At 40.6% G+C, this 221,720-nt stretch overlaps 8 protein-coding genes across 12 annotated transcripts in view; 5 read left to right on the plus strand and 3 right to left on the minus strand.

Moving 5' to 3' along the window:
• Positions 1–11,740: 11,740 nt before the first annotated feature.
• tspan4a (tetraspanin 4a) lies at positions 11,741–101,511 on the minus strand. 3 transcript variants are annotated; one of them, XM_071534284.1, is made up of 8 exons: positions 101,403–101,511; positions 80,093–80,172; positions 44,709–44,900; positions 38,358–38,432; positions 23,179–23,280; positions 20,799–20,930; positions 15,276–15,359; positions 11,741–12,271 (listed from the first exon to the last, which is right to left on the minus strand). In XM_071534284.1, the coding sequence occupies exons 2-8, from the start codon at positions 80,153–80,155 to the stop codon at positions 12,203–12,205; spliced, it is 717 nt and encodes a 238-aa protein (XP_071390385.1). In that variant the 5' UTR covers positions 80,156–80,172; positions 101,403–101,511; the 3' UTR covers positions 11,741–12,202. The 3 variants fall into 3 exon arrangements, with proteins under 3 accessions (XP_071390385.1, XP_071390386.1, XP_071390384.1); XM_071534285.1 differs by having other exon boundaries at positions 101,410–101,493; XM_071534283.1 differs by lacking the exon at positions 101,403–101,511 and having other exon boundaries at positions 80,093–80,413.
• A 4,332-nt stretch (positions 101,512–105,843) lies between these two features.
• On the plus strand, positions 105,844–123,388 carry taldo1 (transaldolase 1). The gene is made up of 8 exons (XM_071534291.1): positions 105,844–106,020; positions 110,738–110,861; positions 111,264–111,371; positions 116,197–116,328; positions 117,829–118,004; positions 119,984–120,181; positions 122,157–122,302; positions 122,835–123,388. The coding sequence occupies exons 1-8, from the start codon at positions 105,921–105,923 to the stop codon at positions 122,865–122,867; spliced, it is 1,017 nt and encodes a 338-aa protein (XP_071390392.1). The 5' UTR covers positions 105,844–105,920; the 3' UTR covers positions 122,868–123,388.
• A 315-nt stretch (positions 123,389–123,703) lies between these two features.
• Positions 123,704–143,368, plus strand: LOC139656676 (uncharacterized). Of its 2 annotated transcripts, XM_071534282.1 has the most exons (16): positions 123,704–123,995; positions 127,010–127,102; positions 127,245–127,411; positions 127,980–128,170; positions 128,997–129,101; positions 130,648–130,786; positions 134,875–135,025; positions 136,486–136,618; positions 137,527–137,679; positions 138,413–138,450; positions 138,625–138,654; positions 138,783–138,949; positions 139,670–140,142; positions 140,394–140,493; positions 141,286–141,574; positions 142,025–143,368. In XM_071534282.1, exons 3-16 carry the CDS (start codon positions 127,280–127,282, stop codon positions 142,105–142,107), a joined length of 2,184 nt encoding a protein of 727 aa, XP_071390383.1. In that variant the 5' UTR covers positions 123,704–123,995; positions 127,010–127,102; positions 127,245–127,279; the 3' UTR covers positions 142,108–143,368. The 2 variants fall into 2 exon arrangements, with proteins under 2 accessions (XP_071390383.1, XP_071390382.1); XM_071534281.1 differs by lacking the exon at positions 127,010–127,102 and having other exon boundaries at positions 123,705–123,995.
• A 1,870-nt stretch (positions 143,369–145,238) lies between these two features.
• LOC139656667 (paired amphipathic helix protein Sin3a-like) lies at positions 145,239–168,729 on the plus strand. The gene is made up of 21 exons (XM_071534269.1): positions 145,239–145,408; positions 149,212–149,434; positions 150,406–150,600; positions 150,836–150,942; positions 152,409–152,724; positions 153,245–153,496; positions 153,642–153,794; positions 154,081–154,236; positions 155,891–155,977; positions 156,181–156,299; positions 156,538–156,748; positions 156,854–156,970; positions 157,645–157,883; positions 158,045–158,228; positions 158,564–159,149; positions 159,409–159,578; positions 160,717–160,890; positions 161,354–161,446; positions 162,842–162,936; positions 165,296–165,503; positions 166,197–168,729. The coding sequence occupies exons 2-21, from the start codon at positions 149,234–149,236 to the stop codon at positions 166,413–166,415; spliced, it is 3,882 nt and encodes a 1,293-aa protein (XP_071390370.1). The 5' UTR covers positions 145,239–145,408; positions 149,212–149,233; the 3' UTR covers positions 166,416–168,729.
• Positions 168,730–168,958: 229 nt separating this feature from the next.
• LOC139656680 (cellular retinoic acid-binding protein 1) lies at positions 168,959–175,963 on the minus strand. Its single transcript, XM_071534287.1, has 4 exons — positions 175,820–175,963; positions 173,729–173,907; positions 173,375–173,488; positions 168,959–169,159 (listed from the first exon to the last, which is right to left on the minus strand). The coding sequence occupies exons 1-4, from the start codon at positions 175,887–175,889 to the stop codon at positions 169,109–169,111; spliced, it is 414 nt and encodes a 137-aa protein (XP_071390388.1). The 5' UTR covers positions 175,890–175,963; the 3' UTR covers positions 168,959–169,108.
• Positions 175,964–179,224: 3,261 nt separating this feature from the next.
• On the minus strand, positions 179,225–184,649 carry slc25a44b (solute carrier family 25 member 44b). The gene is made up of 4 exons (XM_071534280.1): positions 184,467–184,649; positions 182,655–183,322; positions 182,401–182,528; positions 179,225–181,627 (listed from the first exon to the last, which is right to left on the minus strand). Exons 2-4 carry the CDS (start codon positions 183,280–183,282, stop codon positions 181,436–181,438), a joined length of 948 nt encoding a protein of 315 aa, XP_071390381.1. The 5' UTR covers positions 183,283–183,322; positions 184,467–184,649; the 3' UTR covers positions 179,225–181,435.
• Positions 184,650–186,209: 1,560 nt separating this feature from the next.
• LOC139656671 (proteasome subunit alpha type-4) lies at positions 186,210–190,182 on the plus strand. Its single transcript, XM_071534274.1, has 9 exons — positions 186,210–186,312; positions 186,781–186,808; positions 186,918–186,960; positions 187,086–187,248; positions 187,411–187,488; positions 187,619–187,707; positions 188,525–188,655; positions 189,008–189,131; positions 189,939–190,182. Exons 2-9 carry the CDS (start codon positions 186,806–186,808, stop codon positions 190,091–190,093), a joined length of 786 nt encoding a protein of 261 aa, XP_071390375.1. The 5' UTR covers positions 186,210–186,312; positions 186,781–186,805; the 3' UTR covers positions 190,094–190,182.
• A 29,564-nt stretch (positions 190,183–219,746) lies between these two features.
• LOC139656673 (RNA-binding protein, mRNA-processing factor 2a) overlaps positions 219,747–221,720 on the plus strand; it is a 10,856-nt gene continuing 8,882 nt past the window's right edge. For both annotated transcript variants that reach the window (XM_071534277.1, XM_071534278.1), the window contains exon 1: positions 219,747–220,142. In XM_071534277.1, the coding sequence (XP_071390378.1) occupies positions 219,888–220,142 (255 nt within the window). In that variant the 5' untranslated portion in view covers positions 219,747–219,887. The remainder of the gene's footprint in view (positions 220,143–221,720) is intronic.

Here is a 221,720-nt window from a genome sequence, read left to right on the forward strand (position 1 = left end):
TCTTTTAATAAAGTTTGCTTTAGTACTGTCTACACCTGTGTCTCTCAGTGTTTGTCTTCCATTCAAACTTTTTCTTACTCAAAACGAGGCCAACTTTATTTTGGATATTGTGCAATTTTACAGTTAAATTGCCTCCGGTATTTTAAATATTAAACTTGGGAATAGAACTTGCCAACTTAAAATTGCAGCCCAGTGTTTCCATACTGTTATTACCCATATAATAGATTCTCATGCAGGCACAGCTCTCTACACAGAAAGGACTTATTTTCTGAATTTGATTCACACAAAGTATGTGGTCTAGACTGAACTATTTGTATTTAGGCGGCAGATTCTGGTGACTTTGTGCTCTATGATACAAAAATTGAATTGCACTTGAGCGAGGTTCCTCCCAGAGTCTATGTTCTCTTCCTTTCTCAGATTAAAACAGGATCTGGGTGGGAAACTATTGTACTCTGTTACAACCTTGTTATTCTGACCCAGCCAGGCAGCCATAACAGATCTTAGGGAACCAAACAAGGGAAATAAAAAGAAAGGCCTACATCTCCCTGTGTCAATAAATCATTATGGGAGCATACCAAACAGGCAGTGTTTCCATTCCTTCTCGCGTCCTTGTCAGACCTGCTGAACACGCTGAAAATTATGTTGTTGATTTTCTCCAGCGCCTCATTAATTCCTATCCTGTGCATACTTCTTTTTCATCTGGAGTGAACAGAGGAACACCAACTCTCTTAGTGGAAGATATCAAAGGTCTTACAGGCTGAAGTATTGGCAGGGTGACAGTAGCAAACCGGCTTCAAAAAGAATTACATTCACCATTGCATCTTTGCAACTCGGGGGATATGGAGTGAACTGGTCAATAACTAACGTCTTAGTCTTCTGCCAAGTCTCCAGAGCTATTTTCGTCTTCCCATGATCATCATCAAGCATACAGGCCTTTGTTTTGCTGTGGCGTTTCTTCACCACAGTCTCTTTATCTGCACTGAACTGTTTGCAGCGTCGTTCTTCCTCATCATTAAATCTGTTTGTTTTTTTTGTTTTTTTTCTTAATTCAAAGAAAAGCAACATCCATACCTAAAACAGGCCGGCATCATTCCATATGAACTTAGGTATTTTCTGAAAGCCGTCAGCTGGAGATGGAAGAGCCATCAGTAAGCAGATGAGTTGACTGACACTATAAATAAATGATGAAATTTTCCTGTCATATGTTTCTTTTTCCATGCACTATAAGATTCCATTTGAGTTATTCTATTATTGAAATGCATAAAAGGAAAATCCTTCATATGTTGAGGTTGTTAAATGCATTTATGTGAACAAAATGTGGTAATACCTCCCTTAGGCCCATGTAACCTTTACAATGCTTTTACCAAAGTCTCTGCACACCCTTCAGAAAACAGGGCACATGATAGTGCATTGCAACAAATACACAACCACATACGCCACAATGTTTATTTTTACTAATGTTGACTAGACCGGGCATTAGTAGTCAAAGGAAAATCCATCCTAAAACACTTTCACACTGTTAATACCAGCTATTAGTGTTGTTCCTTTGCATTTCGGGGCCCATTTGGTTGTGAGATATTTCCAGCGCTGCGACAATAGCAGTTTGATAGCAGAATATATTTTCATCTGTCTAAAACATCAAGAGTAAACGTCAAGTTTTGGTTTCAGTCCCTCAGAATCAAAGAGCTAGGGCTTCTTCCTAGACTCACCATTTCACAATCACATAGGGAGAAATCCATCGCAGAAGAGGCAGAGAGACCAATTTCTCCTCTCAGAGCAGCCTCAATAGACCAGAATGCGATCCAGCCACAAGCCACATGAAAAATTGTTGATGATCTTGCACCTCTTCCCTAAAAAGGATGTTTGATCCCTGCTAACGGCGACGTTACAGAGACTCGAGCTTCAGCGAGAGGTGAATGGGCTCCACAGTTCAGGAAGGCAGCTTTTGGGTCAATCAGCTTTTTCTATCAAAGCGGTTGGAAACTGGAACTCCAAGCCTTGCAACATCAGAGAGTCTGAAAGCTTTTAAGTCAAAGTTAAATCTCTGGCTCAAGTCAGCACACTGATGTCATCGCTGATGTTTGCCTTGTACAGCTACTTTTACATGGTTTACTATTTCATGGCTCTTGGCAATGGCTGTTTTTCACTACTGTTGGGGTTTTCATGTGTAATGTTTTGCATTGTATATAGTGTGTATTGTTGGGTTAGAGTTTTAGATGCAAATTAGCAAGTAAAGATGTGTTGCATTTTGAGTAAGGTGCGACTCAAAGTTTCTCAGCTGGAAAAACTCACTTTCTCGCTCTTACAATGCAATCATTATCACTATTATCGCTCTTTCCAACTACACCTGTAACTCACAGCTGGAAGCAACAAGTTGGTTCGTACCTGTTTTTCTGGGGGTTGTTGAAAGGCATTCAGGGAAAACGTGGCAAATCACTAACTAGCAGAAGTAGACGAGGGAAAGTGGGTACAACAAAAAGGTAAATTACAGCACTTGATTACAAAATAACTCCTGGAACGCATTGGGCATCACAGATTGCTGATGCATAACAGAATCACAGTCAGTGGGTTTTGCCTTTAAGGGCAGAAGGAGGGTCGCCCGGGGTGAAATGTAGATCTGCCGCGGGGAAATGTCCAATACAAATGCAGTCTTGTACTAATTAAACTGAGCAGCTTCAGTGGAGCAGCTGGGTGGGTGAAGCGAATAATTCTGCTCCAGATGATCTGCTGGCCGGGTATCGACCCAAACTGAACAGGTGTTGTGGGACGTGTTACCTCTGTTGTAGCTGGTTTGCCTGTTAGTTTCAGACTGGATTTTTGGATTTTATTGAGAACCTTTATGGCTCAGATAGCTCCGGCGCCTTTGAATCCTGCTGGAGCTGGAGCCGGAGCCAAAGCGCCCTCCTGGTGACCAAGGCTTTAAAGCATCCTGCCTGAGGAGCTTAGGCAGAAACCAGTGTCACATTTTGATTTGCTTCTTAAAATACTTTTTTACAGACGGTCTTTATCTATTTCCTATCTCCTGTGTGCCTGATGTATTTTCATGTAACCCCTGTCTAATCAGTTTCTGGCATATTATTGTTTGTCTGTTTGTGAAGCACTGTTTTGAAAAGTGCTGTATAGATCAGATTTATGATTACAAGCATTTGGCTGAAGTGCATATTGACTAACACAGAACGAATTAATTCCTCCTCAACACCGTCAAATGTTTTTCATTCCCCGGCTGTAAAATGTAATTTGAGTTATTCTGTTATTGAAGTTTAGATTAAGAAAATAAGCACTCAAAGCAACACTCATCTGCTTTCCCTCAGCTTGATATTTCTCAGCCTGTCCAGGAGATTCCAGACCAAAGTTCATGTTATTTTCATATTATTTTCCTTTGGTAGACTTTGAGAACTTCTAAAGTTTCCCCAACAGCAGTTTACTCCTGATTCCCAATTCAGAAACAGAGCACTTACTGCAAGTGTGTGTGTTGGTTGGTTTCTTTGGTCTCCCCAAAGAAAACCTGAGCTCTTTGTCACTGACTCCAGCGAGTGAAACTCCACATCGTCCCCAGATGAACTCCCTCTTATCCCCTAGGACAGAAGTGGACCATTTTACGGAGTCAAAACAGCATGGTTAATGCATTCTACCCTGGCAGGGGGCTCCCACTTTTCTGGCACATAATTTGTTACTGCCATTCGCCTTCTGCAGTGGCTGGGAGGGTGTCCTGCCCCGCTGCAAATCTTTGATCGAGCCTCAGTAACTCTGCTGCTGAATATTTGTTGTTTGTTGTTTGTTTTGGTTCAAATTGTTCTCCTTTAAACTGTGTTTTCATTCTTACCAGGGATGGGACTACATTATAGTTTGGCTTTGTCTTCTTTTTAATATGTTATTTCTGATAAGTTTGATGTGTTATAAAATTGCTTTCCTTCCAAATTTAAGTTAGAGAGATTCTGAGCAGAGGCATATTACAATGATTATTCATACCATATAAAAATGATCTGCTGTGCATTTAGATTTTGATACCCCTCGAACTATTGTGTAATTGGATTATCATGCATTTAGAAGATTGCGCTGTTGCTTTTCTTAGTTGAAACATTCTCGCTCTTGCCTTCCCAATCCCCGAACATTAAATCAACCATAATAACATAGGAGGAGGAAGATGTCTGTAACTGCTGACACAGTGATACGCAGATTTCAGGCTCGACTGAAATGCATGATGGTCCGTCTCAGAAAGAGGCTGAGGGCTCCTCTGTGTACTGGTGATAAGAAAAACAGGCATCTCTCTTTAAAGTTAGAAATAGAAATGACCCCGGCTGCCCCGTGAAATCACTCTTCATTGTGAGGATAAAACTTGATGGAAAACTGTTCTTGTGATTACTAATGCACACTCTGGAATCACTTCCACCCAATTGTGTTAATAATATAGCGCCTCTAATCATGTTAGCTTAGACTTAAGATGAGGATGGTTTTGATGCTTGGGCATATTGCATGAAATATTCAAATCGAGGTGCCCTACATTAGGCAGTGAATATGAATTTTTTTTTAGCACACTGGAGAAGCGAGTGTCTAATAACAGAGCCTTGCCCTGAAAGGCATGTTGAGCTAGTAATCTGCCAGTTAAAACATATAATTATGTCACAGAGGGGAAACCTAGAAACACAAGATATTGTTGTTTAATGCTAATATACAGCTTCTAAATGAAAATGAACTTGCTAACAGCTATGACAATGGAACAGAAAATGAAGCTTAGAAAGTAGCATAACTTTGTAAGAACAATGTGAAATTCCCCATCGGGTCAAAACATCCTCCAGACGGATTTCTTCTCTCAATACATAAATACATAAAAAAAGAAACACTGATTGACACATTTTAACTTGTCATTTTTTGTGGGGTTCTGTTGCAACATAATCATATCCACGCACTTAAAGGTGCAGTGCAATGAGAATTGCATTTCTCAATTTCATGGCATAATTTAACAAAGGATCTGTGAATGTTAAGTTTCCCAAATTATTATAACTGGCAGCATGGTGGAAATTTGGTAAAACTCGCCCTCTGGTTGTCAACAGGATCAAAACAGATTTAGAATTCCAGTCTACTTCCTGGTGTGAATGATGTCACCTACACCCAGGTTTTAATGAATGCTCTGATTGGTCGACAGTATGCAAAGTTAATTAGGTGTCCCATAGTCTGTCAGACAACAGCCAGTCAGCTTGCCAAACTAACCAAAATCTGTGTGCCTCCGTTGTTACTGAGTGTTGAAGTTTCAACTCTGGTAATGTGTTTCCCAAAGATAGAAATATTGTCCTGCAGTGGAAGATTAAACTCTCTCTCAGTCCTACAGGCTTTTTACCATCTAACCATCAAAACTGAAATAACAATGCTCACTGTGTTAGAAATCAACATCAAACTTTTCCTGACTCAGTTGATCTTCAAGGCTCAAGTATTAAAATTTAAAATCTGGTCTTGACAGGACTACAGAGAATGAGCCTAACTAGATCTAACTGATCAACAATCAACCATAGAACAGAATGATATAGAACAAACATCAGGAAGAGCACAAGACATACAAAAGCACATTTTAGCAAGACATAACAGCCGACCTATTCTACACAGCCTAATTGACCCGGCACCACCGGCCTTAGACCCTCAGTGCATACAAGGAAAAACTCCCAAGAAAAAAAACACAATGGAAGAAACCTTGGGGCGGGCCAAGTCACAGAGGGATCCCCCACCGGGACGGCTGAGTGGGCAATAGGTGGCGGGAAAATAGTGACAAGAACATGGACAATGACAATGACAAGAGGAAAACAGAAAAAGAAATAAAGCAGAGAGAGGCAACATGTGGTGGAGAGATGGGGCCACTATTATCCACAGAATAGGGCAGCAGTCCAGTTTCACATCCAGGTAGAAACAGCATCAGAGGTGGGACTTTAAAAATAGCTGTCACTTCTTTTAAACATGAACACACACATGAGGTCAGACTCAGGACTCGTCTCAGTTAATGTGTCCCATCAAACCTGCAGGTCTATCATGTTAGCAGAGCAGCTAAAACCTAAGTGCTGATTTGTTTTCACCATTTTGATTATATATCATATTAAATGTTATTATTAGTTATTATTGATTCTAATACTTTATTGTTATTATCATAAATAACAAAAGAAATGTCCAATAAACGTAGCCTGCAATTGATTTCTGTTGGACAAAAGATCATGAGAACTCATAGCATTCACCAGACTGTCAGACTGGTAAACTGAACCCATGCAGTGACAGTGCATTTCTCTACAAAGAAGTGGTATTGTTGTGATGTGTTTTGGTTGTTATTATTGTTCAAACACCACAGTGATTTTGGCTGCTGGACAATCAAGCAGGAGAAGTTCCTCTGCTGGATCTGGAGCTGCTGCACTGAAACAAGGCCTGGCAGGCTGTCTATAAGCTCCGACATAAAGACAGAATTAATGGTTTTAGATGCTAAATCCAATGTTTCATGAATATTGTGAAATCGTTTCTCACAGAAAAGCAATCGGGAGACTATAGAAACTGTCGATGGTCTGTCATTTGTGCTGCTGTTTTCTAACTCCAGTGCTGAAAAACTTAAATATTGATTGGAGGTGCACCAGTTGCAGTTCTTTTCTGCTGCTTACAAATTCTGCTGTAATCTGACTTGTCAGTTGATCAATGGAGATGCAAACCAGCCCAGCCAGCGCTTGATGGACGGGGACGTGCGGGTCGAGGCGGTCAGGTCCAACTCCTTTAGGTTTACGTGACATGCAGATTCAATATCAACCCGAACGAGCATGAGAACTTATGTGATCATGACGCAGTAAAAATCTGTTAAAACAACTTTGGAAGCTGTTTTGAACTCGGAGCAGAAGATATTTATGTCCTGATTTCTCAATTTTGGGCTATATGTGTAGATTTTCAATGTTGGTGCAGGCTGTCATATAAACATCTATTTAACATCAAAATGTTTGAGAATGATGAGACAAGGCCCAAGACTGTGTTCTACTCTGTACAGAAAGGTTGGAGCCAATTGCGAATTTAATTGATGTAATTCCAATTGGAGGAAACTGAATTGGAATTGAATTGGAATGACAGTCAACAGTATTGAATTCCATTAAATTCCATGAACTTCCACTTCTAAGAGAGAATGGCTGCGTTCGGAATGGTTCACTCATTCCCTCACTCACTATTCCCCATGTAGTGTTTATCATATAGTGAACTATATGGGCAACGACCAAACGAAATTTCGGACACTACAGTAAATATAATTGCGTCAAAAAAATGCGCTGGATATTCGTGTGACGCACCGGGATGCGCCCAGCATCACGTAAATAAACCAAGCATCATGACAGCAGGTTGAAATGGACTCAGGTCGTATTGATTTTGACAAGTTTTCAACATTAAATTACAAATAAATTGTTGAAATTCTAATCATGTGCAAGTGTGGTTTTGTCAACTTTGGTGCCGTCTGCTAATGGCAGCAAGCTGTTATGGTTTGGTAAACAAGCTTGTGAGCTAATGACTAGCAGAAGCTTTCATATCACCTCCTGTCCTGTATTGGTGGATAAAGTAGTCAGCTGACCTGTAATGATGATTCCTGCAGTTTTGCTGCTCTTGGTTCAAAACGGAGGAAACTCGAATGAGGTGTCTAATACGTCTTTTGTTGATTTGCTAACGCTGTCAACCGGTAAATAGACCAGTTTCTATTAGCTAACATGTTAGCTAGCTGTTTCTTCTTCTTCGGTAAGACACGATCACATTGCATTGTGGTATACAGGAGAAATTGTAGGGTACACTGTCTGTTCACTACAATTTGTAGTGCATTGTGGGTATCTTATAGTGGACTATTTAGTGAATCAAATTAACCGTTGAGAATTCGGACACTAGTAGAAAATGGCGGATACACTATATAGTGCACTATTTCTGTAATAGGGAACGGTTTCGAACAGAGCCATTGTCTTGACTTCTGAATTCAGTTCCAATTCTGTTTCCTGTAGGTTTTTTCAAATTCCAATTCCTCAGCTGAATTGGAATTGATGAGGTCATTCATTAATTGACAGCCCTGCTGTACAAGAGTAGAGTCCATCCTATAACTGAAATCCAATTGTAATGCAACAGGCTCCACTTGGGTTTCGCTGAAGATCTCCATTGAAGATATAAAGAGTCTGGCAGCATTGATGAGTCACCAACTGGACAAATTGATCTCCCTCACTACTTTTAAGGACTCTATTGCAGAGTTGTTCACACACACCTGCAGCTGTCACCCAGCCTTTTAACTGACAAAGAAATGTGTCTGTTCTACTTCATGACTTGCATGACTTGTAATTTTATTTGGTTGTTTGTTTGGTGTGTGTTTTGATTATTTCCTCGTTCCCATACTGTGTTGGGTTTCTCTGCCTCTGCGATGTATGTAACATTTGTGTTATTTGTTTAGTTTCTTTTGCATGTTTTTTTTTTTTTTGTCCCCTTTTCCCTTCGAGAGGTCCTTTTGTCCTCTTGCTAGGCCGTCATTGTAAATAAGAATTTGTTCTTAATTGACCTGCCTGGTTAAATAAAAATAAATAAAATAAAAAAAATTGAAGTTGCCTGCACATTACATCAGTTTCATTCATTTAAAATCAATCTGTTCCAACATGCTTGACAGTAATTTGGAGGACTTGCAGCAACTGACATTGGCAGAGACTGATACCTTTCTCAAGGTGCCATGATGATAAAAACGTAGTTTGCCTCCTATTTGAGTGGGAGACTTAACAAAACGATCTCTTAAGCATTCTTCCAGCAGACACCGTTTCAGGTTTTGAGGGAAAATGGTAAGGCGATGATGAATACAGAGTTTCGGTATTCAGATTAGAGACACAACTCACGCAGCCGAGAGAGAGTCGACATGAATCCCACAGTCATTTTCTCACAGTTTGAAAAGGCCATCCATCTATGCTGTTTTATCAGCTCAGCATGGGCTCACGGTTTGGCTTCTGGAACAAGACGGGAGGATGGAGAGGTGAGAGAGCAAGCACACAGGTATGTTTTATTGATCAAGCACAAGATGGGAGAAAGCCTGCGAACATGAGGATGAATAATGCATGAGGCGGGGGGGAAGGAAACAGACGAGTGTTGGAGCGGCGAGGTAACAGAGGTGGCAGAGTTTGGAGAGGGGTTGAAGTGGGGAAATTTGCCGTGTTGTAAGAAACAACATTTCCTGAGTAATCGAGTCAAAGAGCCGCCTTCTGTTCACGTTTGAAGCTCCTGCACTGGTGAGCCTGCCCATGGGAGATTTGCTGCCATTTGGTTGTTGATAAGCTGCTTTTTGGTTACCGATGTTTTCTTACACTTGATAGGCTACGTTTCTTCCCTGGTGATTCAGTGTTTTTTTTTAGTGCCGTTTCCCCACGTTTGTGTTTAAAGCCTTCATGGCGTTACAAGCTTCATCAATAGAGCTAAATATTCCACATAATCACAGTGAGCCAGTGCAAAATACGAGACAGTCTTGAGACTATTCGCCTGCCCTCACAGTAATTATGTGGAGGGTTTTGACATATTTCCAGTCCAAACGGTGCCCTTTCTCCGAATTTCACACCTCTGCCCTCAGCCTCAGCATGCTGCTGTCCACTGGAATAAGATGTGTGCTTGTTTCTGCAAGCTTTCTTCTTCTTCTTTTTTTTCTATCTTCCCAGGGAAATAATTATGCTCTGTTTTATAATTTTGGCTCTGTTTCTTAAGGTCAAAGCGACCAGAATCTCATCACAGAATGTGTGTACAAGAATAGGTTAGTAGGCTGGATGTCATGGATTGAGCTGCCATAACATGACAGGTACCAAACTATGAGGCTGTAAACACTGTATGTGCGAGAAGATTCAAAAGACTAAGATCATGCTATTCTATCTCAGCCTAATTAGCACATTGCAAAAAAGTTTGTGTTCACACCTTTGTTGTTTTGGAAAGTTTTAGGTGTAGAGAAGACTGACATTTTGGTCCATTTTGTGTAATGAGGTTTTCGTGGGAGTTTTTCCGTGTTCTCACTGAGGGTCTGAGGTTGTGAGGTCTCGTTTACATTTATCGTTTCCACTTATTGTTTCATAATGTGGGCGTTGTTCAGCCCTTTCAGACTGTAACTGTGTTCAGGGCTATACAAATGAACTGGACTTGACTTATTTCTCAATTGACATCAATTGCCTAAGGACTGAAATAATGCAGACTGCGTGAAAACAGAGGTGCACAGGTCCATAGGTTATATCTGGCCAAGAACACCCAAAATCAATATTCAGACGAGCCGCTGGTATCTGGTTTGGTGTCAGTGAGCTGGGGAAATAATCTTCCTCTATTCTGGCATTTTGTTATTGGTGTCTGTTATGAAAGAAAAAAAACGTAAACATATAGCGGCAAGCAGCCCTTAGCAGGGTCCAAGCCCATGGGCCAAACACACAGATGCCTGAGATATTACAGTTTAAAAAAAATAGCCAGGTTGTCCTCACAGCAACACTATAGACACACTTTGGAACTCCTTTGTAAATATGTATGTGAAGTTTCATTGCTCTAGCGTTAAATGTTTAAGTTTGTGCATCTTTGTGGTCAACTTCATCTGTGTGTCTTGGCCACATGGTTACAAACTTCTCTGGAGCGCGACCAAATGTGGTCTGACGCACTTTGGTGCTCTTCACAAACACGCATGTGAAGTTTGGTTACTCTAGCATCAAGTGTTTGGGAATTATGCCACACTTCCTGTTTGCATGTCTTCTCCATCAGCTTCGTTCATGTTATTGTAAAATCCAAATCTGCTGTGATTCAATCAGCTTGGCAGGAGAAATAGCGAAAAAGAGGTTTTGCATTACAATGGCAGAAAAACTCTCATGGTGGAAATGAAAACCAGTGTGTGCAATGGATTTGTCTTTAAGGAAACTGATATTTTTTATTCCACACTATTATTGGCTAAACATTGGCTAAAGTTTCCTGTTTTAGCGATCGGTGTAATTTTTTTTGGCTGAGATTTGAAACCTGTCCACTAAATTTGATTGTTCTGGGACTTCCAGTCTCTGAGCTGCAGGTCGTTTTAAGGCAGACAAAGAAGAAGTGGAAGAAAGCCTTCCAGCAGCCGCAGTGCTCGAACCCCTCTCTAGAACTAAAGAAAACCTCTGTAAGCAGTTTTCCCATGAGACTATTTAATCACAGTGTCTCTGGTGTACTTATAGCCTAACTTATAGTTAACAGCACAATGCAGAAAAAACAGAGCAAGGGACTTGAGGAGTCACAAAAAGGCCAGAAGAGGCTTCAAAGACTGCAGATGAATCTTTGTCAATGGAGCGCTGATTGGCACTGGGAGGGAAACGGCCCCGGGCCACTCTGGAGGATCCTGCTGCTGTTCATTTAAATTCTTCTGACAGAATCTGTTTCTTATACTTGGCGCAAGTCTCATGTCCCGTGTAAATCCATCTGGTGAAAAGGCAACGTGTTCCACAGATGAATTAGCAAAGCGGTTATTTTCGTCAGATGTATCTAATTCATACCCAATTAGTTAATTGCTACAAAAATAATTTGCACTTTATAATCTGTCTCAGAAGAGGGAATATATTCACAATGTGATGTGCCAGTTCTTGGCACTTTTCCATCCATACTCTCATTTGTCATCTAAGTATCTAAGAAGTCAGGCACATTACAGCAGGATTACACATTAGAAGCCCTTCGGCGTTTCCTATTGAAGAACGATACGATGACAAGTGTTTAGACGAGCCAAAACATTTAATACACACCATTGCAGGAGCCATGCACTTGCAGCACTTCCCCAGTGCACTTTCCCAACTGTGCGCTTCATCATACCAATCCACATCGCTCTCATTTGAAAACACAATTACAAACCATAAAATAATTTAAAACAAAACATATATATTAAAAAAAGGGTTACATTTTTTCATATATGTTCATAATACTGCATGTTTATCACAGAAATGAGCATTGGACACAGAGCAAACCATAGAAACCGATTCGGGTATTAACACTGACACTGTGCTTGTTGATAGTTAGCAGAATATTGTGAACTGGTAACATCAGGAGAGTCAGCAGCATCGCTGAGCAGGAATGTCACAGAGAGGAGCAGGATGGGAGAGAAGAGTCTGTCAGGGGGGAGGAGGGGGGGCGAGGGGGATGGAGGGGGGGTGGGGGTCTGTCTATATCTGTCCTTCTCTGATGAAAAACATTCCAGGTCTGTTGAAGGGCAGGGAGTCGATCGCTAGGCGTAGAAGGTTTCTACTTTCACCGCCTGACAGAACATCGTCATGGAGAAGACCAGGCCCAGGATCTGCACACACACAACACACACATTAGTCTGTCAGTGAGGTCGTGAAATGTCTTGGTGTAGAGAAATGAAATGAAACAGATCTTTTACACCTTGTCAGCTAATTCTCCATATCATAAGGTATTAGGGTGACCAGGCGTCCCGCTTTATGTTGTACTGCACAGCATTTCAAGCCGTTGTCTCGCGTCCCACATATTGAGATGATGTCCCGCATTATGATTGGCCCTTCAGTTTTCAAAAGTCAAAACACTGTAGAGCACAAACTTTTAAAAGCCTGGCGTCTGTAACTTGTTGATACAGACTGTTATCGTGGGCTGCAGAATGTTTACAGGCCGAGAGGCAGAAGAGAAATGTTTCTTTTTTAACTTACATAGACAGAAATTCAATATTCAATTCAATCAAAATTTTAGGCTACCTCTTAGCATTGGTAAAGTGTCCCACATTGTCCCACATTAACTTACTATTTGTCCTACATTTGGTATGTCAGCGTCTATGTATATATATTCTCATATTTTTATATTCAAATCCCATTACTTTTACTTAATGGTGAACAGACTATTTTTGTTTTTACATCCAAATCACATTCCTGGGGCATGGTGTAGTGTATTTTTACTGGTTACTTCACGGCGTACCAGTAGGTGTACATAAAAAACAACAACACACACACACTCACACACACACACACACACACACACACACACACACTCCACACCTCCCATCATATAAAACCTGCATAAAAACTTCACAACTACTCATTTTGAAGAATCCACAATTTGTGATAGCTCAATATAATGTGCAAAACACTGAGTCACTTTCCATGTTTGTTCTGTCAGTCTCTCTCTGCGTTCTGTCTCACCTTGTTTCAACCAAAATACATCAAATTATGGAAACAAAACACAGTTGAAATGACGTCCTTGAAAATTCAAGGACGTGCGTCATTGCTAAAACAATCAAAAGATCCTGCATTGAAGAAAGAACTGAAAGAAGAAAGAAAGAAGAACCACATACAGAGACGTAATATGAAAATCCACAAACAGCCTTTTGTTTAACTTCTTTGTAGCGTGTCGTCAATCCTGAGATACTGTACCATGTGACACCACATGAACAGTGTGGTAGTTAATATAGAACCTCCTTGGTGGTATCTAGTAACTTTTAATGACCCCATTTGCTCAGCTCAATGGGGAATTATGTGTTAGTTTTGTTACCCATTATTAGAAATTTGAATAGTGTTACTTTTATTCTTCTTCCATTTTGAAGATGAGATTGGCTTGCTGGCGTAAAAAGAGAGCAGTAGTCTTGCATTACATGTTAAAACAATGATGGACAACACACTAATGAAACGTAAACCAAATGCTGCCTGGTGAAATAAAGGTTAGTAAAAGTAAAGTAAAGTAAAAAGTAAAAATACTAAAATGTGCCACTCTTGTAAAGGTTTTAAATGACATTCGTCTTAATATGGACTGTGAAAAAATCTCAGTACTAGTTTTACTGGACCTTAGTGCTGCGTTTGATACAGTAGACCATGACATACTGGTAGGCAGACTGGAAAAATGGGTAGGGTTGTTTGGCACAGTCCTAAACTCACTTAAATCTTACTTACAAGACAGAGACTACTTTGTATCTATTGGTAACTGCGTATCTGAGCGAACATAAATGGCATGTGGAGTTCCCCAGGGGTCGATTCTTGGGCCTCTTCTGTTCAATCTTTACATGCTCCCACTAGCTCAAACTATGCAAAACAACAGTATTTCCTATCATAATTATGCAGACGACACTCAGATCTACATAGCTTTATCAACAGATGACTATGGTCCAATAGATTCACTAAATAAGTGCATTGAACTCATCATTACTGGATGTGCCACAATTTTCTGCAACTAAATAAAGATAAAACTGAAATAATAAGAGACTTAAAGTCAGTGCTCACCTTGAATCCCTCTCACTGAAGACTAAAAACCAAGTCAGAAATCTTGGTGTAGTTATGGACTCTGACCTAAACTTTAACAGCCACACCAAGACAATTACAAAATCTGCCTTCTATCACCTTAAAAAATTCATGTCCAAGCAGGACCTTGAAAAACTTGTTCATGCATGTATTTTTTAGTAGACTTGACTACTGTAACAGTGTCTTTACATGTCTCTCTAAAAAAGCTATTAGAGAACTGCAGCTCATCCAGAATGCTGCTGCCAGGTTCGAACCAGGACTAAGAAAATGGACCACATCACTCCAGTGCTGAGATCACTGCACTGGCTTTCTGTGTGCCAAAGAATTGAGTTTAAAATTCTGTTGCATGTTTATAAAGCACTAAATGGTTTAGGGCCAAAATACGTTTCTGATCTCCTTCAGTGGTATGAGCCCGCCAGACCCCTCAGGTCTTCAGGTGCTGGTCTGCTTACTGTTCCCAAGGTCAGAACAAAGCATGGAGGAGCAGCTTTTAGTTGTTATGCTCTTCATGCCTGGAACAAACTTCCAGAAAATCTGAGGTCTGAGGTCTATATTTTCTTTTAAATGTAATTTTAATGCACTTTCACTTTTCTTTATCTTTTTATCTTTTTAATCTTCTTGTGTCTTTATTTTTCTTTTATTTATATACAGCACTTTGAATTGCCGTTGTGTATGAAATATGCTATATAAATAAACTTGCCTTGCCTTGCCTTATAGTTCCACAGTAGCCACATATGATCTATTTTTTAAACATTTTTTTCCAAGAATAATTTATTTCATCATCTACATCGTCTACCAGTCAGCTGAAAAGGAGATTAAATATTTGATTGAAACTCGAACTCAAGACCTCCAATATCGTCTTTAATGGAAACACAAAGAGGCTCATAAGTGCTCCTGTTGTCAGACGAAATCCTGCATTCAACATTTGGTGCAAAAGACATGGGAAGTATTAGGTTTATTCATCATCATGAGCTAAAAGCCACTACCTGAGCTTATAGATATCAAGGACTGAGTTAATGGCTATTGAAAAATTCATTCACAGAGCTTAAAGGTTGTTATTACCTGAGTAAGTGCCGTGCATAGAGCGAAGATCCAAAGCGCCACCAGGTTCTCATTAAGCCAGTCCTTCACTCGCTCGTAGCACGGCTGGAGACACACACACACACACACACACACACACACACACACAGTGAAAAAAAGCCGACCAAATATGGCAGTATATAAAATGCAATGTGCAATTGGATGCTTCCTGCCGGTCCATCATTACAAACACATTTCGCAGCCAAGCTTTGCTGAAACCCACAGAACTTTATTTTAAATTCTAGTCAAGATCCCAAGGTTTCCAATGATACCAAACAGGTCAGGCTGAATTACAGGGAGATGTGTATAAAATGATGCACAAACATCTTGATTTTTTTCCATTTGATGTAATGGTGCAGCCATAAAAAAGTGGTGCCTTGGTCTGAATATTTCACTGCAACTGTAGCTTCAATGAAGCGTTGGAACGAGCAGATACAGAATATGTATGAGATATTGTCGTACAGTATGGAAGAAAAAAAATTCTAACTTTGAAGCTACTTCTTTCCTAATTTAAGGGGGAACTCAGGGTGCAAGGGGTTTTAAGCCTCCTCCCTCCATATTATGAAACTTTGATATAAAATGTTCTTTTGCTATCATAGAAGGTCCCAAATGGCAACTTCCTTATCTCAATTTACAATTTCCCATTTGGCAGAGGCTTTTATCCAAAGCGACGTACACATGAGATTTTAATGCAACACAAGCAAGGATCTAGTCAGGAGAGAACAACGAGAGTAACAGGACATACGTGCTACGAGGGAGTGCATAGAGGCAGATAAAGAGTTTTTATTTATTTTATTTATTTATTTTTTTTTTTGGTTACACAGTCCATCAGGTGAGAAGGTGTTCACTAAAGAGCTGGGTCTTTAGCCTTTCTTAAAGATTGAGAGGGACTCGAATGGGGTTTGGTAGCTCGTTCCACCACCGAGGAACCACAGAAGAAGAGTCTGGCTAGAGACTTAGGGCCTTGTTGTGGTGGCAGCACCAGGCGCCGCTCCTTGGCAGAGCGTAGTGGGCGGGAGGGAGCGTAGACCTGAATGAGGGAGTTCAGGTAGGTCGGAGACGTTTTGGTTGCTGCTTTGTAGGCGAGCATCAAGGACTTGAACTTGATGCGGGCAGCGACTGGGAGCCAGTGGAGGGATATGAACAGCGGAGTGACATGTGCTCTTTTGGGCCGGTAGGAGTTGTGCTGCATGCTCAGACAGGTAGGGTCGTATCTCCCATTTCTCCTCCTCTGACGCGATGTTCTTTGAGAAAACTTTCAAAATCCAAGTCCCCCGCTGCCCTTGTCTCACTTCGGGCTTACAAATAGGAATAATGTGAATATAGGAGCACCACATACACTGGAGATATCATTTAGACATGGGAATGGGCTGAATTTTTCATGTCTGACATCGCTTGAATGCATTCTTAAGAGGGCCTTGACAAAAAATAAATTCTCTCCCCTCTTACGGCGCTCCCACTTCTGTCACCGAGACGTTTTCACCATCTACAGTACATTTCAAAACCGCCTTTGAAACTCCGAAATGTCCCCGAGTCACGTAGCGCCCGATAGGCAGGAAGAAAAGGATGATGGTTATTAATGGAGGAATGCAACAATGCACTCCAGGGTCTGAGAATGTGCTCCAGTAATGAAAAGGAGATAAATTCTCAAAGCGGCAAAAGTGGGTTTTGCAATAATGGGTGAAAAGTGACATTACAAGAGATGGGAGTGGCACTTGCCATGGGGCCAAGTGGCAAATGGTTCATTGCCCGGGGCGCTTCAACTCTTAGCCTTGTCAAAGACGTGTCAGCACAACTGTGTCTTTTTTATTATGCCGGAAAAAAAGCGGAGAGCAGTTTGAAATAAAGTTAGGCAAAGGTGCTATCATAACAGAGTGGCCCGCTGTTGTAATTAAATCATTGATTTTTGCAGACATGCTCTGATTGTGCGAGTTTCTAATCCCCTTATATCAAGAGGCTGAGTCAGAGCCAGGAAGGCAAGAGAGCAGTCAGGGAATCCAAACCCAATCTTTGCTGTATTTTACTACTGCTTGAAATATCAGGGAGCCAAAAAAAAAAAATATTTCCATAGCACAAGCTTAGATAACTCCTGCCTGGATCAATACTGATGCGTGCTGGCAGGGAGGGAACGCAGCGAGCCAAAAATTAGGATAGCCTTAGTGTTATGTTGTTGTTATCAAACCGCTGCCTGACTCCGACCCCCCGGCCCACACAGTCGTGTCTACAAATGTATGAATTTATAAATTCATTGTTTGTCTTCCATCACAGATTCCCCCCCCCCCAAAAAAAAAACCTTATAAAGTTTGTGGTACTTGCAGGGAAGTAAGCCTGTTCTTAGCATTTGTCTTAGAACATTTTTCTTTCCCAGGCTGTCAAGGAGTGAAGTTGTGTGTGGTGTGTGTTTGTGTTTATTAGTGTTTGTTTTTGTTGTGTATCCATTTGTCTGTCAGGAGAGCCTCAAGGGACATTTCATGTGAGTTCATGAACAGTCAGCCTCCAATAACAAGCACTACAGGAATCTGTAGCCAGAACCAAGGATCCGGCTTTTTTTTTTTTTTTTACAACTCTCTTTTCATTTACAAACAATGTAAGGTGCTGTATTTATAAAAAAAAAAAGTGTATCTGGAAATAAGAAAAGCTCTCAGATTTGCACTTCAACACTTCAACAGCCTCAACGAGCAGGTGTCCTTGTATGCCCTAACTGTTGAGAGCCGTCTTCCCCCCTAGGCTTCATTTCAGCTTTTTTTGGGGGGGTGGGGGAGCGAGGGGGGGGGGCAGGTACAATAGAGAGTGTGGAGACTTATTCTTCAATGTGAAATACAGTAACACACTGCTAAAATAAATCCTGGATCTTCTGAAGGGCAAACCGTAATCAAAATATGAAACACGGCGGTGTAATTTGTTGTCTTTCACACTAGCAGGGACCAGTGGATTTTGGAGGTCTAAGAGAAGGCCACGGAGCCGTCGTGTTAAAGTGGTAAATATAATTACAGTTACCATTTCCTCACTTAATGTTGAAAAGTCTTACAACATTGTGTCTGTGCAGAATTCGGGTCTGGGAAAAGTAATGGAGAGACATTTTGAAAGGTTAGATTTTTTCATACTGAAATTCAAAACTGCTGTAATTTGACCACGGCTTGCCCTTTTCCGGTGTTAAATGGATGCATTAAAAGGAGAATTCAGACAATTAGAGGAAGGGCATCGCATTCTTAAAAGGGAGTGGGTGTTCGCTCCTGTGACCAGAGACGATCGCAAAATGTGCTTTGGTAAAATGAAACGGTGCTTCTAGAACCGCGGAGTGAGTAAAAATACATTATTGAGGAGGGGGTGGGGGGGTCCTCCTCGCTCTCCCTCGCTCTCCTCGCTCTACGCCTATGACCATGATGGTATCACATTTAAGATCTGATCTTTGTAGGGAATAAGCCAAAGTCTGTTTCCTTAAGGACAGGATTCAGTGAAGAAGAAGCAACCAAATGTGTTACATAGGATTTCCCACTTCCGATACAATAACAGTTAACTGATTAAGAATGGCAAAGTCGCTGTCTTCTCACTGCAGTGCAGACTCATTCATAATTGTCCTCATTCAGTGTGTTCACTATATCCAGGCACAGACTTACTCATTGGTATATTTTCATCTATAAATACTTTCTTCTTATCTGTGTAGTCTCTTGGAAAGCTGTGAGTTTCACTTTACGTTCTGGTGATTTGTTCTTGCTGTCTGCCCCTAAAGTGTGAACAAAATTAGGCGAAAAGTGCTTTAAATACTCTGCTGCCACTACCTGGAAGTTTTAGCAGGTTGATTTTGAAATGATATGAAACGTGATCTGATCTCTCTGGGAGAATTTAAAACTGTGGTGAAAGGCCGTTGGTTTGAGTTTGGTTTAAGCTATTGTTATTGTTGCTGTTGTTGGTGTTACTTTTTATTTTATGTTTTTATGCTTTATATTGTTTGATGTTGTGTGTCTGTAATCTTTATATCTGTCACTGATGCTGCGTTTCTTGGCCAGTATCTCTTGTAAAAGAGATCTTGTATCTCAACAAGGTTTTCCTGGTTAAATAATGATTAAATAAAAAAAATCAAAAATCGTGTTTTATGATGATGTTTAGAGTTGGAAACACATCACGAGTTTATATTTGAAATCTGTTTTTAAATTCAAAATCGACTAGTAAGGCGTAAAAATTTATAAAAGAGAATGATTCATGACACGCTTGGTCTGTAGCCTTATAAAACTCAGCTGTCTCATGAGCTACATGTTGCCATATCTGAGATGATTTTTGAAATAGCCGCATACCACTTTACCGCAATGCATTAAGCCCAAACATTTGTTGCTATACTGAAATCGCTGTCATTATGGTGAATCATCTTCACCCATAATGAGGCAGCATGACTCCTCTGGCACCGGTGGAAGTAGATTGTCGTGAGTGTATTTAGTGGTCAAACCAATTTTCTGGCCCCTGATGGTGATAATGTGTGTACTTCAGACCTTAATTTTATTACTTTTGCCGTCACATCTTACCATGATACAGTTTGTTTGATTCATAATGCAGATTAATGCCTCGAGATAATATGCTCTAATAGCTCAGCCACAATAATCAGCTTGCAGCTGGCGAAGCTGGGCTACAGTGAAGGTTGTGTAGTTTTGCTGCATTTCTGTTTTTCTATGTTCTTTGTAAAACTCAAGGAGTTGAATGAGAACTTTACATCAGCAAACATGCTGTGTTTCTTGCTTATGTATATTTATTTTATAGTGAATCTGTGCATACTGTAGTTTTATTTTATATTTATGTATTTGGTGCCCAGGAGTATCTCTCTAAGAGCCTGTGTGTTGGTTGGTTGGTTCATGTTTTTGCCATGCACAGTGCTTAGGGGAATTACGGTCTGCACTGTTTAGATGCTGCAGAGCCCTCAGAGCACTGCATAAGGGAAACACAGTGTGCGCTCATACACCAGGCAGTACAGTAGAAGTCAAATAGACATCAACCAGCTGGAGGCTAGTGTGCTATACATCACATACCAGGATAGCTCAGTGATTTTCTAACTGTAGTGGCTGGGTCAACACACAAATTAAATATTTTGTTTACCAATTCTCTTAGTTTACTTATGACAACACTGTGCTACCACAGCACTTGTGTTAACAGGTGCTGTGGTTTTTAAAGTTAGTTTCACTCACTCCAATCATGCATACCCAACCCCAGGTATACTGCAACCTGAAGACCTCTAAACTTCAGCATTTCAGCACATTTGAAGTAGTAAAATATTTCATGGTGTAAAATTTGTCTGAATGTCATGTTGTTGTATGACTGATTTCTTAAAAATAAAGTGTAACCAGAAAAATAAACACAAAGACTATCTGGGTCACATTGTTATATCAAACTGACTCATTGCTCATGACTTCATGTAAAGGCATGTCTGTTGAAAATTGAAAATGTGACACATATCACACATCTGAAGAACACAATTTGCACCTTTATGGAGGCATTTTAGCTGTGCGGGCTGTTTCTTACCGCTGTCCACCATGTTCCTGGGTTGTCCAGGCCGCAGTTGTCGCTGTACTCCAGGCAGCAGGAGTCGGGCACGCGGGTGGCGTTGTAAACCTCGAACCAGTCTGTGTGGTTGGTCACTCCGCAGCAGCGAAACTGTACCAGACAAACACAAGTATCATCAACACACTGAAATCCTCATGCATGATCAATAAAAAAACATCACCTGCAAAAGGCTGGTAAACTGAAATAATTTACCTGCCGACAGAAGTGGGGACTCGAGTCACATGACTTGGACTGGAGTCAAACTCAAGTCACAATTTTAACTGCTTGAGACTTGACTTGATGCATGAAGAGAACACTTGAGACCTGACTTGACTTGGGTTCTGGTAGCTTGGGACTTGACTTTGACTTGTACTTTGATGACTTGAAAAGGTTTCTAAAGTCTTGACAAAAGATCTTGTGTTTGTTTGTGTAAATGACTTAGATTGAAAGTGATGAGATTTGTTCCAGCAGACGACTGAACAACAAAGTTGACTTGGTCGCCAAATAATATTACTGGCCAAAATAATGAATACACACTGAATGTCCAAACTAATTAGGGACTTTCAGCCCCTTTCGCACAACCCACATCTCAAGTGTCTCAAAGCTTAAAAATCCTCCTCTAACTCATCTGCTTCTCTTTTTCTCTTAATATCCCCCTTTGTGATTGGTATAGATTTAATAAGGGAAATCAATTTAAGTAAGGGCTGATGGCTTTTATCTGCATTCATGAAATGAGTAAGTGCACCTGAGATTTTGTACATCCAGTGCGCATGCGTCACAGCAATAATGCCACCCTACCTGTTTTCAACACCATTTCGTTCACAGAATCAGGTGCTGTGTTAATTTAAAACTTGCTCACTCGCTCATACTGTGGATCAAGTTTGCAATTCATCATGAAGTGCAGCAGAATTCGAATTACCAGAGAGTATTTCAACCGCACTTTCAAAGTTTGAGAACGGGCAAAGACCAAAGACTGTGTGTAACCGAGGAAATTCAAATGTTATCGTCGGCAAAAGTTACCAGGTGACCCTCACTGATTTATTATCCCGGCATTTGGCGCTAGGTGGGTGTTAATTTCAGAACCTGCACATCTCTATTTTATCTTTTTATGTATGTAGATCCTCCAAAATTCCATAAGTGCCCATTAATAATATTCAGGGTGAACTTTGCTCCAGGGGCATCTGCAGCATTATGTATTCAGTGACTCAGCAAATATGAAGGAGGCTGGGAAGGGAGAGCAGTGAGAGAGCGAGAGCTGCCTTTTAATGGTCTTGATCTCAGCTAGACACGGTCTTTATGGAGCCCATACATACACTGTACTGACAGACACGCGCATAAAAACTCAAACTATAGCTCATTCAGACAGCGAGGCACGCAGATTCTCCACACGCTAACATCCTGCACACAAAAAAAACCCTGCTCCTCTCAACACATTAACACCCCCGAACGCAAACACATACACATACATTTGCATATATCATTTGCATATCACCACATTTCTTTGTGTCACCGGAGAAAATCGCATGCCTTTCAGACACCACATGCACACACAGAAACACACACAGAAACACCAACACAACGCGCCTTCCAGACACCAGACACATGCATGCACAGAGACAGAAGCCACAGAGAGACTGAGACCAGAGCCAAGCATTCAGCGAGTCTCACAAATTCACTAATGGAACATAACTACAAGCCATAACGCCGGATCTGTGATCTGAAACAAGTCCAAAGAGCCCCGGAGTCTCGGATCTATCATTTGATGTCTCCCGACGGCATTCACCGCCAGCAGCATCGGTCCCCTGCATTCCTTCAATCCAAATCTCTTTCTCTCACATTGTGTTTTCTTTGCTGTGGATTTTTTTTTTCTTTTTTTTGAATATAAATAATACAAAGGAGAAAGCACATCAAAGTGAGAGCTGGAAACAAAGATTACCTCAGAGGGTCTATGATGGTGTTTGCATTAATCTTTTTGACAGCATTTTACCACATCATTTAAACTAGAAAAGCTTTAAGTAGGGCTACTGGCGAGGAATTTGCAGCTGTATTGCGGGGAGAAGCCACTGATAAAGAAATTTAGTAGTAAGACATTTTGTGTAATGCCATTTTGAGAAGTTTACTAGCATCTTTAGCTATATGCTTGTAAATGTGCCTATCAAAATCCCATTGATGACAAATGGAATTGCAACTTTTTATCCAATTTTTACACAAAATGGAGAAATGTGACCTGGAATGGACCTGTTCCTACATAATCCTTTTTGAGTTAATAGTGATCAGTTAGCACAAATGGAGATATCCTGAAACAGTAATAATAGTAAGTGTTGTCAGACAGTCAAAACTTCATGATGTCATATATTACATCAGTCTGTACGATCATCCAGGCGTTGGTCAAACCCACGTTGCCTTCTGTGCCAAACAGCTGGAGGCCCCTCTTCAGATCCCTCTGGGCGTAGTAATCAATCTGAGGAAACAGACAGAAAAATAAGTTTGGCCCACGCCTCGGAGCGTCGGTGGCAGACGAAACATGTGAGGCTGTGAGGCTGACTGAAGTGTGTCTGAGGGTGCGTTCACACCAAGCATTTTTGGAGCAGTTTATTCACACTCTGGATTATTTGTTTGTGCAGGTGAGAACAATGTCATTTGAACTCGGGTGGCACCAAATAAACGCACCAAGGCCACCTGACAATGTGAGTCTCAGGCGTCTTCTAAATGAACTGCGGTGCGTTTTTTTAGGAGTGAGAACGAAATCTGAACCAACTACGACCCCAAAATGCAAGGGTTTATGGGTAAAAGGAGAAAGATGCTGCTATCTGATAGCCAGCAGTTCCTCATGATATAAGAAAAAGAACCAAGGGCAAACCGCAGTTTTGCCCGCAGGTGCTCATATTCAGCTATTTCTTCATGTGTTCTTAATTGGTACGAAGACCAGAGAAGGGATTACAGCGAAGAGGTCAGACAAGTCCATCATGCCTAGCTAAAGTTACAGGAACTGGAATCAGATTTGTTTTGATCCCCCGGCTGCAAAAACCTCTAACCTGGTAGGATGACAGGTTACCAAAAATGTCTGTCAATAAACAAACTACTTGTGAGTCCATGCGGCTTTGGCTCACACACTCTGGTTCGCTTGTAGTTGGACAGTGTGAACCTAAACGAACCAAATACAAAAATGCAACAAAGTGAACTTTTTCACTGTGGTTCGGTTCAAAGAAAACAAACTGTAAGAGCGATCGCACTCTGAGAGAGATTAACATGCTTAGGTATACTGAAGCCTTGCAGTTATGCAAAACACAGTTGTTTGAAATGAATGATACAATCAGAGCATTAAGGCAAAATATGTAAACAGCACAAAATTGTACACACACATATACACATAAGCTGCTTATCCTTGTTTACACATTTAGAGGGTCAGCAACACATCAATCCCATTGATCTCCATTGACCTTGCTCTCTCCTTATCTCCTGACTGTGGGGTAATGTAGCCTGTTAGCCTGTAAGGTGCTCTAGACCCCAGACACCCTGTTAAATACCTGCCTCTTTATTCTCTGGCTTTAGTTTTAGTTTTGTTTATTCAACAAAGACAAGAAGCAGGATTACCTTACAGCGTGTTCATAAAGGATAATACAATAAAGTCACAGATTTATTTCCATTGTGGTCCTTCATACCAGCAGCAGAGATAACACAAGTGTATTTAGCTAGTCAACAAACAGCAACAATCAATACCACAGTATCTTCAAATTAACCAAATACAATAAAAAGTACAACAAAAACAATAAAAACTTAAAGGAATAGTTCACCCAAAAATGAAAATTCTGTCATCATCTCCTCACCCTCATGCCAGTTGAAACGCAGGTGAAGTTTGTCCATATAACACACAGGGAGGCTGCAGCACAACTCCATAGCAGCCTTCTCCAAAACAACTGAAGTCAGTGGGGACCAGTTCTTCAGAGTTCCAAAAAGACCTACAGTATATTTACACCATAATTTAGTGCAAATCTTAACTACAGCTGATTGATTTGCAACAAATAATGGTGTATAGGTCTTTCTATTCACAGTGTGATTGTTTGGCTGTTTTTGTTTTGGAACTCTAAAGAACAGGTCCCCATTGACTTCAGTTGTTTTGGAGAAGGCTGCTACCAAGTTGTGCTGGCAACCTCCCTGTGTGTTATATGGACTAACAAATTTCATCTGTGTTTCATTTGGCATGAGGGTGAGTAGATGATGACAGAATTTTCATTTTTGGGTGAACTATTCCTTTAATACATCCAGGACAATGCCAGGTCACATCCTCATAGAGGCGTTTTTTCAAGCAACCACTTTATGACTTTTATACTAAAATATCACCAGTCAGTCTGTTCCACTCCAGAGCTCCTGAGTATCTAATCGACCGTTGACCAGTCACTGTATAAAATCTGACCTACACTTGAACTTGTGCTATAACTGTGCCTCTCCCTGACATGGGAAAAATAATTTGTTAGGTAATTTGGCGCCCTGTTGTTAATTGTTAACTTCAAACGCCTAAAATAATAATTAGACTCTTTTGATATGGAAGATTTAAACAGGCAAATATTGCAAAACAAAGAAAAAGAAAAGTTTATGAACTGTATGTAAAATGTGTTTAAGAAGTGATAAAAGATCACACTGATTTAGCCAGCCAGTCTCACGCATGTTGTTTCAAAACTTTTTTCTTCACTATGAGAATGAAAAAGATAAATTGTGTCAATTTCAAACCTATTCCATTTCGCCAAATAACTTTTAAATGTTAAATATAGACGTATGAAATGATGTGTGTAAATGGTGTATGAATATTTTTTAGTGATGATCCATGGCATTGTACTCAGCATATATATCATAGGATAGAACGGGGTAAGTTGAGTCAGTGGGTAAGATGAGCCACTCCTCGTTTCTAGGCAACCATACACAAAATTAATCATGTGGTCACAGAGTTGGAAAGAGCAATTAATTTCCCTGAATCTGTGAGGGAGGAGAGCAGCGTGATAAGAGAGCCAGGTCAATAAATGTGACTTTTGCTGTGATTTCTTCATGGTAAAAACATCATGATTTTTGTATGTAAATGGCAGTGGATCAATTTAAGGCTTTATTACATATTGATTTAAGGCTGTATAAGGTACAACATGAGGTTAGAAACTTGTTGGCCTGAGTTGCTGTGTGAAGCAGTTTTGTCAAAACGGTGGTTGTGGGGTAAAAAGTGCCACTAACCCTGGGGCCAGTGGTTCAGCTTACAACAATCTAATCACATTTACATTATTTTAAAATGTAGTTAATATAAACACATACAGTATAATGCTCAAGTGGTGTTTTCTAATATTACAGAGCAGATATCATTATGCCATGAGACCACAAATACAAAACCAAGTATAGCCAAGGAAGTCAATTTATGACACACACACACACACACACACACACACACACACACACACACACACAAACTCACACCACACAAAGTTGTGTTGACAGTTGTGTTGAGCCAAGTCTTGCATTGTTATCCTTCTGAAAATAAGGGAAATTGTCACCATGATATGCTGAATTAAACATGAGCCATGTTGTTAGGATGTGATTCCTCCAGCTTTCAGCAGAGACAGAGAGCAGACACCGATTGGCTAAATACCAAATCCAAAAATGCTAAGTCAATACTTTTGTCCTTGTGGAGAAAGTTCTTCCCAAGTTGTCTTGGAGAGAGCAAACTTCTCAAGAAAGTAAGCAGAGAAGCTTTCTTAGAGTTTGAGATGGGCTGTGTTTGATGTTACACACGCGATCAATTAAGACGTTCAGCTGTTCATTTTCCCAGCTGTTTCAAGCAGCTCTGCACTAATAGACTACAGCACTGTTTGTGCGTCATTCTCACAATGCATCTTGTGGCTTTCCATTCATTCTCTTTGGTCAAGTCACCATCCAATGCATCTTCAATTGACAAGTAAACTTCCTGGATCTTTATCCTCCTCCATCCTGGCATTCTTTTGTTTTGGAATCGTGTTTCAGCCGTTAGATTTGACATCAAACGCGTCATGGAGGATACAAGAACACACAAGAACGCAAATTGAGAAAGAGCTCTAGTCTGCCCCTGCATACTGGTAAAGCCCTAGTGAAAGGACTGAAAAGAACAAAAATATAGGTTTTATGTCATGTAACATTTTACCCCAATAAGGCTCAACTTACCCCTCCCCTGGGTAACCTGGGGTAAGTTGTGCCAAAGGAACAACTTTTAAAATGGGTCGTACTTTTAAACTGTATTAGCTACAGAAAATGTTTAACTACTATGAATTATTATCTGAAATAAATACACATTCACTTTGCCATAATAGCACAAAACGCACTAAGAAAGTGTCTCAATTTACTGCAAAACATCATAGGTGTGATGTCTCTTGGCCAATCACATTGCTCAATCAAAAGTAAATGTTGCATAAGGATCCATGAACACAAAAAAAGAAAATCATCAAAAAATCATCATTTCGAAGCCCCAAAGAGACAGAGATAAAAGAGAATTGCATTAAAAGACAAATGACACAGAGTGAATCAACACTCCTGTAATTTCTTGCAACAATAAAGAACAGCAGATCTGATTTCTATGCAAAACGGCGCTATAAGCTGTAATATCACTACTGGCACAAAGCAACATGCAAGCTATCTCAAAAATGATGTAAGATTCTAATATAAAATAGCGTAAGAATCTAGGACTGGGAACCCTTATAGCCCCTTTGAGTGGACTGGCCCTAAGTCTTCTGAAGTTTTGCAAAAAAATAAAAAATATATATGTACTTTTCATTCCAAAGTAAGTGGCTCATTAGTAAGGAGTGACTCCTGTAAAAGTGCTGCGAGCAGACTGTGCATAAGCTACTGCTGTACTTTTAGCTCAGTATTGATGTTGTCCCCGGGACTTCAGTCGCCCTTTAACTACACCAGGCGAGTCAAAGATGGGCTATCAATTATTTATATGGAGGGGATACAGGGAGAGATAAGAGACGGAATGTATGGAGAGGAGAGAGGAGAGGAGAGGAGAGACAGAAAGAGAGAACGAAAGAGACAGAGAGATGAGGATGTGGGAGAGGAGAGGAGAGACAGAAAGAGAGAACGAAAGAGACAGAGAGATGAGGATGTGGGGAAAAAAAGATAGAAATGCGAGAAGGAGGTGGGGGAAGAGAGCGGGTGCAGACGAGGAGGAAAAGTAGAAAAGGGGGAAGAGAGAGAGCTGGAAGGTGATGGAGAGCAAAGATATCACAATGCAGAGGACAGAATATGGAAAAACAAATGCGGGGCATATGAATGGAGCTGTTATATGGCCACCTGGACTCCATGTGAGGATAAAACTGACAATGCAGCAGGCGAAGAAAGGGAACTTTCCATTTGTAAAAAGCTCAGGAGAGGGGATATTATGTTTGAAAGAGAGAGGAAATAATGAGAGGAAAAATGCCTCGATTTGCCCGCCCCCTCAAAACTCTGGATATCCATTTCCAGTGTCATAAATGGAAGGAGGAGAGAGGAATAGAGATATAGTAAAGTAGATAGAGGCATTAAAGGGAGAGGAGAGAGCTGTGATCATATTCCCTGTAGATTTCCGGAGAGCACATCGTTTCATGATAATATGCCCAGCTGCATAAAACATGCACACCGTCATCTCCCAGATTTGGTTACTTTTTCTGAAAAACAAAAAAAAACAAAAAGGGGACGGGGGATTTTAACATTATTGATTCATAGCTGCAGTTGCTGCCTTGCAATTTGAAATTCATTGCTCCTTTCTGTCGGCAGGACGTCTAGCTTTCCCACTGCGGGATCATCCCAAATCAGGATGGTATTAAATGTGTAATTTAAAAAAATCTGGTTTAAGTAATTTCAAATAAGTATGTGAGGCACTCATCGAATCCTCTCCCCGCTGCATTTCTCCAAATGTGCCTAAAGCTCCCACCGGGCTTCTACTTTCCTCACCTATTGGGTGGTTTGCCTACCGATAGTTATTGGCAAGAGCAGCTTCCTGACAATATCTTACTTGTAATTGCATCCTCGCTCCAAGGGAACCCGGCCCAGATTACGCTCCCTGGGCTCAGACATCATTTGGCCCAGAGTCAGGGCTTTTCAAGGGCATTTGTTCTGACTGCAGGTACCATGCTCCAGCCTGAGTCGCTCTGCTGTGTTTTCCCTGGCTTGAGATATGTGCTTAAATCGTTGGCAGTGTTGCGGCGCATCTCAAGAAGGAGTTAAAGGGGAATGACACCCATTTTAAAAATTCACATATTTTGTTTGTGCGCCTCAGGACAGATACAGTCGATACGTCTGAACATGCACCGCTCTTTCCTAAAGCTAGAAACTGGAGAACTTGACTTGAACTTGAATTTGTGATGTCACTGGGGGTAAAATCTGGCTCTGCTCCATAGACAGCATATTCAGGTTTCATTTATTTTGCCTTTTGCAGGAATTTGCCTTGCATGTAAGAGCACTGAGTCAGACATTCACAGATGTTTAACAAAGATAACATTTAAGGCATCAAAGAACGTACATAACACACAACAGGAATGACATTTCAACATACAGATAAGCTATGTGCTGCAGCAGGTGAGGGGTCAGGGGTTAAAGTTTGTTTGTGCAAGTTCATTAGTTTGAACTTGCTGCGGACAAATGAATTGAAAAAAACAAATGAAGGACTGACGTTGTTGACCTGTAGGATTTTTGTATGAGTTCTTGCACCCAAATGAGATTTAAATTCTGTTTCATACCTCTTAGCAATGCTAGAATACTCAACTTAGCATCTTATGGCTCCACAAAGTCAGCACCCCATTCATTGTCTATGGAGCAACCGCTGATTTTACATCCCAGTCACAAATTTAAGGGTTTCCTCTCTCTGATTTCGAGCTTTAGGAAAGAGCGGTACAAGTTCACGAACATTGATTGAACTGTTCTGGAGCGCAGGAATAACACGTGAATTCTTAAGATGGGTGGCATTCCCCTCTTTCGCTAGGGCAAATCAATTACAATCCTAGCACTTTTCCATCCTCTGCTTCTAATCAGTGCCTGATTAGCACTTGGAAAACCATGTGAGTGGACCAAGGAGACAATCAATGACACTGACAGGGGGAGAAGTGGTGAACTAGCAGAATCAAGGCTGCTTGGACAGGTTTAATCAAGGTAGTAATTCTGGAGCTTGTGGATCAAGGGTCAAGGGTCAAGGTTAATTTTGTTTAAAAACAGAAGTCTTCTAGATTAGATTGATACATTTTATATATGCCATGATTGTTTAACAATTTGCATTTGTTTTTACACATCATTTGGTGGATTTATCCAAAGCATCTTGCGGCACAGTGAGCAAATACATGGGCGCCCCGGTGGAATCAAACTCCTAACCTATTAGTGCCATGCTCAATCTATTCAGCTACAGAAGCCTAGCAAGATTCTGTTTTCCACACAATATTCAGCCTGTGTTCACCTGAGGCTAATATTTGACAGCACAGTGCTGCGGGCGAGGTGTGAACCTTTGCAGGCAGACCCCATTGGATTTCAGTTATAACACCTGAACTATTCAACCATCGCCGTTGCACAGAATTCAGCACCAGAAAGAGAAGACCAACCAAGCTACAATATTTGACCCTGTTGACCGCACATTTATATAAAATATTTTCCTATCCCAAACCTTGAAGTCATTACCTAAGTTTGCAGGCATTTGCTCCTACCAAAAAGTGAAAGACTCAAACTGGAGAGTATTTGTGTTCCGTTTCTCCATATATCTGGTTTACTTAATGTTATTATGTTTATTTAAATACATTTCCATTTATACATCAGAGTATTTACAATGACCAGTTCCAGTTTGTGTTCCTCAAGACTACTTTCTTCAGCACAGCTCCACTCTCCCTCTTTATCCTGCATAACTTTGGGATCTCAGCCTCATTGCAAATTCAAATTATCCTGTCATCGAAATTCCTCAGTATAATTATCTGCGGCACCCAAACCCCACATTCCCATGTCACAAATACCCCGAAACTCCCCAAACAAATGTCTAGCCTGTTTTGTGATCATCCCAATTTGTCTTTCATTTCAACATGGCCCTTATGTAGGTGCATTTTCGTAATGTGATTAGCCAGGGGTGTTTATCTAATTGCGTTTTCCCAGTCTACATGAAATGAAAATTCCTCATGCTTGAAATGTATTCAGACAGGGCTGCTGCATTGGAGAAGTGACATTTTGACAAAGTAAATTGTTTTGGTGGTCGATGCTGGAACAGCAGTGATGGGGAAAAAGTGTTACTAGCACGCTTGAGATGGGACTTCAGTGTTTCATCTGTCATATGTCTGGATGTTTAGATATATGTAGAGTGGTTGTACTTTACCTGCATTCGAAATAGTGTTTAAACACGTGGATTATGCTTGTTTGCCTAATGCACCATGGATCAAATTTGTTGACAATTTTACACGTTTAGTCTAACAACTGTGGAACGGGGCCAAGATGAGAGAATGTGACATTACAGGAAATGTGACAGTAGAAACAGACCCTGGTTCTCAAGATAAATGGAGCATGTCAACTACGAGTCTACCATGAGATGAGGCTGTAGTCGAGACCGCCTTAGTCGAGTCCAAGTCCAGATCAAGTCATTGGTGAATCGAGTCCGATTCAAGACCAAGACCGAGGGGGGTCGAGACCGAGTCAAGACCAAGACCGCAAAACTACGAGTCCAATTCGAGACCAATACCATAGCAATGTGTTATCCAAGGCTACCATTGTGTTTATTGACTAAAACAGCATATTTTTGTTTATTGCCTAAAATAGAAGGGAGGTTTCTAAAGACATTTCAACAAAATTAGCATGTTTTGAGGACAAAATGAATTGTAGGCAGCTTGTTTATGTTCATAACATACAGTAGTTACACCTTTACTTAACTAGAAGTGGATTAATCTGTTTCACCTACTTTGTCTTACTGCTCCACAACCATATGCTGCTCTCAGCATTGCTTGACTGAAAATATTCTTACCTGTAATTTAAGAAGGCGAAGACAAAGGAAAAAAGACAGAGAAAGGAAAAACGAAGTCATTGGTTGGGTAGTTGGCATATTACCAATCAGCAGTCACTAAACCTTTCAGTGGGCACAAAACTTTATCAACTGTGAAAATTGTATCATTCACTGCTGCTCATTTTCTTAGAAGAGATTATAATTATAAAAACAATAATATTATGTAACGTTAATTCATCCGAGACCGATTCAAGACCGAGTCATATTCACTCCCGAGACTGATTCAAGTCTGAGTCATATTAACTACGAGTCCGAGACGAGACCAAGACCGTCAAAAAACAGTCTCGAGTCCGGTCTCGGTCTACTACAGCCCTGCCATGAGACATTTTCAGACATCCTCAAATCTGGATTTTTAGTTTCAGTCACATTCAACAGAGCAGAGCGTCAGGCTGACAAATGATGATTCACGCAGCAGAAACAAGCTGTTTATGATAGCACACCCTCGTTTAGATCGAGGCATCAAAGGATAATATGCATGGTCTATCAGAGTCTTAGAAATAGTATCAGTGGTATTAGTATCACAAATATTCGTGTACACCCACCACCACTGACCATGTTCGATCTAGCGGACGTAATTCATTTTAATGGCTTCGGGGCCTTTGGGTTAGTAGATAAGGTTGTCTTTTGGGGTTGCAACCTCACCATAGCTCTGCTCCTGACTTCCTTTTTACAGCAGCATTACGTCACCTTGACTTGCCCCTTAAGCACCAGAGTCTCAACACACAAGCAGATAGGAAATCACGTCTACAGCCGCCCCGTGACAGGCAGCTCATTCAGCCGTCAGCCGCTGAGGTCACCGGGCAGCAGAGGCAATAACTAACATCATGGAGAGGTGAAGACACAAATGATCCTGGTAGCACAAGCTAGACTATAGGTATATCTGCCCCTACCTTTAAGGAAAACTCCACCCTAAAACACTTAAACACTGTTAAAAAAAAAAAACAGCTATTGGCGATGTACCTTGCATTTCTGGGTCCATTTTGTTGTTTGTTGTATTTTTTTTTATTTCTCTGGATAACTGGTCGAACGTAAATGTTTTTCAACTGTCTAAAGTTCATGGTAGACGTCAGGTTTTGGTGTCAGTCCCTCAGAATCAAAGAGTAAGAACTTCTTTCTAGCAACAGTGTTCAACAATTATACAGGGAGAAATCCATCGTAGAAGAGGGAGACCAATTTCTACACCTCAATAAACCGCAGTGTAATGCAAAGAGACAAGCTGCATTTTGCTTAAGGGCTGTGACTTTCACTTTTTCGGCTTTGACTTTCTCTCTCCACCATCTCTACCACTCTCTCTACCCACCTACATGTAAAACCCACAGCTGAACTTCTCCTCTCAAGTGTTGTTGTCATTTTGTGGCTTTCAGATTCTATCTGGATCCTTTTTTTTTCAGCTATGCCAAAAAATGAATGGGATTTTTGGGTCCTGTTTGCCAATCATTCTGTTCTTAAAATGGGTAAAATAATGTAAGTAGAAATGAACAGATGTTGCGTTATCATCACTTCACAAAGCCACAAAATGCTGGAATGCTAAAGTAAGCATGACTAGTGATTTTTTATTGTTTTCACTGCAGATTCAAAACCAATCAGAATCCACCTCCAAATATATATATATATATATCCAAATATAGAAATGTATTATAAAGGAATCCCCGAGAGCACTAATAGTCAACATTAACAACATTTTATACTATTCATTTTCACGTTTGACTGAAAGGGGGTTTGTGCCGAAAAATTAGGGACAATGCTCAGGCACGTTCTCTGGAGGTTGTTGAAAGTCATGAAATGCAGGAAATCACCAACTGAAGCAGAAGTAGATGAGGCAGGTTGAGGGAAAGTGGGTGCAACAAAAAAGTAAATTCGTCTCACTTCATCACAAAATAACTTGGGAATGCACTGAACATCACTTCAGTCAGAGACACATCAAAGGAGCCTGGACCGTTTCTAGCAACATATGGTTATACAGTTGTATTTGGCAGAAACGGCTCTGCTCTTGAGGAAGCTCCCCAATGAATCCACGCAGCATGTGAGAGATTCTGCAGGGAGCGCAATAAAACCCCCAAGGCATAGTAGACATATATCATTCAATAATATGAGAACCGATATAAAACCAGGCATAATTCAGAGATAGGTTGCACAAACATCATGTGTACAGATAATAGCAGGAGGAGGGTTGGGGTGGAGGAGGGAGTTTTTGCATCGACTTTGGTCAACAGCAGCAGAGGCATGAATGATCAGCAGAGTGAGAGTGTGAGCTGTCAGTTTATAAAGACTTCCTCATTGATTTGTTTGAATTTGATTGATGATTGAGAGTCGGTTGATACTAATCAGCTGATGCGCTGTTTGGATTGGACAGCTGATAGCCAATCAGCTGATAGCACGCACGACTTCAATGTTCTGCCTGAACTAACACGATGCTCCATGGATTGATGTTACAGAACAGTGTAAATGAGTATCTGAGAGTGGATTCTCCCTTTAATTATCACCCATAAATGTCACAATGAAACCTTTGCGCTGCATGACCTTTGTAGAGATGAGCGTGTGAACTCAAAGATCCCGGTATCCACAGAAAGGCACAGTGTATCCCTGCAGGTGTCAAATGGGTATTGGATTTGAATCCTAAATCAAAGAGCGTTCATAGTTCATAGATATCTGCTGGATTGATGTGCTCTTGGTATTGAATGTGCCTCTCTGTCTGAGCACTCATGAGCAAATGTCAATATCTGGATGCATTGTGCTGTGAGTGGGTATAAAAAGTAATGGCATCAAACCAAGAGGCCACCATTTATGCATCTGGTGCATTATGAAACCTTCTAATATAATAAGCACATTGAACAGCATTGAACACAAATGCCCCTCTTTTCAGTTATTGATTTGTTTTTGGTTAATTTACATAATTGATCCCAAACCCTGTCAGTATAATTGCATAATGATTTTATATACGCCTAAGGGTTTACTGAAGAGGGAAAATCAGGAGAGCAAGAGCAAGATGAAAATTAATGTGTACTCCATGACCTGTATTGATCTATTGATTGTAACATATTCAACTGGCAATTTCACTCCAATGTTCACCCCATTAACTATCCTACTGCTGTAAATTGACCTATTAATCTCCCATCAAGCTGTTTGATGAGTACTACTACTACTACTACTACTACTACTACTACTACTATTACTACTACTAGCACTCCAATTACTACTACTACTATTACTATTACCACTATTACTATTACTACCACTGCTTCTACTATTACTAGTACCACTACCGTTACTACTATTAATACTACTACTGCTATAAATTCACCTATTAACTTCTCATCAAGCTGTTTGATGAATGACTACTACCACTACGACCACTACTACTACTACTAATAATAATAATAATGATAATAATAATAATAGTTCACTTTGTCCATACACAGAATAGCATAGATTATTTTCATATCATATCATTATTATTTTTATTATTATTGTGGTTATTGTTGTTATAGTTCACTCTGTCCTCATATCGAATTTTGCTAATACTGTTATTGCTCTTCTATTGCTCCCTCTGCGTGAGTCTGTCCTGGTAAATTGTCCCTTGAGGTGGCAATAAAGCTACAAGGACAAGGCTGTAAACTCCACACATAAGTAGTTGTATAAAACACCCATTCATCAATTTTCAATATCACACCACTGACTCAAACCTATTTTTATTCGCTGTGACACTTTGAGTCACATTGGTTCCATTGAAGTTAACCTCACATGACCCTGTCATCCTCCTTAGGAACCAACAAAGTGAAACAAATGGTGACCATTTGCGGTGCATCAAGGATCTGTGGGCCGTTTGAAGTAGCTTCCAGCTGCGTCGCAGACCTTTTATCAGGTGTAAAGCAGGTGTAATGAAACAGACCAGTGAGTGTGACCATCCTTGAAGCCTGGCATGGCGTTCATCAACATGCACCTACGGCGGCCCCACTATGTTAGAGTTATGGTGGGAAATGGCCACAGCTGGAAGGCTAGCATAAGAGGACTGATACTGGCTAGTAATGCTGTCATGTGCTTAAAAATATACTTTATAATATTATATTTGACAGGTCTTAATATATTCTGGCACTGCAATCTATAAGAGAGAATAAAACGTGCTGAGTGTTACTAGGGCTCCTGCTGTTTTAAAAAATATCAATGGCAACACTGGTAATAGCCACCCATTCTTCACTGTGAGTGATTTCCCTTGGCACACCAGTCCTACTCTACATCTAGAGTATCTATCCCTAACTTTCACGCTGTTCCATTGCTAATCGCCTCAAAGGAAGATGAAACTGAATTATTCAGAGACTGAATGATGGGGTGCACCGAACATCGGGGAACACAGATACCAAGAGAAAGGTGAAGCGTGACAAGAGACAACGTTCATTAAAGGCTAAACAGAACAGTGATGATTGGCTGAAAGCCCAGAGGACTCTGCCAATCCACAAATACTCATTGGATTACACTACAAAAGACAAACTGTGGGGGAAACACAACACGTTAGGCGATGATATAACCGTGGCAGAATTACAATAACAAAGAGATAAAAGCCATTGTAAAGCACACACACAAAATGCCAAATTCTATGGTGGCAAATAGAATACAGATAGAAGGAGGAGGAAATATGAAAGTAGACCGTTATTTACCGAAACATGCAAACACATTACTATCAGGAGTAGCCTTGGCCTTAGCCTTTGGGGAAAATGCTCTCTGTCCATGAATAATGCAACACAAGTGGTTGAAAGATTATAGGATGATTTATCATCGTGCAGACGGGCACCATACTGCAACTCCAATTCACCTGCCAACGATCATGCGACATTGAGTGCCTCTAGATGGCGCTATATTGTAGTTACAAAACAGACTAAGTGAAATTAGAGCACCTATGGATTCCATTGGTATCAGGCATGCTTGAGTATCCAGATGTGAAGTGAAGTCAACCAAATGTTCGATTTGTTAGAAATTGAAGTTCTCAGTTTATCAACCAATATAAACATGCTATACCTCAGTTTCACTGTTAACCTCATTGCTGATTGATAAAGGATCAAGCATGAATCAACATTGCAAGCAGTCATTGTTTTTAGTTTGGGACTATTTGCAATGCAAAATCGAAAAAGGCACAACACTCCATGATGAGGGTTTCATACTTATTTGCAGTATTACAGAAACTTGAGGCTCTTCTGGTTCTGAGGACACAATTTGTATTCATGTGTGCTGTTGTGAATGGCCGAGGCAGCCCTTTGACTACAGCAACACCAGTTTTGCAGTGTTGGATCAGTGTTACAATGGCCCACTGTGACCTCTAGGATAATTACAGCCTCATTAAACACTCAGAAACAAGACACACAGAAACAAGAGGTTAAAGGTTTGTCTATGTAGTTTCAAAATAAAGGAGTGTTTTTGAGCTCTCCAATCCAAACATCGAATTGGCCAAGTTTTGCATGAACTTCCTCACAGAAGTTCATGGGTGATTGATACCAAATCTCTTCATTAACTTCATCTTCAATATGTTGGGGGGTCTTGAGGTTGTCTTTTGGAGCGATATTGGTCCGTAATGTTCAACTTCTGAGTGGTCAAAAACCTGTATGAGTGGTAGTATCAACACAAAACTAGGCATGGCAACATAATTAAACTTGGGAATGGAAGTCCTGTATGTAACTAATGTGCCGAACTGTTCCACACTCTACAATTTCATCATTTGAATAGGAAAGATTCATTACACTGTGTTCAATAGGTTTTCCTGGACAAAGAAGATTGTTACACATTGTCAAGCTGAGATTAATTACACCGTGTTTGCTAGGTGTTTATGGACTGAGAAGAAGACACATTGTCGAGCTGCTGCCTGAATCTTAAAGGTCTTACTTTCCGATACCGGTTAACACCTAATATGTTTTATCTATTGTTGAAATTTCCCAACAAATCCAACATCCAGCCCCCTATCTCTTAATTAAGATTAAGATAGATGGAATTTGGCATGCCCTTTGAATGTATTATTAATACCTTAGTTGAAAATGTGCACGGATTACAAATTCATATTAGGAAAGGGATGGCTCATCTGTTTTTTTTTCTCTTGCTTGACTTGTTTATTTACAGGGGAAATCATCCAAAATGGATGAGCCGAGATAAATTGAAATTTATGAACAGGGAAAGGAAAGTGTGACAGTATGTATTTTTTCCCGCTGCATTTCCCCCTAGATGTGTGTGCAGCAGCCAAAATAGAAACATTCTCAGACAATTTCATTAAAACATTATTCATGCAGAATGTCAGTGGACATATATATATATATATAGATATATATATATATATACATATATATACAGTATATATTTTACCAACAATATAAAGTTGTACCACCTTATGTGAACCTCAGAACAGCCTCACCCACCACTGAGATACATCATTATATCAGCAGGCTACATGACTGTGTGATTGACATAAATTGGCCGATCTTGCCACAGCCAGTTATCTTGTTCTGGGACACAAAATCACAGGATGACAAATGATGAGAACAATCAACATGTCTTACCTCGTCTTGGTAGATAAAGAAAAGCATGATGGACAGAACCTCCAGGAAGAAGATAAGGAGCAGGAGGATGAAGAACTGCGGACACACAAAGGGAGGGGGAGGGACAGCCGAGTTATTATTTATCAGTTCATTCAGTTCAGAGCAGAGGAAAGACCACGAGAGGGGATTAACAAGCTTCTGTGAGGTATGAACTTTCATTCAAGAGCAGAGGAAAGGTAGCGAGGGCAAGGTGAAGGAGGGGGGGGGCGGGGAGAGAGAGAGAGAGAGAGAGAGAGAGGCATGGAGAGTCAAAGAGAGGCAAGCGAGAAAGATCGAAGAGCCGCAGATTGTTCAGCCTCGATATTTCTAACTGGCAGGTCAAGAGAGGAGAGAGGGGTGTGGGGCAATCACACCAAGTGGGACAGGTGATATACAGTATTCCACTATCCACTTTTGAATTTGTTAAAGGAGCCATATTTTATTGGCCGCCCCACTCCCCTCCTCCTCTGTGGTGGACTAGATGAGTTGCTTGATGGGTGATACATCTTCTTTCCTGTGCACCCACGTGAGTGCTTAAAACAGTTACGAGCTCATCCATCAAGCACTCGGCAAAAGACACGACTCTGTCTCTCACACAAGGGAGCGCCTGTCTGAGAGAGAGAGAGAGAGGGAGAGAGAGGGAGAGGGAGAGAGAGAAGGAGAGGGAGAGAAGGAGAGGAAGGAGCAAATGAGTGAGAAACGGGAAGGGAAATGAGAACGGAAAAAGAAGTTATGCGCAAAGGGAAAAAAAGAGGAAAAGGTATATGAGATTAAAGGAGTGAAGTACTGGACAAAGGCAACAGTACAAAAAAATAAAAAAGAGAAGGTGGGATATTTTGAGAGAGATACAGAAACAATGTTAAAACGCCTCAGAGGGCCAAAACAGATTTGAAAGGGAGAGAAAGAAGTGATTTTTATAAAATGACAGAGGAGCGTATCAGACGCAGACGAATACATACATCAAGCATCAATGCTCAGCATTTAGGAGAACAAATCCGATTGAACAATTTTGAGAGAGAGAGAGAGAGGTGGGGAAAGAGCGTGAGAACATCTCCGAGGGTCAAAACAGATTTCAGAGGGAGAGAGAAAAAAAAGCATCTAGTTAAAAAGACACGAGCACGCAGTTGTTTTATTCAAATACACCGCGGCGAGGCCGCCTCGCTGCATCCTAGACATTTGCTGACAGTGGATGTGAATGTATCTAGTTCACAAGACTCGCATCGTGTGGGGCTGTCGTTTGCCCCCCCGAGGTTTTCTTGGCAGCACCCGTTTGAATGAATCAGTATGCGAGGGGAGGATGAAAGACTCGGTGGCAAGTCTGGAAGGTGACGTATTAGGTAACAAACCCGTGGCAGCAGCACACACGCATACATAAGTTTCCTTGCTGCCTTAAAACTGTGAGTTGACTGATATAATACTGAATAGTCAAAGATCATTAGTTGTTATAATGTAGTAAAACTGAGTGAATTTAAGGCAATAAGTTCAATCATCAAATGTCTAGTCATGCTGATAAGATAAAAGCATTAACTGATGAACTGCATTCCAAAGCCAAAGTTGTGATTTTCTTTGCTTATTTTGTTATTTTGCAATTCTTTTGGGATACAGTATTGATCCCCAAAGGGCAATTCTGTTTTCGCCAGTCCCCCTCCACAGGGAGCGCAGGGTCAGCTGCAGAATAGTGATGAGAGATTCAGAGTCTTGCTCAAGGACAGCAGCCAGGCAGATGCTTGCCTTCACAGGAGCTCGACCCGTCCCGCTGAACGGCGCTTTTCTAGCTCGATACACCACACTGCTGCCCGGTTTGGACATTTTGTATGTTGATCTCTGGTGGCTTGAGTGTGCATGTGGGTGTTCAGGGTCCTGACGAAAAAAGGGAAAATGTATACCGCGCACAATATAATGCAACTCCCATGTTTTATTAATTATCCTCCGCCAGAAAACACAACGCTCCGCCTCACGCAAGAGTCCTGAACCATTAGAAATCCAGAGTATTTTTCTTTGAAGAGAGGAGAATTGAAGATAAAAGTATTGAAATCTATGTTGTGTTACATAACCTTCAATTTCTCTCTCTCTCTCTCTCTGTCTCCCTCTTTCTCTTTTACTAGCTCTTTGCTGTACTGCCATCATGGGTCGCTCTTTGAGACCATGAAATCACACTCGAGAAGCAAAGGGACATCGTTAAGAATGAAAAACCGATACTCGTCATCACTTAGAAAACAAACACACCCATCCCTTGTGGCTCTCCGAATGTACTTCCCCATTAATCTACTCCTAATAAGAAATTTACCACATCTCTTCAAGGCCGCAGGCAATAGCCAGACTGAATATGGGATTATTTGATGGCAAAAGACAGACTACATTTAGCTTTTATAATATACTACAAGAAAGCAATTGAATTAGCTCAAGAAATGACAAACTGTCACATTGAATGGGTTGCTGTTATCAAATGGTTTGCTGCAATTAACTGAAAGTGAGGAAAAGCCATTTGTGAATTGGGTTAGGAAGGATATCAATAATAAAAGCAATAATTGTGTGCCAATTAAGTCAAGTGCCAAGGGATCCTTCTTAAGTAGTTGCTGTCTTGATGAAGCATAATCGATTCAAAATGACAGATGCAATTTCTCAATCATGTTTTAAAAAAAAAATCCCCAAAAAAACAAAAAACTAAGCAGCTGGTTGAAAACAAGGTTTATCTTCTCTGAGAAAAAAACAAACAAAAAAAGATTTAATTGAGACAGTAAAATAAACAGCATAATTTATGTCCATAATCCATATCACTTTGCAAGGCTGTTCGCTAAACGGACTCAAGTCTCTGTGACACACTTCTGTATGTGACACACACATAGCAGGCAATGGAAATACATTTGAATCTTAATTGTAATCATGGCAGTTTCTGCGTGAAGAAACCCACTGAGCAATTTATGTTGATTGGCTGTTTAAAACACGTCTAAATGGTTTATGGATGTTGAGTCTAAAATGAGGCTGCATAGGGTTTAAAAGTGAAAGTTTAGTAAACATGTACGTCTTCTGGGGTAAATGACAAAATAAAGCATTAACTTGTACATAATGGACTTCTCTGGTGCATATTTTTGATATTTACAGCAGTTTATGCATTGTTTAAATACGTAATAATATATGTAGCCATCTATCTGGCTCAGCTAAAGGTAAAACTGAAGTTGGGCTGTGTTATCCAAGACAAACCTCCCAGCTAAAGAGAGACTTGGATCGTAGACCAAAAGGACTATATTATGATCGATATGTCTCTCCTGAATTCTTATTATCCAAATTCAAATACTTAGCAGTAACCTATGAGATATTTTGCAGGAGAGGCTTCCAGCAGCAGAAAGGTTAATAGGAGATCACAGTGAAAAAGAAGCACAATAGAGCTGAAAACAGATGTTACTCCATTTTCTGTGGAACAAAGCATTCCAGAAAACTTTGTCACTTTCTATGATTATGTTTAGAGGTTGATGTCTTAAGGTTGTCAGTGTCCTTGATGTATTTCCACGTTTCCGTGTCTCTATTATTGCAGTACAGCAGACGGTGTCACAATTACTCACCGGAGAGTTTGAGTCATTTTCAGTTTTATGGGTTTTATGTTACAATATTCCCATTACGTTTTACTGGACTTCACTATATTCGAAAAACATTAGGTTGCAGTGGCTGCTGCAGTCCTTATGCAGAATGCATGCGTGATGAAAATTTATATGACGGCTACCACTGTGTCTGTGTGCATCTCTGCCAAAGAAGCCCGGCGCATAGATTACTGCTGTTATTTATGTTATGACTTGTTTGGCCGGCTGTGCTGATATCCCTGTTTAGCAGAGATCGATGCCTTGGCAGGCTTTCAGGATGAGGGGAACTATAATCAAAGTCCTGGCACACGGATTGATTCCTGCCTGTTTATCCGCCTGCTGTGATTTCCACCCAGTGTGAAAGCTACAGTGGCTCTTTGTCTATTGACACACCAGCAAGACTGGCAAGGCAGTCATCTCAGGCACACAGTCCATCAGCGCCTCCAAAATCAATACCTTTTGGGATCCTGCTGCCTACAACGTATATTGAGAGAGGCCGCAGAAGTGATAAATACATTCTTTTTCTTTGGTGGGTCTAATCGGTTTTACTGGCGCTATCGCAGGCCCGGTTCCTCTTGTGCGGCCGCCCCCACGTGTGACTGATCTGAAAGGGCTTTTTGAGTGTAAGCAATTTGCTTCCATTTCCAGCACAGTGATCTCACCTTTCTGAATAACCCACATCCTGATTGGGTCTCAGACCTGCCGCACCCCCTCTGTGCCCTTTGACTTGTGCTGGTATTGACTGTCCAATTTCATTGGTGTGAAACATGACTTTAATTACCCATCAGCCTGATGAAAATTGAATTTCTGGACAAATTCAGCATCCTCGAATGGCCCTTATTTTTAACTTAAGGGGAAAGGGTATTGAATTTTAGACTGTGTCGCTCCAAAATCTGGTTTAGTACCATGACCTGTGATTGCATTACAACGATGTTGAGTCCTTTCCTTAACGGCCACATATTCTAGGAATTCTAATCTTCCTCTGCTTACAAACATATATGATCAAAGATGTTGTTAGTAGACATTGTTAATATGTGATTTCGTTTGAGTGGTTAAATATTAAGTAATTGCATTTTACAAAATACACCTTTTTTAACAAGCATTATTCTTATCCTGAGGCAGATCAGATTTGATTTGAAAACAAAATCATGAAAAATGAATAATGTGGGACCTTGAAAGGCTGCTTCTTATTCTTAAGTGGAAGCCTTGTAAAATCACATGACATTACACACAAAATGTTGAATTCTGCATCTCTTTTCAGTGACTTGGTCAGGCCAAAGGCCACTGTGAGACGACTGCTAAACACCAAGTCTGGAGCATACAAAACAAATTGGCTGGCTGCTTTTGAGTCAATGATGTGAGTTTTTTCGTCTGACCCTACATTCATATGAGAGCTAAAATGTCACTTCTTTTAAGTTAGAATGACACCATTTCAATAGATTATTTTCAAAACTGCAAACCACCAACTCTAATGTCAGACGCAACAAATTACCCTGCACACAAAAGGCATAATAACACATTTGCCTGCACCAAGCAGAACAGTAATTCCACAAATATCTCAGAGGAATCTTGCAATGCTCTGTGCCCCTCATCAGCTATCAACATGCTAATTGCCTCTGAAAATTGAAGGGAATAAAGTCTTTTGAAATCTCCATGAAGCAGGGGCTGATCTGTCACTCATTAAAGCAGACTTATAAGAGACGCCTCATTAACATTGATGTGGCGCATGGATCGGCCTGGTCACTGTCACGAAAATGTCATGGATGATGCTACTGATCGACACTAAGGTTAATTCCCATAGAGCTCTTAATTGCGTACTCCTGCTGTGCTATTTTATAATAATGAATTCTATTTTTTCCCACATAGATTTAGGATTTGTTCCCATAGAACAAGAAATGTTAGTGTGTGATGATTATGTGCATTTTTGTGTATCACAATACTTGTCTGGGATCTGTGAGTTCTATATATTTTTAGGGGTGGTTGGCTTGAAATTGGAGCTCATTTGCATTTTGGTTGGTATAGTATCTTTTCCCTGTGGAAAAATCCAAGACAGTGAAGTGTCAGACACTCCACTGATATAAACCTGAGAAGTATTACTAGAGCGATGAAAACTCCCACAATCCTCTTCTCATGTTCAGAAAGAGCAATTCCATCTACTGTATCTTTGACTACTGTCAACATCTGAGGATTTTATTTTTTTATGTAGACTATATTATTGTAATCTTGTTGACCAAAAGGTAGCACTTTTTGGTCACTATTCACAACCCTGGATTATGGCTAAAATATTGCATATTTTTCACCTGTTTGTAGCTAGCAACCTGTAAAATGTGTAGCTTTTATCATTCTTTTAATGCAAACTAGTATTCTACAATTCTAGTGATGATTTTGTTTTTGAAATAATATGGAGAAACCAAAATATAGTTAATGTTATCCATTTATTTCAGTTATTTGGGTGAAAACTGCAGTAGCTAACTCGCTGCGTGTTTGGTGGCTGTAAATGGAAATGAAAAAATGGAAAAGCTTTCATGAACTGGTTATAGTTTGAATCACTGTTCTGTTATATCAATCTGCAATAAAGAGTAGAAAAACAGAAATGTATTTATATGAAAACGTCACAGATTACTACTTCATGATGAGTTGGGGATGTTATTTGTCATGCCGGCCGACAAAATGTTAATCTGAGCGATGCAATTGTAAAATCAAACCAGTGTGTGTAAAGTCGAAGTGAGCATCAAAAGCCGGTCTGACAGCTACTTACAGTCAGCAGCAGAGGACGGCTCTCCTTGACAGCTCCCACACAGCCCAGACAGCCAATCACCATGATGATGGTCCCCACTGCAATGAGCAGGTTGGCTGCCGAAAGGGAGGGAAGGGATGATGATAGGGTGGCAAAGTTTCCCTGGGTCACCGAGAGCCACACGCCCACCCCCAGTATTCCACATCCTCCCAGCTGCAGAGGAAACATGAAGAGGAGGAGGAGAGCTGTCAGGATACTTCCAGCAAAGTCAAACATGCCCAAAATAGAAACACAGTCAAACATGGCGCCGCATACAAATTTGTGTATACTTGCTGCGGCTTTGTATTGCTTGTTTATTTACACGGCACGCCAGTGGGGGCGCGTGAAGATTAAAGAGGTAACCATAACCTAGGGAAACTGGGAATAATGGAGACAAACACTCAAACAACAGCTGCGGTGAAAGAGCGACTGAGGGAGCATGAGGATTTAGAAGCTGTTTGATCAGACATAAAGTTGCAGAAATCCTCTAACAAGCTCTGCAAGCCGAGCCTCCGAACAATTCATTTTGAAGAACTGACCACGAGTACGGTGGCCAATTTGGGACATCCTCAGCCGCCTTTGTCTTTCGCGCATGCACTTTGTCAGATTTAGCTGGACTTGCGTCAGGTGGGAGTTGTTATCACAGAGAGGGAAACAAAAGAGACGGAAACAAAAGCAATCAACCGGAAAAGGAGGTGGAGACGCTTTTCCACTAGGCAACACAACCGATCTTGTGATATTTTAGACCGATTGCAGACGGCCGCACACTGGAGGCTGGTGTGTGAAGAATTCAATTCGTTTGGCCAGCAGGTCTGTGCCCACTGTGAGCTCCGGAGCCAATGCGACACTTAGTTTTTTCCACTGAAGTGTCCTTTTGCTCTTTTTTTTTTTTCCGTAGGAACGTGCCAAAAGTATAACGCTCTCTTAAGGGGAACAGAAACAGGATGAGGAGCGAAAGACAAACAAATTTAAGATACACATCAGTAAGCATCTTCAGATACATCTAGAGGAAACATGCATCATACACACACGTGCACACACGCACACACACACACACACACACAAACACACAGCCGCTTGCCAGAACTCCCAAAGGCAATAAGATTTACATGGCTAAATACACGATTATTGTTTTTTTTCCCTACTTTCGCTTTCTTTCTATTTCCAGCTTTAACACCAGATCCTTTTTAATGAGCTCTTGAGCTAGAAGTAGGGCAGGGCTTGAATAAAAAGCAGTTGGATTGTGTGGGGCTCCATTCACTTAGGCAGGTTGGTGTTAACTATCTACCGTGGCTGGAATATTTCAATGGCTTGAAAATGAAGGGTCGCCGGGTCACAATCTCTCACCGCAGACCTCTATTACGCCCTAGAGTGTATTTTCTAATGAAGACTGACCAGAGTGAGAAGGGTGAAGGAGAAAAAGAGATTCCTGAGAATAGCTGGTGGTGGAAGAATTGAGGTCAGAATCATAAACAAACCGGGGATGCAGGGGAGAATGGGATGCACGGGTGCGGTTCAGATTCTCCAGACACATGGTGGGTGTTCATCCGTGGCAAACTCACGTTAGTTAGTTTTGTTTATTTGTATAGCCCCTTATCACAAGCATGTCTCAAAGGGCTTTACATAGCATCATATACAGTATATACATACTACATCATATATATATCCACACACATCATATAGGTTACATACACCTTCTAAAAATTGTGATAATGCAATATCAACCAGAGCAACAATATTTTCTTTAATTATTGTACAGCCATATAGAGCCACATCTAGCATCAAGCAGAAATATACCAAGCAGAATTAATTAATAGAACATAAAAGCAGAATAAAATATTGAATATTGTAATGTAGAGAGCTGTGATGGGAGCGCTGTAACCAAAAATGGGATTAAAAAAAAGGGAAATTTAAGACACAAGCAACGCCTTGTGATATTTCATAAAGGAAAATCTGTTTTTTGTTTGCGAGGTTAGTTTTTGAAGTTAATGCGTTTCCAAAAATCCAATCCATCCAGCTGTTTTCCCGTTTTATGTTAACTGCAGCAACAAATCAGGACCGGACTTGGTCTTGATTAGCACCGCTCCCTAAACAACTGCTTAAATCTTTACAATCACCCCGATTTTCAGTATTTGAATTGACTCTCCCCGCTGCGGTGCCTCCACCACTCAGCAGGTTTGTATGTTTGAATCAGAATCACTCAGACTGTCTGCTGATTCAGGCCCGGTGCGTTCTGCATGTGAGAACGTATTCTTCAAATTCAGTCAACACCTATTAACTAAACCACCTGTATTGCAAAAAATATATACAGTATATGGCACATTTGAAAAAAAATCATGAAAAGTGAATAAGATGTTAAAGTAATGATGATGTTGGACTAATTTTCCACATTGATATCTTGTCAATGTCAATTCAATGTTTCACTGTTAATGTTTTCCCTCATAAAAACATACATGTACAGTAGGTGTACTTGAATCCTGGCAGGGTTTCAAATGGGTAATACAGATGGACGTTTTAATGACTACATTCACAGTACAGGAATATCAGGACTCTGATCTCAATGCAATTATGAGAATCCAACTAGAGCACGGGTCAGGCATACATACATATTTATCTAATTATAATACTTTGATTAAGGTCATAATCTGAATTCTCATACATACATGAATAAAATGCGAAGCTCTCGAGGCCAAGTGTCGACAGGATGAGTAAAAGAACTTGGGTTTACACGGGACCCGTGGTCGAGAACGCCACTTTAATTCACACGCTTCATGCATTATTTCTGTTGTGAAGCTTTGAAGTGTGAATGAGACAGTTCAATCTGTCCCAGCAGAGTGAGATCTGGTCCTAAAACGGCTCTCGTGGTTGTAAAAGCTGTCAAGGAAGTTTGATTGAGTTGTCATTATCTTCACCATATTCGATGTATAGATCTGTATTACTTTGGCTTTTGAATTTTTTACAAGACTTTTCACGACTCTTGGCAAGTTGCTGAGGCAAGAGGTTTTGCATCAATGACCAAAGGAGCTTCTCCTCCGCCTTGCTGCCATGGATTGCTATTAAGTTAATGTTGACTAGAAGAGCTAGTGACAGAAGTAGGCTACAGTCTTTGATGAAGCTAGGTTAACTTCGTCGCTAATGTCAGCTTTCAGTTGTGTTTGGACAGTTTGCTAAGCACTCGAGCAACAGACTCATCTGCACAGTTCTCAAGCAAGTGTGACACACTTTACGGCCTTAATGCGACTTGCGTTGTCACCATCACCACCAGCAATTAACCCTTAAAATTCCATAATCGCCATTCTATCCTGTACTAGCCAAATTACCATGGCAAACAGTGGAAGGACCATTCTGTCCATTCCAGTTCTGTGTTTGTGGAATTGGGGGTATGGACTGTGGATCGGGCTGTGTTCGTATCTCGGGTGATATCTCAGGCACCACTGGTCTGATTTTGACAAAGTTTGGAGGGATTTGGATGCATCTTTGCACTGTGTTCTGGTGTTTACAATAATACACAAATTGGCCCGATGGAAGGTTAAAATTTCAAACATTGAAAGTCCCTAACTCCTACAGCGTAAGTCCAATTGCACGAAACTTGCTACACACATCCAGCTATCCTTACAAATAACAGTGTACAAACGATTGAGCACTAAGTTCCCAATTCATTACTTATACCCTATGACTCATTGTTAGCAGCAAGAGGCTAGCAACGGGGGCTCGCCATTCCAACTGACAGCTGCCAATACTCTCTACAGGTCCATGTATCCTACTACAGGTATGTAAGAGGCAAATTATATTTCCACAATCACTCAGTTATTCTTTAAAGGTTAAAAATTGTAACTCTTATACTGTGAGTCTGATTGACATGAAACTTGCTTGACAAATTCAGCTATCCATACAAACTACACTGATTGGCCTAATGGGGGCCCTATAATAAGGTCAAAATTTTAAACTGAAATAGGACAGCTCAGACTATTGGTGTGAATTTGACCAATCTTGGAGGGTTGACACATTTTGGCACTGTGTTCTAGCATGTAACAAATTAACTGCTACACTGCTGGTCTGATTTTGATGAAACTTGAAGATATGATGCAGCTTGTTAGTGATTGGCCCAAGGGGTGACTGCATTATTAATAAGAAACATGCTTCATTTGTTAATGTCTACATTTGCCATTTTCATTAATATCTACATCCAGCCCACATGCTTCTCAGGTCTCAGTACTGGGGAACTGTGGCTGCAGTTCATGGCCAAAGTAATCTGCTTTATTGTATTTTTTGTTGTACACATAAATCTCCACCATCAGTACGCATCACAGTGTGAAAAGCTAAGCCATGTGTTCAAAATCCCTGCTAAAAGGCGTAGAGAGGAAAACCGTGCAAGACAGGACTGCATCTAGTGGTAAAATCTGATTTGCACCCACTATCTAACCCCCATTCTTTGTCACAACGTGTGTATTTAAAAAAAAACACTCTGACACACAAGTGTGAAGATCATTAAAGTGTACTACCAAAGAGAGAGAGCAAAGAGAGAGATCAGAAAAGGTTTGATGGGTGAAAAAACAAATCTCTGGGGAACCCCTGCTGAACTCCCGCCTGGCCTTTTTTCAGATAGACTACACTGTTCATGAAACCAGTGTAGCTTTCTGCAGCTGCCTTGTTAGTCAAAGAACAAAATGCTAAGACTGTACGGCTGTGAGAAACAAGCAGACTCATCATTTCAGTTAGTGTCAGCGTTTAGAGAGGCTCCAATCAGCTATTGATCAGAACCAGCAGATATTGACTCTTATACTACTAACTGACTGCAATTCCAGTGACAGTCTACAAAAATGCATTATTCATTCTGAGTACACAAGCATGATTGTGAATTCAATGTAAGCCTTTTTAAAGAGGAAATTGAGAAGCATATTTAAACATATATAAACAAACAGGTATTTGATCCCTACCGGTCAGTTTTCTTAAGCATCCCAGCCTGGTTTCACAGAGAGCTGGTTATAACATCCTCATGTCTCATTTATCTATATAAATAAAGTTATTATTATTTAATTGATTTCAATGAATAATGAGTTCTAGATAGGTGCTGTGTTTTTGCTGTATGTTAATAATCTTCTGACCTGGTGAACGCTACAAACTTTCATATTCCTCATTCCAAAGAGAAATTAAAATGTAAGTTAATGAGTCCAAATCATGCTTGTTTTTGCTAAAATTGTTTTGTTGTTAGTGAGCCGTTGTGTAAACTGGAAAATGTGCTTCGCCTTTGGCAATTTACTACCTTCAGACTGGGCATTTAAGATGCGAAACACCCCGCCCTCTGTTCATTTTCCATTACAAAGCAGAGAGCGAAAGCCCAGCTCCCCTCCAGCACCTTCTTCACTAGTTTTTTTCAGAGCCGCGGTGCAGAGACGTCACAGCACACAGCACAAACCCAGAATCAAACCCATGCAGCTGCCAGCAGACCAGACTTCCCCACCAGAATATCCTGCTAATTAGGCCTGCTAATTAAATTATATGACAAGCTAAAGCCCTTTAAGCCAATGTGGCTGGACATATGTTACTCAAATAAAAAACGGTAATTGAAAACATTACATATTTTGTCAGAGAACATAACTTGCAACACTGCACTCAAATCAGTGGGAGCTCTCAAACAGCAATCAACAGTTTCACATGAGCATCCCATTTGGAAAGACAAATAAATTAATTTTAATTAATTCACTGCAAAGCTATACGCATTTTTCCACATCTATTCATTGCGACAAACTCGTTATTAGCAGGGAGAAAAGGAGAAAATATCACAACACTTCCAGTGTTCCTCGCAGGAATGCAACTGCATGTTTTTCATGCTGACACGACTCGAATGAATACAGTGCCACATGACCGAACCCTACAGAGTCAATAATGAAGTATGAGAAATGCATTCACATCACAGTGGTCTGGATTTTGGCAGGAGGTAGACCATTATGCACCTATCACAGTTATGAAGTGCATAATAGGCCGCTTTAAATCCACTGAATACGAAGTGAATGCCTGCCGCGGATAAAATGTAACCAGTTTCTCTCTTCCTCTGATCATTTTCCACACTCCTTTTGGCAGACAAACATCATGGAAGATGTCATTGTCTTTAAGTTATTATTGCTTTGTAAATGTCAGAAACCAAGGGCACTCAATTTGCACGTATACTTTGAGTACTTCTTATGGAACCCTTGTGCACTTTTGTGAGGCATTAGTGAGATTTACATAAACCTTTTACAATTCATCAGTAATCTTGTCACTCTATACAAACACTTTGAATTGCAAAAACCTTGGGATACAACCACCCATGAATCATCTGCAAATGTGTGCCATATGCGAAGGTGAGGAGAGATACAATTTAGCAAATCAAACTGTGATACAATTACACAAACCGTGATACAATTTACCAAATCAAATATCAAATATGCATAGATTAAGCAGCTTTTTCAACTTCTCATTGCCTAGTAACTGTCATTTCCTTGTACCTGGTAACTCTGCTGCTCTCAGTTTCCAAACAATAGAGATGTAAATACACCTTTCACAGTTTCAGTATCAATTTGAAACCAATATTTTGCCATCACATCCACCCAGTCCTTGTGTCAAGAGCTTTGTCACACAATTTCAGGACACGAAAATGTGTGAAATCCCATCCACTGGTCTCTGTGGTGGTTTTTACATTTTGTTTATATTACATTCTTTTTGAATTACTTGACTTTTGTTTACATTTGGGTTAAAGATTCTGTTTTTCTGAGAATGTATTTGTGGTCTTTTACTGCTGTGAATCACTTTGTAACTCTATTTTGAAATGCTACATAAATAAAGTTATTATTATTATTACTGTTGAGGATTGAGCTGCAGTAGTTGGAATTACTGCCCTGAACATGTTAATGTGTATCTGGGCTTATAAAGACTAGACTCCACAGACTGTATGCTGCTTTCGAAAGAATGAGATGATATCTTGTCGCTACAACTTGGAAGCACTCAAGTGTTTAACTTGTTGGAACGCCCACGTCCATGAATTTAAAATCAACCATAAATGAACTGCAGCAGACATCATTCACTTTTCATAAGTACATTTGATTGTATAACTGTGACTCTAGATTATTATTATGCTGGATTGCTGACATCGCTGCAGATTCGCCGCAGTGTTTGTGTTGACACACTTCCATAGTTCTGCATTTTATATGCTACAACTATTACCAGTGAATAGTCCTAGGAAGTTCTCATTGGTTTATTTACTGTACATGTTTTTTCAAGTTCCAATTCCAATTCCTCAGTTTTATTGGAATCGATGAGTTCATTAATGAATTGACCCGAACCCTGTGACATGTAACATTTCCACAGTTCTTGACGCCAAGTGATATCTGAGCCCTGTGGCTCTGGGCATGCTGGTTCACTCCACAAAGTCTAGAGGAGGACTGCAGGACCATGGACAGTGCCCTTTTCCAGGCAGGCGGCTCTTCAGCAAGGTAATGAACCACCAACAAGTCAAAGTCGGTTCACTGGTAACGCCCCCCCCCCGACAGCAAGTTTGACTAACAAGACAAGACACCTATCTCTTTGAATGGGGAGTCGTCCATATCTAAAGTTCTGACATACATACAATCATTTGCATTACATATTTACGAAAACTGAGTTGTTAACAACATGGACTATTAAAATTTGTTTCAAAGGACAGAATAACGTTTTTTTTGGCATTTACTGATGCTTGTATGCAACGCCATCCACTGCTTCACAAAACGGTGAGATTACAACATTCAAGACAAATCTGGTTTAAACGACATTTGTCGTTGAATCACCTGTCAACAGTCATGTCATGTATGCAGTCCACAGTAGGGAGCTGACGGTTATATACCTGAGAATATCATGTCATTAAATTATTACCTCTGCAGCAGGAGATCTCAAAAAGTTGGGCATGGATTTGCACAAAACTTGGCCCAAAAGGGGGCGTGGTGTTGGTGTGGCATATCACCAAAAGGTGGTTGTCAGACATGGTGGAGGTCTGTGCTCTACTGAGCACATTTTCTAGTTTCAAATGTATTAATAAAACGGTTGCTGGTAGAGACGTCCCCAACGTGAGTTGTCGTAAATAACATAGTTGCGTAAACCTGAAAGTATGATTTTCTTTATGATATGCACACAAAGGTGTGTTGATTGGCCAGTTTTGCTGCCATCTTTAGCGTTACAGATTTTCCCATTCAAAACTGATAGAGTTTAAATATACAGTATATACTGTATCTATATACAATACTGTCTCTGCCACCAACACTACTACACTGCAGTGGAGACGACACAGCTGCCGGCAATTACCAATCAGCCCCTGCCTGTATGAAAGCAGCTCAGTTCTCCTCTAGCCTTGGAGAGGGAGGTGGTGGTGTATTGTATTGCTTGGTGTGGGAAGCGGCCAACAGCCTGACAAACTGTCTCTTTGAGCAATTCTGTGGCTTGAGTTGACTGAATACTGTTTTATGCAAGTGGACAACCTCAGAGGATTGAATTACGAGTGTGACAATAGGATAAGAGACCTGGATAGAGGATGAATGGACTGTTTGTGGTCTCTTTTACCTGCACTGTGTTTGACCCCCTCTTCTGTGTTTCCCCAGGCGGGTGCTGGTGTGTGACCCCGCTCTACAGATACGCCAATCTGGAAGGAACCTCAGTTGTTTTTTTGTCCTCACTCCATTTCCCCCACCGGCTGTTGAATAAACTTGTTTTTTGTTACCCCCACCCTCACATATCTGGTGTTCAATTTCTGAACACGAGTGCCTCTCATAGCAAGACTTGTACAGCCCAAAAAAAAACCTCATGTCCTACTTGTAATTACAACTAGGAGGTTGATGTGAACAGTTTTCCCAGTCCGCAGACTGTATTTACGGACATGACATGGACACGGCATTCCCACGGTGGCCATTTTGAATTTACCTCGCTCTCAGAGAGAAACTCTACCTAGAAGATTGACATATACATTACTTAAACCCACAAGTGAGGACTTTAGATAGACAGAACAGTTATCAATTACCTAGCAATCCCACGAGCAATGACAAGAAATGAATTTAACAGGGAATCTTACTAGCTACTTAGCTATATTGAATGTTGTAATCTCACCGTTTCGTGAAGCAGTGGATGCCGCTGCGTACAAGCATCGGTAAGTGGAAAAAAGACGTTTCTCTGTGACAACACTCTCATTTGGAACAAATTTTAATACTCTGTATTGTATACAATTCATCAGTGTTCCTAAATATGAAATGCAAATGATAATATGCATGTCAGAACTTCAGATATATAGATGACTCCCCATTCAAAGAGAAAGGAGTCTTGTCCTGTTAGTCACAAACTTACTGCCAGGGGGCGTTACCAAGATGCCGTCCGAGTAAACCGACTTCTCTTAAAGGGACTTTGACTCTAACATCATTCTTTACTTGAACTGTAAACGTACTGCATAGTCATGGCAGTCAACAGCAATTCATTAGTTTCATTTGACTGTTGGGGGAAAAAGCTGTGTAGCTTTAAGAATGCTTTAAAAGTGTTTTGTGAGTCTTTTGGGGTTTTATCAACGAATTCCTAGCAAGTAATTGCCAGAGAGTGCAAGTGGATTGTTTTCCACCCACTAAGTGTGTAAAAAGAGAGAGTTGGAAACCACCTGGGACATTTTGAGGGCCGCAGTGCCAAGTGGAGCCAACCAACTGGAATCTATCCACTACCCATCTATTCACATGTGCATCAGTATTAGGATTCTGTCTGTGTTAGAACTATCCTCATCCAAATTTAGGCTCCTACCAGAGACAAATGCACACACACACACACACACACACACACATATATACTTACATACACACATACATACACCAGTGTAGGATTAGAGTGTGTGTATGTATTGTAGATCGCCTGTGGCATCCCAGCACTCCCCACTGACTGAGAAGAGGCTTCAGCAACCGTTCCAGCACCTAGTGAAGCCTGGCAGGCTCACAGATAGTCAACAACATTACTGCTCACTGCTCATCTTAGCCACTCCATACCTGGAGACGGGGCACACTTGGCGCTCATACACTGACCTACTTTCCACGCCTGACAGCCTCTACTCGGCCTCAGAGTCGGTTAGTCTGCACTTGGAGGGAGTCCTCCAGTTTGATGATCTGGTCAACAGCATTAGAGTACTATCGGACGTTGGATTGGGGGAACAGAATTACTCATAGAGTAGATATGATAACTGTGCAAATGACTGCAATTGAGAGTTGTTGCAATGAGATGAAAGCCACTTTGATCCCCCCTCACTTTTTTCACCTATCACATTTTACATTTCCATTTTTGGCATTTAGCTGACGCTCCTGTCCAAACCTACAAGGATTGTGACAATATAATAAGCTTCAAATGCTAGATTTCAAAAATGTACAAGCAACCAAAACTATTACTAGGCCGTTGACCAAAACCTAATTTTGGTTTTTGGCTTCTTTCTCCCACTATTTAACTAGAAACGGTATTTAAACTATGTGTCAAACTGTGCTGCTGGTGTTTTATTTTTGACTCAAGGCCAGTGTACATCCCTTTGATCAGACTTTCCAAGGTGTGTGTATGAATGTGTGTATGTGTATGTGTGTGTGTGTGTGTGCGTGCGTGCGTGCGTGTGTTTTAGAGGATTACATTATGTTTATTGGCCAAATCAAGTCCCAACTCTCAAATTCTGAAGGATACTTAGTACTGAATACATAGAAGGGGAAAGCACTGTAAATATATTAACACTGCAGATATCTGCTACCTGTGTGAGTCTGGTTCCCATCCAAAATCCATCTCAACAAATTTGTCATGAAGAGTTGATATATATTTCTATTTGACTGGCCTAAACTACGAACTACAGTACTGCGGCCATTTTCTATTTGATCAAGCAGATGGATTTTTAATCCCAGCTGTAGATCTGCTTAGACCCACAGCACCTAGATAATCTACTTTTGCTGTGTTCAGAATTGGAGACAGAAATCTGAACTCAGACACTTATTATCTTCGGGAGGCTGCAGTGGGAAAAAAAAGAAATATGCTTCCTTCAGGTGTTTTGATGTTTTGTGATAAAAGCATGGTAGTTCTCACAATAGCAAAGCTGAAAAAAAAATATTGCTGTGTAGCCTCTTCTGTGTGTTTCTGCCGGCTTCTTCCCACTCCCAATCCGTAAGCCTGGGATGCATTAAAATACTCTTTTAGGCTGGAGGCATTGTCTCAGTCTAGCATTTGTTTGCCGAGATGGAGTCCACGCACAGGAGAATACCTGTTCACTGCACAGTCCCTAAAGCTGCAGGGTGTCTGAATGGACCGTCTGCATCTCCCTCGGCTCGCCAAACAGCCTGTCTTCCTTCACTGCCCTGGATAAGATGTTCTGCCTCCATATTACAGTGTTTTCTATGCTCTGTGGTAAACAGGGACCTCACAAAGAAAAGATGTTGTTGGCCAGTGAAGCGACTGATCATCCTGTTCCCTGTTTAAAAAATGGTCAGAACGACTCCAAGCTTTATAGCAGTCGGTTGAATGGCTGATTTCTGCTCACACTGGTGTTGGGGATAAGATTCAGTCGGCAGAATCCATATTGCGGGCCTGACTGTATGGGAGACCACCAGAGTCGAAACATCCTACTGTGTAAAAGCGTTCAGCCTCTGAATATAAATGCAAGCTGCCAATCTCACCCCCACCCCCGCCACCCCCAATGTCCCCATTCATTCCCATTCTAAACAGTGCCATTATCAAACAGCACGACCACAGGAAAAGAAAAAAATAGCTACATCTCTAGAGAGACCAAATTGTGTTGTTTTCTTTTTGTTTTTTTTCATACATAGCCAACAAAGACTGTAAGCAAGCCTTTGCACTGCGAACGCCGGGCGCTTCCTGTCGCACCGACTGCTACATTTACATTTTAACGTTCTGCGGAGTGCTGCTGTGCGAGGTTTCATGGAGCGTTTATAAAGACTAAAAGGGAAGGGGGCCCGCTTGATGCGAGGGCTTATTGCCTTAATGCTCTTCTTCCATTACGTTGATGCTGTGTGATCTTTGTGCATACGCTAAGCTTCAGCAGTGATGTCTTGCAGAAGGCGGGCCGCAAGAATTCTCCAACGCACTGTGCAGAGCCAAAATCACAGCCCTCTACAACCCACTATAAATAAACTCTAAGAAAGAGAGTGAGAAAGAGAGAGAGAGAGAGAGAGGCACTGCAAAGGGTAATCAATAAATCTCTAATCTCTAGAGTATTCTCTCCTCCTCTCTCTCCTCCCTCTTTCCCTCTGTGCTCACACACAGTCACAAACACATCCATAAACACTAACGCGCTCACACACACACACACACACACACACCTTCAGTTGCCTGCAGGTCTGGTCTCATTATATTGACTGGGCTTGGGAGGAGACTGATTTGTTGCAGCGGCTGCCCGGTTTGTCAGACCTCGTCACAGACAGGGTGACAGCAATCATCTCGCCCCGTGGCCAAGTCACTGCGGAGGGACACACTCACACACCACTGATACGCTCGTCTTATTTCCCTAACGCTGTGCATTAATACAGCCCCATCAATCTCTGTGATGCACACGCTAAATGAATCTGGCTCAGCAAACGTCGATTTAAAGCCACTGATGTGCCGGAACACATTATTATTTCTTACTTAACGTTATGGAGGCTTATTTCACGACATGCATAATGCCTGGTTATGGCTCTATCGCGCATGACGGAGGAGAAGCACTCGGTCGTGTCGCCCGACCCGCAGAACAGCTTTCACCGTTCACGCCCCCAAATCGGTCGACTGTTTCAAAGCCATCAAGAAGTCATCAGGCCCTTTCATTTTCAAAAAAATTCCTTCAATTTCTTAGCAGCCATTTTTGAATTCACTACGGGGGAATCATATTGGAGCAAATTATCCTCAGTGCCCTCAAGTGTTTTCTGATCTTAATGTGCGCTCATTTGAGAACAGGCAAGTCACTCCGCCACACACACACACACACACACACACGACTGTACATAAAGCTCCACCAGGACGGAGATATTGGATAAAGACAATAAGAGAGATAACAGGCAGGTTGCACTGGAAAACACCTAACCTAATAAGGAGTAGAGAGTATGATGTTCAGATGTTGCGACCAGGGAGGACATGGAAGGCGTGAAGTGTTCACGAAATCACTCTTGAATCTGTTTGCATTTATGGGGGAATTATCATCTCGGAGTATGCGAACATCATTAGGGAAGGGAGTCTGCGCTATCGGCTGCACCTGGCCCTGTAAAATGGCCTCATATACTCCTTGGCTGTTATACGACCATGCAGAGCAATCATCGGACGTAATGACTCCCTCGAGACGGCTGCTCAGATCCACCACCATGTTTAACACTTGGCTACAGAAACTAAGGGTTGAAGGCGTCCTTTGGTTTTCTCCAAGCATATACCCATCTAGAGTAAGGAAAAAGGGTGAAAATAACTCATCAGACCATATTAGGCTACTGTTTTTCTCTGTTGCTCTGGGATCAAGTTTTTGTACTCCAGCTTTGTTCGTTGGCCTTGAATACTAGTAATTTCTGAATGGCAGTCCTGCAAGAAATTCCAGGTTTGAGAAGCTCTCAATGTGTATTGTTTATTGCGACTGTGTCAAAGACAGCCACGTTGATTCCTTTCTGTTGTAATTTCCGAGGCAGTAGTTTTGCAGTGTTTAGCAGATATCCTGGTAAGTGTCTGTCTGCCTGTCTCTGTCAGCGAGCCCTCGACTTGACATCACTGTTTCTTTTTGCTGATGCAGTTTGCCTGTATTTGATATAAGCTGTTGTAGATTTGGAGACTGTTCCTCCTACCAAACGAAATCATTTTGCAGTTTTTTGTGGCGCAGACTAATTGGCTTCTTTGGAACTCTGCTAGTTGCTTCATCTTGCTTTGAAAACTCATATAAAAGTTGGAGATTGTCGGACATCTTTTCAAGCTGACACATACTGCTAATTAGCATTCAACGTAAAATGATTCGCCCGTGTAGCTGCCTTTGTAATGTGATTTAGTTACTTCAAAGTTAATGCCCTTTGTCATGTAGTATTCCCATAATTTTGTCCACCCCCTGTGCACACACCCTCACACACACACACACACACGCACACACACACACACACACAGACACCGCAACCACTTCTAACAGAAACTTAACAGCGCAGTATTTCACAAAGCATTTGCCTTGTCCGTTTTCCAATAATGGCTCCATATTCCCATGCTGCCTTGTGAATACCTCCTGGTGCATTCAGGTGATACTAATGGCAGAGACTGAAATGGCAAAATGTGTACTATATGCGCAACGCTGACTAACTAACTCCCCCTGGACAGAAATATGGACAAAACTGTTGGCCTCACTAGCAGCTTTCCAATTCTGTGCACCCTTTGTGTCTCTCTGCTGATAAAGGCGTTGGAGGTGAAAAACACATTGGTAGCATGCTGTAGGGAGAAACAAATCTCAGGGTTGCTCTGACAGGGGAAGTATGAGATCAAACAACACAGGGAGAGAGAGAAGGAGGGAGGGAAGGGGAGGGAGGGAGGGAGGGATGGAGGGAGATAGGGTAATAGAAAGCTCAACGGACAGTGACCAATGAGATCTGTACAAGGGAATGGCAGTGGCATAACAAATCAGAAATGGTGGGAGAGGGAGAGCGACAAAGAGAGAGAGAGAGAGAGAGAGAGAGGGAGAGAGGGAAATAGAGACCAATGAGAACTGCCCTGCAGAGCAACAGTGGCATAACAAATTATTGATGGAACGAGAGAGGTGGGGAGGACAGAGAGAGAGAGAGTTTGTGTGTGTGTATGAGAGAGAGAGTGAGAGAGAGAGAGAAAGAGAGAGAGCCAACAAATAGAAAGAGTAACAAAGAGTGACCCATGAGAGTTGCATGACAAAATGCAGTGGCAGGCAGCATTACAAACAAGGAGGCAGAGATGTAAGACGGAGAGAGACAGAGAGAGAGAGAGAGAGAGAGGGAGAGAGAGAGAGAGAACGAGCGTGCAGCGAAATGAAAGTAATCAGACACTCGCAGAGCACGAGCGGGTCAACAATGCGGAGAGAGGGGAGGAAAGGTGACATATAAAACTAGTGGACTCATTCAGTCAGAGCGTTGTTAAGCAGCGGCCGGCCCAGGAGGCTTCGCTTCCCTTCATTTACAGTAACGGAGAGGCTCCACATCCCAAGGGCTCCCCTGATAGAGGCATGAAGCGTCCGCAGCTAATAAAATCCCCCAACAAAATCCGTTCCATCTCACTAGCTGGCAATCAACGGCCCTCTTCCCTCGATCATGTATGTGTGTGTGTGTGTGTTGATTTTCCTTTTGCCGCTGTGTGTGAGTGTGCGTGCATATATCAACATCCGCCCTCCCAACCTCTGCGTGTGTGTGTGTGTTCACGCTTCAGCTGAGCGAGGCCATCTATAATTCCCTCAACACTCCTCCTGCCTCTCTCTCTCTCTCTCTCTCTCTTCCTCCCCCAATTTACTCTCTTCCTCCTCATCTCCCGGGCTCTGTGACATTTTAATTCCTTATATTCTTAATTGTGCCGCTCGTCCTCTTCTTTCGCAGTCTTCTCCTTTCTGTTCCCCCCTTCCAATCATTAGTCCTTTCTCTCAGCCCCCCCACCCCACACCCCACCCACCCCCTCCTCTCCATCGTTCACACCTTGGCCTCTCCTTCCCCCTCCCTCTCCCTCTCCTCCCATCATTAGCTCTCCCTTTTCCCCACTGGCTCAAACCATCCCTCTTTTCTCCCTTTCCCGTCTACTTTGCTCCCTTTACATCCTTTCCTTGTCATCCCTTCATCCTTTACCTTACCTCACCCTCCCTCTGCTCATCTCGCCTTCATCCTGTCCTCACCTCCTCTCCCTCATCCCCCTCCAGCAGACAAGCTTTGCCAACGCCAGTTCGAATCATTGCCACGTCCGCCAGCCTTCTGAAAATGGCAAATCCACCGCGGGTGAAAGGGCTTAGGCTTGAGCAGGCTCAACCAGCCAATGCCACCCTGAAGAGCGGACATAGCAGGCTGTGTTAAGAAGAGGATTAGCCAAATAAAAGACGGCTTCTGAGGTCTTTCTGCTCACACACACACGCACACAAACACACACTGCAGCTACATAGCAGGGAGCACTCTGTTATATCCAGTTGGACATGCAGGTAATAAGATGGGAGTGTCAGCGTTGAATATTTCAAAAGGGCCGCGCATCAAACGGAATGGGGAGGACCGGAAAGCATGAGGGTGAAAAAAAAATTGAGGGTGAAAAAAAATTGCATAGAGGGGTTGTGTTGTACTTTGCAGAATCAAACGGCTGTGAATGTGCCAGGGAAGGAAAACTGGTGCATGGGAAGAGAGGAGGGATCAAAAGCGGCTCAGTTCTTGCCTGTGATCACGCAAGAGGGAACACTGACACCCTGCAAAATTTAATAGCGATGCGTTATGAAAAACAATCACTGCCGCTCCCTGCAGTCCAGGTGTCGACAATATTTGTTTCATGCCTGGATCCCGGCATGAAAAATGGCTTTTAGAAACATTAATTTTAGTTAATTGCTTCTGAGCGATGGAGTCTCCCACTTTGATCATGTAGGCCTAATTTGACTGAGTGGCGAGTTTCTTCAAAATCCTGAAATGGATTTAGGCCCGCATGCAATTTGTGGAACTGGAGTGAAATGAATCCAACCAATAACAGCTGATATTACACAGCATACCAGAAATTGGAAAGTGTGAATTTTGAATCTGCCTGTGAAAATACATATTTTTTTGTGGCTCAGATTAATTAAATTCCTATAGTCTTGTCCTGAAAAAGCGCATTTACACTTTTCAGTCAAACTGTCGTCAGTGTTATTGGCGCAGTCACACCGGGGCCCAAGGTGTCAGGGAGCCAATCAGCACCCTGAGAGATAGTGTGTCCAATTAAAGAACTCCTCTGTGACTGACTACCTAATCACTCTGTCTACTTCACAAATTATCAACTTTAGGATAGGCCTACCTGTCTATTTTCAAGGTTTAATTTCATGTGTCATATGTCAAGTATCAACCAACGGTGCTTGATTTTTATATATATAGAAAGATTCATAGCACAAAATGACCATAACATATCTGTGGGGGTTAATCAATACCAATGACTCAATGTAACTCAACTTTGCCAGGTTTCTGGCTTTCAATAACTCACTCCAAACTCCTGTACTCTCTGTTTTGGAAACTACAAAATCTAGGATAAGAACTATTTTAAAGTCTCTGGAAAGTTTATTTAGCGTTCACCAAATATGAAAACAAAGAAAAGTATAAAAAACACCAAACAAACAAACAGCTCATCTGGTTGATCAGCATGTTTTCGCAGGAATTTCAGGGCACAGTCGGTTCACACTTGACACACAAAGAATCTCTGTCTACTAGCAACAACACAACTTTTTCTACATTCTGAGCCAGAGGTCTTCATTCTGGTCAGCTGGTTGCAGAATACACACTGCTAACCATAGTATTCACTGATACAATTAGTTAATATACACACACAAGTCATCACAGACACTTTATTTGTACTCGAAGCTACGTTCACTGTAACTACTGCTTCATTCTAAACCTTTTTTCATTTTGTTAGCCTGTTAAAATGTCACTCTTAAATTGTCAGGTTATCTTTGTGCTTACCATGTTATCTGCCACAAGGGTCCTTTTCCTCCAGTTGTAACTGGATAACGGTAGCCTCGATCTGATATATCACTGTAACTACAGACATAGATGAGTAAATATGTAATTATGCATCTGCCCTCACAGACTCATTGCTGACATCGGTTATCTACTTGTATGTCTCTGCATAATTTATAAGCAGTGTCAGGAAAAGACAGAGACGTGTGGACTGATATATTCAAAACTGGAACGTAGGCCTAACTGAATTCTCCTACTTTTTTACATGTGTTTCATTTGCACATAAGACCACAGATACCATATTTCCATAGTCTTGGAATTACCTTTCCATTACAGTTTAAAGGGTCATTTTAATCTCTCGTGAGCTTAGAATTATAAGATTCTATAATAACACCCACACATATGTCAACAGGCACTCATAGAATAGGCTCATGCGACTAACTCAGTTTTGACAAAAAGGTCAGATAGAACCTTATAATACCAAGGTCACGCTCTGTCCAGGCAACTGGCTCTACAGCTAAATCAAAATTCTTCAATCTTATTTTCTACCTCCATTGTTTCTCCAAAGACAATACAATAACCAGATGTAAATGTATCTATGGCATATTTTTATCACATATTAATGCTTCACGCAGAATCATGCCAAGAGGCATTTGCTAGAATCACTTAGCAGAGGCTCTGCCTTGGATTCAAATTAGGATCTTGTTATAAGGACAGCGTCTCATAATTATTGGTTAATGAGTGATTGCTGAGGAGTCACATGCACTGCATCAGTGTGACTTGTTTATACCGCATGCCTTAATTGGTTTCTGAGGCATTTCGAAAAAACATCTATAATTCAGACTGGTTATCACCAGCTGTTGTATCAACTAGCTCGCCACATGGGAGCCGTGCCGAAGTGACAGAGGGCAGAGATGGAGATGGATGGGACACTAGTTATTGTACATAGAAGTTGTTGAATATTCTTTTTTCAGTAACAGTATGTTTTTATCATAAGCCTTTAGTTTTCTGTGAATCATTTGTAATCAAATTATTTGGCTTCAGGCTTTACCTCTTGCACTGAGAAGAACATTAATGATTTGAAAAAACTTTATATTTCCTAGCAAGTAGTTTTACTACTGAAATACCTTCATCTCAACAACAATACTTGGCTAAAGCAAATTTTGGAAAGATTTAGCACCAAGTAAGCCACAGAGGTTCACAAGATCAGGGTGATCAGGATATCTTGCACAAGTCTCGAAGATTATCCTGTTTAATTAGCTCAAAGAATCGGCAAGAAATGTGGATTGGTTATCATACCGTAGGGAACTCTGAATCAGAAGGCAGTAAGCAGTATCATATGCATCTGCTGAAGTAAACAACCAGCTTGCAAAGCAAACATTTAGCTATGTCATCATAGCTTGTGCTTATATTATAGAAACTGAGAAAATAAGGCCACTGGTGGATTCTCATATTTTGGCACTCATAGCACAGTGTTTTAGATAAACATGCCCTGTCTCCCTTTGGACTGATACATATTTCATGAGAATATTTGGGCTTGGGCTACAGATTTATCTTGTCAACCGTTAACAAAGCTGTCTTAAAGGCTGCATCGCCTTGCGGTATCAGTTCAGATCCCATTGTGTTCCCATGTGGCGGCTGTCCCATAGACTTGGACTTGTTTCAATAAAAGGCAACGGAGGGTGTAATAAGAATGGATGTCCTTCATTCTTCTTTAAGAGATGGAGGGAATGCCCTTTGATCAGTACAAGACACCACCGAGAATTTCATTGTGGCAGCTACAAAGCAGGACGGGGCAGAGGTGCCTCTTGGAAATATTCAGGCAGAACCCCGCTTTGTCACGAGATTGATTGGACAAGCATTTGTCTCCTTAGAGAAGCAATTTCTTTATCTTGCCTGAGCGTATTATTGTGTCTAAGCCTGAGTTTCTCTTCTTTTTGCCAGGCCAGACAAGAGCGCGTGGGAATGATGAGTTTGACGATAACTTGGATACCTTGAGAAGACTCTTGAATACCAAGTCATCCATATCAGTCAGGTGCTACAAGGTCGCGCTGAACGGTTGGCATGTTTCCATCGTGGAGTGCAGTGGTGAAAAAAGTATTCAAATGCTTTAAGTAAAAGTAGCAATACCATAATGGAAAAATACTCCATTAAAAAGTAAAATTTAAAAGAAGTAAAAGTGTAGAAGTATTAACAGTAAAATGTACTTAAGAATCAAAAGTACTCATTTTCAAGAACAGTCCCTTTCTGTTAATTATTGATGCATCAACCTGTAAGAAGTATTTTTAATGTTGTATTTCTAACTGCTCCATTTACTGTTGGAGAGTTTAATCTCTAACAATGCATCATATTTTTTGAACTTATCGTATGTTTTCCATGTAAAACCCTATTCTGCAAAGTAACTACTAACTACAGCCGTCAGATAAATGTAAAAAGTGAAAATAAAAAGTACAATATTTCCCTCTGAAATGTAGTGGAGTAAAAGTATAAAGTCTCATAAAATGGAAATACTCAAGTGCCAGTGAAAAGCAAGCAGTACTTGAGTAAATGTACTCAGTTACTTTCCACCTCTGATGGAGCGGAGGCACGGATGGCACAGCCTTGATAAAAGCGACAACAACATTCGGCAGTTTTCACACGATCAGTCCTGTTCAATCCAAACGTACGCGCACCGACCGATTCTAAACAGTGCAATAGCCGTTTTGGTCATTAGGGAAAAACAATGGGGGTGGGGGGGGGGGACTCCTTTAAAATGCCGTGCACGATCTTTCACTGAGGTCATAATTCCATATATTTTTAGCCCGTTTTTCCACGAACACGCACGTTCGGGTCATTACAACATCATCAAGGTGCTTTATGATGCAGGCTGTCTGGGCCGTTACCAGAAAATTTTTCCCTTACCCCCTCGCCGCCTGCTGTTTCCCCACCTGTTCCTCCAACCTCCTCGTCTCCCCCGGGCCGCTCCATCCCTCGCTCATCCCCCCCGTCCCCCTCGCTCCCCCTCCTCCATTCCCTTCCCCCTCATCCCTCACACCGCACCGCTCCACCTGCATTCAGCACAGGTCCCAAGGTGCGCAGGCATCCTCTGGCTTATATATCCACGCCGTTTCGGACTCTCCGCCGCACCACATTGTCATTACAGGAGCGCTGGCCTAATTCATTTATGCCACCGGTTCTCTGTGTTTATCTTTCCGTCCTCCCATGGGTTGGCTTTAACTGTTCAGGCAGGAAGGCTGCAGTCGTTTTTTTTCCTTACTGCTCCCTTCCCACAGCCGAACCTCAGTTACATGAACAAGGGCATTAAAGACACACACACACACTCCATCTGTCTTCTTCTCCTTCTCCATCTCTCTGTGGTAGTGGAATTGTTCTTCCCCGACTCTCCCCATCTTTCCATGCCCAGTCACTTCCCCAGCCACCCTCTGACCCTCTCCTCTTCCTGACTCCTGTCTCATTTTCTTGCTTTTTTGGCTTTACTTTAATACCGATACTCTCTTCCCATTTTCCGCCCGCACCCCCACCATCTCACTCTCTCTCTCTCTCTCGCGCTCTCTCTCCCTTTCCCCCTCTGCCCAGCAGCATCCTTATTCTAAGCAGCGCTGCAGCAAACTCTCCCGCCCTTCTCCGTTTCCCCTGTCGATAAGAAGATGGAATTTTTATCAGTGTTAATAAAGCCTCTATTTTTATAGCCTGCTGAAAGAGCAGGGCCTCATCTTGCGTCCTCTCGCTGTTGTTAATGTGTGAGAGTGTGGAAAATGTGTGTGTGCGTGTGTGTGTGTATGTGTGTACCGAGGAATGTCTGCCAGGGAAAGTGAGAGAATATAAATGTGCATGTGAATGAATGAAGGTCTAAAAGGCCCAGCGGAGGAGAGTACACATGAAAAGAGGCAGAGGGCTTGTTCTTTGCACACTTATATCCACAATTTAAAGTCGTATCAGGTGAATTCCTGACCCGGTTTGATTGGCAGCCTGGTGACGTAAAGTTTGATTCACACCAACAAAATGCACGCGCTGTCCATCACAAAGCCTGGATAATTCTCAGTCTTACAGTTGCCCAGCTAGACAGTTTACTAACACTCACTGAGAATTGCAAAGGTTGGTGTAAAGTTAAAAGGCTACTGTCGCTGCACTGTGCCAAAAGTCAGAACTTGCAGCACGAAGAAAGGCGATAAAATGTCATTGGACTTTTTATGTCAGCTATCACATTGAAAAAATCACATAAGCTAAAGCACTCAGAGAACCCATTTTGAACACTTCAAGGTTCAGGCTGTCTCTTTTGAAGGATTGAAAGACCACTATTTCTCTATTTCTAAAGACAGAGAACTCAATTCTAACAATGGAAAGCAAGCCTGATCGATACACCGGCCCGTTTTAGCACACAAGGCCTTCCAGATAGATTATTTTCTCGGTCTGAAATTTTGACCAGGGAGAAAAAAAATGCATGCAAATGGCAATATATCACCTTTTTGTGTGCACTGAGTGCGGTGTGATATTGAAGGAGCTTGACTGTGGCAAGCAGGTGTTGGGTGTAATTACGAGGTGGATGTTGTTAGCATAATCTAATTAAATTGATGCATGCTCTTGACAGAGGTGAAGCTTGCTCCAGAAACCACTCCTGACAGGAAAATCTATGGTTGTAAAATGTGTGATTAGCCACAACATATCAAATTATAGTGTATAGTGTTCGATTGAGTAGGTGAGGGTTGGGTTATATGTGTGAGTGCGTAGTAAGAAGCGCGTTTTTGATGTGATAATGTAAAAGGATTTGAAGGATTCTACCGGTGTAGTGGATGTGGAGCTGGTCGGTGTGTCAAAGGCAAACTTATTCTGTACGCCCAGAAAGAGAAGTCCACATGCTCCATTTACCTACGCTGACTACATCACTAAGGAATTCACATCACCTCTACATATGACACTATATTATTTTGTTCTATTTTATATTCTACTCTGAGTAAGCCCACATCTAGCAATATTTCCTGACAGTTTGGAGAGTACAGCTCAACTTCTCCACAGAGATAATAGAAACCGTGGAGGGGAGGGAGAATATCAATATAAAGGCTTTTTTCCAGAGAGAGACTATCAAGTGAGCGGGAACCGCGGAGCCATATATCAGAAAGAATTCTATCTCTCTTCAGATTGACATTACTTATACACCACCGCTTGTTCACTGGGCATAAGTGACTTGTTACTAAAGATTTTGTACCCACCCCCTTCATCCCCTCCTGACGTCTCTTTGCTTTTCCTGGCGACATCTCATTGTGAACACAGCACATTAATAAATAATCCTCACATGACATGACATGATACACTTTGCGCAAAATTGAAGAGGCTTCTTTTGATCATTCCTCAAACAAGGGAGGATCCCAGGGCTCCTCCAGCCCTGAGAGCTATTGGTAATTAACATCGATCCCGTTTTTATTCGCTGCACAGAAGAAGTTTTGCTCATGCTGAATCCCACAGCCGCACCAGGATCCACTCGACTGATCAATGTCACTCGGGTGTTTATGCATTCCACATAGGACTCCACTGCACCCTAAAGTACCGTTCCTTTCGCGACAAGATGCTGTCAATTAGGTATATCGAGCTCCTTTTTCTTCCCTGCGTCAGCAGAGTTGGCGGGGGTGTTAGAGCTCGCTGCTTCCATCTGCTCTCCATCTGGGATGGGAGAGAAAGACGGGGGTCTCTCGCTGATGCGAGGGTTAACAGCCCGCTGCTGTATGCTAATACAGAAACGCTCTCCATATGCACACCTGAGAGACACCTGAGAGACATTTTGCTCTGTGGATCCTTGTCTTACAGCAAATTATGTTCAGTCTCATTTTCAAGCTGGTTTTTCAAAAAGACCCCAACTACCTTTCTATCTCTGCCTCAAGCGGCCACACTTGGGCAGCTATGTAAAACAGGCTGGGATCGGGGGATTATACCGATGGGCAGTAACTTGACTCTGGGTAAATCTCACTTAAATGGATGATTTTCAAACCAGTGTATATTGAAGTAGGCTGAGGCTCAGCTTCCAGGTCTGGCATGTGATATCCTAGAATCCCTCCACAGTCTCCTTAAAAAGAAAGAATGACCCACCTCTATAATAAGTCCTACCTAGCAAAACAGAACAGCTACATTTATAGAATCAAGGCCATGCTGTTTTCTAAACCACAGTGCACACTGCTCTGACACATCTAGTCCTTAAGTGTCCTTTATGAATATTTAAAATGTTCATCTCTCAGATCTGTCAACTGTGATTACTCAATATAGCCTACTTAACCTAAACAGACACTGTATTCTGCCAGCCTTTCTTGACTCATCAACTATCAGCGGTTCCGTGCAAATCGGTATAAATATTTTTTCACAAACTTTCATTAGATCTTGGAACAAATCCAGTAATGGGTCTTATTTCAGCAGATTTACATAGAGCAATTAAATATATGAGTATTTTCCACAAATATTTGGTAGTGCAATTGGCTTACCATTATTAAAGCTATTCTGTCAGTAAATGCAGTATTGTTGATGTTGTTTTGTATTTTTAACTTGATTTAAATAAAGAAAGAAATGTCCTGTTTTGCATACCAGATGTAATTAATTTTTGGCCCAACCTTGGGAGTGTGCGAATACAAGGACATCTATGTAGAGACAGTGCAGCTCACTGCAGTCACAGCAGTCTGATGCAGTGGAGAAAGACAATTCACTGTCAGGATACTGACAAAATAGTGAGCACATCGCTCACTAAGTACTTCCACTCAGTCCTCAGGCTAATCTGGAAGTGTTGGAGAGGAGTGAGAGCTCTTCTTCCTGCCTCAAGAGAACACTGTAGTTGACACTGTTTGAGTATTTTCTGAAGCACGTAATTCAGTGAATAAACTTGTTTATTATGCATGAAGAGTGCTGTTAATATTGTCCTAGAGAATGGTTGTGATCTCATGGTTTAAGGCTAGTCATGTTTATGTTCTAGGCTTCACATTTATTTTGTTAGGAAAGCCCCAGGAAGTGACAGACGTGGAGAAAAAAAAAACATATTGTGCAGCAAAAAATATGTTTTTACGGTGGATCTGGAAATGTAAATTCTACCTAAAACCATGCCAGACATCGAACCCTGTAAGGTGCCACTGGTCCAAGCACAGATTTTAACTTCTCTAACACTGAACAAACCATCTAGATGGTTTCTGTTGCGTCTACATGTCACCAAATCTCTAGAGCATAAGCATGAATATGTTTTGTAATGTGATTCTAAAGGGAGGATGACAACAGAAGTGCTTTATTAAAGGAAATATTCAACAGCAACTGTCAGACTATTGGTAAGTGTCAGAAACATTTGGTGTGTTTAGTGAATATTTAAGTATGAATATTCTAATTGGCTAAGCAAATAGAGCTGCCAGAACTGACCGATAATCACAGCACAACAGAATCTGCCAGACTCCGGCTGGAAACACCGGTGATGTTTGGACACAATGTGGCATAAACAAAATTGCAAGTGTCATAAATTCTAAACAATACACCGTGATGATAATGATAGGAAGAAAAGAAATGATAAAATGCTATCCCACTGTATCCCCCATGCCCAGGTCTAGCAGTTTCCCCACAGTTGAACATTGCTGTGCTATTGTTGTTTGTGAGGAGCGTGCACAAACATGCCAAACTCAGCAAATGCAAACTGCGGGCCTATTATCTGGACCGATCATGCTGCGCACGTCCCCCGTCCTGCTGCAGATCGATGGGCTGTGGGGCGGCGGGGGTGGGGGGGGTGTGTGTGCAAGGGGGCGGGGCGGATCTCAGATCACTAGGAAGGCAAATTCTATTGATCTGGCTAAATCAGGGGAGACAGATGCAACCCCTTCACAACTCTGGAAATCTATGGATCCTCCACTGGGTTCTGACCTACATTACGATGACAAGTAAACACAACTTCTGAGAAGGCATCTTCACTCTCTCCCTTCTTCCTGCTGTCTTCCAGTCTCACCCTCTGCATGGGTTTCATCCCCCCCGACCCCCCCGCCGTGTGGAAAAGCCAAGTTTGTGCTAACAAGATTAATTAAGAAATGACTGTAATTGAGAGCCTTATTTTGGTCTTTTGTAGCTGTGGGGCACTCTTCAGCTCTGTGGTGGTTTCCGCTGAAGACGATTAGTGTTGTGCATCGTAGGATATTTTTGGGAAGCCCGCTGTCATTGTAATTTCAGTGTGAAGCCATTTCAGCTGCATTTAGGGGCTCATGGGCATTTGCCCTGGGGCACAGAAATCCTTTTCTCCCTTTAAACATTTTTCTGTTGCCTTGCCTGGGAAGAGCTGATACCCAGACCCCTCTCACCCACTCGACACACGCTAATACACCAGGTCAGAGTGCTGGGCTTATTTCCTTCACTTAAGGTAATTGAGAAATTAACATAAGGATAACTGAATTTAGCCCCAAGTAAGTGAATAGTTATTGGATTCCAATTTGAATTTGAAGTGTGTCTGTTGATGTGGCATGTCTTAGCACCACAGTGTGTGGCATATGTGGGCATGTGTGCACACACACACACACACACACACACACACTGTCACTCTCCCTCCCTCACACACACACACACACACAGACGCCCGCTTACGATTCCTTTTTATGCAATGCTTCAAAAGGATTTTCAACATTTTTATGACAATCTGCAAATTGTCGCACCTTTTTATGACATGAAAGCATGAAATCAAAATTCAGACTGTGTGATGGCTTTGCTCCACGTTTGTTTTGAGAGAAAGAGACAAAGTGTCAAAGACAGTGTGTGCAACGCTAATAATGATACTACTGCTGCTACTACTACTACTACAAAAATACAACAAAAATAACGCTAATACTTCACTTATACAGAACTTTTCAAAATGGCGTTTGAAAGGGATTTACAAACCATAAAATAATAATAAACAAAAGTCAATGCGGCAAGCAATAAAAATGCCAACAAGGTTACACAAGAACAAAACAAATATAAAACCATAGGAGCATAACATAAGAATGAGAAGCAACAAATTATATGAAGACCTGTCTGTAGAAACAAGTTTTGAGCAGTAAAGAAAGATGTCACCAATTTTCCCAGCCTAAGTCCCTCAGTAAAGCTAAATTCAAACTCCCACAGCCTCACTGCTATCCTCCTCATCGCAAAGGAGAATGTGCATTTTGTTTTTCTGCAGCAAAACATCAGGAAAGCAAAACCTTCACCAGCATCTTCAATCATTCCCAGGAAAGTCCATTTTCCGTATGACATCATCCACCGCTGACAGCAGACCAGCGGCCCTGACCTCAGTCATAATGAAGGCCTTTAAGGGCCTATTACCGTCCAATCTAAATTGTGTCACAGATTGACTCCTTGACCCCTTTCACTTTCCTCGAGAGCAAATTGGTCAGTGACGTCAACACTTTGTCCCGGACAGTCTGGCTCCTGCATCTGGATGCTGTTTGCTGACTTGAAGCATAACTGGACCCATATTGTCCCCAAATTTTTCATCATAAAGATCAACTCCAACGACAGTCTTGTCAACTGCATCACTATAGAGTAGGGCTGGGCGATATATCAATATTATATCGATATCGTGATATGAGACTAGATATCGTCTTATATTTTGGATATCATAATATCGTGATATGGCATAAGTGTCTTTTCCTGGTTTTAAAGGCTGCATTACAGTAAAGTGATGTCATTTTCTGAACTCACCAGACTGTTGTAGCTGTTCTATTATTTGCCTTTACCCACTTAGTCATTATATCCACATTACTGATGATTATTTATCAAAAATCTCATTGTGTAAATATTTTGTGAAAGCAAACCAATAGTCATCCCTACAATTTTGTCAATATCGATATCGAGGTATTTGGTCAAAAATATTGTGATATTTGATTTTGTCCATATTGCCCAGCCCTACTTACAACTGAACATGTAGCCCACTTTGTAGAAAATACCGAGATATATATCGTGTATCGTAATTCAGCCTAAAAATACCGAGATATGATTTTTGGTCCATATCGCCCAGCCCTACTATAGAGCTACTTATGTCTTACTTGCCTGGGTGCTGCTCTCCAATCTAGTCCTATAGAGTCGATGGACTCTCCAAAAATCAGCCCCAAAAGCACTTAAAGCATGTCTTTTTCAACATATTGATGCAAACTCTTTAATGAGACATATATAGATTTAATTTTCAGTTTATCCATGACCTGACAATTTTCACAGGAAAACAAGGTAGTGCTAAAGCAATGGTCAAGGTAGCATCAAAACTGTATGAGAAAGAGCTGACTTGAGATAATTTTCATTTACATCTTTTTAGAGCAATCATCAGTCAGTGTTGGAAAAGACAAGCTGTGGATACTTTGTTGATTTTTGGAGTGACCATTGAAGCATTAGCACTGTGTTGGTGAGCCGAAAACCCTGCCAAGCAAGACATAAGTAGCTCTGTAGTGAGGCAATTGATGATGAGATGTTGGTTGGAATCGATATGATGCAAAAAAGATGGGAAAATAGGATTCAGGTCAAAAATGGCCGGAGTTCTGCTTTGATCTCTCTGTTCAACACCATCATCCCTTAACTGCTCAACGGTACACTGCTCCGGTTGATAGTTGGCCCCTTAATCTGTGCATGGATAACTGACTTCCTGACAGATAAAACACCAATTGCGTCGCAGAGGCCCTTCACATCTCACCGCTCTCTGTGAGCACAGTGATCCCTCCTCTCCTCTACATCTGTACACCAGTAACTGTCTCTCCGGCCACCTGTCCATCAGACTTCTTAGGTTTGTGGGACAGAGAGAGGTGGAAGCCTCCAGTGGCAGCTGGTCAGCAGAGGGCGCCCTACCTAGGTTATTAGTTATTTAAAAATCATTTTAATAATATTCACTCAATATTGTATGGCTCTAGACTGTGTGCAAATGCATTATCTCTGCAATAAAAACTAATTTAAAAGTTTGTAGATGTTTGTATTTAGTCTAGTTTTGCCACAAATCCCTTACTTCCGCCCAGGAGGGGGTTTGAAATGGCTCCATTAGTTCTGCACATGTGTGTACATGGTGCAAAAGAACTGAGGAGATTTTTCACAGAGTTGTGCAAAAATTTGTATCCCTTAAAATGTGTTTCCTTGGCTGGGTGTCCTCGTTGTGTTCTCGGTGTGTGTTGGACTTTCTGTAGATGAAGTTTGAGTTTCTGTAGGTGGCGCTCTTCTCTTTGTCTGTTCAGCCATGGTGGCTATCACTGCTCACGCTAACTACCCAGTTCTTCTTCTATTTATTCCAAACAAACCGCTGTTGCTGCTTCTGGAAATGTAAAACACTTGACTTCCTGCGTGCCGGAAGGTTTTTCCCGGTGTTTTGCCAAAATTTGCATCCCCTAAAAATGTATTTCCCAGTGTGTCAGTGTGTCCTCGTTCTGTCCTCAGTGTGTTGTTGTTTTGCAACTACACAAGGAAATTATCGTGGGGGGAAAAGTGCTTAATAAATGACAAGTAAACAAATTTATAGCCTGACAACTTAATTGTAAAAAAAGTGGATGAGATAATAAGATCACAAACAAGCGTGACCTTTGCTCATTACAAGGCAACTATGTAGGTTGCTTTCGGTAAGCTACTTTCAGTCTGTAATCCTGTGAAATGTTTTTAAATGCTTTACTGTTTGAAAAGGCAGTGATTGGAGCCAGTGAGCCCAGTCTGTCCTGGACGAACATGGACTTCTTTCTGTTCAAAATCACTGTCAGAGTGAAAACAGCAGTAGCTAACATGGCCAGCACTATTAGCAGCACAGCTTCACAGATGGTGCATAGAGGAAAAAGAGTAAAATCCCGTAACCAAAAACCATTTCAGAGACATATATTGGAGGAGAAGCGAAGAGTAAAAGCTTGGACCTTATCGACAGGATATTGCAACAGGAAAGCAATCAACAGACAGAGGAAAACTGAGGAAAACTATATATTTTTGGCATAAGGTGACAGTGCTGTGGTTACGGTTCTGAGACAATTTAGTTTTCGGCTCTTTTGGATAGCACCTTTTGTACTTTTGTAATTTTGATACATTTTGTTTTCACAGAAATTAAAGCCTTTCTCCCGTTTTTCAATAATTATGTTTTATTGCTTTGTACATATTGGTGTGACTGTATTTAACAGCGGGAGGTGGGGAGTGGAGAGTGGGGGATAATTGGTGCTTCCCCACCTGGAGAGAATGGCACCAGCTGCCACTGAGCACCTCATTCATGGCTGCCAACAACTTGAAGCAGAACACTGTTGAACCTGCCTGCAACAGATACATGTCTCAGTTGTGAATTCAGTCATTCATGCTCCAAAGAGCCGCCACAGCCGGATCTCCTGAAAATTCATGAAATAAGCACAAAGTCTTAAAATGCAAATACGTGCTCCGTGCACGAAAACTGAAAGAAAGTGATCCCACCACAAAAGGGTTTTGTGAAGTAGGCACGACTAGAAATAGCAAGTAATGTGATGTTGAAATAGAGTGATGGAAAGTAGCTTTGTAGGAGCTTTCTAACCTGCAGCTCCAGTGACCTGGGTTCAATTCCCAGCTTCTACGAAGGAGATTTCTATTGTGAGTTTTAATTTTCATCTGAGGTTTTTCTTATTTAACCAAGACCAAAGCCTAACCATGTTGTTTTAGTTGCCTAAACCTAACCGTAACCTTAACCCTACCCTTAAATACAGTTGTTTTAGTTTCCTAACCTTAACCAAAGCTGTTTTACTTGCCTAAACCTAAACATTAGCCAACCTTTAGCTGAAAATGCTGTGTCCAATTCGAGCTGTTGTCACAGAATCCAATTTGTGGTGGAGGAACATAATCTTCACATAATTTGCGTCCACAACACGTAGTCTGTGCTTCAGACTTCGTGCTCATTTGATGAGATTTTATGAGATCACGTTGATCCACCATCACCAACAACGCCAAAAGGGATGAGAATATCTCCTGCTTAATTAAGAAAGATCATTAAAGTCCTTCCTGATGCAGCTGAAGAAGCTCAAAGTTTTACAGCCTCCCCTGGTCAAATTTTTACCAGTTGATAATAAAAAGCGTCCGATCTTCTATCACAGTTTAGTTCTCCTCCGGCTCCTGCTGTTCCAAGGACAAACTCCATGTTGTCCGCGCTGCTGCACGGGTGATTGGCAGTTTGCTGCCCGATGCGAGGGAGCCGCGTGACGCCAGAGAGCAAAACAGAGCAGGAGGGTTTGCCACCAATCCTAAGCACCCGAGCAACCGTTTGACCTGAAAACTTCGCTCTGGGAGACGGAGCTGGCTCATGCTTCATAAAGCTTGTAACTTATTTCATCCATTTCATCCAACTCAGTAGAACTCCCTCATAGTTCACTGGCCGACTGTTGAACACTCAACATCTGCCTCTACAGCTGTAAACATACTGTAGGCCTTTGACTAATTATGACAAAATTAGATATCCACCATTTAAAACAAATGAAACCTACTCTCCCATATTGACCGCTGGCATTAAAGTTAAGCACATTAGTGTTGAAGTTAGGAGTCATCTTAAGACATTTGCTCATAAATAGTTCATTTTTTGTCGAGTGAAAACCCTGTATCTCCCAAATGTCCAGTGTTCAGGAACTATGAAAACCAGAACCAAATCAGATTGACCACCATGCAGTTTTCGAGTTTATCCAGTGGAATTTGAAAAGGTTTCATAAGGCTTGTGCAATTTTCTCAACCCATAGAAGACCACGTAATCCTCCAATTAAAGTTAAAACACGAAAATCACCAAAATTACAAGGCTTTCAGACGACAACGGCGATATCTTAACATTGTCTTCTTGCACTGTATGTGAAGTCTTGCTGTTCCGGTCCCTGTGTATGTTGGGACCGGAACATTGCTGCTGCTTCCCTGGTCCGGTATCTCTCACAAAAGAGATTTTTAATCTCAATGGGACTGTCTGCTAAAAGCGGTAATCAATGAGGTGGCGCTCTTTTCTTTGTCTGCTCAGCCATGGTGGCTATCGCTGCTCATGCAAACTATCCAGTTCTTCTTCTGCTTATTCCAAACAAACCGCTGGTGCTGCTTCATTTCCTGCATGCCAGAGGATTTTTCCGGTGTTTTGCCAAAATTTGTATCCCCTAAAAATGTGTTTCCCTGGCAGTGTGTACTCATTCTGTCCTCTGTGTGTTGTTTTGCTATTGCATAAGGAAATCATGTGGGACATGCACTTAATAAATGACAAGTAGACTAATTTATAGCCTGATAACTTCCTTGTACAGTCAATGGACGCAAGATGAGATAATAAGATCACAAACAAGCTGTTCCTGACGAGGCAACTGGGCAGGTTGCTCTCACTTGGCTACTTACATTCTTTGTAATCCCATGAAATGTTTTTAAAACCAGTGATAGGACATCGATCTACAAAAAATGAAATGATTTAGTTATTTTCTTCCCTGATGTAAAATCGAGGCGAAGACACACCTCAATTGTTTAAGGCAGCAGTATGAGCAATAGGCAGACACTGAATATGGATTACGATGTTTTTGTTGGCAGCTACTGGTGTACGCACTGAACACACTCTTTCATTTTGATGGTAGGAAATTACTGTATCAATAGACAACTCAGCACCAACCCCCCCTTCACATGCTGAGTTAAAAGGAGCAATTGCAGAGGACAATAAATCAGAGGATGATCTCCCTACCATACAATTTGTCATATTCAGAGGCCAGAGTCTGAGGCTCAGGCTCTCTGAAATCAAAACAGATCAAAACTGTCCCCAAAAGTAATGTCGCTTTTGAAGCATTCCTCCCCCAGCAATCAGTTTAAGCCAAAAAGCCATTTAAGCACGCCACATCTGAACTGATCTGATTTATGTGAAGTTATACAATTTATACAAAATCTGTTTAGAGTATTCACCTCCCCTTTTTTTCACTTGGGCTAAAACGCCACTGTAAATTTACTCACTGTTTATCAAATGCTTCCCAGCAAGCCTCTTTTCATGCATTTTATTCAAGGGACGAGGGGCTTTTTAAGTGCTACAACGGCATAAACCAGTATCTGACATCAAGTTAGCACCAGTCAATTTGCTGCTAGCTATGTAAGCTTATTTTACAAAATGACCGTGGGGATTTCTAAACGATTTATTTTACGTTTATTGACTGCTTGCTGTTCCATCTAGATGATTAGTCAACTTTATTCACACTTTTAAAAGGTGTAGCACAGCTGGTCTGTGTCATATTGCCAGAGGACAAGGGAACATCCATCCACTCTATGATTCAATGTAACAATCAGAACTAGATGGCACTCAGTAGAGCGCATACCTCCATCAACACTATGCAGTTGTCAATATATGCCAGTTTCACCTGTCGGATTTTCACTAATAGTTCATAATTTCTTCCATGCCACATTACCACCTTGTTTCACATCAGGAGATTCAAACATTTTCATGACTGGACCTGAAATGCGACATCAGATCTGCCTGTTCAAATTATTGCCACTTTTAAGCCTTTTAGCTGATTATCACAACACAACCAATCAGCTCTTTATGTGTTCAGTGGCAATTAGAGCTGCCCCTCTAACACTGGACCAAGTTTTGGAAAAATTAGCAGGGTGGGCAAACAGGTAATGAGCTCTCCAGTATCCGCATGTTGTTTGATTGAGCCAATAAGGGAGGCTTTGCCTCTTCTCTCTCTGTCTGCTGATAGGCTACAAAGTTTGATGATGTTACGTGAGCCTTTTTTGAGAAGCCACGCCCACTGCCATGCCCCCTTTTGGTCAATTGGTGTGACAAGTTAATCACCTCTTCCTTGCCCCATGACCAATCTTTCCACAAAGTTTCATGCAAATCCATTGATAACTTTTTGAGAAATCCTGCTAACAGACAAATAGACAAACAGACGGTTTGGGGTGAAAACTCTAACTAAAATGCTCACAAGTTTGGTAGCATTTTTTATAAGATTAGCATTTTGGTCTCCCAGTATAATTTGAATGGGAAAAATGATCTCCTTTTCATAGAATATTAAGGTCACATTCAAAAACTGTAAAACTAGAAAATGTGCTCAGCAGAGCGCAGACCATCGCCATGTCTGACAACACCCCGCAAGCAAGTATTGAACCATTTGGTGATATGCCACGCCCACCACCACGCCCCCTTTGGACCAATCGACATGAAAAGTTCATCATGAATCAGTTCTTCCTTGGCCCATAACCAACCTTCACACCAAGTTTTGTGCAAATCCGTGCCCAACTTTTTGAGATATCCTGCTAACATACAAACACACAGACGCAGGTGAAACCATTACCTCCTTGGCGGAGGTAATTACCCCTAAAAAGCCCTTCCTCATGTTCTGGCATATCAAGGCATGCGGTTTGGCAACTGACCAGTCGAAACTGGCTGTGACATAGCTCTTTAAAAGTCTTGATTTTGAATGCTAATTATTTTGCGGTGTTCATAAAATGTGAATGGCACCAACGTAGCTGTCCGAAAGGTGAACCAGTTGGCTTATGAGTGTGAATTGGCTTGTGAATTGCTATTGATAAGGTGGAGATACTAAGGTCTGAAACTGGCCATCTTCAGTGTAACAGCTACAGCTTTGACAGATTGTTTTGAAGATTTGAGGAGTTTCTTCCTTTTTCACCTCAGGCATAATGAGCCTAATGGTTTCTGAGGAGAAGAATGCTGTAGCTCTTTCTGGCTAAGTGGTCATTTTTTACCCCTCACTGGTGAAGGCCAACATTCCTTGTCCCTGCCAGCTGTAATGCACACACACACATACACACACACACAGATCGTGCTAATCACAAATACTTTGACCCCATTTTGACAGCAGTTTATAGCTGATAGAAGATGTAGAGGTGAAGAGGTCATTCGTTCCCCGGGGAGATTGAATCCTGGCAGCCAGATTGCATTCTGCGTCCAAGGTCTCATTCCATTACCGATGAGAATGGACGTACGACGAATCAAAGCGACCCCAGTGAGGGAACGACAGGGGCCAGCGTCCCTTCAGAGCTCCGGACGAGTCACGACAGACAGCAAAGAGCGAGCCAAGGCCAGAAAAAGTAAGAGATAGAGATCTTTAAATCTGAAGCACACCGGTCGAAGTTGACAGGCTTCGCGGTGTGAATGGACGTGATCTGAAGTGAGGCTATCGAAGTGGGATTGACAGAGGCAGATAGACGTAGGCCATCAAAAGTCCCCCTGGTACACAGATAGGATCAGCCAGATAGAGCAGACTGACAGCAGATGCTTTTATGGAAGAGCCGAGAAGCGCTATTGGCAGGGAGGAGGGCGAAGTAGAAGTAGGTGAAGAATTACAGTATAGCGCTAACAGTGTGATAAGCCGGGATGCACACGACGTGCTCTGAAAACATGCCAAAGCTTACCACAGAAGACAATGCAGCACACCCACACTGGAAGTACCATATAGGGAACAGAAAAACCTTGACTCACCCACACAGTGGGCTTTGTACACACAATCTAAATGCATGATCCCCCTCTCTCTCTCTCTCTCTCTCTCTCTCTCTCTCTCTCGCTCTCTCTGTCTCCCTCCCTCTCTCTCTCTCTCTCTCACACACACACACACACACACACACCATTCCGGCTGCACAGAGCGGACATAACAGACCTGTCTCTAGATAAAATTTAAAAAAACAGCATAAGGCGAGCCAAAAAACAATTTAAAAAACAAGACAGATTCAACCTAGACCTCCTTTCCTCCAAAGCAAAACAAACATCCCACTCACACACACACACACACACACACACACACACATACACACAGCACTTACACACACACTCAGTGATACTGAATTTGAAAATAATGGACTCACCCAGAAGAGGAGGTTGAAGAAGACCATCCCATAGCGCAGGCCCATCATGCAACCCTCGGCCATCCTGCAGCGGCGCAGTTCTAGGAGGAATATGAAGGAGAGGTCCAGGTAAAACACCACATACTTCTTGCCCTGGGCGTAGCGCCCCTTGGACGTCTGCGGCCCCTTCGCCGTGTGGAAGCCGAACGCAAACGGCGGCCGCTTGTACTCAAACTCCCCACTGTAGCGGTGAAACCCGGAGGTGAACGGCGGCGTGTCCGGTTTGCTGTCCAGAGACGGACTGCGCCGGTACGGAGTCTCGTCTGTGCTGGAGCGTCTCATTATGAGAGGTGAAGGAGCCGCGAAGAGTCTTTAATAGTGACGCTCTGTAATTCAGTTCTGCTTCAGAGGCACAGAGTCCACAGCGAAGGCCCAGAAACTAAGTGATTCCACCGAGGGATGATCGTCGTATTTGGGAAATGCTTTGACCTATCTCCAGTGGAGCTCAAAAATAATTATGACCCCTATCGAACCTGGAGCTCTGTCAGAATATCAGCCGATTTAGTTACAGACCAAACATGATCAAAAACCCGATCTGAGTTAATCTGTGGAAGATAATGTGCTGTCATTCACTTGAGTTGACTTCCTCTCCTTAATCCTACTCTGCCACTATATTCAGATAGAGACTTTGCATAATCCTGCTGCAACACCTGTGTAATTCTGTGTATTTAGGACATAATCCTAACACACACACACACATCTGCACATCCCTGTTTTCCGCTCCCTAATCCCTCAAACACAGGTGTCATGCTCCGAGAGATAAGCTGTTTTTCAATTCCATTTTCATAACAGTTCAATCAGGCAAACTGTTGGAGGGCTCGGATTCGACCTCTCCAACTGGTTTTGGCTGGCAGAATAATCCAGAAAACGTCCTACCTGGTCTCATGAGAAACAGCAGGTGCTCTGGCCAGGGGGGTGATGACACCCTCACTTCAGCCAATCAACTTCTTTTACACCGTAATAACACAATCCGCTGAGAAATGAACGCTACACTCAGCTCTGAGGATTCAGCAATGCCCATGTGGCGTACTGTCGCTGTGCTTTTGCTGACATGCATATAAAGAGAGACAGGAAAAATGAGAAGTGAACAAGATACGGGGATGGAAGGATGATATTGCGAATGTCAGAGGAAGAATGAAAAAGCAGTAGAGGCATGAAGGGATGAATAATGCATGTGAGCAGACCGTTCTTTGGCTTCTTAAATGGATATCTCTATTGAATTCAGCTTTGCCGAGTTTTCTGCTCGCTTCTTTTGCCTCTGCCCTAACTTGTTCCTTTGTCTCCAAAAGTGTCTAGGGATTACTCCTCCTCTTCCCGCGGCTCATTCTCCACACATCTGCCAGCTCGCTCACTCCAACTCTCTCTCTCACACACTCCTCTGTCTCTTCCTACACCTCACTCTCTATCCCTCTCTGTTGTCTTCCCCCCTCTCTCTCGCTCTCTGCGCTGCTGCTGACGGCGTTTAATTAATTTCCAGACTCTCATCAGTGAGGCAAAGTGTTCAGCGGCCGTCCCTCTTCTCTCCCTCCGCTCTAGCGTTTTTTTTTTTCTCTCTCTCCTCTTCTCTAGGTGGGCAAGAAGATCAAGGTGTCCACCAGGGTCATGGCCAAGCAGCGAGGGAACGAGCAAGAGAGAGAGAGGGAGAGAGAGACAGTTTCCTCAGAGAAGCAGAAGAAAGACTGCAGTGTTTGAGCGGTAGTCCAGCCTGGCTGCCTGAAGCTCCCTCATTCCTCCTCCCTCCCTCTTTCACTCTCTCTCTCTCTCCTCTCTCTCTCTCTCTCTGCCCCCCTCCCTTTTTTTTCTCTCCTTCTCTCACAAGCTGCGATGCTCTCCCCTCCACATGCACAATCTCAAACACCCCATCCCTCCTTGGTAACTGTCCCCAAAACCTGACTGCGAGAGAGGCTGGAGCAGTCATTCATATTCTAGCCACACCCTACTACGCAGCGCAGCCAATCAGGGTCTTGCAGCCCATCCTCCCGCGTGTGCACGCCAATCATGTCCAACCATCTACCACATACACTCAGGCGCACACCACACACACACACACACACACACGCAGGCACGGAGAAATACACACACACATAAAAACCTGGTCTGTGGTTAACATACCAGTGCTGTGTAGCCCGTTGCACTTGCGCTAGGGCTGTCTCCTTTCCTCTCTCTCTCTCTCTCTCTCTCTGTCTCTCTTCCACTCTCTGTCTCTCTCTCTCTGCCTCCTGCCTGGAACTCATTCTACATTCAGAGGTTGTTCTTGCGCACAACCCAGGCTGCTCTCTCTCTATACGCTTGGCTTCAGTCATGTTTCTCTGTCTGTCCCTCCGGACCGGGAGATGGGGCATATCCACATATAACCCACACACAGCACAGGTTACCGCACAGCAAACAACCCGTTGAAAGCATGTATCTGTATGAACATACTGGGAAGTGCATCACTGACACTCACGCAGAATAACAGCATGTTCTCCACAACCTGGTGGCCATCTGGGTCAGCGGCTACGAATCCATGTGGAGGTTTTAAAGCCGCACAGGTATTGGTTATCAGATTTCTACTCTGTCTCCTATGGGTGCGTGTGTTTCTCCTGCTTGTTTAAGTTTCGCTAATTAAGGGTTTGGCACAATCATATTCAAGATATCTCTCCCACATTGAGGGTGTTTGCTAATTGCATGCATGATCTAAAATCCATTCTAATGAATCGCACTTCATACGAAAAAGAAAAAGAGGCGTAATCATACAGTATGTGGTTCATTCGTTTGATGCGTCAATTAACGCAGTAATCGATTTAATCTGCAGTCACTTCATAAAATATATAGATTTGGATGAGTCATGCAGCAGAATCCATCAGAGATTTGCATTTACAGACATTTTAGCATCACAAAGCAAATATGTAGCCTAATTCTTAGTCCTTCATGTTATGCCCCCCCCCCCCCCCCCCCCCCCCCAATACACACACACACATACCACCCACCGCACCACCACAGACACAAACCCACCCCACACGCAAACACCCATTCACACACACACACGCAGAAAAAAAAAAGTAAACATGCTGCAGCAGCACCCAAAGGGCCGCAGTAGCTTTGATGTCTTCAGTATGTACAAATAGATCAATGAAAAAAAGGTCTTGGACTGTAACAAAGAAAAATGATACATTATGAAGTTTATCTTTGTGAGAAGACTGAGGGTCTATAGATAGTAACACATATTCAGGTACTTTTATAATAGAACGTGAAATGGAACAAAGACATAAATGGGCAGAGGCGCTCAGTCAGATGCGCAAATCTTCCAAATGCACTCTGCTGCACTCTACTCTCCATGCAGCCATAAAGGGCTAGGATGCTGGCTTGCATTCCCTTGTTTAAAGATGGGATATGACTCTTCTGAATATCTCAGCTAAGTGACAAAATAGGCTCCAAGGATAAGCGCATTGCGCACAGAGCTGCAACATGAGCATATGAAATGAGACTAGCTCTCCAAAAGACATTTAATTTAGAGCTGCTTGCCTGGTAGAATTTTACCTTATGCAATCATTACAAAATCATTCATGTTCACACTTTCACCATGATGCTATTTTTGGCACTCTGGACCCAAGACGGTCCAAATCAAGGCTACAGCAAGAAGATTTTATGGAACATCCATGATGTGGATCAGTCAGCTACTTTATGTTTATCTCCAAACCAACTAGGTCCAATTGAGTAAACTGTAGATGGCAACTACTTTCAACAGTAGCCATTTCAGCCAGGTGAAGTCACCATTAGCATTAGCTGACATGGCTAACACAATTTGACTGTCAAAGCAGCATCACTAAGCATGCAGTATAATGTTACCATATTACTAATACTAAAGAAAAAAACAGTTTCTGCTGATAAGTAATAAGAATTAGACCTAGGATGGGGGGGGGGGGTTGGATCTGATAGGATGGTTGGGTTTGGTGGAGGGAGAATTATGGGAGGTTGCCAGGTTGGTGAGGGCTGGTTCATGCCATACGTGCAGCTTGGAGTTCATGCTTCTCGCGCTTCTCATGAGGACGGTGCACCTGAAACCTCCAGCACTAGTGACGCTGCAGGAAAATTCAGCTCTCCATATCCCCCAAAAAGAATAACCTCACAAGAATTGGCCAGCACTTCCAGTTCCTCTCTGTTCAGCCAATCCTGGACAGAGGCTCTGCGGCGCGGTTCATGTTGTTTCAAATTTCACGTGCATTCATAACCTCACGTGCACTCACTCACATTTGGCCGTTTGGCCATAAAACACTAGACAACCAAATGGTCCAGAAATGCAAGATGCATCACCGATGGCTCTTTTTAACTGTTAAAGTGTTTTTTTTCCCTTAAAAACATGCTTTCTTTGTGCAATGATAGATTAAATTAATGCTTTCTCATTTATTAAATCACATGGAGTGAGTCATTTGAATAAACTCCATTATTGCGCCTTAAAACTGTGAATGCACAATATTCATTAGGTGAAAATAGCTTAAAGTCTGAACCACAGTTCCTGCCATTTTCTATACATGCATAATGTGTAGATCTAAACATTCCATTTTGTCTCGGTGCTCTCAGGTGCTGGCAGGGTGCAGTTTTAGTCAGCGGCCACTTTCAGTTAGTTGATGAAAGGAGACAAAAACACAGTTGTCTGGTGGAAGCTGAGCAGACTGGAAGGGCTTTTTCACAACAGCATGACACCAAAGATCATTTAAGAATCAGAGCCATGAAGATTAATAAGAACTGCTCTGTGGGGAAATAAACATGTATTACAGAACCAAGCCAGTTCATGCAGGATGAAAGATTTGCTACACTGACTATAGAGCTTTATAGACAATAAAACAGCCAGAATAGCACTTACAGAGATGCTACACCCGAGCCACTTGCTTGTAATGTAATTTAAGGGTCATGAAGGAAGGTGTCACACATGGCAGTCATGCTTTACAAACTGGAAAGGGGCTGATTGAGTGTGACCTGTATATTGTGATTATAGTGCAAGTCTTTGAAAGGTTTTGTTATGGTTTTGTCTGCCTGCTTGTAAAACGGATCCATCTCCTGCCAAATGCTTCCTCAGTGGGGAACACTGGGCTCACGCCGCCTTGTTCCATCCACAAACAAATGTGATTATAATAAGTCCTAAATAAACATAACGTGACTTGACTTGTCATGATCGGAACAGCGCAAGTTATGTGTGTTAGTGACAGACAGAGAGACAGGGGCGAACACATAACCCCCATTTACACTTTGTGCAGCATGGTGTAAAAATAAAATGCATTTAATATAGCTAAAAAGTGCTATAGGTAAAACTTAAAAGAGCATTACAGAAGAATATAAAAGAACATATAATACTGGAATAATATAATATCATAAATAATAATATAATGTCAAAATAATAAGAATAGAGTATGATATCTAAGTCTCTCAGTATCATCAAAAGACAAAAATTTGGTAAAAACATATTTGAACAAGCTTTTTAGTATGTTGCTCAATTTCCTAAATTCTTAGATATAAGCTTGATGTAGAGATAAAGGACCAAGAGAAAACTGAATTTGTCTCGAGATATATTCAGCACCTCAGTTTTGTCTAAATTTAACTGAAGGAAATTTTGGCACATCCAGTCCTTGACAACAGCTAGATAGACATGCTGAGTACCGCTGGCATAGCGATGCAATCCCAGCATGCAATATGAGCAAGGGATAACACATAAATAAAACATTCCTGGCCCAAGAAATGGGCCTTGAGGCACACCAAACGTAATCAGTGAAGAAGAAGAAAAAACACAATCAACAGCAGAGATTGAAAATTTCCAGCTCGACAGGTAAGATGAGAACCCGTCCAAGCTAGTTGCAGAGACACAATTCCTCAGTCAATAAATTAGAAAAGCAAGATCACTCATGTTGAAGGCTGCGATTAGGTCAAGCAGCACTAACAGAAACGCAGGGAATCAGCAGTAATCAAGAGAAGAGTGGCTTCAGTCCTGTGTGATGTTTCCAAAAAAACACACTTGGAAGAAAAGGAGTCTCCGCACACTCAGTTCAGTGCATATTTCACATTTAATATGCATATTAATTAATATCTGATGAAGGTCTCCTAGACGGAAAGCCTACTATTAAAATGTGAAATATGCAGTGAAGTCAGCGTGCAGAGACTCCTTTTCTTCTACTTTTGCTCCAGCAGCGTGGCAGAGACTGCAGCTGGGTGAGCGGCAGATTCCTCGACATATTCTGCAAAAAAAACAAAAAAAAAACATTCTGACATTTTTTCAAAAAAAATATTTTTTTCCCCCCACCATCTCTGAGAGGAGCTATGATGCCACATTCTGTCACACTCTTCCAAGAAAGGTTTAACACTTTTGAACCAGGTCAGGTACATTATAACCGCTGGGGGAAGTGATATTTACAACAGAAAACAAGCAAGGACCTATAGACCCCATAACGTCTTCGGGGAATTTAGTAGGAATCATATACAGGGGACTGGAGGGCAAACTCATATGTGACACAGAATCCATTTTTCCCGGCACTCTCTAACACTCTCCCCACCCTGAAAAAAGTGCCCTTGAGCAACACAATGAACTTCCACCTGCCCCAGTGGAGCTGCTCAGCGGCTGAAGGTAGAAGACTGTGGTAGTAGTGTGTAAAAAAGAACATATGAACTTAACCAAATATCTCTGGTTAAAGGCATACTGAGTAGGATTTCGCCGGTTGTGGCTTGTAGACACAACTTTCGAAGTTGACCCCTCGTCCCTGAACCCGGTTCAAAGAACGGTACAAAACACAAGTACGGCAAGGCGAAACGCCAAGCAGACAAGGACTGTTCCAAAACAAGAGTGAATCTGGGGTTTGCTTTCACCCGTTGGTGAGTATTGAAGGAGAGGATGGGGATGAAGAGCGAGTTGGCCTGTAATCTGTTGGACAGGTAGGTAGGTTAGCTTAACTGGCTAGGTATCAGCTTTTCCACTACAACGAAGCTACGCTAACAGCGGTAGCTAGCTGCCAGCTCACGACACACTCACTCTGACCAGAACTCCAGTTACTCTGTTAGAGTTCAGGATCGCTACTGCAGCCAGCGTGGCTTTTAGAGATGAACCCATTTAAACTCACCACTACTGCAAAAGAGGTCGAAAATAAAGTTATTTCCACAGAGACTGTGTAGGTCACAAACGCAAGGGTTTTCGCATCGTCAAAAATAAAAAGTTGAGCCAAAATCTGCAGAGATATTGGTTCACACCCACTGACAAAAGTTTGACACCCAGAAATGTCCCGAACATTCAGAAATAAGAAAATCCAGGCAGAAAGCAGGCTCTCTGAAGACACAAACACTGTCACACACTAATAAGTAATGATTGAGTGGGATAATTTTTGGATGGGTTTATGCTATTTCAAGGGGTAAAATCCTGCTCAGTATGCCTTTAAATAAAGGTTAAGCACACAGTCAATTTTGGATTATTTAATTTAAATAAGCCTTTCAGTTAACCAGAACCACAAGGGCTGTGCGCTGTTTAAAGAATCATTTGCTGAACAGACACTGTCACTTGACCTTATCAGCCTTTTTGTGATGAAAAGCATCTCTGAAAGTTTCTGAGTGTTTGGTGGCAGAGGCTGCTGAACACCCGGCCTGGGTAAGAAACAATGAAAATACATCATTTGCCATTTATGTTTGTGCTGGTGGAAAGCCTAAAGGTAGATTACCTATCATCTGGGAAGGTGAACTGAGGAAATTGAACTTTAATTATTTATACAATCTATATAGCGCAGGCTGCCTCCACAGAAAAACTAATTAGGTTTAAAGTTGTTATCAGGATGTATTTGTCTCATCATGTCCTCAAATGGGACTACACTGGTAAGGATGCATAAATCTGACTTTAATAACATTATCTACTCATATACAGACGCATAATTCTTGCATATATATTTCATGAAGGGAACTTCTATTTGTGATTACAGCACTGTTTGTGGTGGAATATTGAGAAGAAAGTCTTAAAATATTCACACATTTTAGTTGAACATCAGTCAATATGATGAACGCAAACAACATGTCTGTCATGATCTGTTCAAACCTTGAGCTTTATGGTAATTCACGGTGAGAAGGTGATTTCCATCCATTTATCAACCATTTCTGCCTTATGGGGTGTCTGGAGCAGCATGACAGATTCTGATCTCTGCTCCACACCTTTGAAGAGCCAGCGTGAAAAAAAAAAACCTACTCACCTACAAACACGATGTACGCGTATCTGTCAGATCTCCCATTTGCATTCTGCTGCTAATCCATCTTAGCAAAGGGGTTATTATCCTGTTTGCCAGGCACATGCTGCCCGAGAGAAGACAAATATGCGTTCTACGTGGACACGTCATTGTGGACATGAAGGGTGGATAATTCCCCTTGAGGATGGGTAGGGGGAATGCTGGAAAACGATCCATCCTTTTTACAAACACAAACACACATGGAATCATAAAAACTCACGACAACACACAATCCCACTGAGCAGTTTTCCCTTCATTAAAGACTTCTAAATGGTTTACAGCCGTCTAGGCTAAAATGAGGCTACATAGGGTTTAAAAGTAAAAGTGTAGTAGATGTCTATGTTTTAGACTACGTCTTCTGGATTATATCACAAAAGAAAAGCATTATCTTGTACATATGGGCACCTCTGGTGCATACTTTTCATATTTACAGCTGTTTATACAGTATTTAAATAAGTAATAATGGATTCACTGCTTCGTCTAAAACTGGGCTATACATGCCAAAAAGATCCTGAATTATATTAGAGCTAAAGCAGAGACACAACGTTGAAATCATGTTTTACAGTGGAATAACACATATGCATGAACACCAAAAACCCCCCCCCCCAACACACACACACACACACACAGGTGTTCAGTTACACGCTGCATTAACATGGAGACGAGACAATTGATTGGCAGTCCCACATTTATAGGACACCCACTCCCAGATTACACACACAGAGCCAGAAGCAGACAGAGACACCTGTCCTCCCTCATGTGCTGCATTAAGAGAGAAGCATGTGAAAACACACACACATAAAAACAGAGCTGAAATCCCAGTGAGAGTAATCTCATCACATAGCTGCCTCAGACAGGTGGCTGTGTGTAGGCAGACCAGCTCCTGGGAGCAGGTTCAGAAGACAGAGAGCGAGAGAGTTAACCACCATAAAGACCCTGGAGCAGCAGAGACAGCTACCATCAAACCACATCAATTGACGCACAAGTGTGTGTTTGTGTGTGTGTCACGTGGCTTAGTTCCATCGTTCCCTCAAGGATCTTGGTCCATTGTGCTCTCCTGTGACTGCAGTCAATACAGCAGTCTGGCTTTCAAAGACAAGGGAACCTTGATGGCTCCCAAGGGCGAACAGACATATACTCACTTAACAGGCTGTAAGGAGCCACGCTTGTAATGCATGTAAATTGTAAATGTTATGTATTTTTGCATGACAGTAGAAAAATAATTATCTTTTGCAGGATGATATTCAAGCAGCCAAGCAATTCAGGTCCAAGCTGTAGGCTACAGTAGTGTTGTGAAATTGGCATGGATTTAGCTTAAGCAGGAGAGCTGCAAATCAGTGGCTGGATAATGATGTTATGAAAAAAAAATTTCATGTATCCCTTTCTGTGATAATATGTTTTGTAGGGATACTGGAATACAAGATATGGCAATGTTTCCAGTGTCGCCACAGTGGGGGGCTGATCAAATCCAACACAAGTCCAGCTGAGCTGCAGCAGCAGCAGCAGCCTGTTGTGCACCATGTAACTAGTTCATGGAAAGCAAAGCGGGTTTGTCAAATCAAATGTGTGCAAATGTTTCCAGAATGCAATTAAATGTTTCACTGAACAAGATCAAAGTTCTTACAAGGAGTTTTTGAAGTGGAAAGAAGTTGATTGGTTCTGCGTTCCTGTGTAGGCGTCCTTTCAACTACAAAACCTGGTCATAAAAAAAAAAAGACATAAAACCATTTTTTATATCTACCTGAAACATTTACACATGTTTGATTTGGTTAGTGGTTATCAGCAGGAACTGTAATAGCTGTTGCTATCTGGCATGGCTGGAAAAAATTGGCCACAGCGGATATGTTTAGGCATTCTTTCAAGTTTACCGGACGCCTCCGTACCTAATTATCAACAGGACTGTCAGCATTTGTTACGGGGTGAGAGGAATTATTTAATGTGAGTGTGAGCTACATGAAGACAGACAGCTTGCTTTAAACCAAGAGAGACAGGATCATGTCAACAGATTGTCAGGTGTCAGAGTTCCTGCTCTCGTCACATCTGCTTCTGCACTGTGTTAAGCATTTATTCACATTTCAAGTCATTAAACAGAGGCTGTGAGGGTAAATTAACTGAAAATAAAGAAGCTACAACGGCATGCAGCCAACATGAGAAACTTTCCTCAAAGCTGCTGTTAGCAATAAAAGTTTGTGAAAGAAAACACTTTGACTTTATTTCTCAAACACTACTGTAATTAAAGGCTGTGGGAAGACTCCAAAAATTAAAAACACATTTATAATTAACAGGCCTATTAACAGTGAGGCCTGGTTATGCATTTGTCAAACAAATTGGCTGAACTTGGTTAACACCGTCTGGGGTAAGCTGCATTTTTGGATTCAACTGATGCTTTTTTGTTAGTGTGATATCTTCACAAACACATCTTCGATTTACAGCCTTATGTTGATCCATATGCTAGTTACAAAGCTATTAAAACTGTCAGTGACATCAAAATAAAACTGCTTTGTCGGGAGCAGATTGTGAGCATGATGGGGCGTCCCGCCGCTGACTCGACCGGCCGAGTTGCACACGTGTAACTGCAACGCCGTGGGTCTGAATCTGACTGCTGACCTTTGCTGCATGTCATTCTCTCTCTCTCTCTCTCTCTCTCTCCCCCATATTTCCGGACCCTCCCCGTTGTTTGAATTCTTGCCTCGGCTGACTTTTTACTCGGCCGATTGTTTGCATTTTAAATCCTTCCTGGGAATGTGAGACAGGGAACAGCGCCGTCCTTTCAGCAGAGCCTCAGCAGCGGCTCATTTAGCCCCTGGTGGTCAGCTTACACACTGCTCGGCGGCACTCAATGACTCCCACACACACTCACTGGACAAAATAATTGGAACATAAAAAACGTAAAACATAAAAGAGCTGTCACATGTTTGTTGAGCAAAACCTGCAGCCTTTTCTTAAGCTGATTATCTACACTGTTTTGTGACTTTCTATTCATGTGGACTTTTAGATTATGGCTCTGTTGTTTGATGAGCAACAACTACGAATCATATTATTATCAAATAATACTAATTCATGAATCAAATGCTGATATTTTGCCAGTAATAAGTGAGTATACTCTCCAGCTAATGTAGGACAAAACCAGCAAACACTTTGGTCCCCAGTGGAGTCCCAATGGAGTCCAGGGAGTGAGAAGTGAAAAACTGAATGAAAAAACGATAATTGAAATTGAGCATGAAATGTTTATGACTCATGTCATGTGCAAGTGTTGGATCATGACCCAATTATTATCATCTTTGTTATTGTTGTGTAGTTGCTCACTACACTTACCCACTCCACTCAGGGGAATCCATGCTGAGCAGAGGTACTCAGTTATTACTGACATGATAGCAACATTTGATTCAAAAGGTATTATTATTTGATAATAATATGATTAATATTTAATTATAATTGTCATGTTCATCAAAAAACCGAGCCATAATATAAAAGTTTCACCCAAATTAAAAGTCACAAAGCAGAGTAGGTAATCAGATGAAGAACAGGCTGCAGGTTTTGCTTAACAAACATGTGACAGCTCTGTTGTATATCACCGCTATCGACACGGAGTAACATTCATGTCTCACCGCAGGAGTCACAACATAAGATAACATAACACAAAACATCTAACTGTGCTCCTTCTTAATAAAAACTCCCTGCCTCGCTGTCACCACAAAGGAAAAGGTTGACAGGCAAAGCGGCATTATCACTGATTGCATTTTCACTTACATACACAACAGGAAGTGTTGTATTGTCACTTTGCAGTAAAGTATCAGCCGTGATCTGTCACACTGTCAGCTATTCTTTCCAAGCACTAATTAATAAGAGTCAGAGAAGACGGCAAAATTCAGAAACACACTCATAATGATCCGTTAAGAGACGGCAACACGTAAACAATTTAACTGAGGTGTGAATCTCGAGATAATCTAGCCTGGAGAGATGATCATTTTTTAATCATTACACAGTTTGATGCTTTGGCAATATGAGAATAGGCTACTTGTCATGCCAATAAAACAAATTAGAATTTGAGATAATGCCCTCATTGCTATTTATGAAGACAAAGTGAGGGGGGAAGAACAGAGGCATTATCAGGGAATTAATGTGTTAAAAAGTTACAATCTTGCTGTGAGCCGAAGCGTAAAAAGTAAACTTCGAGAGTAAAAGGTGGGGGGGGGGGGGGGAGAGAAGAAGAGCAAGAGCTGAGATAGAGAGAAAGAACCGGGTGGATGGAGAGAGGGAAATGTATTAGTCGAGTGTTTCAATGCACTCGAGTCCCTGGGAGATACCGAGCCTCTATCAACCGAGCTCTCCAAACTTTTTCCATAATGTACCTTAAACTGGTGGAAGCAAACACAAGTATTGGGTAAAGTATTCATCCTGATTTCCGACAGCTTTGTTTCCATGGCAACTAATCCGCAGGCTGTGGCAGTAAAAAAAAAAAAAGTACCTTGTGAACTTCTCAATGAGAACAAGTCACTGTGGACTGCGGAGTGGCAGACTGTGCATGTTAATTATATCACAGACCTACTTAGAAATACAACAAATAAGAGCAAAATTATATGTTTGTCCTGTCTGTGTGTGTGTGTGTGTGTGTGTGTATGTGTGTGTGTGTGTGTGTGTGAATATGCATTTTAGAGTATTTTAAAGACATATGACTTTCTTTGTCCCACTAAAAACATCACCCTGACATACAAGGCATAACTATATGGTGATAAACAAATTATTTACGTGTCTATTTTTGTGTGTGTGTGTGTGTGTGTGTGTGTGTGAGAGAGAGAGAGAGAGAGAGAGAGAGAGAGAGAGAGAGAGAGAGAGAGAGAATATGTATTTTAAAGACCCACTAAAAACAACACTGCCATGGCATACAAGGCATAACTATATGATGATAAACAAATTATTTATGTGTTTGTGTGTGTGTGTGTGTGTGTGGGTGAGAGCGAGAGAGAGAGAGAGAATATGTATTTTAAGGACTTTGTCCTACTAAAAACAACACTGATGGTATACAAGGCATAACTATATGGTGATAAACAAATTATATATGTGTGTGGGTGTGTATGTGAATATGTATTTTAGAGTATTTAAAGACATATGACTTTCTTTGGCCCACTAAAAACAACACCGCCCTGGCATACAAGGCATATCTATATGGTGATAAACTAATTATATAGTCTCTTTGAATGTGTGTGTGTGTGTGTGTGTGTGTGTGTGTGTGTGTGTGTGTGAGAGAGAGAGAGAGAGAGAGAGAGAGAGAGACAGAGAGACAGAGAGAGAGAGAGAGAGAGAGTGTATTTAAAGACTGCCATGGTATACAAAGACTGCCATGGAAAACAAGACTGCCATGGTATACAAGGCATAACTATATGGTGATAAGCAAATTATATACGTGTCTGTGAGTGTGTGTGTGTGTGTGTGTGTGTGTGTGTGAGTGTGTGTGTGTGTGAGTGTGGAGGGTTGGCCAGGGCGGAGCAGACATTACAAAGGACACTATAATCAAGGCCTCTATATGAGGGTTAATTACAGTGCCGGGAATATTCCTGCTAACAGGGGCTAATGACGTGTGACATTAGCCACTGTGAGCTAATTGGGGATATAATTAGATAAATCATCCCAAACTGGCATGGAATCAGGATATTCTATCATTTAGGGTGTGTTATATTAAGAGCTCAATGTGACACTCTGTTTTGTACCTCAGGAGGAATGGCAAATCAAGAAAATGCAATGATGAGTACAGAAGCAGAGAGAAACAGTGTGGCATCGCTCACAGCATGCAGCCAGATTTGATGAAATTAATAAGATGAAGTGATGCCAGATCCTCGCTCTCAGGGCTCGTTAGCAATCAGGATGTTCTTACAAGAAGGATAGTTCAGATCAGGTCGATGTGCAGTTCTGACAGAAAGTTCAGTTTTCCAGGGCCAGTTTTCCACACATACACGCCTTCAGAAACCCCCTTGACTTTCTCTGCACTTTGTGGTGTTAGAGCCTCAGTTCAAAATGAATTAAATTAGGATTATTTGTCACTGACCTACAGATAATAATCCATAATGTCAAAGTGTTTTTTAAAATGTTTTACAAATTAAAATGAACGCTTTGACATTTTATGAACACTATTACACTTTATATCACGTCACTGCACTACAATAATTATCTTCTTATGCTCTTTTATTTTCCTCTTAAATTCTGTTTTTCTATTTTAATTCTTTTTATATCTTTGTGGAGTATATGTTCCTTATTCCTTTTATACTGAGAGGACCTAGCAAACAAATATTTTACTCATACTAGTGCAGCTTTGAGCCCCGCTGCTGCACAGAGCGCTGTTGGCTTGTTTATTCAAAGTTTATTAATATTGAACGTGTCGCGTGTCCAATCCGACACTGCACGTCCTTGGGTCCCCAGCAATACACCCGCCAAGTGTGAAGTAGATCGGACGAACGGTTCTCGAGATATGTGAAGGACACACATAGAGATTCCTTGACAAATAAACACATTTGAACTTCAAATACTTTGAGTCCAAAATTATTCAGCCCCTTTGCAGTGACACTCCAAATTAAAGTGCATTCTGATGTCTTTGAGATGTTTCTACAACTTGGTTTGAGTCCACCTGTGGCCAAATGAATTCATTGGACATAACTCAGAATAAAACACATTTGTCTATATAAAGTCTCACGGATGAGCAGAAACTGTACCATGAAGTCCAAGGAACTGTCTGTAGAATTCAGAAAGAATCAGCTCCGATTTGGGGAAGGGTTTAAAACATTTTCTGAAAGGTTGTGAGTTCATAAAAGCACTGTAAGCTCCATCATTACGAGATTTAAAAAAGCTGAATGAAGCTACCCAGACTCTTCCTAGAGCTGGTCATCTGATGAAACTGCGCAACCGAGCCAGAAGGGCCTTGGTCAGCGAGGAAACCAAGAAGCATCGCTCCAACAGAACTATAGACTTCCTTGGCTGCGATGGGAGATTTGACAGAAGGACAACAGACAGAGCGGCACTTCAGAAATCTGCAGCGGCCAGAAGGAACCAACTCCTGGAGGAAAAAGGGCGCGTGGCAACAGCCTGAAGTTTGCAAAAGGGCACATGAAAGACTCCGAAAGCACGAGGCGAATTATTCCGATGAAACAAAAATTGAAGTCTTCAGCTGTAATGCAAACCTCTAAATTTGGCAGCAGCTGGGGCGCAGCTCATCACCCATGTAACACCATCCCTGCTGTGAAGGGTGGTGGTGACAGCATCAGGCGGTGAGGGGAAGGCTTCAGTGTCAGCGACTGCATGGGGAGACGAGTAAGGACAGAGGAAACACAGAATGAAGCCAAAAACAGACAAAATCTACAGATGGGACAATTTCTGCTCCAGAAGGACGTTGACCCTGAGCGTACAGCCAAGCCGACACTGGAAAGGCTTCAGTACAAGAGTGTGAAAGTCCTTGGGTGGCCGAGCCAAAGCCCGGACTTGAATCCCATTTAAAATCTGTGAAATTGAAGAAATCTGCTCACAGACGTTCCCCATCCAACTTGAGAGTGCTTGAGTAAAACTACAAGTTATAATGTGAGAAAATCCCAAAATCCAGATGTGCCAAGCTGATACAGACTTATCCAAGAGAACCTGAAGCTGTAATCACTGCCAAAAGTGCTTCTACAAAGTATTCACTCAGAGGGTTTAAATAATTAGTCAAATGAGAAGATTTTCAGTAAGTTGGGAAAAAAAACACTAACATGTTTTCACATTATGGGTTTTTTTCTGTAGATTGACCAAAAAAAACCCTCAAATTTCCATTTTGTATTCAGTCTATAACACAAAAAAATGCAGAAAAAGTCCAGGGGGGTGAATACTTTCCGAAGGCATTGTACTCCAATTCTAGTAGCCTGATCGTCTCCATTTTAAAATCATGAAAATAGATTTTTCCTCTCAGGCTAAATTGTGATCCATGTCCAGGGAGGCAACCTCCAAATCCATTAAGATCACCAAAGACTGAGCAACCTATACTGAATAAAACATCTAAAACAAGGGCTTGACTCTCATTTACATTCATTCCTGGCAGTCGCTCATTTCCAGACAGAAATTACTGATAAAGAAAATTAAATCATATCAAGCAACGAAGCACGTGGAGAGAATGCTTTGTGAGAAATGTGAGGAACAGGGAGGCACAGATAACCTTTAGCCACCAAATCAGAAATGTACAGGAAATATTTTTAGCTGTGTGGGATGTCAGCATGTTTAAAAGTATTCCCTGTGATGAATAATTTTGTAATAAAGACAAGTTTGCCGTACGTTGATTTAGTGTTCTCTTTAATGATACATGCTGCATGGAGAGAAGTACATAATAGCAAAGGGAATGTACGGAATTTGTACGGATGTTGTATAAGTGGGTCTCAGGAACAATACGATCTTGTCTATGCATGACAGTCATAAACCCTCACATGGAAAGGACATGAAAGCACATGATGAACTCATGATAATCAATACATTCGAATAGTACATATTTTCTCTACACCCTGCAATGCAAAATTAAAGGTTATGTAAAGATCTGTATGCAGTCGCTCTACCAAGAGGTCTAAAAAGAACCGTTTATATATAGTATGCTGATGTTCTCTGATACCTCTATCACTTACAAAGAAAACTTAACGGTTTTAACACAAAACTGAATAAAGATAAAAGCTGCATATGTCAACCAGAAGTAGTGGAGAGAGTGAGAGAAAGAAGGTGAGACGAGGGAAGGGTTAAGATATACAGTGGGGAAAAGAGAGCTGCCTAGTATTCTTTTTTTTTTTCTGTGTTAAACTGGGCGTGAGACGGGAGTCAGCGACAGTGGGAGAGTGTGGTGAAGGCTTGTGGTTTTTCACTCTGCACTAAACTTCTCAGCAGAGCTCTCAACAAGGAATAACAGGGGAGGGACAAAAGAGACCCTTCAAAATGAAAGAGGCCATGCTGTCAAATCCAGGACGGAATAAAAAATATATATATATACATCATGCATGGCATCAAGTATGTGCAGCTAAGTGCATATTATTGTTGCTGTAACTGCAGCTGTCAAACACTCTGCCTTTATTTCCCATTTTCATTTTTGAGGCTTGACACTTAAAGCAATCTGTTCCCAGCAGGATCCATATGGGGAAAAAAACACATTTCACATATCCAGAATATGTTTAGAGATATGTTATACATATTGGCACAAAAAATTTATTTGATAAAAATTTGTATTTGATAGCATTCATTTGAATATATTTTGGGTATACTTGCAGATATGTTATCAACAGCACATGAAGAAAATGCATTTCCAGTGTCTGAAATATATTTCAAATTAATGGCATCTGCATGTAAAAACAAATTGTTTTGGCCATTTTTTGTAGATTTTGAAACATATTTCTATTCTCAACTATGTCGTTTTTGCAGTAAGGAGAAGTTTCAGAGACATTTTTATCTCATTCATCAAAGACACAGTGCCCTAAAGATATACACAGTTACAAGTATGCAGCTGATTGGCTCCCACTACTGCCATTCTGTATTTACATCTGTTAGCAAGTCATCAGTTCTTATCATTTTACAGTCTGTGGAGAGACAGGAGAGACAAAAATAGAAATGATGATGAGAGACGAGACGAGATGAAATGTGATGAGACGACAATGTGCAGATTTGCTTGACCCATGTAAAGTTACATGGTTTGTCCTACCAAAATATAACTCAAATAAAAAATATATATTTTTTATTGCTGTATCCTGTTACTGTTTCCGACCCAGTTTCCCCATTGGGATCATAGAGTTTCATCATCTCATCTCATCTCATCTCATCTCATCTCATCTCATCGCATCTCATCTCATCTCATCTCATCTCATCTTGTCTCATCACATTTCATCTCATCTTGTCTCATCACATTTCATCTTATCGCATTTCATCTTATCGCATTTCATCTCATCGCATCTCATCTTGTCTCATCACATTTCACCTCATCGCATCTCGTCTAATCACATCTCATCGCATCTCATCTTGTCTCGTCTCATCACATTTCACCTCATTGCATCTCGTCTAATCACATCTCATCGCATCTCATCTTGTCTCGTCTCATCACATTTCATCTCATCGCATCTCGTCTCATCGCATCTCATCTTGTCTCGTCTCATTACATTTCATCTCGTCTCATCACATCTCATCACATTTCATCTCATCACATTTCATCTCATCTCGTCACATTTCATCTCATCTCATTGCATCTCATCTCGTCTCGTCACATTTCATCTCATCTCGTCACATTTCATCTCATCTCATCACATTTCATCTCGTCTTGTCACATTTCATCTCATCTCATTGCATCTCATTGCATCTCAAACTGTGTCTGTGGAGTTCCAGCAGCGAGTTTACAGTGACATGGTATCTTTTATCTCCCATGGTAGGGTACCACTATAATATTCCTATGGGATTACTATCTTTACTATCTTTTTCATATTAGTGCATGGGTGTCTATGACTGTGTACGCAAGCTGGTGTGTCTTATCCAATTCCACGCTGCCTCTCCCAGTGTATCCACGATGCACAGAATCAGAAACTGCACATCCAGGATCACCTCATGTTACCTGAATCCTGATTTTTTTACCCCTCAGCATACCTTTCATTCCTACGCCCGCTCAGCCCTTTGTTCCCTCGGCAGGACAGACTGAGGAAAAGTGAGGTGAGGGAACACAGGGGATGAAAACTGCAGGCGAAAAATGTACGGAGGGAACAAAGGGAATAGGGGAGCAGTGGCTGAAATCTGGCAAAGAAAATAAAATGTACTGAAGGAACTGAGGGGAAAATGGGGTGAGTGAATGTAGAGCAGACTATAGCGCGTGCACACACACCTGCGGGCAGCAGTACAATGCAGCGTTGTACGGTTACATCCACTTTCTGTAGATCCAGTGTTCAGGGCAATTATCCAGAGAGCTGCCACACCTACAGAAGCCCACAAGTTGGCCACAGAGCGAGCTCGAAAAAAAACCCCACACACACCAGCTGCTACGACTAAAGAAAACACTCTACACCCTTCTCGTGCTTCTCTCCCAAACACATTTTCAGTGCTTCCATCAAAAAATAGTTAGATGCCATATGCACTACTAGTCTTGTTAGGCAGCAGGGAAAAAACACGGAGGGGGATATCAAAGGCAGGACTCTGTGTAACTGCTCCTTTGCTCTCGGTGAGTGTTTGCAGGCTAAATGTAAACAGTGGGCAGCTGCCAACTGTCCGGGGTCATCAGTTCAGCCCTGCTGGGGCTGATGGGACGTGGGAGGACACAGGAAAAGAGAAAGCTGTCTCCTTTCATTTACTGTCTCTGCACTGTCAAATTACATCCTGGGATGTGTCAAGCTGGGCTGACAGTCACCGAGCGTCGGGAGGTATGACAGTGCAAAGATTTCGATGAGGAAAATCATTTTATTATTCACGAGCTCACTCTATTTAAAGGCAAAATCCACCTCTGAGTACTTTTACACTGTGTCATTAATCTGTGATGTTCAATTCTTTTTTGTGATGAAATGTGTGTTGTAATTGTGTTCTAATTTAGGCTATTTTTTTTTTGGTGTGCATACTTTCCCTCAACCTGCCTCTTCTTCTACTTCAGTTAGTGATTTCCCATGTTTCCCAGAATGCCTTTCAACAACCCCCAAAGGACGGGTGTGAACTTCAACAGCATTCAGCTGTTGGTTATACGTGTCAGTGGACAGAGCGTTAGCGTATTAAGAGCGGGAGAGCGAGAGTTTTTCCAGTTGAGAAAAAGCAAGAGTTGTGCCCTTTACTCTAAACACAACATGCCTTGTTGCTGCATTGCATTCTGGTCTACTGAGGCTGCTGTCAGTGGAGAAATGGGTCTCTCTGCCTCTTCTACAATGGATTTCTCCCTGTGCGATTGTTGAACGTTGACACCAAAGCCTGATGTTTACCTCTGGTGTTTCAGATCGCTGAAACCTTTTCTGCTATCAAACTCCATTGTAGCTTCACTGGAAATATCTTGACATGCTGTCAAGTCATCTATGTTTGACCGGTTATCCACAAGAATAAGAAAAATACTCCACCAAACAACAAAATAGGCCCACAAATGCAAGGTACATCACCAGTAGCTGTTTTCTTTAACAGTTTAAGTGTTTCAGTGTTTTTGGGTGGATTTTTCCTTTAATGCAGCCTTGTCGTCTTGATTAAAGTTATAAAGTATTAATTAAAGTAGTAGTATAGAGTATAGCTTCATCTGGGAGCGTTTTGGACATAACATAAGGGCACTTTGTATGGTAGTGGAATTCCAGTGCGCTGTGCCAGGCAGCCATGGTTTGGGGGAAGTTGATGAGGCCCAAAGTTCCTGTAACCCATCGAGAAAAAATAAAAACCCATGGGAGGGAACGGCCTCTGGAATGGTTGGTATTCTGAAATGTTATTCTCCTCCAAGAGTTTATTTCTGTCTTTCATCCAAGATCCAAGGGAAACATTCCCAGGCCAATCAGAGAGCTTCATTTCTCACATTCTCCTCATCCTCGCATCTCCATAATCATAACAAACCTTGTCAAACGGCTGATTATTTCTTATCACCACCAACTCCCTTAAGAAAAGCGTCTGTTTGGGCCAGAACTGACCAGAGCAAGAATACACTCAGTATTAGGAGTATTATAAATATATTTACAATACTAGGCTACTGGAGAGCAGTGAGCTCATATGGAAAGGGCATGCAAAGTAGGCTATAATTATTGCTATCCCACAGTAATAAAGATCAAAATTTCTTCACTGGTCAATTTACACAAGACAACTGGAAGTAGCATAGTTTAACCCCTCTAATTACACACAAAGAGCCCACAAAAACTCAGCTTGTTTGTTTTGTTAAAGTTAAATCGCCAAAACAAGGTCATTGACATGATGTGTGTGGCTGCAACATGACAGAATGAGAGAGAAAGGTAAGAGCTAGAAGAGAGAGAGTAAGTTAGAAAGAGTCTCAGGAGAATAAGAGGAGTAGACAGATTCAAAACAGTTACGAGTGGATGCTTCTTATTTTTTTTAACAGTCAGAGAAACGAGGAAAGGACTTACCACTCACTTATCTCACACTCTGGTCTCTCTCGGCGGTCCTTCTTCCCTCAGTGTGTCGCAAAACTTTGTGTAAGTTGTCTCTTACTTCTCCACCGACCGTCTCTCTCTCTCTCTCTCTCTCTCTCTCTCTCTCTCTCTCTCTCTCTCTCTCAACTTCACTACACACGTGACTGACTGGTCAAATAGCAATATGCCGACGTCTAGTGGTGAACAAAGTTATAGCATTTAAAAGCAACTGTCATTTTCCCTCCTTGACAATTTCCAAGACACAAAACGAATATTTGCCTTGATACTTGAACTACATATATATAATTGAGACGATCAGATGTGATGATCAATATCTATCCCCGTAAACACGTGTGTATTAGGCTATTGAATGATCTCGAAAGATACAATGATTGCTAGTTTTTTGGGGGTTTTTTATTTGCTGAAAGAATGGATGATAACTGACACATCATGTACACAATTACTCGTCAAAACAGTTGTTTGGCCTCTGTTCGTCACTGCGCATGTGCGAAATACGGACAACTGTAAGACAAGCTGTGTTTTATGGAGTGAATTGTGGTTCAGTATTCAGAAATAGGCTATATAACATGAATATAAATAACAATAAGAAACCCAAATATTTTTGACCATCCACAAGCACTTTATATAAAAAGAAAAACGTCCAATAGATTAATCAAAGAAGTTACCAATATTTTCAGAACCACATTGTTGAATCTGCCTTTGTGAATAAAATAATATGAAGCTTTATTGATCCCTTGAGAAAATGGGTGTCAACGTACATTGATTGTAGGCTAAATTACAAACTTTGGCTTGTGTTTTGTTTGTGTAGCCTATTTTTTTTAGACCTTTGTTTAGCATGTAGGTGAAGGATTCACAAACGCAGAAAGGGTTTTTGTTTCCTGAGTGTCGACTGGAAAGCAGCCACCTCCTCTTTTTTATGTTAGTGAATGAACTGTGTCGAGAACTGACTATTGTCTGAAAAAACAAGAACCTGAACAGGTGGGCTAGTTAGCTGCTGTTGGCTATAGTGGCTACTGGCTAGCCAGCTTGCCGGGCAACATGATGTTTGAAAAAAGGTTATATGGCCAGCCAGCTGCACACTGCTTTAACACCGTATTAGCAGTCCGCAAGGTAGACAACTGATGCACTGAGCTGTTTATGCAGCCCAGTCCTGAAGATACAAATATTGATTCATATATGACATTGCTGTCTCTGATGTTCTTACTAAATAGATATATATATAATTTAAATTTGTTAAATTTCCTGAACACCTGTTGAACCTTTTTTATGAAGTGCCAAAGTATTTGTTACTAGATGTTCAAAAATATATGTTCCTTAATTGTATTTGCATTCATCTTATTTTGTATATTTTTGAATACTGAACCACAATTCAGTGTTTCATTCATATACAAACACCTCTAATAATCAAGCTATAGTTGCTTATGTTGCTTATACAACAAAAACTATTTTGCCTGGATAAAGAAATCAAATAACCCTTGTGCAAAAAGAGAAATAGAAGTGAGTGAATGACTGTATGGCAAGGCAACTTCCTGGGTCCTTTTGATTTCACGGCCCCAAACATGGCATCATTTGTTTAATATTTGGTTCTAGATCATTATTTCTTTCTACCTTGCTTATTGCCCCTGGTGCCCATTTCTTCATGTCAAGCCACAGCCCATTCCTCCCTGGCTGCTGTTACTGCACACTGTGCCCAGGTTAATGGGGTAGATATTTTTGATCTTGCAACAAGTCAACAACTTTTATTTGCCAGAAGTAGGCCTATACTGACTTTGTCATTATAAATACCCACATAAAGTTAATGGACTATTGCAACTCTATGGCACACATAGTGGAGAGATATTCACACACCCAAAACAGTGCTGAAAAGATAAGAGAAAACAGAAAGAGATGATTTTCAAAGTTAGTTTTGCTCATTTCAAGTTTAACTAATTTCCTAAGCAACTAACACTGATATCAAGGCAAAAGACAATAAACCCAGGAGTGAAAAGACAGGCCAGCAGCCTTGTGAAAGGAGGGCCGGTCCATTCCCCCAAAATAAAAACCTCGACCTGCTGTTCACACCTGCCAACTATGGGAAACAATGAAAAGATCACATGGTCCTGCCTGTTGTATTCTAATGGCACTGATGCAGTCTTTTGTTTTTATTGTCGCATGCGGGGTGGAAATTATGTTCACTGGGGACGGCTTTCACACATAGAAAAATAGGGAACCATTTGAAATCGCACAAGCAACAACAATTACCATCAAAACATTAACTGGCAATATTACAAGAACTGATACTGAAGAGAATCACTGGAAGACAGCTTTGAGTCCTGCTTGGTGCTTGCTCCTCTCTGGCTTTTGACAGTGTGTCATATTATATTATAAATTTGTCAACTGTCACATATTGTCAACTGTTGTCATTCCAGAAGAGCAGAGGTAAAAGGCTGGGAGTGGAGGAACTGACAACAGCATTTTTGCAACTAAAGCCTGGGGGGTTGAAACATTATTTTTGAACTCCAGCTCCTCAGTGTGAAGGTAAACAAGGCAACTCTGACTAAATGTAATCGTCCTTTCAATTATATTGATCCCAAATGATTACAAATAGACCTAATGTGCAGGTAACTGTCACTACAGCAAATTGAAAGCAGGTGCTTCCATACAGTCATGGTACCTCCGATAATCAAGCAGTTAAAATCCTGTCATGCACAGACTCATGAATAAAACTGCTGGGCAGACAGCTACTCAATCAGCTTCAAGTCTCTCACTGCCCACTGAGGTATAAGTGCTGTAGTGTTGTATGTGGTTAGGATACCTAATCCATAACTGCATTCTTTTTGTAACAATTCTATGATTCTTAATTCTCTGGTCTTATTTATTAATGTCTCATTTATTATTGACTCATTTTCATGTAATCTCATTTTTTATGTAATGCCTTCTTATCTTGCCTTATTATGCCTTATCTTTTATTTAGTAATATTTTATATGCACAGCGCATTGTAAACTTTTGTTTTTGAAAAGCTGATATACAAATAGGCTAAAGCTTATTATTTAAAAGAAAAACCAAAAACGTTTATTATAATGTTCAAATGTACAGTCAGTAAGGGCAGGTCTACTGTAATCCTGAATGATTGGTTTGTAGCCTGGCTGTGCCCCACATTTGCTGAGAAGCTGTCAGTCAAAGGGATGCAAGATGCTCTTAATATATTCCACTTGTTAAACCCTTCTTCTCATTTCTTGCATTGGAGAGTGTCTGATTGCTGCTTCCCCCTGCTTCATACTAACTTAGCTAGTTGAGAATGACTGACATTCACAATGAGGCAGTGTTTTTAGGTCCAAAAATCACTGCAGGTTTCACTTGATGTGAATTACAGGAAGATCATTTTATTTAACTTTTCAGAGAGTATGAATGTATGAATTTAGCACCTCTCATCATCATCTCTGTATAAAATAAAACTAAATATGAAATAATGCCTTTGCATAAGGGCCTGCAAAAAGAGGCAAATGAGTAACAAATGTGTTGCATATGACACACTAATCCTCATTACTGTAGAAGATATTCATGTAACATGATCTCATTTGAGAATGACTTGTGCACGTTTGATAACTTCATAACTTCATCATGATTAATATAATCAAATATAAAAACAAACATCTGAAAACAAGCGAAAACAGACTCAGCAGGCTGTGAGCGTCTTGGCAAATAATATTTCTAGAAATGTTATTAATGTTGGCAAATAATGCTACAAATGATGTAACTGTTACCAGAGGCATTTCAGACATGCAGTTCAACGAGAAACTAATGAAATATTTACAATCACTTAATGACTTAAGCAGATCTGGAGGGAACTAGATGAAGATGCTTTCCCTGCCGACAAACACAAACACGACAATAATAAAGAGCATCCAGTAAAATTAGGGAAATGTTACGGTCATTATGTTTATTAAAAACATTATGCTTTTACAATTTCCTGTTAGCAATCATTTTGTCTTTTTGTCAAGACTGTTACATCACTTCTGTAGGCTTACAGTCTCAGTTTTAGTGACTGAATCAAGTCATGGTATGGAGTTATAGTTGTCAAAAACAGAAAGCTGGCAACACTTGTATCATGTTATGGAAAGTGATCACACAGACTGACATGGAGGTGATGTAAAGTGAGCTTCACAGTGTTTTTGCATTACGGCCAATGGTGAAAACCCCTTGCCTGGTCCTAAGTTCTTGCTAGCTAAGCTAAACAACCCCTTCCTATTTTATTTAAGTAACATCGTGTATTACATTTGGAATGATAACAAGTAATACATAGAAAGTTGTTTCAGAAAAACGTCACATCCAAGGAGGTTTTATACCCCTTCCCCTGTTAATATACAACCTCCTTGCTTCCGGGTTCGAACTGTCTATTAGAAGCGCGTTCCCAGTAGCTCCTTCCTGTTCTGCTGCGCGTTCATGTGCCCGAAATTCCACCTAGTCTCACGTGTTTTCTGTGTATAAAAGCGTCTCTGTCTCCCATCATCATGTCTAGTGTGTCACCAGACAAACGGCGAAAGATGGAGTCAGCACTGAACCAGCTGAAGAAGCACACCGTGGTCGTTGCGGACACCGGGGATTTTAACGGTAAACTGGCTACTTTTAACACCAGCTAGCTAGCATGCGAACTCCTGCTGAAGGAGCCAACGTTAATGTGAATGACCGCCATGCCACTGTATGCGATCAATATGAGTGTCTGAACCGTTACATCAAATGTATTTCATTGCAACTGGCTAATGTTATCCATCTGCTAACTACTTGTTTATACGTCAGTTAGCTCGGTTGCGAATGTGACGCATTCGCCAAAAAACGATGGTGTCCGATCTGATAAGCCGCTTACTTGCTGTTAACGTTACCTAACATACTAGTATCGTTAGTCGCTAATACCAGTAAGTTTACGTTAGCTTTAATGGCAAGCTATGCTAGCTTGCTAACCGGGATAAAGTTGACATTGATGCTACCATCCCAGCTAACGCTAACTGTCAGGCCTTTGATAAAGTGTTGTGGTATTTTTCTGGAATATAACTTCGTGTCGCGTAATGTTAACCTCACAGGTGGCTGACCATACACATGTTAACTACATAGTGTATTGTGCATATTATTTGGGTTTGCAAGAACAGAGAGTGCTGTAAATTACAAAAGACAGTAGTTGACAAAGTTATGGCTTGCAATTTACAGTAAATCGTAATAATGATTGTCTGTTCTCCAGTAGTACTTATCAAACCCGATAAGGAAATGGCGATGTCCCTTTTATGCCAGGAAAAGCCTTATGTTTCCCAACAGCAATGCCCTGAACAGGAACTGCGAGCGGTAATGCATTTACATTGTGATGCAAATCAGATATTTCCTCATGCCAGGCCTGCAAGTCAGGATGACAAGACAGAACTGGTTTCCTCATCCACTCCAGTCTGTGCAGTGTTATCCAGGCGTGACACCTTGAGGCTTGAAGCTACTGATGTTACTCAGGGGGTGTGTAGTGCGGTTCCAGGTCTACCAGCTGGGCACTTACAGCCTGGTGCACAAAAAAGTCTATATTACATGCTTTCAGCCCATACCTGTTGTTGTTTATCACACATATCTTGTCATTTATCACGCAGAATCTCAACATACTGGAAGTTACAGATTTGTTTTTTTACTAATCACTTCTGCACCCCACAGCACCTGGTCTCGTTTACATAGTTGATCTATTGTTCCCTGATATAATATACTGTAGTTCCTGGATGGCTGTTCAAACCAGAAGGGTCAGTTGTGCCTTAGCCCATGGGTTTTGATGCAACACAGTTTCTGAACTACTCTGTGGGCTGTTTCAAGCTACAAGTGTAAGTCTTCCTATAAGTGTCTGCTTTTTAGTTGGTAAGTAACTAAGTACAGTGTGGTTTCTGGACTGAGCATAACATCTCAGGTTAGAAGGATCAGTTGTTTGTCAAACCTATCAAGACTGATAGATGCACTGGATTTTTTGTATTGGCCTGTCTTTGCCCTTTGGGATCGCAATAGTATATATTTAAATCATCTGCATGTAGACACATGATGTTGGGTATGTGTTGAGGCATGTATATTTTGCTGAATAAATGTTTTATAACTCAAAACCTTATGTTGAAAGGTTGTGGGTAGTTCAGAAGAGCTCTGTGATGGAAGAAAACAAAGATGTTTTCACTCAGACTTTGTGACAGGTTAAAAAAAGATTCTTGTTCAAGATTTGCCTAGCCTGTGCTTTTTAAAAGTTTCTTCTTAAAAAAATATATATATTTAAGTAGGCCAGGATTGTGTAATCAAGGCATTACATAAATGTTGTAAGATCTGTTGGTTTCACTGGTTGCAAGCACAGGCCTTTTCAAATCAAGCAGCAGCTCTGCTGTTTGTGACAGTAGGGCCAAAAGGGTAACTCCAAACTTGCTTAACTTGTATCTGTGGGGAAATGCGAAGGTTTTCATAACTCAAGTTGCAGTAAATAGTGGTGCAAACACACTGTCCTTGCAAAATGTTGGCAGCATTACCCACAGGCTGCTTGGTAACTAATTGGCCTGTATGATTACTGATGGTATAAAAAAGACATGCATTCAGGTGAGGTTCCCCATCTGAGAAAATGTCAGCCAGGGACCCCAATCTGAAAGCACAGAATGGCTTGCTTAGTAGTGGGCAGGTGACGGTGGGAGAGTGACACCCAAGGGCAAGCTACTATTCTCCCAGCAGAGGGTTGGCATTTTCAATGGTAATATTCAGAGGTGGAAGTAACTACATTTACTCACATTACTGTAATTGAGTCGCGTTTTGCATACTTGAACTCCTTTTTTTTTTTTTTTTTTTGAAAGTCAGTAATTATACTTTTACTTGGGCAAAAACATACTTAAGTAAAAGTAAAACATGGGCTACCTAAGTGTTGTACTTTGCTACATTTTAAATCGCATCCAATACAACAGATTACCGATTTTGTGGCTCTCCGTAAGCATCAGAAACTGGACCAACAGAGATTGGCCAAAAAGTCAGCAAAGAAGAGAAAAGTAATCTGGCTTTACTTTGCTTGTCCACTTTATTTTGTAATTTCCAGTTTTTCCGATTTAAAAGAATCTAGTTTTGAACTCTGTAGACCTACTCTCGTCCGTTTTAGAATTGCATGGAAAAGATCACATCTAACAATGTTACATTTTCTGAAAAGTAACTTGGTAACTTTTACTCTGACTACATTTTAAATTGGTTACTTTTTAGTTTTACTGAAGTAGATTTTTACACCAGTACTTCTACTTAAATAAAATGTCAGCAAAGTAACAGTACTTGTACACGAGTAGAACATCTTAGTACTCTGTCTTTCCACCACTCGTAATGGATGACTAGTAAATTATGGCAAGCATGAAGAATTCCTCATTGTGCTTGAAGCCCCAGGCGTTTCCCAGACCCCATCTTTTGGGATTATTGCTGTAAACAACATTGGCTGCTTTAAGGTCAACTGGCCAGTTTCCAGTATATAAGTAGTAAGTATCCCATCCAAACCCACTGACTCAAAGGAGGATCCTAATGTTTTTTGTTTTTGTTTTTTTTGGTGAGAGATAACTGTTTCCCCAGGGAACAGAGGGAGGCTTTGTTCTCTGCAGCTGAAGGCCTGGCAGCTCTCGGATGGGACTCAGCTGCTCACACAATGCTACTGTGCTCAATTATATGGCCTTGCCTCTCACTCAGATCAATGTAGAGGAATTTGTAGTTCTTTAAAAAAAAAAAAAAAAAGATTCTGGCAATGTAGATTACAATCCAACAGGTCTCATACGTTTTTGTCCAGCATTTAGATCTTAAGGATCATTCAATCTGTTGGCCATCTCAAAATATTATCGCTCTATCATTATACTGTAGATCTCAATAGGCATTTGCAAGTATTTGATGTCTTGGGTTTAATTTGGGGATATGAGGTCTTTTTTTTTTCTTGATTGAACACACTCATTAGTTCATTAGGAGAGATGCAGTAGATGGTGGTTTCATAGTCTATTTTTTTTTTATACATAGCCTATTTGAATCTTTTTGTTTGTTAGTGTTTTGCCTTAATTTTAAAGATGCCTAGGTTGTAACATCACCAGTTTAATGACTGTAGGGTGTTTAAGAATTCCCATGAGCATATAATCAACCTTTTTTAGAAAATAAACAAGTGTACTAAAATCTTCAAAAACACTAAACAAAGAAAAGGCACTACTGGAACTTGTACCTTACTTATAGACGTACTCAAGGAAGTTCGTGATGTGCTGAAATGTATTGAATTGTTAATGAGGTCAGAAGAAACATACTGGCTGCCTCTGACTCTGAACAGTTTAATGTTCAGGGGATGGTGTGGCCGAGGTGGAGATCATCTTTGTAGTAATAATATTGTCCTGCAGATGGCGCTGTAGTACCGTTTGCTATCTGACAGCAGCTTAGTCAGTGTACAGAAAGCCTCTTTGATTTTCTGTGACTTTTCTCTACCTAAGTGTAGACTCTGCCCGCCTTTTTTAGATTAATGAGCTCAAGTAAAGCCATATGTGATTTTTAGGCTTACACATGGTGAGAACTGTTCTCAAACTGGTTTTAGCTTGTCTATTTTGCAATCTGTTGATCATGGTAGACTCATCTATGGAGGTTTACAATTGACTTGGCCGGTGATGAATTTTTGAAGTCCACATTATAAACAATTTGCCATTTCCTTCTCATTTTTCATGCATTTACAGTCTTGTGACACTGAAAGCAGTTGAATAGTATTGTAATAAATTCAAAATATTACATTTCCTTCAGCCACTTCTGTCCTGGACCCCTCTCATTTATTAACATAGTGGATGTTTGAACAAATTAAATGGATAAGAAAATGTTGTTAAATTCAGACCATTGTTGTAGTTGTATGATATGAATCTTTACCAAATTGAATGTGATGGAACATATTTTGATTAGTGTAATCAGTCTGTATTTGACTAAAGGCCGACATACACTAATACACTTAATACTCATTATGATTGAGTTGCTAAAAATACTGAAACATTTACCTGAATCATGAAGGTACAATTACAAGTTTGTGTGAATTCTTCATGAATCATGAAATGTTGTGTTCCCTACACACAGAGAATGAGGGATTCAGTTAGGCTAGTGCTGAATTAGTCATCCAGTAAATCAGTTGACATTCAGACTTGAGACTTTTTAATAGTTCATTTAAATTAATACAAATATTTAGGACATCTAACTAGCCTGCCCTGGGTCTATAGGCGTTAATCCGTGGCCCATTTGAGATTTACTGGGCTCAGGCTGACTCTAGTGTCTGTGATTTCTAACCATGTCGCCCTACCTGTCCATCCTGCAGCCATTGACGAGTACAAGCCTCAAGATGCCACCACTAACCCGTCTCTTATCCTGGCTGCTGCCAAGATGCCGGCCTACCAGCACCTAGTGGACCAGGCTATTAAATACGGCAGTGCCAAAGGCGGGTAAGTGGTCACACTCAGATGAGTTAAACCAAGCACCCTAAGCTTTGTAAGCCAGTCTTTAGTTATAGACCTCTTGAACCAACAATTGGATAACACTTGAGCTAAAAAAGGATGAAAGCAATTGTCATTTACTAAAGAAAGGGGAGATTTGTGTCTGCAGGTGTTACAAAACCATAAGCCGTTGGGTGCTGCGTCTGTGTGGCTTTTAGTGCAATACATAGTTCCTCTGCAAGGTTTTGACAAAGTTCCTTAATTTAAAGCAGGCAGTAGAGACTGTGTGCTGGACCCCTTTCCAAAATGGTTCTATAATCACTACACAGTGTCCAATTCTTGTAATGTTCCTGTTTCTATATTAATAGGATGTGAACTGCACTAGCCTCATAATTTTCCCTCCCTGTTCAGAACTGAAGAGGAGCAGGTGATCAACACCATGGACAAGCTGTTTGTGAGTTTTGGCTTAGAGATCCTCAAGAAGGTCCCAGGCAGAGTCTCCACTGAGGTGGATGCAAGGTAGGAAGAAGCAACATGTTAAAGGCGCTGATGATGACAGTAAACATGTAAATACTTTGAGTCTGTATAGCAGTTTTCATAACGGCATTCCAAGTGACAGTGAAACTATAAGAAAAGACACCAAGGTAAATCAAGTCAGACATGAATTAAAAACGGGCTAAATAACAGACAACCAGTGTAGAGAGGCCAAACTGATGGGTGAAAACCTTGTAAATCCAATTTTGGTGATTTTCATGTTTTTAATTAAAATTGTTGCGCAATTCTCTATGCTTAATGCATCTGTCCCTATCAAATAAACATTAGATGATAAAAAATTTCAATTGAAGGATTACATATTCCTCTGAGTTGACCCTCACGTTTATGAAACCTTTTCAAAACCAATCGGATAAACTGAAAAATACATGGTGGTTAAGAACATGATTGAACACAGCTGAAACATGACCAAAGATGACTCCAAAAGTTCTGGATATAGGAATGGCCAGACAACTCTGGAACTCTATGTCTGTGTTGAGTTGAAGAAAGTTTGGGCCATTCACTCGTTACTTCAGCTAGACGGCCATGTAATACCACCAGCTTATGGAGATTGTTGAAATGAATTGTAGCAATGAAGAAATTCTATGCCTCCAAGTAATAAGGCAGCGTTTCCTCTGTATTCATTTAGCAGTGGTGCGCCACCGCAGCAAGGAAATTACCACCGCTGCTAGAGAAAAATGTGACATTTTTAAATTGGCATTGTAATTTAGTCTTGCTATCATAAGTGTCCAAATGGTTTATAACTAATGATTTCATTATATGATTTAAAAAAAACATTTTTAGCAACCTCAACTTGAAACATAACTTGGACCCAAACAGCGACAGATATGGGACAAAACTATAATTATCCCCCCAAGCACCACAAGATTCATTAAACATTAGAGGAAACGCTGTATGGGAGGGATAATGTACCAAGTATCACCTGTTAAATCACTTATTAAAACTTAATTATATGGTAAGGCCTTTTTTATAGTCTGTGGCTCTTGTTAGTTAGCTCTAAGCAAACCCCCACACACGTGTCCCCACACACGTGTCCCCACACACGTCCCCACACACACCACACCCACAAACCCTAAACGGCACACACCACACCCGCAAACACACCGTGCACCACACCCACAGCTCTAATGCCACAAATATACATGCACGCAATATACATATACACATGTTTGTGAAAGCAATATCAATATCAACCTTGTGATGGATAGTTTCAGAGTTATAATGTCAAGGAAAACCAGACTCAAACCCATGGATTTGGATTTCACTGCACATGCAAGCGACTATATGATGATAGTCTTGGCAGGAGGCTGAGATCAACCGATAAAACCAGCTTTTTCAGTTCACTAAGAAAACATGCATACAGCTACAGTTTGTGTGTGCCCAATCAGATCAGTGAACGTGTTTTATCAGATTGTCGGGAACATGTTAAATTAATTTCCTGTAATCGCTAAACCAGGCACCAAAAATAATTAAAATGAGTGTATCTTGCGCACAAATCAGCCAGAATGAAGAGCATGTTGATGTTGTAAATGGGGTTGGATGGTTAGACGAATGTATCGCGGAACGGCGATGGATTTAGTCCATTGGTGGAATTTCACTTCAATTTCTTTGATTTTTGGAATTTAATATGTAGCCTAGTGCAAGACTCTGGGAGGAGCATTCTACTGACACGTCATCACAAACTCCACATCTGAAACCACAACAGCAACGCAGACAAACCAGTGCAGTTAATGAACTCAGTAGACCTCATCAGCAGGAGCACTGCCAAACTTCCAGTGCACTGTCCATGCAGCCTGGAACTGAAGCAACTCATACAACAACATGCACCAGCCTGAATACATGAGGTCATGTGTGTCTGTTACTTACTACGCTCTGCGATATGGTTGAAATCTATATCACGATAATCATAAGAATAAATATATGTATGTGTGTGTATATACACAGCTCTGGAAAAAATTAAGAGACCACTGCAAAATTATCTGTTTCTCTGGTTTTACTATTTATAGGTATGTGTTTGAGTAAAATGAACATTTTTGTTTTATTCTATAAACTACTGACAACATTTCTCCCAAATTCCGAATAAAAATATTGTCATTTAGAGCATTTATTTGCAGAAAATGACAACTCAAAATAACAACAAAGATGCAGTGTTTTCAGACCTCGAATAATGCAAAGAAAACAAGTTCATATTCATTTTTAAACAACACAATACTAATGTTTTAACTTAGGAAGAGTTCAGAAGCACAAGGATTTGACCGTAGAGGACTGGAATAAGGTCATCTTCTCTGATGAGTCCAATTTTCAGCTTTGCCCAACACCTGGTCGTCTAATGGTTAGATGGAGACCTGAAGAGGCCTACAAGCCACAGTGTCTCGCACCCACTAATTTTTATTTTATTTTTTATTTTTTTGATTTGATTGAATATTTTATTTTCGTGTCTGGTCATTTACATGACCCATCCCTCATGGAATTATTTAGACACATTAACTAACAACAAACCAAACATTCCAACGTGTTAACCCACCATCATCTAACAGAACAATACATAGATATCATCCAAACATAAATATAAACCTCCCACAAATAACGCTCCAGGAGATATCCCACAATGGAAAAACGGCAAACATACAAACACAGCCCCCTAAGCACAAGACACAATACACAAATCCAAACAAGACAAAATCTGCATCTGCATCCATTGGTGCCAAACACTGTATATTTGATCCAGTTCATAAACCAATAGTTTGCAATCCATATAGAATAGAGTATGATGAATTTATCTATCATATGTTACTTTTCTCCTATCCCATGCTTTAGAGAAATATTCAGAGAATGCAAAAACATTATCAAAAAGTTATTCAATTAAAGCTCCATTCTCAATACCTATCAAATCTAAATCAGGAACATGAACTTTTTTAAACGATATTTGTCGTAAATCATGATATAAAGGACAGTATAGGATTAAATGAATTTCGTTCTCCACTTCATTCAACTCACAATATTCACAGATTCTTTCATCTTCAATCACACCTCTGTATCTTCCAGTTTCAATATGTAGTGGTAATATACCACATCTTATCTGTGTACAGAGTGATCTCTGACTTTTAGGCAAATTATACTTAACATATTTTTCACATTTGTAGTCTTACTTAAATAAACAGTAAGTTCTCAATTTTGGCTTTTGCCAAATTTCATCTGCCCACGATTGTGTGCATTTAGCCTTTATGCCACTCCTGGCGCAAAAATTTAAGCAGCTCGGCTTTGTTTGATGGCTTGTGACCATCCATCTTCCTCTTGATCACATTCCAGAGGTTTTCAATGGGGTTTAGGTCTGGAGATTGGGAGTAAGGTCATTGGTTGTGTGATGTCAAACAAAACTAAAATGTTCTTGTTTTTAAATAAAATTAGCTTGTAATCAATTTTAGACAGAAAAAATGTGTCACAATATCCCCAAATCACCATATCAAGATATGATATAATTCCACTTGAAAGTAGATCTTTTTGGCTAATTAGTAATTAGCTTGTTATATCCCCTTGCTGTTAAGCTTCTGCCTTTGACATTACTCGTCTGCTGTGGCTTTCAAAAGCACAATAGCCTCGAAACAGTTTGACGCTCACATGTCAGGTCTGTTAATTTGTATGCGTAATAGTTGCCAGTGTTTTTTATTACTTGACGAACATGATGGGAAAGCAATGTGACAAAACGAGTTGAAGTTGAACAATGGCAACAAGACGAGACAGTTCATCGGAACTAGACGCTTGTTGTGTTCTGTTGACGGGACACGAGGCGAGGGTGTAAGCCTGGGCGAAGTCCCAAAACGACCTATAGCTTTAGCTGGGAGAGGGGCATGACAGAATAAATTGCCACTATTTTCACATGGAAAAAACAAAGAAACATAATTGTGTTACTTACGCGAGATGATATAAAATTGTAAGTGGAAAATGGCTCCCCCTTTGTGTGAGCGAAATACAATATCCTTTTGGTATAAAGCATCACAGACTGGCCGGGTTAGCAAACATGATTGTGTTGTGTGTGTGTGTGAGTTTACTGACGTCACATTTAGTTATGTTTAGTTATTTCTTGGTATTGAAGTTAAAGTAGTTTTTCATTCGGTGCAGGCAACATGCCAAGTTGCCTTTTTTAGCAGCCAAAATGGTAGCATATGGTGCTGCGGGTGGATGCCTCTTACACCACCACAACTGGCTGTTTATGTGCTGTCAAAGCCTGGGAACAAAAAATTTGACTTTTATAAAATGCTTTATATTTCTTGAGGAAAACTATATCTGGATAATTATTGTAATGTCGCCCAACTCTACAAGGGTGTGTTAAGCGAATAAAGGCCTGTTTTTTTTGGGGGGTAAAATGTCAGACACTAGCCACTTATAAATAGTGCATCTCTATTTTCTGTTGCTGTACATCCACGTGCCAGCAGGTATGGAGTACGTCTGTAATTTCTGTTGACGTACATCCACGTGCCAGCAGGTATGGAGTACGTCTGTAATTTCTGTTGACGTACATCCACGTGCCAGCAGGTATGGAGTACGTCTGTAATTTCTGTTGACGTACATCCACGTGCCAGCAGGTATGGAATCGGGCTGCTACAGGTGCAGCGCTGTCGTATTACTTATTACTCACATTGATAATTTCGGCGGGAAATGTAAACAATGTGTCCCCTCCCATGGACACGCTACAGTAAAGCTGTACAGTACAGCTGTGAGACTTGTCACATGCCTAATTATCTGTGTTGGTTGTGCCATCCCCCCCCCCCCCCCCCCCCCCCCCCCCAAACAGGCTGTCCTTTGATAAAGACGAGATGGTTGCCCGGGCCCTGAGGCTCATCGCTCTGTACGAGGAAGCCGGCATTAGCAAGGAGCGCGTCCTCATCAAGCTGTCATCGACATGGGAGGGCATCCAGGCTGGCAAGTACGTATGTTGTCAGTGATCCATGCATAGCTGACAAATCAAAACTCGTGATCCTTCATCATATCCTTGACTCAACCTCTAGGTTGAACAGGCTCTCCCAGATCTGTCTTCTAATTACAGGTTATTTGTAGTTCATGTGATCATAGGTAGATACAGAATTGGTCTTTCACATCATTACAAAATTACTGTGTAATTGTATTGGCTTGGGAAATCCCTTAGACTTTCAAAGTACAATGCTGTGTAAAGCCATAATTATGTAGCGCCCAACAGACTTCAAGCAGAGTGAACATATTTTTAAAGGGAATGGAGATTTATTCTTGAACAATTCATAAATATGAATAAAGTTAAAACAGTTGTTCCCCAGTTGACTCCATCTGATGGTAGTATGATTCCACATTTGCTATTAACAATTAGATGAATTACATAAATACTATTTAATAGGCCAAACATTCATTTCTACAATCCAAAAGTATTCACAAATTATAGGAAATAATTATCCACTATTCTGCCTTTACTATTCTACACTGTGTACAGTAATTAAATCATTCACAAATCACAACAAAAGTAATTTAACTCTCTGAAACCAACTCACTGTTGCATCATGAGGCCTGGTCTCCATGACAGCAAACTAACTGAAACTGCTAGTTTAGTTAGCCATTAGCCTTGGTCAAAAATAAGTTGACTAGAATTAAAACTTGGACCATTTAAACATACTGTGTATATACTCAAGCCCATGGTCCTTAGGAGTCTTAGTTCTTATTTCTAGTATTTCCCTGATTTAAATTGCCTTGATTTTTGGTCATTTGAAAATGAAGCCTAGTTACAGCAAAGTCAAATTGGGGAGCAATGCAGAAAGAAGTTATGCTCAAGATGATTTAAAATGTATTTACAGACAGTAACCTAAACGCCCCTAACATTTCACCAAGCCTTCCTCAGGATGTGCTGGGTTTGTGTTTCCCCATTTTGAGTTTATTGTGCTTCTGCTTCCTATTGCAAATGCACCGCCACCTGATACTTGTTCATCTTTTTTTTTTTTTTAACTACAAGAATTTATACTATACTTTTTAATATGTAAAAAATACCTTTGTTTCAGTTCGTTCGCACTCTAGTCATGGCCAATTTTATTGCAACCTATATGTGTCTGTTCCCACCTCTTCTTACTGGATTATGCAAGAGAGAAAGACGCGTCTGTTTACACTCTCACTATTTAACCTAGGCTATTGGCTATTTAAATAAACTTTTGACTTTTGACGTGGAAATATAAATTCCGTAATGCAGCAATGCAATCTTTAATGGTTGCTAAAATGGGACTTCAACTTCCTCTACCATAAACGCCTGTGAGTCCCCGGCGTTCGGTGAAATCACCTGTAGACCAAACGGCAAAATTCCGTAGCTTGTCTTGTCATCCAGGTGGGGCGCCATGGAGAAGAAGCAGGCGTGTTCATGTCTGTACATATTGTTTGTTTATGAGATAAAATGTATCTGTGTTTTCCTGCACAGGGAGCTAGAGGAGAAGCATGGCGTTCACTGCAACATGACCCTGCTGTTCTCTTTTGCTCAAGCTGTGGCCTGTGCAGAAGCAAAGGTCACCCTCATCTCGCCCTTCGTGGGACGCATCCTTGACTGGTACAAGGAGAACACAGACCGCAAAAGCTACGAGCCACACGAGGACCCAGGTAATAACGCGCATTCATAGTCGTATGAATCCTGTATTCATGAGTACATTTGATTTTTGTCACTGGTAGCATCAACAGCTATGCACATTGAGCCTTGAACCTTTTATAGTTCCTTGCAAATTTTCATTAGATTGGCATTTCCCAGGTAGTTGAGAGAGAGAGAGAGAATTAGCTCTAATAAGGCGTGAAAAATTAACCTGTTACAACAGCAGCCCAAAATGATGCTGGCAATCAAAGTGCTATCTTTCCATACTGTTATGAGTAAGGACTGACATTTTCTTTTCTTTTTTTCCTCTAAATCAAATGGTGACATGAATTTTACAGTCAAATCCAATAGTTGAAATGAACGCTTATACAGTATATTTATATGTGGTGGCAGAAATGCCTCAGAACTGATGCTGCATTCAAGGTTTCCTCCTAAGCTCCTACTTCCAAGTTCTGCATGTATGAGGAAAATCAATTATGGTAGAAAATCTCCAAATCTTACTGTTAACCATGGCTGACCTTACAGTAGTCCAGAAGTGCAAAACAGTCCTGTACATCTCCCCAAATGAAATGCATCAATCGTCTTTGTAGGCATGCACCCAAAGGTGCTAATGAGAATAATTGTTGGAAGAGGAAGAAATTGAGGAAGAAAGACAGGAGAAGAGAGAAAAGCACACAGGGCAGGGGAGCGCATAACTGTTGCATAGAAAATAATTGACTGTATACAATGATGAAATGCAACAAGAGAGGTATTGAACACATTTTTAGAACAGGTATCCTGAAGCTGCCCTAAAACGGCTAGTTTTAATTCACAAGCCCTTAGCTGAAGTGAAACTAACCCAAAAATGCTAAGAAGGCCTACAAGCCATTCCATTTCCTGAAGTGGCAATGTACAGAAACCTAGAGCACAGTGTCAGGCGCTTGGTGAATAAATAACAACTAGATTCAAAATGTAACAGTATTGATTCAACATAATTCTTTATTACGGAACATTTTTGCAGCTGTGTTAACATTTTGTTGGATCTGTGTGTGCATACTGACAACAGTAAATCAAATCACCGACACCCTAGTTTATTTTTTCATTTCTCCTGGCAATGGTTTCATTCAACATTTGAATTTGGATAAAAAGTGGTGCCCTAACACTTAAAGTGCCATTTCACTCTGGTACAAGAACATTTTCACGTTTAAAACCATAGAAAAGTTTCTGTTCATTTCAAAGATGACTTGGAGCTATCCACCAGGGAATGAATGGCAAAACGGCAATGGCAAAAATGATTAAACGGTTTCTCGTAGAGGAAGAACATCTGCTCAACATCCATGGTTTATTATGGGCATGAACCTTTAAATCATGAATATGCGGATTGGTAATGAACCTGCACCTTGAAACAATTCACATTTTAAACAATGCATTTAGATGGCATGCTAAAAATGAAGCTTGTTAAGCAGCAGCTAAACAGCAAGTTTGGTAACCTTAACTGCAAGCTAGTTAGCCAGAGTTATTACAAAGCTTATAATCCAATCTCCTCAAGAACATTTGTGAGTATAATCAAAGTTTAGATGTCAAGGAGGAGGAGATTATTCTGATAAATGAGTAATTCAGATAAATATTGTTAGTGTAGTATATGGGCACCATATAGAATGTAGAGATTTAATCAGTTTGCATTTACTGTCTTGAAATGGCTTTTAGGTTGGCTTCCTAAACAAAACAGCCCAGCTAAAAGTCTGAATCTGAAGACTCTGAAAATACAAGTGACTGACTACTCTGAAAATCAATGAAGCTCATAATTAAAAGTACTCTGACACTTGGGACCATGACAGCCCTATAATTTAAGGAAGTGCAACTGCTGTCACATCCCAAACCCTGACATGCACGCTGAGATGTTTGAGTCCACTCCAGTCATTAAATTTTGTTTTGTGCATCATCTGTCCAATGCCATAAGCTTGCATCTTAATCCTCCAGCTGTCCTCATCCCCTTTTTATCCTCCGTCCCAAGGTGTGGTGAGTGTGACCAAGATCTACAACTACTACAAGAAGTTCGGCTACACCACGGTGGTGATGGGCGCCTCCTTCAGGAACACGGGGCAGGTGAAGGCCCTGGCCGGCTGCGACCTGCTCACCATCTCCCCCAGCCTGCTGGGAGAGCTGAGCCAGGACCACAGCCCCATCACAGAGATGCTCAATGTGCAGAAAGGTACTGCAGCCTCATGCTTATTATTCCAGAGTAATGGGAGAAATCTGGTAACACGTCAGATTAGGCAACACATTAACTATTAATAAGTTGCTTATTAACCTGCATATTAGTAGTGTATTGGTTCTTTATTAGTTATTAAAAACCGTATATTAGTACCTTATTCTGTACATCATATTCTACACATTGTATTCTACAAGTATAGCCCATAGTCCCTCAATAGCCTCCTAATTAGTGCTTATGGCAATCAGTAAGGAAGTTGTTGCACATGAATTGCACTTTTAGTATGCTTTTTCTCAGTATGGGGCTTAGGGCGTTTTCACACCTGCGCTTTTAGTCCGGTTAAATCGGACTCTGGTTTGTTTTCCCCCCTGGTGCGATTCGTTTGGGCAGGTGTGAACACAGTAATCGCACTCGGGTGCGGACCAAAACAACCGCACTGAGACCCTTTAGAGGAGGTGGTCTCAAACAAACTCTGGAGCGGTTCGTTTGTGGTGGGAACGTGATCCGACCTCGATCCGACCCAACTACCAGGTGTACTCAATTTACTCCACAAGTTTGAGCTAAACGGCTCCTGTAGCCAGGTATAGCAGGTATAGCCAGGTGTAGCCAGTATTGCATTTTCAAGACGTTTCCTCCAAGTGCATTCGGCATTCTGCTGGTACAGTTTTGCCTGGTATATTGCCCAGATAATTACAACAGTTATGAGCAAATGCCAACTCTGCCGTTGCTCCATGTTGCATAGCAATGTGCACTAGTCCAGAACACAGGACCTTCTTCCTGTATTTACTTTCTTGCTCCCGCCCCAGACACATCTGACCAATAAGCGGAGTGAACGTTCTCACATGGTTTCTAGTGATGCATTTTGGTTCGCTTGGATTTTTCTCTGTGTGAAAAGAAACCGAACCAAGGGGAAAACGCTCCAAGTTTACAAACTCATCAACTGATTCGGACCAGAGCAAACAAACTATAGATGTGAAAACGCCCTCATAAGGTGCTAGTATCACATACTGAGAGAAATTATTAAACTATTGAGGGAAAACTCGTTAATGTGTTCCTTAATCTAAAGTGTGACCATCTTGATTTTTGATATTGCCTCATTGATGTCAAGTCGGTCAGATGAGCAAAAGGTTTCACTTAAAGGTATAATATGTAACATTTCCGCATTTAAAATATCTAAAAATGACTAGACCTATGTTATATTTTTTTTTTGAGTTGTGTACTTACATTATCCCAAATGTTTCCAACAATGTTCAAACCCAGAGAAATCCGTAATTTTATTCACGGTGACAGTGCGTTTCATTTGGTCGCCTGTCAATGCGGCATATCCCCTTTACCTCCTAACTTCCGGGGAAACACCAGATGATACGTCAGAGTGAGGAAGGAAGTCGGCCAAGTAGCTAGCTAGCCGCTCTAGCCACTCTGTTGTTTTTTTCATTGTATTTTTTTTATCGCTCACTCATGATGGATCACGATTATTCATTCCTGTTTGCTGCATGTTCTGTCGCTGAAGCTGTCCCCGTTAAAAAAAACTCCCATGATCCCACTTCACGATGTCATCAAACTACATCTTTTGTTATTGTTTTGATTGAGAGACCCCTAGCGGCAGAAATTACATACCGTGCGTTTAATTGGTAAAACAGTATGGCAGCTTCTAAGTTTATCAGTGTATTTTATTGGCATTCCTCTTATGCAACTTGCAAAGTATGGTGCATTCACACCCAGTTATTCATGTCCTTAACTAACTTCATTCCTGTGGATTTTGCACTGTCTCAGGGTTGACATCATGAGACTACAGGTGCTGAATTATATTGAGGGTTGTGGTTGGGCAAGTGGCAAAGCATAGCACTGAATAAAGTGTAATTTCTTGTTATATACTGAATGAAGGTTCTATACTAGAGAAGCCTTAACGGAGATAGACTTCTACACACATTTCATGAGTCTCACCCGTATCGGCCCTGTTTGTTCGTTTTTGCAGCCCAGGCCTGTGAGCTGGACAAGATCCACCTGGATGAGAAGGCTTTCCGCTGGCAGCACAACGAGGACCGCATGGCCGTGGAGAAACTGTCTGACGGCATCCGCAAGTTCGCTGCCGATGCCATCAAGCTGGAGACCATGATCAAAGTAAGAGAGGCAGTGAGGTTTTTGGATAACAGATCTGTGTGGGTGTGTGTTTTCCTACTCATGACTAGGGATGGGACAATATGCCTATCTCACGATACGATACGCGATATGGGGTTCACAATTCAGTACAACTACGATACGATTTCATTGAACTTTTATTTATTACAACAAAGTATGACTATGCAGAATTCTGTTTATTTCCGAGCCACAAATCTTTCTAGCAATGGCACGGGCTTGCTAGAATGTAAACAACAATTTAAAAAATGTCATTACAAAGTGCAAACAATATTATTTCATCGGAGAACTTGTGAAACTGTGATGGACAAGCCATCTCATTTGTGACTACTACAGCAGAATAAAATCGAGCTAATGTCACAATTCATTTTTCTGCCCCACAATATGTATTGTCACATTTTTGTATTGCGTTATATTGAATTTCGATATATTGTCCCATCCCTACTAATAGCTACTCCTATGTGCACTCTGCATGAAAGTTGTGATGCTGACGTTGTTTTTCTTCTCTGCCCCACAGGAGAAAATGCTTAATGTGAAAAACGGCCAGTAACCGGTGGAATGGCCACTTCTCGCCACATTGACGGGAACTATAAGGTGTCAGGACACTGGCTTCTTTGTCCCCTACTACCCAAGGGAAGGGGTCCGAGGCACCAGAGGGCCTTCCCTCCCCTGATCCAGACTCCCTGCTAAACAGATGCCCTGCCTCTCTAAGGCGGGGATTGACTCCTTTTTCGCCTTGTATTCCGACCACACATAATGCAAGTGGTGATTGATGCTAATATGGTTGTTAAATCTATTAAATACTCGCGATTTGGCCAGATGATCACTAACATAAAGGAAGACATTTCTTAGTCACACTTGGCCCAGTTTCTTTGGGTCACATCATGTGACTTACTAGGAAGGACCATGAACACTTTTTGGCTGAAAGGGACCACCATTTTCTATTTTGTGCATCGACACCATTTGAATAGGGTTGATGGCAAAAGCTAAAAAGAAAAAAAGACCATTATAACATTCCTGTAAATTATGAAGAGTTTTACTGTTTCACTAAATAAACTTCTCCTCAGTCAACATGGTTGTTTGGTCATTTTTTTGAAAATGTTGGGCAACAGAAACCTGCACTTCTGCAGTTCCTGGTATAACTTTCTGGCTGTTTTATGAAGTTGGGAAAAGGTGACAAATTATAGTGCAGTTTTTTATTTATATATATATATATATATAAAAAGTTAGGCTTAATATAGCATGGTCAAAAGTGGAGTGGGATTTCTGGCATGTTTCTGGCTCACACACCTCACTGTTGGTACAAATGTGTAAGCTCTGCCCTCACACTTTACACTTGATATGTGCATTAATGGAAGAATCAGACTTGTTTTTCCATTCTGAATGGGAGCTCCGTCATCTTAGAAATGGCTATGAACCCTCCCCTTGTCACCTAGCTATTGTCATACCTCTTCCCGATCTCTGGTCTAGCCAGTTTAACATCATTCTGTCCCAGTTAAAATTAGGTTCTGCTCCACCTGCATCTGCATAAAGAACATACTGACAGAAGACTCAACAACTTCTGATAATAGTAGCCATCTTAGCTGAAGCCAGTCGAAACCCCAGGATTAAGTAGGACTTTGAAACTTTGGGAGGAAAGAGGAAAAGATTTGTGTTTTGGCATCTGCTATTCTCCAAGGTAATGGAAATTATTTTGTTTCTGAACTTGTATTTTGCTTTTGTTTTGTGTTTACATTAATGTATGTGAGTGGAATTATACAAAAAAATGTATAATCAGTTGTCTGGCCGGTTATATAATTTAGTGTGTGCAATGAATACAACCGTAAAATAAGCTTCAACTCGTATTCCATTAAACATAAGCAACCAACAGTAAAGCAAAGTCCTCAGTATCTTTACTCATCCTGTGATATAGAAAGATCAAGTGCTTGGACTTGAACTAGAATAAGAGCTAATCAGAGAGAAGGACTTTTTTGTTTGTTTTAGAGAGCAAACTATACCGAAAGGGAAAATCCTTCAGTAGGAAGCGAGTGGCAGGAGTTACATCTTGAAGTTTTTAGTCTACAAGAGAAGATGGGGAGTCATGCTTTCAAATTGTTAAAAGAGTGGCATACCAGACAGTCAAATGTGCTCTTGAATCAGGTGAAATGTATTGTTTCATACTATTCCCATGATGTCACATGCATTTCCTACCAATATGGTGCTTTACCATGTACACAGCTCATTGGCTGTGGCTGTCATTTGATTATAATCACCTGTTAATTTATTAGAATCACCTGTTATTTTCCTACCAAGATAGCCGTGTGGTAATGGAACATAATACTATGAATAGATTTGGAGGATTGTCAGTAACAAACTTAAGAAAAGGAAAGTAAAAGCATGGGCCCGTCAGATCAGTAATGTTACTATTCAAACTATCCTTTCCTCTGAAAGGTTTACCCAGCAAACATTTAATATCAGCACAGAATCTTAGGGCTGCTGGATAATGTGATAACTTGTCAAGATCTAAAACCTGTTAATGTAATATATTTCCTAATAACGTAATGACATCACATTATTACATGAAACAGCGATTATTCTGTAACATTTTTATTATATAATAATATAATTGAATAAGTGGATATTACATCATTAGTCATTATTATTGCATCATCAGTTTAAAATATGTTACACCTCTTATGAAGTAACAATCACCAATTCATGTAATAATGTGATGTAATTTAATACAGTGATAAGTTTTATTACATTTTTGGCCCGTTAAGACATTTTTAGCACAGTTTGACAATATAATTCATTATACATTACATAATATTATTAGATAATATGAATCCTTTCAAAACACAATTACAAAGTGCTTTATAAATTATTTAAAAACATAAAACGAACAGTAACAGCAATAAAAACTCCAATAATAAAAGGACATACAGGCATAAAAGCAAGTCAAGGCCTGACCGTCTCTTGTTTTGAATCTACATGTTGGAGCAGCCAAGGAGAAGCTGCTCCACCACTGATGATGTTTCTGTAATGACTTTGACCTGAAAGATGGTCAATAAAGAGTTTGAGATCAAGAAGGATTGCTAAGGTCAATTAGTACAGAACAGAACCAGCATCAACTACTGACATGCAGACATTTGTAACTCAAAGACGCCGTTGTTATGGCCAAAAATCAGACAGGAAAGATTTGACTGAAATCCTGAGGAGAGAGGACAGTCCACTGGGAGACGGAGTACAGAAAGCTGTGGTGGGATTCAGTGTTAACGTCCAGAAACCAGGGACTTAATCACTCAACTGCCTCCGTGTATAAACAAATCTTTATTGCTCGTGAATTAGATCAATGTTAATATCTGTAAAGAAATGACAGCTTGACAATAGGCGTACAAGTACAAAGAATGGACGGGGTCCAGATTGTTTTTAAGAAAAGACTAGAAAAATATGCATTCAGAATAGAATAGGCTATGGCCAGAAAGCCTTTAATAATGGAGAAACTGAGAGTGAATACTGAAGTTTCATATGACATACAGTATAATATCTTGGTTTCAGACTTTGGTTCAAACAAATGTAATGTACAAGGGACTTAGTGAATAACAGGCAGCTCCTGTTTAAATACTGTTGTTAAGCACAAAATCTCTTTTGCAAAATAATAATTCCTCCATAACACTGGTCACTCAGTATTTTGAGTAGTATGGCAGTGCTGTTGGTCAGATGTCACGGCTTTGTCAATGACCAGACATGATTCCAGCTGAGCAGCAGTGGCGGAGAGTGTATTTTCTACTGCTGTCATAAAAGTGGAGGACTCAAAATGATTGTAGCCTACATACTGAGGTGGGATGAGCCAGACACATCCCAGGAAATCACATTCTACTCCATAATAGGTTCACTATCAATTCGGGGATTTTTTGATGCTGAGCTTCCTTTTAATTTGGTCACACCCATGGGACGGGATGATGCGCTTATCTCCCGTTACGATTCGATACGTGACGCGGGGTTCATGATTCAATACGACGATGTCATAAATAAAAGTTCAGTGAGAACAAAGTGCGATAGCGATACATTGAGCGATACACTGAATTTTGCTATATCATCTCATCCCTAATTTTAACCATGCTATATTAAGGGCAGACAGGGCAACAGGCACGGCAGAAAAAAAAAATTCAGAGATGAATTGAAACACACTCCGATATTAATGGGGTGCAGGCCCACAGGAACAAAGATTCATTAAGTAAAACATTAGAACAATGAGATCAATGTCTCAATGAAGACTTTGACCTCAGACCTTTTTAATAAACAGATATTCTCATTTGTACTGGTTGTTGTTTCTAATCCTTATGTATTGTACAGATTTTTGTATTGATAATGTACTATAATTGCTTTTCTATTGATGGTATCTCCTTGTGCTCTATTTTTATATCTAGTACTCTCTGCTAATCAGACCATGTGAGCACTAGCACCTGTATTCTAGTGATTATCGGTGCCTGTTTCCTATTTAAAGGAGTCAACAGGAACATCTTGCTTAACACCCTGAAGAGAGAGAGATTGTTGCTGTCGATAGGCTGCTATTTTCTTAACGTTGTAAGACCATAAAAAATTCTATAGGAGGGCAGGGAGTCATGCCAGGAATTGCAGCGGTGCAGGTTTATGTTTTTATATCCCTCGCATCACTCAACACTTATTATCTCTCTCACGCTTTTTCAAAAGAGTAAGAGGGTGATTTCCGTAACATCCTCGTCTCACACCACATCTCCACCTCACTGAAGCGTTTCAGAAAATACCAATGCCTCACTATGCCTGGTAGGTCTTAGATTACCACGATTTGATATGTACATGTGTCTGATTTAAGGTCTATTTATTGGGTGTTATAATGGTATAAAGCACATTGGAAATGGATTCTCTAGCTTTATTTAATCAGTACTGACTGTATGTGTATTTCCAGAGAGCCCAGGCGTCCCGTCTGAATGAGAAGCTGAGATGTTGGATAGACTCGTGCTGGGAATCCTGTTACAGGGCCTGACTCTGCTCTGGTCGGGCCCGGCCTGCGAAGCCTCTTCTCTGGGTCTGGTGGTTCACGTCGTGCCCCTGGACAGCGACGGGGGGAAAACGGTGGGCGGCGTTTTTCTTTCCTGTCATTTTATTTTCCAAGTGTCTCAAACTTCAGATATTCGCGCAACATAGCTGATGTTGGAGGCAATTATTTTTACACCATTCAATTGTTGCAAGGAATTTATGCCTAGTTATTTTCAACCAGGCAACACTTTGCTGTTGGCGTCACAGCTCCCACTTAGTATGTCTCAGGAATGTTTTTTTGTGCAGGGGCAATTATATCTCTCGCTGTTCCATTTTTGCCATTCCATTAACTTGGCCAGGATTTCCTCACCTTGTTTTTGTTTTAACTGTAAAATATTATGTTTGGAGAATATATCTTGTACATATTAAGTTTTGGAACACGTAGTTAGAATCAAAATACAGCCACTGTTATATTGTACACAAAGAGATGTTCATCATCAGCTGAATTCTCATGGTTTAGTCATAAAATCAGTGTTTTTTGCTAATGCAAAATACTTTAAATGGATTGTGTGTCTACATACTAATTTGCACTGTAATTCCAGCTATCATTTTACATGTGTGGCGGTGTTTGGTATTCTGTAATTTGACTCTTCCCTTCCCGTAGGTGCGGGCTCATTTCAGCGTGATCGCAGCCAATCCCTGTCCAGATCTGTCTGGGCTGTGCGCCACAGGAGAGGACTGTGTGCTCCACCCTGCCTCCCTCCCCTTCAACGGCTCAAAGCCCGACTCGGGCTGGTGCGTCCGCCAGTGGCAGAAAACTGTTCCCAGTGACTACAACGCCAACGTGACTTTGGGGTACGAGACTCACTAATTGTCCAGTCTTTTAATCTCAATCTCAAATGTATCACTGTGTTTGTACCACATGTATGTCAGTATGTACCACAGATTTCTCCTACAAAGTGCACTCAGTCCACTCAGAAGTCGTTGCTTGTGGTCATTTCATTTCATTGGGTGTGTTTTGGCAAAAAGCATCCGAGTAAATTCTCAGTTTGTTTAACATTGTTTGTTTAAGGAAAACTTTTTTGTATTTAATAATTTTCTTCTTTTCATTTTGCCCAGATATAATCAATCAGCATAGTTGTGGAAAACATAATCTTGATACTGATAACTGGCTACGGCTATTTGGAAGCTAACGTGTTTAGCTTTAGTTAGCAGTTAAAGTATTTCAGGCTACTTCCTGTGATGTTAAAAAACTGGAGGACCAAAAATCCCCAGAATTTTGTCTGAATATGATTGGTTGTCCGTTCTCGCACCAACATGCTCATTTGCATATTTTTTCAACTTTTCTCACTGCATCGCAGGCCTAGTTTGCTAGACTAGTCAAACACAATGAATCTGAACATCTGATCTGCAACTATCATAATACAATCCCATTCACAAATACCCCAAAATCTATTCTAATTTCATATATTACTATCCAGATGTCTCACCTTTGGCAAATAAACTTCTAATCTGCATACTTACTCAATACTGTCATAAATCAATAATAATCTGTTATTTCAGTAATTTAACGTGGCATTTGATGCAGGGATTAGTTGAGTCAAACCAGGTGAAATCAATAAAATGATTTTCAAATGTTATTCCAAAACACAGTTTTTTTTTTCTTTTTTCTAATGACCAGGTCCAATGTGGAATTTTATGTATCACTGAAGGCGGCACCCAAAATTCGGGAGAACAGTGGGAGACTAAACCAACCTCCTTATGTTGCCCTCCCACCTCCTCTGAGGTAACACACACACACACACACACACACATACACACACACACACACACAAGCGCCCATGTGCTTTATAAAACAGAGAAAAAGGGGACAGAGAAACACCAACAGCAAAATTAAGGGCATAATTAAAAGCACAGAATAAGAGCAATAGAGCATGAAAGAACATGTCAGACACAGCGAAAAGCCAGCGAGTAAAAATAGGATTTAAGACGGGTTGGACGGGTAAGACTGATTCAGCTGATCTGATGCTTTGGGGAAGGTGCAGTGACAGCAAAAGCCCCATCACCCATCAGTCTTAACTGGGACGTTGGGATTAGAGGACCTGAGGGACCTTACCATACTGTGTGGAGACAAAATTTCTGAAATATACCCTGGAGCAACTCTATGCAAAGCTGAACAAAAACTTTAAGGCACGCAGAGAGCAAACCTCCGCCAGCACTGAACAGTTCTTCAGCTTGCTCTTACACACAAAGACACCATTCCTAAAAGAGAAGGGAAAAGAAAATAGGAAATGGATGATAAGGAAGAAGGATGTTTTTATGTATTTATTTGTCTGCATACTTTCATATAGGCCCACACTCTTATGTAAATTATGCTTTTATTCAGTTTTAACTGTGAGCAAGAATATAAGAAATTCAACGTCTCAAATTCTTCAACTTCAACTTCCATTACTTAAATTTTGAATTAAATTGATTTCTTGACCCTGAAAACATACCCATAGGATTTGAAGTCTCTATCTAGTTTCCTAGTTATGGCTAAAAAACGATAAATAATCACCTAATGGCAGAAATGTGAGATCCGGATCACCACCAAAATCTAATCAATTCCTTGGTCCAAGGCCTATCTGTGCACCAAATTTCATGGAAATCCATTCATACATTTTTTACATATTCTGTGACAGGCAGACAAGCTAACAAATGAAAACATAACCTCTTTGCTGGAGGAAAATATGAGCAGCATTCTTCTATAATGACATAAAATAAAATCTGTGTTTCTGTTCTCCTCTGTCAGCCTCTGTGTCCATCCTGTGCGGTCAAAGCATTTCTAAAACCTCACTTTCAACATTTCCACTTCAGTTTACCTCCTCTGTTGTGGCTGTATTTTACCAGTCTGGGTGTGTTTTTTTTGTGATCTAATGTTTATTAAACTCATAATAGGTAAGAAAAAATGTGTACACTACATAGGCACATGGGGATACTGCAAACAAATATAACACAAATATAGATACATATAGATATACACACACATACACACAATACACACAATACATAAATACACATCTACACAACACCACAATCCAGCAGAAATGACATACAAACATACAAACAAGGCCTGTAATACTGGACAATAAGGAGTATGAAAGAATGAAAATCAAGACAGGGCCAACTAGGCTAAACCTGGTTAATTCTTTGAATAATCTCGATAGCCTTGGACCAGTTAATAAGGGTATCAACATTTGCACCTTGATTCTAGCCTAACCCTAACCCTAGGTGTGTTTTTCTCTCTGTTTCTGCACCTCATGGTTTGCATGACGCTTGTGTTTTGCGAGCAGGGCCCGAGTGAACTGCCCTCACCACATCCACCTGTCAGTGAAGGACCTGGACGGGGACAGGGTGCACTGTCGCTTCGCCCGCGCTGACCAGGGAGAATGCCTCAACTGCTCTCTGCACTCCTTCATAGAGCTGGATGAGGTGAGTCGCTCTGCTGCACTGTGTCGAGAACGGAATCGGCCACGTTTACGTCAAAGCAGATTCCTTCGCGTGACTCATGACTGATGACATGACGCTTTAAAAATTTCATCTTGGTATCATGATACCCGGTTTCACCTGTAACTCCTGCTTGGCTGGGCTCTGTCGTGCTTTGCTGAGACTTTATCTTTTCACTTTTAACTGTCATATTTTTTCATCAGTGCCTAGGAATATTGTAATGCAAGTGCGACAGGATAATAAAATAATAATAATAATAACTTTATTTGTATAGCACTTTTCATACAGACTATGTAACTCAAAGTGCTTTGACAGTTCAGCACAACCATATCACAAAAATGAGTAATGAGTAAAAACAATACAATGAGTAAAAACAATAAAATAAGTAAAAACATTAAAAACAATAAAACAATAAAGAAAAAAGAAAGAAAAAAAAACAATAAAATAATAAGTATTAGTGATTGTATGCCAGGTTAAAAAGACATGTTTTCAGCTGTCGTTTCAAAATGTCTACTGAGTCCACCTCTCTAATACCTTTAGGCAGGGAGTTCCACAATTTTGGCGTGTAGTGGATGAAGGCGGCTTCCCCAATTTTCTTTTGGGGAACCTTCGGTACTTTTAAAAGACCTGCCTCAGAGGACCTGAGGGCTCATGAGGGGACATAGGACACCAAGGACTCTAATATGTATTGGGGTGCTAAGCCATTAAGAGCCTTAAAAACAAGTAGAATAATTTTAAAATCAACTCTGAAAGACACAGGGAGCCAATGCAGTGCAGCCAGAACAGGATGGTGGAGGTCTTAGACTTGAGACACTTGAGCTAAACGAACAGAAACTTTACCCATAATGAGAGAACACTATGTATGAAATTGGCTTAGTAATGAAGAGGGACAAGATAAGGAAAGCATTATTAGTGAGTTAGGGAAGCTAGGAGAGGGCTCATATTGGGAAATGTGAGCAAGCGTAGGCCAGAGACTTACAGTACGTCCTGACCTAATACTGTGGTCCAGCACTCACCGATTTGTTAACTTTGTAGCAGGGTTGGGATCAATTCATGAATGAACTCATGAATTCCAATTCAACTGAAGAATTGGAATTAATTGGAATTTCAGAAAGTTTACTTTAATTCAATGAAATTCTGTGAAATTCCTTTTTTTTTTTTTTTTCTTACCACATATCTGAGATTACACATAGTATTACATATTATCAATACTGGATATCAGAAATTGTTAAAGTGACCTTTCAGGTGGTATTTCATGCATAACATGTAATCTTAATACATACATTATGATTGAATGCATTTGATTTGTTTAACTGTCTTTTTTTTATTCATAATGTTTGATTCATAATGTTTCAAGACAAACTCTCTTAGAAATGGAATTTCCTGACATTCCAATTCAATTCCAACTCTGTTTCCTTGACCAGAGGAGGTTGGGTGTGGGGTGCTGTGGTGTGGTTACCAGCAGCTTACTTGGGCAGTTGGGGCTTTGTGGTCAGGGTTTACATCACCGTGTGAATGAAGATAAAGAAGCAGCCAGATAGAGCAGCTGCTGAGAAAAGGACATGAGTAGGAGAAGAGTCCCTAAGGACTGACTAGGTGTTTGTCTCACCTCTCTACGTTGGAAACCCAGTTTTCAGCGTTTGACTACCCACCCCTGCTGCTGTACGTCATCGTATGAGAAATCCTCCCATCTAGTCGTTAGATTTGACCTCGTTAACATACAGAAGAAGGTGAGCGCCATTATACCTGATGGTAGCACGCTGCCTGTGTCCTTTATAGACCAGTCACTGTGTAAAAGAGATAATGTTTAGTGGAGTTATTCATAATGGTTCATTGGGGATGAATTTATGATAAAAACTCATTATCTCCAATCTGAAACCCATAGGGTGAGAACAGTGTGTTATTTTCTTATATCCTTCATATCATGTAAAATTTAAGAAGAAACTAACCCTAAACATGCTAGTAAACAGGAAGAAGAAACCTTTGACTGTCTTAAAATAGATCCGATAGTTAGTCGTATGAAAACAGTGACATTAAGAGGGAGAAGGTAAACTCTCCATCCTATCAGGCTCTGTTCTCTTCGCTCTATCCTCTTCACTTCCCAAAGCTTTCCTCTCTTGGTATCTTAATTTAGCTCTCTGTTGACATCCATCTGCCACTTCCCAGGGTAGAAGTTCCTTTGCCTTTTGAGTGCTGGTCCTCACCAGCTTGCTTTGCACTATCATAGATTATAGTGCAAGAACACACACATGCATCATAAGCATCTTAAGTAAACGTGTTTGGAAATCGTTTTCTCTTCTGTTGATCTGGGTATATGCCCTCCTTCTCACCAACACTTCTGCAGTATAGTCATTATCAATTATTAGTATTTTTTGTCAAAGGAGAGGGATTTCCTCTAGGCAGTACAGAAAATCCTCTCTATGTTTGACAACAGTATAAATCTGTCAGGTCCAATGCCTTCTCTCAGTTTGATAGGAATGTGGATCTTGAATATTAACCTTAACTTGGCTTCTATCATCTGTAAGTCAATGTGTCCCAATGTTTGTGCTCAGTAATTGGGCTCATGACAGTGTCTCCAACCTCAAAAACAGGCTTGCTTTGAAATAAAAAAAAATACCTGTCATCAGGAAGTCTCAGGGGTGAATTCACAAAAGGACTGCGACTTTTGTGGCCTTTAAACCATCCCCAAAAAACAGAAAAAAAACATGTGATTCAACTTGAACTACCTGCAGTGGGTGGAAAGCGCATTTAATTGCGCTGCCAAGGAGATAGACACAGTGCGCCATCGCTGTTTGTGCATATTTAAATGAAGTTATCCATATGCGTTTCAGAGAACAAACGACCCCTTTCTATACATATGAGGTTCATTACAGCGTGCGTCCAATTCACAAAGATCATCGCTAATTGACACTCACAGTTAAGGTGAAGATCTTCAAGACATCAAGGAAGAGACTGTTCCTGCCACTCAAAGTTCATATACAATACTTGGCACTGTTAATCTGCTGGCAACACTTGCAGACATTTGCTGCTGCCTTCAGGGCTTCGCAGCCTATCAGCGGGACATTTCCGGATGTTTTGCAAGCTGTTGTCAAGACGCATTTCTGACGCATTCTGTTCTCTCTGTCTGTGTGTCACTAATGCGCAGAACTCGCACTGTTCTGATCCGCTCAGAATCAAACTTCACAGATATTTTCATAGTTCAGCAAGGACCTGCACTATTATTTGTTTTCACGAATCGGGCAAAGATTGTTGGTGCAGTCCACTGAACTTCGAACGTTGCAGTAAAATCTTATTGGACTGGCACCACCATGTTGTCTCGAGGCAACAGCCCATGATGCCTTGCACGTAGTGTTTTAACAATGTGTTAGGGTTAATGGTTGTTGGTCAGGCTGTTCAGGCTCTAGTCACAAAAAATGATGCACTAGTACTTTTACTTCATAATAATTAATGGTGACTAAAACATAAACACTAGTCACTATTTTTAGTGACTAGTGCATTTTAGGAAATAAATGACAAATGACAATTAATTATGAAAAGACCAGGAGGATCCAAAACCATGAATAAATAAAGGATGGGCTGCTCCATCAGCTGTTTTTCCCTTCTTTACTTCACCTGTTCTTCTCTGCACTACTTCAGCTTCAGCTGCCACTACACAACATACAAAATCCATCCAAATCCATATATTTTGTCAAAATTTACTGGAACTGGTTTACTCCAGTGTGTCTGTAGATTTCAACAACTTTAAGATGTTTTAATAACGTTTAATAGAAATGATAGAAATGACCAATATGAACAAAAATACAATGTAAAACATCATGCAGACCTATCAGAATATAAACATATAGACCTATAGAATAAAATAAATAAAATACAAATTTTAAGACCTCTAAAACTATGAAAACCCTAAAGGATGTTTAACAGTATTTTAGACTGTTAAGGCCTTGAATGCAGAGCATTAAATGTAAGACATTTTAAAACTTTTCAAGGATCTGTAGATAACCTGTATTCTTTCACATAAATTGCTTGGTGAAAACTGTACATAGTTAGTTGTGTGACCAAACACTCTTTACCAGGAAAAATGTATGTTGTCGTTCACTGGAGACGCGTCAGCGGGGCAGTACCCCCTGGTCCTGATGGTGGAGGACAGACTTCCCGTGCCCAAAATGAGCCACTTCACGGACAACCAGCCACTCAGCTCCGTCCCTGTGCACCTCTCTCTCACTGGTGAGTCTGTCTAGCTGAATAAATGGGGCAAAAGCATAGAGATTTCAGTAAGTTAGGAATTAAAGGTTAGGTGCTTCATGGCACAGCAGCAGTCTAAGCATTTCAAATCAAATCAAATATAGGACATTTCATCCAACAATGTAACCCAAAGTGCTTCACCAACATGGTGAAACTCTGTTCAGGAAATAAAGAGACTCAAAACTTAAACTTCTTCTAGTGCCGACTCAAAAAACATAAACTATAGAAAACTATAGCGTTTCAGAAACGCTGAGGAAGGCCAGGGGCTTCGCGTATGTTGCTGTTGCTGCTGTGCAAATTAAACACTGTCATAAATAGGCCCACATACTGCGTGAGTGCAGACATTTTTCTACAGTTTAAACACTTTTCAGGGTCATGAGAAAGAAAGATAATAACAGAAACATGATAACCAACATCATAAAGGGACACAAGAACAGGATAAGTAACGTTTAAAAAGAGTAAAACGAGTAAAAAAAAAAAAATATAAATATACAGTATATTTTAAATTTAGGTCCTTGTTATTCCTTGTCATTTCTGTCCCATGCCATTCCTTCTCTCCTTCCTACTTCCTTCCTTCCTTCTGCAGTTTCTCCACTGTCCACTGTGGAAATGTCATATAATAGTCTCCAGTTTCCATTTTCAAGCTGTTCACTTACAGTTTTATCCAAATTTTAAGCTACTTCCATTTGTGTGATCTGCTTGATTTGCAATACATTTTTTTTTTTTTTATTCACAATCTCTAATAATTACATACATACAGACCACCATATGACAAAGGAAACATACAGACACCAACATATGCACATAGGAGGAAGAAAGAAAGAGAAAAAACCCCCCAAAAAAACAAAACAAAAAGGGTTAACACCACAGTACAATTACAATATAATGTAAGAATTAAGCAATCGATTGCAGTTATTCCAATATGAAATGAAATGGCAACAAAGACACGGAAATGCCAACGTCAATTAAGAACATCAAGAATCCCAACAGAAAGGGTACTCAACCATCCACAATGAAGACCATCCACAATACAATACAAAATTTGAATCAAAATTCAAAATTACAGATACAAAAAAAAAAAGGGTGCTTGGAAGCTTTATTTTTATGGACATTTGAGATTGAAAAGCTAAAGATAGGATTGACAGGCTAAAGAACCTCTCACCTGGTCCCACAGCCCAGTGGAACCATGACCAAGATCCTTTAACCTCCCGGCAACTCTTTCCATGCTGAGCAAGTCTAAAAATCCACTCAACCAGTTTTCTATTGAGAAACATCTGGGGATTTGCAATTGAATTGAATTGAATTGAATTGAATTGAATTGAATTGAATTGAATTGAATTGAATTGAATTGAATTGAATTGAATTGAATTGAATTGAATTGAAATGAATTGAATTGAATTGAATTGAATTTAACTGAACTGAATTATTCTCCTGTCTTGCAGTGGAGGAGGCGTCTTCTAGCTGCAGTGCTGAACCCATAGCTACAGGTGAAACTCCCGAGGAGGACACAACAATATACGTTCTGCCCTACGAACAGGTCGACCTGACCGTCAGCTTCACCTCGGAGCTGGAGAGGTGCGCCCACAGTGCCTCTTAATATTATCTTCCCAAGTATTGTCTGTGCTCTGTATTAAAAGTCTTAAAACACATTGTTCCAGGGGGACACACTTGTCCAAATACTTATCTTGGTGCAATCTGGTACAAGTCTGGGTTTCCTGAAAACACCTGAGACCCGATTTATTAAAATACAGGCTAGACACAAAAACGATTTTTCTTTTTTGGGGCTCCACATAAAACATGGTTTCATCTGCATAGGTCCCAGAGCAAAATAGTAAATTTTTCAGTTGTATCCTGCACTGAAAGAGAGAGGAGAACAGCATTAAAGTGGAAGGCAACTCATTTTAAGGTTTTATATAAATTATTTAGTGGCCTGGGATAGTCTTACCAGCATCTGTGCAACAATTTCCTCCCAAATCTAGAGATGTCCCAATAGTGTGATATCATGCCAATAAGGCCTGGTGTTGCCCAACTAACAAATACCAGGACTCCTACTTTGTCTGAGCTTTAGGGGCAAAGTGAACTGTATGTTGTATCTACAATATACTATATAGACCTTCTTACCCAGAAAATGTACTGCATCCTTAGATTCATAAAGTACTGAAGTATTGGATACTGTTGCAATTACCTTTTCCAGTTCATTCTCTATATAGTGTAATACATCTTAATGAGATGACACATTATGGAGCAGGACAAACTCTTCTCTCTTATTTCTCACTATTATCTCACATGGGAGACAGTAGGAGATATTCACTAATACACAGACCAACCTGTCCCTTGATTACACCTGAATGTGTGTTAATGTATTTTTTTTGTTTAACTTTTTTAAGACTAAAACTGTACTAATAAAATTGTTATTGTTACATAGTTATTATTTGAATGCTGAAATTCAGTTCTGGTTGTAAAGTTTCTTCTCTCCTTGTCAGTGTGTTGGAGATAGCGGTGGTGGGCCCCCCCGCCCTCTTAAGGTCTGGCCTCAAATCAGCCGGCTCCCTGACCAATTTGGCCATGGCCTGGGTCCGCGGCCAGAACAAACTAGCCCCTCTCTTGCCCATCTGCTTTGCTGCTAATACCAACAGGTAGGTGGTCCTGTGTAGCTCAAACGGTAGAGCATGGCACTAACACTCAAAATTCAGTATATACAAAAATGTGTATATATATATATATATATATATATAAATACGTATCGCGGGGCATAAAAATGAATCGTGATATTAGCTACATTTTATTCTGCTGTAGTAATCACAAATGAGACGATTTGCCCATCACAATTTCACAAGCTCTCCGTCGAAATTATATTATTTGCACTTTGTAATGACATTTTTAAATTGTTGTTTACATTATAGAAAGCCAATGCCACTGCTAGAAAGATTTGTGGCTCAGAAATAAACATACTTCTGCACAGTCAAACTTTGTTGTCATTGAACTTTTATTTATTACATTGTGTTGTGGTTGTATATTGTACATCAAATCTTAGCATGACATAAGCATATTGGCCCATCCCTAAACAAATGCAGTGTGTGCAGTCAATGTACTGTAAGGCGTTGGGTAGGTTACTTTAAAAATGTATTCCATTACAGTTCCTGGTTACCACATCAAAACTGTAATCAGTGACATAATCTAAGGGATTACCCAAATTCAGTATCGTATTTTGACTACTTTCAGTTACTTTCAGATTACTTAAAATTACTTAAAGGTACAAGTTTAAGTTTCTATGCAAATAGAAAACCTACCACTATTGAAATGACCTTCTGAGTTTCTGACTTTCACTTGAAAATGAAGCTGTCTGATTTGCACCTCTTGTCTTTACAGTTTGCAGTCAGAACCCAGATGTGTGTGGCTGTACCAAAGTAAGAACTTCAGCTCACCACTTCATAAGAATGCCAGTTATGCTTTAGTTCACAAAATACCTCCTCCATCTCTTAAAATACTTTGAAGTGGCTGATAAGGGGGTAGGGCTTTATCAATATACATTTTAGAAGATGCTTACACTTTTAAAAGAAGTCTGTGTTTTTCCTTTCTAGGGGAAATGAGGGACCTGCCTGCCGGAACAGGTCGGGAACACAGCAAACTTCATAACATTCAAGTGTTTTGTGTGCAATTAAAACTACTCAGTGTATACAGTACTTCTCGTCCTGTCTCGTCTGTCTGTTCATGAGTGTCCCCCGCTGTCTGCCTGCAGAGCTGAAGTGTGAGAAGACGGAGATGACTCTGGTGCTCCCTGTGGCCACGCTGCAGAACATCAACCTGAACGAACTGCAGCTCAACAGCCCCACCTGTCCCGTCAGCTACAACAGCACACACCTGATCGCACGCATCTCCCTGACCGGCTGTGGCACCAAGATAGTGGTGAGAAGATCTATCTATCTATCTATCTATCTATCTATCTATCTATCTATCTATCATCTATTTATCTACTTTCTGAGTACTAGAATGTCCTACTCAAGTAGAAGTAGTGTTACTTTTCTGATATTTTACTTAAGATATTTTAAAATGTACACGGAGCAAAAGTTGCTGAGTTAGTTTTTAGAAAAGAGAACAATGTTAGATGTGATATTTCCCATGTAACTCTAAAAGGATGAGAGGACAGAGTTCAAACTAGATTATTTTAATTTTAGAAAATTTGTAGTAACCTATAAAGTAACCTTTATTTTGTAATTTCCAAATTTTCCAAAGACAGAATTGCGAATGGCTCCACAATTGGCCAATTTATGTTGGCCTAGTTTCTGTTGCTTATGGATGTGATTAAAATGTAGTAAAGTACAATTCAGTAAAAACAGACTTAAAAGTCAAATTAGTGACTTAAAGAAATACACAAAAAACTACTCAACTGCAGTAACGTTGAGTACATGTAGTTACTTCCACTGTTGTCTGTCTGTCTGTCTGTCTGTCAGTTAATCAATCAATCACACAATCAATTAATCAATCAGTTAACATCCAATTACCCATCCATCCATCCTTTTCCAACTCTAGATTAAGTTCATGTTCTTTGACAGTATATTGATCTGAATGTGAATTTATTGATCTGAATGATTCCTCCTCCTTCTCCTCCTCCCTCCCGTCCCGCAGCACTCGGGTACGGAGCTGGTTTACACCAACACCTTGCAGAGCGTGCGGCCCTACAGCGTGGTCAGCCGCCTGCCCTCGCTCGTCCTCCCCCTGGCCTGCCGCATCCCCAGAGTCCAGGCCACGGGGCCGCAGTACCAGATCGCAATTCCCTCGGAGGAGGAGGCCTTCGGCAACTTTACTGTGTGGCTGGAATTCCACTTCCCGGGAAGCGGGCCCCTTCAAGAATTCACACGCGTCCCCAACTTTCGCCACCTCCACACCTTTCCGGAAGCTGGGCGACTGCGGCGAGCGGCGGCAATGCCACAGTCACAGAGTTTCAGCTTCCCCCGCGAGGGCATCGGGTCAAAGGTCAACATGCTGGATCTCCACGTCATGTCCGACTGCAACATAGAGCGAGCCGAGATGATGGTGGGAAAATGCGTGGAGTCGGAGACGGAGGACTTTGCCGATTCCCACCCCATTCTGGATCAGGGGTCAGTGACAATCAACCAGTTGACTGTGAAAGTTCAATGGGACAGAGCTGGAATAGTCTGAAAGGGAATGTTCACTCACACAGTATAAATACTTTTGAGTGAATAGTAAATATGTTTTTGCTGTATAAGTCACATTTTAGTTTGAAGTCATGTCATATGGAATCCAATCTCTCTCTCTCTCTCTCTCTCTCCCTCTCTCTCTCTCTCTCTCTCTCTCTCTCTCTCTCTCTCTCTCTCTCTCTCTATCACAGGTGTATGGCTGCCAATAGCACACTAGAGGTTATTACAACAAGAAAGAATTCCAGGATCTACCGCCTTGACATGAGCTCCATAAAAGCACAAGGAACAACGGTCTGTCTGCTCTCTGCCTTCTCACTCACACACACACACACATTTTTACAGTCCCTCTCTTCTGTGTATTGTTTCTAAATCTTCCAAGATGAGTGAAAGAAGTAGAAAAGTAGGCTCACAGTCTTCTGTTTGCCTCTTTGAATAAGGACCTTGATCAGGCCAGAGTGGTGCTGAGCAAAATCTACAAGATGTTGTAGAGATTTAGCCCATAACATTATAGTTTTCTCAGAGGTTTCCCTGCAGCACCCAAATTGATTAAAAAAAATTCTACAATTGCTATTTTGTACTACCTTGGTTCAGGAAATCTACAAGGAATCCACTGTAGCTCAAAACTGAACATTGCCTTCATCCATAATGTGGTTTCCACTCTGCCCATTTCAGTTTGTTATTGAAACAGTGATGAGATGTGTAAAATTCATAAACCCCTGCACTACTGAAAAATGATTTTTTTAGGGTGCTGGCAATTGCAGGAAAAACCTGTGTTGCAAAGTATTGATTCTTGCCGCACTCCAAGTCCGCACAGAAAGTTAATTTATTTTACATGACATAAAAAAGTTTAGGAGTGAACGGCACATTTTGCCTCCTGCTTCTTCAGGTTCGCTCTTCCAAGAACTTTTTCTAGAGACTTGGTGTGCGGCAAGAATCAATAGTTTGCGACAGTGATCAAATGTGTAGTTATTATGTCAAGCAGTGATCCATCTCATAAAAATCGTGAATTGTGAAGTTGTAACATGTTTTTTAAGCTTTCTCTCCAAACTGTTAACTTGAATTCCTTTACTCTGTGCTGTGCAGATGTTTGTGGAGTGCACAGTGTATCTCTGCATAGCCACCTTGCCCTCTCAGACATGCCCCGACTCATGCACTCGCTCCACTGATAACCGAGGATTGGTTGACAACGTGTTTACCACCACCTACACAATCCAATCAGGACCCATTAGCCTTGTGGTCACCACAGCTGCACCAACCACAACAGCAGTCATCACTACTACTACTACAACTACAACTACAACTACTGCTGCTTCTGGTATTACTACTACTGCTCCCGTCATCACAGCTGTCCATAACACCACCACTTCACATGGTAAGATGCATCCTCTACTGACAAAAACATGCCTCCATTTCTTTCTGTTTTTTTTCCTTCTTGAGAATTTATGATGTGAAATATCCATCCAAATGTGTTTTTTTTTATTACAAGAGATTATTGGCTGTTAATGACATTGTAAATCTGCAAACAAACAAAAAATCTTCTTTGAAGTTTTCGGAATGTTTGTTTTGAGGGAAAATTACAGAGCACAGGTGCCTTGTTTCATTTTTTTTTATATATATATATTTACCCCCAAATGAACATGAGAGCTATGAAAATATTTTAAAATGAAAGGCATAGAAGGTATACACACACACACACACACACACACACACACACTTGCGTGCAAACAAACAGAATTATCTCTTAACTAGATTTTTATGTTTAACTATAACTATAAATACAACTGTAACTATAGTCAACCTATTGTCTTTTCCCTTCCTCCAGCTCCAGAAGAGGCCTCAGCCATGACTGTGGGAGTGATTTGTTCTGCCATTACCATAATTCTTCAACATATCTTCCTTTACTGAACACACCGGACGATGAAGATCAGCCAGAAACTGAAGATTGGGACATTTGAAAACGAAACCCTATGCAAAATAGAAAACCACTGTATACTTTTGAGTTTTTTTCAGAGAGGCAGTTAAAGGCGAGCGCACACTGCATGACTGTCAAACACCTAAGATCTTTGTACTGCTCACATTAAATTAAGTTCTTTCCTGTAGTTTCTTGTCTTACCAACACAGTGGTGTGCACACTAAATGATGTGACACAGACGGGGGGGGTCACATCATTAAAAGATTCTTGGATTTGGTCGTGAGGGATCTCGATGCCCCCCCCGTCTCCCCAAAACAAATGCGAAACATGACTTTGTTTTTCACCTGATTGCACAAAAATGGAGCTTGAGAATGAAGAGAAGCTCGCAGCACTTATTGTGTGTGTAGTCATTTGTGCTGAATAAGAGAAAAAGAAGAAGGCTAGATGCCGAATTTAATTGAATGGAGAGAATGGTTTGGGAGATGGGGCAACATGGGTTGTCTGTTCAGCAGAGAGTTGGAGGTAAATTATAAAGCCATAATAATAATAATAATAATAACGATACTAATAATAATAATAATAATACAATAAGATAAGATAGCACTTTATTGATCCCCTTGGGGAAATGTAGGATAATAATAATAATAATAAGCTTTATGTATATAGCACTTTTGAAAAACAACTGTTACAAAGTGCTTTCCAAATAGTTAAGATAAATAAGTAAACTGAGTATCAAAATAGTATATATCATTCCATAACCAGTAGTTTCTAAATATTAATTTTCTACCTCTCCCGCCTGGTTTCCTCAGAAGCTCTTATTGGCTATTGCCGCTCACAGATCTCACACTACAAGAGTGTTGCAGACAAAATGAAACGCAAATGTTTGAAAACCTCCAGATGTCTGAGACAACAAAATTGGGCTTAAAGTCGCGTAGTGTGCGCCTGGCTTCACGTAAAGTGTGAAAGATACAGAATAATAATAATAATATGAGCTATAACTGTTTAATGCTGTGTTACAACGTAACACAGCAACATCTTGTTCTATTCCTTGCAGAATGTGGTGTTTTTTCCCCCAATTTATTAAAACTTGACATTAAATAATAATGTTAATTATTATTATTAGTACAATTAAGTTGACATTATGCATATAAATGTAAAGACTCTAAAAAACTAATATATACAGTAATAATAATATTCTGGTTTTTTTCTAACTAGTTTGTAACATGTTGGAACGGTTGAATCTGTATTTACTGTGCCTTGTATTGATATAGGTTGACTGTAGATAACTATAATCTTATTATAATGTTATTAAGCTTATCTTAAACTACCCTCTGACCTTCTATCATTTGATTGAAACCAAATGTAATTAATAAGATAGTAATCAAGAATCAGATAATATCTTATATAATAGCTACTATAATCAAAAGTTATCCAAATAAATAATAAATAACTACCTTTAAAGTTGAATGTCCACTGGGAGGGGGAATTTGCATACAAATTGAACGAGAGCAAACATCAAAAATTTGCAGAGGATTATGGGAAGGTGAGAAGTTGTTAGTGTAGCGGTGGGGAGGGGTCGACCTTTCGGCTATTTTATGCTAATTTTCAAGCAGCCACTGCAGGCATAAACCAATCAGGTGAATAGTGTGTGTGTCTGCTTACGTTCCTTCACAAAAAATCACAAAACTAGTTCTGCCCAAGCTTGTCATCTGTTCCTCAAATTCTGGCCGCTCACCTTCCCAAAACCCTCTGCAAAATCATGATTTATAATGGATCACCCATCTGTACTTGAGGACAGTAACAAGTTTCTGATCGCAAATCATTTGTTGCTGCCAAAGGTGGAATACCAGCCTTGACATCACTGATTGAGGTGCAGCCAGAAGTGCAACATGGTTGAAAGTTTCAGCCCATAGAGAGCGCCACAACAATTTTCTGCTACTAGCGAATGCATTAAAAAAATTTTGAAATTAAGGATTAATACAGGATTAATGCTATTCACTATATAGAAGCTGCGTAACCATGCTTACAGCTCAAAAAACATGATTTAATGCTGATTCGCTCTCTAAAGATCAAAGTTTTGAATTTGACAGGCCCTAACTCACATATCTTGTTTTTTATCTTTACTATTTTTAGTCATCATTTAGACAGCAGGAAATTAGCAAGGGGGACAGATTAGGGGAGACAGAAGAGAGAAAGTTGTGGTTAGATTTGATCCTCAGCCAGTGGGGAAACAAACTCTGAGCTAATCCACTCAACTATCTCTGGACACCAATATCTTGGATTTTAAGCTGGAGGAACTGCAGAGACAACATGCAGGCAACTGGCTCAAACTCACCGTTGCCTCTGTAACACCTTGACTAAATGTTGATTCATGGAATTTCTAAGTGGTTTTATGGTCTGAAAATCTCACTTGTCCAATGGGCTAGTTCTCTGGACTTGCACTCTCCCCAAGTCACTTGCCTCAAATCGAGTGGTCGAGCTTTATTTCTGCCCTGTGAGACATCTTCCACCCGCTCTCGCAGACACAAGGGGTATTCTTTATTTTGGCTTTGCAAAGCTTTTGAGAATGTAACCAACATGCTGAGCCAGCCTTGAATATGGCTGCCATGGATTTCTAGCCCCTGACAGCCCTGGTGGGGTCTAATTCCTTCATGTCAGTTGTCTTTACAAGTTGTCACATGGTTTTTCCATAGTTGTCAGTTGCCCTATTCACAACAGCCACTGAATAAATCTAGTATTGACATTTATCAATTCACAGGATCTGATGTAGTTATCTGTTATGCTATTAAGGGTGAGAGCCAGCATGTTGTTTTACTTATTAATAATACTTTTTTTTTTAAATCGTCTTTGAGGGACTTAAAAAATAAAAAAAATCTATGTGAAATGATAAAAATCCACCCGAAAATGTGCCAAAAGAGCAACATGTAAGCTGTGGTGCAGACAAATTCTGCACTTGGTGAGACCAAGGAGGTTCTATATGAGACCATAACCCGACCAAAGACCTCTATATTGTATTTGTTTTCATTCTAGATGACTGACCAATCGTAATTCAGCTTGGGAGGAGACTAGCCCGCCTTCATCAGAACCACGCCTCTATGTTCAAGGAACACCGCTTCATAGATTGTTGTTAGCGACTTAGCCAGTACGGGCAATTCATTTTTGACATTTCCATTTGAGACTACTTTACCGAACTTCATATTTTGATACAGTCAAGTGAATGTAAGAGCGACAGTTTATTGATCTTGGCTCCATCACTTCGGTGTGTCAAGTTGTTGCTGGTCGCAGTCTTGCGAGGTAAGTTAACTAGTGTTAGCTAGCGTTAACGTTACCTAGCCAGTAATGATGGGGGTTGGTTGTTGTGCTAAGATAGCATTTAGTTAGCTACATAACCTTGCCGAACAGACAACTAGCGGGCTAACATTGGCCACGTTTCTGCGACGGCTTAACATTTGCGTGTGTTTTCGTCCTCCAGCAAATAACTTATGAAATATGAGTAGTGGCTACGTTAGCTTGCAACGTCAGTAAGTTAGTCAAGCTAGCATTTCCAAGTGAGGCTAGCCAGCTAACAGCGGCGACCATGATTAGCTAGCCAAGAGGCTAACGCTAAGCAGAGACTGACCTGACATTATACATTTTTGCTGTTAGTTGAGTTTAATTGTATTACGTGTGTCGCTGAATTGTTGCGCGGTAAATGTTAGTGTTAGCATAACGTTAGCTGTGTGTTTGCTTGGCAGCTGGCTGACAGAAGTATTTTCTCTATCGCACTACTCACATAGTTACAACGATATTTAACGCGACGTTATGTGGTAGCTAGCGTTAGCTGAGCGGGTTAGCTAGCGTTCTTCATCTCAGTCTCCATGCCATAGCAGTAACCACTCAACATGTAACGTTAATTAACTACATCTTCCAAACTGGGCAGAGGCTGTCTTAACGCTTAGCCAGCTGTGTGAAAGTATGGCTGCTTTTCGACGTCTCCCTTGTAATACCAGTGCCAGCAGTGTCCAGCTCATTTGGATCTTTCTAATAATCAGTAAGAGTTCCGTTGATTAAGGTCAGCGATGACCCGATGGTGACACACGGCACGCTGACGGGTTTTTTGTTTAGCCTCTGGTCTGCTTGTAGCTTAGCTTGCTTGCCACATAACTTCGGGCGCGGACGAAAGCCAACGTCAGCTGTCGGACAACCGAGCAGTTAGCTCACTGAAAACGGATGGCGTTAAGCTCGGTGTTTAGAAGAGAGGGGGAGGGGATGAGGCTGGGCTACAACGAGACACTGCCTGTTTGCCTGTAACGTTTCAGTGTTGGCTGGCAGCTAGCTAATGTTAGCCTTTTTTAAGCGTCAGTTAGCTAGATATTACTGTCTGTCGTATTTATTTCGCATTTCGGTAAAAACAGTTTGACGGTTTGATATTCGACAGACATTCGGATTTTACGATTCCAGCGAGCCAAGAGCGCATATTCAGCCTCTATGTTTTCCGAAATTGGTGGTGCAGGGCAGCGAAGCACAATGTCTCTGCTGAGCAAATTATATGACGGTTGGTTAGGGAACGTCAATAAGTTACATTTTTTCCGAAAAATGTACTTTTTTTTTTCAAATAACAAACCGAAAAGTAGCGGATAGTTGTGATGTCTGGACCCCTTTCCTTCAGCGAAACCAAATCATATAAAATTGTAAAAAAAAAAAAAAATAATAACGATAACAAATCGTTACAGCAATAACTAATAACAAGATCAGACGGCAGGGAAACAAATGGGCTGATCCAGTCAGTCACTTGTATGTGTTATACTTCACATTTTATTCATTAAAACATTCTGAGTCTGAGTGTACAGTTCACGTACCATTGAATCTTGTACTTATTGTACATCTATGCATGTTACTTAGTTGACAGTCCCTAACCAACCGCCATAGACACGCTTCTCTGCCCTGCACACTAATTATACATAAGAAATACTGTAGATTCGGGCTTGGTTTGTACACAAAGTCAGTTTTAATCACTTCTGTGTTCTTGGATTAATTCTACTGTAGCGTGTTCCTGCCACATTTGTTGGCATTAGGGGTACAAGTGTCAAAAGAGCCTGAAGGCAGCTCCACCAATCAGAAGTAATGTATTAACACAAGAGTCCGACACAGCTGGCTTGGTCCAAGACAGCAGGCTGCCAGTAAATTATGGTGTAATGGCTGGTTTTTAAACAGTACATTATTTAATTTTGACAGTAACACTTAAAATCCCAAATACTACCTTGCCTATATATTAAAGGCAAATATAAGAATTTTAACTGAGGTCATTAACTCGCTAATTTGCATTGGAGTGTTAAGGGGTCTGGCCAACTACTGTAACATTCCCACTGATATTTGTTTACGTGGTTGTTTGTCTTATGATGATTACCAACTCGGTCATAGTTTATATACTTTATTTACTATATCAGTGGTCATCACAAACATTGTGTTACTGTACAGTTTGCTGTGGTATTGCTAGTTGTCATGTGGGTATACATTGCCTTGTAAACATAATGTCTGCTGAAGCTGATAAAAACATTGGTTTTATTAAAACTATGCTCCCAAGCTTTTGTCTGTTGCAGTTGCTTGTAAAGTATTCAGACTAAACCTAGGCTACATCATTCTTTTTACTCTTTACTCAAATCTGTCATCGGAGGTCCCTGTTTGTTTATTCATGGAGTAATCACAACCAGGCTTGTTGATTTTCACAAGTTATCAGTGACGTTGTGGAAATGAATTTGATTTGAAATGTGTCATCTGTCTTGCCTTGAGCATTATTTTGCAGATTAAGTGATATTTTTAAAGTACCACAAGAGGGAGCCATAGATTTCTGTGGGGAACATTGATGGCTTTGGAAGGGAAATCCTCATGTTGTGGAACATGAAACAAGCTATGCACCTCTGTTTTTATTTTTTATTTTTCATTTAATTTGGATTTGGGAAAACCCATAAACAATATAGTCAGTTTGATGTTCTTCTTTAAGCACTTTGTAACTTTGGTTTGTGTGCTATATAGCCTAAATAAAGTTTATTATTATTATTAATTTTTGATAGGCCATCTTATATTTTCCGCTGGAACATATTTTACGACACTAGCTTTGTCATGGTTACATTTCTAGGTCTGCACATTGAGTCTCATTGTGCTTCCTCAGTTGGCTGTGGCGTTTGGTTCTTGGTTAGCTCTTTCTTAGATACCACAGGGATAAACTGAGGCAAAAAAATGTGGAAAAGAGTCTAGCTACGCAAGATCTGACAAATGAAGCAACACACACAGTCATAGTAATAAGATGACATGGCCATCGTTGGCTGTGTTTGAGTTTGCATTTTGCTTTGTATTTTCTTATAAAATATAATTTCATCCAATTCTCTTGGATTGTGGAATTAGCTTCTTGAAGCAGTTTGTTGTCAGGGTTGGAGTGGGTTGTAACCTGTAACCAAGCACATAAATGTACAGAATATTGTTGCTTTGGCAATTACAAGGAAAGCTGAGTGACAGTAAAAATAATTTCTCTGGTGCTACATTAATTAAAAAAGTATATAATTTAACCATTATTTAACCAAGTAAAGTTTCATTGAGATTTAAAATCTCTTTTGCAAGAGAGGCTTGGCCAAGACGGCAGCAATTAAACATACATAAAGAAAATAACTTGGGACTGAATTTTATTCCATTGGCTTTTTCAAAGGACAGGTTAAAACCTTGTAATTCTCCACTGCGTTTCGACATTGGCCTTCCACACAAAGCTTCAAACAATTACATTTTTCAACAATTGAATAAAGGCTTTTTAAGCTTTGGATTTTGTTTTGCTTCTTTGATTCACACCAAAGAGCACCTTCTACTGAAGATTTTGACTTTTGATTATACAGCCAAATGTAGCACTCTCTTCTGTCTTGTTATTGTTTATAAGTCCAATTCAAGTTCTGTGGTCCTAACCTAATTCTGTCCCTCTCTTAGTCCAAACGAAACATTTTGGAGAGTAAACTGTCTGTTGACTCTTGAAAAATGCTTGAAACTATTTATGTTTGTTAGGGTTCACAGACTAAATAAAGTCCAGCATTACTTTGGGACCCTGTTAATTGTCCAACTGTGCTTGTCCTCTCTAGCCCTGTTGAGTATGAGTATACAATGAAGAGGCGTGTGGAGGACCAGGAACCAATATTTGCATCCCAGCAGCAGCAATCACGTCGTCTCCCAGTTCCAGGTACTGCAGAGAGCTTCCAGCACCGTGTCCTCGCCCCGGCCCCGGCCCCTACCGTGATAGAGGCGGTCGCAGACAACATGCAGCCCTCCACCGGCATCCAGTACTCCATCCCACAGGGCTACCAGGTACGCTGTGATGAATGTAGTTGGCTTACATCAAATCAGAGTAAAACAATGGCGCTGCATGTTTGATTGGCTTCCTGCTAAGCTGGCTCGACACAAAACGGTAGCGTCTATACCTAATGTTAGCTTAAAGTTATGTTAAAGTTATGTTATTCCCATCTGGCGAGCAAGATGGAGGCCATCAAAAGGAAGAAAAAGGGAGACGAAGACAAAAAAAGATCCATTGTATAGGCTAAGTGAGTGATAGGGCTGGGCAATATATCGATATTATAGCGATATCGTGATATGAGACTAGATATCGTCTTAGATTTTGGATATCATAATATCGTGATATGGCACAAGTGTTGTCTTTTCCTGGTTTTAAAGGCTGCATTACAGTAAAGTGATGTAATTTTCTGAACTTACCAGACTAGCTGTTCTAGCTGTTCTATTATTTGCCTTTACCCACTTAGTCATTATATCCACATTACTGATGATTATTTATCAAAAATGTCATTGTGTAAATATTTTGTGAAAGCACCAGTAGTCATCCCTACAATATTGTCGCAATATCAATATTGAGGTATTTGGTCAAAAATATTGTGATATTTGATTTTGTCCATATCGCCCAGCCCTAGTGAGTGAGCAAGTTTTAAATTAACACTCAAAATCCACACAAACAGGACCTGATTCCATACACAAAATTGCATTGTAATTGGATAGGGTGACATATTTCTATGAAAAATGTATATTCATTATTTTGGCCAGTAAAACATATTTTTGGCAATTTATTTTTTTAGTTTACCATCCCTTGGCAGGTGAGCCATGCCCATGAGTTAATTTCAGAAACTGTGCTTGACTATTGATTTTAAGACTATGAAAAAAAAGACTGCTTCATTTATTGCTAATTTGGAAATGCCATTTGTAGCCATTCTGAGGAGCGGTTATCCTTAATGTTTTTAGATCTTAAATGCCACTATGTTTCCTCCTAAAAGGTACCCACAATGCCTCAGAGCTCCAGTGGACACGGACACGTACATGGACATAATAATAGCTCTGCGCCTCATGTCGGGCCCCACTCACACAGCCCAGCAGTCCAGCCCCAGGGGCCTGCAGTGGTCCAAAGTCACGTTCATCCACCCACACCCATGACTTCAACCCAAGGACAGCAGCAGTTTCAGCGACTGAAGGTGCCTCTCCATTAACATATATAAACGTATATACACCAAAGCAAATTTAATACCAGCCAAGTGGGTTAATATACAAAAAATGCCCAAATCTGAATTTTAACTTGCAACTATTCACTTGCAACTACTTAGCTTGCTAAGTTTATGTTTGATGCTGCTTTCAATGGATACAGACTGTCTAATTCTCACCTAGAAATGGGGCAAAAATGTTTTCTCACTGAGTGACTTTATTTTGTAGGTTGAAGATGCCTTGTCCTATCTGGATCAAGTGAAGCTGCAGTTTGGGAACCAGCCTCAAGTTTATAACGACTTCCTTGACATCATGAAAGAGTTCAAGTCGCAGAGGTCAGTTTTAATTTTACTGCCCTTTTTTCCTCAACATCTGGAGAAAATCAAACATAGAGTTTATGTGTGTCAAGTTGTGTGGTCTAGTTTTTCCGCCACATATAACTTATAGCAGAACAATATCTGCTGGCTGCTTTGAAATGTATTCCAGTAATATTTAATGAGCCTACATCAGTATTCAGGGATAGTATATCATCAGAATTGGGCACTCTATTTTCATGATGTACTATCCCTTAATACTGATGTAGGCTCATTATCTATTATTGTTTTATATATATAATTGTTTGGTATATGTAATTGTTTATATGTAATACTCATTTGCCTGTGTTACTTGTGCCTGACAAAGATCTATGTGAGATCGACACGTTGCCATGATATTAAACTTATTGGGAGCTTTCAGTTCAGTGTGTAGATTTTACCTCTTTCTCTTGATCCCTTGATCCAGCACCTGTTGTAAGTTTTTTGGATGTGTACGCACTTCTTTCTACTTTTTTCTGCTTTGAAATTTACCACGTTAGTGTTTGCTTTAGCAGGGCTCGAAACTAACTTTTTTCACCACTGTCCCAAAACTGTCCCGGGACCTATTTTTAACAGTCCCAAAGTACACATTGACCGTCCCAAAATATATATTAGATTTTACATTATCCTTATACATTACATTATTACATTACATTATATTAAATTGTGCAGGCATAAAAATGCGGCGCAAAAGGGTTAGGGTCACGGTGGTGCCATTTTTACACAGGTGGTGCTTCCCTCCTCAACCCTGGTCATACTGGTTATACCATCGTTTGCCACTAGAGGGTCTAAGCGCTATCAAAGTCAGTCACAAAAATAAAGGTGAAACTTAAAATTCTACAATTTGCGCCAAACTCATGTGTTTGTAACGGTATTTGTAAACAGTAACACTTTTTAATTGGAGATGTGTCAAACTGCCTAACACTCAGAGAGTTAACATGAGTGCAGTGCAAAGACTGGCATGTTGCCCCTGGTTACTATTGGATTCTACTGGACACTGCTGTCACTGTAGGTAAGGACAATTCATCCTATTGAAATGAACCCCCCGCCAACAACCACCGTCACATTAGTGATCAGTATGTTGTTACTATGTCTGTTTATCATTTAGTAGCATAACTTCATCATGGAAGCTCTGAATATGTGCTTTTATATTATTAATTACAAAATAATGGTGTTCCCGGTGTGGGATAACACCGCCCACCACGACAACCCTAGTGTCACTCAGCATTTATGATACATTGTTAGTCGTCTTAACAACAGCAGACCACAGGTTCACCACCAAGGGCAAAAAAAATTATAAATGAATGAAAATAAAAAATCAATTCTGAGTGTCCCAAATAAAAAATTTTATGGTCCCGGGACGTCCTTAGTTTCGAGCCTTGCTGTAGAACATGGACCAACCGGTTGACGATGAATCAGATACTGACTCAGTGACTCTCTCACCACAGCATAGACACCCCAGGAGTGATCAGCCGTGTGTCCCAGCTCTTCAAGGGCCATCCAGACCTCATTATGGGGTTCAACACTTTCCTGCCACCAGGCTACAAGATCGAGGTGCAGACCAACGATCTGGTGAACGTGACCACGCCGGGTCAGATTCACTACATCACGCCTCACGGCATCTCTGTCCAGAACATCCCCGTGAGCGGAGCGTCCAGCCAGCCTGCCAGCCACCACCAGCACCAGAGTCTGCCGCAGGCCGGCCCGCACACCACCACTGCCCCACCCATGCCCACCCAGCCTACACCAGCTAAAACCAGCAAGGTAGGAGCTGGTCTGTTACTGTGACTACTGTGCAAGAAAATGTATTGGGCCTGCTTCCTATAGAATATTTTATGTAAAGGTCTTTTCTTAGTGTTTAACTTATTTTAATTTTAATTTTTGTTATTTCTTTTTAGTATTTATTGTGTTCCATTTCATTGTGATCCTTCTTTTAGATTGTGTTATTTTCTATTTTTAAGTCCTTTTATCTTGTTTTAATGACTTGTTATAAAGCACTTTGTAACTTGGTTTTCAAAAGTGCTATATAAATAAAGTATATTATTATTATTATTATTATAATTATTATTACAGAAATACTTGCGTATAGTTTTGGACTGTTGGTATCAATAGAATTCTTTGTTGAGCAAATTCTTGAAGTAGGCTTAATTTTTAGATTTTTTTGAGATATTCTTTATGTATTACGGAACAAATTGAATCTCTAATAGACTAATTTAAGCATTCAGTCCAGTCGTCACCTGTGCACCAGAATTTATGGCTCTGCACTCTCTTTTGTTCCCAACAGCCAATGCAGTCTCCAGCCCTGACCCCCACCAGCCAGCCCAACCCGTCAATCCCGTCGTACGCCTCACCCCGCTCCCCTTCGGTCCAGTCCCACACTCCAGTGAGCAGCACGCCCTCTGGTGGGCCGCCTCTCCAGAACAACCAGCCTGTGGAGTTTAACCACGCAATAAACTACGTCAACAAGATCAAGAACCGCTTCCAGGGCCAGCCGGACATCTACAAAGCCTTCTTGGAGATCCTGCACACCTACCAGGTAAGGGAACACACACCAATAAAAATGTATTCAGGGTTTGACAAGTACCCACCATGATGATATCTTTTTCTAACTGGTGCAGACGAGGAAGTAGGATGCACAAAGCATTAGATTCACCACTTCTTTCTTACTGTCATCTTTCTAGAAGGAGCAGCGAAATGCTAAAGAGGCAGGGGGCAACTACACCCCGGCCCTGACAGAGCAGGAGGTCTATGCTCAGGTGGCACGGCTCTTCAAGAACCAGGAAGACCTGCTGTCAGAGTTTGGACAGTTCCTGCCAGATGCCAACAGCTCAGTGGTGAGTGTCCAGTCAACACACTGGACATGAGACATGACCCATTTCAACACAGACTAAATCACCTCTTTATTAAATGATTTCACTTGGCTGTGGAAACTGAACTGTCGTTTTGGCGTTATTGCCACATGTGTGTCTATATTTCCCGCATTTTCTATATTCTTATATCTATTCTATTTTTCTTTGATGTATCCTATTTGCCGTTGCAACAACCTAATTTCCCTGTAGGGATCATTAAAGTTTCATCTTATCTAACTGCTGAAATGATGGTGTGTAACACTGTTCTCAGCTGCTGACCAAGACTACGGCAGACAGGGCAGAGTCGGTGCGTAACGATCACGGCGGCACAGTGAAGAGACCCTTGCTGAACAACAAGCAGAGGCTGAACCAAAATGGGCTGCCAATCAGGAGACCCTCTGGAGTGGGAGCCACACCGCCTGTCAAGGTATAAACCGCTCTTCATGCTGACTGTCAGGATGCCTACAGCTGCTTGTGTACTGGGTTTTTGTCTGCCATATTAAACCTGACAAAAGTCAAAATTTATTTTATACTGAGTACTATAAGGTTTCTGCTTAGACTTCTCACTTGGGATGTGTATAAACATTTTCCATTTCCAGCTCCAAATTGTGTGCTGCAAAAACATCTTATCTCTAAAACACCACACATTTCAAAAACCAATACATTTCAGTCAATAATTGGGGGTCATGAAGCATTTTGTACACACGAGTAGAGATGCACCGATTGCAATTTTCTTGGCCGATTCCGATTTCCGATTTTTTTAAAAGTCTGACCTGCCGATTCCGATTTTGGCCGATTCCGATTTTCTTTCTAAGAACTATAATTGACAGCATACACAAACATTTTTGTAACTTTTCTTTAATGGAAAATTAAAATTCAATTAGATGTTCATAATAAAACATTGACTATTAATAACTTACATTTTCTCCAAAACTGCACCAGGGTACAGGACCTTCTCTCACTCTCACTCAAACAAATCTCAAAATAAAAAAGTGCTCCAGGTTACTGGACAGAGCTTTTTTATACAAATAAAATTCAAATGAAAATGAATTGCAGTATATCCCACTTTATACTTTCCCAAAAGAAAACTGGTGCAACAGATCTATATAACAACCTATAACACCTATATAACACCTAATGTCATTTATTTACATCAAAAGGTTATCCATGGAGCCCAGCCCAATGTAATGGAGATTTAAAGAGTCATAGTGCCATCTTGTGGTGAAAAAAAATGACTTTTTGTTTTGACTCCGCTGAGATCGGGAGGTAGCTCGTTTCTCTTTCTTTTATTTCCATGCATATGCGCGAGCTCAGTCCACCTGACAGCCCTCTGTTCTGTCGGCGGAGAGAGAGACACACAGAGTGAGGTTGTTTCGTCGCATCGGCCGACGCTCCCGGCTGCATGTTGCCGGCCAAGGCTGTTAGCTTGGCGCTGATTTGTTCCCGGTGATCCGACCAAGATTTCGGCGGGGGTCACGACGCTGATTGGTCACCGGGTGCCCGGTGAACGGGTTTTTCGGCCGGATCAGGTGGATCAATGCGGCCCGTGAGCATGGTGGAGAAGACAGCGGCGGAGAGAGCAGATGGGACGCGCTGCAACGGAGATCAGTATGGATGTATGGACTATTACAGTGGAGTTTTTACCGTTGTCTTAAATTTGACCGGCACAGAATCGGATATATGAGACTGATCTGCTGGTCACCGGACATGGCCGATCAGCTGAAAACCGGCCGATTCCGGTCACCGGCCGATCAATCGGTGCATCTCTACACACAAGGAACAATGTTAACCTGCAACGCTTAGAAAATCCCAAAATAGGAAGGAGGCTACAATACACCAATGAAATGTCTTGATATGACACTTATGTTACGCTACGCAAACTTCTGAATGTTAAAATATTTTCTCATATTAGAACTTTTTTCGTTTTCAACATATAGGAATACATTTTTGATTTTTTTCTGATTTCTAACTAAATGCAAGAGCCTATAATAATCATAATTTTGCTGGGTCATTTATATATAAAAAATTATTTAACACAAACAATAAACACAGGCATTTTTTGTCCTTTTTCACCCTTGCAGAAGAAGCCCAAGATGTTGGGGAAGGATCATGCCATGGCTGACGTCGGCAAACACAGCACTGGCACTGAAACTTTGTTCTTTGAAAAGGTCAGTAGTATTATTATTATTATTATTATTATTTAATTGTAATTTAATGTAATTATTATTTTATTGTAATAATAAAAGGAAGATTGATGGTTATAAGAACGATGTAGCGTTATGATGATAAAATCATCTAGAGATTAATCATACGGAATGGAAACTACCAGACCATAACTTTCTGTTGTCATTATTGAAACCTTTTGTAACAGGTGAAGAAAGCCCTCCGGAGCTCCGAGGCGTATGACAACTTCTTACGGTGTCTGCTCATCTTCAACCAGGAAGTCATTTCGCGTGCTGAACTGGTGCAGTTGGTCATCCCGTTCCTTGGGTGAGCTCACACTTGTAGACACATCTTTTTCTACATTAGAAAACATCACTGTTGATACTTAGTTAATAGATTTATGATCAAAAGTCACCAATGTCTGTGGATATGAGCCAGTGCTGATATTGCAACGTAAATTGGCAAATATCAGCCAACAGTGTTTTTGTTCAAAATATCTGTCAAGCACTGAGCCCTAGTTGCAGTTTAACTGTGTATTTTGCATACATTTTGATATGATTCACAGAAAATTCCCAGAGCTCTTTACATGGTTCAAGAACTTCCTGGGCTACCGAGAGTCCAGCCACGTGGAAAGTTTCCCCAAGGAGCGCGCCATGGAGGGCATCGCCATGGAGATCGACTACGCTTCCTGCAAGAGGCTGGGGTCCAGCTACAGAGCACTGCCCAAGAGCTACCAGCAGCCCAAGTGCACAGGGAGAACCCCACTGTGCAAAGAGGTGAGTCATCACTTCTTTCTGCCTATGAAAGGTCTTCCTATCATAAAATACTTATTTGTCTATTAAACAAAGGTAACTTTCTAACAAGATCATGGACTGTTGCAGGTTCTGAATGACACTTGGGTGTCATTTCCATCATGGTCGGAGGATTCTACATTCGTCAGCTCCAAGAAGACTCAGTATGAGGAGCACATTTATAGATGTGAGGATGAGCGCTTTGAGGTGAGAAATACTATACTGTTTATTTATGGTTATGAGAACATGCATTGATAGTATACATTTGCCCCAATCATTTTGCAATATATGCTGTATATAAATTCTATTTTTTAGCATTTATTCTTTGTTCATCGTTTTTAAAATACAAACGTTATGGTGTCAAAGCTTGCTGTAAATTAACTGCCGTCCCAGCTAACACCCAAAATAAGAATGCATGGATGTGACAGTAAAGTTTGTAAAACGATGTTTTGAGGGATTATTTCCTGGCAGAGACGTCTGTTTTTACCCTGTGGGTGTCAGGTGATCGACGATAAGCAGAGTGTAACATAATGCAACCATTGATTTTGAAAACACTCAACTCGGGCACAATGTAGTGATGATGAAACAGAAAGTTTGACAAAAACAAATGACAGTTTCATGTTTACAATTAAATAGGCAATTTTTTAACGCTGTGGAAGTTGTTTTTCATAGTTGTACAAGAATGAATGACAGCAAATGGCTGATATCTCCAACTATGTTGACTGTGTGCAGAGACTAGCAGGAGGATGTAAAGGAGAGGGGCAACATAGACAATCGGCACAAACTTAAAATTATCCTATTATTTTATAACCAATGACATCCCAATTTGACAGAACTGATTTCAGGGAAAGATAACTCTGTTGTGATTTCAATCCCTTTAGCTGGATGTTGTCCTGGAAACCAACCTGGCCACAATACGAGCCCTGGAGACGGTGCAGCGGAGGCTTTCTCGCATGTCTGCCGAGGAGCAGTTGCGCTTCAGGCTGGACAACACGATGGGCGGCTGCTCCGAGGTCATTCACCGCAAGGCCATCCAGAGGATATACGGGGACAAGGCCCAGGACATCATCGACGGGCTCAAGAGGAACCCGGCTGTGTCCGTCCCCATAGTGCTGAAGAGGTTAGTTAGGATAGTTAGGATTTCTTACTTGCTTACTTGTCACAGGTCTTGGCTTATCTTGCTGTTGATTCTGTAGTTTGGGGTTTGAGAATTAGTAAATTTTGTTGTTTCATTTAGTGCCACTAAAGGTTGTGCTGCACCTTTTTTGTCACCGTTTTCAGATTAAAAATGAAAGAGGACGAGTGGAGAGAAGCCCAGAGAGGCTTCAATAAAATCTGGCGGGAGCAGAATGAGAAGTATTACCTGAAGTCGCTCGACCACCAAGGCATCAACTTCAAGCAGAATGACACCAAAGTGTTTCGCTCAAAGACCTTGCTCAATGAAATTGAGATGCTGTATGATGAGGTAAGGAAACACATGGACATTGATATACAGTATATCAAAATAAGGACGATGTAAAGGCTCAGTATGTAATCTAAACCCTAAAAATGGTTGCACCAACACCAAAAGACAAAACATATGAGATCTTTTTTGGTTAATTCTGATTGATGGTGCTTTTGCAAGGATTAACGGCATGCTGCAACATAGTTACATTTATTTTAAAGATGTAAATGCGGCTTTAATCAGCAGCTCCTGTCACTTTTCGTGCTTTGTTGCTCTCAAACTTCAGAAAGATATTTTCTTTAAAATGGGAAATGCTTAATGCTTCAGATTAATTTAACACTTGTTGTGTCCTGTAGCGTCAGGAGCGGGCATCAGAGGACACTGCCACACCGCCACCCAGCGGCCCACACATGACCCTGACCTATGACGACAGCCAGATCCTGGAGGACGCCGCTGCCCTGATCATCCACCATGTCAAGAGACAGGTGGGCATCCAGAAAGAAGACAAGTACAAGATCAAGCAGATCATCCACCACTTCGTCCCTGACATGCTGTTTGCACGGCGGGGTGAGCTCTCCGATGTGGAAGAAGAGGAAGAAGAGGAGGAGGAAGAGGACATGGAGATGGACCAAGATGGCACCAAGAAGCACAACGGCCTGCCAGGCAACAGCTCGTCGAAGTCCAAGCTCCTCTTCAGCAACACGGGGGCCCAGAAGCTGCGGGGCGTAGATGACGCCTATAACCTATTCTACGTCAACAACTACTGGTATATCTTCCTCCGTCTTCACCAGATCCTCTGCTCACGGTTGCTGCGTATTTATGGTCAAGCGGAGAGGCAGATTGAGGAGGACACCCGCGAGCGAGAGTGGGAACGAGAAGTGTTGGGGCTCAAACGGGAGAAGAATGAAAATCCAGCAATCCAACTGAGGATGAAGGAGCCTAGTAAGTTTGTAAATTTAGAAGATAAAACTGGTGAATTTTGTTTCCCCAGTCTGTCAAGTTTAGACAATATTTTATTACTTGGATTTCATAATTTTACTGTAATTGTACTCGATTAATGTACTCAAATCCCCAACAACATTGATATTGATCCTAAAACACAACCTTAGTGTACACCTTATTATGTGCCTAGGATAAGCACATAATAAGGTGCTAAGCTCACTGTATATTTATCATACTTACTATTCAATTTTCCTTGCAGTGGATGTTGATGTGGAGGACTACTACTCAGCCTTTCTGGAAATGGTGCGCAACCTTTTGGACGGAAACATGGAGCCGGCTCAGTACGAAGACTCCTTGAGGGAAATGTTCACCATCCATGCCTACATTGCCTTCACCATGGACAAGCTCATCCAGAGTATTGTACGGCAGGTCAGTACATCAAAGCTTTTAACATGATTTGATATTCATCATACAAAAACACTCTAGAGCACCCAGCTACTGGATGTCATGTGCATGTGTGTATGTCACCAGAAAGGTCCTGCCTTTTTGGCATCTTTCGAGCAGGTAGAGGTGTAATGACTGTCTGCCACCTATGAAATACATAAATATATTAGTACATGAAAAAGTCAGCATGCAACATGACAGTTTAATCATAATAAATTGAAAAACCTTATTTAAATGTGGAAATAAACATAATGGAGCTTAAATGAATTATTTGTGTAATTTTAAAATTTAGCATACTCAAGACTTTACACGATTAGCAAGCCACTCATTAATCACGGCATCCATTTTCCCTTGCCTTTGTCAAAATTCAGTTCTGAACTCGTTCAGTTCAGTACTGTAAAGGTCTACTGGTTGGCAGACTGTAGTTTTTAGTAGGTATTTTGGCACTTGGGGGACTAATGAGTCAATATGGGCGACATCCAGCTTTCTCTGCAAACAAATCTAGAGTTAATGCGTCTTAGCTGCAGTTAGTGTAGCCAAAGTGTAGTTCTCTGTTTGAAAGAGATCAAAGCCATATTGCAGAGTATTTATAAATCTATTGTTTGTCTCAGGACTTTCCAGTTACTGAGCATTCTCCCTCACCACCAAGCCATGCTGCTATCGTCTGTAATAATAATACATGACATTTATATAGCGCTTTTCTCGGTGCTCAAAGACGCTTTACAAACACAGGATAAAACAAATTTAATAGAGATATATATAAAAGATAGAAATAGATGAGGAAAGGACGTATACATAGGGAGGAACGGGGGAGGGGGGAGGAGAAGAAGATTAGAGGTCAAAAGCAAGAGTGAATAGGTGGGTTTTGAGGGCTTTTTTGAAAGATGACAGAGTGTTGGCCTTTCGGATGTGGCTGGGGAGGGTGTTCCAGAGGGAGGGGGCGGCTGCAGCGAAGGCCCTGTCGCCCCAGGTCCGGTCCTTTGTCCTGATGGTTTGGAGTAGGTTAGCGTCTGCGGACCTGAGGTGACGGGTAGGGGTGTGGTGGTGGAGGAGGTCAGAGAGGTAGTCTCTGTAGCTTCTGCGTTGATTGTGTTTGATCATATTGAACCCATTTGTTTTACAGCTCCAGCACATTGTGAGCGATGATGTCTGTGTTCGTGTGACGGAATTGTACCTGAGTGAAAGTGCCAACAAGGCCACCGGAGGCACGCTCTCCACCCAGGCATCCAGGGCCACTGTTGAAGGAACCTACCAGCGCAAAGCAGAGCAGCTGATGTCTGATGAGAACTGCTTCAAGGTACCCCACATGCATCAATGGAATTGTATTTTTCAATGTTCGCTTATAAATATTGTACAATTTTGTGTGATCAAACAACGCCGCCCCTTTGTACCACTCCTTCTCTGCAGCTTGTCGCCCATACTTACTCTTGATGAAGTTCCCTCTTTGGACTAGGATTCAACCACTATGAATTTTTGAAGGCCAATAACAATGTTAACATATGTTTGTATTGAAGCTGCTTATAGCTGATACTGCCAACATCCAACCCTAAAACTCTCAATTGAATCCCACACTAATGTAATTCTTTTAAGGATAGCAGCTCCTCAATATACCAGAAACATTATTGAACAATTAAGTGAATAAATAAAATGTGCAGGGAAAATGAATTTAATTGCAGACTCATATCGATTTATACTTTGTACACTACACTTATACGCATTTGTGATACACTCCTGCCTCTCATTGCCTCTGTTTTGTCCAGTTGATGTTTGTGAAGAGCAGAGGAAATGTTAGTCTGGCCATGGAGCTTCTGGACACAGAGGAGGAGAACTCGGACGAGCCAGCTGAGGCAGAGGTACGACTCTTTTAGTATTAAAGTATGGTTCACATTGTCCACAGAGGAAGTTGTCTTCATGGTTCAAGTGTTCTGCTGTTGAAGATCCTCTGACAGTTGACATTATGTAAATGTCACCAACTGCACCGTGTCATTACATTAAGACATTATATTGCATTCCTATATTTCTTTATTCTACAGTGTGTCCATCCGTCCATCAAACATGATAACTCAGGTGATATCTCAGACACTACTGGTCTGATTTTGACAGAACTTGAAGGGATGATGCCTCTTTACACTGTTTAAAAAAATACACAGATTGGCCTAATGGGGGCGCTATAATTAAAGGTCAAAATCCCAAACTTTGAAAGAGTCTAACTCCTACACTGTAAGGCAGATTGACACAAAAAAATGAAACATCAAAGGGCCGTATTTACTAAGAGTCACACTAATTACTACTGTGCACAAAAAACTTAACTGGCACAGCTTTCTCCAGGTTAGTCTGATTTATTACGACCACTTATGCAAATCTAGTCAGTCACAATTTTCCAGTTAGATTACCTGAGGCACAACCATAGCCCCACATGCAGTAGCATTGCTCTCATAGCAACAGACAGCACAGGTGAGAGAGCAGACTGTGATTCCACACTGTAGTTGAGCCTGAAGCCAGGAGATAGAGTTTTGTCAATGCAAATGAATATTATTATTATTATTATTATTATTATTATTATTATTAATACTACTAAAACTTAGAAATATGCTGGCCAATATGTAATTTTTTTCAACTCTCAAGTAGAGCACCCTCTCACTTATTATTTGTCCTCTCTGCCTGTTGTGGCTTTTAACAAAATACAGCGGCCATAGCTTTCTCAGGGTGAGAAGTTAGGACGCGCTTCCTTTGGGTGTGAAATACCATGCTCAGTGATTCCTATTTTGGTTTAGTAAATCGATGGTATTGATCCATTTCTATAATCTCCACCTCCATTTTGGCACCCTACCACTGTCACTCCTGAAAATGCATATTAACTGGGTCAAAAGTGCTAAAAGTCTCCTGCCAAGTGTTGACCTAATTTCTGTACGCAAAATGCTTGTGCACACAGGTTAGTATATCAGAATCTTCTCTTTTTATGCATGTAACTGAATTAGCGCCACCATAAACACTTTTTAAACTTGTATGTTATTTCTCAGACACCACTGGTCTGATTTAGAAATATTATACTGAAAGGCCTGATGGAGACACTAGAATTAAAGGTCAAAAATTTCTAAATCTGAAAGGCTACAACTACTACACTACCAGTCTGATTTTGATGAAACTCAGGGGGTGGATGATGTGTATTGTTACTGATTTTCCCAAAGGGTTCCTGCATCATTCGTTGCGGACGACATGTTGACTTGTTTTATTTGTTTTCCCCGCAGAGGTGGTCAGACTACGTGGGCAGATACCTGAACTCAGATTCTGCATCCCCAGAGCTGCGTGAGCATCTGGCCCAGAAGCCTGTGTTCCTCCCCAGGTGAGGCCCCAGCCATGTGTCCCTCTTGTCTGCACACCTTAAGCATCTGCCCTAAGGCTCTAGTCAGCCAAGCAGCCATTCCACTGTTGACAAGCCAAACCAGCTGCCAAATACGGCTCATTTTCAGAGCTAGAACCAGTGGCACTTTTGCACAAGCCCGACTTAGGAGGCCCTCTCTAATCACAGATCTTTTGGGCCTGAGAGCTCTGCCTTATTAGTAACGGACAGAAATTAATATTGGCAAGGGTTTGGAAAGGTAATTTACCAGAATAACTCCAAAGTTAAGGTGAAATGCTTGCGGTGCCTGACTGCCCTCCTGTCTGGAAAGAATCGCATTGGCTGTGAACTTGACTTTTTCGGTTTCTGACCTCTGCCTCACATGAAGATTGCACTTTATATGGCCATCTTTTTAAACGGGGAATTTATTTATGCATTGATTCAGTTCCTTTTTAATGGGACTTTTATTTATGAATATGAAGTTTTTTTAAATAGTATTGGCTTAATCATGCTTTTTGATTTTCACCTTAGCAGATAGCTATTGAATAGTTGGGTTCGATTATTCACATTGTGTTGCATTTCAAATATGTTTTTCATTGTACAGCTTAAGAACAAATAGTGGTTGAATGCATAAACTGAAAGCAAAACAAATGGGTTCTGCCTTTTGTCATTTTATGTCACTGGTCATTTTTCTACTGTGGCTTTGACCTGAGATTGAGAGACTAGGGCTCTTGCGTAGGACCTGAGTGAATTTGTTAGAGTAAAGGAATGCAGTAAAGTCATGGTTTTCTTTTTCTACCTTATCATGCCTTGTGTTTGTGATTGTATTCATATTAGAGGTCCTGTATGTGACTTACTTAATCACTGTTTACAACTGTAAATGTTCAAATGTCCATTTGTTTGAGTGTTTAATATACTCAATATTATGTGTGTAATAATTTTCTGTGGATACAGTGCACTCCCGTTGCAACTTTTTGTTGTGGGTGAGGTTTTTCCACAGGTTTGCGAGATGAGTGCTCATAAGTCTTTCAAAATCCTGGTCAAGCACATTATCTGCAACACTTGTACAGAGGAGTGGGGCTTGTAAATAAAATGATGGTCTGAATTGTATGTTCATATGTTGGTGTATTTCTTTCCTGACACCTCAGAGCTATGCATGGAGGGGTGGTTGGGTCCGCTCTGTCTTAAAGCCCAAGATGAGTGTTGCACATCAAGCCTGTCTGTCTTTGGTTGTTGGTGCTTGTTGACATTTTTTTTGAGATGGCTGTCCATTACCATAAACATTTCAATAGACTTTTCAAAAGACCCAAGAAAAAAAAGCCTCTTGCTCTCAGTTTCCTCTTATTTAACCCATTGCATAAATCTGGTACATGACTATGATTTATCAGTGGGCTCACCCACATCTCGTTCTTTTTTCTCATATCAAATCTATGAGAGGTCAGCAGCACAAGAAGTCAATAGACTTGGCCCTTCTCCACAAAAATCTTCAACAGCAGTGAAAATCCAGCAGTTTCTTTTGCAGTTATGTTGGGTCTTCATCGCATGATCATAACACTCTGTACATTGTCAGTGAAAGTATGTGCGCATCAAAGTATTCTCAGCTCATATTTTTGGATTGGTATCCCATCTGGCAGCAATATTAAAAAGTGTTGTTTCTCGCATTTTTATTTGAAATTGGCCTCACTGTCATGTCTTTTAAGTGGAGCCCTGAATGCAAAAAATATGCTTCATGGTTTCAGTCCTCGTTCACCTGTACCCTCGGTGGTAAGTACACATTTAAAACTTTCATTCAAGCGGGGTGAATAATTGCATTTTTAACGCCTGCACAAAATCTGGATCAATTCCAATTAAACAAAATCTTGTTTGCCAAGCATTATGTAGAATTTTTAACAAGAGAATCACTACCTGGATGTGCGACGGAAGTGCACTGTACAGAAATATTACTACTGCTGCCTCTGCTGCTCTTATAGATCCACATTTCCCACGAATGATTTGACTCCCTATCTAATTCTGTTACTCGGTGAGTTGCTATGCATGGGTTTAAAAACACTTGTTTAAAGGGACAGTCCTCTCAAATTTTACAATACTGTTATTACTGTCAAATCAGCTTGTTAAGATTTGTGTGTATTATGGCTGACCACATCACTTAGACCAAAAATATACACAATACATACTGTCAAACATGAAATAGTGCTGTATAATATGCTGAAGGGAAAATAAAACACTTGACAATTTTATTTAGAAATTTGTGCGAACTTTCCCTGTAAACGTGATGCAATTTTTTTGATGTGTGGGGTAAAGGGCAAGATTTCTCTCAGGTCAGCCAGTGCACTCATGGCAGTCTGTCTGTTCTGGCCATCAGGAATTTGAGGAGGATAAGGAAGTGCCAGAGAGGCTGGGAACAGCTGCAACAGGAGAGGATGACCAAGGGCCCCTCTGACAAGTCGCAGGATGGCAACGGAGAGCTAAAGATGGAGTGCATGTTCAAGCTCAACTCTTACAAGATGGTGTACGTCTGCAAATCAGAGGACTACATGTACAGGCATACAGCGCTCACACGGGCTCATCAGGTAAGCACAGATCACTTTCATATTGTCTGTAGCTGTAGCCTGCTATTCGCATTAATAGTAGTAGTAGTACCGGTATTAGTAGTAGTAGGATTACTAGTATAAGTATTATCACCTCCACCATGTTTTTGCCTATTAGTTTGTCTGTCAGCAAGATATCTCAAAAACACATGAACAGATTTCCATGAAATGTGTGGGACAGATCGGCTTTGGGACAAAAAACTGATTCGATTTTGGTGATCTTTTACCAATGTAAGATGATTAGCGTTTTTTAGTCATAACTATGAAACTAGGAGATAGAGGCTTGATTCCAATTCCTTAGGGTATGTTTGCAGGGCTAAGAAATAAATGTAACTTAAAATTTAAGCGACAGGAATGATGTCTTTGGGTGTAACAGCAAGTTGGAGAATTGTTCAGTGTTGGCAGATGCTTATGCTCCTTCTAATTATTCATGTAATTCTCCTTGTCACTACTTGATTAAGCGGACAATATGTGTGTCATATACAGCACAGGATTTTGCATCTTAAAATGGCATAACTTGTAATTTGTAAAGTTGTGAGTCACTCAGATTTGGTCTATTTACATGTATGTTGCATTCTTGAAACTATTAATAAAACATTTTGTGACTCTCTTCTTGGATTTTGAGCTGGTATCACAATAGCTCAACCCCAGTGTTGTTGTTCGTGTCTCTTCCAGTCCCACCAGCGGGTCAACACTCGCCTGCACCGACGCTTTCACTCCTGGCTGGACTCCTGGGCCAAGGAGCATGTGAGCAGCGACATGGCAGCTGACAACCGCAAGTGGCTGATGGGAGAGGGACGAGAGGGCCTGGTGTCTTGCACGACCACTCTCAACCCTGAGGTCCTCCATTACCTGAACATCAACAAGTACCGGGTGAAGTACAGAACACTGTAGTCAGCGTCTCTCTCCTCAAAAGATCAATAGTGGCAGCGAACATCTTCACACAACAGACTGCCAGTGATAGTTAAAAATATGTCTACATGTGGATTTTTCAGACCTGCCGTTGCTGGATTCAATTGCCAAAATGTTGGGTGGTTGTCAGTCCTCGAACCACCAACTCTTGGGGTGTAAATTTGCCGCTTTTGGCAAATGTGGCGGAACTGATTCAGAAACTATGTGCTAACTTTCAAGCCTGCACTGCAAAGTCTGTGAGGTGTGTGAAATAGTAAATTTTACAGCTATTGCAGTCATTATATTGGAAAAACCCACCTGTCTTAGTAATCTGATGAGAATGTTAAATGCAGATAAATATACAGAGAGAGCATCCTCATGAAGAGTCTTACCTTATGGATTCTATGAGCAGGAGGGTCGCATCTTCTCGTTGGAGCAATTCACAGTTTGCAACAAAACGCCTATTTAAGCATTTCATGACTACCACTCACCTAGTTGACAGTAAATGAATTTGGTTTTTGAGGACCACTTCATTACTTTGTAAAAAAAAAAAAAAAAACACAACCTCAGCTTTTCTCTTTGAGTAGCAAGAACTAGTACAGATCCGTGATCTCTGTGAAAATGTTTGTACTAAGACATGAAGCTTATTTCGGCTTCCAACTGTAAAATTGTATAGCCTGTGAATGTTTTCCTTTTTTGGTGATAAAGGCAATAGTGCACTATGTATTCAACATCTCTGGCAACTGCTGGATAGATGCTTGGCAACAATACAATGCCAGTTACAGTGTATCAAGTACAATAAGTTCTGACTGCCCAAACACTTCCTGTAAATATCTTGTTTATATAGATTTTTTTATCAGAGATGTTCATTGATGTGTAGCGTACATTAACAAACGTAGTATCAATCTTTAGCTAGAGGTTGCAGAGAAGTATATTAAGAAAATGCAAACATTTTAACTACGGTTTTTACCAAAGGATGTTGATTAGAGACCCTTTTTCCTCTGTGGTCTGTTGAGTGTGTCGTCCTTAACGTCTTTGTTTAGTAGAACTTTTCCATTTTCTTGAAAACGACCATTTTATACGTGTTTCAAGGCAGTGCTGTCTCCCCTTCTACGCCTACTTTCTACCTTCAGTCTTTGGCATCCGTGTCACTTGTGGTTTTAAGATGATTGAATGTAGCCAAGCAACAATTTATGCTTTTGAAAGTATATGTCCATTTTTCAAAGTACTGAAGTTTTAACAGTACTCTCAGTTTTTCTTGTATGTAAACTTTCATTTACCAAATGGTTATAATCTGTATGAGGACAGGCTGGTCATAGAAAACCCATATATCAAAACTGTAGTGGAGGTGGTCTCGCGGTATATCACCTATAAAAACTGTACCTGATTTGTGTTTGTTTTTGTTTTTTTACACTGACAGATGTATAGTAGGCCTATATGTGAATGTCAGCAATGCAACTTATGTACAGTTTTAGCATCAAGAAAACAAGCAAGCAATAATCTACAGTATGTCAAAGCTATCAGTTTGTATTTTTTGCTGAAATACAAATGTGAATGTTATATTCCCTTTAAAAGAGGGATGATTTATTATTGCTGTTTTCCCCTCAGCAGTTGATTTGATAAATTTGGAATCGGCTCTGTAGATGTTGTAGGCAAGACGGTCGGACGGTAAGATTACACCAAAAGTCTATGTTGGTTTCTGATCTGAGGATATCGGGTTACGCAGGAAAACCTCACACTACATCCTATGTCTTTCCTTCTCTGCTCAAGACCGACATATCTGTCCAACATCTGTGCATTTTGAATCTCAGTTCATTGTGTGACTGGGCATTATGTTCAAACCTACAGGTAAAGTATGGAAATTAACATAAGAACACAACAGTTTGCTCAACATTGCCAGACTTAAGAAAAACAGACTTAAAAAAACTGGACAGACACAATTTGCCCGTATGGATGAAAGCAGAGTCATACATGGACTATGTGACCGGGTGAAAATTTTGCCATGGGAGCACAATTTGGCAACAAGCTACATTACAAAATTTAATCTGTCAACATATTCAAGGAGCTCCATTAAGGCAACTGTCAGTGATGTAACCAGCTACAGACAATCTTCGAACAGTTTATAACTTGGGTTTTTATTTTTATATTTACCGTGTTTAATATGGAATACTACAGGAAGCACCGGGGAGCTGGATTGTACATAAAGACAGCCTTTGTACCCCATTTAATGTGTCTACTCTTTGCCATGTCTTCTCTTGACTTTTATGATGTTGTACATGAGTGTAGTATGGTGTTTGGCATTAAACTATCCTTTGAATAGACTGAAACTTAGTGGACCGTTGCCTTTTTCACTCCCACCATCGTGTTTACATGTTATTGGGTACCTTAAACATAACAAGCCAAAAATATAAATGTTTCTTTTTTATTTTGTCCCAAGAGATGGGGCATGAATTGAACAATATCACAAAAACAGACCATACTTTTCTCATTTTATTTCCAAAGCTGAAAAAATTAAATACAAAAATGAAAAGAATAGTAATGTCCAGCTGAAAGTATGATTTTTGAAGACACAAAGCGTTGTCAATGTCAAAACAGATTATTGGGATATCATGCCGTTTAGTGAAATATCTCAGCATTGACAGTTATGTTTATGAGAGTGTCTGGAAGTTTGAGCTTTGTAAGGCCGTGGCGATCTGCTATGCCCGTACGTAGATCCGCGTGCACACCACATCGTCCGCTCCGAAGGTCTGAAACAAGATTGAGAGGGAGAGAAAGAAAATATCTTAATTACCATTTCACCAGGATGGTCTGTCGTTCTTCGCCTTGAACCATGCATGAGTCAGGGGATTGGTATCTCCATCATCTGAAGGAAGTGGCTGAGCTCAGTAAAACTGATCCTTCCACTGGAGCTTTCAGAAACAATAAGCTGGACAAAACTGGAGGAAAAAAGCCAAGTTTTTACAGAAGATTGTAATTGCTCTTGAATTAATTTTCCCTCTAAATTTGCATCATTTCAAACCGCTCTAGGGACGGCATTTGGCACTCAATGAGGCAAAACTCTTAAAGCGATATTCCACTTAGTTTTAACAGGGGGGTTATTTGGCACTTGACCGCCATGAAAACCAGAATATAAACTAATCCCCAAGATCGGATGCAGCTGGACGAGTTTGTAGCATTCGGATTTTTACTTCCCATTTATTTGAATGCGGCCATAAAAATAACATAACATGAAACTGAACTTTAACACGTTTGTGAACAGATTCAACAACAGATCCCGCTTTTAAGACAACAAAGCATCCTGGGAAAATTAGTACTTAAAAATAAAAGTTGATCCGGTCTCCCAAGCAGTAACTATCTCTCCTAAATGGTATCCCTCCGCTATGATCTCTCCTATCAATAAAAATGCTACTCGGTGAAATTATGCTCTAAAACGTTGGACCCACAGTCAATTGAAGATCACAGAAGCGGGATTTGTTGTTGAATATGTTCATCAACGTGTTAAATGTAAGTTTTCAGACTATTTTCATGGCCTCATTCAAATGGATGGGAAGTAAAAATACAAACGCTACAAACCGGTCAAGTGCCAAATAACCCCCATGTTAAAACTAAGTGGAATATTGCTTTAACTAGTCAGATTCCCACTCCACATGCCCTACATGCCTCCTGCTAACAGCTTGGTAAACTCTTATTTTCCGCTGCCTTGTTGGATTTCCACCTCCTAAACGGCATAAATGACAGCTACGATGTGATCTCAGTGTGACACATCGCCCCATTAGGAATATGACAGCTGCAAAAGGAACATAGCCATGACAAAAACTGATAAAAAAGGGGGGGGTAAAAACGTTGGATGCCCGGGGTTAGAGGTGGGTGTGTCCAAGCCCTAAGATTTATGGGAGTCTCAGGGGCGAAGCAATATGGCATCTGAAGTTGTCAGCGCCACACATCATCATTATCCCGAGCCATGGAGTGAGGGAGGACAGGGAGGACAGGGAAGCGGGCCCGGGCGATAAAAAATGGAGCCGAGATGACTCCATCTGGCATGTGGCGCGATGCCGGGGGAGACATTAACTGGAGCTAACATCAGGGTCCATTGGCATTTCTCAACAACATGATCAATGAGGCCCATTAAAGCCCGCAGGAGCACACAGGACTTGGGCCGGGGCCAGAAGACCCCCGACACCATCACGACCACCACACACACACACAGACACACCACTCCACCTCACACAAGTCCCATCCTACACCAGCCATTATGAGGATTGCAATAATGTCCAAAAATCAATATTTATTGGCTTGAAATGCAAAGGAAGTCTATGAGGATCCGAGCATTGACAAGTAAAAGAGTGGTTTTCATTTCTTCAGTGTTTCTCCCCTCTCCCCCATGTCCTTGCTCACAGTAAACCCCTGCAAATGGTCATTATGAGTGTATCCCTAAGTCCGCCCATCTTAAATCACAGTAAGCCGCCGCATGTTGTCTTCATTAAACCCCACATCCATCGTTCCCTGAGAGCCTAATTTCCTCATCTGCTGGCCAACGCTTTGATTCATGTTTATGTGCATTTTTTTCTTTTTATACTCTAGGTTCATTCCTTTGTGAACAGAGGGGGAGCATACTTGTATTAGTGGAGGATGAGGCATGTAGCGTTTAGCTCCCTGTAGTTTAACGAGCAGGGTTTTTGCTAGCAACAGAAAATCAACTGGGTACTTTCCACAGCCTGTTGTGAGCAACAGTAGGCTACATCCACCGTAAGAGGGTTTACACCTTGGCCCATATTGACAAAGCTATGGGAGTTCCTATATTCCTCACACATCCTGCAACATTTTCAAAATTCGTTTTTTTAATTTGAAAGTGGCCCCATTGTAGGAATTCTAATTTTCCTCAATTTATATACATATATGATCAAAGATATGTAATGAAGCCTGAGGAATTTTGCATGGCTAAATCTCACTTTCAGAAAAAAGAATTACTGAAATCTGTCCAATCAAAGCAGTTAGCAGCATTTGAACTGGAAGCCGGTTTACCTCAGCAGGTTTACCTCATTAGAGGAGTTGAATTAGAGGAGGATGTTCAACTAGCCAATCAGGGTCCAGTATTGTGAGGACTTAGTCTTCAAATTCATTCAATAAATACCCTTTTAGCTAAGCTACATTTATTTCAAATGTCAATTTAAAACATGACAAACATTATTCTTTTCTTGAACCACAGTACATTTGAAAACAAAACCGTGAAATCTGAATTATAAGGCACCTTTAAAACGAAACATTTTGGCATGCGTCTCAATTTGAATTGACTGCCATGTGAGTATTATTTATAAAAGCTGGGGTGGCAGCGGTCAGTGCTAACACACTTTGTCTCAGAGTCTTAATAAATGTGCACCCAGGTGTTTGAGGGACTGGTATGGCTACTGACCTCAGTCTGCAGTTTAAAACTGAAACAGATTGTTGGTCCAACATTTCAGTCCTTCAGCTGACTGTGGATTTACTGAGCACATCACCCCAGAGCCAAACATCTTTGCTTCATCATCATTTGAATCTTCTCAGCTCTTACAAGTGTAAACAGTGTGTCAAGTGAAGTGTGACATGGGGGAAATATGTTTAAATTACAGAGCAGCAGGGAATACATCTAACCTCTCCCTCATGTCACTGGTATCGCAGCACAACTCATGATCTTATCTTTGAAAAATCAAATCAAAACTTTTTCCAGTGACTTAAGCCCACATGCCTATCACATTACAGTCTATCACTCCAATATGGACAGAAGCATACGCCCTTATCTTGAATAAAAACAGATTCCATCTTGTTAAAAGCTTAAGTTTCCCTGTTACAAACCTGCATCCAATCCAAATAACAGGCCCTCTGCAATGTTTTCCTGATTAGTTTTCCGCAGAGGTTAGTCAGATAACCCCGTCACATCCAAACTGGACTCAACCGTTATTGGACCTTGGTTTTGTTGTCCATCTGGCCTATAAAACCAAGCAGGCCCAGATGTTTACAGAAAACCACATTGTCTTGGTAATCTGAATGGCTGTGCGCAGGAGACAGAAGTGTTTCTGATGGATGCAAGAACACAAAGTGCTGCTTGGTATGCAGGGTCTAACACCGAACGTATGGCGGTGTAATGTAACTGGTACCGGTGCAGCGGCAGCAGCAGCCTTTGAACTCTCGTCGAAACGTCCCTACAGAGCGCTTGAATAGGTGTTGCCGCAAACTGTAACAGTATGCAGAGCAGCGATGCCAAGGAATTCACTTGTTTTCAGCCTTTAGGTATGTCTCCTTTTCTTTCTGACGTGGAAAATAATGGAATAAAACACGCAAAAATGAAAAATAAGGATCAGGACAGGCACCTCCTTATGCTTCATTTGGCACAGGAAAGAAACATGAGGAATGGACCGAGAGTCATGGGCGTCTAGAACATTTCCTAAGAACTATGTAGGAAAAAGATTGACCAGATAGTGTCATAGCCCAGTTCTGGTTCCCCATGGCAATCCTGTCCACTCCTGACTCCTCCATCTGTGCTGATGCCATTCTTCTGACTTATTAACCCATCCCTTGTTTTCTTATTAGCAGACAGAGAAGACGAGGCCAGCAAAGGCCCATGTGGTTAAAGATGGTGACCTCCAAATTTGACATCCCATCCCACATTGCAAAGCTTCCAAACATCTGCTTAATGATCTGCTCTAGAGGTTTTAGATGAAATTGGGAATCATTTGTGTGCCTTAGGCTGAAGATGAAAGCATGTTAAACCAGGAAACCACACTCTTTAGAAAAAGGATAGTGGACAATCCACTCTATTGTGTTTTGTTTTTATTTATTTAGACAGTTGGAGGAGACACAAGAGAAAGCTCTAAGATTCGACCGCAACAAGTGCCAATAGGTTACGGTCGCTCACTTTCTTGCCTGTCATCCTATCTCCTAATTACAGGAAAACACACAAAACCATGACCATGAAGAGTCTTCCTCACCAGTATGAGTTCGTCCCCTCTGAGTTCTCGGCTCCAGAAGGTCTTCGGGCCGTTCCCGCTCAGAAGAGTCTGTCTGCAGTACATCTTGTTTTCCGTCTCCCAGGTGGCCAAGCTCTGCAGAAAGGCAGCACTGTTATGTGGCTTCCTATTATTTTATTATTTTTTTTATCCCCTCACTCTCACCCAGCTAAAAGCAGTGTGATGAGAGAGGGATCAACGCGGAGTGTGTTTATCTTCCTGTGCCTTCCTTAAGCCTCAAACATGAAGGTCTGACAAGGTGTCGAAGAGAACTGCACACTGCAGATGTTTGAAAATACAAATTTGACTCGAAGTGCATATCGCAGGACAAATTACCTTACACTTTCTGCCGTCCACCGTCTCCTCATTAAACTCCTCGCCGACGAGGAAGTTGATCTCAGTGGTGCGGACGGTGGTGGAAGTCTTGATGTAGAAATGCTCGCCGTTCTGCCTGATCTCCACATGGGGTTTGGACGCCGCCGCCACTGCTACCCTCCTCAGCATGGCGTTCACACCTGAGGACGCATACAGGACCTAACCTAACTGTAAGCCTTTACATATCAAGCAGGGTTGGGGCCATTCATGAATTCAATTTAGAATGCATGGGAAATTCCAATTCAGATCCTGGAGTTGGAGTTGGAACTGGATCGGAATGAGAGGAAACAGAATTGAATTCCATGAAATTCCACTTGATTGTCTTGACTTGCCATACATTATAAATCAAACATTATGAATCAAATAAAAGACAGTTAAACAAATCAAATACATTCAATCATAATGTATGTATTATGATTACATGTTATGCATCAAATACCATCTGAAAGAAGGGACCTTTATCATTTTATGATATTCAGTATTGATTATGTATAACACTGTGTAATCTCAGATATGTGGTGAGAAAATATTGGAATTTCACAGAATTTAATTGAATTCGATTCAATTGCTGAAAATTCAATTCCAATTCTGTTTCCTGTAGGTTTTTTCAAATTCCAATTCCTCAGTTGAACTGGAATTGATGAGTTCATTCATGAATTGACCTCAACCTTGATATCAATTATGATAACTGGTGGGTTCTCGAAACTAGTGAAAGGCTGTGATGACTCACTATGATCTGAATTACAAAGCAACTGACCCCTGCATTTTTTTTTTTTGTTTCCCGCCCCATCCCAGTTCATAAAGACTACTTTCTTCACATTTTATCATCTGACAATGAGTTCTGTCACCTCACATTTTTGCCTGTTTGCCTCTGGCGCCAAAATGATTGTTAAAAAAAAAAAAATCTGAATTCCTGTTTGGGAGGTGAAATTGTGCTTATTTACCAGAGGAATGCATAGAGGCAGAGGTATCAGTCTCAGGCAGAGTCATGCAACCTCTCCATATCACTTTTAGGAGTCGGGGGAAAATATTACAGTATCACCCTGTCATTTTTTTCATATAAAAGGATCCTCCAGCAGCAGCCGCAGTTGAGATGGTTATCAGCAGATGTTGCAAATATGGGGGATGCAATGACAAGGTGATGAGAGGGAGGAATGCTGGCGCCATTTGCTTTGTTTAGCTCTCCTGTACACCATGATAGATTCTGTCCTGCAAATGACTGGAAAAGCTATTAACCCTCTCTGTCACACAGTTACAGTGCAAACAATTAGATGAGAGACCGCTTCACTCTGTTCCCCATCCGCGCTCTGTACGCTCCATCATTCAAATACAGCATCACTGCAAGTACAGTATGATGAGTTTTTGTTCTCCTTCTGCAATTAAAATGAGTTGTATAGTTCACTTTCCCACGAGAGACCATTTCAGTCCGCAGTCTGTCGCTTGCAGCTATGTTTCCATGTGAAAAATTAACTCCTGCAGCAAAAAGCCAAGTTGCTGTGGGGCCAATTTGTACACATTGGATTCAGAAGAATGTTGGGATATTTAAGACAAAAGATCATGTATGTAAGTCATATGTATCACACCTTCAACACCAGCTGGTTCAGCAGATTTAATCCCATGCTAGTCTGCTGCTAATGTTAAGCTCCTTACAGTCTGTACAGTTTGTAATTTGGCACATGTACCTCAAGACTGATGTATTTAATGTACAACTTTAGCCCTTTTGTATTTTTTTGCAATTTTCAATTTTCAAAAACCATTTAAAACCATAAAAAAAACTCAACCGCAGTCTACTACAGTCTATTACAGTCTAATACCTGCACTCCAGGCATTTATAGTACAGAAAATGGACTTCCAATAGGCATATTCATTTAATCTTAGATCACTGGATAATGAGAAATTCATGCTCTAAGCACATTCAAACATTCAGAGGTAATAAAACTTCTCCCTGATTCATACTTCTTCCTGATAGAGAAGGAAAGAGAAATGCATGAAACCCCCTTTAACCTCTCGAAGGGTTTCAAAAATCAAAGGACAAAAAGTGAATTTTCTCACCCAGGGCTTTCAGCAACTCGTCAAAATTCTCGCTGCTTTTCATTCTCCAATTTCCTGCAAAATTGGGCATTTTCCTGTGAGGTGTTTGATTGTGTATCAGCCTTTGCAGCCTCTTGTAGTCTGTCTCTCCTCTCTCTCCCTCTCTCTCTCTCTTTCTTTCTCTCTCTCTCTCTCCTCCGCTCCCTTTCAAGCTTTTTCCCTCCCTCCCTCCTTCTCTCCTCCCTCTCTCCCTGTGTAATGATCCCATACAGCAGACCAAACCCCCTCTTCCACTTTCTCCTCTCTCCCACAAACACAAACTCACATACGTCCGCCTGCACACACACACACACACACACACACACACACACACACACACACACACACATTCTTAATGGTTTGCTCTCATCAGAGAATTAAATGGCCATCCTAAATGAAATGAAGGTTCAGCTGGAATGTCAATGTCTCATCTGCAATATCAATGAACTGCATTGCCTAGGCTTTAATGGAAATGCATCTATATAAGTATTAGTATAAGTATAGTATAAGTAAGGCATTTAAGAGCCTTTTAGAGGCTGCTTTAGTTGTGGTATAAATAAGCAACCGCCATCTCAATTAGTTAGATAGGATTTTATACATATTTGCCCCTGCACCAGTGTTTTTCCTTTAAATTGCTCAGTGTAAACTACAGTTTACTGGAGGATTTTTCAGGATTTCAAACCTCAATCTGTGTCTTGCAGCTGCTGTATGTTTCTATGTGAACGAATTAACTGCTGCACACAAACCTAAGTTGTTGTCGGGCCAATATGTGGACATTGGCTTCAGTGGAAGATTGGGATAATTACGACAAAAGATAGTTGTAATGTATCACACCTTCAACAGCAGCTGATTGAACAGATTTAATCCCATGCTAATCTGAAGATAAAGCAAAGCTGCTTTTTTATACATATTTGCCCCTCGCTGCTCTTTTTCTCTAAATTGCTCGGTGTTCGGTACAGCTGACTAGAGGATTACACTGCACAGTTATACTATACAGTTCCCCCTGACGATCCCCTCCTCTCCTGCCCCCGCACGCATGCACACACACACACACACACATACACACCATCTCATCCCATGAGAATGAGAGGCCCTACCCTTAACCCCAGCCAAGTCAGATTTGTTCCCTCCCTGACGGCTCCCCATCAATCTTTTTGACAAAGTGCCTTCCGGACAGTGCTTGATAATTAATGTATAGAGCAGAGCAGGGAGCACTCTGTCTTCCCACCAGGACGTGTCAGCGTAGAAAAGCCCTCCGCCTGCTTCACTAGGCCTCCTCGTTTTGTTTCATTCATCAGTAGGTCTGTCTGTTGGTCTTTGGGTGGGTTTACTTCCAGGAGGGAAAGGGAGCGTTTGTGGCCCGAAGGGGGGAAAAGTTTCAGAGATTGTGTCATGGCATGGAGGGGAAAATGTGAGATGTGCAGCGGATGTGAGTTTCACCTACAAGTTAATGACAGACTGCAACTTCTGCTGCCATCTATTGCCCTGGTTATGAAAAATATGACTTTTCACATTTGTCTTAGTTGTAGGCACAGAGTGGGATTTTTTTTGTAGTGTAAACAGGCTTCGAATCCAATTTTACTGTGTTCCCTCTCTTCTAAACCAGATTTAACACAAGATTTTTCACTCTTATACACAGTAATGTCTCTAGTAAAGCTGGGCGATAATTCAATATTATCGTTTATCGTCTTTCAGTGGAATCATATCGTGATGATTTGGTGATTTTGGGATATCATGGCACACAATTCTGCTGACTAAACTGATGATAACAAGCAAATTTTATTTAAAAACTCTGACAAAATGAGGTATGTTCGGAATATTATTTGAAAATTTCAGTTTTGTTTGACATCACACCTAACATTACCATTCGGTACAATGGGATGAACATTAATTTGATTATTTAACATGTAATTTTGCATTGGAGAGAGCCATATTGTGATATATATATATACATATATATGTATATCAATATAGAAAAAAATCCTTATCCTGATTATAGTGATATTGATTTCAACCATATTGCCCAGCCCAAGTCTCTAGAAAGGGAAATTTTATATTTATTTATTGACTATCACATTTAAGAAATTGAGAAACAAGTGGCCCTTCTGCTGCACTATGGATTTTGACCTGAAGTCGGTTTTGTCACAGAACATTGGATAAATCTCTTGTACTTCATGAAAAATATGTCTTTCTCAATATCAAGTCTAGGATTCTCTCAATTAGATTTCAGTGTAAACCTTTTCAACTTGTCATTTTAAAACCTTTAATTTTTCCCGAATCTGCCTAAATCGAACTAAGCGTTTCGGGACTATCCTGTCAGTCAAATCAGACAAAACGGCGTGGAAAAACACTGGATTTTAACCAAATTGACTTCTCCCCAGTAGATCCCTTCATCTCATTACCTAACTAGCATAATGAGATGTGACCTCAGGTGTCAGAGTGTCACCTTGGATAAGATGTATGGACGCCCCATGGTTATAAGAACATTGAGGAAACACATTAGCTTGTGAGACCTCTGAACCACGTTTTCCCCTCCCAAACCTTCTGCTTTGCACAATGCGCTCCCAGAGGAGCAGCACAGCACAATATTGACATTTCTGCTCCCTAAATGTGGAGGAGTTGCAGTTCACATGTACACAGCTTTTCCTACATCAATTTTTAAGTAAATAATAATGAATGGGAGGTGGAGATCGGGTGTTTGGGATTTATTCATTTTGAATATAATGAAGGATTTTATCTATTATTTGTAGGTCAGGGATTCTGCACAACACTGGTTAGAAAGGTTAAACACCTTTCCCTTTGATCATTTTTAAATTATGTAAAAAGATTCCATAAAACACAAAATTAAATGAATAGTTCAGGTTTTTAAGAAGTCTGTCTAATTTGTCCCAACCTGGGAATAATTTTATTCATATAAACATGTGTTTTAGTTATGTGAGAAAGACATTGAAAGACTGAAAAAAATGTGAAAAAATATAGCACCCTCCAAACACCTTCTGCATTAACATACTTAATGATAGGACTTAAATATGAATTTTCAGAAACATGAATTTTAGCCATATTGACAAGCATAGCTAACAATTTCTGCGTTCAATTTCTCAAGAACACAAACACATTGGTTAAGTGATTCTGGATTCACTGAAATGACTCCCAGTTTGCTTCTTAAGACCTGAACTATCTCTTTAAATACCCATTCATCATATTCTCTCTAATGAGTCATTTTTTGAGTCATTGTTAGTTATGAAGATGGCGGTCCGCTCTGGGCCACATGGAAATAATCTGCAGCTATTTGACACTTTTACTGTTTGAATTACTACATTAAAATGAAGCTGCATTGCCCAATCTGCTTGCACCACCAGTCAGAATACACAAATTGAGTTTGTCGTTTTATTGATGATGTAGTTGAACCAAGACACAGCGAGACAACACATGAATGAAACCACATGTATTCTGTACAACGACACAGAGGGTTGTGAGATCTGATTTACATTATATTCTCCAAACACACCTGTGTCGCTCGCTGTCCAGACCAGTGCTTCTCAAACTGTTTGGTTTATGACCCCTTGATACAAAGCGATGCCTGCTCACGACCCCCCGCCACAGGCTGCATATGCAGAGTGGTGAACAGTTCACCCAAAAAAAAATATTTTCCCTTTTCAGGTTGTTTCATTTGATTATCAGAGGAGGCCTAGAGGCTGAGAACTACTCAGTATTTCACAAGAAAAAAGCAAAAATTAGAGAAAAATCTGAAAAAATGACACAATAATGAATTTGTATAATAGAAATGTTTTTTTTTCCTATCCCATAAATCATCTCTGGACCCCCCAGTTTGAGAACTGCTGGTCTAGACAACATAATCACACTTTAGGAGTTATTGGAAGCTGCGGAAAGAGGAATTCTTGGGTTCAACATTAAAATTCCAGACAGTAGCTGACATAATTCGTGATTTTTGCATTGGGTTCTTTCAAGTCAATTACCTGCTGGCTTCCCCCAGGCTTCAAGGGTTTGCAAAACATGGCTTCAAAGAGAAAATAATTGCCCATAAATTCATGTGTTTTGGTGCTTGAGTGAATCTACAAGGTATTCAAGGTTGTTATCAGGAATCCCTCATGATTTATATGATTACTTATTGCCTTGGCCTGAGGAAATTTAAATATGTTAAGTCATGAGGTATGATCATGGCTTTAGAGGTCCAACAGCATCAGACAAAGTTTGATTTTGGGTGCAAGGTCCCTTTAAATTCATTGTCCGGCCGCTAAACTCAAAATTATAAATCTTAAATATTAGAAACACAAACATGTCATGATGGTGTGAAATTTTGTAGTTTGGCCACTTTTGTGGTCATAAACCCATAAACTTGGATTAGAAACACCAGAAACAAAAAAATAAATATTAGGTGAAAAGTTAATCCTTTCTTTTAAGACAAGTTATCAACACATAAATTACAAGAAATATACAATCACATTTTGTGCTGAAAAAGGATAAAACATTTACATTGATTGCACTCAAACATTTACTGTCACAGTAGGGGAACAGTTGTTGTTTCTGCCTGCTGCCCTTCAATCTCCCATGGCTTCCCTCACTGAGTTTTAACATGAAATGGAAATACTCCAAAAGTCTGGTCAGCTTCCTGGCAGCTGCCTATTGAACACTTTAATATACCAAATTAGCAATTTACTAACAAGCTTATTCAGTGCAATATTTTTACAATGTCAGTAAGCTAGCACAGTAGTAAGCTACAAGCATCCTGATAAAATGTCAATCTCTGCATTTTCAAAGAGTATACTGCTTTACCAGCAACTTGTCTGCATTTCTGGTACCAGTGTTTCATTTACATTCAAATGAATGAAAAAAAATATACTTCTTGTGTGGATGCCAATTTTGTGCCAATTTTAAAGTATTAATACCATTAGTATAATACATCATGGATAGGTCTTACAAACAATGAGCTTCACCAGGATTTTTTTTGTCTTGATATTTAGATTCACAAATGGGAGGATCTGTACCTTTCAAACCCCTTTCATAATAATATAATCTCCATTTAAATATATTTGAACTTTCCAACTTACGGGATGCAAAGCACGCCAGTCAGTGTATAGCAAGATAATGTTTTTTGTGTGTCTGATCAGCCAGGGGTTAACTGTACCAACATGAACAACAAAATGTTAGCAAAGACATCTGTACTTTGAATTTGTTATCCTATCACAAATAAAATGCAGATGGATGATTGGTTCCGGTGGGTGCAGTGTACAGGACAGTTGTAAGTCACCCCTACATAAACAAACACAGAGGTTGCATGTTACACAGCTTCTAATATGACCCACTGTTCTTCTCACACACATTAAAAAAATGTTTGCTCATCTTAATTTCACACTAAGAAGGCAGCAATTTAAAAAAGGCCAAGAAAAGGGAATTACAGAAGATGGAGACATGGAAGCCGGTTTGGAGAGGGAGAAGAGACAAAGGCCTGGTTCCATTTTGCTCCCCAAGCTGCTTTTCCACCACAAATCTTTCTTCCATCCTGCCTGTTTCAGAGTTTCTCAGACTGAGGACTGAAACAGCACATGGTCCATCGGGTAAACTCTGTCCAGGTGTCTTCTACCAGTGCCTCGAATCCACCAGCTCAGGCCGCAGACTCAGTTTCTTTAGCGTCTCATAGCCGACCACCATGACGATGGCGGTGGGAGTGGAGGAAATGATGCGTGCCGACAGTCCTTTGGTCATTCCCCAGAAGCCCTCTTCTACGATCAGCTGCCTGAAGGTCTGGATGACTGAAGTCCTGCCTTCAACCTAAACAAAACACACAAACACGCACATATATGCTGTAATTATGTGTAACCACACATTGGTATAATAACTTAAGCAAATACTGAGCTGAATAGGCAACAAAGTAAAAGGATTTTCTTCAGTTTGGCCTACAGCTCAACTTAGTAGACTTCAATCCAAAGATATTTTAGATTCATAAGGCTAACAAGCACACAAAAGCAGCATGAGCAGCATAAGAGACAATTACCCATATTTTTATACATCGCTTTCCTTACATATTCCTCATAAATTAAAGTATTTATAGACATTTGCATGCCTGTTATCCTCATGAGTGCAAAAACCCCTTAGTTCAATCTGGAGTTTAACACGGCATCCAGCATTGACCTCACACAATCTAGTGCAGAAACGATTAGTCAATTAATCGATTAGTCGACTAACAGAAAATTAACCGATTATAATTTTACTTTTTAGTTATTTATCAAGTAAAAATACCAAACATTTGCTGGTTACAGCTTCACAAATGCTAAGATTTGCTGCTTTTCTCGGTTTCATATCATTATAAAATTAATACTTTAGGTTTTTTTTGGCTGCTGGTCAGACGAGTAAACAATTTTAAGAATCACTTTGGGCTCTGTAACTTGTGATGGTTATTTGTCATTATTTTTGACATTTTATAAACTAAATGTTTAATTGAAAAAATAATCGACAGATTAATCCATAATGAAAATAATCGTTAGTTGCTGCCCTAACACAATTCCTAGTGTATTTTACTCAAGAGAGATGTGAATGATTGTCACCTGCACTCTCGCTCTGACCACATCCATTGGGTTGGTAACAGTCGAGGCAGTAGCAGCAGCTAGTGGTCCGGCCATGGCTTGAAGAATTAGGTGAGGGCAGTCACTGGGAGCCAGTTTGGAGAGTTGTTCTGTTGAACATTAGAAACATTTACAGTTATGTTTAAGGTCTTCAGACAAAGATCAAAGCTGTGTGCATTGTCTGGATTAAGTGGATAATTCAACAAAGGCTAGAAAACAAATCAGCTCCATCTTACCAGCATAAAAGTGATAAAAAGGCCACCAGACTGCGCTGTTTGGGATGTAGGTGAGTAAAGAAGCCACATATCCCCTGTAGAAGCCACGGAAACCGTCAGCAGCAAAAATCTGCGCAATAATGTCCCTGGTTTGGCCAAACATCCTTTTGGTGTTTCCCATCTCCACTTTGGACTTGAGCCGGAAGCGGGTGAGGTGCTCGCCTTGGCCCTGCATCATCAGCTGCTGAGAGATCACATCGATGGGGACGGTGATGCTCTGAGCCACCAGTGAGGCCGAGCCGCCCGCCACCAGAGACTTCACCGTGTTGTCACTGGAGTATTGGGAGACGTACTTCCTCACTAGCTCGTAGGTGGTGATGTAGGCTTGACCTGAGATCAGCGTGAAAGTGTTGACCATGAAGCCGCGGTACAGGCCTCGAACGCCCTCGGCCCGCAGGATCTTGAAGAAGGCGTCAAAGGTGCCGCTGTAGAGCGATTTGCCCCTCTGCACCTGCAGCCGGGTGCGGATGAGCGTGGCCGGGTAGACGGTGGCCCGGATGGTCATAGTCATGAACACCCCGAAGGAGTAGAACTTCCTTTTGTCCAGGTCCTCCCATTCTATGATCTGGATGTTCCTCTTCTGCTGCATCCTGCCGGCTCCGGAGCCCTCTCATCAGACTGATCACCACCTGACAGGGAAAACAACAACAACAATGTATCAGACAGAAGGAAGGAACACTTGGTGATCTTGTGGATTAAGAACAAGTATAAGTCCTTAGGGTTTATAGGTGTTCACTGGGAACAGGAATCTATAGAAAACTGAGACATTAGCTATAAGATTGAAAACCTCCAGTGAGGAAAAAGTAAAGTTTTGAGCTGTATGCAGTCCAAGGGAAGAGACTAAAAGCTTGAAATTTACAGGCAATCGACCATAAGGTCTTCATGCGCTGATGAAGACCTTATGGTTGTAACACGTTGACTTTAAGCCATGACAATAAAGACTTTTTAAATTGTACTATACTGTATATTCATTTATAAAAAATAATGAGTAGCCTACATTTAGGTAGGAATTTAGGTAGGCATAGCTTAGGTATTGAGGGGGCTGCAGTTTACCCCTCCTTATATGACAGATGTGTGGATTAAATATGAGTTCAACTAATATATATGAGTGCTGACCTCATATGAAAACAACAACATCATCACTGCTGTCAGTAAACAACTTTTTGCTCAACAGGAATATAACTCACCCGGCCACAGAGTGCTGTACATCCCTTGGCATAACATTACATCAGGAAAAACAAGACTGCTGTGTTTTCTGTGTGGTGCTAGCTTATCCATTATGTCCCACTTCTCCTTGAGAAATGAGCAATGTCTAACCTCAGCAGCTGTGTTAGAGGGTTTAAAGGTCATTCAAGACAGCTTGGCAAGCTAAGCTAACTCCTTGGCATCAGATACAAGCTGTTTTGGCAAAACAGTGAAGCATGTCAGCCTGTCCTGACCAAGCTATTGAAAAGGTTTTCTGGTTATCTAGCAAATGCCATTACACACGTTTGCCTGTTACCCAGTAGCAGCAAATTACAATACAAGTTATAGGACACGGTGTTCCCGAGCTGTGTAAACATAGTAGAGAGCAAAACTGAGTCAATGTGCATTTGTGTGTTAATAAAACCTAACGTAAAGTCAAACAAGTCAGACACCGGGTATTTCAATAAAGTGTTTCAATGTAGCTATCGTTGTCTTAGCTAGCGTTGTTTCAGTCTACGTTAGCTAACGTTAGGCCAGCTATATGGCGTTAGCATTAGTATAAACTAGTTAGCATTAGCAAGCCCTTACCTCGTTGGACAGATGTTTTATTTCAAAGTCACATCCTTAACATCAGTCCGACTTGCAACGTCATGACAACAGCCGATGAAAAGGTAAACAATTTGATTATTCAATACGAGCTAAAAAAAAAAACCTATCATATCAACAAGGAGTTAGATGGCTAACTAGCTAGTAAGCTAAGTTATCTGGATACCTTCCTGTTCCCATTCAAAATGCCATGCTGCGGAGGCAGCCAATGAGAAACCGCAGAATTTCTTCTTCTACACTCCATGGCAGGTGACGTCCAAATTGTTGCATTATCGGCAACATCTGGATTTTCTGAATTGTTTCAAAACTAACCTTAACGGGTTGGAAGAAAAACTCTGCCGGGGAGCACGAGGGTCCAACATAACATTTATCAAAAGTGCTCCAGCGTCTCCTCCAAAAAGTCAGTCAGTTTCTCCTCTCTGTCTGCCAGTGTGTCCTCCTCTCTCCTCTCCTCTCTCCTCTCCTCCAGTCACAGGTCAGGTCCTCAGGTTGGACAGCAGCCTGTCAGCCTGCCATAGTGATTCACTATTCTCCATTTGATTACATCTGAAAACCTGAAAAACCTGAAAACCTCTCTGTCTTTCCTGTTTTCACTTTTCACAACTTACCAGATATCAGTAACTGACCATTTCAAAAGAGGCATGGTGCAGATTTTATCATTCATCAACCATCTTCAGTATCAGCTAACACATTTCTATCTTTTCTCTGTCCTCAGCCTTGCTACAGCTTGAGTTTCCCAACAAGCCCAGGACAAACCAGTCCAGTCTGTCTGTCAGACTGAAGCAGAGTCACTGCTGACACTCTGATGCTCTGGTGCTGGTTTGTATCTATGTGTTTTATATTTCAAATGAGTGTAATTCTTGGCTTTCTACAAAAATGTGGGAATTAGCAGGCTGAAAATAAAATTGCAGACTTTATTCCCTTTGATTGTTGCATTCTGTTAACTGGTACAGCAGCAGGGAACCAACAGGAGTTTATTTTTATTTTATTTTTTTTAAAGAGACAGGTTACTGATCAGTGATTTTGTGGGATGTCGCAACAAATGTGATACACAATTACATTGTTTCTTCATGACCAGGGACAACAAGATTTGTCACAGTTTAGTGTGACTAGGGCTTCAACTAACGATTATTTTCATTGTCGATTAATCTGTCGATTATTTTCTCAATTAATCGATTCGTTTTTTGGTCTATAAAATGTCAGAAAATGGTGAAAAATGACAATCATTGTTTCCCAAAGCCCAAGATGACGTCCTCAAATGTCTTGTTTTGTCCACAACCCAAAGATATTCAGTTTACTGTCATAGAGGAGTAAGAAACCAGAAAATATTCACATTTAAGAAGCTGGAATAAGAGAATTTTGACTTATTTTTCTTAAAAAATTACTCAAACCGATTATCAAAATAGTTGGCGATTAATTTAGTTGACAACTAATCGATTAATCATTGCAGCTCTAAGTGTGACAAATCAATGCAAAATTCCTTTTCAATAATGATGATCAGGGTTTATGAGTGAGATAAATAAAGTCAGAATTAAAGAATAAAGTCAGAAATCTAAGACTAAAGTCTAATCTCAAACCTCACATTTTTCACATGGCCCTATCCTCTTCCACAATATTGACAGAAGCCAGTAGGTGGCGGTAATGCGACTTATTGGAGCCAACCGCCATAAAATGTTAAAGACGAAGAAGTGATTGGTCCTCCAGAACGGCAGGTGGCGCTGCTATGTAAACTGCGCAGGATCCCAGTGTGTGTCTGTCAGGCAACATCAAACTGAAAGTGGACTTCTCAGCCTGGGAAGGAAGGCTAACGTTGTTTCTTTTAACGAAGGTAATATATATGTATTTTACCATAAGTCTCAGGATTGTTTTATTTCACGGTCATCTGACAGGATGCGACCAATCTGGCGCTGTCCAAATCAGAAGACAGTTTCTTTATTGCTAGCTAGCTAGCATGCTAACAAACTAGCATGCACAGATATTGCAGATTCATTCTCACTGCTAGAGTTAGCTAGCTGCCGTCCACTGGCACTGAGGAGTAGAGAGGAGTGGATTATCATAGAAAAACATGGTGTTGTTGCTAGCAACCTAGGCCCAAATGTATTTTCTAGTACTTGCTTCTTAGATGATGTGATTTTAAGGTTTAGCATGTGAGATGCTTTGTCCACTAGCTGTAAATGCGGAGCTGTGTCAGTCCCATCAGCAACAAGCTGTAACGTTTTATCTGACAGACAGTATGGATGCTGCTGGTTTGTGTTTGTTGGTGGTAGTTTATCACAACTTTTGTCTTATTTTGCAGGATTAAAATTCCAGTCAAGTGAAAAATGGTGGGTGTCTGTCTTCATAAATATCACAAATACATTTATAGTCATAAATGTGCTACTATTTGTTTCAGTATGCTTGTTTTGTTAATAGCTGCTACTTGATTTTATTTAGTCTCGCAGATATGATTCCCGGACGACCATTTTCTCTCCTGAAGGCAAGTGTTATTTCTTTCTGACTCTCTTTGCCTAGCTTCTTCAACAGGCCACTGGCCAAGTCCTCACGGTTTTAACATTTCTAGCCAAATGTGACCAAAACAAACCTTGTGACTATATTTAACAGGACGGCTGTATCAGGTGGAGTATGCCATGGAAGCCATCGGTCACGCTGGAACATGTCTGGGGATCCTGGCAAACGACGGAGTGCTGCTGGCCGCAGAGAGGCGAAACATCCACAAGCTGCTGGACGAAGTCTTCTTCTCTGAGAAGATCTACAAGCTGAACGAGTGAGTGAACTGAAGTACAAATGGACGCCCAGCAGCCACCACTTACTCATTCTTTTAGATCTGAAGTTGACACTTTTTGAGCACCTCTTTTATATAAAAACAACAGTCATGCTTGTTTCAGTTCAGCACTGTATTGTGGTCTCTTGTGTGATTGTCTTTCAGAGACATGGCTTGCAGTGTTGCTGGGATTACATCAGATGCTAACGTACTAACAAATGAGCTGCGGCTAATTGCACAGAGGTAAGTTTCAGAGGAAATTCTGTCAACGATTGATATTCCTCCTTAAGTTTCTAGTTATTAATGACATTCACCTACAAGGCTTCTAAAACTTCCTCAGTGCTTGCTGACCAGTTCAGTTTTCTCTTCACAGATATTTGTTGCAGTATCAGGAGCCAATCCCCTGTGAGCAGCTGGTGACGGCTCTGTGTGACATCAAGCAGGCCTACACACAGTTTGGAGGTAAACTGCATGGTGGTCACCCTGCATGTCAGGGTGTGGCCTGTATCGCCTCATGTTGCTGAAGGATTGCAGTCGAGTGAATTCCTTATTTTTAGGCTGCGCTGTAGGCAGAGCACCATGCATTCACCTGCAGTTTAACATAATGTCGGTTTAACATTTTGCTATCACTAGGGACACCTAGTCTTGTTGACAGGGGTCCATTACCTTATGTTTGGGGGTGTAAATGTCTTTTGTGTTCAGTTGTGCATTTTTGTTTTAGTTCATTTAACATATGCTTAGTGTCAGCTTGAAAAAAAACACTTTCAGTATCAGAAACTGTATACTTTCCATTTTTTAACAAAGACAAGATCCAAGGCACTCTCCCAAAATATATTTAAAATACCTTTATTTAAACGGCATGTTCAGATGAACTATTAAAAACTCAACAACGGCGTCCTGGTGCCTCAGTGGCTAAGACACGTGCCATGTGACCACGATATTCTGGGTTCAAATCCAACCCAGAACTCTGCATTCACATAACTAGTTGGCTATTAAAATTTGTATAACTCGCACCTCACAAGATTTTAAGGGGGTGGGAGGCGGAGGGAGAGGTTTACAGTCTGTGAAGCGATATCTATTTGTCCTTCCTTTTACACAGTGTGTCACAGAAGTCAGACTAGTGGGAGGAATGATTAATCGCTCTCTCAAAACTATTGTATGGCAGTTGGTTAAATCTGTTACTGGGAAACAGGCTGAAAGAGCACAGACAAATCTTCCTTTGTGTAAAACTCACATGGATGGTGGATTTCTGAAACAGCTCTGTGGTTTGTCTCCGCAGGCAAGAGGCCGTTCGGTGTTTCTCTGCTGTACATGGGCTGGGACAAACACTACGGCTTCCAGCTGTACCAGAGCGACCCCAGCGGCAACTACGGAGGCTGGAAGGCAACCTGCATCGGCAACAACAGCGCTGTAAGTCTGATGCAGCGGTGATGATGAGACTGCGTGCTAGATGAATCACATCAGATAAACCAAGCAGCGTTGCACAGTTGTTGTGTTTTCCCAAATAAGAGAAAGTGATATCCCAGTCAGGAATGTGAATTACATACAATTTTGTTTTTATTTTTTAGAAGAAGTTGATGTAAATTTAACTTGACTTGTAGTTGAGCTCTTACTGTAGATGGTGCAAAACTGTAGCTGTTTTGGTTGGCAATATTATTTACAGCGACAAATGAGAGGTTGAATGAATGAATTTGTCCATGCATAGTGTTGAAATTCAGTTGCTCCTCTGTGTTGTGTTGACATGCTGACTTCCTGTCCCCAGGCTGCAGTGTCCATGCTGAAGCAGGACTTCAAAGAGGGGGAGATGACTCTGTCCTCTGCTCTGGCCCTGGCCGTCAAAGTCCTCAACAAAACTATGGATGTCAGCAAGCTCTCAGCAGAGAAAGGTGAGAACTTTGTTTTGGCTTCATATTCTAATTAGTTTAATGTGAAATCACAGGCTCTTTGTGTAGGCTGTTACTGACTCCTGGGGCGTTCCAGCTAGCCTGTTCGCTTTACTAGCTACTATGATTTACTCCAGCTAAAATGAAACAAATGCACAAAGTGTTACTCCGAAATAACCACATACCAAGTGCCAAATGCCAGTAAGATTATCCTTGGCAGATAAATCAATAAGGGTCACCTGCCACACTGGCCGGTACATTTTTGCTATATTTACGGTTTATTAAATAAGTAACTTTGAGTTTAGGAAAAGGCTCAGATATTTGTTACTGCCTTTTAGCTAAAGGCCTTTTGAGTGTAACTGTCTGATTTGCTAGTACATACACCAGATAAAAACAGTTTAAAATAAAAGCTTAACTATAAAATGTTAAGCTTAAAATATAAGGTACAGTAAATAAAACTATTAATACTTTGAAATACCTACTTAATTGTCTAAAATGTGTTGAAATGAATTCATTTAGAGGTTTACCTTTTCACTGCAACAGTTCCAAGGCAAGTGGAAGGTTAACTTAAAATTTAAGAACAAATTTGAGAACTTTGCTTTCAATAATCCCATTAAAATAAACTTAAGAAAATATTGAAGCACTATTTCAACAAATATAATCTTAATATTTTTCTTAAGACTAAAGTTACAAAGAAATAAAGCTCTTAAGATTATTTTCCTAAGGACGTTTTGTGAACCCGGTCCCTTAACAGCAACCAGATATAGTGAAAGTGAAATATGTAACACAATAATTCTTTGTCCTCTTCAGTGGAGATCGCCACTCTGACCCGGGAAGACGGGAAAACAAAGATCAAGGTGCTGAAACAGAAGGAGGTGGAGGAACTCATCAAGAGACACGAGGCAGAGGAGGCCAAGGCTGAGAAGGACAAGAAGGAGAAGGAGCAGAAAGAAAAGGACAAATGAGCGCACCGTCTGATTTATTTTTTCCCCCCCTAGTTTCACCAAATCCTGTAATGTGTTTTGTCTTTTACATTAAAACATTGGAAACTGTTGATGATATGTCGGTGTCAGTATCCTCATCACAAAACAAAGGGAAGAGATTCAAAGGGAAAATGAACCTCAAATCAGCGTTCTTCTTAACTGCAAAGTGTTTTGTTAATTATTTGGTAACTTTATAATCCAGTGTGTTAATATGGTAGTTTAACATAAATAATTCAGAGTTCCCCAGAGTTCCAGTATATGTATTATCATATCATGCCTTGTGGTTAGAGAGAATGTCCATCAACCACATACTGTAAGTAAGCATGCACCCTGCTGCTGAAGTGTCCTTGAGCAAGACACTGAATCCATACCAGGTCCAGTGATGTTGCTCTGTATCTGACCCTGACCTCTGACCTCTGTGGAGGGGGGCAAACAAACAGAGAATTTACCTACAGGGATCAATAAAGTAACACATAACCATTAGAAATCCCACAGAAAATCATCTTATCGTTAAGACAGAAAAGAACATGAAGTAGTTTCTCTTCCTGCCACGTCTTTGAATGCCAACTCATTTTGAGAATCCAAATGAGAAACAGGATGATGCTTTTAACACCAAGTAACCAACATACAGAAGGAGGTTTGGTAGTGGAACAGCATTTAGAAGAAGTCAAAAACAAACAGTCCACTAAGGGGATAACGGGTCGATGCACAAAAATGCATCCCATTTCTAATTGAGTTAAAACAAATGAAATCCTTTGATAGAAATGTTTTCACAAGCTCTGGAGCGTGTTTCTGAATTTGCTTGATCTCTAATAAAACCATTGATCATGCTGGAAGGAACAGGATATGTTGCTTATGTTGAAACTGGGCACAGACTCAAACCCACTGACGGTGCTGCTGGCTTTCCTCCGAAAACCCCTTCAAACCACTAATGTCATGGAGGAAATCAAAAAGAAGCTGTAAGCTGTAAGACCGCTGGTGCATCAAATGATCATAGACTTTGTGTTGGTCCTTTGCTCTTCAGGTTATTCTTCGTGTCGTGATAAATGCTCTGCTCTCTATCGAATGAAGGATTTTTCTTTGCCACTTGATGGTGCTGTTAGTCCTGTAGATGTATTGTTACAGTGGTGCATGGTGGGTAAAATCATCTGAAAGGCCTGTTTTGTTTTTGCGATGACATAATTTTACTGATATTTGTAGTCACAGGACCTCCACTACTATATCATAAATAAAAATGCATTCATTACACACATGCAGTGGTGGAAAGTAACTAAGTACATTTACTCAAGTACTGTACTTAAGTACAATTTTGAGGTACTTGTACTTTACTTGAGTATTTCCATTTTATGCTACTTTGTACTTATACTCCACTACATTTTAGAGGGAAATATTGTACTTTTTACTCCATTACATTTATTTCACAGCTATAGTTACTAGTTACTTTTCAGATCAATATTTTATATTTAAAACATTTGATCATCTTTATAAAATAACTATAAAATAGCATTGTTATAGATTAGACTACCAAAAAGTATAGCTAAAATGTTAAGATTAGCTTCACGTTGACAACTTTAAAATGCTGCTTACATGTACATGTATGTCAATAAATCAGTATTAATATTCCAATAATTTATGAAAAATATAACTCTCTAAATGGGGACAGTTTGCATAATGAGTACGTTTACTTTGATACTCTAAGTACATTTTGCTGCCAATACTTGTACTTGTACTGTACTTTTACTTAAGTAAGATTTTGAATGCAGGACTTTTACTTGTAATGGAGTATCTTTACATTGTCCATTGTCCATTGGTGTTTTATGAATATACTGTATGTAGAGGCTTCCAGTGTAAAGCAACACAACACTGCTGTTAAACCTGCCAATAGACTGCAGCGATTTGCTCTGGAAAGCTGTAGATTAGAAAAATAATTTAATAACAACACTGAGATGAAGGTATATGGACCTCTCTGCTGTCTCACTCATACATAATGCAACACAGCCAAAATCTAAATAATCTGGGCATTCCCAAATCATATGCATAAATGTGTCTGTAGCCCTCCAGGGACAGACACTGACAGATTATAGTTTTCATAGTATGCTGTGACGAGCCATTTGGTGATGAGGATTTCAATAAGCCAGTGAGATGTTACCTCAGACCTTCATCCCGTCGATGTTTGCATCTTTTGGTTCAGCCTGTTTTCATATACAGTTATAAATGATGGCAGTATGTTGCTCGCTTTCACTAAAATGTCAGAGGTTCTCTCCCCCAGGTGACTCCCAGGATCTGAGGACAAAACTTGTCCAGGTTCCAGGTAGGCAGGTCTTCATTTTAAGTTCAGTGGATTTTGTTTTTACTGTGTTTTTTTGGACATCTCACTACCTGGATGACTGAAATGAATCTACACAGACATCCCGCATATAACTTTTAATGATAAGGCATATTATTTCCACTGACTGTCACATGCAATGCTTGCAACAAATTCTGCCTTCTGCCTTTTTTTTATGGATTGAAAGAAAACTTTCTATGATGCAGAAAATTGCGTCATGCCCTGGTCCAGTGCATTTCAGATTATGATTCAAATTGTGCTTTCATGGTCACCTCGGTCCATTCATTCACTTTTAAATGTTCTTTCTAATCTAAGACACTTGCCACTTGATGGCGATAGTGTGCACTGAGTGAATGTCTTGAGGTTAGTGACGCTCGTCTTTCTGCTAATATGTCAGAAAAAATGCTTCCATGTAGAATAACAATATTGATCCAAAATGAAGGCATTTCATGTTCAGATGTCCACAGTTGCCAATATAAATTATGTGAAAGAAGAACAATCTTTTGTTTAAGGGAAGGAGTTAGATGGGATCTGATCAGTAAATACTGGACACTGCAGTTGATCAACACAGAATTGCAGACCTAATGTAAAGGCTAGTGCTGCTTGCTGCAAGGACTATGACAGATTTTAACACATTAATTACATTCACTGCCTTGCTATATTGTCTAAATATCAATTTTATGTTTGTACGTGAGTCAAACAGATTATAAGTGATTATGTGGTAATTAAGTCATGAGATAAGATGAAGTTTCAGCATTGTTTTTTTTGTAATTAATATATCATTTTGTATATCAAAGGATGATTTCACAAAGTGCAGGAGATAATGATGTTCATGTCATGTGATGAGTAAAACCAATAGAGTTTTGATGAGTCAAACAGCAGGTGGTGAGTCTGACACTGTGTGTGTGTTATCAGTGTGTGATCAGTAATGGCCACTCAGTTACAGACTGTGTAGGTGGTCACAGTATACAGGATTGAAACCAGCTGCTGGTAATGTTGAACCACACATCATGACATGACCATTACAGGGTTTACTACCCCAAATGTCTTGCCTGGTTTCTCTTGACCTTATACCCAAAACAGACCTATTCCCTAAATGTCCACTTTAAATTTGTTTTATCTACTCCTTCTTTTAGAATTTCGTATTGTTTTGTGTTTAATGTGATTTACGTGAGCAACCCACCAAGCCAGATTGCAAACTCACATGGCCAGTAAAACTTTTATTTTTTATTCTGACTGATGCTACAGAATCAGGTCCAGAAAACTCCTAGATCACATGTATCTCTCCAGAAAACTCCTCAGGCCGAGATCATATCCTACTGTATCTGTCCACTTCCTGATCATGTAGACCAGTGTTTCTCAACGTGGGGTCCGGGTACCTTGAGGGGGTTCCAAGGGGTCTCCAGCAAATTGATCAATTGTTAATCTTCACCGTTATTTCTTAACACAATTACAGAATGTAGAAGAATGACTATTTTGGTCATTTTTTTCACTGTTATCTCTCTACATACAGATAGAAGTGGAAAAAATAAAAATAAAATATTCTCAGATTTGTGTCTGAGATGTGTACTAAATTAGGGGTCCTTGATATGAAAAAGGTTGAGAATCACTGATGTAGACGATGAACTCATTTTGACAAATTTTTCAGGATTCATTCAAGCGAGGAAGAAAAAACCCCACAAATTTCTTTGACAGCGTTTGACTGCAAGTGATCTTGAAAGGAAAATTTGTAATATTTTTAGCCCTGTTACTGCCTGCCTAAAAATGCAATTAACTGCAGTGTGGAGGATTCTGATTGGTTGAGTTGTCAGTCTAGTACGTGACACTACAACTTCAACTACATAGATGAGCAAAGTGGTTCTTGGACTGGGATACAACTTTTTCACATTTTCAATGTTCAATATTTAAAATGGCGAGGCTTTGAAAGCTCTAAAATGGCCAAAACTGTAATACCCATAATGCACCACATATATAGTCGTTACAATCTCCCATGGCTTTGGGCTTTTTCTGTGTGGTCCGAATGTTTTAGGAGTGTAAAAGTAATACATTTATTACATTGTGATTGTGAAATTGAATTTATTATGGGGTGATAACAGGGTTCCAATATAAAAATAGGGGCGCTCCTTTAATATCGTGGTATTTGCCTTAACATAAGCCAATGTATCATACAGTAAAACAACTTTGATGGCCGAGCTGCTCTTATCAGACCTTGATGACAGACCAAGCTGAAGGTTACATCGAACGAAATAGCGGCGCTGCCCCCGTTAAAGTCCGAGTTACTGAAATCCGAGATAAAAGCCGGGCCAGCCTCTTAAAACGAAAATCTTTCTTTTCCTTTTTCATTTGACGTCAACCTTTCGTTTTGGGATCTTGCGCGGATTTAAAGTGTAAATCAACAGCGCTAATTCATTCAAAGGGCAGAGGCGGTGAGGTCATGGTGTTCACACGAGCCCTCGCCGCGTCGAGCCCTTGGTCTCGCTCGGCTTGTGAGGGGGAGGATCTTGGCAGCTGGAGGACTGGAGACGGAGAAACAGAGATGCCCGGTCCGCTGACAACAAGCCCACATCCCATTTCACTACATGGGTTTGGAAGGGTTTCATTTCCATTTCCAAAATTTCACTAATTTTACGAAAAAATCCCTACTCTTGAACGCTACTCTTCCCGCTGAAGATCTCTCGGGACGATACACATTCTCGCCGGCTGTACCGCTCCTATTCTTCCAGATCCACACGGGCCGAGGGTTGTTTCTGGACGGAGGTGAAAAGGCCCACCACTGTCCGGCGTGATGAAGCAGATAGGAGGAGGAGGGTAATCTGCTGCAGTGTAAACACGGCCCCAGAAAAGCACTGGAATGTCTCTGCAGTGGGAGCTGGAGTACGAGGTCAGCCGGAGGCCAAGGCAGGTGGTATACATCAGAACCGAGGCTGACGTCTCAGCACTAACTTATCCAAACAAGAGGCAGGCGGTATGTTATCCTGCTAGTGCTGGAGGAGGAGGAGGAGGAGGAGGAGATAGAGGAGGAAGGAAGAGAGAACGAAGAGAGAAAAAGGGGGGAGTATGAGAGCAGACAGGAACCGGGGGAGTGTCCCAGCGAGGCAATCATCTCTCCCTCCATCCCAGGGGGAAAAACACCGGTTAGCATATGAGGCTAAACATGACGAGGGACTGTTGCCATTTCAAAGCCCTTGATCTTGATCCCTTCACTGATCTTGAGAGTTTTGGCCGCATATCGCTGGCAGGCAGCGCAGGAGACGATCATACCACACAGCCTCTTGTTTAGCGTTGCCTTGGACCCAGTGAACCTAACAGAGCTGGCTCACAGGCTCGGCTTTTCTCTCCAGTCTCATCTATGGGATTTGCGACAGGGAGCATATTGCTTTGCTTTTTGCTTTCCCCCCAAGTGTGGCGCCAACAGGTACGGGAAGGCTTTTGTCCCGGCCGCTAAATAAATTTGCATAAGAGGTCATATTTAGTTGTTGGCCAGTGGAATCCAAACTAGTTCTGAGCTTCCATCATTAGCTGGTGCTGTTGCTGTATTTATTTATTTTATTTACTGTGTGTTTATTGTTGTATGTGTACACTATGTGTTTTTTTTTCTGTTTGACTACTGGCTGTGAAGCAAACTGCCCCACGGGGACAATAAAGATTCACTCCACTCTTCCCTTCTCTTGATATCTTTGTCCACTGGTCATGAAGAAAGTAGTGCTTTTTTCATGGAGAGTATGTCCCACAAATCATAGGTTTATAAGTCATTGAGGGGGTATTATTCATTCACACATTGACATAACACAAGCTGTTATCTCTGCTGAACATTCGTCACTGTCAGGTGTAAACCACATAACTCCAAGTTTGATAATTTTCATGTTTTCACCTCAGCTGAAGGATTGCATGCTCCTCTATGGGTTGAGGAAATTCTACAACTCTTAATCTTACGAAACCTTTCAAAACCCACTGGATAAACTCAGAAATGCATCTTTGTCAAGCTAAAAACAAGGCTGTTTTTCTTAGTTCCTGGAAAGTTTACATTTTGGAGATGCGAGGAGATACGACAACAGCAATATGGTATAGGTTGCAGTATGTCAAATATGGCTTAGACTGAAAAATGTGATCCACTAAAAAGACTCTTACAGCTAAAGAAAGCTCTATGATATTTCTATTACTGAAAAACACTGTACACAAGAATTGCTGTCAGCTGTCAGCTGGGGAAAATGAACTGGGAGAAAAAGTTGGACTGGGTGAGTAAATCTTTCTCCCTTCACCTTGATAACATGTAACTCATGCAGTCAAAATAAATCCATGCCGGATTTCATTTTGGAGCGAGTGACACGGTACAGGACATGGGGATCAGATAGCACTAATACCAACCCTCCTATCTACCATCAAGTCCCTATTTAAGGCCACACACTCTTGTCTGAAATCCTAACCTTACTAGGAATCAGGAATTAAATAATCTTCTCATCCATGACGATAATTTTGCGAGGGTTACGGAGCAGCGCTGCAGCTCTGTGATCCCCGCATCCTTGAGATTACAGACCCAGAACAAGAGCTTCACCATAAATGGAGCCAGGATTTCCATTGAAGTAAACAATAATTACAAGCCTTCCTGATATGACCTATTATGGAGAGCTGCATTAAGCTGTTGTTGCTACTGGCACATAATAGCATGTTATGTGGTATACTGGCCTGGTCAGACGTTTTGGACAGAATATTCACTGGACCTCTAAATAACATCGTGTCACTGTTGCCATGTGAAAAACGTGTAACTCCAAGTTTGGTGATTGTCATGTTTTAACTTCAGTTGAAGGATTACAAGGATTATATATGGGTTGAGAATATTTTCCAACCTCTTGGGTTTATGAAACCGCTTCACACCCCATTGGATAAACTCAAAATTACATGGTGGTCAAGCTTAAGTCAAGGCTGTTTTCTTGGTTGCTGAAAAGTTGACATTTTGGAGATACAAGGTTTTCACCTGACAGCGTTTGTATTTTCCCATCAAACACTAGAGGCAGTTTGTTAATATTGTCAATTGTGATTTATTTGAATCTCTCGTAAGTATAGGTAAGCTGTTCCCATCATTTCCCTCTTGTTGTTTGAACCACGATTAAAATGCTTTTGCAGAGGCGCTGGTCTGTTTCTGGAACAATGGGCACTTGTCATTGCTTACCAAATAAGGCAGTGGTGATGGACTCTTATTGTGTGGAGAAGCAGTCAAGTAGGAAGGGAAGGAATGGAAAGTTCAGAGTCATGCTCTCAATCCACTTTGCTGTTCAACCTCTGTCAAACCACGTCACTCTCTGCTTTCTAAACAGAGCAGCACAGAATTACACCTTTCTCACATCTGATGGATCCAAGAAAAGTAATTGTAAGAAACCACTTCACACATCATGCATGATAAACCTGAATTCAGCATCAAACCAAATAAAGGCAATAGCTTGACAGTATTCCTGCACCAAAAGCAATTGTGCATTCTGTGTTACCGGTTTGAGCCTGTGCAGTGACGACTGATGCTATTTAGTCCCATAATCATAAGTTTGTCCAAGGAAATACCTTGATGTTTTGTTTTGTTTCTTCGTGGGACACTTGTCACACAATGAGGAAAAGATTTATAGCTTTGTGGCCTCTAAAAACAGCTTGCATAATACTTTTGTTGGCATTCTTCATGGAAACCAATGGGTTCTGCTATTGCACATTGATGCAACTCTCTCTCTTCTGTTAAAGCAAAAAGAAACCCATGATGAATCGCCTCTACATAATGTGTATTCCAACATTTGATGCCACTGACAGAATGTATGGCAAAGTTGGATGAACTGATCTGATTTCTAATGTATTACTTTTGTGTTTTTGTTTTTTTTCGTTTTTTTTTTGCTAAAAGTCTCACACAAAACCTTCAAATTCCAAGATTTACTTCTTCCCTCGCTTTAGAAAGGTGCGATTGCATGGGTGGCACTACATCATTTCCTCACTCATCCACGTGTCACACGCAATATCTCAGACACCACTGATCCGATTGTGGCAAAACTTGGGGAAATGATGCATCTCAAAGCTGCATTCCAGCATCCAAAACAACACTGATTGGCCCAAGGGGAAACTACAGTTACAGCTCAAAACAAGGTGACACATTTGTTACTGAACTTCATCATTCATGGGGGACGACATGTTTACTGTTGCCTTGTTTGGTAACTTTATATTGTAGAAACAAAACCCAGGACCTTTCTTGCATGTCATCCCCCTCTCTCTCTCCTAATCTTTCCTGTCTATCTTTACTGTAAAACTATCATAATAAAGGCAAAAAAGCCCTAACAAGAGTGAATAAGATCTGTTTACTAAGAGCAACACAGCACTACAGGAAGACATGGATCAGCATGTGTCTTTTCTGTTTGCTACAGGAAAGCCCAGTTTGGATGTTACATAGCTAGCAAACCATGCCGGTCTTCCTTGCCTCTGCCATGTTCTTCTAGCTGTTATTCAACTTCACCAATGAAACACAATGCAAGGTTAGGTAACACAATGACAAACCGAGCTGTTGGGTTGAGTGCCAAGGTTAATACACTGCCCTCCAGGCCGTTCTTCTGCATAGTGTTCAGTGTTTATGCGGTACCCAAATGCCCCGGGGCGAAGTTAACGTAGGGAAGAGGTGTGACTGTGCTTTGATTTCTTGAATATCCCTCCCAGTGTCTTCTTACTGTTTTACTTGCTGTTTCAGAAAGCTGCAGCAGCTGTGTGGTGCTTTACTGGGACCCCAGGAGTCGATTCCAAAAATAATCGATTCTTCGATTCCAGGTATTTGGGAATCGAGAACCGACTCCAAAGCTTCTGGAGTCGATTCAACACAGTACACAAAATGTAGATTCCCCACATGTTCATGTATGAGTGAATCCCAGAGCTTAATTCCTCTCTGTACAAGTGGCTCAAGTTTGCCCGGCAACAGAGTGAGAAAGCGGGAGAGGGAGAGACTAGACCAGGTATTATAGGCACTGCCGCTGACTGCTAACAAAATGCCTAATTCTACACCACACACAATTAATATTGCACTGTTTATTTTACAAGATCTGCTTGCACCCTCTACGTTTTTGTTTTTGGAATCAAGAATACAGAAAATTTGTGTTTGGAATTAACTCCATCAATTCCCACCTTGAATTACACCTAGAACTCAGTCTCAATGTGAATTTCTCCATTATATGCAGAATAATTGTTCTATTTTCTGATTCAACAAACAACAAAATGACCAGAAATGTTACAGCCTAAAGATGTTTTTGAATTTTCCCATTTAATGTCAGTTCACAACTCCTCTATGGAGCTTCTGTGTTACTTTCTTTTTTATAACAGAATGAAATGTAAGAATGCAGTGGAGCCCCAAGGTTGTTTCAGAGGCTTTGCTTCAGCAGGCCCGCCCCATGATAACAACCTGGACAATACTATTTCAGTAGTTCAGCTTTTCACATCCTGCATGCACAAAGATGCACTGGGTTCAATGTGGCTTTTTGTATGTCTGTGTTTTCATGTGTCCACCCAGCACCCGCCAAGACGTCACCACACCATTCAAACAAAAAACAGAATGCTAAGTGGAGGTATGGCACAAAAATTAACCCAATTTAATGGCTTTTAGATGTGCAGGTCCTAATTAGGCCTTCTTGGAATATCTCCACTCTTTGACATACATCGAATAGCATTTCATCACTGTCAGATGAAAACTTAATATCTCCAATTTTGGTGATTTTCATGTTTTCATTTTAGTTGAAGGATTACATGGTTTCTCTCTGGGTTCAGAAAATTTTCCAACCTCCTGGGCTTATGAAACCCTTTCAATACCCATTGGATAATGTCAACAATACATTGTCATCAAGCTAAAAACAAGGCTCTTAATTCCTAAAAGGTTGGAGCTACCCAACAGCAACGATTTGCAAATAATTCTTAGCATTTGAGACTTAACCTGTTTGTGATGTTAGATGGGTGGGATTTACAACATCAGGAAACTTTTGACAGTGTCAGGAAAGCTGTCAGTAACAGAGAACTGAACTAAACTGACTTTCAAATGCCTTCCTTCGATTGTCTAAACTTTCTGGCACTCAATGTGCCAAATGTCTGGCACCGAAGTAGACTAACTATAAAAAACAAATACAGAGTAACTCAAGTGTTTTCTCTGACAGCCTGAACTCACACACTTTCCCTGGTCCTGCAGTACAGCAGGTGTTCGTCTCCCAGCGACCTCTCTCACCTTGACCTGCCCGACTGCAGCTGTCCACGCCGGCTCCCTGCATCACTGTCAAAAGGCCTTTTGTTCCCCTTTATCAACTCCTTTTAAGAAATACTCTGATTTATTAAATACTTTATACTTTGATCCCTCCCATACACACGCACACACACAGACACATACACAGACTTTTCATTTTTTTAGAAAGACATTCAGCAACATCTGAGGGAGAATGTTGAGTTTGCCAAATTAGTAACGCGACTTAAAAATGATAAAAGTCGGGGCATCCTGGTGGTTCAGTGGCCTAAACACAATGTCCTGGGTTTGAATCCAGCCCAGGACCTTTGTCACATGTCATCCCCCTCTCTTTCCCAATCTTTGCTGTCTCCCTCTACTTTGAACTGTCAAATAAAGGTGAAAATGCACCAAAAATAATATACAAGTCGCATACAACAACTGACATGAACAAGCGAATCCTCCCTGTTGGAGATCCGTCGACACAGTCTTATATTAAAATGAGCTGCTCTCGTTAGTCTTGCTCTAGTTCATCAGAAATGTTATGCCTTTAAATATGCAGCACCTTCTCTCTGTTCCTCGTACCGTGTGTATGTGCATGTGTACATGTTAGCAGTCGGCCATACGTGTCACCGCCATCGCCGTGTTTCGGAAAAGTTGCGGAGAAAAGTCGGACTACTTTTGGACGACGCCCACATCCATTGTCTCCACCGGCCCATCTTCCACTGCCCCCTTTAAATAAAACTCCCCCAGAAACTGTTACATTTTTGATAAGAGACGAGCCCTGAAAACAGCGGGCGGCATCTAAATTATGCAACCGTTAGCATCCTCTTAGGGGCAAAAGTAGAGTTGGGCTGAGTTGTCGAAGGGAACAAGCCATGACAGGACCGTGTGGGGGGGGTGGGGGGGCGACCATGCATTATGAATGGTGCTAAGTACGACTCAGCTGGAGGAGCTGAGTGGAGGCGATGGAGGGCGATGTGATAGTGCCAACCCATTGGCCGCCCGCGGGTAAGGCACTTCACTTTACCTCCCAAACATTCCCTCTCCTCCACTCCCTCCACCTCCACCTCCCCACCACTGCCCCCGCCTCTCCTCACACCACCCGCCACAGCCCGAAAAAAACTCCACCTGCAGTTCAGAACCTGCACTTTCCCAAATACAGTTCAGACTATAGCTGCGGCCAAGATGCAGCAAGAGTGCAGAGGCCGACTAATAGATTGTACTTTTTGGGTGGGGATGGGGATTTTCAAAGGTGATTTATTTGTTTTTTTGGGGCATTTTGCCTTTATTGGATAGTTCAAAGTAGAGAGAGACAAGAACGATTGGGAGAGAGAGGGGATGACATGCGGCAAAGGTCCCGGGCCGGACTCGAACCAGGACGTTGCGGTTACATGGTACTTTTAACTTAAGATTAATTTTAACTTACAAAGTTGCTCTTTGCAGTAATGATGCCAGTCAGGTCAAGGAAAATGTTCAAAACCTTCTTTCTCTTTTATATTACATACATTAACATTTGCATTTTAGGCATTTAGCTGACTCTCTCATCCAGAGCGACTTATATTAAGTTAATCAACTTTCATGTCATGATGATTGTATCTCAAAATGGGAAGGTAATCAATCATAAGATGTTAAAGTTGTGATTGATCTCCTTCAGCTGAACCCTCCTTCACATATGATTGCCCTTAAGCAACACACTACCCATTGGCCTCTTTTATTCAAACTGTATATCATTTTTTCATCATTGCACATCACAGTATTTGGTAAAATATATTGTTGATTTGACACGGAAAAACTTTTAGGGATTAGTGCCATGTTGTTAGCGGAGGGACCATTTTTTATTTTGTCAAATTTTTTTTTTTTCATATTTTAGTGTATTCACGTCTCCTTTACACCTGGTGTTAACATGCGTCTGGTGTCCAGATTGTGTCCAAACATGATTTAGCTGGATTACATTCACACCTAATGCATTAACATTCGTCTCCGGTGTCTACGCTGAAATAAGCCTGCAGATTGCTGCGCACGTCACTTCCTCTCATAATATTTACATCTTTTAGATGAATGGCAAGGGATTAGGAAATCGTGTTATTACAGTATATGCACTTTTTCTTAATGTTCAAAACAGAGGAAGAGGTCGTCTTTTGACCCCTTTACAGCTGGCAGTAACATGCGTTTTGGGTGTATGGATTGGGTGCAGACAGTGTAAATACACCAACAGTAAAGACAGTGAAATTAAAAGGTGTCAGTACAGGTTTATTGCATTTCTTAGCTTTCTCTGTGTGCCTTCAGTCTATTGATTTTATATTACATGGTCGAAGAAGGGGAGTAGGAGTTGTTTTTGTTGTAGTTTTTTTAGTATTTGTTGTTGGTGGTGGTGCTGGTGCCCCCAAAGCAATACTTATTTTTTTATTTTGTACTTTTCACCCTACATATTATGTTCTACAATCTCCATAATACATCCTATTACAAAATCTCCAGTGTGTTTGGCCAATACACCTCTTGGTTTATCAGCCAGGTCCGTTCAAAATGACAATGCCTCTGTGTATAGAAGTGTAAGCACACACAAATGTATAGAAACACACACAAGCACACACACATGCCACAAATTCACATTCATGACACGCTCCCAGTAATACACTGTCATACCGTCTTACTTGGCTTTGTACCACAGGGCTTGGTGCATCCTATGTGTGGTGACAGATGCGTGTGGAAGATGTAGATGTGCTTAAATAATGGAAATATACATGAAAATGAAAATTGTCTTGCATATAAGAAGTGTTAGCTTGAGCTACAAATTACCTAGAAACTGCCTTGAAAAAAAGCAGATTTACTTGGATGTTTTTTTGCACCTTTTAGGCCGATAGCACAATATTACTAAAATGTCTGTTTCATAAGTTATCTGGTAGCTTCAAAAAATCGGATGATATATTTTTTTTTCTTGATGAAATCCCAAATGAGCGAGGCAGATTGACACGCAGACAAGATCCCGTCACTTTAGTGTTCCTAAATAAAATTTCAAAATGGCTTCCTCCCAGGTTCACTTCCTGTGCACGGTGTCCCATGATCCTCCGGCAGGGAATCCCAGCGGAGTCCTGAGCGGCTCGACCAAGTCTCCTAACCAAGTTTAATATTTGATGAGATTAGTTCTGCTCGCTGGCTCTGCTCTCTTACTTCTGCTGAGTGCCTTCCAGCCCTAAATTCAGAATCTACAAACCAGAATTTTCCCCTGTAGTTGGTTTGGTGCGTTTCAACTGTGACGATGACAACTTATAGCTCTTTGTCTCTGAAAAAGCAGACAAAATGACAATGATTCCACCTTCAGAAAATATTGATTTTTAGCAGTAACTGTATTGTCATGTGAACTGACAGCACAGTCATTTGTTGTGGTTCATGTTTACAATATGGTTTTCCTGTGAGAATATATTGAATGTGACAAACTACATTTTCTGTAATAGCAAATGTGTGTTAGTGCGCTCATTATCCATTGGTTGTTCAGACTCTCCGGCACAGGAGAGAAAAACTGAAAAAAAGGGGCAGGAGTCTCTAAAATGTTACGAGGATCCAGGAGCATTATTGTGCCAGGAAGAGAAAAAAACTTTTGGTGACTTGAGAATGGGATAATGATTTTAACACACTACCTTAAATGTAAATGCATTTGGAAGCTGAATTTCTTAAGAAATTTTGAGTAAAGTTGAATTTCTTAAGGAAAATGTATTTCCTTCCTTAAAATATTTTTCTTTTTTTATTGCCATGCAATACAATTGCCAGGGTCAAGGGAAGTTCTATTTGAATACTGAATTGAACTGAATTTAATTAAACTAACAATGTTTAAATCATTCTGTGTGTTTGGTAACAAAGAAATGAAAAAATGACAACCAGCAAGCCATATTCACTCAGCAAGAAATTCAAGAATATGAGGGCTTTGATCAATATTTTCCTTTCGAAATTTTTTTACTTCACTAAACTTTTGCTAAACTGTTTAGTGAAGTGACAAATGAGCCAATCAAGACCAAGTCCAATTGTGACGCGTTAACTGGAGTTAGTCCAAAAATAGTCTGCCTTCAACTGGATGTCTGCTCTGTAGGCCGCTGAATTGAGTGCTGGGATTGATGCTTGGTGATTGGCTGATCTCACAGCGAATCCACGCGTGTCCTCGTTTGGTCCGTCACACTTTGACATCTGCTAAGGAACGAAATCAACTGGATACTTGCTAAGTTGTTAGACTCTACTACAAAGCACAATGGATCAAGTTTTGCGGCAGGTTTGTGCTCTTCACCAAATACCAACTCTGAAGCTGCTACAACAGTTTCCCTCCTGACTGCAGCGGCAAACGTCTACAATTTTTAGAGGAAATTTGTTGTTGTTTGTTGTTGTTGGAGTTGTTGGAGTCGCCATTTTGGCCCATTGCACTACTCTGGACAGTGTTGACATGTGCATCACCAACGCCCCTCCCACCAAAGGCCCTACATAGACATTAAGCTGGCTTGCTGGTGAGAAGTCTTTCGCCCCTTTGTAACAAGCTGGTTTTCTTTTGAACAGAGTGAAATAAAGACGAGTCTAGCCCTAAAAAGGCTGTAAAATAAGGGTAGAATTTTAAAAACGCAATACCTTTAAATTTAACCACTCAAACAAAATAAAATTTGAACTACCATAAAACTTCAATTAATAATCAAACACTGAACTCAACTGGCCTATATTTGGGACAGGCGTCTATATGGGACAGGCCTTTAATTCCTTTCACACAAAACTCTTGCTCAGTAAAGATGGGAAACACTATCAAATTGTTTATTTAAACCAGTATGAATATTACTTGTATAAAAATTAGTCTATCGAATAACATATCAATTACAAATCATTCATTTGATTTCACTCCGAGAGACAGAGAGAGAGACAGAGACAGAGACAGAGAGAGAGAGAGAGCCCTGTATCAAAATACCGGTAGCCTACCTTAGAAAGGATGAAAGCCGGAAAAAGATCATGTCTTGCTGCTGCTTCTCCTGAGTTTTGTTCAGCAAATTTGACAACTGACAGCTTGAATTTCAGGTCGTACTTATTTCTCTGTGCCGCCATGGCGATCAGCGAATGTGACTGACGTTTGAATGCAAGTAAAAAAATAAATAAACTGCTTCGCAGCGTCAATGGCAACCGGCTTCTAATTGAGACCGGCCTTTATCTGTCAAAATGTGTGTGTTTAATTGGGAACTCGGCTTTTAATTGAAGTTTTACGGTATATCTGCATTAAACATCTTTGATCATATAAGAGAACATTTAAAATTCCTAAAACAGGGCCCCTTTAAAGCAGGAAGGAGTATTTAGATTACACAGATGAATAATAAGTAACAGAAATGTGATGACGAGCGAAGCTGTTTTGCTTCACAAGCACACTGACTACACCACAACAGGTCCAGGTAGGATACAGTCTTCATCTGTTCCTCGCTACACTGTAAGAAATTGGACAGGTCATGCTCCAGGCCCAGGTTTCAGGATGAGCAAGTGGTTTTAAAAGCCCGATGTTTATTTGAAACAGATTGATTTACTGTCGGTGAGTGGGACCGAACTATGTCCTGCCGCTATTAAGTGCCTTGTTATTGTCCATTAGATGAGAGCCATGCCTCGGATCTGTGGAGCAGATAGGGAACAGGAGAATGTGCGCTGAACATGTGTTTGGATTGGAGCTCGGTGATTGATGCTCCGAGAGATGTACCTACCACCAACACTACCAAAGGTCTCGCAGTGCTGGAAACTGAACTGCAGGGCTTTTTTTTTTTTTTTTTTACGTTTTAAGTGGTGCCTGTAAAAAGTAAAAAAAAAAAAAAGAGGAAGAAGAAGAGGAACATGCAAAAAGTCTTGTCGAAGAAGATGTGATGTGGTCGGAGGGACTCGGCTGAAATGGCTGTGACTTATCTGACGACACTCCAGTTTATTTTGGTAGACTGTTCGTTTAGGTTTCGTTTAAGTGAGTGAGTATTTAAGGATTCACAGTTGGGTATGGAAGGCACTCGCCATATCGCAGCCTAAGTGAGTCAAGATCTAATCTTTTGGTGTTTATTGTTGTAATAGAGAACAAGGATGATAGTATAAATCACCAGAAATTTATTTGAAAGCAATATCTGAAAAAAATTCACATCAGGGGACCATTCAAGACCGATGTTCCCACTAAGCTGTGTGTGATAGTTTGGTGACCTATACATCTGATAATCAATCACACTAATCAAATAGTAATATCTTGTTATTTATTGGTCATTGTTCCATTTTGTCTAGAGAAATTTAGTCAATATGAGCTGCTTTGGAAGTTTTGGTGGCAAATGATATCAGATGGAGAGACTTTGCTGTACCTGAGGGTTTAGTGAATTGACACCACTGACTTCATCTACTTTTATTCTCCTTAAAGGGCAAACTCCCCTGAAAAATGTAATTTTCTGGCTTGCTGTATTATCATCTGGCGTCTGGGCTATGAAGTGACATAAATATTACAAAAATAACTTATTTAGAGTTTTCAGACATGTTGAGCTGGCAAAGCCTCGTTCTATTTCCTGACGCTCAGTTGCATTTTTTTACTGGATATGAAGCATCACGTCACAGGTTACAGTCCACAATGATTTGCTGAAATTTTAATGTCCTCTCGAGTGTTGTCTCACTCCTCGCACCACACAAAAATAGCACGCTGCAGCTCTTAGCTGGCACTGGTGGCTATAAGTCAACACAAGAAAGTATGGCAGACTGTTGAAACATGGTGCAATGCTCTGAAAGCCAGTCATAATCATCATATAAAATCACAAAGGACAATATTGGACAAGAACGTGTGTTTAATTTGCAAGTAGCCTTCTAGGCCTGGCTCCAAATTCACAAACATTTCCTTACTATCTTACACAGATGTGTAATCACAAAGTTAGGAAGTTGTCATCAAGATTCTTAAGTGCAATTTGTTATTTTCTCACAGTCTTGCAAGTCTGCGACTGCAGAATCTTTCACAGAAAACAGATTAACCTGCAGAAATACAGAGAAGCCTTGGAATCACGTCATGTCTACAAGTTATCCACATGTTATGTGTAACTTCTTTATGAGTGCCAAGAACAGGTGTGGCTCACAAGGACATTTCCAAAACGCACCATGGGATAGGCAAGAATAAAACACCTATACATAGAAACATGCTTCCTCTGTACTAGGTTTTTGAAGCACTTCAAACTCAGCATTACAGTTCCAAATAATCTCTGCAATCCATGAGTTCAACAGACATACGATATGCATATAATCTGCATTTGGTCCAATTGTATCATGTTTGACACAATGCAAAGAGACACATCACCAATGGAAAATGAAATGATGGACAGCATTACGCCATGTTTATGTTAGCATAGCAAAGATGCCGTCAGTGTTATGCTCTTCTGTGAAGGGATGTGCATGTGTCAAAAGTTGGGATATCACCATAAAAGTGTGTTTTTTTTTTTTTTATTTCTCTAAAACGGCTACATAAGGCTTATTGAAACTATCACATGTTGCAGAGCAAGAGGAAAAAACAAATAGTATGGATTGGGAGTTTCTGTTTTGGAGGCGTAAAAAGCATTTCTTGACAAGTGCTCAGCTGGCAAACCTTTTACCCTTTTTTTTTTTGGAGCTGCGACTTAACACTTCACTGTTCAGTTCACTGCAATGGATTCCAGTGATGTAATGGATTACAGACTTATGCTATGCTTTATAGACCTGGCTATATTCAATATGAATGTATGAGTGAATAAATGAATCAATGAATGAATGAGTTTATGAATGTCAATATGAATGACGTCAAATCATGTCCATATTATACCCAATATGTGTGATATGATATGCAATATGACTTAATTTCACTATGTTTTGTCAAAGAACTGGCAAATTAAGGCTGTTTTTTAATGTCAGCAGAATGTTGTGGTAAATGCAACTCAGTTGTGAAACAGGAATTTCCACCACATTTTCCACCACATACTGTTTTTTTTTTTTACCATGGAAAACTGTGAGGAGCTATCTAATTAATCACTGAGATGAACTGAGAGAAAGACGCAAAACGTGTTCTCGATTAATTTTACCAGAAGATACACAGCTCAGGTACTTCAGAAGATAAAAATAAAAGAGGAACTGGTTTAGTCCAATGGCTAAAGTCTACAGTTTGACACACATCATTCTCATATAAACAGACCTGGTGTGGGAACCATACAGCGCTCTCTGGTCTCTTACCAGTCTGAGCAGCAATAACACACCAACGCAAACACACTGCTAATCTAATAAGTGGAGGTAACCACGGCTCATTTGGAGGATTCCCCATGAGAAATAAGAATAACCGGCCGGCGAGCCTGATCCAGCTGTAGCTCCGACTGTTATTTCTGAGCTGAATCCATATGACGTAAAATGCAATGAGTTATATTAAGCATGTGACGGTGTGGAATTTGAGATTTGAAGGTTCGAGCGCTTGGCTGTGTTTCACCTTGTAGTAATTAGGCGTTACACCATTGGATACAGTTGCTATGAACTCTGCTACAAATGTTTATGAGTGGGCAGTGGGTGGTTTACATTTCAGAGATGCTGCCCAGAAACAGAACATGAACATATTCAGCTGAGCAAAAAAGCATCCTGATGTTCTCCCAAACTTCATTTTGTTACATTGAAGAAGATCGTCTGCTCTGCTTGGTGCCACTGAGAGCGAAAGTGCCTGCAGGCGGAGGGCGTTTCAGGCACAGGCGGGTTTGATTGTTATCGAAAAGGCCTTCCTGTCTTTGAAATTCCTGCACTGGCCGCTACACACTTTCCTCATCACGGGCTCAGATATTACAGCTACACGCAAACACAATGACACAGTGCAGCGGACTCCGATTAGTGCGTCCCAAAAGAGCCGGCAGCCTATCAGCCGGCTTTCCTCTTCGCATTCTCGGTCGCTCTCCTTCGCTCTCTGGAGGGATGCCAGCCTATCAAGGCCATCTATTTCATTTACAGAGCAGGAGTCTGGGACTGAGGGAGCGGCGGAGTCTTTCAGTTAAACATATGCATTCCTCTCTCTGGACATGCAGCGCTGAAGCCTGTTTCCCAAATAGCATTTACTGCTCACTTGCTGCTTTAAGAAGCCTTGAAAATTCATTAAAGGGGAATTAAGTTGGGGCATCCTGGTGACTCAGTGGGCTAAGGTGCATACCATGTAGCTGTGCAGGTCCTGGGTTCGGATCCGGCCCGGGACCTTTGTTGCATGTCATCCCCCTCTCTCTCCCCTTTCTTTCTCTTTCCTCTTTCTTTCTGCTTTGAACGGTCTAATAAGGGTACAAATGCCCCCCAAAAAATCATCTTTAAAGAAAAAAACAGGGGGCTTAAGTCACTTATGGCTTTTATTGACCTCTATCAGTGACAAAGGAACTGCAACAACACCAACAGGTCTCTGGCACAGCTTACAGTAGCCTGTAATGGACAGAAATATAAAAGTCACATTTGCATAGTAGCGCAAGTGAGCTAGCTAATTAGAGCAGAGATCCAACAGAAACATCTGGTGAGGAGGTAATATATCACCATGCAAATGATTGTAATAATAAACACTTGCTTTATCATTTGCTTTTTTGGCTTGAGCAGTTGACAACGCAAGGGGAGAGGGGGGTGGGGGGGTGGATGTGTGTCTGTGTGTGTGGGGGCGGGGGGGTGGCTTTGGGTGGGGGATTCCCAAAAGAGAGTAAACAGATTATGGACCGGAAAGTGATTTTTGAAAACAAGAAATCTCAGTGCGTAGCGACGTAATCGCTGAGTCACTGCTATTGATCAACAGCTCCATCAAACCCCCGCAGATATATTATGGTCAGCTATGGGGAGGTAAAACATTGACTCAAATAACCTTTAAATACTAAGTTAAAGTTGTAAAGGTCTATTTACCCCGTGTTGATTTCATTCTCACAATTAAGACCCCAGCCACTGCTCACTACTTAATTACACTTGATTCTCTTTTTGCATCATTATCTTTTCTTGTTTTCCGTTCTTCTTCTGCCTTTCCAATCCAACGTCCCCTTGAGAAACAGGCAGCCAAGTCCCGGATCCCGCCAGCCTCTGCTAGCTGGGAATCTGTTGCCCTTTAGTTTTAATAGCATAACCCTCTGTGTCCCATGTTCCATATGTAAACAGGAAGTGGAGACCTTATTGCCGAGAGAGGATGTTGTGAAAGTGTTTATTTTCAAGTGTGCAAGTTCACACAGCAACTTTGCTTTTCATATTGCAGTACTTCTCATACTAAAAAAGAAGAATTTTGTCATTTATGTTTTCTTCATTTGTTTCTAGTTTGCTTGAGATTTGAATAATGACTTAGAATATTCCACATTGTCCTGTAGATGTTTTGAATTGTGCTTCACAGGCTTTTTTTTTTCCATGTTTTTCCCATGTTTTAGAAAATCACAGTGGGATTTCTATTTATCTGCAAGTTTCACTCCATGAGAAAACTGCTATTTTAGTGGTCCCAGTGGATGGTTTCTTCAGTGTTTCCTCTTCTTAGGAATCTGCAGCGTCTCGGAGTAGTGGGAGCATTTTCAGTGTAATAGGAAATGCTGTTTCAGAATGTTACAAGATGAAGAAAAGGATCATCTTTGCTTTCTCCTTTCTCCAAGGTCCAAGCCAAAAAAAATGCTTGAGTGTGTGTGTGTGTGTGTGTGTGTGTGTGAGAGAGAGAGAGGGAGAGAGAGGGGGAGAGAGAGAGAGAGAGAGAGAGAGAACAAGATTTGTTTTTATATCTCTGTTGCAAGTAATATATTACAGACAAACTCACAGTAGTTCCCCCGATCTGGCAAATTGTTCTGGACATTTCTTAGTTCATAGTTATGTTTTCTGCTGTGCATAAAACAATAAACACAAGTCAATGCTGGCACTGACTCTGTTGTCATTGCAGAAAACATAACAGTCCTGAGATCCAGGAGCAGTGGAGGCAATGAACTGGGGTTACTGTGTTTAGCAAAATGTTAAAAAGGGGAATGACAGATGGAATATTTGCTGCGAGTCTTCAATAGCTATGATTAAGTCCTGATGCAGCTGAGAACCTTTCTGACCAGTGATTAATTTTGAAATGCAAAATACAAACAGAACCTGCTTATATGAGAACATTCAATGGTTTACATCAGTGGTGTCATTGAAAATCTTCATCCAAATGGCCTCTGCAGTATGGCTGTGAACAATTGGGCTTTCCTCATAGTCTTTCTTACAGTCAGCCACTCATAGGCATGACTACTCTGATACATGTCATCACCAGTCACATCTGAGGCCAATGAGGTGATAGAGAGAGAAAATGCCTGCTCCAGCTGCCATAATGCAGTGTTGTAGAGGTTAAGACTCCCAGCTCAGCTGGCCTTGGATCAAATCAATGTAATTCCTCTATCTCTCCTATAGAGGGCTTTCAGGTGACGTAACACACCCTCTGGCGGCCATATTGGAAGACCTCAGCTCTTGGGCAACCAGGAGCTGTTGTAAATGTACAACATGGCCGTCTCAACAAAACTGAAAAGACGTGGTTAATTTCTGTGCTGTTGGGGAACTGATATGATCAATTTTGTGTTTCAGTTTTTAACTAGCAACTAACCATCAAACACATCTCACTTGTGCAGGCACATCTGACTAGTGCTATAGTGGCCTGGTAGTCAACCAAAAAACAATTATTTGTTTATGTAACGGGTCCCAGGCTTGCTGCCGTTGACAGATTAAAGTAATCCTGTAAACAGTAGCAAAAGGAATTGAGACGGCACACCGACTGTCCCTTTCTCCAACTACTGGATTATTTTTATTTCTCACATGCATCATCATATTATTTTCTTCTGTTTTTTTCGGTATGCATTCGCATAAATTCAGGCTAGACATAACCAGACATCTCTCTCTTAAAGAAAAACAATATAACAAAGTCCCCTATATACTGTCTAATAGTACCCTATTGTATTTATCACAAATTAATTCAGCTTTGTATAACAAAAATAAAACATCTCAGTCCAACACAGTCTCTATTTCTCTATAGTTTCACATATCATCTTCACCATACACCAGATGTAGCATACTCTTCAATCAAATAAACTTCTTATAGAAGAAGACATTCATGTAAATAGTTTACCATACTCATACATACTAGTGTATACTAAAAACAGAATTAAGATGTTTGCACCTGAGATAATTGTCAAAATACATAAAGATCAACACAAAGTAGTCAAGTGCCCATGGAAACTGGTAAGGGTCGGAACACCGCTGACCATTACAACGAGGCGGAAAAATGCTAATGTGAATAGAGGCTAACGCCTGAATTTAAGAAAACCGGAATACATTAAATTAGCCACCGGTAACTCTTAACTAATCCAACTGTAAATTATATCTCCATACACTGAATTGTTTCTACAAGTTATGCTACCTTAAAAAATAGTACTGTAAATGCCCAGGAGCTGCCAACTGATATAAAAGGACAAAGAAAATAGTAGCCTACATGGCAAAACCGCCATTACAGGGTACACAAAGGAAGCTACCATTCCAGTATTTTAACCTAGTTATCAACCGTGTAGTGTAACGATGAACTTACATTACATACACACAACATTTATACATTTTCTACATCAATTTTGAGTGATTTTTAGGTTACAACCAACCTGTAAACAGTAGCGAAGGGAATTGAGACGGTACACCGTCTGTCCCTTTCTCCAACTACTGGATTATGGACGCGATCGGTGCCCACATGCACTTTCCCAGTCCCAGTGACCCTTTGGAGAGGTACTGCCCCCTACTGTTGTGAAATAAAATAGCATGGCATTATTTGACCCATAAACCCGTAATAGTAAATAAATAAGTCTATAAATAAAGTTTGACAAAAATAAAGAAAATACATCTTCAAAAATAAACAACAAAACCTTTATGAAAACAAAAATATATATATATCTCAAAACACTTTTTGTGAGTATCAAATTTATATGAACTGAGCTGACTCTTCTCAAGCTGCAACTCTGTGTTTTGGAGTAGAAACTAGGACCAGAGGACTAAAGACAAGACAGATGCCTGTGACACCTAAATTCTGAAACAAATCTACCTCATGGGACCATTCACTTTTACTTATTACTGAATTAACCTGCACTCATCAACACAATCTTTTCAGGTAGGCTATCTCTTTTTCTAGCCCAGTTATATATGTAGCTGTTATCTGTGCGATTTCCATGATAGCGCGCCAGATTTGATGCTAGTAGATTTGTGATGCAACTGCAAAGCCTCTATTCTGCCTGCTTGGATTTCTCTTAATAAAGGAGATAACGTTACTCGAGGACTCGTCTGCCCACTTACAAACCACAATGGCGGTGTGTCCCACCACTAATATTGCCCTTCTTTTTACGAGAATGAATCCTCATTAAATGAAACTGCCACTGGTGAAATTACACAGTGTAAACCAAGCAACAACAAACATAAAACATCTCCACCATACAATGTAATCATTGTCTGTTACTGCATTCATACAGCAAGTAATCACATCACCATGCTACTTTCAAGGGCTGATTTAAGCTAGCTGATTGCTAGCTAATGCTGATGGGTGATGTTACCCAAAGTTCAGCTGCAGGCAACTGTTCCACGCAGATAAATGAAGAAAAGAAGAGACTGTGGTTAAAATTAGCCAACATCTCTCTGGTTGTTGTAAATGAATGAGCTAGTTTGTCGAGTTGCTTGTGGTGTGAACGCACGACTGCTCTACCAACTTGCTAATTGAGTGTTTGTCACTTTGTGCCATTTTGTGTACAATCATCTATTAAAAATATGCCTCATGTGGAAACTCCTAGTTCATAACTACAACATCTACAACACTGAGCTGATGGAAAATGGCAGCTGTAAAACTGCTTGAGAGGGCAGCTGTGACATCAGATGAAAGCACAGCATTATTGTTATTTATGTCTTCCACTGAAACAACACTCCCTACTCTGCTGTTCCATTGCATTCTGTAACTGAAGTTGAAATGTACTTGCTGTGTAGTGAATTGCTGCAAATTACGACACCTTAACACATTTAACATTTGCATAGCCTATATTTTCGACAAATAAAATAAAAAAGGGGGAATTCAACGGAGCAGTGTAAGGGTTGATTTGAAGCAGACATGGAAGCTCCTTCTCCGTCTTCCTTCTGTCTTTGTTGGCTCCCACAGCAGACGTGACAATGTCTGACACATGTAAGAAAAGAGCAACAGATAAAATGTGCCAACCAAATGGATAAACAGTGCTACCACTAGCTAATTCCAGTTCTTAATGGTTTCAACTCTTTCAATAAAAAGCTCTCACAGTTGAAGAAATCATGTTTTTTTTTTTACAAATTGTGTGGTCCGTATTTCAGGCTGAAAGTACATACATATCTTTGATGAGCTTTAATGTATTCGTGAAGAGGGCTATTTATTGGACAAAGTATTCATGAAACGTCACAGAGGCGTACTGCGCCTCCCTCGCTCAGTGTGTGGGTGAAAAAGCTTCAAAGTTTCCTAGGACTTCCAAATGGATGTTTGGCCGTACCACAGAGGACACTGAGAACACAAGCTAAGTGCTTTAGCAGCGGGTGACGCTAACGCAGTAGGACAGGCTCAGTGTGGCGTGAAGCAGAAGAGTGCTGTGCGAGGTGACTTATGGGACAATGGGGCCGCTTTTCGCAAATAAAACATGAGGCTTATCTAGAGCCTCTGAACTATACAGTCTCGGTTTTTGTCAGGTGTTTGTGGATAGAAAGAGGGGAGGGGAAATCTGATTTAATGTTCCCGAACTGTTTGGATTGTCTGGTGATATATAATCAGGGGTAATTCAGTGAAATTTCTTCTTTGTGCTAGTGCACAGTGTCCTATGAAATGGTTTTGCTTGGAGAAACCTGAAATCTTGGAATGAGAACATTGTTTATTTCTTGTAGCAGATTAATTTTGGGGGTTAAGAGGGTAAGTCATTGGATGGGGCATCGCAGTTTCAGAGTAATAATGCTATATTGGAGAAGAATTAGACTTTACAGCACAGTACTATGATTTAACGACACCTCACACTGTTAATGTGGTTGACACTGAGCCCACAGAAGGACCAGCAGAGCTCTTGTTTCTCATTTCTCATACATGTACGCGAGGCTGGCAGCTTCCTGGACTGACACCATGTAGTCCTCCCAGCCCATGTAACAGTCCAACCTGCACTTAGTATTTCCAAACTAGCAACCGCAATGTTTGAGGCATGTGGGACAGGTTATGATGTAAAACCGGGAGACAGGACAGCCATCCACAAGGTCCATTAAAAAAAAAAGGAGTATTCTCTCCTGTTTCTTCAATTAATCAGAGGCTGTGATGAAAACGTTCCTATAGGGCGCTCTGGCGAATTCTGAAGCAATCCATTTAATGTCTAAAAGGTAAACATCTCTGGAGGATTTCAATTTACAATTTACAATTTCCCATTTGACAGACGCTTTTATCCAAAGCGACGTACACATGAGAGAAGATTTCAGCTATGAAAGTTTGAGTCCTCAATTATGTAAAGCTCCTATGGTGATGCTGGAAAGGAACAGGCTTCTGAATTTAGCTCCAAATAGCTTCGGTGGTTTGTTATAAGCATTCCTTTAAATCAGACGGAGGAGATGCATAAATAAGATATAGTGGTACAGCACGTCCACACCAGGCTATCTTTGGCAATAAAGATGGCAGTGACATCTTGGGGCAAAAAAGGCCAGGCTTCAGTGACTCATTTGTGCTTTTTAACCCTTTGTATACCAGTGATTCATCTTTTGTATTATTTGCAATGGCTTAGCTTGACTACAAAAAATTTCCGTTTATCTCCCAATGGTTATTTTGGCTTTATCAGATAGTCGCAGTGAAGAGTGGTGGGAAGAATGAGAGAGGGAGGAAATTACATGCAGTGATGACGATGATGAACCAGACTTAAACTTTCAACATCACAGAAACATTTTGCCAGAAATGTCAGAAATTTTAGCAATTGAATGGTCTTATTTTTCTAGAAATAAGAGATGATACATAAGAAATGATTCAACATTTTCCAATATATATCTTGTTTCAAAATGTTCTCAAACTATTGGAATGACCCGACTTTTTTTTTTAAATCCCTGAAATGAGGTATTGAAGCAAAATATATCCCATTGATTGACCTTTTTACTTGTTTAGGAAAGTCTGACTAAAAGACCAAATACAAATCATGCTGAGATGGACAATTTACTAGCATCTTAACTTGAGATGTTAGTTTTCATGACCATGTTATGTGCAGAACCGCTTCTCTTGCTTTAATAAACCGTAGAGACAAGCGATGAGCTTTGATTTAATACTTCAACATTTCCCTAAACCAGTGGACGAGGTGCGTAAAGATGGTGGCCTCCTGGGTTGACGCCATGACCCATCCTGCAGTGTAAAGCATCCAAACCTCATGGTACACACTGTACACTCCGCCCCTGCTGAATAAATTAATGATCACTCAGCAGCACAGTCAATATTTCATAGGCAGCGAGTGCCGCTAAAATGACAAATAGAGCGTAATATTTGTTGTACCTGCTCCTTCTCAAACCTACAGTGCAGCTTTTGACTGAACACACAATATCTGCACATCCGTCTTGGTTTGTTTCTATAACAAGTAGCATTGATGATTTGTACCTTATCTTTATTTAAGCTTATGGAATAGTATTAACTCTTATTCCACTCTGCCAAAATAATGAGTCTGAACAATAGATGATGCAGTGGAGAGCTGCTAAAAAAGGCCTTCGGCTTCCTCATACCCTTCCTACTGACAGACAGGTATTATAAATTAAACCTCTATCACTGTCTATAGCTTTTAACTAAAATCTATGGATCACTTGGCATAGCTCTTATCAATTTTAACCAAAATAACTGGTTTGCAGTTCTAAATCAGGGGAAAAGAAGAAGCTGCTATTTCCCCGTAGTAATTTCATGTGAATGGTTTAATAGTCGCCTATCCATGTGACCCATGCATTGTTGTGCATTATGAGGAATGAAGTCAATGCTGCATTGAATTACTCAGGCTTCTACCACTGAAATAAATATGTATTTTCATTTTTCAATATTCCTCCAATGCCTTCATTGCCTTAATATGTGTTTTGCTATTGTGCAAACTTGTTGTGTGCTATGAGAGTAGAAAATATAAACATAAATATCCCTCCCCGTGGGACTGATTTGACCTATATATTTATATATTTATATATCACATAGCTCCCATATGTGCAAAAACACATTCAAAACATGACAGAACTTCACTATTTTTAGATCAAATCAGTGAAGAACCACAGTGAATGGGTCTGTCCACTCCACTGCCGCCTCCTTAACCAGCCTGATTGTGTTCCTATACAAAGTCAGGAAGCTGTCTGGCCTTTGAGAGCTGCGTTGTTGTGAGGAAACACACTGCATGCTGGGCGCGCATCCAGGGCCGAGCCTCAATACACAACACTGGGACATTTCTCCGCCCAGCCCAGCCTTAAGTCAACCTGACTTCAGACACAATGTTGACATTTTGTAATTACTAAATCACACACAAGCATGCTTTAGTATTATTATTATTATTAGTTCTTTGATATTTGTTCATCTAATTGCACCTATTACAGATTTCTTTCATATTTCTGTTAGCTGAAGTGATCTGACACAAGCCTACACCAGATAATTTGTTATCAACATGATAAATCCTAGTGAAAACATTGCATTCTGAAATATAAAGTCATCATAATCCATTGACTGAATGTATCACATCAAATAAATGCTAAATAAAGTAAGCATCATCATTTCTACTCATTTCAGTTTTTGTTGCATAGAAGTTTATGTTATAATAAGCCTGTACAACTTCGTTTGTTAAGCTAATCATTAAATATCTTAATAGGAAATTGCGTCCATGGTATGTTATGTTATTATGGTTATTTATGGTGTGTTTCCAAACGATGTTCTCTCCATCTTTGAAAAAAGTGTGTGTGTGTGTGTGTGTGTGTGTGTGTGTGTGTCTTGGCAATGAGGAGAACAAGATATCCTTATGTTACAGCAAAGGGTTAAATCACGACTGGCTATCGATTATCGGGGCGCTGATGATCAGCTCGTCTCAAACGAATTTAACAAAGTTAAGTTGTACGATATAGGCTAAAACCTATATAACCTCAACTAAATGCCACATTTTAGATTAAATCAAGTTATTTTAAATCAAGTCTATACAATGAAATCATTTTGCGTTTACTGTAAATTAGTTAGATCTACTAATAGGCTAAGTAGGATACATCAAATTATTATTAAAGGAACTAGAGGCGACTAATCCTTCTGATAAATTTTAGAATATCATGCACAAAAAAAAAAGAAACAAAGAAAATCCTATAGTAGACTAATACCAGAGCAGATTAAAAACACTTCCCATAAAGTGCGAAGGTCAAATCATACATTGAGTACCACAGAAATGTATAATTTATAAAACCCTATAGGAATATTATAGGAATATTATAGGCGGTGTTATTTCGTTAGGATGTGTGCGGGATGTGAGTATTTTTATTATTATTATTTTTTTAGTTAGGCTTATAGGCTAAGATGCAATAAAAGGCCTATTGTCAGAAAAATCAACAAATAAAAAATATAAATAAATAAGAATAAAATAAATAATAAATACAATGATACAATAATAATACAATAATAATAATAAAAGAAAAAAAAAAAAAAAGAAAAGTAAAAAGAAAATATCATTATAGGCTACTAATATAGGCCTACTAATAGCCTACAACTACTAGTGCTGAGATTAGCAAATAAATAAATAAACAGGTAAATAAGCAGATAAATGAGAAAAAATAAATAAATAAACACATATCTAAATAAATAAATAAAAGAATGTTGAGGGGTTTGGGAAAACACTCGCCATTGGTCCTTCTGGTCCCATAGAAACGGTGATGTAGCAGCGGAGGGGCCGGCTCTCCCAGCAGCTGAGGCGGATCTCCAGCTTGATTACGGCGCACAGCAGACTCCAACATAATTGATGACCTAATTGAAAACCGGGTGGGGAGGGGTGGAGGAGGTGGAGAAGAAGAAGGGGGGGGGGGACAAGGACAGGAGGAGAGAGAGAGACGCGCTCCAATGAAAAAAAAGTTTACTTGTTCCCTGCCAGCACAATCCCACAGCCGAGGGCATTGATGTGAGCAGGGAGGCTTTTTTTACGCGCACTTCTTCCCCCCTCTTTCACCCTCACACACAGCGCACGTTATCCACATTCTCACCTTTAGTTTAGTTTAGCGGGTTTGTTTTTCCCCCTTTCCTCCTTTTATGAATGATTCTCTCTCGCCGTACATCCTCGGATACCTCCTCTTCCTCCTGTCGGCCTCACCTCGGCACGTCTCTCCTCAAGTTCAAACGCCACCAAGACTTTCTCTGCAGCTACAAGCGCGCTTGGGGAAAATACAGCCCGACCACCAGGAAAAACTTGACACTCTGTTCAACTGCCGCCGCAGCAGCAGCAGCGACCGTCAACATGAGTCTCAAATCTGACGCCGAGCCCAACAACAACGTTTCCATTGAAGAGGAGGTGAGTTTGAGGCGGAGGAAAAGTTTTTTATTTCTCTCGGTATTCACCTTCCTTCGACCCGGTTATGTTCATGTTCAGAGTCAGCCCAAAAAAAAGTTGTCATTTTTTTCCCCCGACTACAAATTCTTACTTTCTTTGCTGCGTTTAGTTTGTTGCGCCAGACTCGCATTATATTGTCTTTTTGAGAAGACTATATTTGTTTTTCTTTTATTTGTCAACTGACTTAAAAGGGCGCAAACAAAGCGCGAATTAAAGGCGAAATGTCGCTGATTGTACCGTATAAAAAGGTGGGTTAACTTTGACCTCCAAGCGGGGGTTATCATGGCAAACAGTCACCAATAGCCTATATAAATTAATCAATTAAGCTATTAGAAAACGTTATTTACAACAGTTTGATTCTGCTTGGTATGGTGGATACTGTGATTTAGGGTCATGAGGCTTTATGCCAGCTAACAAGGTGGGTGCAGAGTCAAAGTGCATGGGTTTACCCTCCAGTATATCACTGATTAGACCTATAAATCAGTATGTTCAACACAATAAATTAAGTTTTTGACATGACAGCATTTGGGGATTAAATAATAAGGCCGTCCGGGTTGGAAAAGGAAAATATCCCTTGAATCACTTCGACGTTTTTAAAAAAAAAAAGAAAAAAAAAAAAACTCATTTAAAATGATTTAATTTCTCTCAGGAAAAATCGTATATATTACCATGCCACATGTCAGTGACATCGTCAGCTGTTGCTTGCACGTTTTGTCAGATGAATTGTGCCAAACTCTTATGAAAATAGAATAAGATGGGTCCAACAAATGCTGAATCTCTCACCACCTCTCTTAAAATGTCCCCAAATCTGAAATGCAGTTTAAGAAATGGCTTCACTTCATCATGAAGAGTCAAACCTAGACGATGTCATACCTTTTTTTTTTTTTCTTTTTTATTAAATCCCAAATTGCATGTTGTAGGTAAGTTATGCTTTAGCATAACTGTCTACACAGATAGGAAGAGAAGAGTGAAACCTTTTGATAACAATAGTCATTCACTTGTGGTTTTAAATGTAAAATAAATAAATAACATAATAAAAAAAACAGCATGGTTAACTAATTATCTTAACATTAAATTGTAGTAATTAAATTACCCATGATCCATTGTGTTTTTATTAAAGAGCTGTCAATCTATATTTCTGTCTGGCCAGCTGTATTTCCTCTGTAGTGACTCCTTAAGGAGTGATACTGAGGGAGTGCTGGGCCTTTGTTGTTCTTCCTTTTGTTCCTGTTATCATACAGCAGAGCCATGGGTGTCAGATCAGCACCTCTGACACTTGCTGACTGACATTTGCTCTTGTAATTATTCTCGCTATAATCAACAGCAAAGATCAAGCAAAAATTACCAGAAATCTGTTTGGAAGCCATATATAAAAAGAAAAAAATCACATTTAGGGAGCTGTGTTCATCTGTGCAGGGCAGTTTGGAGACCTAATGTTGAATCTATCACACTGACCAAATAATATCTTGTCACGTCATCAGTATTTGCTTCACTGATATAAGCAAGGATTTGAAGTTTTTTTTGGGGGGGAGGGGGGGA

The sequence above is a fragment of the Centroberyx affinis genome, unplaced genomic scaffold, assembly GCF_046629955.1.
Source record: "Centroberyx affinis isolate AG114_WGS23_722 - 3 ecotype Tasmania unplaced genomic scaffold, CSIRO-AGI_Caff_v1 ptg002510l_1, whole genome shotgun sequence".
NCBI classification, from domain to species: Eukaryota; Metazoa; Chordata; class Actinopteri; order Beryciformes; family Berycidae; genus Centroberyx; species Centroberyx affinis.

What these genes read in the sequence shown, in the direction of transcription:
- LOC139656667 (XM_071534269.1), top strand. Translation starts at nt 149,234, where the DNA reads ATGAAGAGGCGTGTGGAGGACCAGGAACCAATATTTGCATCCCAGCAG. An exon ending in CACCAGCTAAAACCAGCAAG is followed by an intron (nt 152,725 to 153,244) that starts GTAGGAGCTGGT and finishes TGTTCCCAACAG; the next exon opens with CCAATGCAGTCTCCAGCCCT. An exon ending in TCCAGAGTATTGTACGGCAG is followed by an intron (nt 159,579 to 160,716) that starts GTCAGTACATCA and finishes TTTGTTTTACAG; the next exon opens with CTCCAGCACATTGTGAGCGA.
- taldo1 (XM_071534291.1), top strand. Translation starts at nt 105,921, where the DNA reads ATGTCTAGTGTGTCACCAGACAAACGGCGAAAGATGGAGTCAGCACTG. An exon ending in CGAGCCACACGAGGACCCAG is followed by an intron (nt 118,005 to 119,983) that starts GTAATAACGCGC and finishes CTCCGTCCCAAG; the next exon opens with GTGTGGTGAGTGTGACCAAG. An exon ending in AGCTGGAGACCATGATCAAA is followed by an intron (nt 122,303 to 122,834) that starts GTAAGAGAGGCA and finishes TCTGCCCCACAG; the next exon opens with GAGAAAATGCTTAATGTGAA.
- LOC139656671 (XM_071534274.1), top strand. An exon ending in CTGCGGCTAATTGCACAGAG is followed by an intron (nt 187,489 to 187,618) that starts GTAAGTTTCAGA and finishes TTCTCTTCACAG; the next exon opens with ATATTTGTTGCAGTATCAGG. An exon ending in GGCCTACACACAGTTTGGAG is followed by an intron (nt 187,708 to 188,524) that starts GTAAACTGCATG and finishes TTGTCTCCGCAG; the next exon opens with GCAAGAGGCCGTTCGGTGTT.
- tspan4a (XM_071534283.1), bottom strand. Translation starts at nt 80,413, where the DNA reads ATGAGACGCTCCAGCACAGACGAGACTCCGTACCGGCGCAGTCCGTCT. An exon ending in TCTTCAACCTCCTCTTCTGG is followed by an intron (nt 44,901 to 80,092) that starts GTGAGTCCATTA and finishes TTTCCTCTGCAG; the next exon opens with CTGGGAGGATGTGGAATACT. An exon ending in CAGGAACATGGTGGACAGCG is followed by an intron (nt 15,360 to 20,798) that starts GTAAGAAACAGC and finishes GTGTGTCTCCAG; the next exon opens with CCGTGCTACGAGCGAGTGAA.
- slc25a44b (XM_071534280.1), bottom strand. Translation starts at nt 183,282, where the DNA reads ATGCAGCAGAAGAGGAACATCCAGATCATAGAATGGGAGGACCTGGAC. An exon ending in TTTTTATCACTTTTATGCTG is followed by an intron (nt 182,529 to 182,654) that starts GTAAGATGGAGC and finishes AATGTTCAACAG; the next exon opens with AACAACTCTCCAAACTGGCT. An exon ending in TGGTCAGAGCGAGAGTGCAG is followed by an intron (nt 181,628 to 182,400) that starts GTGACAATCATT and finishes TGTTTTGTTTAG; the next exon opens with GTTGAAGGCAGGACTTCAGT.
- LOC139656676 (XM_071534282.1), top strand. Translation starts at nt 127,280, where the DNA reads ATGTTGGATAGACTCGTGCTGGGAATCCTGTTACAGGGCCTGACTCTG. An exon ending in ACAGCGACGGGGGGAAAACG is followed by an intron (nt 127,412 to 127,979) that starts GTGGGCGGCGTT and finishes CCCTTCCCGTAG; the next exon opens with GTGCGGGCTCATTTCAGCGT. An exon ending in TAAAAGCACAAGGAACAACG is followed by an intron (nt 140,494 to 141,285) that starts GTCTGTCTGCTC and finishes TGTGCTGTGCAG; the next exon opens with ATGTTTGTGGAGTGCACAGT.
- LOC139656680 (XM_071534287.1), bottom strand. Translation starts at nt 175,889, where the DNA reads ATGCCCAATTTTGCAGGAAATTGGAGAATGAAAAGCAGCGAGAATTTT. An exon ending in CGAGTTGCTGAAAGCCCTGG is followed by an intron (nt 173,908 to 175,819) that starts GTGAGAAAATTC and finishes ATGCGTCCTCAG; the next exon opens with GTGTGAACGCCATGCTGAGG. An exon ending in GAGGGGACGAACTCATACTG is followed by an intron (nt 169,160 to 173,374) that starts GTGAGGAAGACT and finishes ATCTTGTTTCAG; the next exon opens with ACCTTCGGAGCGGACGATGT.